Source organism: Schistocerca americana, chromosome 2 (genome assembly GCF_021461395.2).
Source record: "Schistocerca americana isolate TAMUIC-IGC-003095 chromosome 2, iqSchAmer2.1, whole genome shotgun sequence".
NCBI classification, from domain to species: Eukaryota; Metazoa; Arthropoda; class Insecta; order Orthoptera; family Acrididae; genus Schistocerca; species Schistocerca americana.
The window spans coordinates 292,657,207-292,945,564 of record NC_060120.1 but is presented as its reverse complement, the minus strand read 5'-3'; the positions used below and the strand labels follow the sequence as shown (position 1 = coordinate 292,945,564).

General features: G+C 43.9%; 1 protein-coding gene and 71 non-coding genes across 72 annotated transcripts; 56 read left to right on the top strand and 16 right to left on the bottom strand.

Annotated features, from left to right (window-relative positions):
* Positions 1 to 556: 556 nt before the first annotated feature.
* Trnag-ucc lies at positions 557 to 628 on the bottom strand. Its single transcript has one exon. It is a non-coding gene; the product is annotated as a tRNA-Gly (tRNA).
* Positions 629 to 970: 342 nt separating this feature from the next.
* Positions 971 to 1,041, top strand: Trnag-gcc. The gene has a single exon. It is a non-coding gene; the product is annotated as a tRNA-Gly (tRNA).
* Positions 1,042 to 1,422: 381 nt separating this feature from the next.
* Trnam-cau lies at positions 1,423 to 1,495 on the top strand. Its single transcript has one exon. It is a non-coding gene; the product is annotated as a tRNA-Met (tRNA).
* Positions 1,496 to 1,800: 305 nt separating this feature from the next.
* On the top strand, positions 1,801 to 1,872 carry Trnae-uuc. The gene has a single exon. It is a non-coding gene; the product is annotated as a tRNA-Glu (tRNA).
* Positions 1,873 to 2,070: 198 nt separating this feature from the next.
* Positions 2,071 to 2,144, top strand: Trnai-aau. The gene has a single exon. It is a non-coding gene; the product is annotated as a tRNA-Ile (tRNA).
* A 593-nt stretch (positions 2,145 to 2,737) lies between these two features.
* On the bottom strand, positions 2,738 to 2,809 carry Trnag-ucc. Its single transcript has one exon. It is a non-coding gene; the product is annotated as a tRNA-Gly (tRNA).
* A 342-nt stretch (positions 2,810 to 3,151) lies between these two features.
* On the top strand, positions 3,152 to 3,222 carry Trnag-gcc. Its single transcript has one exon. It is a non-coding gene; the product is annotated as a tRNA-Gly (tRNA).
* Positions 3,223 to 3,603: 381 nt separating this feature from the next.
* On the top strand, positions 3,604 to 3,676 carry Trnam-cau. The gene has a single exon. It is a non-coding gene; the product is annotated as a tRNA-Met (tRNA).
* A 305-nt stretch (positions 3,677 to 3,981) lies between these two features.
* Positions 3,982 to 4,053, top strand: Trnae-uuc. Its single transcript has one exon. It is a non-coding gene; the product is annotated as a tRNA-Glu (tRNA).
* A 198-nt stretch (positions 4,054 to 4,251) lies between these two features.
* Positions 4,252 to 4,325, top strand: Trnai-aau. Its single transcript has one exon. It is a non-coding gene; the product is annotated as a tRNA-Ile (tRNA).
* Positions 4,326 to 4,918: 593 nt separating this feature from the next.
* Positions 4,919 to 4,990, bottom strand: Trnag-ucc. Its single transcript has one exon. It is a non-coding gene; the product is annotated as a tRNA-Gly (tRNA).
* A 342-nt stretch (positions 4,991 to 5,332) lies between these two features.
* Trnag-gcc lies at positions 5,333 to 5,403 on the top strand. Its single transcript has one exon. It is a non-coding gene; the product is annotated as a tRNA-Gly (tRNA).
* A 381-nt stretch (positions 5,404 to 5,784) lies between these two features.
* Positions 5,785 to 5,857, top strand: Trnam-cau. The gene has a single exon. It is a non-coding gene; the product is annotated as a tRNA-Met (tRNA).
* A 305-nt stretch (positions 5,858 to 6,162) lies between these two features.
* Trnae-uuc lies at positions 6,163 to 6,234 on the top strand. The gene has a single exon. It is a non-coding gene; the product is annotated as a tRNA-Glu (tRNA).
* Positions 6,235 to 6,432: 198 nt separating this feature from the next.
* Positions 6,433 to 6,506, top strand: Trnai-aau. The gene has a single exon. It is a non-coding gene; the product is annotated as a tRNA-Ile (tRNA).
* Positions 6,507 to 7,099: 593 nt separating this feature from the next.
* On the bottom strand, positions 7,100 to 7,171 carry Trnag-ucc. The gene has a single exon. It is a non-coding gene; the product is annotated as a tRNA-Gly (tRNA).
* Positions 7,172 to 7,513: 342 nt separating this feature from the next.
* Positions 7,514 to 7,584, top strand: Trnag-gcc. The gene has a single exon. It is a non-coding gene; the product is annotated as a tRNA-Gly (tRNA).
* A 381-nt stretch (positions 7,585 to 7,965) lies between these two features.
* On the top strand, positions 7,966 to 8,038 carry Trnam-cau. Its single transcript has one exon. It is a non-coding gene; the product is annotated as a tRNA-Met (tRNA).
* Positions 8,039 to 8,343: 305 nt separating this feature from the next.
* On the top strand, positions 8,344 to 8,415 carry Trnae-uuc. The gene has a single exon. It is a non-coding gene; the product is annotated as a tRNA-Glu (tRNA).
* Positions 8,416 to 8,613: 198 nt separating this feature from the next.
* On the top strand, positions 8,614 to 8,687 carry Trnai-aau. Its single transcript has one exon. It is a non-coding gene; the product is annotated as a tRNA-Ile (tRNA).
* A 593-nt stretch (positions 8,688 to 9,280) lies between these two features.
* Trnag-ucc lies at positions 9,281 to 9,352 on the bottom strand. The gene has a single exon. It is a non-coding gene; the product is annotated as a tRNA-Gly (tRNA).
* A 342-nt stretch (positions 9,353 to 9,694) lies between these two features.
* Positions 9,695 to 9,765, top strand: Trnag-gcc. The gene has a single exon. It is a non-coding gene; the product is annotated as a tRNA-Gly (tRNA).
* Positions 9,766 to 10,146: 381 nt separating this feature from the next.
* Positions 10,147 to 10,219, top strand: Trnam-cau. Its single transcript has one exon. It is a non-coding gene; the product is annotated as a tRNA-Met (tRNA).
* A 305-nt stretch (positions 10,220 to 10,524) lies between these two features.
* On the top strand, positions 10,525 to 10,596 carry Trnae-uuc. Its single transcript has one exon. It is a non-coding gene; the product is annotated as a tRNA-Glu (tRNA).
* Positions 10,597 to 10,794: 198 nt separating this feature from the next.
* Positions 10,795 to 10,868, top strand: Trnai-aau. Its single transcript has one exon. It is a non-coding gene; the product is annotated as a tRNA-Ile (tRNA).
* A 583-nt stretch (positions 10,869 to 11,451) lies between these two features.
* On the bottom strand, positions 11,452 to 11,523 carry Trnag-ucc. Its single transcript has one exon. It is a non-coding gene; the product is annotated as a tRNA-Gly (tRNA).
* A 342-nt stretch (positions 11,524 to 11,865) lies between these two features.
* Trnag-gcc lies at positions 11,866 to 11,936 on the top strand. Its single transcript has one exon. It is a non-coding gene; the product is annotated as a tRNA-Gly (tRNA).
* Positions 11,937 to 12,317: 381 nt separating this feature from the next.
* Positions 12,318 to 12,390, top strand: Trnam-cau. Its single transcript has one exon. It is a non-coding gene; the product is annotated as a tRNA-Met (tRNA).
* Positions 12,391 to 12,695: 305 nt separating this feature from the next.
* Positions 12,696 to 12,767, top strand: Trnae-uuc. Its single transcript has one exon. It is a non-coding gene; the product is annotated as a tRNA-Glu (tRNA).
* A 198-nt stretch (positions 12,768 to 12,965) lies between these two features.
* Positions 12,966 to 13,039, top strand: Trnai-aau. The gene has a single exon. It is a non-coding gene; the product is annotated as a tRNA-Ile (tRNA).
* Positions 13,040 to 13,622: 583 nt separating this feature from the next.
* Trnag-ucc lies at positions 13,623 to 13,694 on the bottom strand. The gene has a single exon. It is a non-coding gene; the product is annotated as a tRNA-Gly (tRNA).
* Positions 13,695 to 14,036: 342 nt separating this feature from the next.
* Positions 14,037 to 14,107, top strand: Trnag-gcc. Its single transcript has one exon. It is a non-coding gene; the product is annotated as a tRNA-Gly (tRNA).
* Positions 14,108 to 14,488: 381 nt separating this feature from the next.
* Trnam-cau lies at positions 14,489 to 14,561 on the top strand. Its single transcript has one exon. It is a non-coding gene; the product is annotated as a tRNA-Met (tRNA).
* Positions 14,562 to 14,866: 305 nt separating this feature from the next.
* Positions 14,867 to 14,938, top strand: Trnae-uuc. Its single transcript has one exon. It is a non-coding gene; the product is annotated as a tRNA-Glu (tRNA).
* Positions 14,939 to 15,136: 198 nt separating this feature from the next.
* Positions 15,137 to 15,210, top strand: Trnai-aau. Its single transcript has one exon. It is a non-coding gene; the product is annotated as a tRNA-Ile (tRNA).
* A 583-nt stretch (positions 15,211 to 15,793) lies between these two features.
* Positions 15,794 to 15,865, bottom strand: Trnag-ucc. Its single transcript has one exon. It is a non-coding gene; the product is annotated as a tRNA-Gly (tRNA).
* Positions 15,866 to 16,207: 342 nt separating this feature from the next.
* On the top strand, positions 16,208 to 16,278 carry Trnag-gcc. Its single transcript has one exon. It is a non-coding gene; the product is annotated as a tRNA-Gly (tRNA).
* Positions 16,279 to 16,659: 381 nt separating this feature from the next.
* Trnam-cau lies at positions 16,660 to 16,732 on the top strand. Its single transcript has one exon. It is a non-coding gene; the product is annotated as a tRNA-Met (tRNA).
* A 305-nt stretch (positions 16,733 to 17,037) lies between these two features.
* Trnae-uuc lies at positions 17,038 to 17,109 on the top strand. Its single transcript has one exon. It is a non-coding gene; the product is annotated as a tRNA-Glu (tRNA).
* Positions 17,110 to 17,307: 198 nt separating this feature from the next.
* On the top strand, positions 17,308 to 17,381 carry Trnai-aau. Its single transcript has one exon. It is a non-coding gene; the product is annotated as a tRNA-Ile (tRNA).
* Positions 17,382 to 17,964: 583 nt separating this feature from the next.
* On the bottom strand, positions 17,965 to 18,036 carry Trnag-ucc. Its single transcript has one exon. It is a non-coding gene; the product is annotated as a tRNA-Gly (tRNA).
* Positions 18,037 to 18,378: 342 nt separating this feature from the next.
* Trnag-gcc lies at positions 18,379 to 18,449 on the top strand. The gene has a single exon. It is a non-coding gene; the product is annotated as a tRNA-Gly (tRNA).
* A 381-nt stretch (positions 18,450 to 18,830) lies between these two features.
* On the top strand, positions 18,831 to 18,903 carry Trnam-cau. Its single transcript has one exon. It is a non-coding gene; the product is annotated as a tRNA-Met (tRNA).
* Positions 18,904 to 19,208: 305 nt separating this feature from the next.
* Positions 19,209 to 19,280, top strand: Trnae-uuc. The gene has a single exon. It is a non-coding gene; the product is annotated as a tRNA-Glu (tRNA).
* A 198-nt stretch (positions 19,281 to 19,478) lies between these two features.
* Positions 19,479 to 19,552, top strand: Trnai-aau. The gene has a single exon. It is a non-coding gene; the product is annotated as a tRNA-Ile (tRNA).
* Positions 19,553 to 20,145: 593 nt separating this feature from the next.
* Positions 20,146 to 20,217, bottom strand: Trnag-ucc. Its single transcript has one exon. It is a non-coding gene; the product is annotated as a tRNA-Gly (tRNA).
* Positions 20,218 to 20,559: 342 nt separating this feature from the next.
* On the top strand, positions 20,560 to 20,630 carry Trnag-gcc. The gene has a single exon. It is a non-coding gene; the product is annotated as a tRNA-Gly (tRNA).
* A 381-nt stretch (positions 20,631 to 21,011) lies between these two features.
* On the top strand, positions 21,012 to 21,084 carry Trnam-cau. The gene has a single exon. It is a non-coding gene; the product is annotated as a tRNA-Met (tRNA).
* A 305-nt stretch (positions 21,085 to 21,389) lies between these two features.
* Trnae-uuc lies at positions 21,390 to 21,461 on the top strand. The gene has a single exon. It is a non-coding gene; the product is annotated as a tRNA-Glu (tRNA).
* A 198-nt stretch (positions 21,462 to 21,659) lies between these two features.
* On the top strand, positions 21,660 to 21,733 carry Trnai-aau. Its single transcript has one exon. It is a non-coding gene; the product is annotated as a tRNA-Ile (tRNA).
* Positions 21,734 to 22,316: 583 nt separating this feature from the next.
* On the bottom strand, positions 22,317 to 22,388 carry Trnag-ucc. The gene has a single exon. It is a non-coding gene; the product is annotated as a tRNA-Gly (tRNA).
* Positions 22,389 to 22,730: 342 nt separating this feature from the next.
* Positions 22,731 to 22,801, top strand: Trnag-gcc. The gene has a single exon. It is a non-coding gene; the product is annotated as a tRNA-Gly (tRNA).
* Positions 22,802 to 23,182: 381 nt separating this feature from the next.
* On the top strand, positions 23,183 to 23,255 carry Trnam-cau. The gene has a single exon. It is a non-coding gene; the product is annotated as a tRNA-Met (tRNA).
* Positions 23,256 to 23,560: 305 nt separating this feature from the next.
* On the top strand, positions 23,561 to 23,632 carry Trnae-uuc. Its single transcript has one exon. It is a non-coding gene; the product is annotated as a tRNA-Glu (tRNA).
* Positions 23,633 to 23,830: 198 nt separating this feature from the next.
* Positions 23,831 to 23,904, top strand: Trnai-aau. The gene has a single exon. It is a non-coding gene; the product is annotated as a tRNA-Ile (tRNA).
* A 583-nt stretch (positions 23,905 to 24,487) lies between these two features.
* Trnag-ucc lies at positions 24,488 to 24,559 on the bottom strand. Its single transcript has one exon. It is a non-coding gene; the product is annotated as a tRNA-Gly (tRNA).
* Positions 24,560 to 24,901: 342 nt separating this feature from the next.
* Trnag-gcc lies at positions 24,902 to 24,972 on the top strand. The gene has a single exon. It is a non-coding gene; the product is annotated as a tRNA-Gly (tRNA).
* Positions 24,973 to 25,353: 381 nt separating this feature from the next.
* Positions 25,354 to 25,426, top strand: Trnam-cau. The gene has a single exon. It is a non-coding gene; the product is annotated as a tRNA-Met (tRNA).
* Positions 25,427 to 25,731: 305 nt separating this feature from the next.
* Positions 25,732 to 25,803, top strand: Trnae-uuc. The gene has a single exon. It is a non-coding gene; the product is annotated as a tRNA-Glu (tRNA).
* Positions 25,804 to 26,001: 198 nt separating this feature from the next.
* On the top strand, positions 26,002 to 26,075 carry Trnai-aau. Its single transcript has one exon. It is a non-coding gene; the product is annotated as a tRNA-Ile (tRNA).
* A 583-nt stretch (positions 26,076 to 26,658) lies between these two features.
* Positions 26,659 to 26,730, bottom strand: Trnag-ucc. Its single transcript has one exon. It is a non-coding gene; the product is annotated as a tRNA-Gly (tRNA).
* A 342-nt stretch (positions 26,731 to 27,072) lies between these two features.
* On the top strand, positions 27,073 to 27,143 carry Trnag-gcc. Its single transcript has one exon. It is a non-coding gene; the product is annotated as a tRNA-Gly (tRNA).
* Positions 27,144 to 27,524: 381 nt separating this feature from the next.
* Trnam-cau lies at positions 27,525 to 27,597 on the top strand. Its single transcript has one exon. It is a non-coding gene; the product is annotated as a tRNA-Met (tRNA).
* A 305-nt stretch (positions 27,598 to 27,902) lies between these two features.
* On the top strand, positions 27,903 to 27,974 carry Trnae-uuc. The gene has a single exon. It is a non-coding gene; the product is annotated as a tRNA-Glu (tRNA).
* Positions 27,975 to 28,172: 198 nt separating this feature from the next.
* Positions 28,173 to 28,246, top strand: Trnai-aau. The gene has a single exon. It is a non-coding gene; the product is annotated as a tRNA-Ile (tRNA).
* A 593-nt stretch (positions 28,247 to 28,839) lies between these two features.
* Trnag-ucc lies at positions 28,840 to 28,911 on the bottom strand. Its single transcript has one exon. It is a non-coding gene; the product is annotated as a tRNA-Gly (tRNA).
* A 6,345-nt stretch (positions 28,912 to 35,256) lies between these two features.
* Positions 35,257 to 35,329, top strand: Trnam-cau. Its single transcript has one exon. It is a non-coding gene; the product is annotated as a tRNA-Met (tRNA).
* A 305-nt stretch (positions 35,330 to 35,634) lies between these two features.
* Trnae-uuc lies at positions 35,635 to 35,706 on the top strand. Its single transcript has one exon. It is a non-coding gene; the product is annotated as a tRNA-Glu (tRNA).
* Positions 35,707 to 35,904: 198 nt separating this feature from the next.
* Positions 35,905 to 35,978, top strand: Trnai-aau. The gene has a single exon. It is a non-coding gene; the product is annotated as a tRNA-Ile (tRNA).
* Positions 35,979 to 36,113: 135 nt separating this feature from the next.
* Trnai-aau lies at positions 36,114 to 36,185 on the top strand. The gene has a single exon. It is a non-coding gene; the product is annotated as a tRNA-Ile (tRNA).
* A 480-nt stretch (positions 36,186 to 36,665) lies between these two features.
* Trnaa-ugc lies at positions 36,666 to 36,737 on the bottom strand. Its single transcript has one exon. It is a non-coding gene; the product is annotated as a tRNA-Ala (tRNA).
* A 35,079-nt stretch (positions 36,738 to 71,816) lies between these two features.
* LOC124593966 (galactosylgalactosylxylosylprotein 3-beta-glucuronosyltransferase P-like) lies at positions 71,817 to 272,853 on the bottom strand. The gene is made up of 5 exons (XM_047132315.1): positions 272,843 to 272,853; positions 250,443 to 250,698; positions 101,428 to 101,689; positions 99,158 to 99,315; positions 71,817 to 72,047 (listed from the first exon to the last, which is right to left on the bottom strand). The coding sequence occupies exons 1-5, from the start codon at positions 272,851 to 272,853 to the stop codon at positions 71,817 to 71,819; spliced, it is 918 nt and encodes a 305-aa protein (XP_046988271.1).
* Positions 272,854 to 288,358: the final 15,505 nt, after the last annotated feature.

Genomic DNA, 288,358 nt, shown 5'->3' with positions numbered 1-288,358 from the left:
CAGCTGGCGAGTGTGATGACCAGAAGATCATCACCCTGCGTGGAAGTTGACAGAGGATCCGAACCCGACTCGTCGGGAAGCGCTACAGCATTCACTCGGCAATGGCCATAATATCTTGAATACACTGGTTCTCAACCGATAAAGAGAAAATGAAAGAAAGTGTCCGATTGCCGATGCGTAACAACTTTGGCCCTTGTCAGTACTTGGGCGGGTGAGCGCATGGGAACACAGGGCACTATTTGCACTTTTACTTCCTATTTTTGTTTCTCCTTTGTTTTCGGAGCTACAGCCCGATTCGGTCAGGGAGACGCCACCGTGAAATGAAGGGGACGTGCTGTGTGTCCATCGCCTCGCCTCTCCTTAGCTCTCTCAGTCGTTTCTCGTGCTTGTCGTTTTGATAAAGGCCGATTTGAGAGCGTCAGCTCTCGCGTCAGCTGAGCAAAGTCGAGACAAGTCGAGACACACTAAGGGCTGGTATGCAGCGAGTAAGAGGGCGAAAAAACAATAATTTAAGAGCGCGTGGCAAAAGTACTCATACGCGAAATTAAAAGCCTGCTGCGGTGGCCGGGAATCGAACCCGGATCAACTGCTTGGAAGGCAACTATGCTGACCATTACACCACCACCGCACAAGCGAGCGCAGCGCGTCCGCGCTGTATCGGCTTCCCGCCAGTCGGCAGCGGCCGAAGGTGATCGTACCTGGCAGGCGCATTTCGAGGCAGGCTAGGGGAGCACATCCAGACGCATTCGGACAGCGTATCCGCGCACATTTCGCATCCTTTGGCAAGAGTTGGGCGCCGGCGACGCAAGAGTACGCAGAGGACCGCGTTCTGGCGGCATTTTTAAGCAGTGCAGTGCAGGATTCAGCGTCTGCAGCATCTTTCCCACAGAATGCTACGGCGCTTGACGGCAGTCCCACTTTCCCTTGAGACATCTGCTCGGGAAGCAGCGTCAAGTTACCGCTGGCCCCAGCATCGGTGGTTCAGTGGTAGAATGCTCGCCTGCCACGCGGGCGGCCCGGGTTCGATTCCCGGCCGATGCATCATTTTGCTTTTCCCGCGATGATGCTGCCGCGTGGCTTGAGCGCTTGAGATGCACGATCCACAAGAATGTGTAGCTGGATTTCCCTTGAGAAGGACCGAGAACGCAGCACTCGCGGGTCCCCACTAGGACGCTCGCATCATGTTCTACAGACTAGCGTCGGCCTGGCCTCACAAGTTGCCGGGTCCGGGTGCCTCCGAGGCTCTGAACTTTAACGACAAGGAGTGCTGCCTATCGTTGCAACAGCTGCAGCAGCACCGCAATCAACTGGGCCGGCAGTGCACGTGTAGCAACAGAACACGTTATCCAGGAAGTACAGTGTCTCTACGTCTAATATTGGGTACGGCATTTACCCAGTTTGCAGGACAAGCGGTGCACCCGTGCCTCGGTAGCGCAGTAGGCAGCGCGTAAGTCTCATAATCTTAAGGTCGTGAGTTCGATCCTCACCCGGGGCATTTAATTTTCTGTGACTGATGGTGGTGCTGTTGCTAGGGCGCCAACGTATTTCTTGTTTGTTATCCACAACGTTTCAACGCTTCAGCGGGAAAATGTTTACTTCCTGTTATTGCTACTTACAGCTTCCCTTTTCCTCTTCTCCCAGCAGAGCATGAAGCCAAAAGCATTGCTCTGCGACGTTTGAGGTGCGCGCCTTGCCAGTCACTATGTGCAAAGATGCTCGCAAAGAGAGAGGGGCGCCGACGCGGCACTCGACACGAAATGCGACAAGCGACCGTACGAACGGTCGAACGAAACGGCCACATCCGGTGTGGTCTAGTGGCTAGGATACCTGGCTTTCACCCAGGAGGCCCGGGTTCGATTCCCGGTACCGGAACGGAATTTTTTCCACACGAATCGTGACAGGTTTGAGCTGTCCGAGCGGCCGTTTCCCGTCCTGCTCGCAATATAGCTACTGTTTCGTGACCGTCAGCAGAATATAGACTAGGGAAGCAGACACACGACGACCATAGAAATGGTGTATGGCTTCATGCCACCTGTTTCCAGCGTAGGGCTGAGCAACTGCATCTGCCGAGGCCCGTTAGCTCAGTTGGTTAGAGCGTCGTGCTAATAACGCGAAGGTCGTGGGTTCGATCCCCCCACGGGCCACTACTCTTTTACTACTACGAAAAGGCAGCGCCGATTTCAGCTGGCGAGTGTGATGACCAGAAGATCATCACCCTGCGTGGAAGTTGACAGAGGATCCGAACCCGACTCGTCGGGAAGCGCTACAGCATTCACTCGGCAATGGCCATAATATCTTGAATACACTGGTTCTCAACCGATAAAGAGAAAATGAAAGAAAGTGTCCGATTGCCGATGCGTAACAACTTTGGCCCTTGTCAGTACTTGGGCGGGTGAGCGCATGGGAACACAGGGCACTATTTGCACTTTTACTTCCTATTTTTGTTTCTCCTTTGTTTTCGGAGCTACAGCCCGATTCGGTCAGGGAGACGCCACCGTGAAATGAAGGGGACGTGCTGTGTGTCCATCGCCTCGCCTCTCCTTAGCTCTCTCAGTCGTTTCTCGTGCTTGTCGTTTTGATAAAGGCCGATTTGAGAGCTTCAGCTCTCGCGTCAGCTGAGCAAAGTCGAGACAAGTCGAGACACACTAAGGGCTGGTATGCAGCGAGTAAGAGGGCGAAAAAACAATAATTTAAGAGCGCGTGGCAAAAGTACTCATACGCGAAATTAAAAGCCTGCTGCGGTGGCCGGGAATCGAACCCGGATCAACTGCTTGGAAGGCAACTATGCTGACCATTACACCACCACCGCACAAGCGAGCGCAGCGCGTCCGCGCTGTATCGTCTTCCCGCCGGTCGGCAGCGGCCGAAGGTGATCGTACCTGGCAGGCGCATTTCGAGGCAGGCTAGGGGAGCACATCCAGACGCATTCGGACAGCGTATCCGCGCACATTTCGCATCCTTTGGCAAGAGTTGGGCGCCGGCGACGCAAGAGTACGCAGAGGACCGCGTTCTGGCGGCATTTTTAAGCAGTGCAGTGCAGGATTCAGCGTCTGCAGCATCTTTCCCACAGAATGCTACGGCGCTTGACGGCAGTCCCACTTTCCCTTGAGACATCTGCTCGGGAAGCAGCGTCAAGTTACCGCTGGCCCCAGCATCGGTGGTTCAGTGGTAGAATGCTCGCCTGCCACGCGGGCGGCCCGGGTTCGATTCCCGGCCGATGCATCATTTTGCTTTTCCCGCGATGATGCTGCCGCGTGGCTTGAGCGCTTGAGATGCACGATCCACAAGAATGTGTAGCTGGATTTCCCTTGAGAAGGACCGAGAACGCAGCACTCGCGGGTCCCCACTAGGACGCTCGCATCATGTTCTACAGACTAGCGTCGGCCTGGCCTCACAAGTTGCCGGGTCCGGGTGCCTCCGAGGCTCTGAACTTTAACGACAAGGAGTGCTGCCTATCGTTGCAACAGCTGCAGCAGCACCGCAATCAACTGGGCCGGCAGTGCACGTGTAGCAACAGAACACGTTATCCAGGAAGTACAGTGTCTCTACGTCTAATATTGGGTACGGCATTTACCCCGTTTGCAGGACAAGCGGTGCACCCGTGCCTCGGTAGCGCAGTAGGCAGCGCGTAAGTCTCATAATCTTAAGGTCGTGAGTTCGATCCTCACCCGGGGCATTTAATTTTCTGTGACTGATGGTGGTGCTGTTGCTAGGGCGCCAACGTATTTCTTGTTTGTTATCCACAACGTTTCAACGCTTCAGCGGGAAAATGTTTACTTCCTGTTATTGCTACTTACAGCTTCCCTTTTCCTCTTCTCCCAGCAGAGCATGAAGCCAAAAGCATTGCTCTGCGATGTTTGAGGTGCGCGCCTTGCCAGTCACTATGTGCAAAGATGCTCGCAAAGAGAGAGGGGCGCCGACGCGGCACTCGACACGAAATGCGACAAGCGACCGTACGAACGGTCGAACGAAACGGCCACATCCGGTGTGGTCTAGTGGCTAGGATACCTGGCTTTCACCCAGGAGGCCCGGGTTCGATTCCCGGTACCGGAACGGAATTTTTTCCACACGAATCGTGACAGGTTTGAGCTGTCCGAGCGGCCGTTTCCCGTCCTGCTCGCAATATAGCTACTGTTTCGTGACCGTCAGCAGAATATAGACTAGGGAAGCAGACACACGACGACCATAGAAATGGTGTATGGCTTCATGCCACCTGTTTCCAGCGTAGGGCTGAGCAACTGCATCTGCCGAGGCCCGTTAGCTCAGTTGGTTAGAGCGTCGTGCTAATAACGCGAAGGTCGTGGGTTCGATCCCCCCACGGGCCACTACTCTTTTACTACTACGAAAAGGCAGCGCCGATTTCAGCTGGCGAGTGTGATGACCAGAAGATCATCACCCTGCGTGGAAGTTGACAGAGGATCCGAACCCGACTCGTCGGGAAGCGCTACAGCATTCACTCGGCAATGGCCATAATATCTTGAATACACTGGTTCTCAACCGATAAAGAGAAAATGAAAGAAAGTGTCCGATTGCCGATGCGTAACAACTTTGGCCCTTGTCAGTACTTGGGCGGGTGAGCGCATGGGAACACAGGGCACTATTTGCACTTTTACTTCCTATTTTTGTTTCTCCTTTGTTTTCGGAGCTACAGCCCGATTCGGTCAGGGAGACGCCACCGTGAAATGAAGGGGACGTGCTGTGTGTCCATCGCCTCGCCTCTCCTTAGCTCTCTCAGTCGTTTCTCGTGCTTGTCGTTTTGATAAAGGCCGATTTGAGAGCTTCAGCTCTCGCGTCAGCTGAGCAAAGTCGAGACAAGTCGAGACACACTAAGGGCTGGTATGCAGCGAGTAAGAGGGCGAAAAAACAATAATTTAAGAGCGCGTGGCAAAAGTACTCATACGCGAAATTAAAAGCCTGCTGCGGTGGCCGGGAATCGAACCCGGATCAACTGCTTGGAAGGCAACTATGCTGACCATTACACCACCACCGCACAAGCGAGCGCAGCGCGTCCGCGCTGTATCGTCTTCCCGCCGGTCGGCAGCGGCCGAAGGTGATCGTACCTGGCAGGCGCATTTCGAGGCAGGCTAGGGGAGCACATCCAGACGCATTCGGACAGCGTATCCGCGCACATTTCGCATCCTTTGGCAAGAGTTGGGCGCCGGCGACGCAAGAGTACGCAGAGGACCGCGTTCTGGCGGCATTTTTAAGCAGTGCAGTGCAGGATTCAGCGTCTGCAGCATCTTTCCCACAGAATGCTACGGCGCTTGACGGCAGTCCCACTTTCCCTTGAGACATCTGCTCGGGAAGCAGCGTCAAGTTACCGCTGGCCCCAGCATCGGTGGTTCAGTGGTAGAATGCTCGCCTGCCACGCGGGCGGCCCGGGTTCGATTCCCGGCCGATGCATCATTTTGCTTTTCCCGCGATGATGCTGCCGCGTGGCTTGAGCGCTTGAGATGCACGATCCACAAGAATGTGTAGCTGGATTTCCCTTGAGAAGGACCGAGAACGCAGCACTCGCGGGTCCCCACTAGGACGCTCGCATCATGTTCTACAGACTAGCGTCGGCCTGGCCTCACAAGTTGCCGGGTCCGGGTGCCTCCGAGGCTCTGAACTTTAACGACAAGGAGTGCTGCCTATCGTTGCAACAGCTGCAGCAGCACCGCAATCAACTGGGCCGGCAGTGCACGTGTAGCAACAGAACACGTTATCCAGGAAGTACAGTGTCTCTACGTCTAATATTGGGTACGGCATTTACCCAGTTTGCAGGACAAGCGGTGCACCCGTGCCTCGGTAGCGCAGTAGGCAGCGCGTAAGTCTCATAATCTTAAGGTCGTGAGTTCGATCCTCACCCGGGGCATTTAATTTTCTGTGACTGATGGTGGTGCTGTTGCTAGGGCGCCAACGTATTTCTTGTTTGTTATCCACAACGTTTCAACGCTTCAGCGGGAAAATGTTTACTTCCTGTTATTGCTACTTACAGCTTCCCTTTTCCTCTTCTCCCAGCAGAGCATGAAGCCAAAAGCATTGCTCTGCGACGTTTGAGGTGCGCGCCTTGCCAGTCACTATGTGCAAAGATGCTCGCAAAGAGAGAGGGGCGCCGACGCGGCACTCGACACGAAATGCGACAAGCGACCGTACGAACGGTCGAACGAAACGGCCACATCCGGTGTGGTCTAGTGGCTAGGATACCTGGCTTTCACCCAGGAGGCCCGGGTTCGATTCCCGGTACCGGAACGGAATTTTTTCCACACGAATCGTGACAGGTTTGAGCTGTCCGAGCGGCCGTTTCCCGTCCTGCTCGCAATATAGCTACTGTTTCGTGACCGTCAGCAGAATATAGACTAGGGAAGCAGACACACGACGACCATAGAAATGGTGTATGGCTTCATGCCACCTGTTTCCAGCGTAGGGCTGAGCAACTGCATCTGCCGAGGCCCGTTAGCTCAGTTGGTTAGAGCGTCGTGCTAATAACGCGAAGGTCGTGGGTTCGATCCCCCCACGGGCCACTACTCTTTTACTACTACGAAAAGGCAGCGCCGATTTCAGCTGGCGAGTGTGATGACCAGAAGATCATCACCCTGCGTGGAAGTTGACAGAGGATCCGAACCCGACTCGTCGGGAAGCGCTACAGCATTCACTCGGCAATGGCCATAATATCTTGAATACACTGGTTCTCAACCGATAAAGAGAAAATGAAAGAAAGTGTCCGATTGCCGATGCGTAACAACTTTGGCCCTTGTCAGTACTTGGGCGGGTGAGCGCATGGGAACACAGGGCACTATTTGCACTTTTACTTCCTATTTTTGTTTCTCCTTTGTTTTCGGAGCTACAGCCCGATTCGGTCAGGGAGACGCCACCGTGAAATGAAGGGGACGTGCTGTGTGTCCATCGCCTCGCCTCTCCTTAGCTCTCTCAGTCGTTTCTCGTGCTTGTCGTTTTGATAAAGGCCGATTTGAGAGCGTCAGCTCTCGCGTCAGCTGAGCAAAGTCGAGACAAGTCGAGACACACTAAGGGCTGGTATGCAGCGAGTAAGAGGGCGAAAAAACAATAATTTAAGAGCGCGTGGCAAAAGTACTCATACGCGAAATTAAAAGCCTGCTGCGGTGGCCGGGAATCGCACCCGGATCAACTGCTTGGAAGGCAACTATGCTGACCATTACACCACCACCGCACAAGCGAGCGCAGCGCGTCCGCGCTGTATCGTCTTCCCGCCGGTCGGCAGCGGCCGAAGGTGATCGTACCTGGCAGGCGCATTTCGAGGCAGGCTAGGGGAGCACATCCAGACGCATTCGGACAGCGTATCCGCGCACATTTCGCATCCTTTGGCAAGAGTTGGGCGCCGGCGACGCAAGAGTACGCAGAGGACCGCGTTCTGGCGGCATTTTTAAGCAGTGCAGTGCAGGATTCAGCGTCTGCAGCATCTTTCCCACAGAATGCTACGGCGCTTGACGGCAGTCCCACTTTCCCTTGAGACATCTGCTCGGGAAGCAGCGTCAAGTTACCGCTGGCCCCAGCATCGGTGGTTCAGTGGTAGAATGCTCGCCTGCCACGCGGGCGGCCCGGGTTCGATTCCCGGCCGATGCATCATTTTGCTTTTCCCGCGATGATGCTGCCGCGTGGCTTGAGCGCTTGAGATGCACGATCCACAAGAATGTGTAGCTGGATTTCCCTTGAGAAGGACCGAGAACGCAGCACTCGCGGGTCCCCACTAGGACGCTCGCATCATGTTCTACAGACTAGCGTCGGCCTGGCCTCACAAGTTGCCGGGTCCGGGTGCCTCCGAGGCTCTGAACTTTAACGACAAGGAGTGCTGCCTATCGTTGCAACAGCTGCAGCAGCACCGCAATCAACTGGGCCGGCAGTGCACGTGTAGCAACAGAACACGTTATCCAGGAAGTACAGTGTCTCTACGTCTAATATTGGGTACGGCATTTACCCAGTTTGCAGGACAAGCGGTGCACCCGTGCCTCGGTAGCGCAGTAGGCAGCGCGTAAGTCTCATAATCTTAAGGTCGTGAGTTCGATCCTCACCCGGGGCATTTAATTTTCTGTGACTGATGGTGGTGCTGTTGCTAGGGCGCCAACGTATTTCTTGTTTGTTATCCACAACGTTTCAACGCTTCAGCGGGAAAATGTTTACTTCCTGTTATTGCTACTTACAGCTTCCCTTTTCCTCTTCTCCCAGCAGAGCATGAAGCCAAAAGCATTGCTCTGCGATGTTTGAGGTGCGCGCCTTGCCAGTCACTATGTGCAAAGATGCTCGCAAAGAGAGAGGGGCGCCGACGCGGCACTCGACACGAAATGCGACAAGCGACCGTACGAACGGTCGAACGAAACGGCCACATCCGGTGTGGTCTAGTGGCTAGGATACCTGGCTTTCACCCAGGAGGCCCGGGTTCGATTCCCGGTACCGGAACGGAATTTTTTCCACACGAATCGTGACAGGTTTGAGCTGTCCGAGCGGCCGTTTCCCGTCCTGCTCGCAATATAGCTACTGTTTCGTGACCGTCAGCAGAATATAGACTAGGGAAGCAGACACACGACGACCATAGAAATGGTGTATGGCTTCATGCCACCTGTTTCCAGCGTAGGGCTGAGCAACTGCATCTGCCGAGGCCCGTTAGCTCAGTTGGTTAGAGCGTCGTGCTAATAACGCGAAGGTCGTGGGTTCGATCCCCCCACGGGCCACTACTCTTTTACTACTACGAAAAGGCAGCGCCGATTTCAGCTGGCGAGTGTGATGACCAGAAGATCATCACCCTGCGTGGAAGTTGACAGAGGATCCGAACCCGACTCGTCGGGAAGCGCTACAGCATTCACTCGGCAATGGCCATAATATCTTGAATACACTGGTTCTCAACCGATAAAGAGAAAATGAAAGAAAGTGTCCGATTGCCGATGCGTAACAACTTTGGCCCTTGTCAGTACTTGGGCGGGTGAGCGCATGGGAACACAGGGCACTATTTGCACTTTTACTTCCTATTTTTGTTTCTCCTTTGTTTTCGGAGCTACAGCCCGATTCGGTCAGGGAGACGCCACCGTGAAATGAAGGGGACGTGCTGTGTGTCCATCGCCTCGCCTCTCCTTAGCTCTCTCAGTCGTTTCTCGTGCTTGTCGTTTTGATAAAGGCCGATTTGAGAGCGTCAGCTCTCGCGTCAGCTGAGCAAAGTCGAGACAAGTCGAGACACACTAAGGGCTGGTATGCAGCGAGTAAGAGGGCGAAAAAACAATAATTTAAGAGCGCGTGGCAAAAGTACTCATACGCGAAATTAAAAGCCTGCTGCGGTGGCCGGGAATCGAACCCGGATCAACTGCTTGGAAGGCAACTATGCTGACCATTACACCACCACCGCACAAGCGAGCGCAGCGCGTCCGCGCTGTATCGTCTTCCCGCCGGTCGGCAGCGGCCGAAGGTGATCGTACCTGGCAGGCGCATTTCGAGGCAGGCTAGGGGAGCACATCCAGACGCATTCGGACAGCGTATCCGCGCACATTTCGCATCCTTTGGCAAGAGTTGGGCGCCGGCGACGCAAGAGTACGCAGAGGACCGCGTTCTGGCGGCATTTTTAAGCAGTGCAGTGCAGGATTCAGCGTCTGCAGCATCTTTCCCACAGAATGCTACGGCGCTTGACGGCAGTCCCACTTTCCCTTGAGACATCTGCTCGGGAAGCAGCGTCAAGTTACCGCTGGCCCCAGCATCGGTGGTTCAGTGGTAGAATGCTCGCCTGCCACGCGGGCGGCCCGGGTTCGATTCCCGGCCGATGCATCATTTTGCTTTTCCCGCGATGATGCTGCCGCGTGGCTTGAGCGCTTGAGATGCACGATCCACAAGAATGTGTAGCTGGATTTCCCTTGAGAAGGACCGAGAACGCAGCACTCGCGGGTCCCCACTAGGACGCTCGCATCATGTTCTACAGACTAGCGTCGGCCTGGCCTCACAAGTTGCCGGGTCCGGGTGCCTCCGAGGCTCTGAACTTTAACGACAAGGAGTGCTGCCTATCGTTGCAACAGCTGCAGCAGCACCGCAATCAACTGGGCCGGCAGTGCACGTGTAGCAACAGAACACGTTATCCAGGAAGTACAGTGTCTCTACGTCTAATATTGGGTACGGCATTTACCCAGTTTGCAGGACAAGCGGTGCACCCGTGCCTCGGTAGCGCAGTAGGCAGCGCGTAAGTCTCATAATCTTAAGGTCGTGAGTTCGATCCTCACCCGGGGCATTTAATTTTCTGTGACTGATGGTGGTGCTGTTGCTAGGGCGCCAACGTATTTCTTGTTTGTTATCCACAACGTTTCAACGCTTCAGCGGGAAAATGTTTACTTCCTGTTATTGCTACTTACAGCTTCCCTTTTCCTCTTCTCCCAGCAGAGCATGAAGCCAAAAGCATTGCTCTGCGACGTTTGAGGTGCGCGCCTTGCCAGTCACTATGTGCAAAGATGCTCGCAAAGAGAGAGGGGCGCCGACGCGGCACTCGACACGAAATGCGACAAGCGACCGTACGAACGGTCGAACGAAACGGCCACATCCGGTGTGGTCTAGTGGCTAGGATACCTGGCTTTCACCCAGGAGGCCCGGGTTCGATTCCCGGTACCGGAACGGAATTTTTTCCACACGAATCGTGACAGGTTTGAGCTGTCCGAGCGGCCGTTTCCCGTCCTGCTCGCAATATAGCTACTGTTTCGTGACCGTCAGCAGAATATAGACTAGGGAAGCAGACACACGACGACCATAGAAATGGTGTATGGCTTCATGCCACCTGTTTCCAGCGTAGGGCTGAGCAACTGCATCTGCCGAGGCCCGTTAGCTCAGTTGGTTAGAGCGTCGTGCTAATAACGCGAAGGTCGTGGGTTCGATCCCCCCACGGGCCACTACTCTTTTACTACTACGAAAAGGCAGCGCCGATTTCAGCTGGCGAGTGTGATGACCAGAAGATCATCACCCTGCGTGGAAGTTGACAGAGGATCCGAACCCGACTCGTCGGGAAGCGCTACAGCATTCACTCGGCAATGGCCATAATATCTTGAATACACTGGTTCTCAACCGATAAAGAGAAAATGAAAGAAAGTGTCCGATTGCCGATGCGTAACAACTTTGGCCCTTGTCAGTACTTGGGCGGGTGAGCGCATGGGAACACAGGGCACTATTTGCACTTTTACTTCCTATTTTTGTTTCTCCTTTGTTTTCGGAGCTACAGCCCGATTCGGTCAGGGAGACGCCACCGTGAAATGAAGGGGACGTGCTGTGTGTCCATCGCCTCGCCTCTCCTTAGCTCTCTCAGTCGTTTCTCGTGCTTGTCGTTTTGATAAAGGCCGATTTGAGAGCGTCAGCTCTCGCGTCAGCTGAGCAAAGTCGAGACACACTAAGGGCTGGTATGCAGCGAGTAAGAGGGCGAAAAAACAATAATTTAAGAGCGCGTGGCAAAAGTACTCATACGCGAAATTAAAAGCCTGCTGCGGTGGCCGGGAATCGAACCCGGATCAACTGCTTGGAAGGCAACTATGCTGACCATTACACCACCACCGCACAAGCGAGCGCAGCGCGTCCGCGCTGTATCGGCTTCCCGCCAGTCGGCAGCGGCCGAAGGTGATCGTACCTGGCAGGCGCATTTCGAGGCAGGCTAGGGGAGCACATCCAGACGCATTCGGACAGCGTATCCGCGCACATTTCGCATCCTTTGGCAAGAGTTGGGCGCCGGCGACGCAAGAGTACGCAGAGGACCGCGTTCTGGCGGCATTTTTAAGCAGTGCAGTGCAGGATTCAGCGTCTGCAGCATCTTTCCCACAGAATGCTACGGCGCTTGACGGCAGTCCCACTTTCCCTTGAGACATCTGCTCGGGAAGCAGCGTCAAGTTACCGCTGGCCCCAGCATCGGTGGTTCAGTGGTAGAATGCTCGCCTGCCACGCGGGCGGCCCGGGTTCGATTCCCGGCCGATGCATCATTTTGCTTTTCCCGCGATGATGCTGCCGCGTGGCTTGAGCGCTTGAGATGCACGATCCACAAGAATGTGTAGCTGGATTTCCCTTGAGAAGGACCGAGAACGCAGCACTCGCGGGTCCCCACTAGGACGCTCGCATCATGTTCTACAGACTAGCGTCGGCCTGGCCTCACAAGTTGCCGGGTCCGGGTGCCTCCGAGGCTCTGAACTTTAACGACAAGGAGTGCTGCCTATCGTTGCAACAGCTGCAGCAGCACCGCAATCAACTGGGCCGGCAGTGCACGTGTAGCAACAGAACACGTTATCCAGGAAGTACAGTGTCTCTACGTCTAATATTGGGTACGGCATTTACCCAGTTTGCAGGACAAGCGGTGCACCCGTGCCTCGGTAGCGCAGTAGGCAGCGCGTAAGTCTCATAATCTTAAGGTCGTGAGTTCGATCCTCACCCGGGGCATTTAATTTTCTGTGACTGATGGTGGTGCTGTTGCTAGGGCGCCAACGTATTTCTTGTTTGTTATCCACAACGTTTCAACGCTTCAGCGGGAAAATGTTTACTTCCTGTTATTGCTACTTACAGCTTCCCTTTTCCTCTTCTCCCAGCAGAGCATGAAGCCAAAAGCATTGCTCTGCGACGTTTGAGGTGCGCGCCTTGCCAGTCACTATGTGCAAAGATGCTCGCAAAGAGAGAGGGGCGCCGACGCGGCACTCGACACGAAATGCGACAAGCGACCGTACGAACGGTCGAACGAAACGGCCACATCCGGTGTGGTCTAGTGGCTAGGATACCTGGCTTTCACCCAGGAGGCCCGGGTTCGATTCCCGGTACCGGAACGGAATTTTTTCCACACGAATCGTGACAGGTTTGAGCTGTCCGAGCGGCCGTTTCCCGTCCTGCTCGCAATATAGCTACTGTTTCGTGACCGTCAGCAGAATATAGACTAGGGAAGCAGACACACGACGACCATAGAAATGGTGTATGGCTTCATGCCACCTGTTTCCAGCGTAGGGCTGAGCAACTGCATCTGCCGAGGCCCGTTAGCTCAGTTGGTTAGAGCGTCGTGCTAATAACGCGAAGGTCGTGGGTTCGATCCCCCCACGGGCCACTACTCTTTTACTACTACGAAAAGGCAGCGCCGATTTCAGCTGGCGAGTGTGATGACCAGAAGATCATCACCCTGCGTGGAAGTTGACAGAGGATCCGAACCCGACTCGTCGGGAAGCGCTACAGCATTCACTCGGCAATGGCCATAATATCTTGAATACACTGGTTCTCAACCGATAAAGAGAAAATGAAAGAAAGTGTCCGATTGCCGATGCGTAACAACTTTGGCCCTTGTCAGTACTTGGGCGGGTGAGCGCATGGGAACACAGGGCACTATTTGCACTTTTACTTCCTATTTTTGTTTCTCCTTTGTTTTCGGAGCTACAGCCCGATTCGGTCAGGGAGACGCCACCGTGAAATGAAGGGGACGTGCTGTGTGTCCATCGCCTCGCCTCTCCTTAGCTCTCTCAGTCGTTTCTCGTGCTTGTCGTTTTGATAAAGGCCGATTTGAGAGCGTCAGCTCTCGCGTCAGCTGAGCAAAGTCGAGACACACTAAGGGCTGGTATGCAGCGAGTAAGACGGCGAAAAAACAATAATTTAAGAGCGCGTGGCAAAAGTACTCATACGCGAAATTAAAAGCCTGCTGTGGTGGCCGGGAATCGAACCCGGATCAACTGCTTGGAAGGCAACTATGCTGACCATTACACCACCACCGCACAAGCGAGCGCAGCGCGTCCGCGCTGTATCGTCTTCCCGCCGGTCGGCAGCGGCCGAAGGTGATCGTACCTGGCAGGCGCATTTCGAGGCAGGCTAGGGGAGCACATCCAGACGCATTCGGACAGCGTATCCGCGCACATTTCGCATCCTTTGGCAAGAGTTGGGCGCCGGCGACGCAAGAGTACGCAGAGGACCGCGTTCTGGCGGCATTTTTAAGCAGTGCAGTGCAGGATTCAGCGTCTGCAGCATCTTTCCCACAGAATGCTACGGCGCTTGACGGCAGTCCCACTTTCCCTTGAGACATCTGCTCGGGAAGCAGCGTCAAGTTACCGCTGGCCCCAGCATCGGTGGTTCAGTGGTAGAATGCTCGCCTGCCACGCGGGCGGCCCGGGTTCGATTCCCGGCCGATGCATCATTTTGCTTTTCCCGCGATGATGCTGCCGCGTGGCTTGAGCGCTTGAGATGCACGATCCACAAGAATGTGTAGCTGGATTTCCCTTGAGAAGGACCGAGAACGCAGCACTCGCGGGTCCCCACTAGGACGCTCGCATCATGTTCTACAGACTAGCGTCGGCCTGGCCTCACAAGTTGCCGGGTCCGGGTGCCTCCGAGGCTCTGAACTTTAACGACAAGGAGTGCTGCCTATCGTTGCAACAGCTGCAGCAGCACCGCAATCAACTGGGCCGGCAGTGCACGTGTAGCAACAGAACACGTTATCCAGGAAGTACAGTGTCTCTACGTCTAATATTGGGTACGGCATTTACCCAGTTTGCAGGACAAGCGGTGCACCCGTGCCTCGGTAGCGCAGTAGGCAGCGCGTAAGTCTCATAATCTTAAGGTCGTGAGTTCGATCCTCACCCGGGGCATTTAATTTTCTGTGACTGATGGTGGTGCTGTTGCTAGGGCGCCAACGTATTTCTTGTTTGTTATCCACAACGTTTCAACGCTTCAGCGGGAAAATGTTTACTTCCTGTTATTGCTACTTACAGCTTCCCTTTTCCTCTTCTCCCAGCAGAGCATGAAGCCAAAAGCATTGCTCTGCGACGTTTGAGGTGCGCGCCTTGCCAGTCACTATGTGCAAAGATGCTCGCAAAGAGAGAGGGGCGCCGACGCGGCACTCGACACGAAATGCGACAAGCGACCGTACGAACGGTCGAACGAAACGGCCACATCCGGTGTGGTCTAGTGGCTAGGATACCTGGCTTTCACCCAGGAGGCCCGGGTTCGATTCCCGGTACCGGAACGGAATTTTTTCCACACGAATCGTGACAGGTTTGAGCTGTCCGAGCGGCCGTTTCCCGTCCTGCTCGCAATATAGCTACTGTTTCGTGACCGTCAGCAGAATATAGACTAGGGAAGCAGACACACGACGACCATAGAAATGGTGTATGGCTTCATGCCACCTGTTTCCAGCGTAGGGCTGAGCAACTGCATCTGCCGAGGCCCGTTAGCTCAGTTGGTTAGAGCGTCGTGCTAATAACGCGAAGGTCGTGGGTTCGATCCCCCCACGGGCCACTACTCTTTTACTACTACGAAAAGGCAGCGCCGATTTCAGCTGGCGAGTGTGATGACCAGAAGATCATCACCCTGCGTGGAAGTTGACAGAGGATCCGAACCCGACTCGTCGGGAAGCGCTACAGCATTCACTCGGCAATGGCCATAATATCTTGAATACACTGGTTCTCAACCGATAAAGAGAAAATGAAAGAAAGTGTCCGATTGCCGATGCGTAACAACTTTGGCCCTTGTCAGTACTTGGGCGGGTGAGCGCATGGGAACACAGGGCACTATTTGCACTTTTACTTCCTATTTTTGTTTCTCCTTTGTTTTCGGAGCTACAGCCCGATTCGGTCAGGGAGACGCCACCGTGAAATGAAGGGGACGTGCTGTGTGTCCATCGCCTCGCCTCTCCTTAGCTCTCTCAGTCGTTTCTCGTGCTTGTCGTTTTGATAAAGGCCGATTTGAGAGCGTCAGCTCTCGCGTCAGCTGAGCAAAGTCGAGACACACTAAGGGCTGGTATGCAGCGAGTAAGAGGGCGAAAAAACAATAATTTAAGAGCGCGTGGCAAAAGTACTCATACGCGAAATTAAAAGCCTGCTGCGGTGGCCGGGAATCGAACCCGGATCAACTGCTTGGAAGGCAACTATGCTGACCATTACACCACCACCGCACAAGCGAGCGCAGCGCGTCCGCGCTGTATCGGCTTCCCGCCAGTCGGCAGCGGCCGAAGGTGATCGTACCTGGCAGGCGCATTTCGAGGCAGGCTAGGGGAGCACATCCAGACGCATTCGGACAGCGTATCCGCGCACATTTCGCATCCTTTGGCAAGAGTTGGGCGCCGGCGACGCAAGAGTACGCAGAGGACCGCGTTCTGGCGGCATTTTTAAGCAGTGCAGTGCAGGATTCAGCGTCTGCAGCATCTTTCCCACAGAATGCTACGGCGCTTGACGGCAGTCCCACTTTCCCTTGAGACATCTGCTCGGGAAGCAGCGTCAAGTTACCGCTGGCCCCAGCATCGGTGGTTCAGTGGTAGAATGCTCGCCTGCCACGCGGGCGGCCCGGGTTCGATTCCCGGCCGATGCATCATTTTGCTTTTCCCGCGATGATGCTGCCGCGTGGCTTGAGCGCTTGAGATGCACGATCCACAAGAATGTGTAGCTGGATTTCCCTTGAGAAGGACCGAGAACGCAGCACTCGCGGGTCCCCACTAGGACGCTCGCATCATGTTCTACAGACTAGCGTCGGCCTGGCCTCACAAGTTGCCGGGTCCGGGTGCCTCCGAGGCTCTGAACTTTAACGACAAGGAGTGCTGCCTATCGTTGCAACAGCTGCAGCAGCACCGCAATCAACTGGGCCGGCAGTGCACGTGTAGCAACAGAACACGTTATCCAGGAAGTACAGTGTCTCTACGTCTAATATTGGGTACGGCATTTACCCAGTTTGCAGGACAAGCGGTGCACCCGTGCCTCGGTAGCGCAGTAGGCAGCGCGTAAGTCTCATAATCTTAAGGTCGTGAGTTCGATCCTCACCCGGGGCATTTAATTTTCTGTGACTGATGGTGGTGCTGTTGCTAGGGCGCCAACGTATTTCTTGTTTGTTATCCACAACGTTTCAACGCTTCAGCGGGAAAATGTTTACTTCCTGTTATTGCTACTTACAGCTTCCCTTTTCCTCTTCTCCCAGCAGAGCATGAAGCCAAAAGCATTGCTCTGCGACGTTTGAGGTGCGCGCCTTGCCAGTCACTATGTGCAAAGATGCTCGCAAAGAGAGAGGGGCGCCGACGCGGCACTCGACACGAAATGCGACAAGCGACCGTACGAACGGTCGAACGAAACGGCCACATCCGGTGTGGTCTAGTGGCTAGGATACCTGGCTTTCACCCAGGAGGCCCGGGTTCGATTCCCGGTACCGGAACGGAATTTTTTCCACACGAATCGTGACAGGTTTGAGCTGTCCGAGCGGCCGTTTCCCGTCCTGCTCGCAATATAGCTACTGTTTCGTGACCGTCAGCAGAATATAGACTAGGGAAGCAGACACACGACGACCATAGAAATGGTGTATGGCTTCATGCCACCTGTTTCCAGCGTAGGGCTGAGCAACTGCATCTGCCGAGGCCCGTTAGCTCAGTTGGTTAGAGCGTCGTGCTAATAACGCGAAGGTCGTGGGTTCGATCCCCCCACGGGCCACTACTCTTTTACTACTACGAAAAGGCAGCGCCGATTTCAGCTGGCGAGTGTGATGACCAGAAGATCATCACCCTGCGTGGAAGTTGACAGAGGATCCGAACCCGACTCGTCGGGAAGCGCTACAGCATTCACTCGGCAATGGCCATAATATCTTGAATACACTGGTTCTCAACCGATAAAGAGAAAATGAAAGAAAGTGTCCGATTGCCGATGCGTAACAACTTTGGCCCTTGTCAGTACTTGGGCGGGTGAGCGCATGGGAACACAGGGCACTATTTGCACTTTTACTTCCTATTTTTGTTTCTCCTTTGTTTTCGGAGCTACAGCCCGATTCGGTCAGGGAGACGCCACCGTGAAATGAAGGGGACGTGCTGTGTGTCCATCGCCTCGCCTCTCCTTAGCTCTCTCAGTCGTTTCTCGTGCTTGTCGTTTTGATAAAGGCCGATTTGAGAGCGTCAGCTCTCGCGTCAGCTGAGCAAAGTCGAGACACACTAAGGGCTGGTATGCAGCGAGTAAGAGGGCGAAAAAACAATAATTTAAGAGCGCGTGGCAAAAGTACTCATACGCGAAATTAAAAGCCTGCTGCGGTGGCCGGGAATCGAACCCGGATCAACTGCTTGGAAGGCAACTATGCTGACCATTACACCACCACCGCACAAGCGAGCGCAGCGCGTCCGCGCTGTATCGGCTTCCCGCCAGTCGGCAGCGGCCGAAGGTGATCGTACCTGGCAGGCGCATTTCGAGGCAGGCTAGGGGAGCACATCCAGACGCATTCGGACAGCGTATCCGCGCACATTTCGCATCCTTTGGCAAGAGTTGGGCGCCGGCGACGCAAGAGTACGCAGAGGACCGCGTTCTGGCGGCATTTTTAAGCAGTGCAGTGCAGGATTCAGCGTCTGCAGCATCTTTCCCACAGAATGCTACGGCGCTTGACGGCAGTCCCACTTTCCCTTGAGACATCTGCTCGGGAAGCAGCGTCAAGTTACCGCTGGCCCCAGCATTGGTGGTTCAGTGGTAGAATGCTCGCCTGCCACGCGGGCGGCCCGGGTTCGATTCCCGGCCGATGCATCATTTTGCTTTTCCCGCGATGATGCTGCCGCGTGGCTTGAGCGCTTGAGATGCACGATCCACAAGAATGTGTAGCTGGATTTCCCTTGAGAAGGACCGAGAACGCAGCACTCGCGGGTCCCCACTAGGACGCTCGCATCATGTTCTACAGACTAGCGTCGGCCTGGCCTCACAAGTTGCCGGGTCCGGGTGCCTCCGAGGCTCTGAACTTTAACGACAAGGAGTGCTGCCTATCGTTGCAACAGCTGCAGCAGCACCGCAATCAACTGGGCCGGCAGTGCACGTGTAGCAACAGAACACGTTATCCAGGAAGTACAGTGTCTCTACGTCTAATATTGGGTACGGCATTTACCCAGTTTGCAGGACAAGCGGTGCACCCGTGCCTCGGTAGCGCAGTAGGCAGCGCGTAAGTCTCATAATCTTAAGGTCGTGAGTTCGATCCTCACCCGGAGCATTTAATTTTCTGTGACTGATGGTGGTGCTGTTGCTAGGGCGCCAACGTATTTCTTGTTTGTTATCCACAACGTTTCAACGCTTCAGCGGGAAAATGTTTACTTCCTGTTATTGCTACTTACAGCTTCCCTTTTCCTCTTCTCCCAGCAGAGCATGAAGCCAAAAGCATTGCTCTGCGACGTTTGAGGTGCGCGCCTTGCCAGTCACTATGTGCAAAGATGCTCGCAAAGAGAGAGGGGCGCCGACGCGGCACTCGACACGAAATGCGACAAGCGACCGTACGAACGGTCGAACGAAACGGCCACATCCGGTGTGGTCTAGTGGCTAGGATACCTGGCTTTCACCCAGGAGGCCCGGGTTCGATTCCCGGTACCGGAACGGAATTTTTTCCACACGAATCGTGACAGGTTTGAGCTGTCCGAGCGGCCGTTTCCCGTCCTGCTCGCAATATAGCTACTGTTTCGTGACCGTCAGCAGAATATAGACTAGGGAAGCAGACACACGACGACCATAGAAATGGTGTATGGCTTCATGCCACCTGTTTCCAGCGTAGGGCTGAGCAACTGCATCTGCCGAGGCCCGTTAGCTCAGTTGGTTAGAGCGTCGTGCTAATAACGCGAAGGTCGTGGGTTCGATCCCCCCACGGGCCACTACTCTTTTACTACTACGAAAAGGCAGCGCCGATTTCAGCTGGCGAGTGTGATGACCAGAAGATCATCACCCTGCGTGGAAGTTGACAGAGGATCCGAACCCGACTCGTCGGGAAGCGCTACAGCATTCACTCGGCAATGGCCATAATATCTTGAATACACTGGTTCTCAACCGATAAAGAGAAAATGAAAGAAAGTGTCCGATTGCCGATGCGTAACAACTTTGGCCCTTGTCAGTACTTGGGCGGGTGAGCGCATGGGAACACAGGGCACTATTTGCACTTTTACTTCCTATTTTTGTTTCTCCTTTGTTTTCGGAGCTACAGCCCGATTCGGTCAGGGAGACGCCACCGTGAAATGAAGGGGACGTGCTGTGTGTCCATCGCCTCGCCTCTCCTTAGCTCTCTCAGTCGTTTCTCGTGCTTGTCGTTTTGATAAAGGCCGATTTGAGAGCGTCAGCTCTCGCGTCAGCTGAGCAAAGTCGAGACAAGTCGAGACACACTAAGGGCTGGTATGCAGCGAGTAAGAGGGCGAAAAAACAATAATTTAAGAGCGCGTGGCAAAAGTACTCATACGCGAAATTAAAAGCCTGCTGCGGTGGCCGGGAATCGAACCCGGATCAACTGCTTGGAAGGCAACTATGCTGACCATTACACCACCACCGCACAAGCGAGCGCAGCGCGTCCGCGCTGTATCGGCTTCCCGCCAGTCGGCAGCGGCCGAAGGTGATCGTACCTGGCAGGCGCATTTCGAGGCAGGCTAGGGGAGCACATCCAGACGCATTCGGACAGCGTATCCGCGCACATTTCGCATCCTTTGGCAAGAGTTGGGCGCCGGCGACGCAAGAGTACGCAGAGGACCGCGTTCTGGCGGCATTTTTAAGCAGTGCAGTGCAGGATTCAGCGTCTGCAGCATCTTTCCCACAGAATGCTACGGCGCTTGACGGCAGTCCCACTTTCCCTTGAGACATCTGCTCGGGAAGCAGCGTCAAGTTACCGCTGGCCCCAGCATCGGTGGTTCAGTGGTAGAATGCTCGCCTGCCACGCGGGCGGCCCGGGTTCGATTCCCGGCCGATGCATCATTTTGCTTTTCCCGCGATGATGCTGCCGCGTGGCTTGAGCGCTTGAGATGCACGATCCACAAGAATGTGTAGCTGGATTTCCCTTGAGAAGGACCGAGAACGCAGCACTCGCGGGTCCCCACTAGGACGCTCGCATCATGTTCTACAGACTAGCGTCGGCCTGGCCTCACAAGTTGCCGGGTCCGGGTGCCTCCGAGGCTCTGAACTTTAACGACAAGGAGTGCTGCCTATCGTTGCAACAGCTGCAGCAGCACCGCAATCAACTGGGCCGGCAGTGCACGTGTAGCAACAGAACACGTTATCCAGGAAGTACAGTGTCTCTACGTCTAATATTGGGTACGGCATTTACCCAGTTTGCAGGACAAGCGGTGCACCCGTGCCTCGGTAGCGCAGTAGGCAGCGCGTAAGTCTCATAATCTTAAGGTCGTGAGTTCGATCCTCACCCGGGGCATTTAATTTTCTGTGACTGATGGTGGTGCTGTTGCTAGGGCGCCAACGTATTTCTTGTTTGTTATCCACAACGTTTCAACGCTTCAGCGGGAAAATGTTTACTTCCTGTTATTGCTACTTACAGCTTCCCTTTTCCTCTTCTCCCAGCAGAGCATGAAGCCAAAAGCATTGCTCTGCGACGTTTGAGGTGCGCGCCTTGCCAGTCACTATGTGCAAAGATGCTCGCAAAGAGAGAGGGGCGCCGACGCGGCACTCGACACGAAATGCGACAAGCGACCGTACGAACGGTCGAACGAAACGGCCACATCCGGTGTGGTCTAGTGGCTAGGATACCTGGCTTTCACCCAGGAGGCCCGGGTTCGATTCCCGGTACCGGAACGGAATTTTTTCCACACGAATCGTGACAGGTTTGAGCTGTCCGAGCGGCCGTTTCCCGTCCTGCTCGCAATATAGCTACTGTTTCGTGACCGTCAGCAGAATATAGACTAGGGAAGCAGACACACGACGACCATAGAAATGGTGTATGGCTTCATGCCACCTGTTTCCAGCGTAGGGCTGAGCAACTGCATCTGCCGAGGCCCGTTAGCTCAGTTGGTTAGAGCGTCGTGCTAATAACGCGAAGGTCGTGGGTTCGATCCCCCCACGGGCCACTACTCTTTTACTACTACGAAAAGGCAGCGCCGATTTCAGCTGGCGAGTGTGATGACCAGAAGATCATCACCCTGCGTGGAAGTTGACAGAGGATCCGAACCCGACTCGTCGGGAAGCGCTACAGCATTCACTCGGCAATGGCCATAATATCTTGAATACACTGGTTCTCAACCGATAAAGAGAAAATGAAAGAAAGTGTCCGATTGCCGATGCGTAACAACTTTGGCCCTTGTCAGTACTTGGGCGGGTGAGCGCATGGGAACACAGGGCACTATTTGCACTTTTACTTCCTATTTTTGTTTCTCCTTTGTTTTCGGAGCTACAGCCCGATTCGGTCAGGGAGACGCCACCGTGAAATGAAGGGGACGTGCTGTGTGTCCATCGCCTCGCCTCTCCTTAGCTCTCTCAGTCGTTTCTCGTGCTTGTCGTTTTGATAAAGGCCGATTTGAGAGCGTCAGCTCTCGCGTCAGCTGAGCAAAGTCGAGACACACTAAGGGCTGGTATGCAGCGAGTAAGAGGGCGAAAAAACAATAATTTAAGAGCGCGTGGCAAAAGTACTCATACGCGAAATTAAAAGCCTGCTGCGGTGGCCGGGAATCGAACCCGGATCAACTGCTTGGAAGGCAACTATGCTGACCATTACACCACCACCGCACAAGCGAGCGCAGCGCGTCCGCGCTGTATCGGCTTCCCGCCAGTCGGCAGCGGCCGAAGGTGATCGTACCTGGCAGGCGCATTTCGAGGCAGGCTAGGGGAGCACATCCAGACGCATTCGGACAGCGTATCCGCGCACATTTCGCATCCTTTGGCAAGAGTTGGGCGCCGGCGACGCAAGAGTACGCAGAGGACCGCGTTCTGGCGGCATTTTTAAGCAGTGCAGTGCAGGATTCAGCGTCTGCAGCATCTTTCCCACAGAATGCTACGGCGCTTGACGGCAGTCCCACTTTCCCTTGAGACATCTGCTCGGGAAGCAGCGTCAAGTTACCGCTGGCCCCAGCATCGGTGGTTCAGTGGTAGAATGCTCGCCTGCCACGCGGGCGGCCCGGGTTCGATTCCCGGCCGATGCATCATTTTGCTTTTCCCGCGATGATGCTGCCGCGTGGCTTGAGCGCTTGAGATGCACGATCCACAAGAATGTGTAGCTGGATTTCCCTTGAGAAGGACCGAGAACGCAGCACTCGCGGGTCCCCACTAGGACGCTCGCATCATGTTCTACAGACTAGCGTCGGCCTGGCCTCACAAGTTGCCGGGTCCGGGTGCCTCCGAGGCTCTGAACTTTAACGACAAGGAGTGCTGCCTATCGTTGCAACAGCTGCAGCAGCACCGCAATCAACTGGGCCGGCAGTGCACGTGTAGCAACAGAACACGTTATCCAGGAAGTACAGTGTCTCTACGTCTAATATTGGGTACGGCATTTACCCAGTTTGCAGGACAAGCGGTGCACCCGTGCCTCGGTAGCGCAGTAGGCAGCGCGTAAGTCTCATAATCTTAAGGTCGTGAGTTCGATCCTCACCCGGGGCATTTAATTTTCTGTGACTGATGGTGGTGCTGTTGCTAGGGCGCCAACGTATTTCTTGTTTGTTATCCACAACGTTTCAACGCTTCAGCGGGAAAATGTTTACTTCCTGTTATTGCTACTTACAGCTTCCCTTTTCCTCTTCTCCCAGCAGAGCATGAAGCCAAAAGCATTGCTCTGCGACGTTTGAGGTGCGCGCCTTGCCAGTCACTATGTGCAAAGATGCTCGCAAAGAGAGAGGGGCGCCGACGCGGCACTCGACACGAAATGCGACAAGCGACCGTACGAACGGTCGAACGAAACGGCCACATCCGGTGTGGTCTAGTGGCTAGGATACCTGGCTTTCACCCAGGAGGCCCGGGTTCGATTCCCGGTACCGGAACGGAATTTTTTCCACACGAATCGTGACAGGTTTGAGCTGTCCGAGCGGCCGTTTCCCGTCCTGCTCGCAATATAGCTACTGTTTCGTGACCGTCAGCAGAATATAGACTAGGGAAGCAGACACACGACGACCATAGAAATGGTGTATGGCTTCATGCCACCTGTTTCCAGCGTAGGGCTGAGCAACTGCATCTGCCGAGGCCCGTTAGCTCAGTTGGTTAGAGCGTCGTGCTAATAACGCGAAGGTCGTGGGTTCGATCCCCCCACGGGCCACTACTCTTTTACTACTACGAAAAGGCAGCGCCGATTTCAGCTGGCGAGTGTGATGACCAGAAGATCATCACCCTGCGTGGAAGTTGACAGAGGATCCGAACCCGACTCGTCGGGAAGCGCTACAGCATTCACTCGGCAATGGCCATAATATCTTGAATACACTGGTTCTCAACCGATAAAGAGAAAATGAAAGAAAGTGTCCGATTGCCGATGCGTAACAACTTTGGCCCTTGTCAGTACTTGGGCGGGTGAGCGCATGGGAACACAGGGCACTATTTGCACTTTTACTTCCTATTTTTGTTTCTCCTTTGTTTTCGGAGCTACAGCCCGATTCGGTCAGGGAGACGCCACCGTGAAATGAAGGGGACGTGCTGTGTGTCCATCGCCTCGCCTCTCCTTAGCTCTCTCAGTCGTTTCTCGTGCTTGTCGTTTTGATAAAGGCCGATTTGAGAGCGTCAGCTCTCGCGTCAGCTGAGCAAAGTCGAGACACACTAAGGGCTGGTATGCACCGAGTAAGACGGCGAAAAAACAATAATTTAAGAGCGCGTGGCAAAAGTACTCATACGCGAAATTAAAAGCCTGCTGCGGTGGCCGGGAATCGAACCCGGATCAACTGCTTGGAAGGCAACTATGCTGACCATTACACCACCACCGCACAAGCGAGCGCAGCGCGTCCGCGCTGTATCGGCTTCCCGCCAGTCGGCAGCGGCCGAAGGTGATCGTACCTGGCAGGCGCATTTCGAGGCAGGCTAGGGGAGCACATCCAGACGCATTCGGACAGCGTATCCGCGCACATTTCGCATCCTTTGGCAAGAGTTGGGCGCCGGCGACGCAAGAGTACGCAGAGGACCGCGTTCTGGCGGCATTTTTAAGCAGTGCAGTGCAGGATTCAGCGTCTGCAGCATCTTTCCCACAGAATGCTACGGCGCTTGACGGCAGTCCCACTTTCCCTTGAGACATCTGCTCGGGAAGCAGCGTCAAGTTACCGCTGGCCCCAGCATCGGTGGTTCAGTGGTAGAATGCTCGCCTGCCACGCGGGCGGCCCGGGTTCGATTCCCGGCCGATGCATCATTTTGCTTTTCCCGCGATGATGCTGCCGCGTGGCTTGAGCGCTTGAGATGCACGATCCACAAGAATGTGTAGCTGGATTTCCCTTGAGAAGGACCGAGAACGCAGCACTCGCGGGTCCCCACTAGGACGCTCGCATCATGTTCTACAGACTAGCGTCGGCCTGGCCTCACAAGTTGCCGGGTCCGGGTGCCTCCGAGGCTCTGAACTTTAACGACAAGGAGTGCTGCCTATCGTTGCAACAGCTGCAGCAGCACCGCAATCAACTGGGCCGGCAGTGCACGTGTAGCAACAGAACACGTTATCCAGGAAGTACAGTGTCTCTACGTCTAATATTGGGTACGGCATTTACCCAGTTTGCAGGACAAGCGGTGCACCCGTGCCTCGGTAGCGCAGTAGGCAGCGCGTAAGTCTCATAATCTTAAGGTCGTGAGTTCGATCCTCACCCGGGGCATTTAATTTTCTGTGACTGATGGTGGTGCTGTTGCTAGGGCGCCAACGTATTTCTTGTTTGTTATCCACAACGTTTCAACGCTTCAGCGGGAAAATGTTTACTTCCTGTTATTGCTACTTACAGCTTCCCTTTTCCTCTTCTCCCAGCAGAGCATGAAGCCAAAAGCATTGCTCTGCGACGTTTGAGGTGCGCGCCTTGCCAGTCACTATGTGCAAAGATGCTCGCAAAGAGAGAGGGGCGCCGACGCGGCACTCGACACGAAATGCGACAAGCGACCGTACGAACGGTCGAACGAAACGGCCACATCCGGTGTGGTCTAGTGGCTAGGATACCTGGCTTTCACCCAGGAGGCCCGGGTTCGATTCCCGGTACCGGAACGGAATTTTTTCCACACGAATCGTGACAGGTTTGAGCTGTCCGAGCGGCCGTTTCCCGTCCTGCTCGCAATATAGCTACTGTTTCGTGACCGTCAGCAGAATATAGACTAGGGAAGCAGACACACGACGACCATAGAAATGGTGTATGGCTTCATGCCACCTGTTTCCAGCGTAGGGCTGAGCAACTGCATCTGCCGAGGCCCGTTAGCTCAGTTGGTTAGAGCGTCGTGCTAATAACGCGAAGGTCGTGGGTTCGATCCCCCCACGGGCCACTACTCTTTTACTACTACGAAAAGGCAGCGCCGATTTCAGCTGGCGAGTGTGATGACCAGAAGATCATCACCCTGCGTGGAAGTTGACAGAGGATCCGAACCCGACTCGTCGGGAAGCGCTACAGCATTCACTCGGCAATGGCCATAATATCTTGAATACACTGGTTCTCAACCGATAAAGAGAAAATGAAAGAAAGTGTCCGATTGCCGATGCGTAACAACTTTGGCCCTTGTCAGTACTTGGGCGGGTGAGCGCATGGGAACACAGGGCACTATTTGCACTTTTACTTCCTATTTTTGTTTCTCCTTTGTTTTCGGAGCTACAGCCCGATTCGGTCAGGGAGACGCCACCGTGAAATGAAGGGGACGTGCTGTGTGTCCATCGCCTCGCCTCTCCTTAGCTCTCTCAGTCGTTTCTCGTGCTTGTCGTTTTGATAAAGGCCGATTTGAGAGCGTCAGCTCTCGCGTCAGCTGAGCAAAGTCGAGACACACTAAGGGCTGGTATGCAGCGAGTAAGACGGCGAAAAAACAATAATTTAAGAGCGCGTGGCAAAAGTACTCATACGCGAAATTAAAAGCCTGCTGCGGTGGCCGGGAATCGAACCCGGATCAACTGCTTGGAAGGCAACTATGCTGACCATTACACCACCACCGCACAAGCGAGCGCAGCGCGTCCGCGCTGTATCGGCTTCCCGCCAGTCGGCAGCGGCCGAAGGTGATCGTACCTGGCAGGCGCATTTCGAGGCAGGCTAGGGGAGCACATCCAGACGCATTCGGACAGCGTATCCGCGCACATTTCGCATCCTTTGGCAAGAGTTGGGCGCCGGCGACGCAAGAGTACGCAGAGGACCGCGTTCTGGCGGCATTTTTAAGCAGTGCAGTGCAGGATTCAGCGTCTGCAGCATCTTTCCCACAGAATGCTACGGCGCTTGACGGCAGTCCCACTTTCCCTTGAGACATCTGCTCGGGAAGCAGCGTCAAGTTACCGCTGGCCCCAGCATCGGTGGTTCAGTGGTAGAATGCTCGCCTGCCACGCGGGCGGCCCGGGTTCGATTCCCGGCCGATGCATCATTTTGCTTTTCCCGCGATGATGCTGCCGCGTGGCTTGAGCGCTTGAGATGCACGATCCACAAGAATGTGTAGCTGGATTTCCCTTGAGAAGGACCGAGAACGCAGCACTCGCGGGTCCCCACTAGGACGCTCGCATCATGTTCTACAGACTAGCGTCGGCCTGGCCTCACAAGTTGCCGGGTCCGGGTGCCTCCGAGGCTCTGAACTTTAACGACAAGGAGTGCTGCCTATCGTTGCAACAGCTGCAGCAGCACCGCAATCAACTGGGCCGGCAGTGCACGTGTAGCAACAGAACACGTTATCCAGGAAGTACAGTGTCTCTACGTCTAATATTGGGTACGGCATTTACCCAGTTTGCAGGACAAGCGGTGCACCCGTGCCTCGGTAGCGCAGTAGGCAGCGCGTAAGTCTCATAATCTTAAGGTCGTGAGTTCGATCCTCACCCGGGGCATTTAATTTTCTGTGACTGATGGTGGTGCTGTTGCTAGGGCGCCAACGTATTTCTTGTTTGTTATCCACAACGTTTCAACGCTTCAGCGGGAAAATGTTTACTTCCTGTTATTGCTACTTACAGCTTCCCTTTTCCTCTTCTCCCAGCAGAGCATGAAGCCAAAAGCATTGCTCTGCGACGTTTGAGGTGCGCGCCTTGCCAGTCACTATGTGCAAAGATGCTCGCAAAGAGAGAGGGGCGCCGACGCGGCACTCGACACGAAATGCGACAAGCGACCGTACGAACGGTCGAACGAAACGGCCACATCCGGTGTGGTCTAGTGGCTAGGATACCTGGCTTTCACCCAGGAGGCCCGGGTTCGATTCCCGGTACCGGAACGGAATTTTTTCCACACGAATCGTGACAGGTTTGAGCTGTCCGAGCGGCCGTTTCCCGTCCTGCTCGCAATATAGCTACTGTTTCGTGACCGTCAGCAGAATATAGACTAGGGAAGCAGACACACGACGACCATAGAAATGGTGTATGGCTTCATGCCACCTGTTTCCAGCGTAGGGCTGAGCAACTGCATCTGCCGAGGCCCGTTAGCTCAGTTGGTTAGAGCGTCGTGCTAATAACGCGAAGGTCGTGGGTTCGATCCCCCCACGGGCCACTACTCTTTTACTACTACGAAAAGGCAGCGCCGATTTCAGCTGGCGAGTGTGATGACCAGAAGATCATCACCCTGCGTGGAAGTTGACAGAGGATCCGAACCCGACTCGTCGGGAAGCGCTACAGCATTCACTCGGCAATGGCCATAATATCTTGAATACACTGGTTCTCAACCGATAAAGAGAAAATGAAAGAAAGTGTCCGATTGCCGATGCGTAACAACTTTGGCCCTTGTCAGTACTTGGGCGGGTGAGCGCATGGGAACACAGGGCACTATTTGCACTTTTACTTCCTATTTTTGTTTCTCCTTTGTTTTCGGAGCTACAGCCCGATTCGGTCAGGGAGACGCCACCGTGAAATGAAGGGGACGTGCTGTGTGTCCATCGCCTCGCCTCTCCTTAGCTCTCTCAGTCGTTTCTCGTGCTTGTCGTTTTGATAAAGGCCGATTTGAGAGCGTCAGCTCTCGCGTCAGCTGAGCAAAGTCGAGACAAGTCGAGACACACTAAGGGCTGGTATGCAGCGAGTAAGAGGGCGAAAAAACAATAATTTAAGAGCGCGTGGCAAAAGTACTCATACGCGAAATTAAAAGCCTGCTGCGGTGGCCGGGAATCGAACCCGGATCAACTGCTTGGAAGGCAACTATGCTGACCATTACACCACCACCGCACAAGCGACCGCCGCGCGTCCGCGCTGTGTCGGCTTCCCGCCAGTCGGCAGCGGCCGAAAGTGATCGTACCTGGCAGGCGCATTTCGAGGCAGGCTAGGGGAGCACATCCAGACGCATTCGGACAGCGTATCCGCGCACATCGCGCGGAGCAGCGGAGCGGTTGCGGCTTTGTTTGCATCGCGGGGCGGCGCTCAGCGAGTGTTTCGAGGTCCACGTGTTCAAGTTTCTTCAACGTGAGTACCATGTCGACAGTTACTAGGGCAAACACTGCGCAGTTTGTGTTCGATCGAAATGCTTTGCGGCCCACCGCTTTTGAAATCCACGAATTTATATTCGAAGATTTGAAAAGCCCGGAAGATCTAGTGGACACTTTTCAGTTGGATTTCGCGCAATATTCGCTATTTTTGAAGTTCTTTTCCGGCGACATCTGTGAGAGATTTGTTGAAAAATTTGGCGGAGTGCGTAAATTTAGGCATGTCGATGGCACAGTCAGTGATGTGCAGATTGTGCCCTCGGGTTATGGTGTTAGAACGGTCCGAGTATTTAATGTGCCCCCTGAATGCGGCAATGATTTAATTGCACGTGCTCTCACTCAGTACGGCGTTGTCTTGTCGGTAGTAAACGAAAAGTGGTCTAGTGCGTACCGGTACCAGGTTAATAGTGGAGTACGTAGTGTCCGCATTGACCTGAAGAAGCACATTCCATCCTACGTAATGATTGCGGGCTGTAGGGCTCAAGTGACTTATATCGGCCAGCCACCCACATGCTCAATTTGTCATTCCACTGAGCATTTACGTGTTGATTGTCCCCGTAGACGACCCGTGCAGCTCCCACGTAGTGATGCTGCGGCTACTGGTGGCCACTTTGTGCCACTGCTGAGTGAAATAGTAGCGGGCACTGTATCACAACCCCGCCCTGCCGACCCTATTCGTGCTGAGGATGTACCAAGTGAGGTGAATGTTACTGTAGACGCGCCACAGGAACGAATGGAGGACGCTCCCATTTTGTCCTCGGCTGTAGTAGAATCGGATTCAGTTGCTAAGGAGGTCCCAGATGTTTCGGATCATGCACCAGTTGCTATTTCGGAAGAGATGGACACCTCCCTACCACCGCCTCCGCCGCCTGAAGAGGTTCCCCTGGCACCGAGGAAAGGGCGTACAAAGAAAAATAAACATAAGGGTACTAGGAGTCAGCAGTCAGATGATTTACCGTGCACCCCTGTCTCAGAGAGTGGCAGTGAGAGTGAAGTTCAGACATCGTGCCCCCCTGCCTCTGACAGCTCTGCGCGCCAGGAGCGTATAAGGGAACAAACTGCACATCTCAAGGTGTTCTTAAATACGGCCCGCGAACAGGGTGCGCATGCTGCGAAGCGCAAAAGCGAGCAAAGTAGCGAGCAGCTGCCGCAGCGCACGCGCAGGCATTCGGCGACGTCGGCCGCCGGTACAGCAACAACACAGGCGGACGAGGCCACGTACACAGACACCGCTGGTGGTCGCGCCCAACCGACCGACCGACCAACGGAGACGCCCTGGTGGAAGCAGCAGGAGGACGACCCTGGATCCCATTAGCGGCTTTCGGCGGACCTGCTGTAATTCGTGCCCCGTTTACCTGCGACGTTATGTTACGCTGTTTCCTGCACGCTGACAGTAATTTTCTGCACAGTATTGTCCACGAGTTACGTAATGGGTTGCAGTGCTTCTTGACAGTTTTATTGGTGTGCTTGAGACGCTGCATCTGCGTCTTCCGTTTTTCATTTTTCTTGCTAATACTTTAGTGTCTGTGTTTTAAATGGCCGCCGCTCGTCAACATCTAAAGATCTTCTCAGTTTTATCACTCAATGTAAATCGCATCATAGCTGCGCATAAAATAGCAAGTTTTATAGACTTTTTAACTTTGGGAGGCTATGACGTTGCATTGCTCCAAGAAGTTACTGTTAAGCGCTTCAATAACGTCCCTGGTTATGATGTCATCTATAACATTAACGTTGAAGGTACTTGTGGCACCGCTGTTCTTTATAAAACTGTATTACAACCAACTAACGTTCAAATTTTACCGAATGGCCGCTTACTTACGTGTACGATCCAGGATGTCACATTTATTAATATATACGCGCCGAGTGGCACTGATCATAAACGTGCACGTTCTGTTTTTTTTAATCAAGATGTGGTTCCGTTTTTTGCGTCGACCCGCAATGTAGTAGTTGGCGGCGATTTTAACTGTGTTACTGCCGGAGCCGATCAATTTCCCACGGCTACCATGTGCCCGGAACTTTCCCAACTAATTGTGACAAATGACTTGATCGATGTTTGGCGTCATTTTCATCCTACCACGACGCAATACACACATTTTTATGCGAACGGTGCCAGCAGAATTGATCGCATTTATGTGTCGCGGCCGCTTCAAACCTATCTTCAGAGGGTTGCGGTACATCCCGTCGCCTTTAGCGATCACTGCGGTGTTGTGTGTGACGTGCAATTACTGGCAAATAGGCAGGCGCCACCTTCCCGTGTTTGGAAACTCAATACCCGTCATCTCTCTGACGCCGGTTTACGTTGCGAGATTCAGAACGTGTGGCAGTTTTGTTCTGAAAAACGGGGAAGTTATGCCTCGGTCTTACAATGGTGGGTCGACTTAACCAAACCGCAGTTGCGCAGTGTTGCGATGCGGTATGCAAGGGAAGCGTCATTTTGGGAGAGGCGCACCATTGCCTTTTATCAACAGTGCCTCCAAGATGCGCTTGATGCGCCCGTGGCGCCAGATCAAAACTTACACGCACGTTTGAATAGAATTAAAAGCAAGATACTCCAGCATCACCTCCACAAGGCACAAGGTGTTCTGATCAGGAGCCGACCGCAGTGTGAGACCATTGACGAAGTGCCAACGCTTTACCACTTGGCACGCGAGAAACGGTTGGCGCGGAGGAAAGACATTACCACCCTCATCACGGACACTGGTGCTCGTCTCACGGCGAAGCATGAGATCGTTCCCCACGTCACCGACCACTTTAAGAGATTGTTCGGACGGACAGCTGCCGATGATGTCGGACGTTCCTTTCTGTTAGATGAATTGGATACTGTCATCTCCGAATCTGACCGTCAGTCACTGGATGAGATGATGTCACGGGACGATGTGAAAGACGTGTTGCGTTCGTGTCGTCGAGGGAAGTCTCCAGGTCCAGATGGCCTTCCCATCGAATTTTACCTGGCTTATTGGGATATTTTCGGTGAGACATTGACGATCATGATAAATGAAATTGTTCGTGGTGCTGCTGTCCCTTCGCAGTTCGTTGCAGGGCGTATTATATTAATTCCGAAGACACCGACAGCATGCCGTGTTGAGGCATTACGCCCTATCACACTTTTAAATGCAGACTATAAACTGGCGGCACGATGCCTCGCAACGAAACTCAGTGTGGTCATGGACAAGATAATCAGTCCCTTTCAGTCGTGTGGTGTGCAACACCGTAGCATTTTTCACGCTGCGGCTTCATACCGAGACGTGGTCGCGTACGCAGCCATTAATGACCTGTCCGCTGGCATTCTCTCCATCGACTTTGCCAATGCATTCGACCGTATCGGGCACGATTATCTTCTGTCCGTCATGACAAAACTGGGGTTCGGCGGCCACTTTCTCGATGCTATACGGAATCTTTTAACGTCGGCGACGTCCGTAATTGTCATCAATGGTTGGCAGTCGCCGCCCATTCCTATTACAAGATCCGTCAGACAGGGCTGTCCTTTATCAATGCTCCTATTTGTCATTGCGCTCGACCCGTTTTTGCGCGCAGTCGGTCGAATCATTGCAGGTGTCCAGGTCTGTCACGTCTCTCTCACATGTGCTGCCTATGCTGACGACGTGGGGCTTTTCATGGGGCGGGCACGTGACTTGGACAGAGTTCGCGATGTTCTGCTATTGTACGAACGTGCCTCTGGCGCCGTTCTGAATACGCGGAAAACTGTATTGATACCACTAGGTCGTCGGGGACTGTCAGCTGAACGGGACTGGTTCCGTGTTGTGCGCACCCACAAAATTTTAGGACTCGACATTGTAGCGTGCCCACAAAAAATGCAAGTTTTAAACTGGAGACGCATTCTTGGCACTGTGAAGGCCCTATGTCGCAGCCACTCAGGTCGCCGCCTCAACTTACATCAACGTGTGGCTGTCATTAACACATTCATCTTATCGAATGCGTAGTACATCGCCCAACTGCTTAGTGTTCCGAAGCCGATCGGGAGGGCGATTTCGCAGGCAGTCTACTGGCTCCTGTGGCGGCATGAAATTTTTAAAGTCAAGGCTTCGACCTGTGTCATCGACAGGCAGCTGGGCGGCCTCGGATTCACCGACGTTCCACGCAAATGTGGCGCGCTGCTCGTCCACCGGACAGCCACCCTGCAGTCCGACAACCCGGCAGGAACCACCGCGGCACTCCTGGAGCTCTACCGCCCACACTCTGAAGCGGCGCCCGTCTCTCTCGCGGCCATCCCGTATAAGATGTCCTACATACGGGAGTACTTTTTAACGAGGAGCTACGCTCTGTCAACGGCTACCGACAGACACAGGACCGCCCGCGGACTCTACGTTGCCCTGACTGGACAACCTCCGCGTCATAAACTGGTGTTCCGGAACCCCACAGTGGAATGGGTGAACGTGTGGGCAAACATCAACAACCCGGTGTTGCCGTCGGACGTGAGTGCGCTCTGGTTTAAGATCGTCAACAACACCCTAGCGACGAACCAGCGGCTTGCCGACATTCATCTCCTTCCCTCTGCCAACTGTGGTAGATGTGGTGCTGTGGACACACGAGAACATCGTTTTGAGTGTGCATCGGTGTCGACGGTATGGCGGCTGTGTCAACGAATGGTCGCCCACATTAATAGAACGCCTCCTCACCTTGTGACTGTTCGTCGTGTGATAGTGCCTAACTTCAAAGCTTTCCCGCGGACGAAAAATAACGCCACTGTCTGGATCTTAGGGCATACGATTTATGCCCTTATCGATATGGCCGTCACTGATACTGTGATTTACCTGGATTATTTGTGGGCCCAGTATATGACACTGAAGGATTGCGTTCAATTTCGCGAATTGTTTGCGAATTTTTTGAAGGCGGCCTTGGATTACGGCTATGAAATGGAACTGCGGCAAACACCTTGAACTGAGATTTACTGAGCTGACGCGTTCCATTTTTAATTTCTTTTTCCTTCTTTTATTTGTTTTATTTGCGTTCTGGTTGGTGACTTGTGCCACACCCACACTACGGGTCGTTCTGGTTTTGTCTCCAAGGGAGGAGTGCCCTTTTAATTTTGAGGAATTTTATTTTGTTCACAAGACTTCATGGGTATTTTAGAAGATACAGCCTGTTTGTGTGGAACATTCATAGTTGCAGGAGTGTTTTTTTTTTCCAATCTCTTAAATTCTGTTCCCGGACTGTCGCGATTTCTTTTTATTACTTTCCTGTGATTTCCGTTTCTTTCGTGTGATGCACACATCGACATAAACTCTCATGTTGTGCTGTTGTGCTTCGTTGACACCTGTTTTGTAACAACTCTCTGCTACATCGGAGTGACTGACGTTAGTCAGGAGGGACAATATATTTTCCTTTTAAGCGGAATATGAGTTTAGTTGCACTACGAGCAGAAGAGTTGAACCAGCGGAGGAAAGAAGACCGTCCACGAATTCCGCGATAAAATTTCTCTTAGTTCTCCATTTTTCTGTGGAAGAAGACACCACACATACTGAGCAGAAGATGATTTTGTTTTAAGTTATACCACTGTTCCACGAAGTTCGACAGTGAAGCAAATATAGCGATGAAGCTCGCCGAAGAAGGCATATTTTGGTGAGAGTAAGGAGGGCTATAAGGGGAGTTGGGAGGCCCTAAAAAAAAAAAAAGAAAAAAAGAAAAAAAAATAGTGGTAGAATGTTCGCCTGCCACGCGGGCGGCCCGGGTTCGATTCCCGGCCGATGCATCATTTTGCTTTTCCCGCGATGATGCTGCCGCGTGGCTTGAGCGCTTGAGATGCACGATCCACAAGAATGTGTAGCTGGATTTCCCTTGAGAAGGACCGAGAACGCAGCACTCGCGGGTCCCCACTAGGACGCTCGCATCATGTTCTACAGACTAGCGTCGGCCTGGCCTCACAAGTTGCCGGGTCCGGGTGCCTCCGAGGCTCTGAACTTTAACGACAAGGAGTGCTGCCTATCGTTGCAACAGCTGCAGCAGCACCGCAATCAACTGGGCCGGCAGTGCACGTGTAGCAACAGAACACGTTATCCAGGAAGTACAGTGTCTCTATGTCTAATATTGGGTACGGCATTTACCCAGTTTGCAGGACAAGCGGTGCACCCGTGCCTCGGTAGCGCAGTAGGCAGCGCGTAAGTCTCATAATCTTAAGGTCGTGAGTTCGATCCTCACCCGGGGCATTTAATTTTCTGTGACTGATGGTGGTGCTGTTGCTAGGGCGCCAACGTATTTCTTGTTTGTTATCCACAACGTTTCAACGCTTCAGCGGGAAAATGTTTACTTCCTGTTATTGCTACTTACAGCTTCCCTTTTCCTCTTCTCCCAGCAGAGCATGAAGCCAAAAGCATTGCTCTGCGACGTTTGAGGTGCGCGCCTTGCCAGTCAGTATATGCAAAGATGCTCGCAAAGAGAGAGGGGCGCCGACGCGGCACTCGACACGAAATGCGACAAGCGACCGTGCGAACGGTCGAACGAAACGGCCACATCCGGTGTGGTCTAGTGGCTAGGATACCTGGCTTTCACTCAGGAGGCCCGGGTTCGATTCCCGGTACCGGAACGGAATTTTTTCCACACGAATCGTGACAGGTTTGAGCTGTCCGAGCGGCCGTTTCCCGTCCTGCTCGCAATATAGCTACTGTTTCGTGACCGTCAGCAGAATATAGACTAGGGAAGCAGACACACGACGACCATAGAAATGGTGTATGGCTTCATGCCACCTGTTTCCAGCGTAGGGCTGAGCAACTGCATCTGCCGAGGCCCGTTAGCTCAGTTGGTTAGAGCGTCGTGCTAATAACGCGAAGGTCGTGGGTTCGATCCCCCCACGGGCCACTACTCTTTTACTACTACGAAAAGGCAGCGCCGATTTCAGCTGGCGAGTGTGATGACCAGAAGATCATCACCCTGCGTGGAAGTTGACAGAGGATCCGAACCCGACTCGTCGGGAAGCGCTACAGCATTCAAACCGCAGTTAGCTCAGTTGGTTAGAGCGTCGTGCTAATAACGCGAAGGTCGTGGGTTCGATCCCCCCACGGGCCACTACTCTTTTACTACTGCGAAAAGGCAGCGCCGATCTCAGCTGGCGAGTGTGATGACCAAAAGATCATCACCCTGCGTGGACGTTGACAGAGGATCCGAACCCGACTCGTCGGGAAGCGCTGCAGCATTCCCTTGGCAATGCTCACAATATGTTGAATTCGCTGGTTCTCATACGGCAAAGAAAAAATGAAAGAAAATGCCCGATTGCCGACGTGTAACAACTTTGGCCCTTGTCAGTGCTTGGGCGGGTGACCCCGTGGGAACACAGGGTACTGTTGGCAATTTTGCTTCCTATTTTTCTTTCTCCTTTGTCTTCGCAGCTGCAGGCCGATTCAGTGAGGGAGACGCCACCGTGAAATGAAGGGGCGTGCTGTGTGTCCACCGCCTCGCCTCTCCTTGCCTCTCTCAGTCGTTTCTCGGGCTTGTCGTTTTGATATAGGCCGATCTGAGAGCGTCAGCTCTCGCGTCAGCTGAGCAAAGTGCGGTGGCCGGGAATCGAACCCGGATCAACTGCTTGCAAGGCAACTATGCTGACCTTTACACCACCACCGCACAAACGGGCGCCCCCACGCCGCGCTGTGTCGGCCTCCCGCCAGTCGGCAGCGGCCGAAGGTGATCGTACCTGGCAGGCGCATTTCGAGGCAGGCTAGGGGAGCACATCCAGACGCATTCGGACAGCGTATCCGCGCACATCGCGCGGAGCAGCGGAGCGGTTGCGGCTTTGTTTACATCGCGGGGCGGCGCTCAGCGAGTGTTTCGAGGTCCACGTGTTCAAGTTTCTTCAACGTGAGTACCATGTCGACAGTTACTAGGGCAAACACTGCGCAGTTTGTGTTCGATAGAAATGCTTTGCGGCCCACCGCTTTTGAAATCCACGAATTTATATTCGAAGATTTGAAAATCCCGGAAGATCTAGTGGACACTTTTCAGTTGGATTTCGCGCAATATTCGCTATTTTTGAAGTTCTTTTCCGGCGACATCTGTGAAAAATTTGTTGAAAAATTTGGCGGAGTGCGTAAATTTAGGCATGTCGATGGCACAGTCAGTGATGTGCAGATTGTGCCCTCGGGTTATGGTGTTAGAACGGTTCGAGTATTTAATGTGCCCCCTGAATGCGGCAATGATTTGATTGCACGTGCTCTCACTCAGTACGGCGTTGTCTTGTCGGTAGTAAACGAAAAGTGGTCTAGTGCGTACCGGTACCAGGTTAATAGTGGAGTACGTAGTGTCCGCATTGACTTGAAGAAACACATTCCATCCTACGTAATGATTGCGGGCTGTAGGGCTCAAGTGACTTATATCGGCCAGCCACCCACGTGCTCAATTTGTCATTCCACTGAGCATTTACGTGTTGATTGTCCCCGTAGACGACCCGTGCAGCTCCCACGTAGTGATGCTGCGGCTACTGGTGGCCACTTTGTGCCACTACTGAGTGAAATAGTAGCGGGCACTGTATCACAACCCCGCCCTGCCGACCCTATTCGTGCTGAGGATGTACCAAGTGAGGTGAATGTTACCGTAGACGCGCCACAGGATCGAATGGAGGACGCTCCCATTTTGTCCTCGGCTGTGGTAGAATCGGATTCAGTTGCTAAGGAGGTCCCAGATGTTTCGGATCATACACCAGTTGCTATTTCGGAAGAGATGGACACCTCCTTACCACCGCCTCCGCCGCCTGAAGAGGTTCCCCTGGCACCGAGGAAAGGGCGTACAAAGAAAAATAAACATAAGGGTACTAGGAGTCAGCAGTCAGATGATTTACCGTGCACCCCTGTCTCAGAGAGTGGCAGTGAGAGTGAAGTTCAGACATCGTGCCCCCCTGCCTCTGACAGCTCTGCGCGCCAGGAGCGTATAAGGGAACAAACTGCACATCTCAAGGTGTTCTTAAATACGGCCCGCGAACAGGGTGCGCATGCTGCGAAGCGCAAAAGCGAGCAAAGTAGCGAGCAGCTGCCGCAGCGCACACGCAGGCATTCGGCGACGTCGGCCGCCGGTACAGCAACAACACAGGCGGACGAGGCCACGTACACAGACACCGCTGGTGGTCGCGCCCAACCGACCGACCGACCAACGGAGACGCCCTGGTGGAAGCAGGAGGAGGACGACCCTGGATCCCATTAGCGGCTTTCGGCGGACCTGCTGTAATTCGTGCCCCGTTTACCTGCGACGTTATGTTACGCTGTTCCTGCACGCTGACAGTAATTTTCTGCGCAGTATTGTCCACGAATTACGTAATGGGTTGCAGTGCTTCTTGACAGATTTATTGGTGTGCTTAAGACGCTGCATCTGCGTCTTCCGTTTCTCATTTTTCTTGCTAATACTTGAGTATCTGTGTTTTAAATGGCCGCCGCTCGTCAACATCTAAAGATCTTCTCAGTTTTATCACTCAATGTAAATCGCATCATAGCTGCGCATAAAATAGCAAGTTTTATAGATTTTTTAACTTTGGGAGGCTATGACGTGGCATTGCTCCAAGAAGTTACTGTTAAGCGCTTCAATAACGTCCCTGGTTATGATGTCATCTATAACATTAACGTTGAAGGTACTTGTGGCACCGCTGTTCTTTATAAAACTGTACTACAACCAACTAACGTTCAATTTTTACCGAATGGCCGCTTACTTACGTGTACGATCCAGCATGTCACATTTATTAATATATACGCGCCGAGTGGCACTGATCATAAACGTGCACGTTCTGTTTTTTTTAATCAAGATGTGGTTCCGTTTTTTGCGTCGACCCGCAATGTAGTAGTTGGCGGCGATTTTAACTGTGTTACTGACGCAGCCGATCAATTTCCCACGGCTACCATGTGCCCGGAACTTTCCCAACTAATTGTGACAAATGACTTGATCGATGTTTGGCGTCATTTTCATCCTACCACGACGCAATACACACATTTTTATGCGAACGGTGCCAGCAGAATTGATCGCATTTATGTGTCGCGGCCGCTTCAAACCTATCTTCAGAGGGTTGCGGTACATCCCGTCGCCTTTAGCGATCACTGCGGTGTTGTGTGTGACGTGCAATTACTGGCAAATAGGCAGGCGCCACCTTCCCGTGTTTGGAAACTCAATACCCGTCATCTCTCTGACGCCGGTTTACGTTGCGAGATTCAGAACGTGTGGCAGCTTTGTTCTGAAAAACAGGGAAGCTATGCCTCGGTCTTACAATGGTGGGTCGACCTAGCCAAACCGCAGTTGCGCAGTGTTGCGATGCGGTATGCAAGGGAGGCGTCATTTTGGGAGAGGCGCACCATTGCCTTTTATCAACAGTGCCTCCAAGATGCGCTTGATGCGCCCGTGGCGCCAGATCAAAACTTACGCGCACGTTTGAATAGAATTACAAGCAAGATACTCCAGCATCACCTCCACAAGGCACAAGGTGTTCTGATCAGGAGCCGACCGCAGTGTGAGACCATTGACGAAGTGCCAACGCTTTACCACTTGGCACGCGAGAAACGGTTGGCGCGGAGGAAAGACATTACCACCCTCATCACGGACACTGGTGCTCGTCTCACGGCGAAGCATGAGATCGTTCCCCACGTCACCGACCACTTTAAGAGATTGTTCGGACGGACAGCTGCCGATGATGTCGCACGTTCGTTTCTGTTAGATGAGTTGGATACTGTCATCTCCGAATCTGACCGTCAGTCACTGGATGAGATGTTGTCACGGGACGATGTGAAAGACGTGTTGCGTTCGTGTCGTCGAGGGAAGTCTCCAGGTCCAGATGGCCTTCCCATCGAATTTTACCTGGCTTATTGGGATATTTTCGGTGAGACATTGACGATCATGATAAATGAAATTGTTCGTGGTGCTGCTGTCCCTTCGAAGTTCGTTGCAGGGCGTATTATATTAATTCCGAAGACACCGACAGCATGCCGTGTTGAGGCATTACGCCCTATCACACTTTTAAATGCAGACTATAAACTGGCGGCACGATGCCTCGCAACGAAACTCAATGTGGTCATGGACAAGATAATCAGTCCCTTTCAGTCGTGTGGTGTGCAACGCCGTAGCATTTTTCACGCTGCGGCTTCATACCGAGACGTGGTCGCGTACGCAGCCATTAATGACCTGTCCGCTGGCATTCTCTCCATCGACTTTGCCAATGCATTCGACCGTATCGGGCACGATTATCTTCTGTCCGTCATGACAAAACTGGGGTTCGGCGGCCACTTTCTCGATGCTATCCGGAATCTTTTAACGTCGGCGACGTCCGTAATTGTCATCAATGGTTGGCAGTCGCCGCCCATTCCTATTACAAGATCCGTCAGACACGGCTGTCCTTTATCAATGCTCCTATTTGTCATTGCGCTCGACCCGTTTTTGCGCGCAGTCGGTCGAATCATTGCAGGTGTCCAGGTCTGTCACGCCTCTCTCAAATGTGCTGCCTATGCTGACGACGTGGGGCTTTTCATGGGGCGGGAACATGACTTTGACAGAGTTCGCGATGTTCTGATACTGTACGAACGTGCCTCTGGCGCCGTTCTGAATACGCGGAAAACTGTATTGGTACCACTGGGTCGGCGAGGACTGTCTGCTGAACGGGACTGGTTCCGTGTTGTGCGCACCCACAAAATTTTAGGACTCGACATTGTAGCGTGCCCACAAAAAATGCAAGTTTTAAACTGGAGACGCATTCTTGGCACTGTGAAGGCCCTATGTCGCAGCCACTCAGGTCGCCGACTCAACTTACATCAACGTGTGGCTGTCATTAACACATTCATCTTATCGAACGCGTGGTACATCGCCCAACTGCTTAGTGTTCCGAAGCCGATCGGGAGGGCGATTTCGCAGGCAGTCTACTGGCTCCTGTGGCGGCATGAAATTTTTAAAGTCAAGGCTTCGACCTGTGTCATCGACAGGCAGCTGGGCGGCCTCGGTTTCACCGACGTTCCACGCAAATGCGGCGCGCTGCTCGTCCACCGGACAGCCACCCTGCAGTCCGACAACCCGGCAGGAACTACCGCGGCACTCCTGGAGCTCTACCGCCCACACTCTGAAGCGGCGCCCGTCTCTCTCGCGGCCATCCCGTATAAGATGTCCTACATACGGGAGTACTTTTTAACGAGGAGCTACGCTCTATCAACGGCTACCGACAGACACAGGACCGCCCGCGGACTCTACGTTGCCCTGACTGGACAACCTCCGCGTCATAAACTGGTGTTCCGGAACCCCACAGTGGAATGGGTGAACGTGTGGGCAAACATCAACAACCCGGTGTTGCCGTCGGACGTGAGTGCGCTCTGGTTTAAGATCGTCAACAACACCCTAGCGACGAACCAGCGGCTTGCCGACATTCATCTCCTTCCCTCTGCCAACTGTGGTAGATGTGGTGCTGTGGACACACGGGAACATCGTTTTGAGTGTGCATCGGTGTCGACGGTATGGCGGCTGTGTCAACGAATGGTCGCCCACATTAATAGAACGCCTCCTCACCTTGTGACTGTTCGTCGTGTGATAGTGCCTAACTTCAAAGCTTTCCGGCGGACGAAAAATAACGCCACTGTCTGGATCTTAGGGCATACGATTTATGCCCTTATCGATATGGCCGTCACTGATACTGTGATTTACCTGGATTATTTGTGGGCCCAGTATATGACACTGAAGAATTGCGTTCAATTTCGCGAACTGTTTGCGAATTTTTTGAAGGCGGCCTTGGATTACGGCTATGAAATGGAACTGCGGCAAACACCTTGAACTGAGATTTACTGAGCTGACGCGTTCCACCTTTAATTTCTTTTTCCTTCTTTTATTTGTTTTAGTTGTGTTATGGTTGGTGACTTGTGCCACAACCTCACTAGGGGTCGTTCTGGTTTTATCTCCAAGAGAGGAGTGTCCTTTTAATTTTGAGGAATTTTATTTTGTTTACAAGACTTCATGGGTATTTTAGAAGATACAGTCTCTTAATTTCTGTTCCCGGACAGTCGTGATTTCATTTTATTCCTTTCCTGTGATTTCTGTTTCTTTCGTGTGATGCACACATCGACATGAACTCTCATGTTGTGCTGTTGTTCTGCGTTGACACCTGTTTTGTAACAACTCTCTGCTACATCGGAGTGACTGACGTTAGTCAGGAGGGAGAATATTTTCCTTTTAAGCGGAATATGATTTTAGTTGAACTACGCGCAGAAGCGTTGAACCAGCGGAGGAAGGAAGACCGTCCACGAATTCCGCGATAAAATTACTCTGAGTTCCTCATTTTTCTGTGGAAGAAGACACCACACCATCTGAGCAGAAGATGATTTTGTTTTAAGTTATTCCTCTGTACCTCGAAGTTCGACAGTCCAGCAAATATAGCGATGAAGCTCGCCGAAGAAGGCATATTTTGGTGAGAGTAAGGAGGGCTATAAGGGGAGTTGGGAGGCCCTATTAAAAAAAAAAAAAAAAAAAAAAAAAAGTGGTAAAAAAAAAAGAAAAAAAATGGTAGAATCCTCGCCTGCCACGCGGGCGGCCCGGGTTCGATTCCCGGCCGATGCATCGTTTTGCTTTTCCCGCGGTGCCGTGTGGCTTGCGCGCTTGAGATGCACGATCCACAAGAATGTATAGCGGGATTCCCTTGAGATGAACCGAGAAGGCAGCACGCGCGGCTCCCCACTAGGACGCTCGCGTCATCTTCTGCGGACTGGCGTCGGCCTGGAATCACAAGTTGCTGTGTCCAGGTGCCTCCGAGGCAATGAACTTGAACGACAAGGAGTGCTGCCTATCGTTGCAACAGCTGCAGCAACACCGCAATCAACTGGGCCGGCAATGCACGTGTAGCAACAGAACACGTTATCCACGAAGTAGTGTATCTCTGCGTCTAACATTGGGTACGCTACTTACCCAGTTTCCAGGAGCAAGGGTCCACCCCGTGCCTCGGTAGCGCAGTAGTCAGCGTGTAAGTCTCATGATTTTAAGGTCGTGAGTTCGATCCTCAGCCGGGGCATTTAATTTTGTGTGCATCACGGTGGTGCTGTCGCTAGGGCTCGAACTTATTTCTTGTTTGTTATCCACACCGTTTCAACGCTTCAGCGAGAAAATTTATACTTCCTGTTATTGATACTTACAGCTTTCCTTTTCCTCTTCTCCCAGTAGAGCATGAAGCCAAAAGCATTGCTCTGAGACTTTTGAGGTGCGCGCCTTGCCAGTTTCAACTTTTCATGACGAAGGGCCCATATTGTAAGTGGGGTGAAACGGAAACAGAGTGCATATGGACGTGTTTGGCATGTAAGCAACACCAAGAAGACAGAGTGAAGTGTAAAGGTGCACTGTTGTGTATACAGAAGGTCAGGATAGATTACAAGAAGTGCACTGTTGTGCGCACAGGAAATTCCATATTTTTTTTTACAGGAAGTGCAGTATTGTGTTTAGAAAATTTCATGTTCTTTTACAGGAAATAAGATTTAAAGTAATAAAAAATGGACACCGATTAATGTCATGCTGTGTGATAGGGAATACTGATTTTGTAATGTTTAAGTAATGGTTATTTGCTATGTGCTAGTGCCTGAAGGATGGTTTGACTATTGTTATGCAATGCATATATATTATTTGCTGTGAATATTACACGTTTCTGGTATTAATTTTCAAGTGTGGAACGTATTTGAGATATTCTTACAATGTGATACTGTGATACTGTGTGGGAAGCTGATTTTATTATTTATGTAACATATGGGTCACGGTATCCACAGTGATCTTGGTTTGGACGTTTTCTTGTTTCTCCGTCTGGTGACGAAGATCAATGAAACGTGGGGCATATATAACACCACAGCTTTGTGGATGATCATACATTTTCGACGTATTTTACGCCGGCCGGTGTGGCGTGCGGTTCTAAGCGCGTCAGTTTGGAACCGCGTGACCGCTACGGTCGCTGGTTCGAATCCTGCCTCGGGCGTGGATGTGTGTGATGTCCTTAGGTTAGTTGGGTTTAAGTAGTTCTAAGTTCTAGGGGACTGATGACCTCAGTAGTTAAGTCCCATAGTGCTCAGAGCCATTTGAACCATCTACGTATTTTACAAAGTTTGTTTCTTTAGATGTGCTGAATATTATTTTTGTAAACATGTTGTCAAGTTTCAAATACTGTTTGTTATTTAAGTAAGAGAATACGCATGGAATGTTAACATTTTGTAAGTAGACACGCTGGCTTAGACAGGGAAAAGCTACTGCCAAAGAGTGTAATAAATTGTAAATGCATTATCGCTGGCCGTGCGAGCGGGCCAAAAAAAAAAAAAAAACTAGCAGTTTGGAGTCGAGAGGAGACGATTGATATCGTTGGTTGTGTGTGTTCGCCGGTGTTGCTATGCAAAAGTGCGGAGACAAAAAGTCTGTTTCCGAAGTGCAGAACATTGAAAACTGAAATGGTTGTTTTGACGGATGTTTAATATGGGCAAGCTATGTGTATGGCATTTATTGGGCACAGTACAAATGCAGCAAGAGTAATTCACATAACACCAAGAGTACTGTGGGACCTTGTTATTCGCTATGGTATGGCAAAAAGATCGACCTGTACCCTATTTTACCGCTAAATGTAGCCGCTCGACAAAACTACGGCATCATGAAGTCAAGTAAGATTGTTTCGTGCATATTGTCACGTAAATAATTTTCCTAAGTCGTTATCCAAGTAGTATCCATCCTATCCGTCTGTACGAACCGAGATAATCAGAAAATGAACGGAGAATGAAGTGAACATTAATTTATTAGATAATCAAAACATAATTTTTCCAACTTTAGGACAATTAGGTAATAATGAAATCCTTGGCTGTAGTACGAACAGTGTCAGAATGATGCAAAAGCCAGTATTAATTCATTTGCTAAAAATAGAGTAACTTTCATATTAAAAAATTGCTAGTGCGCACAGTTTGTGATGACTGGGGCAGCTAGACGCACGTAAATGCAGTTCTTTATGTACGGGCTTATGGTAAACGGAACGCCCCAATGATCTATCCACTTTACAACTGACCAGGAAGTCCAGAAATGGCAGAGATCCACCCTTCTCCATTTCCATCGTAAATTTCATACTCCCGCGTATATAATTCAATTGCTGCAAAAAGAGTGACCGTTCTTATTCACCATGGGGCCACACTACAAAAGTATCATCGACATATCGTCAGAAGACCTTTCGTTTAGTTCCTACCAAATCAAGTGCCATCTTCTCAAAGCTTTCCATAAAAAAATTTGCAACGCCGCCAAATTCCTCAAAATCTTCACTGTTGAATAAAAAGTAGTTTGAGGAAAGAGCTTCATGAAATAGTGCTGTTTTATTACCTTTGAACTTACTGCGGATGAGTGATAAAAACTCCATGAGAAGTACACTAGCGAAGAATGAGATTTTTAAGAACCGACTTTATATAGTTATCATCAGTGCATGTTATGTGCAAACAGAGTGTGGTGAAACAAGAGCTGTATCATTGTGAGAGACACAGAGGCAAGCGAGTGTGCCGTTCGCCACTGCCAGGACCACGTCATCACAACGCGCCTGTGCTTAACAAAGGATTGCATTATAATCTAAGATTGAACTTAAAAAATTAAAATAAGTTTTCCCAAATATGTCAATGCATGCTTCAGTACATTAACGTTAACACTGCGAAGTGTCAGAATGATATAATGAATATGTTTTGGTAAATATATTATCTTAAGAAAAAAAGTGATGCTTTATATTGAAGCTAGAAAGCCAAAAATTGTTCAGAACGTTCAAATGTATATCACAATCAAAAGTCACAAGTCTCAACTTGATCGGGGCAATATTTGATTCAAAATCGGCGTTTTTACGAAAATTTTAAGACTTTAGATATTTATACTCAAAAGATGAAAATTCATATGTAGCCTCAGTTCATATAAGAACATTAACTATGTGAGTCCAGTATGCTACCTCTATTAGTCTTCATGTTATTTGCTAAAAATCAAATTTGGAACGAAAACACACTTACTCATAACACAGGGGAACAAAAAAATTTTTTCTGCAGCGGAAGTCTACGGAGTCTATTTAGATACGTGTGTTGATGAAGTACTTAGCTTATAAATTATTTTGTCTGAATAATCTCTGGTTCTCATGATAAACCGTTCTTCAAAAAATGTTTTTTACTAATCTACCCTTATTAACGCGCCTTTTTCGAACGTAACTGTACACAATATGGCCTGTGACTCCATATGACCTAGCCCCTTTGTCTTGTAACTATGACATGAATCCGTCAGATGGCACCTCATGCACATTTGGCAAACTTTGTTAACTATCTCTGCTTCTCACACAGCGCGCCACGATAGTCAGTAATTTCACAGGTGAGATTTTGTTGTTTGCCAATAATTCGTTATTCTTTTGTGCAGGTAAGCTTCACTCGTTACATTTTTTCTATAAGCGTGATACTGTGTCAGTTACTTCATGAAACTGTTCTGTTTCGGCATTTTTGCTACAGAAAGTATCAGTTCTTCACGGAAGTCTTGCGTTAATAACGCCGACTATTTCTACTACATATGCGGTAACTATTGTCAAGCAAAGCAACAACGTCATATACATTATGTTGTAAAACAAAGCTATCTGGCATATTTTGGAAAATGACTTGGACAACAAGATAAATGCTGCGCCCAACACAACGTTTGTAAAATTTACGTGGTGTCACTTAGATATCGGAGTCATGGAGGACGAAAAGGGCTTTCCGTTTAGAATACCGATGAAATGGACAGAGCCAAGAAACCAACTCCATGATTGCTACTTTTGTGCTGTGAATGTAAAAGGTACGAATCGATCAAAAAGAGCGCTCTTGGCCTTACTCGAACGTACACTCTGCTAAGCAACCAGTCTTGCAGTCTTACCAATACCGGTATTTACTTTCTTATGAAACGATTACTGTGATGACGTTGAAGCGTTAGACAGTCAGAGTAAAAGCGATAGTGAAAGTGAATTCGAAGAATGCAGTCCTACTCTGCAAGGCTTTTCTCAGGGCGAGCTAAACAACTGGATTCGAGATTTAAATTTATCTAAGAAATCAGCTGAGCTTTTTGCATCAAGACTAAAAGCAAACCATTGTCTTCAGCCTGCATATCAGTAACATCCTATCCAACGAGAGAGCGCGACATTCTTCCATATTTTAACTAGACGAAAGATATCGTATATTGTAGTGATATTTCTGGCCTTTTAAATTTAATGGGTCTTCCAGTATACCAACCAAAAGACTGGCGACTTTTCCTAGGTAGTCCAAAAATAATTTTAAATGTGTGTTGCTGCATAACAGAAATTCATTAACTTCGATCCCGATAGCTCGTTCAACTACTCTAAAGGATGAACATCAAAATTGTAAACTTCTTTTAGAGACAATTTCATTTAATCAACATTCGTGGTCAGTGCGTGTAGATTTAAAAATGGTGAATTTTTTATTGGGTCAGCAAAGTGGATACAGTAAATACCCCTGCTTTCTTTCTTCTGGAACAGTCTTGCGAAAAAAGAATATTGGAGCAGGAAAGATTAGCCGCCGAAAATGAACCAGACTAGAAGAGAAGGTAACATAGTTCATGAACCGTTGGTCGGTCGTAAAAAAATCATTCTCCCGCCACTGCACATTAACCTTTGGCTTATAAAACCGTTTGCTAAAGCTTTAGATAGGAATGTCGATTGCTACAAATATATTTGTCAATCATTTCCTAGTCTCAGTATAAAAAAGTTATTAGAAGGAGTTTTTGATGGGTCACAAATCCGTACCCTCATAAACAATGATTATTTCACAAACAACATAAGTTGAATTGGGAGCCTGTACAAGCTTTTTATCAGTTGTCAAGTCTTGTTCGGGATATAATGAAGCTGAAGAATACTCCGAAATAGTAGACAAAATGCTCCAGAATTCCCAAAACTAGGAGCTAATACGAGTGTCAAATTGCATTTTTTGCAAAGTCATTTAGATAAATTTCCTAACAGCTTGGGCGATTACAGGAAAGAACAAGGGGAACGGTTCCACCAGGACATCAAGATTATGGGGGAAAGATATCAAGGCCGTTGGGATAGCCATACGATGGCAGACAACCACTGGAACGTGCAGAGACATTGTCCGGGCCAAAAACAACGATCAAAATCCCATATAAAATGTTTTTCTTAATTCTTATAGATTTTTTTGTTGATATTAATTTTATTATACTTTGTATCATTTATAGCACTTTCTTGTTTGAAAGCCGGCCGGTGTGGCCGTGCGGTTAAAGACGCTTCCGTCTGGAACCGCGTGACCGCTACGGTCGCAGGTTCCAATCCTGCCTCGGGCATGGATGTGTCTGATGTCCTTAGGTTAGTTAAGTTTAAGTAGTTCTAAGTTCTAGGGGACTGATGACCACAGATGTTAAGTCCCATAGTGCTCAGAGCCATTTGAACCATTTTGAATATTGTTTGAAATCATCTGATAACTTTAAAATAAACGTTTTAAATAATACTCTCGACTTTTTATAATTTAATTTACAGTATAAATTGATTGACTTTATCTCAAAAAACAGAGTCAATTCAACAAAAATTTTATAAAATGGCTCTGAGCACTATGGGACTCAACTGCTGTGGTCATCAGTCCCCTAGAACTTAGAACTACTTAAACCTAACTAACCTAAGGACATCACACACATCCATGCCCGAGGCAGGATTCGAACCTGCGACCATAGCAGTCGCACGGTTCCAGACTGCGCGCCTAGAACCGCGAGACCACCGCGGCCGGCTAAAAATTTTATAATTTTCGCATTCAGCATACCAAAATTACCTGAAATGGATTAATAAATCCCACGCCCCAGAATTAGCAGTACCCTGTGTAATAGATTAAGTATCATTTGTATTTGTTATAGAAAGCTCTAATTACAGCAATCGATTACATTGGTATAATAATACACCTGTACCAAGTTTCCAGACTTTATTATGGATAACTATCATTGCATGGACTGTAGGTTCCATTCTAAAAATTCTATCCGGCATAGTTCAAATGCAGTCAACAACGGAGGTATTAATTAATACATGAGCGAGAATGGGGCCATGTAGATGCTGCTGTCTGCGCAGAGAGTGATTGACAGCAGATGTTCCACTCGGCGGTCCGCTGCTGCCATATATAAACACAACCAGTGAGGCAGTAAGAAGCGACACTTCGGACCAAGGTATCAACCTGTCTGCGTCAGTCAAATGACTGCGAACGCTGTGCCTCGGATGTCGTCACAGGCGGATAGCTACCAATATCGTTTTCGGCAAAAGTAGGAAGTGAACTCGTGAGGACTGTACACCGTGCTGGAACGGTTAGTTTTCACGGAAGAAACTGTTTTTGTGCCCCCTTAATGTTGACAAAACTGCGTTGCGAGTTGTGAGATTATTTTCCACTTTAAAGGAAAGTAATTAACTTTGGTGACTACAGGCCAGGGCGATAGGCCATTTTACTTGGCGCTTCCCATAGAGATCACCTTTGAACTGCTAATAGTGCCGTTTCTGATAGGGGCATTATTATTATTATCAGAAATATTATTATATTTCGTGCATGTGAACTTTTACTGAATATATTAATCCAGCTATGTCTCAAAACTTTTATTTATAATCATAGTTCCTGATCCCATTGAACAAATAGCAAATATGAAAATGTTCTTGCAGTGAATACAATGAGTGATGTGAACTTGTAGAATGGAAATTATGATCAGTATGTTCTCCATCGCTTTCTGGCTGACAGCAAAAAATAGTTTTCAGGCTCTTTAAAACTGAGAAAAAGATATAGATTATTTTACCCTCCGCTCCACAATGCGCCACTTTTGTATGGTCCCCTTCATTCCTCTCGATTAAACGTAAAAGAGTTTTTACCAATGCATATGATTGTTATTGTCCATGTATCTTTCAGTTTCACCATAGGATACTAAGTTATGAGTACACTCATTTGTAGAATACTACAGTATGACATATTCTTTTACTTTTCTATGTGCATAATTGCAGTGGGTAATCAAGAAATGTTTTTGCATAAAATTAAATGTTGAAGTATCATTTGCATTTTCTTCTCTACCCATTTCTTCTTTCTTAATATAAGTACTCTTCAAAACAGCCATCTTTCCCGCAGTAAGTACAAATCAGCTTTTACAGCTGTTTGATAAATTATCTACTTTATATTCATTTCATTAATAACGCAGTACTTCTGTAGTCGAGGGAAAATTAGCTCCAAGGGTATGTAGGAGAGTAATAGAATAAACATTGAGTTAAGAGACTTTTCGTGTTCTTAATGGACATCATTACAAAACTGTTACAGAGCTTAGTAAATTATTACATGAAAACATAATTTGTCACTTTACAACCACATTGCATTCAAAGTATATAAAATATCTGCCAGTGTGACAGTCCTGGAGTGATAGTAAAGGTACTTGCAAGTAGGATGGTACAGGTTTCTTTTCTTGCTCAATGTGAGTATGTTGATAACGTGAATGATACAGATATTTTAGAATATCTTCTTTAGGCAAATAAATATATATTATTGCTCTCTGTAATAGTCTGATTTCTGTGATTCAAGTGTCTCATAATTACAGTTAAAATACATTTATGAGCACTTCATGTCCTTGACTTAGCATATTGTACACATATTACAGTTACTTACTTGGGGTCTCTCTCTCTCCCTCCCTCCCCCCCCCCCCCCAATCTCTCTCTCTCTCTCTCTCTCTCTCTCTCTCTCTCTCTCTCTCTCTCGTGTGTGTGTGCATTTGTGTGTGTCTTTCTCTCTCCCCCTTCCCATTTCCCTCTTACTCCCCCACACATACGCTTACACACAGACACACACAAAAGAATATTCTGTTCCTTTCTTACTTCTACTTTTAACAATGATGGAGTATTCGTTACAGACTGTGACAGCTTATTGGTGTCGAAACAGGTATATATTTGTTCACATTTTCACGGATCATAGCTCCAAGTTTCTTAAGCTAAATATAGGTTCCTAATTTACATAATCGAAAGCACTTTCTTACAGCAATGATATGAGCAATAATGTTAGAAATGAAGGATTATATAGAAGATGATTTCTAAAATGAATATTTCCTTTGATTTAGAGGAAAGATATATGTTTAGCATTAATATGTAAACTTAAAAATGTACGATAATGTTCTCATGTTAACAGCTGAAGATCAAAGGAAGAGTATACTGAAAGAAAATATTGAGTACTAGTCTTTGGGCACAAAAATAAAGTATTTAAATGGGAGTATGAAGTGCGACTTGCAGTTAATAAAATCAGTAAAAAATCATTTCATATCACAGGTCTTAAAGTTTCGATGACACTTTTGTTACGTTTGTATCATGTTTCATTGAACATCCCTACACAATAACTTTCTTGAGAAGTACCAAATTTGTATTATTGTATTTTTTCATGTCTAGCGCTGCTGATGGTTTATTCTTCTTAGTCTGAGTGTGCCACACCAGTACCTAAAACAACCATAAGAAATTTTCACAAAGTGATTCGCCTATCCAGTAATAGATCTGATAACTTTTTTCTATATTCTACGATCAAAAACTGTGTGTGAAGTTGTGGACAATGTTCTAGAAAATTAAGGTAACAGGAGAGTGTATACATTTTCTCCATCTGAAATGTATCTTTTCTTATTACTACAAAGCACAACAAAATTACTGTCAGTTTATCGCTGGTTTCGTAACATTCATTAACTAGTAGTGACCAAGCGACTAAAACTGATACTATTATCATATAAATTAAAAGTTTACAGCACTTAATAAGGCGACAGAAATCATAATTAATCATGAACAGTACTCACAGCATATGTGAAAGAACTGAATGTAAGAAAGAATTTGGTGATAAGGATAATAAAGTAATTCACAGTGATTGTAAGAACTCCTGTATCTCGTAGTTTAAAATTTCTGATTTCATCAGTATCACATTATACCTTTATCTACGATAGAAATGGAAAGCAGTAGTCACACAACATGGTTCTCAGAAAGTGAGTGGGGAAGAGGGAAATGAAATACACTGGAACAAAATGTCATGAACAATACTGTAGTTATCAAAAAGTCAGAGGAGAAATTAAAAGGAACAATGGAAAAAAAGGGGAACTGTGAAGTGAAAATAAATGAGAAATCTATGAAATTTCTTTGACTATACAAAACAAACACTGTTATAGTTAACCTCATTGCCAGATGAGCTGAATGTAATTACTAATAACAGAATTAAACTGGAGTTGCCATTTTACAGATATTGACAGTTAGCTAAATGTTTCATTTGATTTTGCTGTCAAATGCTACAACATCTCTGATGAAATAATTACTGTTCTGCATATTCTTTGTAGACTCATTACGTGTAGAGGAAAATAGATGCAAAACTAGAAAGAAACAATAGTATCAGGCAGAAAATTATAATTACAGAAAAAGAGAACTTTTCTAAAGAGTAGGAATATGTAACAGATAATAACAGATTACGTGCACTGAAAGCCAAGTGCATAAAAGCACCCACTTCTAGGTCAAGGAAAGACCAGCTGGCCCTGAATTCAATGCATCTCATGGATTGACTATGTGGACCACTTTGCTGGCCAGCCTGGATGTGTTTTAGGTGATTTTGCACATCCAGCAACATGAGTGCTGGGGTGGTTCCCAAATCCCGCCTCAGATACGTGGGGTGCAAACACTATGCAACACGATGTCACATTTAATCGTGTGGTTACAGTAGACACAGACATTATAGGTACACAGATTTATCCCTAGGGTGTATCGATCTGATAGTAGCATTAAAATCTGTAATGGTGAACCTCTCGAAATAACAGCCTACGTGTGGGTATGGTTGGTTTTCCGCAATATAGGGGCATACTGTACCAGTCCCAACTCGGTGTTGGCTGGATAAAGGCCACTGGCCATATAGGAAGAAACAGAGACACTAACAAGTTCTGGATTCCATATAATGAAAACTGTATAATCATAAGTGGAAGGATAATTATTTAATAAAGGGACTTATCGCAACAAGCAACAATTTTGCAGGGGAAAACAGGAAAATAAGAGAATGTTTCAGATGAAACAATGCGCCTATCAGTGAGAAGGGGAGCTGTTTGCCTGCCACCATCTGTCCCTTTGCCATAGCATAGGCGGCCGCAGCCAGGCCCAATCGATGGCCCAACTGAGGCATACCCCTCTTTCCCCGCAACCCTTTGAACCCTGCTATTTCTGTCACCCTATCACTCTCCTCTCCTTGCCCAACTGTCTGCATATCTGCAGAATGTTTGAGGCCAGCCAGCTTGGCCCCGTAGCCCCAGTGTTCATTCATATCAATTAACACTCCTACCTGTAGTCGCTGTTGCTTGCCTTACTGCATTCTTCAACCCTCCCCCCCTTCCCCAATTCCCTACTGTCATTCGTCAACGGAAAATGTTGCTAACAGCAAACAGAACCATCTTTCAGTGGTATTTCGTATTCTGTAGCTGTGTGGTAGGAACTAGAGTATTCTTACAGGAATTTTCAAATGAATAAAATAGATTGTTAGCTGAAAAGGCCTTTTATTTATTATGGAAGAGAAGCTAGAAATCAAGCGCTTAGGTGCACAGCAAACAAAAGATTTGCAATGTCTCAAAGAAGAAAAGAACTTTCTGGGAAGAAAGAAAGAAGAACAACTTTTTACAAGATATGGTTCTGCAAAAAGTCATGGTTAAGAGTGAGTGAAGAGAAACAAAAGTTATTTTGCTTGTATCATTGCACTGATGAAGCATTGAGGACAACAGTGCGCTGTAACAATCTAACGCATTTAAATGAACGAATGAAGAAAGATGAGAAAACTTGTTCTTAATTCGTTCACTTAAATCCATTAGATCAACATGGGGAAAGTGCCCCCCCCCCCCCATCCCATGAACCATGGATCTTGCTGTGGGTGGGGTGGGTTGCGTGCCTCAGCGATATAGGTAGCAGTACGATAAGTCCAACCTCAATGGAGGAGTATCTGTTGAGAGGCCAGACAAACGTGTGGTTCCTGAAGAAGGGCAGCAACCTTTTCAGCAGTTTCAGGGGTAACAGTCTGGATAAATGCTTCATCTGGCCTTGTAATACCAACCAAAATGGCCTTGCTGTGCTGCTCTAGTGTATGGTTAAATGGTGATGGCATCCTCTTGGGTAAAATATTCCAGAGGTAAAACACTCCACCATACGAATTTCCAGACAGGGACTACTCGCTGGTATTCTACAGAGCGGAGAGTGGAATGTTAGATCCTTTAACTGGGCAGGTATGTTAGAAAATTTAAAAAGGGAAATGGATAGATTGAAGTTAGATATTGTCCGAAATAGTGAAGTTCAGTGGCAGGAGGAACAGGAATTCGGGTAGGTGAGTACAGGGTTATAAATAGAAAGTCAAATAGGGGTAATGCAAGAGTGGCTTTCATAAGGAATAAGAAAGTACGAATCTGGGTAAGCTACTATGAACATCATAGTGAATGCATGAAGTCCACACCTGCCACATTAGTTATATGCCAATTAGCTCCACAGATGATGAAGAGATTCAAGAAATGTATGATGAGGTAAAAAAAGTATTCAGATACAAAGAAAAATTAATTGTGATGGGATAATGGAACTCGAAAGTACGAAAAGGAAGACAAGGAAATAGTAAGTGAATGTGGACTGGGTGAAAGGAATGGAAGGGAAACCCACCTAGTAGCGTTTTGCACAGAGCATAATTTGATTATCGCTGACACTTGGTTTAAGACTCATAAAGAAGGATGTATACATGGTAGAGACCAGGAGCCACTGGAAGATTCAGATTCATTACATAAAGGTTAGACAGAGATTTAGGAACCAGATTTTAAATTGTGAAACATTTCCAGGGTAGATGTGGACTCTGACCACAAATCTTTGGATAACGCAAGAGACATTCAATTTAATTAATGAAAGGAGAAAATTTAAAAATACAGTAAATGAAGCAGGAGAAAGGGAATACAGACGTTTAAAAAATGATATTGACAGGAAGAGCAAAATGGCTAAGCAGGAATGGCTAGAAGAAAGATGTAAGGATTTAGAAGCATATTTCACTAGGGGAAAGATAGATACTGCCTACAGAAAAGTTAAAGACGACTTTGGGGAAAAGAAAAGTGTATGAGTATCAAGAGCTCAGATTAAAAACCACTCTTAAACAAAGAAAGGAAAGCTGAAAGGTGGAAGGAGTATATAAAGCGGCTATACAAGGGAAATGAACTTGTAGGCAATATTATAGAAAGGGGAGAAGACTTAGATGAATATGAGATGGGAGATATCGCAATTCGAGAAGAATTTGACAGAGCTCTGAAAGATCTAAGTTGAAACAAGTCCCCAGGGGTACACGATATTTCGTCAGAACTACTGATAGCGGTGGAAGAGCTAGCCATGGCAAAACTCTTCCATCTGCTGAGCGAGATGAATGAGACAGGCAAAATGCCCTCAGACTGCAAGAAGAATGTAGTACTTCCAGTTTCAAAGAAAGCAGTTGCTGACAGGTGTGAAAATTAGCAAACGATCAGTTAAATAAGTCATGATTACAAAACACTAACACGAATTCTTTTCAAAAGAATGAAAAAACTGGTGGCAACTGACTTCCGAGAAGGTCAGTTGGGATACTGGAGAAATGTAGGAACACATGATTAATTATTGATCCGACGACTTATCTTAGAATAGAGGTTAAACAAAGAAAAACCTACGTTTACGATATTTGTCGACTTAAAGAAAGCTTTTGACAGCGTTAACTGGAATACTCTCTTTGAAATTCGGATGGTAGCAAGAGTAATATACATGGAGGGAAAGGCTATGTACAACTTGTACAGAAACCAGAAGGCAGTTATAAGAATCGAGTGGTATGAAAGAGAAGTAGTGGTGAAGAAAGGAGTGAGACAGGGTTGTACCTTATCCCTGAGGTTATTCAATCTGTGTATTGAGCAAGCTGTAAAAGAAACTAAAGAAAAATTTGGAGTAGGAATTAACGTTCAAGGAAAAGAAATAAAAACTCTAAGATTTGCCGATTACACTCTAATTCTGTCAGAGACAAGAAAGCACTTGGGAGAGCAGTTGAAAGGAATGGATAGTGTCTTGAAAGGAAAATAAAAGACGACCATCTACAAAAGCAAAACATAGATGATGCAATGTATTTGAATTAAATCAGGGGATCCTGAGGGAATTAGATTAGGAAAAGAGACACTTAAAGTGGTAGGTGAATTTTGCTATTTGAGCAGCAAAATAACTGATAATGGCCGAGTAGAGAGGATATGTAATGCAGATTTCCAATGGTAAGACAAGCATTTCTGAAGAAAGAGAAATTTGTTGACATCGAATTTAAGTGTTAGGAAGTCCCTTCTGAAGATATTTGTATGGAGTGTTGCCATATATGGAAGTGAAACATGGACGATAATAAATTTAGACAGAAAGAGAATAGAAGCTTTCGAAATATGGTGCCAAAGAAAAATGTTGAAGATTTGATGAGTCGATTACGTAACTAATGAAGAGGTACTGAATAGAATTTGGGAGACAAGAAATTTGTGGTACAACATGACTAAGAGAAGGGATCGGTTGATGGGACACATCCTGAGACGTCAGGGGACCATCAATTTGGTAGTAGAGGGAAGTGTGGGGAATAAAAATAGTAGAGGGAGACCAAGAGATGAATACAGTATGCAGATTCAGAAGGCTGTAGGTCGCAGTAGCTCTTCGGAGATGAAGAAGCTTGCACAGGATAGAGTGGCATGGAGAACTGAATCGAATCAGTCTCTGGACTGAAGACCACAACATCAAGGAAAGTGGACGACATTTAGAAAATGCTACTCACAGTGATCAAGCGTATAAAACGTCCATTCAGAAATGTAATGATTTAGTTATGAAGAATAGATGCATATTAAACAGATTAGCAGAGAGCTTAACTTCTGCAGAACTCGTGGGATGGCACTAAGGCCTCACAGTGAAAAATGGGAGTCAACTTACCGTGGCAGTTTCTTAGAGCTGTTGCCTCTTCTAGGAAATCTTGACGGCGTGTCACATGACCACTTCTTACATACGATTCCGTAACTGTTTTCAATTTTTCGGTAAAACGTAACCCAAATACGTAAATCTTAGAAGTGGATGTGACTTTTTTCAGCAAATGTCATATTCGTATTTCCAGATTTACGTCCTTTTTACACATCTACCTAGTTTTATTGGTATATTGTTAATAAAAATTAACTACAGTTAACGAATTTTTTTTTAAGTTCTTGTAGTGGTCATAAAGTACACCTTCACTTAGTATAAATGTAGCTGAAAATGTCTTGGTGGTGCCAAGATTATGCTAAAAGCTGTCCTTAGGGTCTATATCCTACTTGTACATCTGTACCTATTTAAAAAGTGTGTTGTTAATAAAAGTTAAAAGCATTTAACGAAATTCGTTATTACGCGAATTGGAAAATGCGTTGTTACTGGTAGGGTTAATTCTATTACTTTTTGTTCTGTGCAGGCAGACGATGCAAGTGATATTACTTACAAAAATAAGTTTGTCGTTATACTGCCTATATTAAGTGGAAAAAACCTGTTGAAAGATTGCTTTCCTTGGAAAACGTTAATGATAGGACGCAATGTGGGCTTTGTGTGGTTCTAGAAAGGAGTCTGAAAATCACAGTGTTAAAGAAAAACTTATTACTCAAGCGTATGAAGGCGCCCCAGTAGTGAGCAGCAACCATGGTGGTGTACAGACTATGATGCAGAGTACTTTCCCAGATGCCAATTATGTTCATTGTTGAGTGCACCAAATTAATTTAGTTATTCAAAATGCTTGTGGTAAGAATATAAATTCTGTTAGGTTGTTCTTTGCAAATACTGCTGGACTTACTACGTCGTTTCTCACCTCATTACCTGTTGTCCAAGTGCTTCTTTTTTATTTATTTTTTTATTATTTTTTTAACGGATGCTCTGAAATAAGACAATTCCTTCAGTTTCTTCAGCTACATGGAACTTCCAGTATCGCGTTGTAAATAGTGTTCAAGAGGACAAATCGAACTTTTTGGAATGTTTTGATAATACTGAGGATGAGGCTACTTGATATGACATTGTAATAATAGAATATTTTGCTTTGGGAAATTTACGTCACAGTCCAGACTTTTTGTACCTTCTTTTTATTATTTTTTTCTGTGAGATTCTGAAACACGTCTACATTTCCTATAACACAGTTCAGGTGCAGTGTGCAAAAGCTATTACTATATTCAATGCATTACGTAATTTTGAGTATGCTGTTTTTAAAACACGAGTGAACACTGCAAGAAATCGAGTTTGTTAAGATTAATGTTTTGCTTCTTCAAGAAAACTATCCAAAATATAGACAGCATATGCCGAAGAAGTGTGACGCATTGTCACAAATCAACTGAAAGGAAGACCTAAAAACTCTTATGTATTTAGCAGTTTCGAAATTATTGACTGAAAAACGCTCGTTTTATTCACAGAACATTCGCCAGTTACTTCATTCAGTACCTTTTCATTAAGTTACAGGCCTTCTATTTGCGGTTAGTAACTAATCGAAATGCTACGTTTAGAGATATTACAATTGTTTTTGATCTGTTCAGTTCCTTCATGGAACATTTCTTTGAAGAAAAAAGCTTTGCAAGCAGCAATAACGTCAGACACTTCAACAGCAGATACACAGTGCAATTTCAGCACTTTAAAAAAAATTAAAACTTTTCTCAGGAACACTATATATCAAGAAAGGCTTAAGTTACTGGCTGTTCACTCCATTTGTAAGTAGGAAATTAGAGAAATTCCAAACTTTAATAGAGTAACTGATACGTTTGCCAGTCAGAAGAATAGGTGTGCACAGCTACAGTATAAGAAACCTGCAAAGAGAGACACCTCAATGATTAACATGTTAGTTGGGTAAAACACACATGAAAATCTTCCAGCAAAAGTTTCCAACAGAGATTTTTCCCTTTGCCGAAAGGCAAAAGCTAGAAGGCTCCCCAATGTTTACTCCGCAGTGCATTCCTAATGAGGAAGTCGCATGCTTCCATACTCAGTTACACCATTTTTGTTTTTACACCACAGCCACACCAAAGGAACACCTTCATCAAGAACTAATACGAACTCCAGCAGGAGGAGAGCTGGAGAACTTTGGTTTGAACCCACTCAGCTCCAAACCCCTAAACCGAGCGAACACACACACTCATACACACACACAACAACAACAGCAACAACAACAACAACAGTTGGTGAAAACACTGCTGTATATACCCTACAGCACCAAATGCAGAGATATGTCAACAGCCAGAATATCACGCTGCAGTCGGCAACGCCTATATAGGACCACAAGTGTCTGGCGCAGTTGTTAGATCGGTTACTGCTGCTGTGATGGCAGGTTATCAAGATTTACATGAGTTTGAACGTGGTGTTGTAGTCGGCGCACGAAAGATGGGATACAGCAACTCTGAGGTAGCAATGAAGTGGGAATTCTCACGTACGACCATTTCATGAGTGTACCGTTGTAAGGTGGCGTGGTCTCCTGATGTTTCATTTGAGCCCAAACTCAATAGGGTAGAGTCAATTTTACATTACATGCAAATCTAATAAATAAATCGCAAGTGCGCACTGAGATTAAAAAGTCGAGGCTGGCGTACACAAACAGTGAAGACACGACAGCTACAGGAGTTTTTGTTGCGCAGAGGCCCGCTGGATGTCCGTAGGAAGGTGAGTTAGCACGCTGCTGCGCCGGCCGGCCGACGGTTCAGGGACCAAAACATTTCTTTCCAGAGAAAAGGGATAATGGCCTGTGCGTTCACCTTAAAAGCAAAACCCGTTGTATTGTTTGGGAGAGCCCCAGCATACGCATTCTTTTGACGAACCTAGTGCGCAGTTTCAGAGTTCTCACAGGCAGGCAGCAAACGCCTAATTCAGATGCGATATATTTCCAGATTGGTTGGCTTAAACAGAGTGCCATTCTCCCGTTTGCAAGAGTAACGCTGATTGGCAGACTATTTCTGACGCAATGAGCCAGAGGAGAGAGGGAAAGAGAGTGAATGATATACCCTTTCGCTTTTTGCATGGAGAGGAGTCGTTCCGTTGACGCTCTTGTAGCGGGAACACATAGCGGGAGCGAGTGCGCTCGTACATGTACGCAGAGAGCGAGGAACAAAGTCTCTACTCCGTACTGTACTGAGAGAGTGCCTCTATCGCTAGCGAATCCGAGTGATACTCTATATTGAGTCGTTCACGATTAAGCGTTTGTTCACTGTGTTGGCCACGACACTTAATTCTTTGGTGTGAACACAGGCAGAGTATTAGTTAGCGTCTGTGAGCAAACATTGAGTGGCATCGCGGTGAACTGGTTATCTGACTTATGTACCACGCCAATAGTTAGACTAGTGGCAGATAAGTAGTCCTTGACTTCATCAAGGTGTAGTGAGAGTTCGATTGGCGAAGGTCAATTCAGTCTTTGTAGCTCACGGTATTATGTGCTACAGCGTAAGCGAGCCCCATCTTTCCTCCATTAGAAATAACATACTTCATTCACGTCCCTCCATTACATTTCTCACGTGACAGTCTCGACCGTACTTAGAAAAATTCAATCAGATAATTATTCAAGATGAGTAGGGGCAGCTCTCAGCCATTCTGCTGAGTAAATAACATTCCTAAAGAAAAGGGATAAAAGAGCTTTCCCACACTTTGTATATAAATTTCATTAACAGGATTCCTATCCATAAAAGGTAACCTCCTACTCCGAAAAGAACCCGGAAATTTGTGTATCAGTTTATAAATAAAAGTTTCACTTGATTTTCTAAGATTTTATAATAAATAATATTTTCTGATCATTTAAAGTTTTTCTCACACTAACTAGCAATACTCCAGTACCCAAGTATCCCACTAGTTTCGTAAGAAAATAGAATATTTTTGTGTCTTTTCCTTACAGCAGACGACTCCAGAAGATATTTATCGCTGAAAGTTTTTCAGGCATTTTTGGTACGTTAGGAGCGTCTGTTTGACTTCTGTAGTAGTGTGGGATGGATACTGCTTCTTGCAGGAGCCAAAGGGCACTTGTCAGATCAATCCGTTGCGCAATTCGTCAACATAACACCCACATACATACAACGTGAATATCAGGAATACGGTAAAACATCAAATCTCCAACATCACTGCGATTGGAAAAAGATCTCCTGAGGAGAATCATTCATCGTGACTGAAGTGCAACCCCTCCGCAAATTGCTGCAGATTTCAATGCTGGATCATCAACAAGTGACAGCATGCGAACCATTCAATGAAACCGTCGATATGGGCATTCAGAGCCCAAAGTCCACTCGTGTTCCCTTGATGACTGCACGACACAAGGCCTTACGCCTCGCCTGTGCCCGTCAACACTGACATTGGACTGTTGATGACTGGAAACATGTTGCCTGATCGGACGAGTTTCGTTTCAAATTGTGTCGAGCGGATGGACGTGTACGTGTATGGCGACAACTTCATGAATCCATGGACCCTGCATGTCAACAAGGGACTGTTGAAGCTGGTGGGAGCTCTGTAATGGTGGGGGCATGTGCACTTGGAGCGATATGGGACCCCTGATATGTCTAGATACGACTCGGAGAGGTGACAAATACGTAAACATCCTATCTGATCACTTGCATCCATTCGTGTCTACTGTGCAATCCGACGGACTTGGACAATTCCAGCAGAACAATGCGACACTTCACACGTACAAAATTACTATAGAGTGGCTCCAGGAACACTCTTCTGTTTTTAAAAACTGGCCACCAACCTCTCCAGTCGTGAACATCATTGAGCATATCTGCGATCCCTTGCAACATGCTGTTCAGAAGATATCTCCGCCCCCTCGTACTTTTATGGATTTATGGACAGCCCTGCAGGATTCATGGTGTCAGTTCCCTCCAGCACTACTTCAGACATTAGTCGAGTCCCTGTTACGTCGTGTTGCAGCACTTCGGCGTCCTCGCGAGGGTCCTACACGTTATTAGGCAGGTGTACCAGTTTCTTTGGCTCTTCAGTTTTCTTCACTATTAGCTACTATATTTCGTGAATTATATTTATAACTGTCTCATTACCATATTTACTACTTTTCTAAAGCTTTTTGAGCAGTATGAAGGAAATGAAGGTCATATAAAACATAATTTGGAACACTTCTGTTATAAAGTTTATTGACTTTTTATCTGGGCCTCACCAATGAAAATGAGCACCAGCCGCCACTGGACCTGAAACTCAATAATAATAAAAGTAAAAAGTGGCTCTGAGCACTATGGGACCTAACTTCTAAGGTCATCAGTCCCCTAGAACTTAGAACTACTTAAACCTAACTAACCTAAAGACATCACACACATCCATGCCCGAGGCAGGATTCGAACCTGCGACCGTAGCGGTCGCGCGGTTCCAGACTGTAGCGCCTAGAACCGTTCGGCCACCCCAGCCGGCAATAAAAGTAAGATACTGTATAACAAACACATTCAAGAGAAAGCACTACAAATTATTGAGGAAATCATATAACAAGCCATTTGGTTTTTGTTTTTAGGACCGTTGAAAACAATGACAGGATGGACACTAAAAGAAATAAATGCAGGAGGTAAAGTGAACTTGAATGGTTTTGGTACACTAAACGGAGTTTTCATGAGTAAAATATTGATCTGTCTGAAGCACCGATTTTGCAGACAGTATCTGTAGCAAGTATTAGATTTTGGCAGTGTCACATGGACTTTTTATGAGTAAAATATTAAAAAGTTGAATATTGCTCAGTAATCGATGGAGTGACGCCTCTTGGGAATTACTTGGAGGGTCTAGAGCACAAACAAATATTTCAGGGGCCAGACTGAAGTGTAAGATTTAATTATCATGATAATGAAAATCAAACGGAGATGGAGTGGATAGGAGAGAGTAAAGATTTAACAGCAAGACAAAGGTGTGTAGATGACGTTATGTAACGTGTAGAAGTAGCATGAAGGTGTATCTGTGAAGACTGTAACGCATGAAAAAGTCTAGAGGAGGGCTTTATGAAGCAATGGACGTCATATGACCACTGCAGCAGATGATAATAAGAATAACGATTAGAATTATTATTATAGTGGTGAAAATAAACTCCTTTTCATCGAAACTTTCTATCTTCTTTGAGATGTCGTTCCACCTCCGCTCACTCAAATATTTCAAATAAAACTTTACCATAATGAAGTTTGTAGTTGTACCTGATTGGTTCTGGGAGTCGCGCAACAAAAGATGTGGATCCATGAAATTTTAGAAAATGTAAATTGCGTATCGCGGTTTGATCACAGCTATATGATGTGTGATTGACTAATAAACTCTTGGACTCTTTCTCTGAATGACTGCAGACTCTGTTCGTATGATAAGAAAAACTGAACATTCCAAATCAGTAATAAAAATACGCCAATGGCGGATCGATGCCACTTAGAAATGTTGCGTCTTCCCCACGAGACAAGCTGAATAATAGAACTCAGAAAGACAATAAATATTGGCATAAACATGCGATGTAAATGAAAATGTAAATGAAGACAGAACTCGTTGTTAGCTCAAAATCAGTTCCTTACATTAGAAATCATTAACAACTAAGCCCACGATGCTTAAATTCCGACAATTGGAGCAGGAGCAGGAAAACAAATGCGAACATCCAGGTTTCTCCTAGTTGCATTCTGAAACGTCTGAAGACCTTGTCTTCTTTTATTGCACAAGAGTATTTTCTCATGAACTCTCTGACATTTCTAGCGATACATGAAATCTACACAAACATTCAAAAATAATTTCTTTAGAAAGATGTATTACAGTGCCCCTGAATAACTACAATTTCTTGTTTCATAGTGAGCAGTCATTCGTCTTTTAAACATCTAGAAGAAAAGTTAATATACGCAGACATTTCTTTTACTTGTTCGATAAGAACAATTTCACTAAGTGCACTGTTCCTCCATAATTAAGTCCTTGGAGCAGAGTAGCCCATCTGTACGTATCAGCATGGCATATGAGCAGCACAATGCTATCAGGTGGAGCGTTGATTCCAAGCACTTGACAGTTTGCGTGCGCGACGCAGTACTGGCTGCCAGTCCTTCCCAACCCGCATCTTACATCGCAGTCTGCACCTGATGTCAGAAGCAGGTTGCGTGACGTCACTCATGTGGCGCCATGCTTGTCGCCTTGATTGACTCAGAACCCCAGCGGTCCTCACAAACACAGTGTTGTCTTATTGGTTTTCAGCCTCTGTGTCCCCTTGCACACATGCAAAAGTGCCAAGGCTTCGTGATTTATGAAACATTTGTGCCATGGCATCAGTCTTTTGAAAGGATCCAGTGCTATGGTACATACGGAGTTAAAATACACTGATAAATACATATCCAATAGATAAAAAATTTGCGTTCCTTTCTTAACAATAGATAGCAAAGTTGGTACTTTTAGAAATGATTCAGTTACAAAAGAAACAAGTGCTCAGACAAAACGAACAGAAGAAAGAAACCCCTAGGAACAGGTTTCGCCTAAACGTTATGGTTCCGCGTCAGCGGTACACTACCATTCATGTTGCTTGCCAGTATTTTTTGAGTGTACTACTAATGTTTACTTTGTGAAGAGGCTAGTACATTATATAAGTGCTTGTGACTGTATTGTGTGTATATGGTACATGGCACACAGTGCAATGTGTTTGTATAATGATTTCACTTATTGACAGGACATCATTTTCTGTAATTTTACTATTTGCTCATTTTTCTCTCTTTACGACTCTCTTTTACTCTCCCCACAGAATAAATGTCGTAGTATTTATATGCGCTACGCGCAGAAAGTAGTCAACATTGCATAAGTCTGATGTGCACTTTTGCACACAGAGGAAACAACCTTATGCCATACGGGTGAAAATCTTTAACATTATAATAAACATAGAAAAAACATAGATAAAAGTGAGTTGGTCTTACTGCACATCTTCTTCAAATTAATAAGTGTCTGCATATGCAAACGGATAAATACAACTCCAGATTCTGCAGATCTTGTATCACTGATACATATGGATGTTGCAAATTTAATTCTCACTGCAAACAAAGTCAGGCTCTGTGATGTTTCATGTGTTTTAGTTCATCCGGCGAACACTACAACGAACATTCTCGTAACTGGTATTTACATTTCACAGTTTTTATTTAGTAGTTTTGTGTACATTGAAACTTCTTCAAATCTTTGTTTTGGTACGAACCTTGAATCTTATTGGTTCTAGGGTTTGTCAGCAAATAACCGGTGTGTGGAAAGCATGTGATGACATATGGTCCTTCATAAAGTAGCGCCCACTTGCTGTTGTTTTCTTTTCACCTGTGAAGATTTGAGGTGACTTCTGAGTAAAACCTAATATCCTACTTCATAATTTTGCGATTTTGCAAGATGCACTTGACGAGTGAGTGCGATTAATGCAAGAATTGTCTCCATTTACAGCCATTGAAGTAAGATGCATTGGCTGTTAGTAGTGACTTTTGTCTTCCTATTGTGATAATACAAACATTTGAAATTTTTTGATAAGTAGTGCAGCCATAGCAGATTTAACAGCATACAGCATCAGAAATTTGGAAAAAAACTCATATAATACCATCACGTATTTTATACGTTCAAAGATGGTCAGGTATGGACTTGCAGTGTCAATAGCTACAATTTAATTCTATAATTTCAACTGGCTAGCTAGACATAAAAGAGCTCAGTTCAGACTTACTAGTTTTGCTGATGAATTTTGCTTCTTGGCAGATGACATATGTGCTTCGTAATCAATGTATGTTTTAGTATATTTGGAAAGTAACTAAATAGGTTAAGTTTCCTTACACGCTTTGTGGTAGTGCAGTGCAGTCAGTCACGATGTGTGCACCAAATAAGTTTATCTACACTTTCAGACAGAATGCATACACACCGAGAGTTTGTGTTGGGCTGTCTCATACAGACCAGTATCTTATGGTGTAAGGTGTAATATTTGTTTCAAGCTGTTTGCATTATTATGTTTCAGCTGTGTTCTCACGTTGTGCCAATGTGGATCTGCTTCTTGTAATTCTTTCATGTTTTTGCACATATGATAGTATTGTCGATAGTTTTCGTCTCTCATGAGTAAAATGCAATAGTCTGTTACTTGTTCTGGTGTTCCTGCATTTTCGATTAGACCTTGGGGCAATCTATACATTGTGTCAACTACAATGTTTTGTTTACTTACTGTGAGAATTACTACAGATGACTATTCTTGTACAGATAATGCCGAGAGCGCTAGGTGCGGATATAATAATAGGCAAGACACATAAAACTCAAAGCTTGGTGATCCGTATATCCCTTTATGTTTCTACCATAAATGTAGAAACTTAAGTTTTGAATGTCCACACAGTAGTTAGTGTCTCAGATTCTGTCACAGAATAATAACACTGACATTCAGTGAGGTGCTTCTTCCAAAGCTGATTACTTTTAAATTGCAGTTGTTTCAAAGAAAACGCCCTTTTTTGTATGTTGCACATCGAAATTTTTATTGCAATTTATATACAGCTGCTGCGAAAATGGTCACTGCAAGAAATGTGCTGATCACTTTTATTTCATACTTATCCTGTTCTTGATTACTTTGTAACAGATACGAGCCCAAACCTGTGTATGAGGCATTACAGCGACACAAAAATCTTTCCTCCTCTCAGGATGACATAGGATATCCGAATTAACCAGTGCTTCTTTTATTCATTGTTGCATTCCTGCGTAGAAAGCCAAAACGCGTTTTTCCTAAATAAACCTAGTGATGTAGTGCTATTTAATAACGAAAAGCCAGAAGAAAGAGCAGTGACAAAAAATGGTTTTCACTGCTTCTTGATGTTTGAATGTGGGAAATTCTTGATTCCGCTGGTTTTACCATAAACTGGTTGTATTCCCTTTGAGGATATTACCTGCCCTAAAAGTTTGATCTTCTTTCTTGCAAACTTAGATTTTTTCATGATTGAGGTTCATTCGCCAATTCCATTATTGTACCCTGGATGTAAATGGATTCTGTTCTTTCTTTCCTTAGTAGGCGAATTCGGTGCGTAGTTCTGAGGAGCCGGATTCACCTTTGTCGGCTGAGTAGGAGTCCTACATGATTAACAAAGTTTTTGCCTGTGAATTAGGTTAGTTACACTATCGCGACTGCGACGAAAGGGCCACGTGATTACTGTTATGTCTCGAGCCGCGCCTATCTTCCTGGATTAAATCCAGTGAGTCGTGCACAGATATAGAGTACTCTTTATTTATCTCTGGAACTTGTACAAGATTTTCACGTATCTCAGACGGCAATTTTACTTTTAACATCCGCAACATATCACGTTTGGACTCAGGATCGTCCCAGTAGTGAATCATATGTAGATACTTTTCAAAATAACGTCTTCGGCTACCTTGACGTGGACCGAACGATTTTGGTACAAAAACTAGTTTTCCCAATCTTTCCTGAACCGAGCCACATCAAAGTTTGTTTAAGGAAGCGCTTTCAAACTGTTTGTAGTCGACACAGTTATCCGCTGTTTCGTTTGCACATATGGTACCTCGCCGTGTATTTTAGCCTATCACACAAACGTTTGTCGGTCTATCAAAGACCTAGGCAAAGCTGTTTTAAATGATTTAAGAAAAACAAAAAGGTGATCAGTCTTTTTCTCTGGGATGTGTACCTGAAACTGGCTTTATTTTAGTAAACTCTCGTCCAGTAACACAGCCAACAAGTTAGGTACTGCTCCTCAGTTATACAACAGGTTATTAGTGGGGAACTGAGCACCATACACATTTCCATTACCACAATTTCATTCAGTTTTCACGTGACTGGAACTTTCACTCGTGAGTACAACCTTTTATGAGTAGTGTCTTACACTTTCCTATACTTCTCTTAGTTTCTTTAGCAAATTACACAATTGTGAAGACACATTTTGTTGCCAAGCAGGCACATCTTTGCCAAAAGTTTGTTTGAGTTCATTCAGTTCATGAATCTGCTCAGTTTCTGCAACCTCATTGCTTGCAAAGTATTCACTCACCGACCATTGCACAGCTCGCTGTAACTCTTCACTAATATATTAAACAATGTGCTTATCTTTGTTGGTTATTCATTTGGAATAATTACTCCTAAAGATATGTAACTGGTCATCGAACTTTAAGGAGAGCAACGGTGGATGCAGACCGATGGAATTTTAGAAAATATAAACTGCTTATCGTGATTTCATAACCGCTGTATACTATATGATTGATTACAAACTCTTCTATAGTGAAATGTTCTACTTTAGACTGAAATGTATGTACCGTGTCATGCAGTGTGGAATTTCCACCAGAGAGTTTGTCTACATTCATACACAAAGTTTGGCGAACATTTGATAATTTTGACACATGGTGGCTTACGATTCTTGATGTTGTCTCAAATTTTTATTCTCTTGAGGTAATCGTCCTACATTTGGAGAAATGATACTACGGTGTGTCTGAAAATTACCTACACTCGATGAAACTTCTAAAATTTGGGTTGTGATATTTTCGTTGCTACACCGAAATTTATAGTCATTTCATCTTTAGTAACCGGAGTGGACATATCAATTCTTGAAACTTCCTGGCAGATTACAACTGTGTGCCCGACCGAGACTCGAACTCGGGACCTTTGCCTTTCGCGGGCAAGTTCTCTACCATCTGAGCTACCGAAGCACGACTCACGCCCGGTGCTCACAGCTTCACTTCTGCCAGTACCTCGTCTCCTACCTTCCAAACCTTACAGAAGCTCTCCTGCGAACCTTGCAGAACTAGCACTCCTGAAAGAAAGGATATTGCGGAGACATGGCTTAGCCACAGCCTGGGGGATGTTTCCAGAATGAGATTTTCACTCTGCAGCGGAGTGTGCGCTGATATGAAACTTCCTGGTAGATTAACACTGTGTGCTCGACCGAGACTCGAACTCGGGACCTTTGCCTTTCGCGGGCAAGTGCTCTACCATCTGAGCTACCGAAGCACGACTCACGCACGGTACTCACAGCTTTACTTCTGCCAGTATCTCGTCTCCTACCTTCCAAACTTTACAGAAGCTCTCCTGCATAGAGCACTTGCCCGCGAAAGGTAAAGGTCCCGAGTTCGAGTCTCGGTCGGGCACACAGTTTTAATCTGCAAGGAAGTTTCATATCAGCGCACACTCCGCTGCAGAGTGAAAATCTCATTCTGGAAACATCCCCCAGGCTGTGGCTAAGCCATGTCTCCGCAATATCCATTCTTTCAGGAGTGCTAGTTCTGCAAGGTTCGCAGGAGAGCTTCTGTAAAGTTTGGAAGGTAGGAGACGAGATATTGGCAGAAGTAAAGCTGTGAGTACCCGGCGTGAGTCATGTTTCGGTAGCTCAGATGGTAGAGCACTTGCCCGCGAAAGGCAAAGGTCCTGAGTTCGAGTCTCGGTCGGGTACACAGTTTTAATCTGCCAGGAAGTTTTATATCAGCGCACACTCCACTGCAGAGTGAAAATCTCATTCTGGAGATATCACTTCTTATTTCGTTTTACAATGTGTACATCTCAGATAAATGCTTTTGCAAAAGTTGCCCTTTTTCGAGTTTACTAGACGCTGGTGCTGAAATTTGTCACGTTTAGAATGCATATTGGTTTCACTCACAGCAGCATTAATATCTTCCAAGTTTAAATTCATTTTTATCTCGTAACATTTTACTAAAATTCATTTCCCACATTTTTACTTTTTTACAGTTTTGAGCCGCGCGGGGTAGCCGCAATGTCTAGGGCGTCTTGTCACGGTACACGCGGCTCCCCCCGTCGGAAGTTCGAGTCCTCCCTCGGGCATGGGTGTGTGTGTTGTCCTTAGAGTAAGTTAGTTTAAGTTAGATTAAGTAGTGTTTCGAGTCCTCCCTCGGGCATGGGTGTGTGTGTTGTCCTTAGAGTAAGTTAGTTTAAGTTAGATTAAGTAGTGTGTAAGTCTAGAGACCGATGACCTCAGCAGTTTGGTCTCACAGAAACCTACCACGAATTCCCAAAATTTATAGTTTTGATCATAATGATGAAAAATTGATGAACCACAATACACCGTTTTTATAATAACTGCTGTTAACTGACAATGGAGAATATTAACGCCGCTGTCGAATGACCACAATACTGACTGCATTCACTTCGATATTGGAATACGCCATTTTTTGCGAATTGTAACAAGATTGTCAGTCTTGGCCCAGCTACACTGCGTATTGTTATGTCTGTCGCTGTTCGCTGTATTGTATTTTATGAAGGTTGCGGTACCTGAGATAGAAAAGTTGTGTACTGCTGAGATATTTAAAAAGAAAAGCATAAACTTGCAGCCTAGTACCTACTTTTAGCAGTATTGCGCAATAAAAAGCTTTATCTTACCTTAAATCCTTTCATTCTAATCCAGATTTTTGATTTATTTCTTTCTATATTTTCTTGCTTATTTCATTTCATTTTTGTCTCTGTCTGAGCAGTTACAATTTCAGGTTTTCCCTCACTGTTTGTTCATACAATAAAGAAAAAGAAGCGAACAATTACAACAATTAAAACAATTACAGGTTCATAATATAGATGTTATCTAATGAATGTCGCCAATGTGAGCTGGCTTCCATTTCTCCTCACTCGAATATTTCAAATAAAACTTTACCCCAATGTAGTTTGTAAGCTATCCCAGATTGGTTTTGGGAACGACGCAACTGAGGCTGTGGACCGATGGAATTTTAGAAAATGTAAATTGCATAGTGTGAATTGCTAACCACTATATGTTGTTATGATAGATTACAAACTTTCAGACTTCTTCTCTGAATAACTGCAGGTACTGGTCGTGTGATAAACAAGAATTAACATTATGGTTTATTAATAAAATCACGCCAGTGGCGTATTGGTGGCACATCGAAATGTTGTTTCCTCCCCGCGATAAAAGCTGAGAGCCATAACATTTAACACAATAAGTACTGGCACAAACATGTGATCTGGTGGATGTAATAATGATACAATAGGTAGGTAGCTCAGAATCAGTTCCTTACATTAGAAGTCATTCACAACTACAGCCCACGATGCTTACATTATAACAACTGGAGTAGGAAAAACAAATGGGAAGACCCAGGCTTCTCCTAGCACTGTCTAAAAAGATTTGAAGGCTGCACCTTCTTCTCTTACACGAGTATTTACGCACGATGTCTCTGACGTTTGCATCGACACCCGAAATCTTTACATACATACAAAAAACTATTTTTTTTTAGAAAGGGGTATTACACTTCACATGAAAAGAGTGAAAGATAAGTCTTCTCTTAAACTGAAAAACAGATATATAAATAATTTAAAGATATCAAACACCTCATTTTAATAGCGTTCATTATTTCAATAAACTTTTTAGACTCTTTTACTAAAACTTTAATGTATCAAATAGGCCTATGCAAGACACATATTTTTGTCCATCCTTCAGTACAGTGTACTGCATGATTTTGGATTTGATAGTTAAATATTTTTCTGTTACCTTGGTGCAGTTGTTGGCTTTTAGTTCTATTTCACGGGGCTCAAATGGCGCCAAACTTTTCAAAAAACGATCTTCTTCAAAACCAACCTTGTATGGCATCAAAGCGTTTGGTCTCTGTAAATGAGAAGTTACAGAACTTTTACACAAATACTCTAGCATTTCTTGTAGTATATGTACAACAATGTGTAAGTGTGGAGCAGATAAGTAACAAAACAAACATTATTTTTCATTCTCAGGATGTAGTTACGTTTGAGCAATTTAGCTTCCGCAGGTATACTCAAAAACTTCTTTGTTTCCAAAAACAGCTGCTACAAATAATTAACTACACTTCTGTCTTTCTCTATATGCTACGGAAATGTTAGCTTGCCTTACCTGCAGCAAGAATTCTACACTGACCGCAAAACCTGCCATATCAACAGGAAACTTGCGTCCACCAATCCAACCATCATAGAAGCCCTTAAACTTGCCATCTGCAACCACAGGTGTGCTGATACCATAATCTGTGACTAAGCCTACAGGCCACATTGCTACTCTCTCAGTAGATCGCATCTATAAAAAGTAGAAGACACTGATTATAGAAAATATTGTATCCCATGAAGTATCATTAGACTACAATCAGACATCTCTAACACACACCAAGTGAAACTGTCAGATACAAGTGGAGGAATGGATAAGAAGGGTGTAAACAAAGAGATTGTGGCTGAAGAGGGGGTAAAGGCACTGAAGAAAAGATTGAGAATTTAGGTAAGCTATGATTCAGTTACTCATAACATTAGGTGTGCGTCTTGCTTTGGTTAACACCTCGCCATAAATTACACAACTGCTACTTTCAGAATATTAATAACCGCACGAAGAGTGGTAAATGGACAAATGTGGTACCAAATTGTCCAGAGTGAGTTACAGTTCCGCAAAAAAAAGAGGTGAGATAAGAAGAAACTTAATTACTGATTTCAGGAAATTTCTTGCCTTGAATCCAGCAGCCTCTTCTCTGTGACTACTGTTACTTTCTTTTTCTTCTTTGTCCGTTTGAGTTGGAAGCATGGGTGAATATTTTTGAATTATCAGAGAAGTTTCTTTTTCCTATTGCCACTAACATCCAGATTTATGCTCCTCTCCTCTTGGTTTGAGGCCCAAAGATGCTTTTTAGAATAACATGAAGCGAATCATGTGACACTGTGGTTGTTCCTGCTCGTTCAGAAGGAGAGAATGCGGAAAATTGTACTCCATTGTACGTTTTCTTTGCCTAGTCGAGTCGATGCCTCTGCCAATAAAAGAGTCAAGCGCTGCTCCTTACCACAAAGCGGGGGCAGGTGTTTAGGTATAATTGTGCTGTAGACCTTGATAGATGAGTATGCTTATTCCTTGGGTACATCAAGTTAAGGTGCGTTCAATGAGATATCCCTTTCTTAAACGTGATAGTATAAGTCCTTTCATATTAATTAATTACATCCATTTTGAGGAATTTGTATGCGATGGTTAATTAACTTGTAAGTAAAATAAGATTTGTTATCCTGATTTGTTCAATAGAGGTAAATGTTCCTGTGATGATTTCGCATTTACTTGTGACAAACTCTCTAGGAGGAGGAGACTTAACAGTAGAATAAATTTGCTAGCTTTCACGGTTGTTGGTCGCACGTGTATCCCTCGCAGTGTTGTCACCGTTCGTTGTCCTTTACATTCTCGCATTCAAAGAATTCTTATCACAATCACTCTATCATGGGGAGGTTTAGGTGTTTCCGGTAACGTACATTTTACTACGAGCAGATCGCTCCCTTGGTGTGAGGTTTGAGCACAACGTGGTGACCAAGCTGCGCCAGTCGATGAACGAACTGTTACATTAGATACAACTCCATTTTTAGAGTTCAAGGAATGGCGATTTCGCGGTCTCCACATTTTATGATAACTTTTGGTACATTCAACGTACCTTGCCCCCAGGAGATGATCTCCTCTCATTTAGCGTTCAACACTTTCCAACTCAGCTGCATTTTCCCATCTATTGAGAACAGAAACTACGTTTGCATCTCCTGTTTTGGTATAACCATTGCCTACACATCTTAATTTTAAAGATCAAGTTTGAAATTTACTATTATTATTTGTTCCTCTATAACTGATTATTTCTTCACCTATCGCTGTGAGAGTCTTCACTGGTGGCTGGTTATTTCATTTTGTTTCACTGACAGTGTGTTTACGGAAGCATAGTTCGTCTGAATATTATCCCTAATGCTGGACAATTGTCTTTTGCGCAGAGTGACGCATTAAGTAATAAATTATTGACTCTGTGGAATATACTTACTCATTTGAATTCTTAACTTGAAAAAACAAAGCACGTGCTAGAATTGTATGAGGATTGAGTCAGACACAGATGAATAACAACAGATCACTAACACGTTTCCACCCCACGTGGTCGTAGCGCATTCCATTTTTTTCAGTAATGACTAATTCTAGGGCAAAAGCTTTCTCGTTTATTTAAGGATCGGTACGATCATTGTAGATGCAGTGGGCGACTTTGTTGTATAAAGAAAGGAGGCTAAGAAATGAATTTTTCTCTCAGTAAGCGAAATTTAACCAACTACATCTACATGGTTACTCTGCAATTCACACTTAAGTACCTGGCAGAGGGTTCATCGAACCATTTTCGTACTACTTCTCTACCATTCCACTCTCGAATGGCGCATGGGGAAAAGGAACACCTAAATCTTTCCGTTGGAGCTCTGATTTCTCTTATTTTATCATGATGATCATTTCTGCCTACGTAGGTGGGTGTCAACAAAATATTTTCGCATTCGGAAGAGAAAGATGGTGATTGAAATTTCGTAAATAGATCTCGTCGCAAAGAAAACCGACTTTTTTTCAGTGACTGCCACCCCAACTCGCGTAACATATCAGTGACACTCTCACCCCTACCGCGCTATAACACGAAACGTGCTGCCCTTCTTTGCACTTTTTCAATGTCCTCCGTCAATCCTACCTGGTAAGGATCCCACACTGAGCAGCGATATTCCAGGAGAGGACGGACAAGTGTAATGTAGGCTGTCTCTTTGGTGGGTTTGTCGCATCTTCTATGTGTTCTGCCAACAAAGCGCAGTCTTTGTTTCGCGTTCCCCACAATATTATCTATGTGGTCTTTCGAATTTAAGTCACTCGTAATTGTAATTCCTAGGTATTTAGTCGAATTGACAGTCCTTAGGTTTGTGCGATTTATCGTATACCCTAAATTTATGGGATTTCTTTTATTACCCATGTGGATGACCTCGCACTTTTCTTTGTTTAGTGCCAATTGCCACTTTTCGCACCATACATAAATTCTCTCTAGATCATTTTGTGATTGGAATTGATCGTCTGATGATTTTACTAGACGGTAAATTACAGTGTCATCTGCAAACAATCTAAGGGGGCTGCTCAGATTATCACCTAGATCATTTATGTAAATCAGGAACAGCAGAGGGCCTATGACACTACCTTGCGGAACGCCAGATATCACTTCTGTTCTGCTCGATGATTTACCGTCTACCACTACGAACTGTGACCTCTCTGAGAGGAAATCACGAATCCAGTCGCACAACTGAGACGATGCTCCATATGCACGCAATTTGATTAATAGTCGCTTGTGAGGAACGGTATCAAAAGCCTTCTGGAAATCTAGAAATATGAAAGCGATCTGAGATCCCTTGTCGACAGCACTCATTACTTCATGGGAATAAAGAGCTAGCTGCGTTGCACAAGAACGATATTTTATGAATTCGTTTTGGTTATGTATCAACAAGTCATTTTCTTCAAGGTGATTCATAATCTTCTAGTACAGTACATACTCCAAAATCCTACTGCAAATTGAGGTCAGTGATATGGGTCTGTTATTCAGTGGGTTACTCCTATTTCCTTTCTTGTATATTGGTGTTACCTGTGCTACTTTCCAGTCTTTAGGAACAGACCTTTCGTCAAGTAAGCGGTTGTATATGATTGCTAAGAAAGGCGCTATTGTGTCTGCATACTCTGAAAGGAACCTGATTGGTATACTATCTGAACCGGAAGACTTGCCTTTCTTAAGTGATTTGAACTATTTCGCAACACCTAAGATATCTACTTTTATGTCACTCATACTAAGGGCTGTAATGGTTTCGAATTCTGGAATATTTACTTCGTCTTCTTTCGTGAAGGAATTACGGAAAACTATACTTAGTAACTCCGCTTTCTTGGCACCATCATCGGTAACATTTCTATCGCTATCGCTATCGCGCAGTGACGGTATTGACTGTTTTTTGCCAATGGTGTACTTTACATACGACCAGAATCTCTTTGGGTTTTCTACCATATTTTGAGACAATGTTTCATTGTGGAAACTATTAAAAAGTCAAATTTCGAGCTTCCGTGAAACTTAACCAGTCTTAGAGATTTTGCGTTCTTCTGAATTTGGCATGATTTTTTCGCTGCTTCTGCAACATTGTTCTGACGTGTTTTGTGTACCATGGTGGATCAGTCCCGTCTATCAATAACTTACGCGGTATGAATCTATCTCTTGCTGTCGATAGTGTATCTTTGAATTTGAGCCATACATGGTCTACACTTACATAATTAGCTTGGAAGGAATAGAAACTCTCTCTTAGAAAGGCATCAAGCGAATTTTTATCTGCTGTTTTAAATAGATATATTTTGCGTTTATTTTTAGTGATTTCGGTTGATACAGTTATGAGCCTTGCGACAATGACCTTGTGTTCATTAATCCTTGTATCCGTCATGATGCCCTCTTATTAGATCAGGGTTATTTGTGGCTAAGAGGTCAAGCGTGTTTTTGCAACCATTTACAATTCGTGTGGGCTCATGAACTAATTGTTCAAAGTAATTCTCAGATAAAGCATTTAGTACAATTTTGGAAGATGTTTTCTGTGTACCACCGGCTTTGAACATGTATTTTCACCAACAAATCGAGGGTAGATTGAAGTCTCAACCAATTATAACTGTTTGAGTGGGGTACTTATTTGTAATGAGATTCAAGTTTTGTTTGAACCGTTCAGCTATTATATCATCTGAGTCGGCGGGTCGGTAGAAGGAGCCAATTATTATTTTGGTACGGCTTTTGAGTATAGCCTCTACCCATAGTAATTCGCAGGAACTAACTATTTCAACTTCACTACAAGATAAACTACTACTAACAGACACAAACACGCCACCGCCTACTTTATTTAATCTGTCCTTTTTGAACACGGTTTGCGCCTCTGTAAAAATTTCGGCAGAATTTATCTCCCGCTTTAGCCAGCTTTCTGTTCCTATAACGATTTCAGATTCAGTGCTTTCTATCACCGCTTGAAGCTCTGGTACTTTTCCAACACAGCTACGACAATTTACAACTACAATACCGACGGTTGCTTGGTCAATTCTCGTCTTTTCTTTGCCCTGTACCCTTTGAAATTGGAGTCCTGAAAAACCGCCCAGTCCACGCCATACAGCCCCACTCATGGCCAACGTAAAGTCCCGAGCGACTGGAAAAAAGCGCAGGTGACGCCTGTATATAAGAAGGGTAGAAGGACGGATCCTCAAAATTACAGACCAATATCCTTAACATCGGTTTGTTGCAAGATTCTCGAACATATTCTCAGTTCGAATATAATGAATTTCCTTGAGACAGAGAAGTTACTGTCAATGCGTCAACACGGCTTTAGAAAGCATCGCTCCTGCGAAACGCAACTCGCCCTTCTTTCACTTGATATCTTGCGAACCATGGATGAAGGATATCAGACGGATGCCATATTCCTTGACTTCCGGAAAGCGTTTGACTCGGTGCCCCACTGCAGACTCCTAACTAAGGTACGAGCATATGGTATTGGTTCCCAAGTATGTGAGTGGCTCGAAGACTTCTTAAGTAATAGAACCCAGTACGTTGTCCTCGATGGTGAGAGTTCATCGGAGGTGAGGCTATCATCTGGAGTGCCCCAGGTAAGTGTGGTAGGTCCGCTGTTGTTTTCTATCTACATAAATGATCTTTTGGATAGCGTGGATAGCAATGTGCAGTTGTTTGCTGATGATGCTGTGGTGTACGGGAAGGTGTCGTCATTGAGTGACTGTAGGAGGATACAAGATGACATGGACACGACTTGTGATTGGTGTAAAGAATGGCAGCTAACTCTAAATATAGATAAATGTAAATTAATGCAGATGAATAGGAAAAAGAATCCTGTAATGTCTGAATATTCCATTAGTAGTGTAGCGCTTGACACAGTCACGTCGATTAAATATCTGGGCGTAACATTGCAGAGCGATATGAAGTGGGACAAGCATGTAATGGCAGTTGTGGGGAAGGCGGATAGTTGTCTTCGGTTCATTGGTAGAATTTTGGGAAGATGTGGTTCATCTGTAAAGGAGACCGCTTATAAAACACTAATACGACTTATTCTTGAGTACTGCTCGAGCGTTTTGGATCCCTATCAGGTCGGATTGAGGGAGGACATAGAAACAATTCAGAGGCGGGCTGCTAGATTTGTTATGGCAGTTTTAATCATCTCGCGAAATGCTTCAGGAACTCGGGTGGGAGTCTCTAGAGGAAAGGAGGCGTTCTTTTCGTGAATCGCTACTGAGGAAATTTAGGGAACCAGCATTTGAGGCTGACTGCAGTACAATTTTACTGCCGCCAACTTACATTTCGCGGAAAGACCACAAAGATAAGAGAGACTAGGGCTCGTACAGGGGCATATAGGCAGTCATTTTTCCCTCGTTCTGTTTGGGAGTGGAACAGGGAGAGAAGATGCTAGTTGTGGTACGAGCTACCCTCCGCCACGCACCGTATGGTGGATTGCGGAGTATGTATGTAGATGTAGATGTACCCGTGTAGCCGCCTCCTGTGTGTAGTGGACACCTGACCTATTTAGCGGAACCCGAAACACCACCAACCTATGGCGCAAGTTGAGGAATCTGCAGCCTACACGGTCGCAGAACCGTCTGAGCCTCTGATTCAGACCCTCCACTCGGCTCTGTACCAAAGGTCCGCAATCGGTCCTGTCGACGATGCTGCAGATGGTGAGCTCTTCCTTCACCTCGCTAGCAAGACTGACAGTCTTCACCAGATAGCCGCCGGAAACCAGAGAGAATCTCTTCCGATCTATAGAGCCACCACCTGCAGTTGGCAGCACCCTGTACCCTTCATGGCATCCGGAAGGATCCTTTCTACATCTTGTTTGACTCCCCCTGGTATGCAGACGGAGTGCACATTGGCTTTCTTCCCGTCCTTAGCAGCCGGCCGCTGTGGCCGAGCGGTTCTAGGCGCTTCAGTTCGGAACCGCGCTGCTGCTACGGTCGCAGGTTCGAATCCTGCCTCGGGCATGGATGTGTGTGATGTCCTTAGGTTAGTTATGTTTAAGTAGTTCTAAGTTCTAGGGGACTGATGACCTCAGATGTTAAATCCCATAGTGCTCAGACGCATTTGAACCATTTGAGCTCACCGACCGTTTCGTCAACATACGAGATGAACACGCCAACTGCTATCACGCGGTTTTCCAGGAACGTTACTCTGTGGATGGGGAGTCAAAACAAGCGAGCGCATGCCTCAACTTATCTGTAGATACTCGAGCTATTTTGGAAAAAAAGACGGTCAAAGTTGTCGAGGTAATTTTTGTACCTTTTACTGCATGATACGCTAAGACGAAATGGCGTCTCTGTGGTTAACGCCGTGCCTTCTTAATTTTGCGCCCCATGTTCGATAGCCGATTATTGTTTTTATTTATTTTATGTTATTTTTATTCTATTCATTTATCTACCCATATCCGTAGAAGGTCACCACACGAGCGTTTCTTATCAAATTGGAAGATGCAATGGCATTATAGTAATTGTATAATTACAACCAGATTTCAAACAAGTGTCATACATTTATAGTATATGTGGCTGTATGGTGTGTTTAGGGGTTACAATCTTTTCTAATTCTCATATTCTGATATTTCATTCTTATATAAGTTCTTATATTAATACTCATATTATATTCATATGTTTATTCTTCAGGAAGATTTGGTGTTTTTCCTTGGATGATACCGATCCTAGGAACATTCGAAACACAGATATTCTGAACATCACGAGCATCGCGCAAAAATAGGTTTGCAACAGTGACGTTTCTTCTCACTCGGGAAAGAAACGCCGTTGACATTGCTGAAGATTTCGTCCACTGGCAATAATTTCGCGGAAAACCATGCATAACGGATTACTTTCCCGAAAACTGGAGCTTGCAATTTATTATGAATCCGGTTACACGACAGAAATTTCACCGAAAACAATTTTAGCTAGATTTCTTATTTTTTCTTTAGTTCATTCATCTAACTTAAAGTTGGTAGACGAATAAGGACAACGCTATATCAATATACATTGGAAAACATTCGTGTAGTAATCCTCTATAGACGTGGGTATACAAATTAAAAACAAAAATAAAAGTAATAGTATAATGAAAGTAACAATGTAAAAGAAAAACCAACATAAAAGTAATAGTCAGGTTTCGAACAGAAGGTGTAATTTTTTTTTTAAAGATACACGACGCTAACCACTGTGCCAGCACTTCGTCGGACGACAGTGCATGGTAAAATGCACACAAAGTGCAGGAAAATACATCGGAAAATTCTGACCGTCGTTTTTTTTTTCAGAAATGGTCGAGTATCTACTGATAACACGAGAAACGCGTTCGCTCATCTTGACACCTCTTTCACTGACGGAAGTTTCTGGGAAATCGGGTGATGTCACTCGCCACGTTCTCCTCGTTAGACGCAGTCAAAGCAAATGTGTTGAACGAGACAAGACTTAGAACGAAGGCAGTAGTCATGTACTCTGTTTACACAACCCTAACGCTGACACGGTTCCCCAGTCAGTGATTACAGAATAGCAGTAGATAGGAATCATATAGCTGCACAACAGCTGGTATAAGAAAAGTCTTGCTTAACACAGATTCTTTTCACACTACCTAGTAAACCCATTTGATGTGGTGATTCTCCAACATGTTCCTTTTATTAAAACCAGTGAACCTGTTTTCATCTACATCTACGTGATAACTCTGATATTCGCAGTAAAGTGCCTGGCAGAGGGTTCCATCAACCACCTTCAGCTGTCTCTCTACCGTTCCACTCTAGAACGGTGAGCGGGGAAAACGAGACTTACATTTTTCTGTGCGAGCCCTGATTTCTCTTATTTTATCTTGATGATCATTTCTCCCTATGTCGGAGGGTGCCAACGGAATGTTTTCGAAATCTAAAGAGAAAACTGGTGATTGAAATTTCATGAGAAGAGCCCGTAGCAACGAAAAACGCCATTGTTTTAATGATTGCCACTCCAGTTCACGTATCATATCTGTGGCACTATCTCCTCTATTTCGCGATAGTACAAAATGAGCTGCGAGCTGCCCTTCTTTGTACTTTTTCGATGTCATCCGTCAGTCCAACCTGACGCGGATCCCACACAGCACAGAAATACTCCAGAACAGGGCGGACAAGCGTAGTCTCTTTGGTAGACCTGTTGCACCTTCTCAGTGTTCTGCCAATGAATCGCAGTCTTTGGTTTGCTCTACCCACAACATTATCTATGTGACCGTTCCAATTTAGATTATTTGTAACTGTAATCGCTAAATATTTAGTTGAATTTACAGCCTTCAGATCTGTGTGACTTATTTCATAATCGAAATTTAGCAGTTTTCTTTTAGTACTCATGTGAATAACTTCACACTTTTCTTTATTCAGGGTCAATTGCCACTTTTCGAACCACACAGATATCTTATCTAAATCATTTTGCAATTCATTTGGTCATCTGATGACTTTACAAGACGGTAAATGACAGCATCATCTGCAAACAATCTAAGACGGCTACTCAGATTGTCTCTTAGGTCGTTAATATACACTCACGCTCATAAATTAAGGATAATGCTGATACATGGTGAAACAACGCTCTGGTGGGCGGTTTGCGGGTTTAAATCACCTCGGGGTTTGACCATGCGGAGCATTTGACCTCCGGTCGTCGCACGTTGGCGCTGGCAGCAGTCCACATACGCCGAGGTGAGTCGGTGCATGTCAGAGTACGGTGCAGCGAGTAAGTGTGGAGACGTTTTCAGACGTGCAAATGGTGAGTGTGTGTTGAAAATGGCGCAAAGAACACATATTGATGACGTTGTGAGGGGTAGAATACAAGGGCGACTGGAGGCTGGTCAAACACAGCAGGTCGTAGCACGGGCCCTTCTATGCCACAAAGTGTGATCTCAAGATTATGGCAGCGATTCCAGCAGACAGGAAAAGTGTCCAGGCGCCGCAGTACGGGACGTCCACAGTGTACAACGCCACAAGAAGACCGATATCTCACCATCAGTGCCCGCAGATGGCCACGGAGTACTGCAGGTAGCCTTGCTCGGGACCTTACCGCAGCCACTGGAACAGTTGTCTCCAGACACACAGTCCACAGACGACTGAACAGACATGGTTTATTCACCCGTCCCGGCGGGGTCAGGGATTTTCTCTGCCTCGTGATGACTGGGTGTTGTGTGATGTCCTTACGTTAGTTAGGTTTAAGTAGTTCTAAGTTCTAGCGGACTGATGACCATAGATGTTAAGTCCCATAGTGCTCAGAGCCATTTGAACCATTTTTTTTATTCACCCGGAGACCTGCCAGGTGCATTCCACTGACCCCTGGCCACAGGAAAGCCCGTAGAGCCTGGTGTCAAGAACACAGTACATGGTCACTGGAACAGTGGTCCCAGATTATGTTCACGGACGAGTCCAGGTATAGTCTAAACAATGATTGCCGGGTTTTCATCTGACGTGAATCAGGAACCAGATACCAACCCCTTGATGTCCTTGAAAGGGACCTGTACGGAGGTCGTGGTTTGATGGTGTGATGTGGGATTATAATTGGTGCACGTACACCCCTGCATGTCTTTGACAGAGGAACTGTAACAGGTCAGGTGTATTGGGACGTCATTTTGCACCAGTATGTCCTCCGTGTCAGGAGTGCAGTGGGTCCCACCTTCCTCCTGATAAATGATAATGCACGGCCCCACTGAACTGCCATCGTGGAGGAATACCTTTAAACAGAAGATATCAGGCGAATGGAGTGACCTGCCTGTTCTCCAGATCTAAGCCCCATCGAGCACGTCTGGAATGCTTTCAGTCGATGTATCGCTACACGTCTTCAAATCCCTACGACACTTCAGGAGCTCCAACATGCACTGGTACAAGAATGGGAGGCTATACCCCAGCAACTGCTCTACCACCTGATCCAGAGTATGCCAACCCGTTTTGCGACCTGTGTACGTGTGCATGGTGATCATATCCCATATTGATGTCGGGGTACATGCGCAGGAAACAAAGATGTTTTGTAGCACATGTGTTTCGGGACGGTTTTCTCAACTTATCAGCAATACCGTGGACTTACAGATCTGTGTCGTGTGTGTTCCCTATGTGCCTATGCTGTTAGAGCCAGTTTTTTGTAGTGCCACGTTGTGTGGCACCACATTCTGCAATTATCCTTAATTTATGAGCATGAGTGTAGATCAGGAACAATAGAGAGCCTATAACACTTCCTTGGGGAACGCTGGATATTACTTCTGTTTTACTCGATGACTTTCCGTCTATTACTACGAACTGTGACCTTTCTGACAGGAAATCACGAATCCAGTCACACAACTGAGGCGATATTCCATAGGCACGCTGTTTGATTAGAAGACGCTTGTGAGGAACGGTCTCGAAAGCTCTCTGGAAATCTAAAAATATGAAATTAATTTGACATCCCCTGTCGATAGCACTCATTACTTCATGTGTATAAAGAGCTAGTTGTGTTTCACAAGAACGATGTTTTCTGAATCCATGCTGACTATGTGTCAATAAATCGTTTTCTGCGAGGTAATTCATAATGTTCGAACACAGTATATGTTCCAAAAAACTACTGCAAATCGACGTTAGTGATATGGGCCTGTAATTGAGCGGATTATTCCTATTTCCTTTTTTGGGTATTAGTGTGACAAAGACACCATTGTTCTTCATCTCTAAGTGTATGCTGTTGTCATTGATAACTAAGTGGAAAGAGTATGTACGACATCATCATTATCCTTGAACGTCGCGTTACATGAAAAGTTTTCAGGTGCAAATTAAGATTGAAAATCAAACATATTAATGTTTACGTTCTATCGGCGACGAGGAAAACTGTAGCACGTCAGTGAGCAACATCATCCACCACGCCACAATGCGTGCCCCATTTCTCAGGGCGTTCCTCTCTCTCTTTTGCAAAACTGCGACCCACTGCTAGAGAACTCCTCATTGGAGCCGACTACAGCATCCGGCATGGCGGCGCTAATGGATCCTCGCGTTCTATCCGCGTCGTTACATCCTCTTCACCATCAAGTTAGACCCTCCCGTCGAAGCTTTGCGACTGTCCAATGACAGTTAATTTAACTGACCTTTTTAACGAAGCTCTTCTACAAGGAAGAATCCCTACACTCTGGAAAATGGCTAATGCAGTCATTATTAAAAAGTCTGAAGATAGGGATCCAACTGACCCGAAATCTTATTGACCTATCTGTCTCCTGAACACACTTGCAAAGGTGCAGGAGAGGCTCCTGTGTGATAGACTACAGGCACATATGCGCCTTTATGGTCTAACTCCCCACCAATTTGGATTTAGAGAACAAAAATCGATAGATGACGCCATAAACCGCGCCCTACAAATTGTGGGGAATACGACGGAGAAATATGCGGTCGCTATACTCATTGATATCGCTGGAGCTTTTGATAATCTCTGGTGGCCGTCACTATTTGCTAGATTACGGGAAATTCGACTACCTACTGCCCTGTATTCTAGTTTTATGGACTACTGTAGGGGAAGAATTGTAGAATGGAAAGCAGGAACAGAGAAGGTGGTTAAGAGAGTAACCAAGGGATGTCCACAGGGATCAATCTGTGGTCCCATTTTTTGGGATATAGCGATTGAGCCACTGTTGGACATCTTGGATAGGGACACACTTGTAGAAGGTGTTGTCGCCTATGCAGATGATCTTTTGGTTGTTGTTTCTGCACCATCTAGACTGCAATTGGAAAATAAATGTACTTTAATACTACAGAGGATCAATCACTGGTGTAATCAGAACAAATTGAAAATAGCAGGAAATAAAACAGTTTATTTATTGCTCAAGGGAATACTCCAGCGAAATCCTAGTATAAAATTCAATAACATTAATATACAAAGGAAACAAGTAGCAAGATATTTAGGACTCCATCTAGATGAACGGCTCTCCTTCAAAGAACACATACAGCGCACTGTTGACAAAGCTGCTAAAATTATGCATAAACTTGCGAGATTAAACTCAGTGCAGTTCAGATTACCATTAACGATGATGCGGATGTATCACACGGCATTATTCGAGTCTATCGCATGTTTTGCAGCAAGTGCCTGGGCACATCGTCTATGTTTGGTAACTTATAAAACAATAGTCAGGAGAGGGCAAAGAAGTGTTTTACTTAGGATGTCGGGAGCGTTTAGCACAACACCTGTAGAGGCCCTGTATGTGGTCCTAGGAACATGCCCAATAGACCTTACTATTCGCTGTAGAGCTGCCTCATATTGGTTGAAAAATGGTGACCTCGAAACGGTTTTCCAAATAACAGGAGAAAACATACAAACCAAGCAACAGCTACACAAATGGAAGTTAGACACGTGGCAAAGAGAATGGGAGACATCAGACAAAGGGCGGCGTGTTTTTTTCCTTTTTTCCAAATGTATTTGAGAGGTTAAAACTAAAACATGTGGAGCCAAGTCGTGGCATGGTTCACTACTTGACTGGGCATGGACCATATCCAACACACCTACACCGTATGGGAGTAAGGCAAACAGACATTTGCACATGTGGCATTCTTGGAACGCCTGAACATGTTGTGCTAAGGTGTGATCTACTCGACCATGAACGACCTGCAATAAGAGATGATGAGGTAAGTGCGGTCCTTCGGGACCCAGATAAATGGAACACCTTAAATAGTCTGGCTGACTCAGTGTCTATGACACTGCTTGATATTTACAAAAATCAACATCCGACTGCCAGAACAAGAATACAGACAGAGACAGAACCTCAACACATAACTTGGCAAGATACAAGCTCTGACAGTGACACAGACAATAGTACAGACATGGATTAATTCTGACGGAAGGTGTAGATCAATACTATATGGATGTAGACACTGAAGGTTCCCAGCTTTGTCTTATAGAGCATCAGAGATCTTATTGGACACTCATGCAGATTCCCCTTCCTGGCTCGCAACCTTGTCGCTTGTCTTGCTACATATTCTGGACTTACTTGTATTAATTTAAGTAATTTTACATTTAATTTATCATAATTTAAACTTCCATGCAACTTACTTTTGGTTTGTCTATATAGTTTTCTAGCTCCTGTGATATATTAATATTGTTTTTCTGTCTTTGTAATCTAATTTTTATTGTCACATAGAGGAATCTAGTTTATGGTCAGTCTACAGGCACATACATAGCCTTCACATTCAGGAGTTGCATGTGAGAGAAATCAGAAAGTTATTTTCTTAACTCTAAGAATAATCATATTCCTTTTATTAATTATATTAACTTTGATATTCACCTATTTCTAAAAATTGTTAATTAGTATGTTATCTCATACTTTAATCTAACTTTTCCTGTATCTAAGATTGTGTATGCAAGTTATCTTTATATTTATTATGCTACCATGTTTCATGTAAAATCCTAATATCACTAATAATCTTACATAGATGAATTTAGCCCACTTCAAATTTTGGGCATATGTGTAAATTGTACTCTAAAAATGTAGCAGCGAGAACCCGGTTCTCTGTAGACACTTTATAGTTTAGAATTTCTTTTTTCCTTTGTTTTCTTTTATGTATATTTCTTTTTATATTTTATTTGTTACTTTTTATATCTAAACAATTATATTATTTTTTATCAGTTAGCTGCAGATAAACGTCGCACACTGTAATAATTAGTGTACGAACACACAGAGCAACAGCCAGGGCAGAAACATTAGAAAAGGTCCGCCTCCACGTGGCAGGGACGGTAACGGAATGGGGACTTGTCAAGCTGACATAACTTGCAAGCAGCCATTTCGGCTAAGAGACCAAATACTGCCTGGCTTGTTACTTGTTTTAAGTAGCACACGGCCCACCTTAGTAACCCAGGTGGTGGGCTACTCTGTAGTGTTTAAATGTAATAAAATAATGTAATAAATAATGTCCAATGACAACTCCTATAAGCTTTGCGACTGTCCAATGACAACTCCTATAAGCAATTCTCAATAAATGTAAATATTTTCCCTTTATTCTATTCATGTAAAGTAATATTGTTCCTTTCTAACTCACTATGTTCATATTTTCTTTATATTTTATTCAGTTTTATATTTATACTAAATATTATTAACATGATAATACTTTGTAAATGAAACAGCAAACCACGCACGCAGCATGCAGCATGTGATAGCATAGATCTGGTCCGCCTCCTCGTGGCTAGGGACGGAAACGGTGCAGCTACTCGCAAACAAACCATTTGTGAGTAGCCGCAACGGCTAAGAGACCATGACTTGCTGCAGACATACTGAAATCAGTAAGCTAACAACCCACCATAGTTATCAAGGCGGTGGGTTTCGAATGTGGTTAAAAAAAAAATGTCCAATGATTCTTCACTCTTTTCGAACCTTGCATCGTCGCTCTGTGCCCCTGGACTGCAGAAGGCCTTCTGACGAAGGGTACGGACAACGGCTCAGCGCTTTCTTCTTCTTGATGAAGGATCGCAATCCTCGGCATAGCATGTGATGTCTGACAAGCGACAAAGAATACGATACAGTCCAATCTAGCGCTTTAGTAACTTATGCGGTAATTCCACTTTCCGCACGCACAGAAGTAAAAATCCATAAAAAGTATCATGAGCGGTAGCGCACTTGGTGATGCTTGGCGTTATACCGCTGTCGGTCTTACTCCTGGGCATCCTGTCTCCGCTTGTGAGCCACCTGTCCTTCGCCTTCAGTGCTAGTGATGAGGTGTTTCACGCAGTCGTGCCCTTCATCGTCCAGTTGAAACGGGTACTGTGAATCCATTGTCGTGGAGTAGAAATAACTATGCAAAACCTGTGGCGTTTTGCTGCGCTGTGTTGTATGCGAACGTCATGACTGGCAGTATAGTATCCCACTCTTTCTGATACACCGACGTACACTGCGAGCATGTCTGACAACGCCTTATCAAACCGTTGTGTGAGGCAGGTCACCTGTGGATGGTAGGCAGTTGTCATCCTGTGGGCGATGTCGCAACGTAAAATCATTCCTCATATTTTCTCTACTAGAAACCTTTGCCTCGAGCCGAGGGTATTACATGCTTCCAAATGATGTCTTCTAAAACGAACTTCGTAATTTCTGGAACTCTACCAGTCGGCTCTACTTTGGTGACAGCAGGGTTGGTCGGGTAGTCATTGCAGTTTATTATCCACTGATTCCCCTTTGAAGACTTCGGAAACATCCGCAAAAGTGGATACCAGTTCGATGGAAAGGCTCTGTAGCCGCCAGTGTTGGTAAAAGATGCCTCAGCACAGGCTTCCGTGGCTTACAGTGGCTCACATAGTGTCTAATGGATCGGTAGAGACCTCGCCTGTTATACCTGCATATGATTTGGTCTAGAGTCCACAAATCCCAGGTGACCAGATGTTGGAGTGTATTAGGAACACTGTAGGATAGCCGGCTGCGGATGATCTGGGATGACGAGCGACCATTTCCGCTCCATCATATCACAGTTGCTATTATAAGATGTTCCGTTTATTTGTTGGAATCATCTTTTGTTCAGTTCCTCCATGCTCAAGGCCTCTATCGTTTTCAGCAATCCTGGATCTTCTTTCTGTTCAGCAGCAATGCCATTTAATGCAGCGATGAGTGAGGTTTCTTCCACACTTCTGTGTTCCGCCAAAGGATTTCTTGAAACGCACTCAGGTGTCTCGTGTTCGCGTCCGCTTTCGTGTATCACTGTGGCGTTTTGCTCCTGAAGCCCAGGTACTCATCATGCCCGTCCACCTGATGGATCCTTCAAGCTAGTCAGCCAGCACAGGGAATGGTGATCCGCCACAGCAGTGAATGCTTTGCCTAATAAATGTGGCCGGCACTGGCCATTGGCTCAAACAACTGCAGTTATTGCAGCTGCAAAGCCACTAGCGGCGGACTGAAGTTTTGCTGCGACATTATCGTCATACAACACTATAACTAAAGAAGATGTTAGTGCTTTATTAAGGAAAAGAAAAGGACTTTCTTGCGCCTCATTCCAGGAAAATTTGGCGTCTCCCTGCAGTAGTTTTTGCAAGGGACTTGTCTTGATACGTAAGTACTTTACGAGTCGCCGGTAGTACGAGCAGATTCCGAGAAAACTTCTCACATCACGCCAATGTACCGAGAAGTCACCAACATCTGTCACATCTGTCTGGATCGGGACAGACTCCAGTGCCATTTACTACGTGCCCGAAGAGTTTTATTTCTTGGGAGAAGAAGGGACACTTTCTCCGATTCAGAAGGGGACGTGCAGAATGAACACGTTTCAACACTGTTGTCAGTCAGCGTACATCTTCAAATGTATTCTATAAAAACAATGTCATCTGAACAGCAAAGACACGTCGTCCACTTAAGGTGTCGAAGCACGTTCTCCATCATACTTTGAAGGTGGCTGAAACGCTACAAAGTGTAAACGGCCAGACGTTTTGAAGACAGTTTTTCTCCCGATGAGCCTCGTCAGTCTCTTTTTACCAGCAGCAGACTGCATGTACATTGTAGAGAAGTAAATTGCCTCTTTCAAGCAGTCCGAGGTGTCAAAAATTCTTGCCAACAAATACACATCTTTGTTTGTTATTTTGTTCGGTCGTTTCTAGTCGGAACGTAAAAGCCGTCCTTCGTCTTCCCATGTACAATGGAGAGGACTGAGGCTTCTCTGAAGGCTCAATGATATGCTGTAGCATCTTCTCCAGTTCTGTAGTTCAGCTGGCTAAACTCTATATGAAAGTTGGCTAATTGTTGGATAATCGTCGCTGTCGATGCCGTGTTTTATGTTTTTTCTCCACTCCGGAATTTAAGTTATCCGAAAACTAAAGCAGAACGTCCATCATTACCCACCGACATTGTTCCTCGACCATCGCAGATGCTATTGGCAGTTCGACAACAGTGTCCTTCCTTGTGTAGTGAGAAATGTTTGTTCGCTTTATGTCATCCATTTTACGAGGGTTGCCCAGAAAGTAATGTACCGTAGTTTTTGCTACAACAATGCTTTATTGAACGTAATGAGAATTACACACACAAAATAATAATGTTTTATCTGCACACCGTATTTTTCCTCGTAATCTCCATCCGGTTCTATGGCCTTCCTCTAGCTCGAAACAAGGGCGTGTATGCCCTGTCAGTACCAGTTCTTGTACTGGTGGCGGAGCCAGTGCTTCGCTGTTTGAATCACCTTCTCACAGTCCTCAAAATGTCTTCCACGAATGGCATCCTTTAATAGCCCAAACAAGTGGAAGCTAGCTGCAACATATAAGGTATGACAGCCGTGGATTGTCTCTCCGACCGCTTCAAATCGTGGAACTCCGCCGTATCGCCTTTAGATGACCCCACCCTCCGTGCCCACCAACTAACTGTACTTATGTCGACAGTAGATGCTCCATTGACTTTCCTCAAGCGTTTGTGAATATTCACTACAGTTTCTTCCTATGCACTGAGAAATTCAATGGCGGCACGGTGCTTGAAACGTAAATCACCTACAGACGCCATTTTGAACTGACCTGCAGCTACGCTATCTACCGGAAGTGACAGAAACTTACCGCGATCACTCAGAAGACTTCAAATAGTACATACGTATCGTTTCGCATTCGTAGCATAGCTTTCGGCTGAGAAAAAAAATGCTGTGCATTACTTTCCGGGCAACCGTCGTATGTTATAGGGCAAATGATCAAAACTTTTTATTACTGCATATTGAACTCCTCTCTGAGCCATTGACAGTTTCAACAATGGGTAATAAACGTGAATTTTCCATCTAGTCTTTTAGGTATGTACATCACTGTCCTTCTCAAATTGTGATGGATTATTTATGAGGAATTTCACTATCGAAAATGTGTATTGTAACGGCACAGTTAAAATGCCTAGCCCCTTGAAATGGTAGCAGACACGATTCTTCGTTGATGACACTAATATGCCCATCCTGAAATGGTTTGGCTGTTCTTACACCTTTTGGTTGATCATGATAATTTGAGATCCAAAGTTATCCATGACCATCTATAATGATTATGATCGTCATAGCCATGTGTATTTCGTTTGTGAGCCTGTGTAGCGTCTTGTAATCGAAAAATGTTTCACAGTTTAACTGTGCACCTCGATTGACGACTGGCACTTGTCTCGTAGAGGCAAACAAACATGCAGGACAGTCTTCGTTATGAGTGCTTGTTGAAAGAGTTTCTTCTGTCTGGAGCTAGCACTGCTCTTCCTCAATCTTCGATGCTTGTGATGCCTGCAAGAACTCCCATCCCAGAATAATATCATGACTATTTCCTTTTAAAACGACAGATCCAAAGGGCTGTTTTCTGTCATTGATAGTTATTCTTGCAATGTATATTCCTCTCGGCTGGACATATTTTCCGTTTGCAACATTCAGCACAGTCGCCTTCGTATCACGGAATATTGTCTTTTTCAGTCGGCGACGATAAGCATTCGCCATTACAGAAAAAGGAGCCCCTGAGCCGAATAGCGCCTGGACTGACTGATGACGTCAAAGAGATTTCATGTCATCTTGGTAAATGTCGTCCATGGAGGAATTTTTCATCTGTGGCTGTCTCATCTCCATAGATGGTCGTCTCGTTTATTTTTCCTAATTTAGATGTCTAGACGAGCAGTTGGCACCTCTGAACGATGATGTGGAATGGTTACGGCGTGTTGGGGAGTGACATCCTCCAGGGTATGGCGATGATCTTCGGCCCACAGGTCGACTGTAATCGTCTGCAGTCGATTGGCGTCAATAGGACTGTGTGATGATTAACGTCCTGCGACGTAACAGTCACCGGACATGCGTCTTCTTTCTCTGTAGTAGTGCACAATGTTTCCAGAGTAGGCTGGCCTGTTGACTTCCGTCCTCCAATGTCTATTCCTATGGGGGGCATCTTACTTGGCGGAGGAGTTGGTTGTACCTGTCTTCGTCGGATGCTTCATTGTCATTTGACGACTGTGGCGTTACGTCCGAATTAATTCTTCACAGTGCGTTCTACAGGTGGTGTAGATTGCTGCCAAAGGTCGATACATCTCTTTCTCGACACTGTCTATTATATCCTGATGTATGGAGTCGACATGATGACTGCTATGTCTTGTGCACTCGATTCGACATTCCTGGCTGCCATACGATGATGTCTCTCTTCTCTTACTACCTAGCGTATGAGAGAGGCGAGTTCATCGAGGTCCTCCATGACCCTCATAGGGACCACACTATGGAGTCGATCATACCCCTTTCTTCCGACTCTTTTTTTTCGGTTGCATTTCCTCCACGTGCTGGCGCAACTTGACAAATTATTACGTTGTTATGGCGTGCTTTACCAGAAGAGCTTTTTATGTGTCTTCTGTGATTTCTTTAATCAAATGAGACATTTTGTCTGCCTCTGTCATATTTGGATAGTTGGAAAGGACCAAAAAATTCCGTCCGTATCATTGTGTTGGTTCCCCATTATACTAAGCCGTGTACTTCAATTTTTTTATCCTAAGCAGTCTTGCTATTGATTATAATCAAATGTTTTCTTAGGCTCAGCCAGGAACTTGTCGTAGTTAATAAACTTCTCTTCGCGATTCCCGAATCATTGCTAGTCTGGGCTGTGCCAAAAACATCAAGTCATCCCAGCTGTAGTTACTGGCAGGCGCTTCTGGAAAACTCTGACAGACACCTGATGTGAAGCTGATTTACTACCGTTTTTAAATCCATTTGTATCCTGAATATTCGTATCATAGGAACGATGTACTGCTTGTATTCCGGTTCCTGACTGTATAAGCTACGGCTTTGACGTTGACAAATTGGGGCCATGGTGATGTAGATATTTTAAGCACTTGTCGTCTCTGCCAATGTGACGTCGAAACCACAATCCGAAGGCAAGTTCATTAATGAAGTACAACACTTAGCACTGAAAGCATATTTATTACTGACACCAACGTACAGCCAGAACAGATCTGATTTCTCGGACGAAGAGTGCAGTTATTTATTCAAATATCGAGTGTTCCAAAATGGTAGTGTTTATACAGTCATCAAATATTCTAGATATACAAACGTTACAGATATAAGATATTTCATAATACATTCAGAAATCATAAATACTAAACAAAAAATAATTGCTGGTGGTTGGCTTTGAACCAGCAACAAGGAGCCCGCCATCTAGCGATACTGCCTACTGCAGCACACTGCACGCACAGAGTAACGCGCCAATGTATTGTTTTGCAGCCACTGTGTGGGGACAAGCATTCTCATGGAAGAAAATATCATATCTCAACGTGCTACACTACTTTGTTTTGGGCTGTGATGTTATCTGCTTAGTATTTCGGTAGGTAGTTTCACTGGTCCCTGTAAGGGCTCGAAACGAACGTCACTTTGAAACTACCCAATAAGGTTTGTTCCCTCTGATTCATTTTGATAGTACCATGTCAGAAACTGCAACGCGGTCCACATTTTCTGTTTGATGTAGTCCTCTTAGTCTTCTGTTAGTGAATGTGGTATCCGGCAATCACACGTTTTGCAGTGGATTAGTCTGTCTGCTACAGTTCCCAGGAGCAGAAGCCGAACTGTTCGTTGAAAATGCACAAATAGAGCTGCCCCAGAGCATAAATGGATTTTCCTTTTACCACAGATAGATATCCATTGTGTTCCTCACCGTGTATGTTGTTCTACTTTTCATTGAATGATTTCGCTAATTACTGTACTGTTGGCACTTTCGTGATACATTCACACTACGCTTCTAGAATTTGATGGCGAATCTCTGTAACTGACATGTTCATCTACATGATTACTCTGTAAATCACGTTTAAATGCCTGGCAGTGAGTTCATCGAACCACCTTCACACTAATTCTCTATTATTCCACTCTCAAATAGCTCGCGGAAAAAACTAACACATACACCTCCCCGTGAGAGCTCTGATTTCCTTTGTTTTATTGAGATGATCGTTTCTCCCTATGTATGTCGGCGTGAACAAAGTATTTTTGCATCCGGTGGAGAAAGCTGCTGATTGAAATTTCGTGAGAAGATTACGACGCAACGAAAAACGCCTTTGTGTTCATGAGATCAACACCAAAATCTGTATCATGTCCGTGGCACTCTCTGCCAAATTTCGCGGTAATACAAAACGAGCTTCCCTTCTTTTAATTTTTCCTATGTCTTATCTGATGCGGATCCCACACCGACCAGCAATATTACAGAAGAGGGCGGGCAAGCGTAATGTAGGCAATCTCTTTAAGTAGATCTGTTGCATTTTCTAACTGTTCCGCCGATAAATCGCAATCTTTGGTTTGCTTTACCCGCAACATTATCTGTGTGATAGTTCCAGTTTAAGTCATTCACAACTGTAACCCGTAAGTATCTAGTTGAGTTCACAGCCTTTAGATTTGTGTGATTTATCGTGAAAGAGAAGTTTGACCGACTCATTTCAGCGCTCATGTGGATGACTTCACACGTTTCATGATTTGCAGTAAATTACCACTTTCTGCAACATACAGAAATCTCGTATAAATCATTTTGCAATTCTTTTTGATCATCTGATGACTTTAAGTGATGGTAAACTACAGCGTCATCTCCAAACAATCTAAGAGAGCTGCTCAGATTGTCTCCTAAGTAGTTTATGAAAATCAGAACAACTGAGGACCTCTAACAAGTTCTTGGGGGACGCCCGATATTATTTCTGTTTTGCTCGATGACTTTCCATCAGTTATTGCTAACTGTGACCCTTCTCACAGGAAATAACGAATCGAGTTACACAACTGAGACGATACTACATTGGCAAGCACTTTAATTAGAAGTCGCTTGTGAGGAACGGTGTCAAAACCCTTCTGGAAATCTAAAAATATGGAATCAGTTTGACATCCCCTGTCAATAGCACTCATTACTTCGTGGGAATAAATAGTTAGTTGTGTATCACGAATAAGATATTTTCTGATCAGTGTTGGCTATTTGTCAATAAATCGTTTTCCTACAGGTGATTCATAATGTTCGATCACAGCATATGTTCCAAAATCCTACGTTAGTGATACTGGTCTACATTTTAGTGGATTACTCCTATTTCCTGTCTTTGGTAAAGGTGTGATTTGCGCAATTTTCCAGCCTTTCTGTAGGGATCTTCCTACGAGCGACTCGTCCTATTTGATTGCTAAGTATGGAGTTATCGTACAGGCATACTGAAAGGAACCTAACTGGTATACAATTTGGACAAGAAGCCTTGCCTTTTTAAGTGTTTTAAGTCGCTTCTAAGTTACTCTTGTTGGCAATTGTTCCTGATTCGAATTCTGGAGCATTAACTTCGTCTTCTATCGTGAAGGTATTTCGTCCAAAACCGCCTTTAGTAATTTTACTTCAGTGACATTGTCATCAATAACATCATCATCGTTAATGTGCAGTGAAGGTACTGACTGCGTCTTGCCGCTGGTGTATTTCCCATACGACCAAAATCTCTTGGGGTTTTCTGCCATATTTCGAGACAGAATGTCATTGTGTAAACTATGAAACGCATCTCGCATTAAAGTTCGCGCGAAATTTCGAGCTTCTGTAAAAGTTCGCGCTAAATTTCGAGCGTCTGTAAAACTGCAGCAATCTAGGGCATTTTGCGTTCTTTTAAATTTAGCATACTTTTCTCTTTGTTTCTGCAATTGTGTTCTGACCTTTTTTACGTACAGTACCATCTCTTATTAATTTATTTGGTATATGTCTCTGAATTGCTGTCGATACTATTTCTTTGAATTTAAACCGTATCTGGTCTACACTTACATTGTCAGATTGGAAGTAGTGCAGATTGTCTCTTAGGAATGTATCAAGCGAATTTTGGTCTACTTTTTTAAGTGGGTGTATTTTGCGTTTATTTTGGGTGGATTTGGATGTTACGGTATTCAGTCTAGCTACAACAGGGCTTCACAACATACGTGCTCGCGGAGCAAGCTGTGAGCAGCAAGTTGCGAGCATGGAGCAGCGCGAGCACGCTACCCCCACTACCGGACCAGAGCGGAGAGTGGAGAGAGTCATTTGGGGTACACAACAGCTGCCGCCAGTCAATGTAAATGCGCGGCTACCTGCAGGGATATCACTCACGAATTATTACTGAGACAAATGAAACAAATAAAGGAGAATGTACACGTGCCACATAATTTTATTAGCTTAGTGTATGCCTCTACCATCTGTAGACACTGAAACTAAAGAATTCCACGACAATCCTATATTTTCAACACTTTCTTCAACACTACTTATAATATCACCTCCGGTTGTAGTGTTCTTCATGGCTACTACATCGAGGAGCTCCTCCCTCACCTGAAGATCTCTATTAACACCTCTAATAAATATGGCAAGCTGCGCTGTTCCAGTGATATCAACACTTTCGTCCAGAGCTAGAGAATACTCCATAAAATCTTTACAGATATTTGCAAGGTTGCTCTGGACGTCGTCTGCCATGTTCTGTATGCGACGCATAATGGTCATGTTAGATAATGGCACAATCCTAAACTGTTCAACTTGAGATGGACACAAATGTTCCGCTGCAACTACCAAACATTATTTTATTAAATCGCCATCAGTGAAGGGGCGCAGGGATTTTGCTAAAAGCAAAGCAATTTTGTAACTCACTCTGAGAGCTGCTTCAGTTGATTTTTCTTCGTCGTCCAGATCTTCTTCGGATAGCTTCCTTTTAAGTTTAATAACTTCCTGTGCACGGTCTGGTGCATCACATTTTCCACGTCCGTAGTCTTTCGCGTGGTACGACATATAATGTCGCTGCAAATTAAATTTCGTAAAAGAATTCGACGTTTTGTGACATACTAAACATTTTGCAACAGCATCTTTTTCTGTAAACAGATAAAATTCCTCCCAATGGGGGTTGAACTGCGAAAGCATGGTTGGGGTTACACAACGGCGACTTGACATGATTCTTAACCAGCGAAGTGACTGTTAGAGCTGATCGTAGTACTTTAAACGTTACACAGTCGGCGCGAATTCAATAGGCACGCAGCGGCCCTATTCAAACGTGCGCGCGCATTCCCCCTCCCTCCCTACTCAGGGCCCCCGCACCTGCTCGCGAGCACGTGCCTGAGCAGACGCGAGTACTCGCGCTCAAAACCGGCCAGTTGTTAAGCCCTGAGCTACAACAACCTTGTAGTCACTAATACGTGTGTCTGCCTTGGTGACCCTATTTGGTTAGGATTATTTGTTCTTAAGAGGTCAAGTATCTTTTCGCAATCATTTGCAGAAGGGCAATTCGTTTTGTATTATCGCGAAATAGGGGAGATAGTGCCACAGACATCATATGTGAGTTGGAATGGGAACCATTAAAACAAAGGCGTTTTTCGCTGCGACGGGATCTTCTCATGAAATTTCAATCAGCACTTTTCTCCTCCGATTGCGAAAACAGTCTGTTGGCACCCACCTACATAGGGAGAAACGATCATCACGATAAAATAAGAGAGATCAGGGCACGCACAGAAAAATTTAAGTCTCGTTTCTTCCGCACACCGTTCGAGAGTGGAATGGTAGAGAGACCACTTGATGGTGGTTTATTGAACCCTCTGCCATGCGCTTTATCGTGAACAGCAAAGTAATCACGTAGATGCGGATGTAGATGTAGACTGGCCTCGTGAACCAGTTGTTAAAAATTATTTTCTAAAAAAGCGTTCAGGACGATTTTGGATGACTTTTATGCCTACCGCCGACTTTAAAAATGTATTTTCGCCAGCATATCGAGAGTGGATTGAAGTCACCACCAACTATAAACGTGTAAGTTGACTACCTGTTTGAACTGACACTCAAGTTCTCTTTGAACAATTATTAATTTATTCCAGTTGTCAAGTATAACCTCTACCCATTCTAACTCACAAAAATATCCAGTTCGGTTACTACAAGGTAAACTATTTCGGACAGCAATAAACATTCCTGAACACAGCTAAGTCTCTTCTAAACATTTCGGCTGAACTTACGTCCGGCTTTTATCCAGCTTTCAGTACCTTTCTGTCAGTGCTTGCAGCTCTGGTTCTTTCCCGACACAGCTACGATATAGATTGTTCCTAAATCTACCCTCTTCCTGTGTTCGTCCTACACCTTTTGAAATTGAAACCCTTTCTTCACTTTCGCGAGATCCTCTGACCTAAAAATCCGTCTAGCTCCCTCCATACCGCCCACACTACCGTACAGCCGCTTCCTGCGTGTGGTGGACTCCTGACCTATTTAGCAGAAACCGGAAACCTTCCGCCCTATGGCTCAAGTCGAGAAATCTGCAGCCTACACGGCCCCAGAACCGTCTGAGTCTCTGATTCAGACACTCCACTCGGCTCTGCACCAAAGGACCACAGCTGGTTCTGTCGACGATGCTACAGATGGTGAGCTCGTCTTCCATCTCACAAGCAAGACTGGCTATTTCAGCTAGCTGGCCAAAACCAGAGAGAATCAATTCTGATCCAAAGCGACACACACAGTTATTACCAATTTGAGTCCCAACCTGCAGCTGGCTGTACCCTGCGCTCTTCATGGCATCCGAAAGCACAAGTTACACATCTGGACTCATTCCCCCGTTATGCAAACATAGCGAACACTGGATTGCTTGTCCTCCATAGTAGCCATATCCCTAAGCGGTCCCATTACGTACCGAGCGAGGTGGCGCAGTGGTTAGCACACTGGATTCGCATACGGGAGGACGACGGTTCAATCCCGCGTCCGGCCTTCTTGATTTAGATTTTCCGTGATTTCCCTAAATCGTTCCAGGCAAATGCCGGGATGGTTCCTTTGAAAGGGCACGGCCGACTTCCATCCCTGTCCTTACCTAATCCGATGAGACCGATGACCTCGCTGTTTGGTCTCTCTTCCCCCAACTAACCCAACCCCAACCTCCCATTATGTGCCTAACGTTCGAGCTGCCAGTACCAGTAATCTCACCCCTCCCCATTCATTCAGAAATCACATGACTGTGCATACACCTTTCATGATATCCAGTCCCGTTTACTTAAACATGAATATAACACCTTGAAAATTGTTCTCTGCTATCACCTCTAACAATTATATCTCTTTTCTGAGGGCGTGTATGTTGAATGATGTGTACAGCGACTCTTATTCAGATGACGTGTAAGTTGCAAATAGCTTATTTCTGAACACACTTTCTAATTATACTGATGAAGAGTGTGCGTTCCATGGAGAGAGAACGAGAATGTACAAAAGTGACGAAAAACATTTTCAGATCAAGAATAACACTTTATGCACTCCTTATATATGAAAGAAAGTAATTAGTTGTCACTAGGCTGCTTTTTCTGTTGTTCTGTTTAATAAAATTATGCAGGTTGTTGTTTTTCAGAAGTAAATCCTTAGAAACTATACGTAAGCTACTAGAGCTATAAGACGATTTTAAGGTCATAAATAATTTCCAAGCAACAGTAACTTCAAACAAGTCATTTTTTATTATTTTCGATGGAAAAGATGTCATTTCTTACTTCTTCAAATAACCGAATGTTGTACGCGTTATCATCATCACCAAAATACAAGACCCCTGTTGTTGCATTCGCTCTTATCCACTGCAGTCCTCTATTGCGTTGTGAAACTCCACGCGCTTTCGTTCCAGGTTTGTTCTTATACTCCTCTGGCATTGGCCCTGTGAAGGAAATAAATAGGAAATCAGAACGAATAGAGGTACAAATAACCAAATAACAAGTGGCACACAGATGTACATCACCTTACAGACATCATTGAAAGTAAAAGAAACTGGTACACTGGTACAACGTCGGTGTTGACGGGCCCAGGCGAGACGTAAAGCTTTGTGTCGTGCAGTCATCAAGCGTACATGACCGAAAGCCCATATCGATGATGTTTCGCTGAACGTGCAACAACTGTTCGAAAGTAATGTGCTCCTAAAATAGTGTAAAACGTTTCGGATTTATTTTAGAAGCGTAACATGGAGTCATAGGAACAACGACATACAAGGCATAATTTAATAGCAAAAATCATCCATAAAATACTTGAAAATGGCGTAAAGCCAAAATTGTACAGTCGTACATAAAATAAAGAGAATGGCAGCTGAGGGCTTCATGAAATCTTTCAAGAAATTCATCGCAGCTGCAGGCACTATCACATTGAAAATTTCCTTGAATGGTTCGTACGCTGATACTTGTTGATGGCCCAGCATTGAAAACTGCAGCATTTTGCGGAAGAGTTGCACTTCTGTCACGTTGAACGATTCTCTTCAGTCGTCGATGGTCCCGTTCTTGCAGTATCTTTTTCCGGCCGCAGCGATGTCGGAGATCTGATATTGTACCGGTTTCCTGATATTCTGATATTCACGATACATTCAAGAAATAGTCGTACGGGAAAACCTCCACTTCATCGCTGCTTTGGAGATGCTGTGTCTCATCGCTCGTGCACCGACTATAAAACCACGTTCATACTCACTTAAATCTTGACATCATGCCTTGTAGCTGCAGTAACCGATCTAACTGCGCCAGACACTTGTTGTCTTGTATAGGCGTTGCCGATCGCAGCGTCATATTCTGCCTGTTTACATATATCTTTGTATTTGAATACGCTTGGCTATGCCAGTTTCTGTGGCAGTTCAGAGTATTTCACGCAGTATTGCTTGTCTGTTAACACTGACAACTTAGGGAAACGCCACTGCCCTCGGGCACTGCTTAGTTCGTGGTGAGAGCTAATGCCTAAAATTTGGTGTTTTTGGCAAATTATTGACACTTAGGATCTCGGAACATTGAATTCCCTAACGATTTCCGAAATGGAATGTCCCATATGTCTAGTTCCAACTACCATTCCGCGTTCAAAGTCTGTTAATTCCCGTCGGAAACCTTCTCACGTGAGCCACCTGTGTACAAATGACATCTCTTAAACACCTTGTGTACGCGGTACTACTGCCATCCGTATATGTGCATATTGCTGTCGGATGATTGTCGTTAACTCAGTACATTCGCCAATATGTTGAATCTTGTATTTCATCAAGGTATCGGCTTAACCTCTCAAGTACCCGCCAGGATTGCCGAGAGCGCTAACGCCCTGCTTCCTGGACTCGGGTAGGCGCGCCGGCCCCAGATGGAATCCGCCCGGCGGATTAACGACGAGGGCCGGTGTGCCGGCCAGCCTGGATGTGGTGTTTAGGCGGTTTTCCACATCCCGCTAGATGAATACCGGGCTGGTTCCCACGTTCCGCCTCAGTTACGCGACTCGCCGACATCTGAACACATTCTCACTATTCCATAAATTACGCTAGATGCAGACAGTTGGGGTACACTAAGTCCGTCCCAGGGGGGTATGGGGTGGCGGCTGGAAGTGCATCCAGCCACCCCTTCATCCTAACCTTGCGAAATCCGTTCCTAACAATGCCGACGCTGCGTCAATGCGGGACATGGCACCAGTGAAAGAAAGATCGGCTTAGCCTCTCAAGTATCAATGTAATCTACATATAAAAACGTAAATATTGAATGGCTAACGATCAATTCTCTGGGACATAATAAATGTTTTGTGTCATTTACATCGTTTACTTTCATAGTACCTTCATAGTTCTTGTAGCATGACACGTCCGAACAGGGCCCACTTAATTTTTATCAAAAATGACAACCATAGAGTCTTGGACCCCTCACCTCTCCAAGCCCAGAAAAATTACTGCAGACGCCCTTGCCGACAATTGACATATCTGAAGCCGAAATTCGCCCACTCTCGTATACAGGAGTAGCCCACAGCTAGCGGTACTGGGCTCAGTACTCACCGACGAGGTGGTCGTAGGGGATACCGGTCGAGGCGAGCAGCTCTGAGACTAGTGCTGTGGTGGGGGCCTCCTCTTCGACGACGAGCCAGTGCAGCGCGGGCACGTGCATCAGCGTCTGCGCCAGGCGCGTCAGCTCGGCCAGCTGCTCGGGACGGCGGTACGTGGGGGTGATGACGTACACGGTGCGCTGCGGGGGCGGCGGCGTCGTGGTGGCAGCCAGAGTTGCCGGCGAGCAGCCCATCTGACGAGCCAGCTCTTGCACCTGCAACACAGCGGGCGTCTCGTCCAAATGGGAGTCAACAAGGCGGAACACCGCAGGGCTGCTCTAAGAGTTACTGTGCTCGTTCCACCAACTGCGGCATAATCGCATATACAAACAGTGATCCAATGCTGTAAAATTCTTTTTTATTTCAGTCTCCGATCACAATATGAATTCTTTAGACGATGGCCGGTTTCAGTCTGTATTGACCATCCTCAGATCTTTTTTACACCATGTCCTAAAGTGATACGGCCATAGTGGCATCGTCAAAACATATAAATACAATCAGCATAGCATCGTCACATGGATCTAAAATATGGTGCAGAATAGGCCACATCGTCCGCATAGTGATCATTGACATATTTTAGATCCATGTGACGATGCTATGCTGATTATATTTACATGTTTTGACGACGCCATTATGGCCGTATCACTTTAGGACATGGTGTGAAAAGATCAGAGGATGGTCAATACAGCCTGAAACCGGTCATCGTCTAAAGAATTCATATTGTGATCAGAGACTGAAATAAAAAAAGCATTTTACTGTGCTTGTTGCTGTTTTCGTCTTCAGACCGAAGACTCGTTTGATACAGCTGCTGCGCCACGAATAAGTACAGGCGTGGATTTTGGGAAATCTTGTTGATTTGGCGCAGCTGTGGCTGGGAGGCAGTAGTTAAGGAAAGCGATTGGGACTTCGACCAGGCGCGGACAAAGTTGATATTTTGCAAATGATACTGCAAGGCAGGTTTATGACACCGCTCACAGTGGGGAAGGGACAAGCCGGGGGGCACTGTATACAAGTGTGAAGTAGTCAAGGCAACACAGGGCACTGACGTAATGTGAAGTACCCATACGTTGCAGTTACGACAGCGCCTAGTTGCCTTTGTGTAGCGGCCGCTGAGGAAAGGTGACGTAATTATTAAAGAGCATTTCACGTGTCCCCTCCAGACGAAGTACGTCAGAGATGTAGGGAAGAGACGCATAAATAAGAGAGCCCGGAGGCTCGAATCAGGCAGTCATGTCGCCATTTTGTCCTCGTCTAGAACCGTATAGAATGACGATTGTTTAAGTTGCAGGCCTTTTGGTGATGGGTATCGGCAGCCAGTCGGCCCGCTGAAGCTACCTCCGACCTCCGCTGCACGGACGCCTCATTGGTGTGGCGGGGCACGCCGCACCTCAGAGCTGCACCGGAGCGAGGAGCGAGAGCGCTACTGGGCTCCGCTGTCTGGGTGACGTCGTCCAGCGGACTGCAAACTGCCGTCCTCAGGGGTAGGGCCGGGGAGCGAACTCGCGGCCTCCAGGGGTCCTATTCTGTACCGTTCATACCGATCGGTGTAGTAGCTTAGTCTCCGTAGTGACGTCATTTTCGGTTCTTTATCGAAATATCCTATTCAGTAAGCTTCTGAGACCTGTTACCGAACGGTCCTCCCACCGATTTTACGACAATTGTACCGAGAGGTTTTGGATTTCTGTGTGGCTCTGTCGATCGGTGAGCTGTGGTTTATGTACACCTATAATTTGTTATTTTAAAAATATTTAGTGGTTTTAGCGTTGGATTTAGTGATTGTGTTACAAAAGAATCACCAGAGGACGCATCCGGTTGGAAAGTGAGTTCATAATAGACTATTTTCCTTTGTTAGAAATATGGTCAGGTTAGGTTGTTTCTGTGAATTATTACATCAAAAAAAAGTTTTCAGTCAATATTCTCTCAAAATACGTGTTATTTTTTATCCAAATAAGTGTTTAAAGATCATTAAATGTCAAGACATTGGCTCTGCTTACGTATATTACATGAGCGTGAACTGACGTTACTAGTGACTTTGTGTACTTTTTCCCACAAATGGTTTACTTAGTAATTATTGAAACGTGTTTACAACTTTCAAGTAACAATGGAAATCAATTATGTGAAGCCTGACATTGGAAACCTTCCAAACTATGACCTTATGACTTAAGCAGCACCGTTTGGTAACGAAGTAAGTCTCCTTTCCTCACCCTAATAGTACAAGAAATTAGATTTACCTGACTGATGTTTGGCGTGGCTAAGTAGTTAGCGCGCAGGCATGAGAAAGAAAATGGTCCTGGGTTCGAGCACGGATAAGGTACAATTTTTTTTTATTTTCCTCTTCATACATGCGACACGTTCTAAGACAATGTTACTCGTGTAAGTGAAGATTTTTCTGCAATATTTGTTATTACTTACATGTAAGAGAGCACTTCCTCAGTAATGATTTCGTGATTTCTGTGTGTTTTAAAATCGAAATATGAAATTTCTGTGAGTGAAACAACCGGCAGTGACCTTCATATTTTTCTTGTGAGAAATAATTTAGCATTTTTTTCGAATATGTAGCGATTTCCGAGTATGCGGTTAGACAGGAATCTAAGAGCACAACTTAAAATACTGGTAATGTAACTAGCAGTACTCATCTTCATAATCTTGCCTGTCATAAGTATTTATCTGCGATCGAATCCTCAACAACAATAGACACAGATGAAAGATCTCCGCCGTTGTATTTTTAGACTGTAGCACCATATACATTTTAATTCACGAGATGCATGTTATAAACTTCGACGAACTGCAGGAGCTCTCGAAAATACGTTTTTTTCAATTTTGTTTTTAATACCCAAATCGCTGACGTATCATATAGGGAAGTGGGCTACTTAATCATTTGGATCTGTTGGAGCGAGGTATAACCACATTCTGTTTATCTTCTTATTCGTTGAAACTCTCAGCATCAATTTATCGGGTGTTTTTGTAGATGTATTAGTACAATGTGGTACTACACACTATTCCTAACTTATTTTCCGAAACGTAAAATCCAAAACACGATGTCAGTGTGAATCAGAATAAGATGACATAATGCGGCATTTACGACAATCTGCAAAATACAGTCAAATACCTATTTTTTCGGTACTTGGAAGAATAGCGTGCCTGTGTCGTCTGCTAGCCGCTTTGTGTTTGTGGCGCTGTGCGCGCTGCAGTGAGCGTGCGCGGATCTGCGGCCGCTTGCTTTTGATTGGCTTGCACGACGCGAACCGACAACAGCGCTTCGATTCTCCAGACTCGAACGGTATCGCTTCCGAAATGCATACTGAATAGCGCAGCGGCTCTAATTCGAGTACTAGTACGTTTGGTGCTCTTGAGCACCGAAACGATCGGCACAATAGTGGAAAGATACAGAATAGGCACTCAGGGTGCAGAGCTGTGTGCCGGCACTGAAGGAGCTGCCCTGGGCGGAGCTGCTAAGGCTCACTACAACGACGTCGGTCGGCTGCTTCCCTTCGGTACTCTACACGGGGCCCACTGTGTTCCCGGTCACGGTCACAGTTCACGTGCGCGGCGGCCACTTAGCCACGGCGTGAGTAGGATCGCTACATCCGCAAGGCTGGGCAACCGCCCGCCAATGCTGCAGATTCCGGTATTCACGTTGGCGCTGACCCACGCACAGTACGTGGCTCCATCGCCGAGATCATCGCAAAGCCCTCTGTCTACCTTCAATGTAATGAAGTCGGTGACACACTTGCCTGTGTTTCTCTGCACGCTTCGGCGTGAGTCATCTCTCTCTCCCAAACCATACCTCTCGGTCGTTCCGACATATTACAACCCCTCTCGCTTATTTACTCATCTTTTCCCCACGCCTCTGTCATAGTTCCTGTAGAGGGGACAAGTGGAGTACTCTTTGATAATTACAACATCAGCTTTCGTCATGTAAAAGATTTCGTGCCGGCAAGGGGGGATATAATTGTTACATCCCACTTCTGACACCAAAAGTAAAAGAGTATGTGGTTTGGAGATGGGGAGAGAGACTTCTGACACCAATGTTAATGTATAAAATGGCACGGAAGGGGGAAGAAGATTATCAAACGTGCCTCGTGGCGGCAGTGTGCAGGAAGTCGAGCGGTCAGGATTTGATAGTGGGCATCCAGGGCTGCCGTTAAATGACAAAACAGGGAATTAAGTACAATAAAGATGATATATTTCAATATACGACTACAAAGGGCGCGCCTAGGGTCGGAAGTTAGCAAGTTTAGGCCGGTCTAGGAGGTCGAAAAATTAATTAAAATGGGCGACGGAAAGTGAGGCGGTTCATGTTAACTGACGTTGGTGGCCGGCCGTCAAAAGCAGAGCCAGAGGCTCTGCTTTCCAAAAAGACGTCTGTTCTGCTCGAGGTCTGCATTACAAGAGAGCGAAGCAAGTGTTTTCTGCACCGCAGAACACTCCAGCATCCACCCACGTGATCGGTATCCCGTGCACGCTACTGGCTAAATCAATGGCGTGAATTCGCTAGCAGTTCCAGCAGAGGGCTCAGAGCGTCTCCTGTCAGCAGCTTTAACTGGACAGAACCGCCTCGATTTTGACAGGCAAGCGACTTGTGTCACGTAGACATGATGTGAATTACTCTGGGAGAAGTAAAGATTCCACTGAGCTTTAGAAATAATTTTTTTAAACTAATTCCCTAAAATATTCCTTGACTGGCCGCCATCCTGTACACACTGCTCACTTTGTCCACTAGACGCTGTTGTAACTGCAGCGTATGGTTTTTTCACAGTACGCCAGTGCTCTGTGCTGCCCTGATTACTTCCCAACTGTATACAGTGCCCGCTGTGCCGTGTCTTCGCGCCTACGAGCGGAGTCGTAAACATGCTTCGCAGAATCGCTTGCAGAATGTCAGCATCGCCTGCTGCTACCATACGATGTGCCAATCGTTCTCTTAACTACTGCCTTCCAGCCACAGCTGCGTCAAATTTACAAGAATTTCCCAAATCCGTGCCTGTACTTGGTCTTGGCGCAGCACATCTCTCAATGTTAGTCTATGCTGTGCAGGACACTCCGCCTCTGTACAACCACTGTAACTCCCATTTGAAGCTGCTTACTGTTTTTCCCCGCACACTTCCCCCTGTTACCATCCTTGATGCTTCAGCATCTGCCGTATCAACTGATCCCTTCTTCTATTAATTTTTTACTTATTTAGCCTTACCAGATTGGGTCCTTAAGGCCCTTTATTGCAACGGATCAAGAGTAACACACACCAAAAATATTATAAAATTCGGAAGAATAACAATAATGTTAATAATAATAATAATAACAATGATGATGGTAACGACAATAATACACTGTCCAGTCATATTAATGTGACCACCCGTCAAAAACCTGTGCAAAAACCTTTCCAGCGCGCACGTGCAATAAGGTAGTCAATGAGGTTCTGGAACATACCGACAAGAATATGGAGCCACGGCGACTGCAGTGCCGTCGCCAGCTGTAATATGGTCAAACAGCCCAATCGCGGTCGTCCCACAGATTCTCAGCTGGGTTTAAATTTGATGACCTGGTGAGTAAGGTAAACTGATCCTGCTGGTCTTCGAACCACGCACGTAGACTGCGAGCTGTGTGACATGTTGCATTGCCCTGCTGGTAGATGCCATCGTCTTGAGGAAATAGTAAACTGCATGTAGGATGGGAAATGCTCCCCAGGGACAAATGCATACTTGCGTTTATTCATTGTGCCTTCTAGAAAGACGATATCATCCAGGGAATGCCACGAAAACATTCCCCAGAGCACAACCCTCCATCCTCCTGCGTGGTGGACCCTTCCGACTGCTGTCGCAGGACCCTAAACGCCAACGGCAATCTGCCTTAATTACTGTAAAACGTGATTCATCTGAAAAGGCCACCTGTTGCCCCTCAATGGACGTCTAGTTGCGGTACTGGCGTGTAAATTCAAGCCTTCGGCGCCAATGAACAGCCGCGCGGTATTAGCCGAGCGGTCTAGGGCGCTGCAGCCATGGACTGTGCGGCTGGTCCCGGCGGAGGTTCGAGTCCTCCCTCGGGCATGGGTGTGTGTGTTTGTTCTTAGGATAATGAACCATGGTCCTTGCCGTTGGTGGGGAGGCTTGCGTGCCTCAGCGATACAGATGGCAGTACCGTAGGTGCAACCACAACGGAGGGGAATGTGTTGAGAGGCCAGACAAACGTGTGGTTCCTGAAGAGGGGCAGCAGCCTTTTCAATAGTTGCAGGGGCAACAGTCTGGATGATTGACTGATCTGGCCTTGCAACACTAACCAAAACGGCCTTGCTGTTGTGGTACTGCGAACGGCTGAAAGCAAGGGGAAACTACGGCCGTAATTTTTCCCGAGGGCATGCAGCTTTACTGTATGGTTAAATGATGATGGTGTCCTTTTGGGTAAAATATTCCGGAGGTAAAATAGTCCCCCATTCGGATCTCCGGGCAGGGACTACTCAGGAGGACGTCGTTATCAGGAGAAAGAAAACTGGCGTTCTACGGATCGGAGCGTGGAATCTCAGATCCCTTAATCGGGCAGGTAGATTAGAAAATTTAAAATGGGAAATGGATAGGTTGAAGTTAGATATAGTGGGAATAAGTGAAGTTCGGTGGCAGGAGGAACACAAAATCAAATAGGGGTAATGCAGGAGTAGGTTTAATAAGGAATAAAAAAATAGGAGTGCGGGTAAGCTACTACCAACAGCATAGTGAACGCATTATTGTGGCCAAGATAGACACGTAGCCCATGCGTACTACAGTAGTACAAGTTTATATGCCAACTAGCTCTGCAGATGATGAAGAAATTGATGAGATGTATGGTGAGATAAAAGAAATTATTCAGGTAGTGAAGGGAGACGAAAATTTAATAGTGATGGGTGACTGGAATTCGAGAGTAGGAAAAGGGACAGATGGAAACATAGTGGGTGAATATGGATTGGGGGACAGAAATGAAAGAGGAAGCCGTCTGGTAGAATTTTGCACAGAGCATAACTTAATCATAGCTAACACTTGGTTCAAGAGTCATAAAAGAAGGTTGTATACATGGAAGAATCCTGGAGATACTAGAAGGTATCAGGTAGATTATATAATAGTAAGACAGAGATTTAGGAACCAGGTTTTAAATTGTAAGACATTTCCAGGGGCAGATGTGGACTCTGACCACAATCTATTGGTTATGAACTGTAGATTAAAACTGAAGAAACTGCAAAAAGGTGGGAATTTAAGGAAATGGGACCTGGATAAACTGAAAGAACCAGAGGTTGTACAGAGTTTCAGGGAGAGCATAAGGGAACAATTGACAGGAATGGGTGAAAGAAATACTGTAGAAGAAGAATGGGTAGCTCTGAGGGATGAAATAGTGAAGGCAGTAGAGGATCAAGTAAGTAAAAAGACGAGGGCTAGAAGAAATCCTTTGGTAACAGAAGAAATATTGAATTTAATTGATGAAAGGAGAAAATATAAAAACGCAGTAAATGAAGCAGACAAAAAGGAATACAAACGTCTCAAAAATGAGATCGACAGGAAGTGCAAAATGGCTAAGCAGGGATGGCTAGAGGACAAATGTAAGGATGTAGAGGCTTATCTCACTAGGGGTAAGATAGATACTGCCTACAGGGAAATTAAAGAGACCTTTGGGGAAAAAAGAGCCACTTGTATCACAATCAAGAGCTCAGATGGAAACCCAGTTCTAAGCAGAGAAGGGAAAGCAGGAAGGTGTAAGGAGTATATAGAGGGTCTATACAAGCGTGATGTACTTGAGGACAATATTATGGAAATGGAAGAGGATGTAGATGAATATGAAATGGGAGATACGATACTGCGTGAAGAGTTTGACAAAGCACTGAGAGACCTGAGTCGAAACAAGGCCTTGGGAGTAGACAACATTCCATTAGAACTACTGACGACCTTGGGAGAGCCAGTCCTGACAAAACTCTACCAACTGGTGAGCAAGATGTATGAGACAGGCGAAATACCCTCAGACTTCAAGAAGAATATAATAATTCCAATCCCAAAGAAAGCAGGTGTTGACAGATGTGAAAATTACCGAACTATCAGTTTAATAAGTCACAGCTGCAAAACACTAACGCGAATTCTTTACAGACGAATGAAAAACTAGTAGAAGCCGACAGCGGGGAAGATCAGTTTGGATTCCGCAGAAATGATGGAACATGTGAGGCAATACTGACTCTACGACTTATCTTAGAAAATAGATTAAGGAAATGCAAACCTACATTTCTAGCATTTGTAGACTTAGAGAAAGCTTTTGACAATGTTGACTGGAATACCCTCTTTCAAATTCTAAAGGTGGCAGGGGTAAAATACAGGGAACGAAAGGCTATTTACAATTTGTATAGAAACCAGATGTCAGTTATAAGAGTCGAGGGCCATGAAAGGGAAGCAGCGGTTGGGAAGGGAGTGAGACAGGGTTGTAGCCTGTTCCCGATGTTATTCAATCTGTATATTGAGCAAGCAGTAAAGGAAACAAAAGAAAAATTCGGAGTAGGTATTAAAGTCCACGGAAAAGAAATAAAAATGTTGAGGTTCGCCGATGACATTGTAATTCTGTCAGACACAGCAAAGGACTTGGAAGAGCAGTTGAACGGAATGGACAGTGTCTTGAAAGGAGGATATAAGATGAACATCAACATAAGCAAAACCAGAATAATGGAATGTAGTCGAATTAAGTCAGGTGATGCTGACGGAATTAGATTAGGAAATGAGACACTTAAAGTAGTAAAGGAGTTTTGCTATTTGGGGAGAAAATAACTGACGATGGTCGATATAGGATATAAAATGTATACTGGCAATGGCAAGGAAAGCGTTTCTGAAGAGGAGAAATTTGTTAACATCGAGTATAGATTTAAGCGCCAGGAAGTCGTTTCTGAAAGTATTTGTATGGAAGTGAAACATGGACGATAAATAGTTTGGACAAGAAGAGAATAGAAGCTTTCGAAATGTGGTGCTACAGAAGAATGTTGAAGATTAGATGGGTAGATCACATAACTAATGAGGAGGTATTGAATAGAATTGGGGAGAAGAGGAGTTTGTGGCACAACTTGACAAGAAGAAGGGACCGGTTGGTAGGACATGTTCTGAGGCATCAAGGGATCACAAATTTAGCATTGGAGGGCAGCGTGGAGGGTAAAAATCGTAGAGGGAGACCAAGAGATGAATACACTAAGCAGATTCAGAAGGATCTAAGTTGCAGTAAGTACGGGGTGATGAAGTAGCTTGCACAGGATAGAGTAGCATGGAGAGCTGCATCAGAGCAGTCTCAGGACTGAAGACAACAACAACAACAGTGTGTAAGCTTAGGGATTGATGACCTTAGCAGTTAAGTCCCATATGATTTCACACACATTTGAACATTTGCCAATGAACAGCAGTTAGTATGGATGCACGAACTCGACACCTGCTGTGGAGACCCACACACAGCTACTTTTGCTGAACGGTTGTTGAGTAGACGATGTTTGTAGCCCTTTGGTTCATCGGGGCCGTCAGTTGCTCAAACGTTGCACATCTCTTTGGCCATACACATTCCTGTAGCCATCGTTTCCCCCGCCCCCCCCCCCCCTCTTCCCACCCATTATCTATGTCTCGTGGTGCATCACATGTACCCCAGCACGGGTTATGAAGAGGGCCATTTTTCCATGCCCGGTATCCTTTAAGCACGACTCCATCCGAACAATTTATAGACTTAGCCGTTTCTGAAATGCTTCCACCTGTGGCCTGAAAGCCAATGACAATACTTTTCTGGACGTCCGATATATCGCTCCACATTACAATGACTGGGCTGTTTTCCGCGTGCCCTTGACGTGCTTTACACACCCTCCACTGCTAGTACTGCCACCTGCCGTCTGTGAGTGGTTATTTCACGTTGACTTCGAAAAATTGGAGGTGGTGATATTAATGTTACTGGATCGTGTAATAAATGACACTAATAATAATAATAAAGGGCATTAAGAATATGAGGCACTGAGAACTATAAGAGAACAAAGCACAGAAACAAAGGTTTGACAAAAATAGACCCTTTTGAGAGACAAATTTTGTCAACAAACCACCAGTCTCATAGGTTTCAGTTCTTTCTCAAACTGTCTCGAGATCTGTATTTCGTATAAAAAATGCTGAACATGAAAAGCTCTTGGAGTCAGCGTAAGAACAACGGTAAGTAAGGTAGTGTTATTGCAAAGGTTGAAAGGCGTAGACGTGAGCCGTAACGATCCCGAGCTGTGTGACTCAGATAATACAGTTTTAGCGACCCCTGGAATAAAGAAATTGCAGCCTCGCCCTGTCACCGACTTAGATTGTTTCCAGACTGATGCAGTTCGTGGGCAGTTTTATGCTTACTACAGCAGGAAAGAGTATCGTACCATAGCAAAGTTCCTAGCGTAGTTAAAAGAAAGTGAACTTTTCGGGGGTGGGAAAACATTACTAAAATGTTTTAAAAATGGTTCAAATGGCTCTGAGCACTATGGAACTCAACATCGGAGGTCATTAGTCCCCTAGAAGTTAGAACTACTTGAACCTAACTAACCTAAGGACATCACACACACCCACGCCCGAGGTAGGATTCGAACCTGCGACCGTAGCAGTCACGCGGTTCCGGACTGAAGTGCCTAGAACCGCACGGCCACCGCGGCCGGCACTAAAAGTTTTACCAGAAAGTATGGGTGTCTGTTACAAATCGCTAGACGGACACCAAGTCCCGTTAAAAAAGTCGTATATTGTTACGATTCGATGCATATTGTTGCACAAAATCATGGGCGAGGACATTCATACGATTACATGGCTAGTTGATACGCGGGTTAATAGTAGATGAATGCAAGCAGTAGCGGTCATCAGCCGATAGGAAGAGGAGCTGGATTAATTGTGGTCCATGCAGGCTCTTCCGGTGATCTTGTTCCTGATGCACTTTGTTTTTCGGTCCAAAAAGACAAAAAATTGGGTTTAACGTGCCGTCGTCATCGAGGTCATTAGAGGCGGAGAAGAAGCTTGGATTCTGTCAAGGATGGGGAAGGGAATCGGCTGTCTCCTTTCAATGGAGCGATTTAGGGAAATCACGGAAAACCTGAACCCGAATGGCCAGACGCGGAGTTGAACCGTCGTCCTGCCGAATACGGGCCCAGTGTGCTAACAACTGCAACACCTCGCTCGGTCCCAAACAGACAGGTAATTGCCATGCAGAGATGGACAATACACGATTTGTTGAGTGGTTCAGGAACCTCTTAAAACAGATTCCTGTCCCTACAGCAATTATAATGGACAGTGCCCCAGATCATCCAGTGATACTGGACATAGCCCCAACCACAAACGATCGCAAAGAAGTTATTATGGTGCTATTGTTACAGGCACGAACTATTACTGCGGATATGAGTAGGACAAAGCTTCTATTACATTCGCTTGTTAAAGGAAATAAGCCCACTTATATAGTGGACGAAATCTCAAAGTAACAGCATCATAATGTATTACTGCTGCCACCATATGACGGGCATTACAGCCACCTTGAGTTAGTATGAAGTGATGTGAATACGTACGTAAGGATAACGTATTTGCAATAACAGAGTTGGTGAGACTGTTGTGCGAAGATCTTGCGACTGTGGATTGAGCCTTGTAGACAATGAGAGGTATCATCAGTGACCATGAACAACTAATGATTTGTCTTGGTGGTGACAGCAATGAAAACTGTTGAGGCGTTGATTCTGACAACAGTGACGATGAGGAGGTGAATGGAATTGCGCCATTCACACCATAAACTGGCGAGTGAAAAGTTACGAATGTAGCTTACTCATTGCATCATTGTCATTATACACCGAAGCGCCGAAGAGACTGTTACACGCATGAGTGTTCAAATACAGAGACATGTAAACAGTCAGAATACGCCGCTTCGGTCGGCAACGCCTATATAAGACAACATGTGTCTGGCGCAGTTGTTAGATCGGTTACTGCTGTTACAATGGCAGGTTATCAAGATAAAAGTGAGTTTGAACATTGTGTTATAGTCGGCCCACGAGCGATGAGACACAGCATCTCCGAGGTAGCGATGAAGTGGGGATTTTCCGGTTCGACCATTTTACGAGTGTACTGTGAACATCAGGAATCCGGTAAAACATCAAATTTTCGATACAGCAGCGACCGGAAAAAGATCTTGGAAGAACGGGACCAACGACCAATGAAAAGAATAGTTCAACGCGACAGAAGTGCAAGCCTTCCGCAAATTGCTGCAGATTTCATTGCTGTCAATGCTGTCAGTGTCAGCGTGCGCACCATTCAACGAAACATCCTAGATACGGACTTACGTAGCCGAAGCCCCACTCATGTACCAGCGATGAATGCACGACACAAAGCTTTACACCTCGCCTGGGCTCGTCAGCACCCCTCATAGGACTGTTGATGACCGGAAACATGTTCCCTGGTCGAACGAGTCTCGTTTCAAATTGTATCGAGTGTACGGGTATGGAGGCAACCTCATGAATCCTTGGACCCTACATATCACCAGGAGACTGTTCAAGTTGGTGGAGGCTCTGTAATGGTATGGACGTGTGCAGTTGGAGTGATATGGGATCTTTGATACGTCTAGATACGGCTCTAACGGGTGACAAGTACTTAAACATCCTGCCTGATCATCTGCATCCATCCACGTCCATTGTGCATTCCGACGGGCTTGGGCAATTCCAGCAGGACAATGCGACACCCCACACGACCAGAATTGCTACAGAGTGGCACCTGGAATACTCTTCTGAGTTTAAACACTTCCGCTGGCCACCAAATTCCTCAGACATGAACATTATTGAGTATATCTGGGGTGCCCTGCAACGTGCTGTTCAGAAGAGTCTTCCGCCCCGTCGCACTCTTAAGGATTTAGGGACATCCCTGCAGGATCCATGGTGTCACTATATTAGGAAGGTGTACCAGTTTCTTTACCTGTTTAGTGTAAAACGTTGAGCGAGATATTACAACCTTGCTTATTATTTATTTGGTAAACTATGCACCGTATTGTCTTCAAGATATCGGTCATCATCAAATGTTTATTTCCTGTATTTCTCTGCTCGGTTATCGAAAGCGTGTGACTTTTTATGATTATATCTGCATTATCATGCGGTTGTTAATTTGATGCCATTCTGACTGTAACTAAAATAACCAATTCTAGAGGGTGTTCGTAAATATCCGCTAGAAATTTGTAGAGGGGAGTGAGTATACAATATTTTGAATACGAACTCAGCTCCGGGAACGTACAGCATGCAGTTGTTTTGGAACAACAATGCAAACACGTAATGTTTAAATTTTTATGCAAACAAATGTGCTTAAGTAATAAATGGATGTTTCGTTATGTTTCCTTTCGAATTAATTGTACTACGTCGTGTGTAATTCAAATTCCTCAAGCAGAAGTGGATGAGTTAAGCATCTGCATTCAAACCATCGTAAAACGGAAACGGTACTTTTCTGGACATGGGTTGCTATTCAAAATACTGTATTATGTACTCACTCCCCTCTGCAAGTCTTAGAAGTTTGTAACGGGAATTTCCGAACACCCTGTGTACAACATTACGCTCAAATCTTACTTTAAAGAGATGGAACAGAAAACTGTATCGTTTACTAGGTGTATACAGTGTAATTTGTTCCACCGTAACATGATACAGAACAGAAAAGGTCTACTGAACTTACGTCCGAAAATGCATGGTTTCCGTGTTCGAGTCATTTATTCGATCATAAATTGTTACAGGGACTGTAGTCTAATACAAGCTGTAGGATGCAGCCACAGTTACAGTATGTGTTGAAAAGAATTTCCGCGTGCTTCAACAAATGCGTCTACGCGCCGTAGCATGTTCTGGCTCAAGCGTTCATATCATCCAAGCTGAATGTGAACAGTGTCAAGGTCAGCATGAATACGCTGCTCCAGTGTCTCCACATCTGGAATGGGCTCTACATACACGATACTTTTGAGATGGTCCCGCAGCCAGAAATTCGATAAACGAGCAGGCCACGCAACTGGACCCCCTTGTCCGACCCATCGACCAGGGAAGACACGGCTGAGATGCGTCCGGACGTTAACGACGAAGTGGGCTGGGGCACCACAATGTAGCAGCCACATAACCCTTTGATTCATCAGTGGCACTTCTTCCAGCAGGGGAGGCAAAGTCAGCCGCAAAAAACGCCAATAGTTTCGGCCTGTTACGCGACATGGGAGGAAGACTGGTCCCAAAATGCAGTCGCCAATTATACCGGCCCACTCATTCCGGCTGCACCGATGCTAATGATCCGCTGTCACCGTACCATGGGGGTTCAGCATACTATCCCGTAGACGGATGTAATGAAAGTTGAAGACTACACTCCAAGTGAAGGTGGTCTCATCTGTGAATAGGATGGATGATACAAGTCCCAGAATCATGGTTGCCTGGTGAAGAAACGAGCGACAAAAGTGCTATGTGAAAAGTCTGTCGCTAGTAAGCCCTGCATACGCTGTAAGTGAAAAGGGTAGTAACAAATGTCATGGAGAATGTTCCACACGGTCGTCTGGCTTACCCTGTACTGGCGGGCCAACTACCTGGTACTGAAACAGCTGTCGACTTCCACAGTGTTAATCACGTTTTGCAGTGATTTATGATTGCAGCCAGTGTACCCTGAGATCCCAGCCGAGTTCCGTATTCTAACGCACCCTACAGCCCTCTTTCCAGTGGAGCAGGTGCACAGAAGGCAGCCCGCGACCACGCGACCACGAGACCTCCTGTCAAGTAAGTTCTTTGACGCGCATTCTTGCAGTCCTTCCACTCCCTCTAAGGACTCGTCAGTGGGACTCGACAGGAGGAGAAACAAATTTGGTGCCAGGTGTGGGGTTAAGGGTGGGTGGAGAATCAGCAGAAATAGACTACAGGAATAGGCAAAGGGGTGTCGTATCGCGCCAACGCAGAGCCAGAGGGTGGACGCACCGCTTCTACCCAGAGGGTCGTCGCTTCACGTCAACGCAGAACTAGCGTCGCATCGCGCCGTCGCGGAATCGGAGGGTCGCAGGTCGGCGCCACCGCAGTAGCTGACCCACCTCGTGCCTCACTCGTTGTAGGCCGGTCCACGCTCTGGCTTCGAGAGCGCCGAGTTCGCCGTACACGCCACAAGAGTGGAGTGTGGAGTGGAGTGTTTTGGGGGAAGAGACGAAACAGCCAGGTCATCGGTCTCATCAGATTAGGGAAGGACGGGGAAGGAAGTCGGCCGTGCCCTTTCAAAGGAACCATCCCGGGATTTTCCTGGAGTGATTTAGGGAAATCACGGAAAACCTAAATCAGGATGGCCGGACGCGGGATTGAACCATCGTCCTCCCGAATGCGAGTCCAGTGTGCTAACCACTGCGCCACCTCGCTCGGTTACGCCACAAGAAACGAGGTTAGTGAAAATGGGAAACGCTGACGCAGTAGACTCAGGGGGGAGGGGGTATACAGGTAATTGCCAATGAGAACAGATTTTATCTAAGTTATGTTGAGGCAACCAAGTTAGTGCCTCATAAATTTGAGGGGGACAGGGAAAAACTGTCCGAATTCATCGATAATTGTGACAACACTTACAACTTAGTAGATCCTAGTTATAAGCAAGTATTTTTAAAGTTTGTTATTGGCCAAATAACGGGCCCCGCCAGCACTAAGCTATTAGTTAGAGATCACACAGAAACTTGATCTGACCTGAAGGTAATTTTGTTATAAAATTACAAGAATACACGCACTATTGACAACTATGCCCTCACCATGTTGAATAGCAGGCAAGGAAAAGGGGAAAGTGTGGCTCAACGGGGCTCTCATGTGGATTCCATGCAATTCCATTTTCGAGAAGCAATGAAGAGGGTCATGGAGGACGAAGAAGTTACGGGATGCAATGCGTTGATAGGGAAGTTAGGACGGGCCGTGTTTATACTAGGATTGTATGATGAGCGGATAAAGACAGTAATGCGGGCCCAAGGTGAACGGATCACCCTGTCCGAAGCTATTGATTTGACCGCTACCGAGGAGTGAGTAATAAACTCGGAAAGAAATAAGCGCCGCGCAGCAATTGTAGCTCTGCCGGAGAAAAGCAGCAGTGCGAAATGTTTTAACTGCGGGAAAGTGGGGCACACATCGCGTGAGTGCAGGAAAAAGTATATTGTCCGGAAGACAGACACTGTAAAGGAGGTTCCCCAAAAGACAGAGCGTAATCGGCTGCCCAGAAAAGAAATCGATGTTCGTGAATTCAAAGGGACTGGATCGCGGGCACAGTGTCCCCCACCAGTACGATGTACGGCATGTAATCTGACGGGGCACTCGCCCCCGTGTACTAGAGCAAAGCCGGTGACAAGCTTCGCGTGTCACCGGACGGGACACTAAGATTGTGATTGTCGCGAAAATAATTGGGCTAACATACGTAGGAAAAATGCGCACGGAAACGAGCAGCGGGCGTAATGCTGCAGTTCAATTATGCTGCGTCAGGGATCATAAGAGCTGCTGACTGCACGAGGAAAAATGATTACATATGCGTAGAGAGCTATGACGTGAAAGGCTCCGAAACAAAGTTATTCATAGATAGTGGTGCCCATATTAACCTTATACAGTCCAAGGTTCTGAAGGAACACCTGAGGTGGGATCCTAGAAGGGCGGTAACGATAAAAAGTATAGTAAACGAAGAAGTCAGGACAGAGGGTCCTGTGGCAATACGTTTAAGCAACGATGAGAGAAACAACTGGGTCACGCAGTTCTAAGTAGTGAATGAGAGTATTGATTTGCCATTTTATGGGTTACTGGGACGGGAGTTCCTGGACAAAAATAGTGTTGGATTATGGCCATAGAAGAATGCAGATACGAGGCGAATGGACAGAGTTGCGGGAAGAATGCGAAGAAGCAACCGTCAATAGATTAACTGTACAAGATGATAGAAACGGGAAGACTCTACGAGCAAGTTACGCAGCTGTGACGAGATTTGGAAAGATACCGGCCAAGGTCGCCGCGCGCTCAGAAACAGTCGCCGCAACGCGACCGGAAGATTGAGGCCCATCCCGCGTAGATAACTAGGGTACCGGTAAGGACAAATACACGGCGAGGCGCGTCAGCCGGCCTCCGCCTGCGCCGTCCCAAGAGGGTTGTACGCAACCAAAGGAAAATGAAACTAAGCGAAGTAGATGGCCACTCGGAAGTGCGAAGAATCAATGTCAGGTCACGACGAGTAGGAGTGACATGTCTCCAGACCCGTAGGATTCGGAAGAAATAGGAATCGGGCCACGAGAACGAAGATTTATAAAAGTTCGCGTGACACTAAAACTAGGGAATGAAGCGGTAATTCCGAAACAAGAGATTAGACCAGGGGTCTATACACCAGAAGCGATGGTGACTATCCGGGACGGGATTTAAGTGTGACGAATACCAGGCAACAAGAGGTCCGTTTCATCACGCCGGAGGTATTCGAGGAACGAATACCGCCACCAAGCAGCTGTAAAATCCGATGTGTACCGCAGGGATAGAAAGACGGGAGAAAACCGCGGCAGAGTGTAAAGCACGTGTGCCTTCCCTTCACGTGTTTAAGCCAAGTATTATGCATATTTATGCGATCGGGAACGCTCAGTAGCAGCCAGGCTACATGTACATCGAACAATTAAGCATCAGCAAGGAGCATTAGTGATGAAATCATAGGAGGCAATGTTGTGCAACCTTAGTAGGGACAAGTTCTGACTATTTGGGAGAGGGATCTTACAATCTGAGACAGTGTTCCGAGACAAACTTCCGTCACAATGTCCGCAAACATGACGTCAGATCCGCCTAGCAACAGCGACCTGAACGCCCATTGGCTGAAAGGTTGGATATATATATATATAGGCTGAGGGAGAATGGGAGGGTCTCTCTTGTCCTTCGGGAAGACAGTGCGAGAGAGTCACAAGGAGCCACGCAAAATGCACGGTCGAGTAACTGGGGCGGTTCTAAAAGAACGGTCGCGAGTGCATATTTCAGATGTTAAACAAAAGTGAAGTTACTAGTTATAAGAACGCCACGTGTCGTGGGCAGTGTCTATCATTATGTAAAGTCAGAAAACTGTGTTAATGTGTGTAAAAGGTCGAATATAACGGCGTAGTCCAGAGCCGCCATATTGCAAATACTGATTCTGTGACGTGTGTGACAAAGAAATTTCTGTATTAAAACAAGTATAGTTCAAACGTTGTTGACAATTAACAATACTCCTCTTCAGCAGGATTACCACCTACATGAAACCTGGCGACTGAGAACTACTACTGTTGCAACGTTGGACATACCGAAGCATCAAGACACCAGGTTGGTGATACCGCCCAGAGAAGTACTTCCTTCTCGCTACAATGCCAATGAGGGTGTTGTAAAAGCTTGCTGAAAGAAAACATGCGTATAGAGCTCTTAAACCAAGAAGAGCAAGAAGCCATACAGGAGCTGTGTTTGGCGTACAATGATGTCTTTCATTTACCGGGAGACGTGCTCACCTATACCACTGTAGTGAAGCACCAGATTCCACTAGTACTTGAAGCAGAAGGGGCAGTCATAAATCAGAGGCCTTACCGAATTCCTCAAGCATAACAGGAAGCACTGAAAAAGGAAATAGATGGCATGCTGGATGACGGCATATTATCGCCGAGTACCAGTCCATCTAGCTTCCCTCTGTTATTCATACCGAAGAAGCCTGATGCAAGAGTGGTTGTCGATTATCGGAAATTAAATGATATGTCGTTGAATATGATCTTCTCACTGCCCAGAATTGATGAAATACTGGATAGCCTAGGGAAGGCAAAGTATTTCTCAACTCTAGATCTCGCGAAGGGGTGTTATAAAGTCCTGATAGACGAACGGGATCGAGAAAAGACGGCATTTAGCACACCTACAGGCAATTACGAATACAATAGGATGGCGATGGGCCTGAAGAGGGCTCCATCCACATTTCAACGGTTAATGAATACCGTACTGGCTGATGTACAGGGAAATAAAGTGTACTTTGTCGTCGTGGGTGCGTCACTTGAGGACCATAGTGCGCGACTTGAGGAAGTATTTCACCGCTTACGAAAAGCAAACCTAAAATTACAAATTGACAAATGGGAATTCCTAAGGACGGAAGTCACGTTTTTGGGGCACGTTTTGACAGCGGAGGGTCTGAAACCCGATCCCACTAAAGTAGCAGCAATAGAAAAGTATCCGCGACCACGGACAACCGACGACTTAAAAAGTTATCTGGGCATGATCGGATACTACTGAAGATTTTTCAGCAACATAAGAAAAATTGCAAAACCCCTACACGAACTATTAAAGAAAGGAGTTCCGTATATTTGGGAGGAAGCGCAGGAAGAGGCGTTTCAAACATTGAAAGAAAAGTTAACCAAGCCACGGATACTACATCATCCAGACTTCACTACAGAGTTTTTATTAACAACTGACGCCAGTAAGTAGGCGCAAAGGGCATATTTGACTCAAGGTCCAATGGGAAAGGATTTACCAACTGCATACACATCACGTACTCTCAGCAAGGCAGAGTTGAATTACAGTACAATAGAGCGAGAGTTGCTTGCCATAGAATGGGCAGTTAAGTACTTCCGACCGTATATCTTTGGCAGGAAGTTCAAGATACTCAAGGACCATAAACCACTGATGTGGTTAGGTAGCATTACGGGTCCATCGTCGAGATTAAATGAAGCTTCGATTAAAACTGGAAGAATACGATTACCAAATCATATATAAGGAAGGAAAGCAAAATCGCATGGCCGACGTGCTATCACGCATTCGGAGTGTGCAAGACAGTGACAAACAAACACAGCAGGCTACAAAGAGGGGCAGAAACGAGACAGACAGGCACGAAGATAAGCGAAGGGGCGCAGCTACCAAGGCCGCAGTCAAGGACACGAGTAGCGACGAGGTAACGGAGACAGAGGCGACAGCTGAGATAGCAGACCCCGAAGGGACAGCTGACGCGACCGAGATAAGCGCAGGCAGTAACACATCCCAGATAAACAAAGATGAGGTTCTGAGCGCAGACAATTAATTGGCAATTCTAAAGCAGATGCACTTATCTCCCACAGGAGGCCATCAAGGAATGGGAAATACGTATGAATGAATAAAACAGTACTATAGATGGCCGGGTATGAAAGCTAACATCGAGCAGTTCATAAAGACATGTGAAGGTTGCCAAAAGAACAAGATCACACAAGCTAAGATTAAGCAACCACTAGAGCTATCTCCGACCCCTGAATTTATATTTGAGCGCTGTGATATTGATATAGTAGGTCCATTACCCATTACTCAGTCCGGGAATAGATATATTTTGACTTTTCAAGACTCTCTCACGAAGTTTGTAACAGCCGAACCAATAGCTCGACAAGACGCGGATACGGTCGCACGCAAATTGGTGGAAAGAATTATTTTAAAATTTGGTATCCCGATGGCTCTGTTGAGTGACATGGGAAGCAATTTCACAGACGATACTATGAAACGAGTCTGCATATTACTGAGAATAGAGAAAATATGAACGACAGCGTACCATCTGCAGTCCAGTGGAGTGCTAGAACCTACACACCGTATCCTGACGGAGATGCTGCGACACTATGTGAACCGGGACCAGACAGACTGGGATGGATGGGTTGCATACGCTTGTTTTGTGTACCATACTACTCTTCATAGTACCACGGGATACACACGATTCGAATTGCTCTTCGGCAGGAAGTGCAATTTGCCGGGATGGCTACAAAAGAAACCAACAAACGTAATCTACAATTACGACTATTACGTGACGGAGATTCGACAGCGACTATAAATGTTACACCAAGATGCCCGTGAGGCAACACAAGTGAGCAAAGAAAGGGAATTTCGAAGGAATAGGTTGAAGGAATTTTACTGAGCGGAAATGTGGACATTCTGTTAGAAGACGTGATGTAAAAGGAAGAAATACCGCAGGCGATAAAGGAGGAGAGACCCAGAAAAGTGACAAGTACGTTTCTTATTTATTTATTTATTGTTCCGTGGGACCAAATTAAGGAGAAGTCTCCATGGTCATGGAACGAGTCAATACATGAAATCATAACACGATATTAGAAACAGATAAAATGAAATATAAAAAAAAACATATTCAGGTGACAAGTCGTAAGTTTAAATAAAGAAAATCAACACTGAAACACTGGAATTTGCTTAATTTTTTAGCTCTCCCAGGAGCTCCTCGACAGAATAGAAGGAGTGAGCCTGAGGAAACTCTTCAGTTTAGACTTAAAAGAGTTTGGGCTACTGCTAAGATTTTTGAGTTCTTGTGGTAGCTTATTGAAAATGGATGCAGCAGAATACTGCACTCCTTTCTGCACAAGAGTCAAGGAAGTGCATTCCACATGCAGATTGGATTTCTGCCTAGTATTAACTGAGTGAAAGATGCTAACTCTTGGGAATAGGCTAATATTGCTAACAACAAACGACATTAAAGAAAATATATACTGTGAGGCCAATGTCAGAATTCCCAGACTATTGAATAGGGGTCGACAAGAGGTTCTCGAACTTGCACCACATATAGCTCGAACAGCCCGTTTTTGAGCCAAAAATACCCTTTTTGAATGAGAAGAATTACCCCAAAAAATAATACCATACGACATAAGCGTATGAAAATATGCGAAGTAGACTACTTTTCGTGTTGAAGTGTCACTTATTTCAGATACTGTCTTTTTTTTTTTTTTTTTTTTTTTTTTTTTTTTTTTTTTTTTTTTTTTTGTCATCAGTCTACTGACTGGTTTGATGCGGCCCGCCACGAATTCCTTTCCTGTGCTAACCTCTTCATCTCAGAGTAGCACTTGCAACCTACGTCCTCAATTATTTGCTTGATGTATTCCAATCTCTGTCTTCCTCTACAGTTTTTGCCCTCTACAGCTCCCTCTAGTACCATGGAAGTCATTCCCTCATGTCTTAGCAGAAGTCCTATCATCCTGTCCCTTCTCCTTACCAGTGTTTTCCACATATTCCTTTCCTCTCCGACTCTGCGTAGAACCTCCTCATTCCTTACCTTATCAGTCCACCTAATTTTCAACATTCGTCTATAGCACCACATATCAAATGCTTCGATTCTCTACTGTTCCGGTTTTCTCACAGTCCATGTTTCACTACCATACAATGCTGTACTCCAGACGTACATGCTCAGAAATTTCTTCCACAAATTAAGGTCGGTATTTGATATTAGTAGACTTCTCTTGGCCAGAAATGCCTTTTTTGCCATAGCGAGTCTGCTTTTGATGTCCTCCTTGCTCCGTCCGTCATTGGTTATTTTACTGCCTAGGTAGCAGAATTCCTTCATTGACTTCGTGACCATCAGTCCTGATGTTAAGTTTCTAGCTGTTCTCATTTCTACTACTTCTCATTACCTTCGTCTTTCTCCGATTTACTCTCAAACCATACTGTGTACTCTTTATTCTGTTCATTCCGTTCAGCAGATCATTTAATTCTTCTTCACTTTCGCTCAGGATAGCAATGTCATCAGCGAATCGTATCATTGATATCCGTTCACCTTGTCTTACACCCTTCTTAATACGAGCACTTGGTTCTTGATCGTCCACTCTTATTATTCCCTCTTGGTTGTTGTACATATTGTATATGACCCGTCTCTCCCTATAGCTTACCCCAACTTTTTTTCAGAACCTCGAACAGCTTGCACCATTTTATATTGTCGAACGCTTTTTCCAGGTCGACAAAACCTATGAAAGTGTCTTGATTTTTCTTTAGCCTTGCTTTCATTATTAGCCGTAACGTCAGAATTACCTCTCTCGTCCCTTTACTTTTCCTAAAGCCAAACTGATCGTCACCTAGCGCATTCTCAATTTTCTTTTCCATTCTTCTGTATATTATTCTTGTAAGCAGCTTCGATGCATGAGCTGTTAAGCTGATTGTGCGATAATTCTCGCACATGTCAGCTCTTGCCGTCTTCGGAATTGTGTGGATGATGCTTTTCCGAAAGTCAGATGGTATGTCGCCAGGCTCATATATTCTACACACCAACGTGAATAGTCGTTTTGTTGCCACTTCCCCCAATGATTTTAGAAATTCTGATGGAATGTTATCTATCCCTTCTGCCTTATTTGACCGTAAGTCCTCCAAAGCTCTTTTAAATTCCGATTCTAATACTGGATCCCCTATCTCTTCTAAATCGACTCCTGTTTCTTCTTCTATCACATCAGACAAATCTTCACCCTCATAGAGACTTTCAATGTATTCGTTCCACCTATCTGCTCTCTCCTCTGCATTTAACAGTGGAATTTCCGTTGCACTCTTAATGTTACCACCGTTGCTTTTAATGGCACCAAAGGTTGTTTTGACTTTCCTGTATGCTGAGTCTGTCCTTCCGACAATCATATCTTTTTCGATGTCTTCACATTTTTCCTGCAGCCATTTCGTCTTAGCTTCCCTGCACTTCCTATTTATTTCATTCCTCAGCGACTTGTATTTCTGTATTCCTGATTTTCCCGGAACATGTTTGTACTTCCTCCTTTCATCAATCAACTGAAGTATTTCTTCTGTTACCCATGGTTTCTTCGCAGCTACCTTCTTTGTACCTATGTTTTCCTTCCCAACTTCTGTGATGGCCCTTTTTAGAGATGTCCATTCCTCTTCAACTGTACTGCCTACTGCGCTATTCCTTATTGCTGTATCTACAGTGTTAGAGAACTTCAAACGTATCTCGTCATTCCCTAGTACTTCCGTATCCCACTTCTTTGCGTATTGATTCTTTCTGACTAATGTCTTGAATTTCAGCCTACTCTTCATCACTACTACATTGTGATCTGAGTCTATATCTGCTCCTGGGTACGCCTTACAATCCAGTATCTGATTTCGGAATCTCTGTCTGACCACGATGTAATCTAATTGAAATCTTCCCGTATCTCCCGGCCTTTTCCAAGTATACCTCCTCCTCTTGTGATTCTTGAACAGGGTATTCGCTATTACTAGCTGAAACTTGTTACAGAACTCAATTAGTCTTTCTCCTCTTTCATTCCTTGTCCCAAGCCCATATTCTCCTGTAACCTTTTCTTCTACTCCTTCCCCTGCAACTGCATTCCAGTCGCCCATGACTATTAGATTTTCGTCCCCCTTTACATACGGCATTACCCTTTCAATATCCTTATACACTTTCTCTATCTGTTCATCTTCAGCTTGTGACGTCGGCATGTACACCTGAACTATCGTTGCCGGTGTTGGTCTGCTGTCGATTCTGTTCTAATGGTAAATAAAGCAGCATTTAGTTTCTGAACAAGATCCTGGACATGGGCTTTCCACAACAGCTTACTATCTATCCGAACGCCTAGGAACTTGAACTGTTCCGTCTCGCTTATAATATGCCCATTCTGTCTGATCAAAATATCGATTCTTCTTGAATTGTGAGTTAGAAACTGTAAAAACTGAGTCTTACTGTGGTTTAGCATCAAATTATTTTCCACAAGCCACGAACTTATTTCATGAACTACATTATTTGATAGTGTTTCAATATTACACACAAGATCCTTCACTACCAAGCTGGTGTCATCAGCAAACAGAAATATTTTTGAATCACCTGTAATACTAGAAGGCATATCATTTATATAAATAAGAAACAGCAGTGGCCCCAGCACCGATCCTTGGGGAACGCCCCACTTAACAGTGCCCCATTGGGACTGAACATCACTACCACTCTCAATATTGCGGAGAATTACCTTCTGCTTTCTGTTCTTAAACTAAGAGGCGAACCAATTGTAAGCTACTCCCCTTACTCCATAATGGTCCAACTTCTGCAGTAATATTTTGTGGTCAACACAGTCAAAAGCCTTCGTTAAATCAAAAAAAACACTTAGCGTTCGCAAACTTTTATTTCATCCGCCCAAAACCTCACAGAGAAAAGAGAATATAGCATTCTCAGTTGTTAAACCATTTCTAAAACCAAACTGAACATTTGACAGCAACTTATGTGAATTTAAATGCTCCAGTAACCTTGTATATACAACCTTCTCTATAACTTTAGCAAACACCGATGGCATAGAAATAGGTCTAAAATTGTCAAAATTATCACTGTCTCCCTTTTTATAAAGTGGCTTCAGTACCAAGTACTTTAATCGGTCAGGAAACTGACCACTCCTAAAGGAAAAGTTACAGATATGGCTAAGTACTGGGCTAACATACATAGAACAATACTTCAGTATTCTGATAGATACACCGTCATATCCATGAGAGTTCTTGGTCTTAAGTGATTTAATTATTAACTCAATCTCCCTATTGTCAGTATCATGGAGGAGCATTTCAGGTAACAGTCTATTTAGTTCACCTGCTATATTCAGAGAGTGATTATTAAATACTGTACATATATGCGACTTATCAGTAACACGGACATTCCCACTACGCACTGATTCTATATCCTCGACCTGTCTCTGCAGACCAGCCACTTCCTTTACGACTGACCGTATGGTTTTAATTTTATCCTGAGACTTAGCTATTCTATCTGCATACCACATACTTTTTGCCTTCCTAATAACACTTTTAAGCACCTTACAATACTGTTTGTAATGGGCTGCTGCATTTAGATTTTGACTGTGTCTAACGTATTGATATAATTGCCACTTTGTTCTACAAGATATTCTTATCCCTCTAGTCAGCCACCCAGGCTGCCTGTTTGTGCTAGTACCCTGTTTTGAACGTTCTAACGGAAAGCAACTTTCAAAGAGCACGAGAAAAGTCTGGAAAAAAGCATTATACACTCCTGGAAAATGAAATAAGAACACCGTGAATTCATTGTCCCAGGAAGGGGAAACTTTATTGACACATTCCTGGGGTCAGATACATCACATGATCACACTGACAGAACCACAGGCACATAGACACAGGCAACAGAGCATGCACAATGTCGGCACTAGTACAGTGTATATCCACCTTTCGCAGCAATGCAGGCTGCTATTCTCCCATGGAGACGATCGTAGAGATGCTGGATGTAGTCCTGTGGAACGGCTTGCTGTGCCATTTCCACCTGGCGCCTCAGTTGGACCAGCGTTCGTGCTGGACGTGCAGACCGCGTGAGACGACGCTTCATCCAGTCCCAAACATGCTCAATGGGGGACAGATCCGGAGATCTTGCTGGCCAGGGTAGTTGACTTACACCTTCTAGAGCACGTTGGGTGGCACGGGATACATGCGGACGTGCATTGTCCTGTTGGAACAGCAAGTTCCCTTGCCGGTCTAGGAATGGTAGAACGATGGGTTCGATGACGGTTTGGATGTACCGTGCACTATTCAGTGTCCCCTCGACGGTCACCAGTGGTGTACGACCAGCGTAGGAGATCGCTCCCCACACCATGATGCCGGGTGTTGGCCTTGTGTGTCTCGGTCGTATGCAGTCCTGATTGTGGCGCTCACCTGCACGGCGCCAAACACGCATACGACCATCATTGGCACCAAGGCAGAAGCGACTCTCATCGCTGAAGACGACACGTCTCCATTCGTCCCTCCATTCACGCCTGTCGCGACACCACTGGAGGCGGGCTGCACGATGTTGGGGCGTGATCGGAAGACGGCCTAACGGTGTGCGGGACCGTAGCCCAGCTTCATGGAGACGGTTGCGAATGGTCCTCGCCGATACCCCAGGAGCAACAGTGTCCCTAATTTGCTGGGAAGTGGCGGTGCGGTCCCCTACGGCACTGCGTAGGATCCTACGGTCTTGGCGTGCATCCGTGCGTCGCTGCGGTCCGGTCCCAGGTCGACGGGCACGTGCACCTTCCGCCGACCACTGGCGACAACATCGATGTACTGTGGAGACCTCACGCCCCACGTGTTGAGCAATTCGGCGGTACGTCCACCCGGCCTCCCGCATGCCCACTATACGCCCTCGCTCAAAGTCCGTCAACTGCACATACGGTTCACGTCCACGCTGTCACGGCATGCTACCAGTGTTAAAGACTGCGATGGAGCTCCGTATGCCACGGCAAACTGGCTGACACTGACGGCGGCGGTGCGCAAATGCTGCGCAGCTAGCGCCATTCGACGGCCAACACCGCGGTTCCTGGTGTGTCCGCTGTGCCGTGCGTGTGATCATTGCTTGTACAGCCCTCTGGCAGTGTCCGGAGCAAGTATGGTGGGTCTGACACACCGGTGTCAATGTGTTCTTTTTTCCATTTCCAGGAGTGTATTTATCGTCTACTGTATCAGCGCTATAAACATCTTGCCACTCTTGTTCCTTGATAAGGTTTACAAGGGTCTCTACAGCAACTGGATCAGCTTTCCTAAACAGCTGATGACTATATTTAACACGTGTTGTAGCACAAAAATCTTTTAGAGTTAAAATTTGTGCATCATGATATGAAAGGCCATTCACCTTTTTGCTAACAGAATGCCCTTCTAGTAATGAGGAATGAACAAAAATGTTGTCTATGGTTGTTCTGCTGTTCCCTTGCACTCTCGTTGGAAAGAATACGGTTTGCATAAGATTATATGAATTGAGGAGGTCTACCAGCATCCTCTTCCTTGCACAATCACTTATACGGTTAATATTGAAGTCATCGCATATAACTAACTTCTTGTATTTCCTATAAAGTGAACCAAGAACCTCCTCTAGCTTTAGAAAAAATGTTGTGAAATCGGAGTCTGGGGATCTATAAATAACAACAGTTACAAGTTTAGCTCCACTAAATGTAACCACACCTGCACAACATTCAAACACCTTTTCAGTGCAGTACTTTGAAGCATCAATTGACTCAAATGGGATGCCGTTTTTCACATACATGGCTACTCCCCCACACCGCAAAGAGTTCCTCGAAAAGCTGCCAGCCAACCTGTATCCTGGTAAAGGAAGCCTCTGAATTATCTCCGTGTTTAAGAAGTGTTCAGATATACCAATAATTTCTATTACAGATGCCAAGGATGAAGGCACTGTGGGTGACAGCGATAGTCGGGAGATTCTTGCAAATCAGCCACGCGGGACGAGAAGCGCCACCGCAAGATGTAAGAGTGCAAAAATTCCAGTCAGCGCCAGGAATTTACTACGACAACCAGGGCAGCGTGAATCTGTACAGCACTGCATGGAGAGTGGTGAGCTATTTTAATCTCAAGGAACTGCAAGACAAATCTGAGGACACACAAGTGGTTGCCAATAGCGCCGTAACACATTGCATGGGTAAGATGAATATGGCAAAATTAAGCACCGGAGAGTGCGAGAATGTACAGCAAACCGTGAAATGGCATGTGAGTAAAATTTCTAGATCGAAAGAGTTGATTGATCAGTTGACTAGGCATGAACGACCGAGGGTCAAAAGAGGAATATTAAATTTTATAGGGGAGGCAAGTAAGGTATTGTTTGGCGTGTTAGACGAAGATGATGCGGCATTCTTCAAAGCCAAAACACGGGTACTCGAGAAACAGCAGAGAGATCTGTTACGATTGTCCAAAGAACAAGCGACCACTGTGAGAGCGTCACTGTCAGGGGTCAATCAAACATGCGGTAACTAAGAATGCTCAGATAATCGCAGACGGAATAAGAAAACTAAGTATGCATGTAGAGGATTATGAGAATAGCACTAGTAGGAAGGTACAACATGCCATGATTCCCTTCTCTATTACAGAGCAAATAATGCAGATTACTGGTATGTTCAATGAACACGAGAGGGAATACGACTTATTAGTGTCTGCACTAGTGAACGCGCGGGAAGGTCTATTAGAACCACACCTGATTAACCCCATACCGGTGGTCAAGTATTTAGAACTGATAAAAGAAAATTTAAGAGACAAAAAGTTCCCCGTTGAACTCACGAAAGACGAAGGGTATCTGTTACTCCGTGTAATAGATATATTTGTAGTTCTTCCCGGCACTACGTTAAGTTAGGTGTTAAATGTACCTCTAGTGGATAGTAACGTATATACGTTATATAGAATATGGCCATTACCCGCGGAGTATGATCAGGCAAAGAAACTGTTCGCCTATATAGAGCCTCAGAAAAACTACTTGCTTACTGATGATGCGAAACGACAGTACGCGCTAATGTCCCGTGACCAGTTACACTGCAAAATGGTCACGCTAGGAAGTCAGATTTGCAAGCAGAGGTTTGTGCAGCTCGTATGCTGCAGCCTATAAGAGAAGTTCCAAAAAATTGCAATCAAAAGTATATTATATTGAATGAAAGTATCTGGGCGCAGATACAAGACAATGAATGGCTGTATGTTGCACCCAAGGACGAGGGTTTGGCGATATTGTGCAGTGAGTCACCCCCTAATGATCTTATCATAAGAGGTACTGGTAAATCAACATTTACAAGTCATTGTAAGGGATATGGTGCCGCCAGTCATGCTACAAGCTGATCACGTATTTAGTCCTAATGTAAGCGAGAATGACATAGTACTTATGTTAAGTTTAAATATAGACTGTTGTACGATAAATGAGGAGACAGTGACGGAATAGCTGATGCCTCTGCGTTCTATTTCGACTGATTCCCCATATTGCAGTCATGTACGCGATCACTGTTTCGGTGCTAGCCATCCCCAGAAAGTGCCGCCCCTTCTCAAAACTTTTTCTCCAACTCAGACAAGCGATGTCATCAATCACTATGTGATAACCAACAGCTTTCCAGTGGACAGATGCGATGGAAAAGACACCGCCGATGAACTATAATAATAAGCATCACAGTTGATAGTGCAAACAATTTTAGCAATTTTACAGTAATTTCATCACCGACCAATGACGCGACAGCATATTTCCCAGCTTCAATATCATAGCTAAACAACCCCTTCTCTACTTTGCGAGTATCATTGCGAATGTAGATAGAGGACTGTGCAGTAAGTCCATTCATTGTTAATTCTCGAACGCATACAACATCAATGTATACCAGACAGTGCTCTACATATTTCTAACACCTCGAGCATAGTGCTTAATTTTCGATCTATTTCTTTGCTGATGAGAGTCACAGAGTATTCTCGTAGGATACAATTAGAGACTGAAAGACCCCCTCACACTGTCATTGACCAAACCGCCCTGCAACACCATTACCGATTTAATCTGCAACCGAACAGAAGTAGAATGCTACATTCCGCATGTCATGAATGAATGGAGCTTTCCGAGTCCTCGCCCATCCAAGTGCACAAGATTTCTCCAGACGCGCCCATGTCGAGGAGGTTAGCACTCATTATCGATGTACAGTAACAGATTTGAAAGTGTTGCGATGTAATAGCAGACGGTTAAGAAGAACAAGAAACGAGTGATTTTTATGCGTGATGGAGCCCCAGATGGATGGAGTTCGAAGCATTTTTACGTAAATCAACCACGCCATCAATTTTAAAGTATTGTTCTAGAGTGTAGAATCAGTACCTGGAAGGTATGGGTAAAAGAGAACAGAAGCATACGCACTCGTAAGGCTACAACGTTATGCACTTAAAACAGGCTATAAAGTTAGATCCCTTGAGCTTCCGACCTATCAGTCGTACGGAATGCAGCGCTGTTAGTATTGCCATGTAAGAAATATATTTCAAGCGCATGACATACATTCTTCTTCCCGGTTTCTCTACGATAAACTATGTTATCGAACCGTGAAACGAAAACACCACTTTCTTAAAATATTGGCTGTATGTGATATGAGAACAGTGTAGCTTTCCGGAGATGTATAGCGTCCACCGTTCACATCCGATCATGGCTCAGAATTTATACTATGCCCGCATCAGTCCTATATAAAATGATCGTTTGTAACTGAGAATACCTTTTACAAGGAAACAGATAAACGCATAGCAACAGCGTCAGACATGTGAAACTACAAGTAATTCCGCCACTAACCCTGTAAACAGCACATCTGTCAGGCAAATGTATACACGTGGATTGCAGTGTCTCACAAACACCTATCGCCAACTTACAATCATCTTATTTATGAAGTTGAAGTCTCGATTTTACACCAAAGATACGACAGGGAGATGGAGTACATCGCATAAATCATAGTTAGTTTAGAGGAATGTGTCACGTTTCATCACACATGAGATGGAAGTCCTCTGATGACCGACGGGTTTGCAGTTAACGATCGCTGGTAGACAGTGCTCTAAATTACAGACAGAATACGTAGTTGTGTACGAGTCGAACGCAGGCTATGTCACGCGACTGATGAATCCTGACAGAACAGCGGAAAAATTGACCTGCAGCAACTTCTCCCTCTGTAGAATGCATCATCAGTTGAACATTAAATCGTAGCTCGTTACAGCTCCATCTCAATCGATTAGCCCGTCCACGCTCTTTTATCCTTTAACGCAGATGAATGTAAGTTTAGAGGTGGATGGTTCTCTGTCTTCCTAAAAATAGTCAAATACAGTAGTCAGCTCGCGTGTATCACAGTTACCTCAATAGACATACAGAAGAATGCTGCCTCGACGGAAAAAAGTGACTGCTTCCCTGGTTCCCTTCGCTTCCATGTCGACGATTCCTCGGATTCATCTTGTTGTCGCATACTTGTTCCCATGTACAATTGTTCTGCGCCAACCAAAAGATACGCAAGTAGTTCTTCGGTTTCCCCGCATTTCTCTGTATATTCGCTCAATTTACACGTATTCTCCCATCATTTTTCGCAATTCTATCGATTTTATGTCAGTTTTATCAATGAGATCATGACATAACCTCTCGTTCTGTATTTTAAAATTGCTTGTAAATGTAGTATAGCTGCCAACACCTAGCCCAAATGCACTGATCGGGAGGTGTAGTGTAGTACTGTACTCGATTGTATCCAGTCGCCTTCATCCCACGTATTCCACATTTGCAGAGCGTTTGCTCTGTTTTCTGTATTTCTGTGTAATATGCATGTGTCGCGGAAAACTCTTGGGTTTATAGTAAAACTGGTTGGTTTAATACTTGAGCATTGCTGTATTAGTAGCTTGTCACGCCACAGCAACGGTATGTGATGGAACATGGTGAAAATTGCATTTTTGGTTCAGAAATAATTGCACATGTCTTGGAGATACGATTCTTCTCAGAATTCATGTTGGATTGTAGTAATGGTTTGGTTTCTGCCTTTGATTTTGTCTCCATTGCCATTGGGGCGTATCTACGGTGTGTCCCACCATTCGGAGCGAGGAGGCAACAATGATGCCACAGTAGTTGATCTGCGATCGGGAGTGGATCTTGGCGTGATTTGGATCATGCCCCCGATACCGATGGGTATATCTTGCGAGCCCGCTGGCTGTCCACGCCCGAGGCGTGTTGATGTCTAAGTATGCTTTTTTCTCACTGTGATTCGATTAGGGTTATCGCCAGTGGAGAGATGTGTTCTCATTGGTAGTTTTCGGGTGTGGTTACACTTCTGGATAATACCCTATGGTGCTATATTTTTCACTGGTGGTGCTTCTTCGTCTGTGGTTACCGCTTACATATTATCGCCAGTTGGGCGGTGACGTTTGCCTTTTCGTATTTCGATTGTGAATCGCCCGCGCCAGAGGCGCGTCGTCGGCGAAGTTTTGTATTACGTGGAGTGAGAATGTGGAGTGTAAGTCACGGTAGTACATTTTTAGATGAAGAGGAAGGTAATGGTGAATGGGACCAGATGAAAGTTGAGAGTTATAGGTCAGTTTCAAGACGATAGGCAAATTCGTGCCGAAGTCAGATCTATCCTCTCAGTACAGTAAGGAATGTACAGAAAATGGTGAGCGGTATCCCACCCAGATTTTGCGCCAGATGGCCACATCAGTTTCACCATCCAATGAGTTGGCATCAGGAGAAGTTTCAACAGATTAGCGCAGAAAGGGTTAGAGGTAGATAGACTTAGTACTTGGTAGAATATAGTTAGAAGTATTGTGTAGATGAAAGAAAGCAGTAAGACACATTGTTTTTACATTAATCGTATTGTAAAGTTTCAATTGCAAACAGTTCATATTTTTGCTATGATTTTGTAAATGTTCAAAGTAAAAACATGGCACCAAAACCGAAAGGTGGCTGGCAGGGCTGGCGCGACGTAGAGCGATCTGGAACGCAGCTGTTGGCCACGGTGGCCGAGAGGATCTAGGCGCTTCAGTCTGGAACCACGCGACTGCTACGGTCGCAGGTTCGAATCCTGCCTCGGGGATGGATGTGTGTGATGTCCTCAGGTTAATTAGGTTTAAGTAGTTCTAAGTTCTAGGGAACTGATGACCTCAAATGTTAAGTCCCATAGTGCTCAGAGCCATTAGAACCATTTGGAGCGCAACTGCCAGCGTGACATCACAGCAGGGTGACAATCACAGACGAGCGACCAGCTGATGTGACTTCATTGCGTGACCACACCGGCAGCTGTCAGCGACAGGCCACCTGCAACCCCTCCCCCTGCCCCCAAAGGCGGCAGCAGTCAGCTGCCTTGAAGACACTGGGGCAGCTCAAAGGCGACAGAGGTGTACACATAGCCCTGCTTGACCCTTTCATCCGTGCCAACGGAGAGTGAAAGGAATTACAGCTGCTGCAGCTGAAAGTTTTAGCAGGGTTACCTCACCTGAGCCAGTAGTTAACAATACGCTACCACCTGGGGACACTGCTGTTCAATGCAAAAATCTCAAGGGACTGGACCAGAATGTAACGCTCCTGCCAACAAGAAAGGAGGGATTAGAGAGCTCTGGACCAAGCGACTGACGTCTCTGGAACCTCGCCACAACATTACAACTGCTGCTGGAGGCCTGTCTTCAACAAGAACGGCAATTTGTCAGCTGTTACCCCATCTCTGGTCTGTCAAGACTCCAGATGCCTACCTGTTGCTGCCATAGACAGGAGACAGGTCCTGCCACAGACACTGCTGCCACGACTGGTAATGTTAAGAAAACTGGTAACCCTTTCCTTAGCACCAGCTCATCCCCTGCAGACGACAGATGTCAGTGTCAGAAGAACACACACTTAACTTGCTTTGAGTTGCTGAATACTTCGGTAGAAGTTGACATGTTATTTGTTTCTATGGTTGGATCACTGTCAGTACTGAAGCAGGGTAACAAAACCTCTGAGGCTGAGAATGCTCAGTGCTCAACGATTCTGTATTGAGGTTAGGGAAACGAATCAGATCAACATTCGTACTGTTGGTCATGATCTCTGAGTTCCTATGTGTGCTTTATGTCCTTTATACATGGGGAAATTGTGTACAGAATGTTCTTATAACTGCATGTGTAACCTGTAGACAACTTGTACACAAGGGACTGTAGTGGAGGTGATGGAGAACAGGGAGAGAGATGAAGTGAGGGCCATAAACACTGAGTGCAGCGACTTGGCCATGTGAGTGATTCTAGGAAGCAACGCTCAGTGGATCTTACCTGCAGAACGACTTATAGCCGATGCTCTGCCTTTCTTCAAAAAATGGTTCAAATGGCTCTGAGCACTATGGGACTTAACTTCTGAGGTCATCAGTCCCCTAGAACTTAGAACTAATTAAACCTAACTAACCTAAGGACATCATACACATCAATGCCCGAGACACGATTCGAACCTGCGACCGTAGCGGTCTCGCGGTTCCAGACTGTAGCGCCTAGAACCGCTCGGCCACTTCGGCCGGCTTCCTTTCTTCCACATAGGGTCGGACAGAAGGGAACCTGTTCACAAAACATTTCATCTGGACCTGGCGGTAGTCCATCATGGAGGTGGCCAGATGGTGGAAAGCGGGTGGAGGAATCCATTTAAGAGAGAATGCTGTAAGCTGAGCTTTTGTGCAAATGGTGGGAAGGTCATAAAACTCTGTACATTCTCATGTTAGAAACTGGGACAATACAGACAGAGTGGCTGGCGTACATGTTTAGAGGAGGCAGAACTGTAACTCCCAGATGCCAGGTAGTCGCCAGGTTTTTTTTTTTTTTAGCGAGAGGCAAAAACATATATTTCATATGCACAACCGTCTGGGAAGCTTAACAGCTATGTTTCGGAAATTGAAAATTGCCGGCCCAGGTAGTTAGATCTCTCCATAAGTGATGGACTTTGATCCCTTCTAGGTAGATGCTTTTTGCAAAAATATGGCCTTGCTTACCATAAGAATGACGCTTCCCTAGTCTAAAATCTCCTTTTTTCAAACAAGAGAGATTTGAGGCCACTGATTGGTTCCTCTCAGGATATGCAAAGTAGAGGCTTCCATCCCCAGTGTGCAACCCCAGTGCTGTGTCTGGATTGGCTACCAGGCCAAGAGAACAATCAAGAGCGGAAATTCAATGAATAGAGGGTAGTTCGATTGGTTTCTGCAATGCGGAGACTGTTTCGCTTTTGAAAATTCGGCTCCCATACTGAGGCTTGGTGGAAAGTGGTTGTAATTGTAGGTTTTCTTCGTCATCTGGTCCTCGCATGGTGGAGAACTTCAGGTCTTTCCCTATTAGTTGAGACTTGTGGTCTTTATATTGCGGTGGGGTAAGGACCAATGGCAGTTTCCAACTGTAAGGGCAGTGGAACTGCAACTGCGCATCGTCTCGGAGTTCCTATGGATCAAATTCATTTGGCCAGACCAGCAGACAGGTACACATGACACTGAACTCTGCCAGTATTTCATTGCTCTAATAGGGAAGTTTCCTGCGTTCTGACAATCAGAATGCCAGACCCTGTAATTTGCAAACTTTCGTGGACGAGTCAGAACATTACAGTTGCCACAGTGCACCTACAGCGTTGTTATAGGTGGAGACTTTAATCTGTCGTCCATTGACTGTCGTCCACAGACCTGATCTTTTCGAGGAAGTTAATCTAGAATAAGGTGTTAGCGGCCATAATGTCATTGTGGCTCCTATGTCAGTGGAAGCTGCAAAAAAACCCAAAGAAACAGCGTAGTGTTGTCTTGTTTGGGAAAGCAAATAAAAGTGTCATTAATGAATACCTTCATAGTCAGCTCGAAGCATTCGCCGACGAACACAAAGATATCGAGCATCTTTGGTCGGAATTTAAAGGTATTGTCCACCACGTGCTAGAGAAATATGTGCCTAACAAAAATATAGGGGAGGGAAAGGATCCACTTTGGTTCAACAAACATATTAGGAAGTTGCTGAGAAAGCAGAGAATTTTGCACAGTCGCTTTAAGCGTAGTCGCTGCCCCGCTGACAATCAGAAATTATGCGAAATGAGAGCAGCTGTCGAAACGTCAATGAGAGATTCTTTTAACGAATTTGAAAGCAATATTTTATCTACAGATTCTAAAAATAATGCCAAAAACTTTTGGTCGTAGGAAAAATCTGTGAACGCTACAAATAAATCAATACCTTCTCTTGCTGACAGTACAGGTAATGTAACGGATGACGATAAACAGAAGGCTGAAAATCTAAGCCTAGCTTTCTAAGACTCGTTTATGGTAGAGTGCTACAGCACCATTCCCCCTTTCAATTGTCGAACAAATGCAAAGATGGCTGACATAGTGTTTAGTCTACCTGGGATTGTAAAACAGTTAAGGTCCTTAGATGCCAGGAAGGAATCTGATCCAGACGGTATCCCCGTAAGATTTTATGTTGACTATGCTATATATATATAGCACCATTCTTATCCGTCATCTATCAGAGATCAATGGAACAGCGAGAAGTTACACGCGACTGGAACAAGGCCCAGGTCGTAGCAGTCTACAAAAAGGATAGAAAATCAGATGCACATAATTACTGGCCAATTTCACTGACATCGATTTGTTGTGGAATCATGGAACATATTTTGTGTTCAGACATAATGACCTTTCTAAACTCTTAGCTCATCTCCAGACACCAGCACGGTTTTAGGAAACAGCGGTCATGCGAGACACAGATGGCCCTCTTTGTGCATGATATACAACAAGCTCTAGATACCGGCTCCCAAGTTTATACCATATTCCTCGACTCAGTTCTGCACTGTCACTTGCTCCAAAAAGAGCGCGCTTACTGTCTATCCGATGACATATGCGGTTCGCTAGAAAGTTTCCTGACAGGCAGAAAGCAGTATGTCGTCCTGAATGTGGAGACTTCAACAGAAACAAGCGTAATAGGTCCTCTGCTTTTTACCATTTACATATGCGATCTGGTTGATGGTATTGTCAGCGGTATTGGACTGTTTGCTTATGATGCTGTAGTCTACACGAAAGTAGTCTCAAATGAATGTTGTGAACGAATCAATGAGGATTTGCAGAAAATAAATGAGTAGTGTAATGACTGACAGTTATCTCTCAATATTAGTAAGTGTAACCTATTGCGTATAACAAAGCGAAAATCCCCTATTTGGAAGCGGTAACATCCGTCAAGTATCTGGGTGTGATTATTCTAAATGTTCTCAAATGGAAATATCAGATTACACAAGTAAAGGGTAATGCGAACTCTAGACTACGGTTTATTGGTAGAATCCTGAAGCGATGCAGTCCTTCAACAAAGGAAATTGCTTACAATACGTTAGTTCGTCCAGTCTTAGAGTATTGTTTGTCTGTATGGAACCCTTACCAGTTGTTTCGGATTCAAGAGATTGAGAAGGTCCAAAGAAGAGCTGCAAGATTCGTGACTGGTACACTTAGCCATCGCGAGAGCGTTACAAATCTCATAGAAAGTTTGAAGTGGGACACACTTGCAGATAGACCACGCGCTAAACGGAAGAGGCTGCTCACTAAATTTCAAAATCCGATCTTCGCCAAGGATATAGAGCTCACATTGTTACCACCAACTTCCAAATCGCCCAATGATCGCCATTCAAAGAAAAGGGAAATTAGAGCTCGTACTGAGGCGTTCAGACAGTCGTTTTCGTCTCGCGCGATCCGCGAATGGAACAGAGGAGGGGAAATATGACTTTGGCGCGAATTGTGCCCTCCGCCACACACCGCTTGGTGGTTAGCGGAGTGTATGTATATGTAGATGAAGATGTTTGCTGCTTGCCGCCTGAGTCAAAATGAAGGGGGTAAGTTATTGCTGCACCGGAGTAGCGGTGTTAAATGTTATTCACAGCTCCCTGCTCTCAGGTGAACGATAGTTTGTAATAAACTTGGTCGTAGTTGATTCCATTTGCACTGGGCCTCAGAGAGGATTCGTGTAAACAAATTAGGATTGGGTTGTAAAAGGAATTATTTCACGGCAGAATTTGTATAGTTTCCACGCTAATGTATGCTTTTTCCAAGCACCATTACATTTCTGATTTGTTTGTCGTTTTTATGTAAGATTTATCACCTACTTGTAGCTGCAAAACGATGTATAAAACTCGTCATTATTTTATAAATTTAAATATCCCACTGTTCTCATTCAAACTTCCTCTACTATTTGCTGTTCTCGTTTCGTCGTGGCGATTCGTGGGTAAACCAGCAGTCCAGAGTTCAATCTTATTAAATTAGTAAATGTGATAATTAATCTGAGTCTAAAAGTGACCATAGGCATAGACAATAAAAGTGCCATGAGTAAATTCATTAATTCATACATAAAATTAAGGGTGGAGCTCATAATCAGAAGGTTATTAAGAAGATAATACTCTACTTTCTATAAAAATAATAACATTTAGCATCATTCACACATATATTTGTGGTTAAAGCAAGTGACAGCTTGCGTCAATACCTCACCTAATTCTCTCACCATTTCCTAAATTCATTCGACTACATTCCGTTACCATTTCTTTTACTTTCTTTTACTTATAAAATGTTTCAAAACATCATCCATTTCGTTCAACTGCTTTTCCAAGTTCTTTGTATCTGATAGGACTTCAGTGCCATCGGCAAATTTCACACATTTTATTTCTTCTCCTTGGGTCTTAACTCTCTTTCCTAACTTTTCCTAGGTTTCCTTCAATGCTTGCTCATTCAGATAGAATAACATTGGTAATAGCCTATAACCCTGTCTCACACCCCACTCAATCACTGCTTCCCTTACATGTCATTTGTCTTTTGTAAGTGCATTATACGAGTAGTTCCTGTACAAATTGTAGATATCTTTCTTTCCCTGTATTTCATCGCTGTTAATTCAGAGTTTCACAGAGCATATTCCACTCATCCTTGTCAAAAGATACTTGTAAAGCTACAGATACCATAAACGCTACTGGCCATTAAAATTGCTACACCACGAAGATAACGTGCAACAGACGCGAAATTTAACCAACAGGAAGAAGATGCTGTGATATGCAAATGATTAGCTTTTGAGAGCATTCAAACAAGGTTGGCGCCGGGGCGACACATGCAACGTGCTGACATGAGTAAAGTTTCCAACCGATTTCTCACACACAAACAGCAGGTGACCGGCGTTGCCTGGTGAAACGTTGTTGTGATGCCTCGTGTAAGGAGGAGGAATGCGTACCATCACGTTTCCGACTTTGATAAAGGTCGGATTGTAGCCTATCGCGATTGCGTTTCATCGTATAGCGACAATGCTGCTCGCGTTGGTCGAGATCCAATGACTGTTAGCACAATATGGAATCATTGGGTTCAGGAGGGTAACACGGAACGCCGTGCTGGATCCCAATGCCCTCGTATCACCAGCAGTCGAGATGACAGGCATCTTATCCGCATGGCTATAACGGATCGTGCAGCCACGTCTCGATCCCTCAGTCAAAAGATGGCGACGTTCGCAAGACAACAACCATCTGCACGAACAGTTCGACGACGTTTGCAGCAGCATGGACTATCAGCTCGGAGACCATGGCTGCGGTTACCCTTGACGCTGCATCACAGACAGGAGCGCCTGCGATAGTGTACTCAACGACGAACCTGCGTGCACGAATGGCAAAACGTCATTTTTTGAGAAGAATCCAGGTTCTGTTTACAGCACAATGATGGTCGCATCCGTGTTTGGCGACATCGCGGTGAACGCACATTGGAATTGTGTATTCCTCATCGCCATATTGGCGGGTCACCCGGCGTGATGGTATGGGGCGCCATTGGTTACACGTCTCGGTCACCTCTTGTCCGTATTACGGCACTTTGAACAGTGGACGCAACATTTCAGATGTGTTACGACCCGGTGGCTCTACCCTTCATTCGATCCCTGCGAAACCCTACATTTCAGCAGGATAATGCACGACCTCATGTTGCAGGCCCTGTACGGGCCTTTCTGGATACAGAAAATGTTCGACTGCTGCCCTGGCCAGCACGTTCTCCAGATCTCCCACCAATTGAAAACGTCTGTTCAATGGTGGCCGAGCAACTGGCTCGTCACAATACGCCACTCTTGATGAACTTTGTCATCGTGTTGAAGCTGCATGGGCAGCTGTACCTGTATACGCCATCCAAGCTCTGTTTGACTCAATGCCCAGACGTATCAAGGCCGTTATTAGGGCAAGAGGTGGTAGTTCTGGGTACTGATTTCTCAGGATCTATACACCCAAATTGCGTGAAAATGTAATGATATGTCAGTTCTAGTATAATATATTTGTCCAATGAATACCAGTAGTATATATTCTTCTAACATGATTCGACAGTTATCCGAAATGAAAACTGATCTTCCCCGTGGTCGTCTTCTTGCTGCTACGGTGTATGTCTGAACTGGTTTAGAAAAACTACGAAAAACTGAACGGATTTTTCAACAGGCATTATAAGCGCGTTTATCAAGTCCTAATCCAGTGTCTTAAGAATTGTACTATTGCGCTCGGTATAACATGTCACTGACTTAATCAGAAACGTTGGAAATCTTTACCACTGGATGCTGGAGTAGAAATACTAAGTTCCCTATGGCGTATAAGTGTTCAGAGACAGTACCAACACCATAATTATCATTAGCAACAGCAAAATTATCTTTGATGTTTCAATAGCTTTTAAATTACCGCTTTATCAATGCAGACGGTGGAATGCTACACGTCCATAAGTTGCTGGGTGCAGAGAGGGAACTACCATGAATGTATCAGTAAAGGAGTCATTCTGGTAAATTTCTAATTTATGACTGCTCTTTTCTACCAGTAAGCTGAAATCTAGGAAATAAATAATAATATTGTCAATAGAAAACCGATGAAGTAAGGCAATTCCCTTTTGTATCTGGTGAGCAACATAGACGAAAAAAGGAAATGGTGCTATTTACCTGTTTCGTGTACAATTTCTAATAGGATAAGCAACATTTTAAATGCAAAGGGTCTCTCTGTGTTTTTTATGTCTCACTGACTTACGTTAAATGTTGCTTTAACTCAGAGGATGGACAATGGCCATCGTGAAATGTGGGGTTTATAAGATCATCTGCCAAAAGTGTCGGTCCTTCTGTACAAGACAGACTGGGAGGTCTATGTGTACTAGGCTCACAGAAGACAACAGAAGCTCGAGATTAAACCGGTCAAATTTATCCTTTGCTGAACATCGCTCAAACCAGACCCACAACTACGTAATATAAATACCAGAAATTGAAAAAAAGCGGTTGTATTTTTCTCGACATTTGTTATTGAATGGGAGGACTCAGTTCAGCTATTAATCCCTTTTAGATAATGTTACAAGTTCTACATAGGCGAAGAACCTTGGCGCCTTCATTCAAGAACAGAAAATAGCACAAATACTACTTCACATACGCTGTGTGATAAAAAGTATACGGACACCGACAGAAACATACGTTTTTCATATTAGGTGCATTGTGGTGCCATCTACTGCCAGGTATTCCATATAAGCGACCTCAGTAGTCATGAGACATCGCGAGAGAGCAGAATGGAGCGCTCACGGACTTCGAACGTGGTCACATGATTGGGTGCCACTTGTGTTATACGTCTGTACGAGAGATTTCTACACTCCTAAACATCCCTAGGTCCACTGTTTCCGAGGTTGTAGTGGAGTGGAAACGTGAAGGAACACGTACAGCACAAGAGCGTATAGGCCGACCTCGTCAGTTGACTGGTAATGTGTAGTAGGCAGACATCTATCCAGACCATCACACAGGAATTCCAAACCACATCACGATCCACTGCAAGTACTATAACAGTCAGGCGGGAGGTGAGAAAACTTAGATTTCATGGTCGAGCGGTTGCTCTTAAGCCACACATCACGCCTGCAAATGCCAAACGACGCCTCGCTTGGTGTAAGGAGCGTAAATATTGAACGATTGAAAAGTGGAAAAACGTTGTGTGGAGTGACGAATCATGGTACATAATGTGGCGATCAGACGGTAGTGTGTGGGTATGGCGAATGCCCGGTGATAGTCATCTGCCAACGTGTGTAGTGCCATCAGTAAAATTCGGAGGCGGTGGTGTTATGGTGTGGTCGTGTTTTTCATGGAGGAGGCTTGCACCAATTGTTTTGCGTCGCACAGCATAGGCCTACACTGATTTTTAAGCACCTTCTTGCATCCCACTGTTGAAGAGCAATTCGGGGATGGCGATTGCATCTTTCAACACCATCGAGAACCTGTTGATAATGTACGGCCTGTGGCGGATTGGTTACACGACAAAAACATCCCTGTAATGGACTGGCCTGCACAGAGTCCTGACCTGAATCCTATAGAACACCTTTGCGATGTTTTTGAGCGCCCACTTCGTGCCAGACCTCACCGACCGACATCGATACCTATCCTCAGTGCAGCACACCGTGAAGTATGGCCTGCCATTCTCTAAGAATCCTTCCAGCACTTAATTGAACGTAGGCCTGCGAGAGTGGAAGCTGTCATCAAGGTTAAGAGTGGGCCAACACCATCTTGAATTCCAGCATTACGGATGGAGGGCGCCACGAACTTTTAAATCATTTTCAGCCAGGTGTCCGGATACTTTTGATCACATAGTATAGCTCTACTCCAGTATATGTTTAGCCGTAATTATTGTAAATGCTATCCTAAAGAACGTCTTAAGTTATACAATAAAAATTTAACTGTGTCAAAATAGTCAACAGAAATACGTTTTAGAGTTGAAATCGAGAACTGATAGATTAAAAAGTAGACATGTATTTATCCTTGCTTGGTTGCTATCTTTGGAATCAATTGTGTACTAGAAAATGGGCCTACAAACAGATATCTAGGTCATACAGAAAAAATAAAGTTTTGTGAAACATGGTAAAGAAGTTTTTGGTTAATGCAATGTACAATGTTTGACCATAATCTCAGAATAGAAGTAATTAAGAAAATCTTTGTGAAGACTCCTTGTTAAAATGGATGATTCTAACAATATCTTGAAGTACTTGTTTTCATATGCATCGTAACGATTAGTAGCTTTTTGGTATAAAGAATAGGTCTTTTCTGCAAAAATTTTATCAAATGCCATCAAAAACTGAATATTCAGAAGGACTATACGACGAATCTATCCACCATATTATCATTGGTCTAGTGATTAGCATATTTAGATAAACACCTGCAAACAGTGTATATAACAACCGAATAAACCAGAAGCTAGAACTGGTAGCTGAAGCGTGAACAGAGTCTCATAACACATTTTTCTTGCTCTTAGGGTATGAATTTATCTCTAGAAAAGGAAGAATTATCAGTGGACCATGTCCTGAGAATTCAGTAGTGAAGAGAAACTAACGTGCAGGTCGTCTCGCATGTCTAATGTGTATTGCGAATTTTTATTGTTAGTTAAAAAGTCTTCCCTACTCAAATTTCCACTCTCAGTAATCTCATACCAGCTTTGTGATGCTTGTGCGTTGCGTTACTTGTAGATGTGTGTTTTCAGTTGTTGCTTCCTAACGTGATCTTTTGGTAGAGATTTGACTTGTCCTCCAGGAGCTCATACCAGTGGGTATGTGGTTTGACGACAACGGAGATCCAACTTTGGTGAGATGTTTCGTAATTTCCAGTCTTTCTGGCCTCACATTCGATTCAATGCACTTTCTTTCTCTCTTTTCTTTTATCTCGTGTAATTAGGCATTTAGGTATAAGTGACAAATTGTTTGACAATGACCCCACGGACATGTGGTAACTAAAGAAATAAGTAATTACAGGATGTGGCGGTTTTGTTCACAACTAAACTCTTTAAAAATAAGAAACGCTGTAGGTATGTTTTTTGACCTCACTGGTACACAAAATGTTTTAGCTAGGCCAGACAAATGTGTTAAAACGTTTATCATGCGAAACTGCTGAGTCGCTTGAGCATTGTAGTGGAGAAACGAGGTGTCCCGTGAATTCGATGCTATTTCTCCTGGGACAACTGATGAGAATACGCTTGCGCTCTAGAGGCACATGTGCATTACAGACGTGAGAATCTGAAGGGTTTTCGATATGCCGTGTATGGTTTCTATCCCACACCTCGCTTCGAAACCCAAACATATGTACGCCAGGAAACGGCCCTAATTGTGTTGAACCTTGTTCAAAGCGTATTTCCATTTCTAGGCCAGAATAAACTCGACAGACGCGTCTAGGCACTGAAAGAAAACATTCATACCTCAGTACTAAAAATCTGCCTAGTCTGGTGGAGTCTTCCAGATTACTGACGCTGTGAGACCTGACAGATCGTGGGGTCAAGAAATCGAAGTTGCTACATGGCGAGCCAAGGAACCGTCAGCGACGTATAATGAAAAGCCAGGTTGAGCCGATTGCTCCCTGATTTATGTCACAATACTGAGTTCTCAAAGCAATATTCTTGCAGCTCTGAAAGAAAAAAGCGTATGTTTAGTTGGGATACGGCATTTGCCAAGGGGCATGCCTACAATACCGTACTTCTAGTTATCATGATAGCTGCGCTTCTAGAGTATTAGCGATAAAATATATGTAGATGAAATTTTTATGCTGTTGTGATGTTTTGAGAGCTCTGTGAAAATGATGTGATGGTCCTACTGATGAATGTACGTATGAAATTTCTATGATGATTAAGTACAATAAAAAACTGCACTGGTACCTTCAGCAGGCCAGTGAAGTCAATGCCTCTATTATAATAAGTAACCACTAAACTTCTTCCTCCTCTTACAAATTATTTATTCTGAACTCGGCTTTCAAGAAGTATTTTGTACATGTAGTCTGTGAAATTGTTGGTATAATGAATGTTGTCTTCATTTAACTGCCTGATTATTCAATTGGCCATGAAAATGGATATATAAATGTATTCTGTTTTCAGAATTCTGGAAATATCCCCCAGGCTGTGGCTAAGACATGTCTCCGCAATATCCTTCCTTCCAGGAGTGCTAGTTCTGCATCATCGCAGGAGAGCTTCTGCGAAATTTGGAAGGTAGGAGACGACGTACTGGCGGAATTAAAGCTGTGAAGAGAACGCGTGAGTCGTGGTGGGGTAGCTCAGATGGTAGAGCACTTGCCCGCGCAAGGCAAAGGTCCCGTGTTCAAGTCTCGGTACGGCACGCAGTTTTAATCTGCCAGGAAGTTTCATTTTTTGTTTTATTTTATATAATAAAACAGTCTGATTTAAGTTTTTTTTCTGAAGTGTGACCATCTTCTAATTCTGAGTGTCTGTTGCCGCTTTCATGCATACAACTTTCACGTTATTTTAGATCTGTGGGTTTCTTGTCCTTGTATTTTCTACTGTCGTTGTTCTTATGAGATCATTGTGAAATTTATTTCATGTAATTAAATGCTAGAAGCCCAACCTTTTCGTGCCAATTGCTGTAAAGTTGATAACCTACTTTATGAAATTTTTGTGGTGTCAGAATTCTTAGTTTATTTATTTTCTGGTTATGAGGAGCACTCTTCAGAGTTTTTACATTTTGCTGTGTTGTTATTGTATTATGAACTGACGGGGAAAAATGCAGCACCAAAAAGTAATTAATGTGGAGTAATCAAATTTCGAGAATAAATACGTCTAGATAATGTATTTAAGTGAGTAACATTGCAAGATCACAAGTCAATGCAAGCATGAGATGAGCCATTGAAAATGTGCAATGCTGGTACATTAATAACCGAAGTAACCGTCAGAATGTTGGAAGCAAGCATCAAAACGTGCTTGCTTTGTGTTGTACAGGTGCCAGATGTCAGTTTGTGGGATGGAGTTCCATGCCTGCTGCACTTGGTTGGTCAGGACAGGGAAGGTTAATGCTGTTAGTGGATGACGCTGGAGTTATCATCCGATGATGTCCCATATGTCCTCGATGGGAGACACATCTGCTGATCGAGCAGGCCAAGACAACATGTCGACGCTCTGTACAGCATGTTGGGTTACAACACCACTTTGGTGGCGAGCGTTATCCTGTTGGAAAAGATGCCCTAGAATGCTGCTCAGGAATGGCAGCACAACAGGCTGAACCACAAGAGTGACGTACAAATTTTCACTCAAGGTGCGTGGGATAGCCACGAGAGTGCTCCTGTTGACATACAAATTCGCACCGCAGACCATAGCTCCACGTGTAGGTCCATTATGTCTGGCACGCAGACAGGTTGGTTGTGAGCCCTCAACCGCCCTCCTTCTGAACAGCACTCGGCTATCACTGGCACCGAGGTAGAACTAGCTTCCGTCGGAAAACACAACAGACCTCCAACCTGCCTTCCAATGAGCTCTGCTTGACACCACAGAAGTCGCAAATGGGGTGAGTGGGATGCACGCTACTCGCCGTGTGACAAAGAGCTGTCCTCCAAGTAACCGATTTTTAATAGTTCGTTTTGTCACTGTGGTGCCAACTGCAGCTCAGATTGCTGCTGCAGACACAGTACGATCCGCCAGAGCCGTACGCCGAACAAGACGGCTTACCTCTCAGCAGTGCCAAGAAGCCGTCCGAAGCCTGGCTTCTTGTCACCGAACTTTCTCGTGACCACGGCTGCCAGCAACGATGTACAGCTACTACATTCCTGCTAAGTCATTCTGCAACATCGCAGAAGGAACATTCGGCCTCTCGTAGCCCTAATACACAAGCTCTTCAAACAAAGTGAGTTGTTGATAATGGCGTCTTTGTCGCCTTAAAGGCGTTCTTGACTAACATCAACTCACCACGTCCAACCTCAACTAATTCTCACTACCGCTGCAGCGTATATTTAAAGAAAACCTGTTTTGCTTGCCAACGTTGGGGCTACTAGCGCCACTCTTATGTGACTGGCGCGGAAATCGAATAGACATCATCTTTCAGATGTAGAAACACGTCTATCAACTTTCACTTATGCCACACAACTCCTTATTGATGGTGTATTTTTTCCGGCAGTGTATTTTTATATTATACACTACTGGCCATTAAAATTGCTACACCAAGAAGAAATGCAGATGATAAACGGGTATTCATTGGACAAATAAATTATACTAGAACTGACATATCATTACATTTTCACGTAATTTCGGTGCATAGATCCTGAGAAATCAATACCCAGAACAACTACCTCTGGCCGTAATAACGGCCTTGATACCCCTGGGCATTGAGTCAAACAGCTTGAATGGCGTGTACAGGTACAGCTGCCCATGCAGCTTCAACACGATAACACAATTCATCAAGAGTAGTGACTGGCGTATTGTGACGAGCCAGTTGCTCGGCCACCATTGATCAGACGTTCCCAATTGGTGAGAGATCTGGAGAATGTGCTGGCCAGGGCAGCAGTCGAACATTTTATGTATCCAGAAAGACCCGTACAGGACCTGCAACATGCGGTCGTGCATTATCCTGCTGAAATGTAGGGTTTCCCATGGACCGAATGAAGGGTAGAGCCACGGGTCGTAGCACATCTGAAATGTGATGTCTACTGTTCAAAGTGCCGTCAAAGCGAACAAGAGGTGACCGAGACGTGTAACCATTGGCACTCCATACCATCACGCAGAGTGATACGCCAGTATGGCGATGACGAATACACGCTTCCAATGTGCGTTCACCGCGATGTCGCCAAACACGGATACGACCATCATGATGCTGTAAACAGAACCTGCATTTATTCGAAAAAATGACGTTTTAGCATTCGTGCACCCAGGTTCGTCGTTGAGTACACCATCGCAGGCGCTCCTGTCTGTGATGCAGCGTCAAGGGTAACCGCAGCCGTGGTCTCCGAGCTGATAGTCCATGCTGCTGCAAACGTCGTCTGACTGTTCATGCAGATGGTTGTTGTCTTGCAAACGTCCCCATCTGTCGACTCAGGGATCGAGACGTGGCTGCACGATCCGTTATAGCCATGCGGATAAGATGCCTGTCATCTCGACTGCTAGTGATACGAGGCCGTTGGGATCCAGCACGGCGTTCCATATTACCCTCCTGAACCCACCGATTCCATTTTCTGCTAACAGTCATTGGATCTCGACCAACGCGAGCTGCAACGATAAACCGCAATCGCGATAGGCCACAATCCGACCTTTGTCAAAGTCGGAAACGTGATGGTACGCATTTCTCCTCCTTACACGAGGCATCACAACTTTTCACCAGGCAACGCCAGTGAACTGCTGTTTGTGTATGAAAAATAGGTTGGAAACTTTCCTCATGTCAGCACGTTGTAGGTGTCGCCACCGGCGCCAACCTTGTGTGAATGCTCTGAAAAGCTAATCATTTGCATATCACATCATCTTCTTCCTGTCGGTTAAATTTCGCGTCTGTAGCATGTCATCTTCGTGGTGTAGCAATTTTAATGGCCAGTATTGTAGTTTCCTTCCTTTGGAAGCGAATGTTGTTTAATAACGATGTTGACTAAAGGGTTTACAAAGCTTTTCCACAATGCTAAATTTCAAAGTTCTTGAGTGGAACTTGAAACCCATGTTTTGCAAAGTCCCTATAGCAGTTCTGCAACGTGTGGAGGACAATACATTCAGTGGTGCCGTTCCTCGAACTACTGAGTAGGAGAAATATGCAGATGTTCTGCCGCTCTGTGTTTTTTTAGTATTTTTAGGGCAGCCCCAATCGGTCTCTACCGTGCCAGTTTTTGTCCCACCCTATTTGTTTCATTAGCCTAATTCACACCACTGACACACTGCTATTTTTCTCTTCTTCTGCCTCAAGCAGGATTTCATCTACAACCTTCCCCATCGCTACATACTGCAGCATTGCGCTTACCTTGTACGAGTTCTGCCAGTACTAGTTTCCACCAGTCTGGCATTAGAAGCGGGCTTCTTTCCCCTCACCCTACAGTCGACAGGGTATAATTCTCCAACTTATAAACTCTGGCAACCTTCACGCGTAACCATCTGTTCCCTGTGGACTTCTAAAAAAACCAATTATGAAGTGAGCATGTAATCAATCTCTTCGAACCCTAGTTTCTAACGTAATAATTTCCTTCTTCCCCATTCTTATGCCGCAGCCAACGCAGCTGCACGAGTCTCTCGAGTTACCGTGCCACATGCAGCACAAAACTCGGACAAGCACGCCCCTGAATAAGGAAACAGTACAGCTCCAATAAGGAGTGTGCCCCTCTCCTTCCACCGTAGTGACGCACTGCCAGCCTTTTATCAGGAAGTATCTGTTTGTTGATGTCAGATTAAATGCCATGTGTGGCTCTGAGCTCCAACCCTTATCGGTTATTATTGACGCCCAACAAGACAGCGATGTGTCATCCCACTGTTCAGCGCTCTCAGTATTCACTGTTTATTGTACTCCTCCAAGGAGCAGCTGGGGGATTTTTGCAGTTGAACAAGGTTACAGGAAACACTTTCGCTCCTCACGAAATTTGTAATTTTGTTTATTGTATGTCCTTCACCCTTGCAGGCCTCTTCCGCAGTACTGAAAGCAATTATGAGTAACTGATACAACCATTTGATTTAACAGTTACTCTATGCTTATGGACATTTCACAAACCAAGCTTGAGAGATTGTGTTTCTAATTTTGTTGCATTGTGGAATACCAACCTTAAAAAACGACTATGTATAGAGTTTATTTTAATCTGTACATTCAAAAACTGTTTCAGTCTGTTTTTTCAAAGCCCACATTGAACCTCTGATCCTTGAAATCATGCTCATTACATTTACTTACACTCACACATAATGATGCAGTTGGGGAACGCTTAACGCAATCAGTATAAACTTTTCAAAGCAGAAAGAGGGAGATGTTGGGAAAAGATATGTTGTCTTTTCATGAGAATGGATGGATATGGAATAGTGTGTCTTAGGTTAATAAGGAGTAGGTGATACCTGTTCTGTTAAAAATAGCATTTTGACTCTACTGTGTGTTATATTGCCTTCTCACAAGCTAGAGGAAGAGAGACACGCTCTAGACACCAAGGACGTTAGTAACAATTAGCCATACTTCGAATCCACAAATTATAGTTTTTGCCTGTTATACCACACATAATCTGATTTTGTCCATCACAAATTGTTTTTTGGAAGCCTGCGACTCTAAGACAATGGTTTTTTATAAATTTATATATTGCAACAAAGTCAACAAAACAATCCAGAACATTACACATCGAAAACAACACGAACAAAATGGCATAATACAAAGAAACACACACTTGAAAATTGGAATCATTTTCCCGAAACGCGTAGTGAAAAAGATAAATAAAAGAAAATCGTGACTGGAGCAGAAAGCTATTTATAATCAAACCCATACCACGAATACTTCATGTTCTTACAGCAGTTATGACGTACGCCTAAAAGTATGTAGAAACTTGTAGCCACGATCATGAGCCTGTCCAAGCCGCCACCACTGTAACGGTATCGACCTTGTTTTATTGGAAATATAAAAGTTTTTCTTTACATTTAAATTCTAACCCAATGCACTCGCCTACCTCTCGTGCCCTACTCGCCGGGTCCAGCCATAATCGTAAGCATAAAACCGGTTCATTCTGAAAAAGGGTGGTTCTGACAGACCAATTACCCTGCTCAACGCCGACCAACCATTCAGATGCGTGCTAAGAGAATGAAGTGCTGGCCGCAGCGACGCGATCAGAACGTCGGCCCAGAGGCGCTCGGTGCATCTGGTCGCGGCAACACGTCTCTCCCCTTTGTCTCTCTTCCCTCACACCTATTTCCAGATTCTGTTCCGTCACAAACTGTCCTACCTCAACCCCTCTGGTAAATGAACATTGCATAGCGACGTACATGGTTTAAGTCCTTCCTAGTTACTCAGACTTACCCGGCCACTGTGGCCAAGCGGTTCTAGGCGTTTCAGTCCGGAAGCGCGCGACTGCCACGGTCGCAGGTTCGAATCCAGCCTCGGGCATGAATGTGTGTGATGTCCTTAGGTTAGTTAGGTTTGAGTAGTTCTATGTCTAGGGGACTGATGACCTCAGATGTTAAGTCCCATAGTGCTCAGAGCCATTAGAAACATTTTTTTTTTACTCAAACTTAGTCGTTATGTAAGCTTACCTTGCACCATGAATGGCATATCATTAGGGATAATTCATTATAGTTCATTCTTTGCAAAAAATATGTCAAGTACTTTATTACGTTCTTCAAATATCAAATTTGACAAACTTTTCAGTATGGCGGTGTACATTTTCACAGATGCATATTATTTCCTCATGTTTACCTGTTTAAATATTTGTGCTTATTATCATTATTGCTGAAATGTTTCTCCAATTGGCTACAGAATATAAACGTAATGCAGCTCATTATTGAGGGGATAGTGACTCTAGATTCTATTTGTGCGCTAAGGGTTTTTTTAGCCCCAGTAACCGAGGCGACAGTATTTTTAATGTGTCCCCAAGGTTCCCTCTAATATTTGTCGTACAAGTATTGCAGAATAACAGTTGTAGCTGCCTCTCCTGCCTGCTGTCCAGCTCCTGTGGGCAGTGCCGCCTTCGCCTTACGGCTGCGCCACCCTCCACAGCTCCGTGGCCATTGCACACTTGTCTCCTAGGGCTTCGTCACCAGCTCCGGACCAGTGAAAGCGAAAAGAAAACGCTTTACATAAAAACTTCATAACATTTCTGTGAACCCAACAGTCCACTTTGGCGAAATTGTCCTGTCACAGCTAGCAATTAAGTCTCCAGCTAGGATTACTTACTGCGAAAGGGGAAAGGATGTGCAGGTCGCCTCACCCGTCTAGGGGAATCAAGAATTTTTATTGTTACTAAAAAATAGCCTCCTCAAAATTTGCTCTCAGTATTCACATACCGACTATTCTGGCCTACGCACCAAGTAAAAACATTTCGTCAGCCGATGGTTGCTTGTTCCCATAAATTACGCTGACTGACAACTTTCCACATGCAGCGTCTGAGTGTCCAATAAGAACGTGGGAGCAAGATCACGTGTTGGTTGTAGGACGCGACGAGGACGTTGCACCGAAACAGGATCTCTCTTTCTCTCTCTCTCTCTCTCTCTGGCTGTGGTTCTCAGTGAATCATGACGCCTTTCTCTCTCTCTCTCTCTCTCTCTCTCTCTCTCTCTCTCCTGGCTGTTCTCCGACTTTGTTCTGCTACGAAACGAGTCCTGCAATGACAAGCGTGACTAGTTGGTGGTCTGTTCTACGAACGCAATTAGCGCACGATTGTACATCAAAATACTAAATACAGTGGAAAAAAGTTTTAAAACTAAATGTTACATTTGAAACACTCCCTTTGGATGCTTACATTCCTGGAAAGTCAAAAGTTACCATTGTGTGCCAAGAATTCAAATGTTCAGAGAAACCACTGTGTGAAAAGCAAAAGAGTGTATCCATCCGACATCGAATTTTCTGAAATTTCAGAATAAAATTCAGTCTTCTGTTGCACAAACAGGACTACAAACAGGACTACAAATCAAACTCTTAGAAGAATTAGAAATATACGAGGGTTGCCCAGAAAGTAATGCACCGCATTTTTCTTCTCAGCCGAAAACAATGCTACGAATATGAAACGATACGTATATATTGTTTGAAGTCTCCTGAGTGAGCGCGCCAAGTTTCCGTCACTTCCGACAGATAGCGTAGCTCCAGGACAGTTTCAACATGGCATCTGTAGGTGATGTACGTTACAAGCCACGTGCCGTCATTCAGTTTCTCAATGAAGAGAAAGAAACTGTGGGAAATAATCACAAACGCTTGTGCAAAGTGTGGTGTCACCGCCAGACACCACACTTCCTAGGTGGTAGCCTTTTAAATCGGCCGCGGTCCGCTAGTATACGACGGACCCGCGTGTCGCCACTGTTAGTAATTGCAGACCGAGCGCCGCCACACGGCAGGTCTAGAGAGACTTACTAGCACTCGCCCCAGTTGTACAGCCGACGTTGATAGCCATGGTTCACTGAGAATTACGCTCTCAATTGCCGAGACGATAGTTAGCATAGCCTTCAGCTAAGTCAATTGCTACGACCTAGCAAGGCGCCATTTATCCTTTGCTATGTATCTAATGAAGCATGTGCATCAACAAGACCAATGTTCACCAATTGTGGATTAAAGTTAAGTATTCAAGCAGCTACGTACTTTTCTTTATAGCATTCATTACGTATCCTGTTTCAGACCTCACGCCAGCCTGCGTGAGTTAAAGCGCGTGCCTTTCGGTTACCCGTCACTGTGGACTGGCTGTCTTGTCAATCCACAACACAAAGTCTATGGGGCATCTGCTGTCGACAGAAGTACAATTAGTCGCTGGGCACGGAGGGTGAGGTCATCACAAGGCGGTTCGGCGGACCTCCACGATTTGCAGCGGTCGGGGAGACTATCCAAGGCTGTCACACCTGACATGTCGCAACGAGCAGATGTCATTCACGATGACAGACACATTACGACTCGGCAGTTGGCGCTGCATCTGTCAATCAGAAAAGGGAATGTGGATGCAACTATCCGCACTCTTGGATTTTCAAAAGTGCGTGCAAGCTGGGTCCCGCGATGTCTAACGGTGAATCACAAATCGCTCAGAACCTACATTTGTCTTGATTTGTTGCCGTGTTTTCAAGCTGAGGGGGAAGCCTCCTTGTCTCGGATTGTGATAGGTGACGAAACCTGGGTTCACCGTTTTGAGCCAGAAACAAAACGACAGTAGACAGATTGGCGCCATTCCCACTCCCAAATGGTTCAAATGGCTCTGAGCACTATGGGACTCAACTGCTAAGGTCATTAGTCCCCTAGAACTTAGACATCACAAACATCCATGCCCGAGGCAGGATTCGAACCTGCGACCGTAGCGGTCTTGCGGTTCCAGACTGCAGCGCCTTTAACCGCACGGCCACTTCGGCCGGCATTCCCACTCCCCACAGAATAAAAAATTCAAAGCAACTGCTTCCGTAGGTAAGGTCATGATCATCGTGATCTGTGACTGTGAAGGTGTGATTCTCATTGATGTGCTGCCAAGAAGTGGTATCATTAATTCAGAAGCAAATTTCAACTCATTAACAAAACTCAAGACGCGCTTCCGGCGACTTCGGCGCCACAGCAACCCAAGAGATATTTTGCTGCAACGCGATAACGCTCGCCTCACACAAGTCTGAGGAGAGCTGAACACATCGCAGGACAGGGTTGGACAGTGTTACCTATCCACCCTGCAGTCCTGACCTAGCCTCCTCGGACTTCCACTTCTTTGAGCCAATAAAGAATGCCATTCGTGGAAGATATTTTGAAGACGATGAGGAGGTGATTCACACAGTGAAGCACTGGCTCCGCCACCAGGACAAGGATTGGCACCCACAGGGCATACACGTCCATGTTTCGCTCTGGAGGAAGGCCATAACGGGATGGAGATTACGTGGAAAAATAGGGAGCGTAGATAAAACACAGTTCTTTCGTGCGTGTAATGCTCATTACGTTCAATAAAGAATAACTGAAGAAATAATGCGGTGCATTACATTCTGCGCAACCCCCGTATAAGCATTCCCGCCTAAATTCTAATGATCCATTGAACTGTCAGCTTGTACAGAAAAATATACACATTTTTCGTTGTATAGTGTGTATTAAGCAACGAATACCGCCGCTGCTTAAATTGTGATTAATAATCAGCATTGACGGTCGCAGACTTTCGGCATAAGTAGTCACCCTCATTCTGCTAACGGCCTTATCAGAGAAGTCATGACACTCTCTTGTCCTAGGGATGTGAAACTGCCCCTAAAGGCGGAAGAATCAGCAATGATCAACGGACGATAATGCAGAAGGCAATGAAAGCCACTTCATTAAAGACACGTGACGTGTATCCACAGGGCATGTGTGTAATTTAAGAAGTGTCATGATGATCTCTCCATTGGTAAAAGATTCCGGAATAGTCCCTCATTCGGATCTCCGGCAGGCGACTGCCTAGAAGGACCTTACTATGAGAAAAAGATTGAACAATCAACGGAAGGACAATGTTCTACTAGTCCGGGCGTGGAATGTCAGAAACTTGAACGTGGCAGGGAAACTAGAAACTCTGAAAAGGGAAATGCAAAGGCTCAATCTAGACATAGTGGGGATCAGTGAAGTGAAGTGGAAAGAAGACAAGGATTTCTGGCCATATGAGTATAGGATAATTTCAACAGCAGCAGAAAATGGTATAACTTGAGTAGGATTCGTTATGAATAGGAAGGTAGGGCAGAAGGTGTGTTACTGTGAACATTTCAGTGACAGGGTTGTTCTTATCAGAATCGACAGCCAACCAACACCGACACGATAGTTCATGTATACAGAGTGGTCCATTGATAGTGACCGGGCCAAATATCTCACGAAATAAGCATCAAACGAAAAAACTACACAGGACAAAACTCGACTAGCTTGAAGGGGGAAACCAGATGGCGCTATGATTGGCCGGCTAGATGGAGCTGACATAGGTCAAACGGATAACAACTGCGTTTTTCAAAATAGGAACCCACGTTTTTTATTACATATTCGTGTAGTACGCAAAGAAATATGAATGTTGTAGTTGGATCACTTTTTTCGCTTTGTGACAGATGGCGCTGTAATAGTCACAAACGTATAAGTACGTGGTATCACGTAACATTCCACCAGTGCGGACGGTATTTGCTTCGTGATACATTACCCTTGTTCAAATGGGCCGTTTACCAATTGCGGAAAAGGTCGATATCGTGTTGATGTATGGCTATTGTTATCAAAATGCTATCATCCAAGTGTCCGGACCGTTCGCAGGATAGTTACGTTATTTAAGGAAACAGGAAGTGTTCAGCCACATGTGAAACGTCAACAACGACCTGCAACAAATAATGACGCCCAAGTAGGTGTTTTAGCTGCTGTCGCGGCTAATCCGCACATCAGTAGCAGACAAATTGCGCGAGAATCGGGAATCTCAAAAACGTCGATGTTGAGAATACTACATCAACATCGATTGCACCCGTACCATATTTCTATGCACCAGGAATTGCATGGCGACGATTTTGAACGTCGTGTACAGTTCTGCCACTGGGCACAAGAGAAATTACGGGACGATGACAGATTTTTTGCACAAGTTCTATTTAGCGACGAAGCGTCATCCACCAACAGCGGTAACGAAAACCGCCATAATATGCACTATTGGGCAACGGAAAATCCACGATGGCTGCGGCAAGTGCAACATCAGCGAACTTGGTGGGTTAATGTATGGTGCAGCATTATGGGAGGAAGGATAATTGGCCCCCATTTTATCTATGGCAATCTAAATGGTGCAATGTATGTTGATTTCCTACGTAATGTTCTATCGATGTTACTACAAGATGTTTCACTGCATGACAGAATGGCGATGTACTTCCAACATGATGGATGTCCGCCACATATTTCGCGTGCGGTTGAAGCGGTATTGAATAGCATATTTCATGACAAGTGGATTGGTCGTCGAAGCACCATACCATGGTCCGCACGTTCACCGGATCTGACGTCTTCGGATTTCTTTCTGTGGGGAAAGTTGAAGGATATTTGCTATCGTGATCCACCGACAACACCTGACAACATGCGTCAGCGCATTGTCAATGCATGTGCGAACATTACGGAAGGCGAACTACTGGCTGTTGAGAGCGATGTGGTATTTACAGAAATGATAAGTTCACAAAGGTACATGTACCACATTGGAACAACCGAAATAAAATGTTCAAACATACCTACGTTCTGCATTTTAATTTAAAAAACCTACCTGTTACCAACTGTTCGTCTAAAATTGTGAGCCATATGTTTGTGACTATTACAGCGCCATCTATCACAAAGCGAAAAAAATGGTCCAACTAAAAACATTCATATTTCTTTACGCACTACACGAATATGTAATAAAAAATGAGGGTTCCTATTTAAACAACGCAGTTGATATCCGTTTGATCTATGGCAGCGCCATCTAGCGGGCCAACCATAGCGCCATCTGGTTTCCCCCTTCAAGCTAGACAAGTTTAGTTCTTTGTAGTTTTTTCGTTTGACGCTTATTTCGTGAGATATTTGGCCCGGTCACGATCAATGGACCACCCTGTATATGCCGACGTCGCAAGCTGAAGATGAAGAGATAGAGAAACTGTATGATGATATTGAAATGGTAATACAATATGCAAAGGGGGATGAAAATCTAATACGCATGGAGGACTGAAATGCAATTGTAGGGGAAGTAGTCGTCGAAAAGGGTACAGGAGAGTATGGGTTTGGGACAAGGAATGAAAGAGGAGAAAGACTAATTGAGTTCTGTAACAAGTTTCAGCTAGTAATAGCGGATACCCTGTTCAAGAATCACAAGAGGAGGAGGTATACTTGGAAAAGGCCGGGAGATACGGGAAGATTTCAATTAGATTACATCATGGTCAGACAGAGATTCCGAAATCAGATACTGGATTGTAAGGCGTACCCAGGAGCAGATATAGTCTCGGATCACAATACGGTAGTGATGAAGAGTAGGCTGAAGTTCAAGACATCAATTGATCGATGAAAGGAGGAAGTACCAAAATGTTCCGGGAAACTCAGGATTACAGAAATACAAGCCGCTGAGGAATGAAAGAAATAGGAAGTGGAGGGAAGCTAAGACGAAATGGCTGCAGGAAAAATGTGAAGACATAGAAAAAGAAATGATTGTCGGAAGGACAGACTCAGCTTACAGTAAAGTCAAAACAACCTTAGATAACATTAAAAGAAAGGGTGATAACATTAAGGGTGCAACGGGAATAACACTGCTAAATACAGAGGAGAGAGCTGACACGTGGAAAGAATACATTGAAAGCCTCTATAGGGGGATGATTTGTCTGATGTGATAGAAGAAGAAACAGGAGTCGATTTAGAAGAGATAGGAGATACAGTATTAGAATCAGAATTTAAAAGGGCTTCGGAGGACTCAAGATCAAATAAGGTAAAGGGGATTGATGACATTCCATCAGCATTTCTAAAATCATTGGGGAGAGTGACCACAAAACGACTATTCACATTGGTGTGTAGAATGTATGAGTCTGGCGACATGACCTCTGACTTTCGGAAAAGCATCACCACACCATTTCGAAGACGGCAAAAGCTGACAAGTGCGAGAATTATCGCACAATCAGCTTAACAGCTCATGTATCCAAGTTGCTTACAAGAATAATATACAGAAGAATGCAAAAGAAAACTGAGGATGCGCTAGATGACGATCAGTTAGGCTGTAGGAAAGGTAAAGGCACGAGAGAGGCAATTCTGACGTTGCGGTTAATAATGGAAGCAAGAGTAAAGAGAAATCAAGACACGTTCAAAGGATTTGTCGACCTGGAAAAAGCGTTCGACAATGTAAAATGGTGCAAGATGTTCGAAATTCTGAAAAAGTAGAGGTAAGCTATAGAGAGAGACGGGTCATATACAGTATGTACAACAGCCAAAAGGGAATAATAAGAGTGGACGACCAAGGACGAATGTTCGTATTAAAAAGGGTGTAAGACAAGAATGTAGCCTTTCGCCCCCTAATGTTCAATCTGTACATCGAGGAAGCAATGATGGAAACGAAAGAAAGTTGCAGGAATCGAATTGGAATTCAAGGTGAAAGGATATCAGTGATACGATTCGCTGATGTCATTGCTGTCCTGAGTGAAAGTGAAGAGGAATTCATGATCTCCTGAACGGAATGAACAGTTTAATGAGTACAGAATATGGATCGAGAGTAAATCGAAGAAAGATGAAGGTAATGAGAAGTAGTAGAAATGAGAACACCGAGAAACTTAATATCAGGTTTGATGGTCACGAAGTAGATGAAGTTAAGGAATTCTGCAACCTAGCCAGTAAAATAACCAATGACGGAAGGAGCAAGGTAGACATCAAAAGCAGACTAGCAATGGCAAAAAGGCATTCCAGGCTAAGAGAAGTCTGCTAATATTAAATATCGGCCTTAATTTGAGGAAGAAACTTCTGAGAATGTACATCTGGAGTACAGCATTATATGGTAGTGAAAAATGGACTGTGGGAAAACCGGGACAGAAGAGAATCGAAGCATTTGAGATGTGGTGCTACAGAGGAATGTTGAAAATTAGGCAGACTGATAAGGTAAGGAATGAGGAGGTTCTGCACAGAATCGGAGAGGAAAGGAAAATGTGGAAAACACTGATAAGGAGAAGGGACAGAATGATAGGACATCTGTTAAGATATCAGGGAATGACTTCCATGGTACTAGAGGGTGCTGGAGAGGGCAAAAACTGTAGAGGAAGACAGTGATTGGAATACATCCAGCAAATAATTCAGGACGTAGATTGCAAGAGCTACTCTGGGATGAAGAGATTAGCACAGGAGAGGAATTCGAGGAGAGCCGCATCAAACCTGAAGACTGATGACACAAAAAAAACGAAGAAAATTAGACAATTTTATTCAGATATTGATGTAAGCGACAGCTTATGTGGAACTGTAGGCCACGTTTTTCATTTGCGTAATGTATGACTTCCTTCTTACAACTCAGTTATACTTCTTACATGCTTTTAGTACGTTCCTTGCTGCTTGCACATCTTCACTATGTACAAAAATGCCATTCATTCGCTATAAATTATCAACCTGTGTTTATAACTGTCACATACAGTATGTACATTTTTCGACTTATCTTGGCACTATGCTTCTGTGACGAATGTATTGACGTCTGCAAACCAAATATGAAATAAGTTTTTGTAATACACTTCTTGCGCTTCACATATGGCCAGGTCTTAGTGACTTATTATACTCCATACTTTATGGGCTCCTGAAGACGATAGATAAATCGCAGGCCGCTGTGGCCTAGCGATTCTAGGCGCTTCAGTCCGGGACCGCGCTGCTGCTACGGTCGCAGGTTCGAATCCTGCCTCGGGCTTGGATGTGTTTGATGTCCTTAGGTTAGATAGGTTTAAGTAGTTCTAAGTCTAGGGGACTGATGACCTCAGTTGTTAAGCCCCGTAGTGCTTAGAGCTATATGAACCATATATGATAGATTAACCCGTTGAAACTGGTGAAGCAAAACAACTTTCTTGTTTGTGCAACTGGCGGCTCAATTTTCTTCTGAAACATGTAGACCACAGTTGATGAGAAAACAAGAGCTACGAATAAAATCGTAAATCTTCTAAATTATTCCATGACGGCTTAATCAGGAAATCCAAGGTATTAAGTTGGGTTCAGCATATCTCTGTACGAGAGATCACATCGATAACGAAGCGTCAGTCCTGAACAAGTGAAATGACACCATACAAAGAACAACTTAAGAAAATCACATGATAATCCTCTCCAAAGTGTTTTAAGTCGCCAGTCTGCAGAGAAACGTGTATCAAACGTACTTCTGCTGGTTGAAGTTGAAGTTGAAGTTATATTTAATAATGTGGACGTCATTCGACTTTTAATATGAGATTTAAATGGTGAATTCCATGCTGACTCGGAGCTTTCCTTTTATATTCCGTTCCCTCTAAAGCATTTGAAACTCATACTGGAGCCTGAGTAGTCTGGCGTGCTAGGATAATTAACTGGCGTAAGTCTGGCTGAGGAATCTGAAGATTCCACTTCGAGCTCTAAAATGACACGATTGGTTGCAATGCTAGCATATCTCGCCTTCCAGTGAAATATTTCCGGAAAACTCATGTCTGACGTTTAATCACACATGCTGAATTTCAATAAAAAGCCACTACTGAGAAAAGTATATTATCCCTACACTCATTTAAGTAATCTGTCTGAATTCGTACCCATATATAAAGACATGTTTCGTCGCTGTGTCGAACTGAATAATCTACAGTTTTATATTTTTATTTCTCAACTTGAGTATGTGTTACCAAATGTTCGAGGGTTTACTTACTACATAAAGCAAATTACATAGAATTCGTTTCACAGAGTGCACGCAACAAATTTACTTGTGTGTGTGTGTGTGTGTGTGTGTGTGTGTGTGTGTGTGGTGTGTGCTAGTCCGGCAGTCTGTGCGCGATGGAAATATCTTCGACCCTGCAGCTACAAATAGGCCGCACGTTACCGACAACGCCAGTATAGAAACGGGGATTAACGATCAGTATGTCTCTATAGCAGCTATGGTTACGGAAGTTAACAAACCACTTAAGAAGGCTAGGAGAATGTTTCTGCTAGGAAGAGGAGATAAGCAGCTGCTAGCACCTCACTTAGACAGTGAACTGACATCTTGTAGTTCCACTAAATGGACGTAGAGGAATTATGTGCAAAGCTTGAGCAGATTGTAAATCCAAAATTGTTAAGGCTTTCGTGGCCACTTGTTGGCAAACTGCCTATTGGCTTCTGTTTCGGGTCCTTCGGCCGACGTTCATCTGATGATTTTACTGAGGTTTCACCAGCACGAGTGGCTGGCATTGTCAAAGCTTCACTCTTCATTGCCGATGGTGGACTGCAGCCGAGCTCGCGGCCGCAGACTATATGTACCTGGCGCGCCAACGTCCGAGGGCTTCTCCGCGCTCATTTCCGGTGCGGTTCTCCTCTTGCTACCTGCGACGATCGTTCGCTGCAGTACAGGAAGGCAGGTTCCGTTTACCTTAAGGCTTTCCTCTTTATTGTTGAAGCTGTTCGCGTGTTTTTGTATTTCTACAGATTTTGCGAACAAGCGGGTGTGATAGTGCTTCTCTACAGCCAGAACTTCCGTGTCGGCGAATTTTATTACGTGGTCGGTGTCACTCAGTGCGTGCTCTGCCACGGCCGATTCCTCCACCCACCCCAACCTGGCCTGCAGAATTATGTGCCAAGTAAATAGATTAAGAACGGAAAAGATCCGCCAAAGTTTCATGACTATATTCAGAAATTGCTGAGGAAGCAGAGGCTGTTGCACTTTTGGTTCAGAAGTGAATGCGCAAATGACGACAAGCGAAGGTTAATAGAGATTCGTGCGTCTTTGAAGGGATCTATGCATAAAACGTACAACTACTACCACTGCCATACCTTAACAAAAGACGTGGCAGAGAACTTGAGAAAATTCTGGTCGTATGTAAAATCGCTAAATGGGTCTAAGGTTTCCATCCAGTCACTTGTTGACCAGTCTGGTGTGGCAGTCGAAGACAGGAAAAATAAAACCGAAGTTCTGCATTTCTCGTTCAAAGAATCGTTCGTGCAAGGGACTGATACAAACATACCGTCATTTGACCATCGGACAAACACCTGCAAGGACGATATAGTAATAAGCACCCATGGTGTAGAGAAACAACTGAAGGAATTGAAAATAAAATGTCAGCAGGTCCTGATGGAATTTCAATTCGGTTTTTCATAGAGTACCCTATGATATTGACCCCTTACCTAGCTTGAATTTATCGCGAAACTCTCGGCCCGCGCAAGGCTCCAAGCGACTGGAAAATGTGCGGGTGACTTCTGTGTACGTGAAGGGCAATAGAACCGACTCGCAAAGCTACAGACCAATATCCCTAAGATCGGTTTGCTGCAGAATCCTTGAACACATTCTCAGTTCAAATATAATAACTTTCTTTGAGGCTGAGAAGCATTTGTCCACGAATCAGCACGGTTTTAGAAAGCATCGCTCGTGCGAAACTCAGCTTCTACTTTTTTCATATGATATACTGAAAACTATGGATGAAGCGTAACAGGCAGATTCCATATTTCTATATTTCCGGAAAGCACTTGAAACCGTGTCCCATTGCAGGCTGCTAAAGAAGGTACGAGCATATGCAATAGGTTCACAGATATGAGTGGTTCGAAGACTTTTTAAATTGTAGAACCCAATATGTTGTCCTCGCGACGAGTGTTCATCAGACACATGGGTATCGTCAGGAGTGCCTCAGTGAAGTGTGATAGGACCGCTATTTTCTCCATATACAATAGTGCCCAAAATTAAAGCAACAAACGGAAATTTTGCAAGGTTGCATTTATTTTGCCACAGAACAGTATAAACAGGCGATAGTAAAGTGGAAACAATGTAAAGAATGCAGAACGTAATCAACTGCGACATGCATAACGGTAGACAAAAATGTTCTTCACTTTTTCCAACTTAACTGATTTGCACACACATTCTGACAAGTGGTTAATGAGCTCAGTATGGGGTGTGACCACCTCTGGCACCAATACAGGCCTGACAAAGACGGGGCATGCTGTGAATGATCTCATCAGTCTCATGTTGAGGCAATAACGCCCATTCTTCCTGTAGAGCGGCTCACTAGTCTTCGAGAGTGTTTGGTGGATGCTGATGTGATGTAACCCGTCTCTCTAGTACACCCCAGACATGCACTACGCGATTCAAATCGAGAAAGCGAGCAGGCCGCGCCATGCGTGCAATATCTTCCGTTTCCAAAAAAGACTCAACCACCCGCGTGCTCTATGAGGTCGAGCATTATCGTCAATCAATACGAAGTCTGGGCCCGCAGCGACTCGCAACGACCGCACGTGGGATCCCAAGATCTTCTAACGGTACCTGACAACAATTAAACTTTGCTGATGCATACGCACAATTTCATGAAGAGGTGTTCGAGTGTAAACATAATCCCTACCCCACCATTAGGGATCCTCCTCAATATCAGTCTCTTTACACAATGTTTTGGTCCCGAAATCGTGTTCCACGATCCCTCCAGATACGAATCTGTGGAGAATAACTCTCAAGACCAAATCGGGACTCGTCTGTGAAATAAACATTGGCCCATCTTTCGACCGTCCAGATGGCATGTTGACGGCTCCACTCTAGATGATGATGATGATTAGTGTTTTAGGGCGCACAACAGCGAGGTTATCAGCGCCCGAGCCCACTCTAGACGTTCCCTGCTGTAGAGACACGCCAGAGATAAACAGACAGAAGGCCACTCTGCTGCTGAAGCCTTCTGTACACCGTATGCCTCAATACAACACTTCCAGTGCGGTACTAAGGCGGTACCGTCGTGCCCTTACAGCCAGATAATGGTTCACTCTTTCTGATGCTCTGTTCCGGTCTCCTGGATACAGTTTAGGTCTCTATAAACTGTCGCCTCATCCGAGAAATAACAGAACGATTCACAGTAAGCCATCTGGCCTCATCAGTTTGCAACTGTCCTGCTTCCATTCCTCTTATGGCCCCCCACAGCATAAAGTCTGGTAGGCGTCTTCTTTGTGTCATACTACACCGTCTGTGAGTGTGATCACAGCGACTGTGGATGTGGGACTGCCCTGCAAACACTACCGCGCTTGATAGGTGCCCTGATGTCATTGCTGGCGTGGCTGTCGTTGATCAAAATACCATCTTCCGTCCGGAACACGATCGTAACGACATCTGTTGACAGTTTGTATGATTATCTCGTGAATTAGACACAGGGGGGAAAAACCAGTTTGTTGCTTAATTTTGGACACCAATGTACATAAATGATTTGGCTGACAGGGTGGGGAGCAATCTGCAGTTGTTTGCTGATGACACTGTGCTTTACGGTACGGTGTCGAAGTAGATCGAATGTATTAAGATATAAAACGATTTAGACAAAATTTCTAGTTGGTGCGATGAATGGCAGCAAGCTCCAAATGTGGGAAAATGTAATGCGGATGAGTAGGACAAACAAACTTGTAATGTTCGGATACAGAATTAGTAGTGTCCTGCTTGATGCAGTCACATCGTTTAAATATCTGGGCGTCACGTTGCAAAGCGATATAAAATGGGATGAGCGTGTGAGGATTGTGGTAGGAAAAGCGAATAGTCGTGGGAGATTTCTAGGAAACTGTGGATCATCAGTAAGAGAGTGCCTATAGGACGGTGGTGCGACCTATTCTTGAGTACTGCTCGAATGTTGGGGATCCGTATCATGTCGGATTAAAGGAAGGTACCGAAGCGATTTGTTACTGGTAGGTTCGAGCAACATGTAAGTGTTACAGAGACGCTTCAGGAACTCAAATGAGGATCTCTGGAGGGAATGCAACATTCTTTTCGAGGAACACATCGAGAAAATTAGGAGAACCGCCATTTGAAGCTGACTGCAGAATGATTCGACTGTTTCCAAAATGCACTGCGTTTCAGGACCACGAAGATAAGGTACGAGAAATTAGGCCTCATAGGGAGGCGTATAGACAGTCATTTTCCACTCGTTCTGTTTCAGAGTCGAACAGGAAAGGAAATGACTAGTAGTGGTGCAGGGTACACTCCGCCGCTCACCGTAAGGTGTCTTGCGGAGTATCAATGTAGATGTAGATGTAGAAGTAAGGGGGGAAGGAGGGTGAGGGAAGATTAGAGGTAAAAATACATGTGTCGCATTTGTGTTGATTACAGAGCTACCTGTTGATTGTTTTTGTTTCAGATGAGATAACGACGAGAAATAGAAAGACCGGCTTGGAATATGGGCAGAATTTGGAGAGCGAAGACATAATTTTAGAATGGCGATACTTCAGTCACTGACTTAAGACGAGAAATTTTCTGTTTTATTGTCTGGTACAAGTGTGATTCTTCAGAAATGTTAGTAATTTGTATGGTTTGTTACGAATTCTATTTATTTGTATGTGAAATAAGACGAGAGACATTTACAATGTAGGTATGACCGTCGTGTTCGCCATTGCTCGGCGGTTACGGCGGTTACGTATTAGAATGCTGGAACATCCTGTTTACTACTCTTTCTGGAGAAACATGCTAATGTACGTTCTTGATCGTAAAATGAAGGAACTTGGAAACTCACGAGCGGTGGCGATGTGATGGACTGACAACATTGTGGCTTCTGACTCAGTGCTCTAGATGCAAAGTGTATCGTGAAATACCTACGCTGCAACCACCCTCGGCCTCTTGCGGTAGGCGGGAAGCCGACACGTCGATAGCGGTGGAGTAAAGGTCTGGATGGTTGCTTCCCATGTAGTTGGTCAGCTTTCGATTCCCGGACACTGCAGAAAGTCACCACTTTTAATTGGCCTATCACTGCGTGTGTCACTGGATCCTCAAAATTCCTCACTCTACCGGTGCGAATAACGTGCACTCCCCCCACCCCCCCCCACCCCCCACCCAGTCCCCCGCTCCCCCTTGTTCCATGTAGGCCAGTCCTTGGATTGCACTTCATAACACCGTGTGTCCATGTGACTTTACTTCTCGGATATACTCGATTGACGTTGTGGTAGCTGACGCTTGCAGTTGGGCATATTTGTAGAGGACAGACGTGACAAATGACTGGTAGAGGCAAATGGACAAACACACACACACTGTAATATTGTTGGGTTTCGGATGCTCTGTATATAAAATATTTGACATAAAAGAGAAGAACAGCCATCGAGCTGTAGTTGGTAAAATGTTACGCATCACAGCGCAAATGTTAGGAAAAGAAATATTTTTGTAATGTGCGTCTACACAAAGACGCGAGTCCAGCATTAACTGCTTCAAATAAACACTATGATCCGCCGCGCGCTGATATGCAAATAATTGCCGCAACGCTCGATCCTAATAAGATACGAAACACATGATTCATAAAAATTTTGTCTTTTGTTATGAATTGTTCTAGAGACTTGGTTACCTTTTACTGTTTCGTTGCTGACGTGTTAATAAGTGCAATGTGGCATCGCTACAACTTACATCATTTTAGTGAACCAGCAAATGTAAATTTTCGAACAACGCTATGTAATATTCACGCGCACGCCAGGAGAACTAATTTTAAGAAATAGTGGACCGACAAGAGAGGACATTGTCGTAGCACGGAATGTGGGAAAGAAATACTAAATGTAAGTTTTATATTCCTTGGTTATTTGTTCATGCTTAGTAATATGGAATATTTCACAATATATTGATCTGTTATAATGAAATCTTTTTCTTTCTATTCTTTTCTTTAAATAACCTCAGTGTTCTTCTTTGTATGCAAACTATGTTACAGGCCAGCTCTTTGTAGCGGTATCTTGGTTGTTTTCGGGAGGCTACTAATATATTCAATCTCAGCTCGGATTTGATAACCATTACCATAGCCCACTTTTGTTCTTACATTTCCCTTTCAATATTCAGCTAGGTCCCTTTGGTATTTGTATCGAAGAATCAGATTGCGTGAAGACAGTCCAGGTTCAAACTACCTTTGCGTAATCAAACACCATACCTCCTGAACACAATCGAGAATCGACGTAACACAGTTCACAAAATCTGCTCTCTCTCTGTCCAACCTGCACCAAAAAAACGGTAAAGAAATTACCGTGAGTGCTAAGTCTAGTATAATTCCAATTATTATTTCTTTCTTCTTTTTTCTATTATTATACTAGAACACACACAGTGTCCTTCTTCATTTCACTGTGGTCGCAGGTTTGCGCCTCGGCATATCGTGGCGTACCGAGAGGCAAACCGAAATGAGGATGTGTGCCTACAATGCGACTATCTATCAACATATTCAGTTGCCATTGTTTACACAAGGACCTGGCAATCTGAAATACAGTCTGCGTTTCGTACCAACTCGCCATGTCATACCTTTGGAGTAAATGTGGCTAACTAAGCTTGTCAGCAACTGAGACTGTAATGTAACACGCGCGTTGCTGCTTGTTTGTTCGTATTATGCGCTAAGACCTAAACTTTAATATTTCTCGGATTTTCCCTGTCTTTATACATTTATCTATTATTGACAGCAGAATATTTGTTGCAGCTACAGAAGCAGGCCTAAGTACGTCACAGATGGAGGTGTTACTTTTCATAGATAAGGAAAAGCCTAATCTTTGTTATCGCAATATTAAGAATTGCCGCACGAACGAGAGACTTTGGCGAAGTGAGTGACTGACAGGCCTTAGCGATACAGATAGCCATATCACACAAGCAACCACAACGTAGGAGTATCTCTTGAGAGGCCAGACAAACGTGTGGTTCCTGAATAGGGAAAGGGGCCTTTTCGGTAGCTGTAGGTGTAACAGTCTGGATGATTGTCTGATCAGGCTTTTTAAAGTCAGCCAACATGGCCTCTTGCTGGGCTGGTACTGCAAACTGTTGAGGAAAAGGGAAACTACAGTCGTTATTGTTCCCAAGGGCATTCAGATCTGCTGTAAGGTGAAACGATGATAGCATCCTCTTGGATGAAATATTATCGAGGTAAAATATATGGCGCCATGTAACCAACCGAAGTGTTCTCCACACAGCCCACCTTCCTCAAACATTAGTATTCAATGAACTGCGGATGAAGCCCGACCAACAGGCATTACATGCATTGATCAAAAATGGTAGTGGTATGTAATATACAAACCATATAAGCCATTAATAGCAACTTTTTTATGACATCATCTAACTATGTACCTGTTGTATTCTTAGCATTGAGAATGGCTAGTTTCTAGCTGAAATCTAGACCTGCCAATAAAATTTCAAAAGGATGACTGATAGCTGAAATCTATTATTTACAAGCAAATATAACAGTCGCTGCGTACAGCAGTCTTCTGATTGGAAGGTAACCTGGTAAAACAGTCCTCCATTTTGATCTCTGGGTGGAGACTACTCAGGAAGATGTCATCATCAGGAGAAACAAAACTGGTATTCTACGGATCAGAGCGTGGTATGTTAGATTCCTTAAACGGGCGGACAGGGTAGCAAGTTTTAATAGGGGAATGGATGGGTTGAAGTTAGCTGTAGAAGGAATTAGTGAAGTTTGGTGGCAGAATGGAAAGGACTTCTGCTCAGTTGAGTACAATGTTATAAATACAAATTCAAATAGAGATCATGCAAGTTTCGATAGAATATAGTATGTAAAATAGTACTACTGGTAAGCTAGTGTGAGCAGCATAGAGAAAGCATTATCATAGCAAAGATAGTCGAGACGCCAACACCAACCAGAATAGTACAAGTAGCTCCGCAGATGATGAAGACATCGAAAAAAGTTTATTATGAACTAAAACAAATTATTCTGATAGTTAAGAGAGAGGAAAATTTAATTGTAATGTGGTACTGGAAATGGAAGAGAAGGGAAAATAGTTGGCGAATATGGACTGGAGGAAAGGACTGAAAGAGGAAACTGGGTGGTAGAATTTTCGGCAGAGTAAAAATTAGGTTTTGGAATCATGTAAAAGGTTGTATATGTCGAAGAGACCTGGAGACACTGGAAGGTTTCACATTGACTATATAATGGTAAGACAGAGATTTAGCAACCATATCTCAGAGTGTAACAGATTTCCAGAGATAGATCTGGATTATGACCATAATTTATTGCTTATGAACTGTAGGTCAAAAGTGAAGAATTTGCATAAATTTAGAAAATTAAGGAGGTGGGACCTGGATAAGCTGAAAGAACCAGAGTTTGGTAAGAGTTTCAGAGGAAGATTTAGGCAAAGATTAACTAAAATAGTGCAAAGGAACACAGCAGAAAGACGAATGGGTATCTTTGAGTGCTGAAATGGTGATGGCAGCAGAGGATATAATAGGTGAAAATACAATGTCTAGTAGAAATCCTGGGATGTCACAGGAGGTATTGATTTTAATTGCTGAAAGGAGAAAATATAAAAATTCAGCAAATGAAGCAGGCGAAAGCGTTACAGACTTCTGAATGAGATTGGCAGGAAGTGCAAAATGGCCAAGTAGGGATGGCTGGAGGCACGTATAACTAGTGGAAAGGTAGATACAGCCTGCAGGAATATTGGAAAAAACAGGAGCAGTTGTATAGACATCAAGAGCTCAGATGGAAAAACAGTACAAAGCAAAAAAGGGGAAAATATGAAAGGTGGAAGGAATATAGAGAACGGCTGTACAAGGGAAATGAACTTAAGGGGAGCCGGAGGTGCCTATGCTGCCCATGTTAAAATCACTAAGTTTGAGGAACATTTATGAATAAACTACCAAATAGAAAAATTTGAATTTTTTTTACATATAGAGTGGTTTAGTATTCCAGTTACGACAGAGGGATTTTGGAGTATCTTTTCTAGTTTCCTTCCAATTATTTTTTTTATTAATGACCCAAATTTTTTATAAATAATTGCTTTATAATTAAACTGAAATGAAACTACTGAACATATTGCTAAATGGCTGTGTTACAATGTAAGTTTGACCACTAGGAGTGCTGTATAAAAATTTCATCTCTCTAGCTTGAGTGGATTTTGAGAAAATGTTCCTTATATTCGAAAAATTCTAATTTACAGGAAATGGCTATCAAAGTTTCTCAATACATTCCTGCACTATAGGATGGATTATCAGGGTCTTCTTCTTCATCCTCCAAAAGCTTTCTCTTCTGTCTTCTTTTCTGGCCTGTTGTTCCATCATACTTCATATCCCTTTCTCTTCTTTCTGCTCCTCGTATCCTTTCTCTGTCAATATTTCTTAGTGCTCGTACAGTGTTCACCCCAGCTGTAAATCCTAATGCCTTCAGAACTTCACACTTCACACTGTTCCCTTGGTTGTAGGTTGCTATTGCATCATAAATGCCAAAGTGCAGTGTTTTTATGCTTACAAACACCCTTTTAGGAATCACTTTCCAAATCAAATTGTTTACGCTCTCATTAGGATTCTGCGTCTTTCCATTTAGACATTTGTGTTACAATTCTGGCTGTGCTAAGTCATGAAAAATTGGTTTTATTGCATTTATCACAGCTGCTGGCAAACCATGTTTGTGATCATAGTCCTTTTTTGCATTATATTTGCACCAGGAAACTTTTGGGCACAGGTTGTGTTGAGGGTATTCACTGGAAGAGGCAGTATGAAGGAACAATGCCCACACTGCTTTTCGCATGTCACTAACATTACTAGTATTTTGCCTTATAGCATACCCATAGTATCTCTGTAGAGGTTCAATCACCTCATCAGTAAGCCTGCCTCTCCCTCCTGTTGTCTTTCCATCACTGAGCTTACTTGAACCCAAAGTTTGTTTGAGCCTTCGAAGCCGTGCACCCATACGCTTTTGCACATGCCAAATGCATTCCAACTTTTCAACTACAAATTCATTTCCATATGGTTTCAGTTCCTCTGTAGTCTTGAAACCTTTGGAGTCACCATCCCCAAGGTAGTATTTGTACCTAACGTTGTATCTGGGAACTGAACGTTCAAAAATTTGTTTCACTCCATCCACTTCCATTGCTCCACTTGATCCACTAAAATTTGCCTCGCAGGTTCCACTGTGCTCTCCTTTGATATTATTTTTGCACCTACAATGTTTTGATAATATTGCAACATCTATCACTTTTGCACTATCAACACAAGTAGCAGTTACAACCCCATTCAGGGACTTATGACCCCTCTTTTGCCAGGAACCATCTAATGTCACTACCAAATCCCTAGAACCACCGTTCATTTCTACAGATTCCTCCACTGCTTCCTTCATGGTTTTCAAAGCCACATCTTCTACAGAGGATCCGACCAGTTCACGGTAGTACCCAAATTTGCTTGGAGGCGATGGCAAGTTCATAATACCACAAAACAGTTTACCAGCAGCAGACCCTTTTCCAATGGATCAAAGACCACACACAAGTCGAACATTCACATCAAACTCTCTAGATCGTCCATTTTCACCAAAGAGACTGGCATGTGAATTGTAGAAAGTCACTTGATACTTGCAACATGCACAGATTATCTTCATCTCACAAGCTAAACCAAAGTGCTTTGTTATCTCTAGTCCCACTCCTACACTTGAACACATTTTGCACAGAACACTTTCTTTCAGCACAGAAGATAATAATCCAATATTCAGTACTTCGTTAATATCATCACTGTCACTAACATATTCACGAAATCTGTCACTTCCACCAGTCAGCTTCTTGCCAGAAGATGTCACAGGGCTATGGCGGGCCATGTGTTGCTTAGCAGAAGAACGCACTGTTTCAGTAATTGTAGTATCGCAAGTTGGTATTAGTGTTAATTTTCTTTTCCCTACGTTCTTCCTCTTCTTATATACACAGTTACTAAAACGTGGCATCGTAACAAGAACAACGCTTTACACAAGAAGTATAATACTACCAACAACAGGCGCAACACTGAACTAATTCGAAACGGTAAACAGCAAAGAGACTATGTTCCGCGCTCTTAGCGCTTCATTTGTCACTGAAAACAATGTAGCCAACCCTTGCACACTCGCTGTATGCGTAACATAAGGCGCTGTATGCGTAACAGGCCGAGAAAAACCCAAGCAGTTCGCCAGGAAGTCACGAGAGGGTGTTAGATGCATTCAGCGGCCGCCCATTTCCTCTGCAGGCGTGGGGGAAAATGGTAATAACTCCACTTCTTGGGCGAGTAGAACAATAATTCAATGTTTACATTAAAGAGGAATGTTCCAATTAATTTTCGGTAAGCAAAAAAAAATCGTAATTTTTTGGATTTGACCACCTCCGGCTCCCCTAGGCAGTCTGGAACCGCGAGACTGCTACGGTCGCAGGTTCGAATCCTGCCTCGGGCATGGATGTGTGTGATGTCCTTAGATTAGTTAGGTTTAACTAGTTCTAAGTTCTAGGGGACTAATAACCTCAGAAGTTGAGTCCCATAGTGCTCAGAGCCATTTGAACCTTAATGGCAGTGCTATAAGAAGGGAAGAGGAAGTAGATGAAGGTGAGATGGGACATATGATACTGCGAGACCTAAGCCGAAACAAGGATCCTGGAGTAGACAACAAACCGTCAGAACTACTGACATCGTTGGTAAAGCCAACCGTGACAAAACTATTCCATGTGATATGTAAGATATATGAGACGGGGGAAATACTCCCAAATTTCCAGTAGAATATAATTATTTCAGTTCCAAATAAATCATGTGCTGACAGGCTTGTATAACACCGTACTATCAGTTTAGTAAGTCATGGATGGAAAATACTGACATCAATTAGACAAAAAAAGTTTGAACTGGTAGAATCCTACATCGGAGAAAGTCAGGTTGGGTTCCGGAGAAATTTTGGAACACGCGGGGGAAATGCTGACCCTGCGACTTACGTTAGAAGGTAGGTTAAAGAAGGGCAAACCAACGTTTTCAGCTTTTATAGACTTAGAGAAAGATTTTGACAATGTTTAATGAACATACTCTTTGAAATTATGAAGGTAGCAAAGGTTATATATAGGGAGCGAAAGATTATACGAGGGTTATTCCAAAAGTAAGGTCCGATTGATTGCCAAATTGAAACCACAGTGAACATCAGAAATGTTTTACTTGTAACAATTAGCTACACCTTTCAGCTACTTCTCTACGTAGTCGCCGTTCTGACTTAGACTTTTGTCATAGCGTTGTACCAACTCTTCAATAGCCTCATCATAGAAGGCAGCCGCCAGTGCTTTCCGCCAATTCTCCACGCTGGCCTACACCTCGTTGTCTGTGTCAAAATGTTGTCGTCAAAGACAGCGGTTCATGTGACCAGAGATGAAACTCAGGGGGAGACAATTGCGGACTGTATTGTGGGTAATCTAACATTTCCATTTGAAAACGATGCAGGAGCATCTTCATTGCCCCTGCAGAATGCGGCTGAGAATTGTCGTGAAGACGAAACAGCACGACAGTTATGTAATGTTGGCTGCATAGCTTCAGGCGACATTTCTCACCAGGCCCTCGTACTTGGCGGCAGACACTATTTTCTAGACATCTTTACGCACTCACTGCGAGCTCAGAAATGAGAAGAGCGACGTGATGCTAACTGGGGTTATACTAGAGACACTACCCAACACATCTGTGCAAAGCTTTATCGGATTTTCATAGTCGTTTCCATTTCGCGACCGATCGGACCTTACTTTTGGAATAACCCTCGTACACAACTTATGCAGAAACTACGCGGCAGTTATAAGAGTCGAATGTCATGAAAGGGAACTGGTGGTTGAGAAGTGAAAGAGACAGAATTGTAGCCTATCCCCGAAGTTATTCAAACCGTAATTCAGGAAATAGTAAAGGACGAGATTGTGATGCTATCAAAGACAGCAAAGGATTGGGAAGTGCAACTGAACAGAATGGGCAGTGTCTTGAAAGAGGAATGTAAGATGAATATTATCATAAGTAAAAGAAGGATAAAGGAATGTAGTCGAATTACATCGGGCGATACTAAGTGAATTAGATTAGTGTACGAGACACTTGAAGCAGTAGAAGAGTTTTGCTTTTTGGGTAGCAAAATAACTTATGCTGCCCGAAGTATAGAGGACATAAAATGTAGTCTGGCGATGGCAAGGAAAGCGTTTTTGAAGAAGACAAATTTGTTAACATCAAATATAAATTTAAGTGTTAGGAAGTATCTTTTATGTCATTTGTCTGGAGTGTAGCCTTGTACGGAAATCAAACGTGGGTGTTACGCTGTTCAGAGAAGAAGAGAATAGACACTTTTGAAATGTGTTGCTACAGAAGAATGATGAAGGTTATGTGGATAGATCGCGTAACATCAACGAATAGTCAGTTCAGTACTGAAGGTAGAAAGGGGCGGGAAGGAGTGGGGCGAATTGCAGAGATAAATGAAGAGACAAGTGCAGTAAGAAAGTTCAAATGGATGTGAGTTGCAGTAGTTCTACGGACCTGAAGTGTATTATACAGGATAGAGTAGCTTGGAGAGCTGCTTCATACTGGCCTTTGGACTGAAGACCACGACAACAACAGTATTAAGACGCGTTTGATGTTTTGAAAAATATCGAGGATGGAGCTGTTGGATACGAAATGGACTCGCATCTGAGTAACGAATATACGACGAATCTCGAAGTACCTGTTCGTTGCTTCTTGAATGATTTCATTGTCCTCGTGTTTCCACTGCTGCACCCAGTGCGTGGCCAGCCCCGGCCGAGTCGGTAGCTTCTGCGTTCCTCCGCATCATTACTGTCAGACGAGTCGGAGTGACACCTACGTCTCGTTATCCGCTTGTCTCCCCGCACTCAGTAATTTTCCAATTCGTTCAATTTCTTATTTTCAACGTGTCTAGGCATTAATGACACGGAGTACCGAATACATTATATCACTCACGAAGATTCCATGCTGTTCGTGTCCGGCTCGGCCAGAGTGGTCAGTATTCGTAAGCTTCCAGTTCCTTAATCCCAAACTGGTTTATCACGCATCCTGTGAATTCACACGCCGTGCGCCAGCAGCAGAGTGTTCGGAATAAAGTTCCTGAATTTACTGCCCTCCAGGAACCGTGTGGTGCACAAATTATTCTCGGGACTGAGACCTGGCTGAACCCTGGGATAGGAAGTTCTGAAATATTTAGTGAGGGTTGGAACGTTTATCGGAAAGACAGATTAGACGCCGTAGGAGGTGGTCTCTTCATTGCAGTTGACAAAAATATTGTGTAACTGAGTTCGAAGTAGAGTGTGATTGTGAAGTTATCTGGACATGTTTAACAGGGCTAGGGGAAATAAATTTAATTGTGGGGTGTTATTATCGGCCACCAGGTTCCACCGCGACAGTTCTAGAATCATTCAAAGGGAGTCTACATTCTGTATCGCAGAAGTACCCGGATCATGCTATATTAGTCGGAGGCGACTTCAACCTACCTAGCATAGACTGGGATGCCTATGGATTCATTACAGGTGGTACAGACAAGCCGTCGTGTGAATTACTTTTGAACACATTATCCCAAAACTGTCTTGAGCAGCTAAGACGACAGCCAACACGTAATGGAAATATTTTAGATCTGGTAGCCACGAACAGACCAGACCTCATCGACGGTGTCAGTGTTGAGACAGGGATTAGTGATCATGATGTTGTCATTACGACTATGGTTAGGAAAGTTAAAAAGTCGGTCAAGAAGGCTAGGAGAGTATTCTTACTAGAAAGAGCAGATAAGCAGTTGTTAGCATCCCACTTAGTAAATGAATCAACTTCATTTACTTCCGGTACGATGGACGTGGAAGAATTATGGACAAATTTTAAACGCATTGTAAATCACGCATTGGACAAGTATGTGCTGAGAAAGTGGGTTACGCACGGAAAAGACCCACCGTGGTTTAAGAGCGCAATTTGGAGAATGCTCAGGAAGCAAAGACAGTTGCACTCGCGGTACAAGAACAATCGGGAGAGTGAGGACAGGCAAAAGTTAGTAGAGATTCGTGCTGCTGTAAAAATAGCGATGCGCGAAGCATACAACCACTACCACCGTCATACCTTAGCAAAAGATCTTGCTGAAAACCCAAGGAAATTCTGGTCTTACGTAAAATCGGTAAGCGGGTCGAAGGCTTCCATCCAGTCACTCACTGATCAGTCTGGCCTGGCAACGGAAGACAGCAAAACGAAAGCTGAAATTTTAAATTTAGCATTTGAGAAATCTTTCACGCAGGAGGATCGTACAAACATACCGCTGTTTGAGTCTCGTACAGATTCCCGTACGGAGGACATAGTGATAGACATCCCTGGCGTTGTGGAGCAGCTGAATGGGTTAAAAGTAAATAAATCACCAAGTCTTTATGGGATTCCAATTCGGTTTTACAGAGACTACTCTACTGCATTGGCTCCTTACTTAGCTTGCATTTATCGCGAATCTCTTGCCCAACGTAAAGCCCCGAGCGGCTGGAAAAAAGCGCAGGTGACACCTGTATATAAGAAGGGTAGAAGGACGGATCCTCAAAATTACAGACCAATATCGTTAACATCGGTTTGTTGCAGGATTCTCGAACATATTCTCAGTTCGAATATAATGAATTTCCTTGAGACAGAGAAGTTGCTGTCCATGCATCAGCACGGCTTTAGAAAGCATCGCTCCTGCGAAACGCAACTCGCCCTTTTTTCACATGCGAACCATGGATGAAGGGTATCAGACGGATGCCTTATTCCTTGACTTCCGGAAAGCGTTTGACTCGGTGCCCCACTGCAGACCCCTAACTAGGGTACGAGTATATGGGATTGGTTCCCAAGTATGTGAGTGGCTCGAAGACTTCTTAAGTAATAGAACCCAGTACGTTGTCCTCGATGGTGAGTGTTCATCGGAGGTGAGGGTATCATCTGGAGTGCCCCAGGGAAGTGTGGTAGGTCCGCTGTTGTTTTCTATCTGCATAAATGATCTTTTGGATATGGTGGATAGCGATGTGCGGCTGTTTGCTGATGATGCTGTGGTGTACGGGAAGGTGCCGTCGTTGAGTGACTGTAGGAGGGTACAAGATGACTTGGACAGGATTTGTGATTGGTGTAAAGAATGGCAGCTAACTTTAAATACAGATAAATGTAAATTAATGCAGATGAATAGGAAAAAGAATCCCGTAATGTTTGAATACACGATTAGTAGTGTAGCGCTTGACACAGTCACGTCGATTAATATTTGGGCGTAACATTGCAGAGCGATATGAAGTGGGACAAGCATGTAATGGCAGTTGTGGGGAAGGCGGATAGTCGTCTTCGGTTCTTTGGTAGAATTTCGGGAAGATGTGGTTCATCTGTAAAGAAGACCGCTTATAAAACACTAATACGACCTATTCTTGAGTACTGCTCGAGCGTTTTGGATCCCTATCAGGTCGGATTGAGGAAGGACATAGAAGCAATTCAGAGGCGGGCTGCTAGATTTGTTACTGGTAGGTTTGATCATCACGCGAGTGCTACGGAAATGCTTCAGGAACTCGGGTGGGAGTCTCTAGAGGAAAGGAGGCGTTATTTTCGTGAATCGCTACTGAGGAAATTCAGAGAACCAGTATTTGAGGCTGACTACAGTACAGTTTTACTGCCGCCAACTAACATTTCGCGGAAAGACCACAAAGATAAGATAATAGAGATTAGGGCTCATACAGAGGCATATAGGCAGTCATTTTTCCCTCGTTGTGCTTGGGAGTGGAACAGGGAGAGAAGATGGTAGTTGTGGTACGAGGTACACCCCGCCACGCACCGTATGTTGGATTGCGGAGTATGTATGTAGATCTAGATGAGTGGCTTTTGCCGCAACTGCATGTCTCCGACATCAGTTAGTTCGACCTACATGCTTACTTACAAACAGCTTAGGTCGACTGTAAAATAAACTGTGTTGTTAGCTAGACTGAGAAACTAGTTCCATTTTATAGCAACTCGTTGAACTATTCGTATTAGTAGAGCTATGATATAATTTAGAATATTTGATCAATGTGGAGTGAAATCATCACGCAGCGAAAGAGAAACAAATTTTTTGTTCTTTTTTTTCCAGAGAAGTGCCAGACAATAAATAAGAGGCTAAGAGGCAATCAAATATTTTCTGTTTGAGGATGTTGCTGCAGCGTGTATGCAACCCAGAGCGACTCCTATGCGAGTATAGAAGCACCGACGTGTAGGCAACGGTTAGTGTGACCTTCGAACGGAAAAGTGTGATTTGTGTCGACAGTCATACTCACAAGCGGACACGGACAACCGATTCGGCTCATACTTGGCAAACCACTTGCATACTACATAAAACGAAAGACTTTAAAATAATTTCACTCAAAAGCAGCCGTTTTAGAGAAAGCTAGACCTAAATTTCATGACATGCAACCGACACAAAACTGACGGGATACATAGATAATTAAAAACAGTATTTTTCGTTAGCACATATGGGGTCCATAAACATATATTTTCCTGGAGATCGAGTAAAGAATCTCTTTCCACTTCTGCTTCTGCTGTTAAACGAAAGGGCCGCTGGCTTAGCGATCCAAGCGTCTGACACGGAAACGAAGAGTCTGTGTTCCATTCCCATATATACACATGGTGCTCCAGTAGGTATATGGAAACACGCACTTAATCGAATGCAAACTTGCTGAAAAATTCCAAAATAATCGGTGAAGAACTTTCGGAGATTTAAGATTTTGAACAAACGAACATCTCCATCTATCTGCACGCTAACGAAAAAACAAGACACACATCGAAGGAATTATCCGAATGGGACGTAAATCGGTAGATGTGGTTTACATATATAGACAAACAAGTGGTTACTTGTTCGTTCGTGGTGTGTCGCTCTTTAATTTATTTTATTTTTAAAGACATTACAGCGTAAATGAAAATGTCCGCTTGTTCAGAATCTTATATCTCCGAAAATTCTTGAACGATTGCTTCCAAATTTTGACACACTATTGCATTTGAATACGAGCGTATTTTTGCGTACTTGATTTTAATATATAAAAAAATAAATATGTAAAAAATAAAGGGGAAAAGTTATTACCAAAAACCTCGAAAAGTTATTGACTAGGTTACTTTACATTTTTACACAGTACTCTAATGAACATTTTGTGTGTGTGTGTGTGTGTGTGTGTGTGTGTGTGTGTGTGTGTGCGTGTAATATATAATACCGAAACGTTGCTACCCACCAGGAAATTTGTATTTATGAGCAATCGGCCTATGATTAGAATACCACCACAGAATCGGAACTTGAATTAACAATAAACAACTCGTGGGGAGAGGAGTTGGAAAAAGGAATGAGAGGAAACGGACATAAAGAGCGGAAAGGAGTAGATAGAGGGACGGGGCAGTAGGAAATGGAGAGAGAGGTTGAGAAGAAGATGGACGTGAAAGGGGCAGCAAGTGGTGGACAGAGAGAGGGGAAAGAAGGAGGAGACGGTCAAAGAGAGGGGAAGGAGGAGATGGTGAGAGGCACGGGGGGGGGGGGCGGGGGGTTGGGAGATTAGGACGTATATGCAATTCCCATATATATTATAAACGTGTGCTTTCTCTTTTATTTCTTTTTCATTTAAGCAGACCGAGCCACTGCAGTATGTGGCCGGGAGCAGCTAATACCAGGAATAACAAGAAACTAGCCAGGTAAATTTCTGAGGCGACTTTCATTAGTGAAGAAAAAATTTTTAAGCCTCATTGTATGAAAACAATTCCGTATAAGAGTGCCGCGAAGACGAGCATTCGGCGCACGTTCTCGCAACGAGGTGGAAAAACTAACTCTTCTCACAGTTGGTAACGTTCATAAAATAATGCATTTGTACAAGACGCAATATTCCATGACAGCGTCTGGAGAGCTGTTGCCTAAAGTTTTCCGCTGCTTGTAAGAAACTAATGATTAATTTGCTCCTCGGGGTATAGAAGAGGCAGTCGTTTGTTCACCCTCTTAAAATATGTCTGCTTCACTTTCTCAAAATACTGTAAGTAGATAAATTCAATTTACAAAACGTATCTTCAGAACGTTTTAAGACCAGACGTTGCTGATAACAAGTTTTGTCTGATATTTGATTCCGGAGGTGAGAAAACGAACACCGCCATTTACGATAACGTGTTTATAGATCGGTCAACCGACTTGCACTGTGGAAGTAATACCTCGGAATTGCACACCTGTGTCTCACCCATGTGATTTTTCGTTGTGTCGCCAAGTTAAAAGCTTTAAAAGTTATCTCCACTTCTGTTTTCCCCTAAAGGTAACTCAAATCACACAGAAGTCAATAAATAAAACACGGATTACAAAAGGAATAAAGATATCATGTGGGACAAAAAGGAGACTGTATCTACTATTTAGGAACAGCTCTTATGTTAGCATTGTAATGCAGTACATAGAATACTGCAAAATATTGAAGCAAGTAGTCCAGAAATCAGCAGAAAAAGATAATACAATAGGCAACAAAATAAAAACTGTATGGGATATAGTGAAAACAGAGATAGGTGGGGCCAAAAAGGAAGAGGAACAGATCGCTCTAAAAATACGAGGGTTGGTACATAAATAGTGGCAACTATCTATGCACAACTGATACAAAAGAGTTACATGTTTGCACCTGTTACTGCCCTACAAAGTAGTCCCCAGTGTTATGTAGAACCCGTTGCCAGCGATGTGGAAGGCGTAGTATACCGTTAGCAGAGCCTGTTCTGTTGATGGTGCGAATGGAGCGGTCTAAAGTTATGGTGATTCTCGTGTGCGACTGTGATGGTGTTATCCTAACGCATTACGTTCTCCACGGCAGACCGTCAATGCACAGTATTACTGTTCGTTTTTAGAGCATTACCGTCGACCTGCTTTGCGAAAGAAGCGGCGACACTTTCTGCGCAACCCACCCATCATTTTGCACGACAATGAGCGGGCGCATACAGTGCAAGCTGTGGCTGCACTGTTCGGTCGATGGGACTGGGAAGTACTGTACCATCCACCATACTCCCCGGACCTAAATCCTTGTGACGTTGAATTGAATCCGAAGATGAAGGAAGCACTTCGTCGCATTCGCTTCAGAACTGTTCCAGAGATTCGACAGGCAGTGGACCGCTCCATCAACAGAACAGGCTCTGCTAACGTATACTATGACTTCCACATCGCTGGCAACTGTTTCTACACAACGCAGGTGACTACTTTGACGGACAGTAACAGGTGCAAACATCTAACTCTTTTGTATGGGTTGTGAATAAATAGTTGCCACTATTTAAGTTCTACCCTCGTAAATGAGACTTTGGTAACAAGTGCATGTAGTGTTGAAACCTCTTAAGCAACTACTTCAGTTCTGTTACTGACAGCTTGTGGTTATCAGGTGCGGTGAACAGTGTAATGGTGTATCTGAGACCAGCCTTTAAAAATAACTTAAGTAAAATGAAAATGACACTCACATCTCCGAAAGAAGTAACATCCGTCGTAAAATCCTTAAAATCTAAGTGTTCTAATGGGTATGATAACATATCAACGAAGTTAATCAAAGAGTGCTCATGCAAGTTGAGTTCCATCTTACGTTATCTGTACAATCAACTTCACATCAGCGGAACACTTCCAGAGTGGTTAAAATATGCTGAAGTTACAAGAAGGGGGATAAAGAGACACCATCAAACTATATACCAATTTCACTTTTGCCGGGTTTCTCAAAAGAATCTGAAAAAGTTGTGTTCAAGCGTCTTATTAGGTATCTGACTGCAAATAATGTATTTTCCCAGTCACAAACTGGATTTCTTAAAGGTTCTGATATAGAGAAACCTATTTACACTTACAGTGAAAATGTACTTAATTCAACATGGTATTATAAACTACTTTTTTCGAGCTATACTCTTATGTTAAAGGTTCAAGATGGTAAGACAAGTACACAACTGGCCATTAAAATTGCTACACCACGAAGACAACGTGCTACAGACGCCAAATTTAACCGACAGGAAGAAGATTGTGTGATATGCAAATGATTAGCGTTTCAGAGCATTTACACAACGTTGGCGCCGGTGGCGACACCTACAACGAGCTGACATGAGGAAAGTTTCCAACCGATTTCTCATACACAAACAGCAGTTGACGGGCGTTGCCTGGTGAAACGTTATTGTGATGCCTCGTGTAAGGAGGAGAAATGCGTACCATCACGTTCCGACTTTGATAAAGGTCGCATTGTAGCCTATCGCGATTGCGGTTTATCGTATCGTGACATTGCTGCTCGCGTTGGTTGAGATCCAATGACTGCTAGCATAATATGGAATCGGTGGGTTCATGAGGGTAATACGGAACGCCGTGCTGGATCCCAACGTCCTCGTATCACTAAGAGTCGAGATGACAGGCATCTTATCCGCATGGCTGTACCGTATCGTGCAACCACGTCTCGATCCCTGAGTCAACGGATGGGGACGTTTGCAAGACAACAACCATCTGCACGAACGTTTGCAGCAGCATGGACTATCAGCTCTGAGACCATGGCTGCGGTTACCCTTGACGCTGGATCACAGACAGGAGCGCCTGCGATGGTGTACTCAACGACGAACCTGGGTGCACGAATCTCAAAACGTCATTTTTTCAGATGAATCCAGGTTCTGTTCACAGCATCATGATGGTCGCATCCGTGTTTGGCGACATCGCGGTGAACGCACACTGGAAGCGTGTATTCGTCATCGCCATACTGGCGTATCACCCGGCGTGATGGTACGGGGTGCCATTGGTTACACGTCTCGGTCACCTCTTGTTCGCGTTAACGGCACTTTGAACAGTGGGCATTACATTTCAGATGTGTTACGACCCGTGGCTCTACCCTTCGTTCGATCCCTGCGAAACCCTACATTTCAGCAAGACAATGCACGACCGCATGTTGCAGGTCCTGTACGGGCCTTTCTGGATACAGAAAATGATCGTCTGCTGCCCTGGCCAGCACGTTCTCCAGATCTCTCACCAATTGAAAACGTCTGGTCAATGGTGGTCAAGCAACTGGCTTGTCACAATACGCCAGTCACTACTCTTGATGAACTGTGGTATCATGTTGAAGCCGCATGGGCAGCTGTACCTGTACACGCCATCCAAGCACTATTTGACTCAATGCCCAGGCGTATCAAAGCCGTTATTACGGCCAGAGGTGGTTGTTCTGGGTACTGCTTCCTCAGGATCTATGCAACCAAATTGCGTGAAAATGAAATCACATGTCAGTTCTAGTATAATATATTTGTCCAATGAATAGCCATTTATCATCTGCATTTCTTCTTTGTGTAGCAATTTTAATGGCCAGTAGTGTACATTAGAGGCTACTGTCATTTTCAGTGACCTGTTAAAAGTTATTGGCTGTGGGAACCACAGCATTCTCTTAGGTAAATACACTCCTGGAAATTGAAATAAGAACACCGTGAATTCACTGTCCCAGGAAGGGGAAACTTTATTGACACATTCCTGGGGTCAGATACATCACATGATCACACTGACAGAACCACAGGCACATAGACACAGGCAACAGAGCATGCACAATGTCGGCACTAGTACAGTGTATATCCACCTTTCGCAGCAATGCAGGCTGCTACTCTCCCATGGAGACGATCGTAGAGATGCTGGATGTAGTCCTGTGGAACGGCTTGTCATGCCATATCCACCTAGCGCCTCAGTTGGACCAGCGTTCGTGCTGGACGTGCAGACCGCGTGAGACGTCGCTTCATCCAGTCCCAAACATGCTCAATGGGGGACAGATCCGGAGATCTTGCTGGCCAGGGTAGTTGACTTACACCTTCTAGAGCACGTTGGGTGGCACGGGATACATGCGGACGTGCATTGTCCTGTTGGAACAGCAAGTTCCCTTGCCGGTCTAGGAATGGTAGAACGATGGGTTCGATGACGGTTTGGATGTACCGTGCTCTATTCAGTGTCCCCTCGACGATCACCAGTGGTGTACGGCCAATGTAGGAGATCGCTCCCCACTCCATGATGCCGGGTGTTGGCCCTGTGTGCCTCGGTCGTATGCAGTCCTGATTGTGGCGCTCACCTGCACGGCGCCAAACACGCATACGACCATCATTGGCACCAAGGCAGAAGCGACTCTCATCGCTGAAGACGACACGTCTCCATTCGTCCCTCCATTCACGCCTGTCGCGACACCACTGGAGGCGGGCTGCACGATGTTGGGGCGTGAGCGGAAGACGGCCTAACGGTGTGCGGGACCGTAGCCCAGCTTCATGGAGACGGTTGCGAATGGTCCTCGCCGATACCCCAGGAGCAACAGTGTCCCTAATTTGCTGGGAAGTGGCGGTGCGGTCCCCTACGGCACTGCGTAGGATCCTATGGTCTTGGCGTGCATCCGTGCGTCGCTGCGGTCCGGTCCCAGGTCGACGGGCACGTGCACCTTCCGCCGACCACTGGCGACAACATCGATGTACTGTGGAGACCTCACGCCCCACGTGTTGAGCAATTCGGCGGTACGTCCACCCGGCCTCCCGCATGCCCACTATACGCCCTCGCTCAAAGTCCGTCAACTGCACATACGGTTCACGTCCACGCTATCGCGGCATGCTACCAGTGTTAAAGACTGCGATGGAGCTCCGTATGCCACGGCAAACTGGCTGACACTGACGGCGGCGGTGCACAAATGCTGCGCAGCTAGCGCCATTCGACGGCCAACACCGCGGTTCCTGGTGTGTCCGCTGTGCCGTGCGTATGATCATTGCTTGTACAGCCCTCTCGCAGTGTCCGGAGCAAGTCTGGTGGGTCTGACACACCGGTGTCAATGTGTTCTTTTTTCCATTTCCAGGAGTGTAAGAATATTATGGTGTTACAGGCAGTGCTGCAAAATGGTTTGAGTCTTATCTAACTAACAGGAAACAAAGTGTGTCATTGCGAAATACCTGTGGAGTGAGCAATGAGTCATCATCTAACGGAATTAAATACATGTGGTGTACCTCAAGGTTCCATCTTGGGTCCATTGCTTTTTCTTGTGTACATTAATGACCTCTTGTCCATTACATTGTCAGATTCTAAGTTTGTTTTCTTTAGAAATGATACAAACTTTGCAATAAGTAGCAAGTCAAGTACAGATTTAGAAGTAGCTGCTAATCAAATTTTCACAGACATTAATAAATGGTTTAAAGCTAATTCACCGTCATTAAACTTTGAAAATACCCTCCACATGCAGTTCAGAACCTGTAAGAGATTCCATCCAGCATGTGTATAACATATGAAGACATGCAGATCGAAGAGGTTGGCAGTGTTAAATTTCTGAGATTATAACTCATAATAAATTCAATTGGGAAGGGCATATCACAAAACTGCTTAAGCAACTAAACAAATCTGTATTTGCAGTGAGAATGATGTCAGATGTAGACGATGTAAATATAAAAAAAACTTGCATACTTCGCTTATTTTCATTCTTTTACGTCATATGGGATCATATTCTGGGGTAACTCATCATTTGTGACTAAAATTGAAGAACATCATGTAGGAACATGTTCAAGGAACTTTGTATTCTAGCCGTTGCTTCTCAGTATATTTATTCCTTAACGAAATTTCATGCAAGTAATATATCTCTATTTAGAACCAATAGCTTAATATATAGTATAAATACTAGGAAGAGGAACAATCTACATAAAGGCCTAAAATCACGTACCTTGGTCAAAAAACGGGTCCTGTATTCAGGAACACACTTTTTCAATAAATTGCCAGCAACCACTAAAAACTTGGCTTCAGATAAAGAAAGGTTTAAACAGAGTTTGAAAGACTTTTTGATAGGCAACTCCCTCTGCTCTGTAGATGAATATCTTAACAGAGACTGTAAGGCCAGCTTAAGTACAAATGTCTATTAGATTTCAGTTTTGGCAGCACTTTGTCACAACAATCAAGATTAGGTATTTTGTGTATGATAAACTTATTAATAGTGCATACAACGTTTCATTCTGACAGCATATTAATTCTGTAAATTTTAGTTGTTCAAGTTTACTGTATTGTGTTCATTGTATTCACCTATTTTGACAATCTCCTGACAAATGATCAGGGTGGTAAGAATCAAATGTTTTATCTTTTTTATGTTACACTCTCTGAACATTTTCCGCGAGGGGTCACCTTAGCCTTTAATTTTCTAGAAAGAAAGGCAGTTTTTTTATTTATGCTGCTTTATTTTATTTTTTAATATACTGAAAAGGGAAGACAAGAGACAATTCTGGTCATAGGTGAGAGTCAAAAAAAAAAAAGAACAGTTCGACATCCAAGAGAATCATTTCATTTTTTTGGGTCTATGGAACGAAAACTGAATCTAATCTAATCTGTTGAAGCTTCAAGCTTACATTCCGCTTCTGAAAGCCCAGTGGGAACTGTACATCCGATCAGAAGCTATAGCGATTCACAATACAGTTTGTGACGAGCTTACAGCATCGATTTTTCGATTTTATCGTATGCGTGATAAGCATCAAATTTAATTCCTAAGAAAGATGTGCTTTAAAATATAAACTAAGTTCTATTCCCCTTGGAATCTTCGGAAGGAACGATACAGTTGTGCGAAGACTGCATTCGCTATATACATTAGATGTGTTCGCAGTTGCGAATACGGATAATCACCAGCTGTGTTAACAGAATGTTGTTGTTGTGGTCTTCAGTCCAGAGACTCTACATGCCACTCTATCTTGTGGAAGCTTCTTATCTCCGAGTAACTACTGCACCCTACATCCTTCTGAATCTGTTGCGTTAACGGAATGGCGACACAGAAAATTTGTGCCGGACTGGGTCTCGATCCCGAATTTCCCATTTATCGTGAGCGGTCGCTAGACCACTCCCCCCCCCCCCCCCCCCCCTGTTCTTATGAAACAAAGCGCTTACTCTCCAGGTAGGAAGTAAGGCAGTTTTTTTTTTATTTATACTGCTTTATTTTATTTTTTTAATACATTGAAAAGGAAAGACAAGCGACAATTCTCGTCACGGGCAAGAGTCAAAAGATAACAGTTATCTCTATCACATTCCTAGCAGCACGCATTCATGCATCATTAAATCTTGCATCCAACCGGGTGAAATTAATTATCCCCGCCAATGGGACGGCACCCCTGTTTTGGGTATCTACCGTTTGTCGGAACAATATGTATGTCGCTGTAACCGTGTACCAACGTTCGTAAGGCCTCTCAAACATTGTCCAATCACATAAGGCGCCAATAGCAGGGGGCATAAAATCTTTTCAGTGTGCAATATGTCAACACGCATAACCCGAGTAGATTGTCGTCTTTAAACCGTCGGCCCCACCGGTCGTCTCATTCCTAGGACACCCCAGCTGTCGGGTGGATCGTGAAATACGCTTCCCTGATAGATGGTAAGGTAAGTTCTGTATTTTAAGACAACGTACGAGCTCATATTATTCTTGTAGGTATATCCAGTAAATCACCACAGACAATGCATCTCGCTAAAATATGTATTGCGTCGCATTCCAGCGATCCAGTTGACCGCAAGCGTCTTATGTTTGCGAAATAATGTCGTGTCTGGTAAAAAATATGCTTCTGATGTGGCTTCTGTGTCGCTGGTGCGCCAAACGAAGGCCAGTATGCGACGCGTCAACATCCAAACGTCCCTTGCCGCGCGCCACACTAAGCCATTTTCTTCCGTGTCCAACAAACTACAGGTTACGTAAAGGGGAGAATCAGCTATATGAATGGCGTACAAGCGGCTCCGTGCGATAATTTTACGACGGTTGATGAAGATATATCACATAGATCGAGCTGCCGTTGACAGCAGTGGCGTATGCACTGCGCTCCAGATATGCTGCCAGTCTGTCGTTCGATGTTTGATTTCCATGACGTTGAGGCCTTGGTGTCTCATCAGCTAGCGATAGATCTCCTGACCCGTGGGTGTTCTCATGGAAGATACTTCCGGACGAACGTAATTATAATCGACAATAAATGAAAAAATGGTTCAAATGGCTCTGAGCACTATGAGACTTAACATCGGAGGTCATCAGTCCCATAGAACTTAGAACTACTTAAACCTAACTAACCTAAGGACATCACACACATCCATGCCCGAGGCAGGATTCGAACCTGCGACCGTAGCAGTCGCGCGGTTCCGGACTGAAGCGCCTAGAACCGCTTGGCCACCGCGGCCGGCACAAAAAGTGAGTCTACGTGTGCAACTGAAGGCAAGATGTTGACTACCGCTATCGGAGGTTCGAACGACAGCGTATGAAGTTCATTTATCACAGCTGATGTACTGGTGTGTTTCCGCTGCTGCCAATTCCGTACCATTGCTCGCAGATAAACTGCCAAAGATTTGATGAGCACGTTCGAAAGTTTGAAGACACCGTTCCGGAATGGTAGGGTTAACGTTGATCTTAAATAACATCTCAGTACTGACACAGTACCCAACGGCCTGTAATTGAAGAAGTGTCATGATGATCTCTCCATTGGCAAAAGATTCCGGAATAGTCCCCCATTCCAATCACCGGGAGGGGACTGCCAAGGGGGAGGTTACCATGAGAAAAAGATTGAATAATCAACGAAATGATAACGTTCTACGAGTCGGGGCGTGGAATGTCAGAAGCTTGAACGTGGTAGGAAAACTAGAAAATTTGAAAAGGGAAATGCAAAGGCTCAATCTAGATATAGTAGGGGTCAGTGAAGTGAAGTGGAAGGAAGACAAGGATTTCTCGTCAGATGAGTATGGGGTAATATCAACAGCAGCAGAAAATGGTATAACGGGTGTAGGATTCGTTATGAATAGGAAGGTAGGGCAGAGGGTGTGTTATTGTGAACAGATCAATGACCGGGTTGTTCTAATCAGAATCGACAGCAGACCAACACCGACAAGGATAGTTCAGGTATACATGCCGACGTCGCAAGCTGAAGATTAACAGATAGAGAAAGTGTATGAGGATATTGAAAAGGTAATGCAGTATGTAAAGGGGGACGAAAATCTAATAGTCATGGGCGACTGGAATGCAGTTGTAGGGGAAGGAGTAGAAGAAAAGGTTACAGGAGAATATGGGCTTGGGACAAGGAATGAAAGAGGAGAAAGACTAATTGAGTTCTGTAACAAGTTTCAGCTAGTAATAGCGGATACCCTGTTCAAGAATCACAAGAGGAGGAGGTATACTTGGAAAAGGCCGGGAGATACGGGAAGATTTCAATTAGATTACATCATGGTCAGACAGAGATTCCGAAATCAGATACTGGATTGTAAGACGTACCCAGGAGCAGATATAGACTCAGATCACAATACAGTAGTGATGAAGAGTAGGCTGAAGTTCAAGACATTAGTCAGGAAGAATCAATACGCGAAGAAGTGGGATACGGAGGTACTAAGGTATGACGAGATACGTTTGAAGTTCTCTAACGCTATAGATACAGTAATAAGGAATAGCGTAGTAGGCAGTACAGTTGAAGAGGAATGGACATCTCTAAAAAGGGCCATCACAGTAGTTGGGAAGGAAAACATAGGTACAAAGAAGGTAGCTGCGAAGAAACCATGGGTAACAGAACAAATACTACAGTTGATTGATGAAAGGAGGAAGTACAAACATGTTCCGGGAAAATCAGGAATACAGAAATACAAGTCGCTGAGGAATGAAATAAATAGGAAGTGCAGGGAAGCTAAGAAGAAATGGCTGCAGGAAAAATGTGAAGACATCGAAAAAGATATGATTGTCGGAAGGACAGACTCAGCATACAGAAAAGTCAAAACAACCTTTGGTGACATTAAAAGCAACGGTGGTAACATTAAGAGTGCAACGGGAATTCCACTGTTAAATGCAGAGGAGAGAGCAGATAGGTGGAAAGAATACATTGAAAGCCTCTATGAGGGTGAAGATTTGTCTGATGTGATAGAAGAAGAAACAGGAGTCGATTTAGAAGAGATAAGGGATCCAGTATTAGAATCGGAATGTAAAAGAGCTTTGGAGGACTTAAGGTCAAATAAGGCAGAAGGGATAGATAACATTCCATCAGAATTTCTAAAATCATTGGGGGAAGTGGCAACAAAACGACTATTCACGTTGGTGTGTAGAATATATGAGTCTGGCGACATACCATCTGACTTTCGGAAAAGCATCATCCACACAATTCCGAAGACGGCAAGAGCTGACATGTGCGAGAATTATCGCACAATCAGCTTAACAGCTCATGGATCGAAGCTGCTTACAAGAATAATATACAGAAGAATGGAAAAGAAAATTGAGAATGCGCTAGGTGACGATCAGTTTGGCTTTAGGAAAAGTAAAGGGACGAGAGAGGCAATTCTGACGTTACGGCTAATAATGGAAACAAGGCTAAAGAAAAATCAAGACACTTTCATAGGGTTTGTCGACCTGGAAAAAGCGTTCGACAATATAAAATGGTGCAAGCTGTTCAAGATTCTGAAAAAAGTAGGGGTAAGCTACAGGGAGAGACGGGTCATATACAATATGTACAACAACCAAGAGGGAATAATAAGAGTGGACGGTCAAGAACGAATTGCTCGTATTAAGAAGGGTGTAAGACAAGGCTGTAGCCTTTCGCCCTTACTCTTCAATCTGTACATCAAGGAAGCAATGATGGAAATAAAAGAAAGGTTCTGGAGTGGAATAAAAATACAAGGTGAAAGGATATCAATGATACGATTCGCTGATGACATTGCTATCCTGAGTGAAAGTGAAGAAAAATTAAATGATCTGCTGAACGGAATGAACAGTCTAATGAGTACACAGTATGGTTTGAGAGTAAATCGGAGAAAGACGAAGGTAATGAGAAGTAGTAAAAATGAGAACACCGAGAAACTTAACATCAGGATTGATGGTCACGAAGTCAATGAAGTTAAGGAATTCTGCTACCTAGGCAGTAAAATAACCAATGACGGACGGAGCAAGGAGGACATCAAAAGCAGAATCGCTATGGCAAAAAAGGCATTTCTGACCAAGAGAAGTCTACTAATATCAAATACAGGCCTTAATTTGAGGAAGAAATTTCTGAAGATGTACGTCTGGAGTACAGCCTTGTATGGTAGTGAAACATGGACTGTGGGAAAACCGGAACAAAAGAGAATCGAAGCATTTGAGATGTGGTGCTATAGACGAATGTTGAAAAGTAGGTGGACTGATAAGGTAAGGAATGAGGAAGTTCTACGCAGAATCGGAGAGGAATGGAATATGTGGAAAACACTGATAAGGAGAAAGGACAGGATGATAGAACAGCTACTAAGACATGAGGGAATGACTTCCATGGTACTAGAGGGACAGGAAAGGAATTCGTGGCGGGCCGCATCAAACCAGTCAGTAGACTGATGAAAAAAAAAAAAACCAACGGCAGCCATGAGACGGTCCGCGATATCCGTCGGTATTTGTAGGATCTGCGCTAAATGTGGCAGTAGTGAGGCGAGGCGAACGTTGTTGTGCGCTGCTCGTTGGGCAACGTCGTGGGCTCTTAAGGAATTGTTGCATATGGACAATCGAACATTCTGACACAGCCGCCGATTTCTCGCCGCCACTGACCGCCGCAAAGAACGAATAAATGTGATCCCTAAGCACCGCAGCGTTTCCTCCGTCTCAAACGGTCTCGACACGTCTTCCAGACCTCGTCCATTGTGTGGTATTTTGGACTTAATTGTCTTAACGACACTACCATCCCGTAGTACCGAGATCCACAAAAGCCTAACGCACTTCATATCCGGAGCGGACAAAAAGTATCAGGTCGACCGCATAAGCGCGACAGATGAATGGGGTCTCATGTAGCGCTATTCCAGCGACAGAGCGTCGTTTAACATGTATAAGCGACTCAAGTGCTGTCGCAAAAAGCACCACTGAAACTGGTACCATTGTCGGACAGAACTGTTAATGAGAACTGAGCCAGCCTCCCGTCCGTCTACCAGCACCACTGATGTTTCTTCTCTGATCAGTCCCGTAAGTACGGAGACGAAGACCAGTGTAACCGCCTTGCGGTTCATAACTGAAGATAAAAAATCATGTTTTACCCTGTGGGATACACGATTACAGTCCACTGATGTCAGAATTGCTCGCATTCGACACGTTTCTGCAAGTGCTACGACGTCACGACATTCACTTAAAGACGAGAGGCTGTTCCCTCGCACCCCTAGGAATGTCTGATCAGGGAAGATAGTCCTCGATATCACCACTTTAAGACGAGACGCTAGATGTCGTGCAAAAGATTTCGCAGTCAATATTGAGGAAGGTGAGCGGCCGATATTGATTGGCAATGCGACTTCCCTTACGCTCTGGACTGGGAAGAGTGAGTGCGACATAAAATCCGGCAGCATTCCCAAGTCTGGGAGCATCAGCTCACTGTACATCGACATCCATTTGCCATTATTATTTCCACGAATTCCCGATAAAATTCTAACGTTATCCCACCCGACACTGGTGATTTACGTGCCGGTGCTTTCTTGAGCGCAAGTCGCCGAAGTGGCGTCAGATCGAAAGACTTGCACCAGGCGAACGGTCTACCCGACGGGAGGCCCTCATCACACGACATTATTATTATTATTATTATCTTGAGTGTCCCCATTATTTCATCTTCTGTAACTGACTCTAACAGTGTAGCGTCATCCACTTCTTTCAGTCTTATTCGCAACTGATGCAATACGTCCAACGCCACCCGGTGGTCTGTCGGTCCATCGACAAAGAGGTGACGGAAATGCTCCGAAAATCCAAGCTCAGTGTCCTTTTGCGTAAGCAGATGACGTCCGTCTCAGTCATGCAGCACTGTGACTAATGATCGGCGGTAAGATATGTGTTGTCGCGACACATGATGGATCGAGGTGCGTTCCACAGAGATGTTGTCTAGACACCTTGCGCGGATCGGGATGCCTTCCAGTCGACGTCGCGTGATCGATAAGGCGATTTCCTTGACACGATGAACTTAACATGATGTTCTGGAGACGGATCTTGAAATGACAACTCACGAAGCATCATGCAATAATAATCAAGAGTGTGCCTTATCCATCTCGTCTTATCCGAACCGTGTTGTATAAGAGCTCTTCGTATCATCGTTTTGGTGCATACAGGGTGACAATTATTGAACTATACAAAATAAAATCGTTATAACTTCTGTACAGTTTGCGTTAGGACATTCAAACTTCACGGTTGGCAGCGGGGCATGTCGGAAATTAGTATGCACATGCATGGTTTAGTTTAGCGGCGAAGCCCATTTTAGTTTGGATCGGTTCGTCAATAAATGAGGCGTTTGGGGACTGAGGATTCGCATTTCGCGATCGAGAAGTCTCTTCGCCCACAACGGGTAACTGCACGATGTACAGTGTCCAGTCACGGAATAATGTGTGCGATATTCCTCATTGGCACAGTGATTACCGAACGGTACGTGATGGTTTTGGAACAAGATTTCATCCCCATTATCCAAAGTGACCCTGATTTTGACAAAAGGTGGTTCATACAAGACGGAGATGGACCCCCTCGAAGCAGTAGAGTGTTTTATGTCATGGAGGAGCACTTTCGGGACTCCATTCTGGCTCTGGGGTAGCCAGAGGCCACTGGCATGAGCCTCGATTGGCCGCCATAGTCTCCGGATCTCAACACATGCGACTCGTTTTTGTGGGGCTATACTAAAGGTAATATGTGCATCAATAACCCCAAAACCATTTCTGAGCTGAAAACCATTCAGGGGTCATCGGCAGCATCGATGTTCCAACAGTTCAGCGGGTCATGTAGAATTTCGCTATTCATCTGCACCACATCATTGCCATTGACGGCAGCATATCGAACATGACATAATCTAAATCCGAATATCTGTAGTGACGTGTAGATGTTGGATAAAGTGTGTGCAATCCGTAGTTACTGACCAATTTGCGTTTTTTCATATAGTTCAATAATTGTCACACTAGTGAAGCACCGAGACGTAAGTTGGAATACGGCTTTGGCCGGTCGCCCATACGTCCTCAACTCTCTGACGACATTCGGGGTCCGCTAACAGTGACGAATAGAGTTTCCATGCGCCACGGCTTCTCCAGTCATGTTGTTTAGGAAGGGAGGTGGTGCACAGGTATGGTAGATGGTCGGTAAAGGCAGTGGGCCATCGTTTAACATCGACAACCTTATCTGGTAGGCCAACAGAAACATGTATCCGAACAAGTCGGCTTGCCGAGTGACTATTAAAAAACGTTAAAAACCCTATATCCCTCGCGATTCCCATGGATTCTATTACATGTGCTGGATAAGTACATTTCCCGGCATATCGCTTGTAGTCCATGACAAGTACTGTAATGTGGAGTTTGATCCCTTTGGGCCAACACCCATCAGTAAATGACCGAATCTGTCGGTAAATAAGGGCACGATCTCTTTTCATTAATATTTCCAGCGTGCTTGTCTGTTTTGTGTGCCGCACGGGGCACAAATATTGACAATACACATCCAATGAACTGTTATCGCCAGTCCCCGTGACGAAGGTATATAGACCAGGTCGCGAACTGGGATCCCCTCTCGGACCAATACGCCGTTCCACTGTCATTGTTTGAGTGCGGCGTGGTGTAAGAGATACAGCAGTGTACTTCCTTGAACGCATTAGTACAGATTTCCTGCATCATGAATATATCCACATCTGACCCATACAGCATGTTTTGTAAACCCTCGTCGCCAATTTTGTAGAGGCCTCGTCGCTACTGCTGTGGACACCGAATTGCCACTGTTACGATAGGCCGAGTTTGTGAGTTCGTGAAACGACTTCAGGTGCAGTACACCGCTAAGATAATTTCTCCCTGTCACTATTACGCAGCTATACCCCAGGGTCAGGTATCAGGATAGGACAACGAAGGTGGTTCAACACTCCAACAAATTAGAAACAAAGACACACAAATGAGTTAAAAACGTTTACTTATCTTTGTGACTTGTTGAATGATTAAGTCTGCGACGCTACATGTAATATAACACAAAAAAGGATAAGTGCAAATAATCGTAGGTAAATTTGACAGTACGTAGCAAATGCAATTTACAACAACTGTCTGTTTACTTTTAAGAGTTCACTAAACGACGTTCACTGTCTAAGTCAGCCCTGGACGATGATCTAAAACCAAGTGGGCGAGAGATGCTCTTCTGTCTTCCGAGTAGCCCTCTGTTCGTTGTCGTTCCGTCACTGACGGATTGTACTCGGCCGGCAACTGGCCTAGGCGAAGTCGATATCTTCATCCTCAGAGCCGCCCGTGGCGCTGGTGGAACTCGCGCAAGGTGGCGAGTCACTGGCACCATCTCTCGTCTTTGCGCCTGTGGTGCTTTTACCTTGGCTGTGTCTTGTTCGGACGACACAGCAGCATGTCCCGGAAAACCTGTTGTTTCACAGGCGATCTAATAGTATCAACGTTAAATGCCCCTATTTTGTATGCGCGATCTACTTAACCGTCATCCGCGCACAATGCCGAAGTCACGGAAATCTTCAAAGTCGGTGGTGTCATTACGCGTCCTCAGAAGGCTGCCCGTCCGACATCCTCCCGTGGCGTCAGCTGCGCTCAGTTGTGGAAGAAGGATGCGTTTCTCCACCAAGGAGAGGAGTCACACCGGTGATATCGCCAATCTGCTGAGCCCAGTCGGTCCCCACTGCGCTGGGGGCTGTACTGGTGCGTCGCGCTCGTGAACTTTCCGCAGCATCATCCTCTGCTAGTGTAGGGTCGATGGACGCCTGAGGGGACGGATCGTCGGAACGATACGACATCCTTTCACTGTCCGAATGCACTTGTTCAGCAACATCCAGTGGCTGTTGGTGCATGTCAGACAGGTCCGTATTGCCAGAGTCGTCAGGTATCTCAGTATGAAGAGGGACCAATCTTCAGAATCGAGGCGGCACTTCTTGCGACGCTTCGGTGGGCGTTGTTTACACGTCTTGATCTCGACCTCCTGTGCAGCTGAATCCTGCTGCCCCTGTTGCATCACTGTTGCCGCAGTGTCAGTGGACCTCTCCAATTCAGTTTCCATGTCGTTTGGTGTGTCGTCGTCCTCGAGATCTATCACCTGCAACATCTGGGGCTGGAGTGGTGTAGGAGCCATCTCAGTCTGATGGCCTCACCGTCACCTGCGGTGTTGTTTCGAATACACGCTTCGTCCTCACGTCACCTCCTCGCGGTGCGTATGTCAGTGGTATCGACGTGGGGGTGGCCTGCTTCGTAGGTCCCCGCTGGGTACATCTACATCTACATTTATACTCCGCAAGCCACCCAACGGTGTGTGGCGGAGGGCACTTTACGTGCCACTGTCATTACCTCCCTTTCCTGTTCCAGTCGCGTATGGTTCGCGGGAAGAACGACTGTCGGAAAGCCTCCGTACGCGCTCGAATCTCTCTAATTTTACATTCGTGATCTCCTCGGGAGGTATAAGTAGGGGGAAGCAATATATTAGATACCTCATCCAGAAACGCAAACTCTCGAAACCTGGACAGCAAGCTACACCGCGATGCAGAGTGCCTCTCTTCCAGAGTCTGCCACTTGACTTTTCTAAACATCTCCGTAACGCTATCACGCTTAGCAAATAACTCTGTGACGAAACGCGCCGCTCTTCGTTGGATTTTCTCTATCTCGTCTGTCAACCCGACCTGGTACGGATCCCACACTGATGAGCAATACTCAAGTAAAGGTCGAACGAGTGTTTTGTAAGCCACCTCCTTTGTTGATGGATTACATTTTCTAAGGACTCTCCCAATGAATCTCAACCTGGCACCCGCCTTACCAACAATTAATTTTATGTTATCATTCCACTTCAAATCGTTCCGTACGCATACTCCCAGATATTTTACAGAAGTAACTGCTAGCAGTGTTTGTTACGCTATCATATAATCATACAATAAAGGATCCTTCTTTCTATATATTCGCAATACATTGCATTTGTCTATGTTAAGGGTCAGTTGCCACTCCCTGCACCAAGTGCCTATCCGCTGCAGACCTTCCTGCATTTCGCTACAATTTTCTAATGCTGCAACTTCTCTGTATACTACAGCATCATTCCCGAAATGCCGCATGGAACTTTCGACACTATCTGCTAGGTCATTTATATATATTGCGAAAAGCAATGGTGCCATAACACTCCCCTGTGGCACGCCAGAGGTTACTTTAACGCCTGTAGACGTCTCTCCATTGAGAACAACATGCTGTATTCTGTTTGCTAAAAACTCTTCAATCCAACCAGACAGCTGGTCTGATATTCCGTAGGCTCTTACTTTGTTTATCAGGCGACAGTGCGGAACTGTATCGAACGCCTTCCGGAAGTCAAGGAAAATGGCATCTACCTGGGAGCTTGTATCTAATATTTTCTGGGTCTCATGAACAAATAAATCGAATTGGGTCTCACACGATCGCTGTTTCCGGAATCCATGTTGATTCCTACTGAGTAGAGTCTGGGTTTCCAGAAATGACGCAATACGCGAGCAAAAAACATGTTCTAAAATTCTACAATAGATCGAAGTCAGAGATATAGGCCTATAGTTTTGCGCATCTGCTCAACGACCCTTCTTGAAAACCTGTGCTCTTTTCCAATCATTTGGAACCTTCCGTTCCTCTAGAGACTTGTGGTACACGGCTGTTGCACGAGTCTCCTCTTCATGCACTCGGATCGAAGATGTCCTTCGCCACCGCATCCAGAACACGTCTTACTGTGTCAGATCTGACGTGCATTAGAAGACGTCGTTTGCCTCCACATACGTGCTACGTCACGTGACTTAGAGAGAAGAAATGTGAAGGGTTTTAATGTAATCATGTCGTAATTGTTGATCGAGCATTTATGTATATATGTTGTAGATATCCAGATCGAGAAACGGCAGCAAAGCAGAGACTGGTCAGCGGCGACGGCGGAGTCCAGAAATGGCTTACCCTAGCAGATATCTGGCCGCTATACGACTCCGCGAGAGCTATTTTCCACAATGTGAACATTATTGCTAAGTCAAAAAATCGTTACACTTTGTCTGTGATACCGTTCCTGGAGATTTTAACACTGTTAGATTGTTAGTTCAGCCTCTCCGTTTTGCGTAGGACTGATGACCTCAGATGTTAAGTCCCATAGAGCTTAGAGCCATTTGAACCATTTCACTGAATAATAACACTATTTACGTAGAGTTACATCGTAACCTATTCTAGCTAGCGAGGTAACACTCTACACAGGGCAGATGACATCTTATACGTACTCTGCTGGGGTTGGCCAACATAAATGATGATGGCTCTACACCCGCCTATATTTAAATAGGAGAGCATATGGTTTGTAAGGGTGAATCTCAGCCGGTGAACACCGTTGTACACTGGATACCTGCTAAAACTTGCCGAGCGCTTGGCTGTATGACTAATTACTTTGCCATATTGCTGGAGTGATTCAATTATCAGTGACTGAGGTACTTTCAAGGTCAGCTCGAAGATTTGAATCGTGCACATGCCGAGGACCGCCCGAGCCGCTGACACGTCGCTAATGTGTCCATCAGAGTGTCGAAACTCGAATACTCGTCTGGCCGATCTTGTAATCGTTTCATACACTGCGACATCGACAACCTAGACATAAACAATGCTGCTCACGACTGATAAATGAACTCCAATGAGCTCCGTGTAATTAATATGCTCCTCATTTCTCAAGAAACATTCAATTTCGAATCTTTTCGGTCGTGCGTATTCATTAAAGATCGTAAACTGTACCGCAGTTCTTCGGAACATATGTGCCATTGCTATCGTTTCAACAAGTAACACACGCAAGTACCGCTGGTGTAAACACCGCTTCTTTCTCGAGCGCTTCGCAGTCGGGACGTAAACAGGTTTGAGCTACTCCGCTGTTAAAGGCCCCATTTGACTACCCGAGCACGACTCGCGGCCAAACAGAAGCTTCCCTATGTTGTTTACAACTTGTGCTAGTACATCCCTTATGTATATTCGCATAAAAGGGAGACATTTTTACTTGGAAGTCGCTTGCCCGGTGTCGGCGGATAGATACGATATTGCAGCGCCTGAGTTATTCCGAACTACGATGCGAAGTTCCTTTGGACATGCACGCATGCATGTAATTCAGAATAATACAGACACTGTAATATCGAATTCGTTAGATGTTGTTGATGCTACGAATATATTTAATTCGAAAGTTTATGTAACAAGTACCATCAATCCAGTTGTTGGAAGGAATTGAATACACATAGCACAGTGAGTGAAAGAGTCATTGAAAAGCAACCAGGATTACATTTTTAATTCTTTACTAATCCAAGTCGTTTGTGAAATGCCAAACAATTCCGAAACGGAAAAAGGCAAATATAAAGAAAGCCTTCAGAATGTAAATTGGAACTGAGCACAGGTCCTACGCTCCGCAGCCAGATTAAGAATAATATATATACGTAAGTGACACATAAATAGTAGTTAAAAGTCTTCACATAGGACAAATAAATGACTGGAAGATTGTGAAAAGGAGGTCTACGTAGTAAACTGAATAGAACTGCATTGAAAAGGAGGTCCACGTTGTAAAATGAATAGAACTGTATCCTTTCTTATTATGCTTACATTTCCCTTTTTTTATTTGTATGTGATGTGACATCTAAACCACTTCTATCCTATTATTATTGACTAGATATTTAAATGATACCAAAATAACGAGGGAGAGAAAAAACACTATTTAATTAATGCGTGCGAATGTTGAATCAAACGTTGTTACTACCTGCTACACAATTGTGTATTTTTAAAAAATTAACATGTGTACAATTTCTTCGTCTTGGTTAGTTTGTGATGCTGCGAGGTAAGTTAAACCCAAAAGTCTTCCTTACATTTGGTATCTGCTGCCAGGACGTATGGATGGTATACCCTACAATCCCAATGGCGGGATTTGTTTTCGTTTTGGGATATGCACCTCCATGCGGATGCAGCAGGTCTGCTGGCGTGATGTTGTCTAGTGCTAGCATGGACACACAAGCTAACTTCCGCCGAATGGTTTGCCGCATGTCCTATTAGCTGTTCACACACAAATCTGTGTTCACAGTTATCGCTAAGCTGCAAGAAGCACACAACGGCGGCTCAGGTGGACGGCGTGAAATTTGGAATGGGTCGATATTTTTCTATTCACCGCCGTGTACCATGTCTCTTCCTGGTGACCTACATTTTACAGATCTCCTTCTGGTCGTATTTCTGTTCTTTTATGTTTTTATTCTTATCTCACGTTAATGTCAGATATATATCTTTCACTTTTGTCGTATTTTAATCCGGGAGTTTCATTTGAATTCTATTAAGAACTGCCTTAAATGATAAAATCTGTCCAGAAAGTGCTGCACATCTATGGAAGGGTTCACGGTTCAGATGAACATGAGTGTTCGCATTCAGTAAACGGACCTTGAAACTATTAGGCACCTTTGTCCACAGCTTGAAGCTGTCGCACACGTATGAAACTTGCGATTTAAAACTGACATCAGTTGAGGTTTAGTCCACCAGTTTCTGTCGTGAGAGACAGTCAAATTTCACTTAAAAGATATTGCGACGGCTTATTCTCATGGCTATATCCTTTGGTACTGGTCAAACTCGGGCCACGTTCTTCAGTTTGGACATCCACCTTCCTCCATGCCTTAATCCCTCCACCAGTGGCGTTCTCAGTGAACAGTTTATGGGTACAAAGCGGAAGTCTAAAAAGTTCCTTTTCGTAATTTCTAGAAAAATGTACGTTTGACAAATCCATATATGTTAAAAAAAAATGCTCAGTTTTCAGTTATCTTCAGATCTAGTTGGTTGTGAGTCGAGTGAATGTCATGAACTTTAGGGGTAGTTTTCTCAAAAACGGAGGGCTGTTGAGCCAAAATATCTTAAGAGTCTTTCATTTTAGGTTGTGCACAAGTGACATGCCAAATATGAGCCGAATCGGTTGGCAGTGTCTCAGGTCAAGATGGTTCAAATGGCTCCAAACACTATGGGACTTAACATCTTAGGTCATCAGTCCCCTACACTTAGAACTACTTCAATCTAAGTAACCTAAGGACATCACACACATCCATACCCGAGGCAGGATTCGAACCTGCGACCGTAGCAGCAGGTGGTTTTTTATTAATCATTAACATTCTATTGAATATTATGTTACCAACAGAAATGTCTGTGCTCAGCTTCTTATAATAATAATACTTTGTTTCTTTGGTATGCTTTGTCATTCAGGGTAATTACTGTTTGTTGTACTTTCTTTTCCTACGAACTTTCGTCTCTGAGTGTCTGCAGAAGTAAATTTATCCACTCATTTTAGAATCAGTTCTGCAGATGTACATTTTGTAGAAGTGTGTGGAAGGTTGTTCATAATTCTTTCAAAAGACTTCACAACGTCAGTCCATGTCATTTGCTTGTTATGGTAGTACGTTCTGATGAACCTGTTTAGCTCTCCACCTCAGTTGTATTTTTACACATTTATTGTGTTGTGACCAGTTTTGTGTATTCAACACCTTCAGATTACCAGTTTCAGTCTTCTCCATTGAACTGAAAGGGCTGCTCATTTTGCCCAGGGAGGTAGAAAGGAAACTATCTTTATCACTTTGAGCACCACACCTGACATTAATGTTAATGATTGGCGAAAACTACCTCAGCTCTATTATTATGCATTTCATTGTGTTATGGTTAGTTTCATTTGTTGAACATCTTTAGGTTGCTGAGTTGTGCTAAAGTCATGACAACTCAGAAACGTGAAGATGTGCAGTGAACAAAACCAGTTGAAACACATTATATGTGTAATAATACAGCTGAGGTTGATTTTATTAATAATTAACATTACTGTCAGGTTCAGTGTTGAACATGGCCAAGACTGTTGACCAGAAGCCATCCTAAGACACTCCTTTTCACAAGAGGAACGAGACCTGATAAATGTATACAGGCCTTTTTGTGTTTACAAGGGTACATACTACTGGTGCCTACATACTTATTTGTCCGAGAGAGGGGAGGAAAATAGAATTAATGTACTTTATACCCAATAAAGATACGAAGAAACATGTAAACAAGTAGTCATACTTACACAGTCTTCTCCATTGAACTGAAAGGGCTGCTCATTTTGCCCAGGGAGGTAGAAAGGAAACTATCTTTATCACTTTGAGCACCACACCTGACATTAATGTTAATGATTGGCGAAAACTACCTCAGCTCTACACAATAAATGTGTAAAAATACAACTGAGGTGGAGAGCTAAACAGGTTCATCAGAACGTACTACCATAACAAGCAAATGACATGGACTGACGTTGTGAAGTCTTTTGAAAGAGTTATGAACAACCTTCCATAATTTTTAAGGAAGAGTTTTATTCAAAGGAGGAAAGATATGCATAACCATTATCCAACGAAAGTGGACTATGAGAATAATGTAATATGTATGTATTTTCTTTAGTATATACGTTTATTAACAAAATATGTATGTGTTTGAAAAGAATACAGAAGACTGGCCGAAACTTTTTAACACGTTTCAGAGAACATACTACTGGTGCTGCACGTATCAAATCAATATTCGGTCAACATCTTGATGAATACAATCATTCTGAGGGTTGCATTTCTAGCAATTTGAAAATATTACATACTGTGCCAAAAGCACCACTGCTAAATACCCTAGAAGAAATTGAAATTTTTTCACTTCACAAAAGTAATCCATTATCTGTTTTAAACGAACAACTTCAGTTCAAAGACAAACATTTCTTTGAGCTTTTCGATGATCTGCTTTAGAATGTCTACTCTTCTGTATTTGTTTTAAAAAAAGGTCTTTCAAATTATTAGGACTGTTAGTAAATATTTTATCTTTACATTGTAATTGTATTTTACCAAACATTATTTTATGATTGACTATCTGTTTTAGAATTATTGCTTTTATGCTTTTAGACTGCTAATTCACATCGTTTTATTTTATTATTGACAATGGCTCATAATTTAATAATTTTATAATTTTAAATTCTTTCAATTTTATTTGCTTATATGACTGGTATGTAACTTGAGGAATAGCAATGCCTTATAAAAAAAAAAAATGGCACTTGTAATCTACATACTAACTTCATAGATAATATTTCATATATACGGTCAACTACTTCGTAGCGTATTTGTGCAGCATGTAGTATATATATCAGCTACAGATTATTGTAGCTTACTCTTTTCGTTTCAATAAAGACAAGTTGCTGCTTAATAATACATCGTCTGACGCCACAGTCTTTTCCATTCCACTTCGCAACAACTTCGTTGGAAAGAAGCCTGCTGCCACATCTTTGCATCGGCGTTTGTCCTCACCATGGCAACCACTAGTTCAACTATCGACTCTACAACAACTTCAGTGGAAAAAGCTTGCTCCTTCATCTTTGCAACGGCGTCTAACTTCACCATAGCAACCAGTGGTTCCAAATGGTTCACTGACAGGCCACGAGAGGGCAACCCATGTACTGCCAAACCGAAGCTCATTTTCCTACGTATTTAAATATTTTTAACGCTTTTTAATTGACAATAGCTGTTTAATAAGCTAAGTTTAGTGTATATTTATTTCTAATTCTTGACAATGTTCTTTTAACTAAGAAATTTTAAATTGTAATTCGACTTATAACTCATTGGTTAATAATGACATCATGCAGTCAGAAGTGGGTGGAGCCTCCATTATATAAAGTAAGACGTGCACTGGTTTCTCCAGTTGTGATTCTCCAACAGAAAGGGGTTCCTACTCAATGGTAATTCAACGTTTTATAGCTTTATAGCCGTATAACTCTATGTATTTTCATTAATGCATGTAGCCCTCTAATTAGTGCTTTGTATACATCTTGTAGGTCTGAAGATGACCACAGTAGTGGTCGAAACCGGTCACCTTGTTAAATAAATCGTGATCAAGACTGTTTTTAATAGTAATTAAGTTAGTTTAAGTTGGATTAAGTAGTGTGTAAGCTTAGGGACCTACGATCTCAGCAGTTTGGTCCCATAAGACCTTACCAAAACTTTCCAAATTTACAAACAAATCTTACTCACTTTGCCAATGATTCTAGTCACAGTGTTTATAGGTATTGAAGAAAATACAGAAGATTTAAAAGGAGGAATGTTCTAGAATTAAGTTCTTGTCATAGAGGTGGAGTCAATTTCTTGCACTTTTTTGGGAGTTAATTAGATAATGCACATTAAAATTAGCAACCAAGTTATAAGTAAGTTTAAGACCTTTGCAGTAAACAAGATATGAAAAAATTATTGATAAAAAATGATTCAAAATCTCTTACGCTGGACAATGACAATGAGAAGGAGATACACTGAATATTGGATGATTAAACATGCCCAGATTTTCTTTTGGACATCTGCGTATTTGGCCGTGGTCCTGTTTTAGTGATTTCTTTCGTTGTTTCCGGTTAGACATGTTGTATCTGTTAGGAATAAAACTTGGTGGAAGTAGCAATGGTTATACGTTGATCAAAGCATAATAAGGTACACTCTTCCAACTAAAATAGCAACTTGCTCAAGCAATGTGTATACAAACAGGTAAAACGTCACTTGACTGTGATGCACCTACAACTAATGTCATTTTACTGCTTATGAAATAAATAGTATTACTATGTTTTTATTTACTATTCAGACTCAAGCAGAAATGTCATACTATTGTTTCATGGAACAGATAGTATTATCACGTTTTAATGTACTGTTCAGAGTCAAATGTTCCACTGAATTCACGTGTGATTCGGGTGGGGGGGGGGGGGGGGCAGCCTCTTCGGAGTCATATGTTCTACTGAATTCGGCTGTGATTCGGGAGTAATTTAAACAAAAATAAAATGAAACGCAATGTAATCTCATAGACTGGTTTGTGATGAAAGAGCTTTATTCGAATCCGCACATTACAGAGTGATTCAGTGGTGGACAAACTATTCTTGGTATGTACTCAGTTGATAGGTAATCCATCTACTCTTGAAATACTTGGTGGTGCCACTGCTTCGTGAAAACTCATGGATCTTGTGTAAGGTTTGTGACGGTGATAACGAACACGGCGTAAACTTGTGCCGTGGGCAACATATATCGTAGAATTTCCTGAGCATGCACTCTCTACATGACTGGAACTGTCCTGTACATAACTGATAGTCGTAGAAAGCGCTTACCAACTAATATTGTTGAAATTGCAACCTATGGGTGCTATACGTTATTTTAAGAAAGTTGGGTTATGAAATGCTGTAAACTGCACTATTAATGTACTTACTGATTGCGTTTGTAGGTCTGTGGGTGGTATTTCAGAGACATGATGAAACTAGGCTTAACTTCATCGGACTGTCGTCTGTGCAATAATGATGAAATTATCAAAGGTTATGTTGTTCAAAAATAATTTTATGTACTACTGACTGCTTCTACCGAATCAAACCCAGCTACAGTGGTAGTTAGTTTAAAAGATCTCGAAGGAACCTGTCCTCTGCTTCTAACAATAACGTTTTAACCTGAGCTTTATTTGAAGAAGTTTTTATCTTGCTTATTTCCAATGTTTTATTATGAATATTTCACGTTATCCAGCCATCAGATTTCCTATTTTTCTGAGAGTCCTTGACAACCCAAGGTAGCACCCACCTGGCTACCTACCAGAAAGCCCGACTGACTGCCGACTATTACAACATATACGCATGTTACCTCGAAGTCATACCAGCACTAAAGAAAATCTTGTAAAATGATAAAACGGCCTTACCCAATCATTGACAACTGAATCCTTTCTTGAGGTTATTCTGTGTAAAGTCAACTCCTCCACTAACTCAAGTAAAGAAAAAGGAACATGGTTATTGTATATGTCAAAACAAAAAGAAGCTGTTTAAAGGCGGAGAACATTATTTAAAAACAAATTCCATAACAATGAACCCTCGCATCATGTAGAATCAGTTGAACAGTGGTTGAAGGGCTCTCCTGGATTTTTGTCCTTGTTTCCCGCAGGACAAGACGGAGTGGTGAGTCTGAACGAAATTGGTTAACTCTGACATAAAACCATTGACCAAAGACAATTACGGCCCAATAGTAAAGCCAAACATGTAAACGCTGAATCAGTATAACAAAATACTTGTGGAGACGCAAGTAGTCTAACAAGGAACTGAAAGTGAGGACTATCTTCGTGTCTACGTGACGGACGAGCTAACAACAGCTTTGTTTATGGGTTCTCTTGATTTTATAACCCTCTATGTTTTTGCTCCAAAGTATTTTGCTCTTTGATTTTCGCGTTTTATTAAAGTAATGAAGTTATAATATTTGATACGTCTGTATTCTGTCTGGATTATCGTTCTCCTTCACTAACTGAACAATTTTTGGAAGCCACATATGAGTTTAATGCAAAATATCATGAATACAAGACGCAACAAATACTTCACTGATATGCTTGCAAACCATATTTTCAAGACTCTAAAAAAATTTTAACGCAAATATGCGTGATACACAGAACTGTTATACGTACCTCTATAAACACTTTGAACTATTTATGCGAAAGATGTAACGACAAAACCTACACTCCCTTTTCCCCTTCCTAACGATGGAAAGAATAATTTTTGCAAATGAGCTGATAACGAAATAACGATGAAAGAAAATATAATGGCCTTCAGCCACCGAACTAATGGACAGTTGAACTGCGGCAGTGTAACAATTACGCGCCAAGAGCAGCTCTGTCACTGAACATAAATTGTCACTTTGACCTCGCGCCAAAAGCCAGCAACATTTTTTAAAATAATCCTTTGGGGATATTATAATGGCAGTAGTTGACGATAGCGTTTGCATTGCGCTTATTTATTCGTTCATCAGACAGTTCAATTAGAAAAGTGTAGTACCTACACGTTTCACAATAACCAGTCAGGATTCGGTGTGACCCTTGCACGAGCAGCGGACGATTCGGTTGCACGCGACCCGAGTCGTGGCAAGCAAAACCTTGCTCGTGCGCTAACGTAAGTAGTATTCCCCACATTTTGTCACAGAAATCACTGTGTGAGATCATTTCTTGACGAAAAGAGCTACGAGTGACTGTATGCCTCCATTTCAAGTATTTTTCCCGCCTGCTGAAAGATCCTTACCTCCCAGTCTTGCCTTGATTTGATAGTTTTACTTGTGAACTCCAGAATGATGTAGGACTGAAGGTGAAATAGATGTACTATGCCTGTCTGTACATCATATAGTCACAGGTATGGAAATGGTAAATGTAGGTGGATATAAGCCTTCAGCTCATGTAAGTAGACATACTATGGAGAGAGGAAGAGTTGCCACATATGTTAAAATCAGTCATAGTGTGAAAAATTTGGAAACTAAAAAATTTTGCGTAGAGAAAAGCATAGATGCATGTGCATGTGAGCTTAAACTAAATAAAGGCACTTTTATAATTGTAGCCGTGTATAGCTCCACATTCGGAAATTTTCAACTATTTTTGAAAAACATGAATTCTTTGTAGTGCTACCTGTCAGACAAAGGAAAGCAAATTATTGTTTGTGAGGGTTTCAACGTAGATTTTCTGAATGAGTCAGATAGAAAGCTTGGCCTTGAAGTATTACTTGGCTCTTTCAGTTTGACATCAGTTATTGATTCTCCTACTTGGGTGGTACAGGAAAGCAGCACACTGATAATGTTTTCATAGACCAAGATAAATTTAGTCAAATAAAAACTTTTTCTGTAAAGAATGGTCTGTCTGGTCATGATTCACAGCTAGTTACAGTATATGATATAGCTCCATACTGTAATGCAAAACCGTCCTCCAAAATAGTGCATTCCATTAACGATTTAACACTTCAAAATTTTATGGAAAGCTTGCAACCGTTAGACAGGGATAAGGTGCACAGGGAACATGATGCTAATTTAAAATTTAACCTATTTCATGATACCTTTGTGAGTATATTTGAAAACAGTTTCCCTAAGAAAACAGTGAAATAAAATTGTAAGAAACCATGTAAAAAGCCATGGTTTACTAAAGGGATAAAATTATCTTGTAAACAGAAAAGGGAAATGTATCTTATAGCTAGGAGAAGTATTGATCTCGAAACAACGAAACATTATAAAAACTACTGCACTGTATTAAGAAAAGATCTTAAAAATTCCAGAAGTATATGTGTTATGTCTGAGATTAGCACATCTGATAATAAAATTAAGACAATTTGGAATATTGTGAAAAGGGAAGCAGGGCAACCAAGAGCACGGGAAGACTGTATGTCTATCAAACACAATGAAAAGTTTTTTAACAAGAAGTCAGAAGTAGAAAACATTTTTAATAATCATTTTTAAGTGTTGCTGAGAAAATGGGTTCCAGCTATCCATTAGAAAATGCAAGGCAGTATATGTAAGTGGCAGTACCTATGCAATTTGATTAAACTGAAATTCAACCCATCCCTCCTACTGAAATTAGGAAAATAATAAATTCACTCAAATGTAAAAGCTCATATGGAATTGATGGCATTTCCAACACAGTACTAAAAGCTTGTTTCCAACATATGAGTAGGATTCTCAGCCACATGTGTAGTACCTCACTGAAACAGGGAATTTTTCCAGATAGACTGAAATATGCTATTGTTAAACCATTGCATAAGAAAGAGGATAGATCTGATGCTAACAACTACCGCCCAATCTCATTTCTGACAGCTTTATCCAAAATTCTTGAAAATGTAATTATTCATGAGTAGCATCACATATTTGTAAAAATGAAGTACTAACAAAATGTCAATTTGTTTTTCAGAAAGGCTTTTCAACAGAATATGTTATATATGCTTTCACTGATCAAATATTAAATGCAATGAATAACTGAACATCACCCATTGGGATATTTTGTGATCTCTTAAAGGCTTTTGATTGTGTGAATCATGAAATTCTTCTAGATAAGCTAAAGTATTGTGGTATGAGTGGGATAGTGCACAAATGGTTTAATTCATACTAAACTGGAAGAATGCAGAAGGTTGGAATTAACAGTACAGATTTCCTACAAATCTAGCAGAGTCCTCTAACTGGAGAGGTATCATGAATAGTGTCCCACCGGGCTCAGTCTCGGGATCCGTATTGTTCTTAATATATATTTACAACTTGCCACTCTTATTCATGAAGATGCAAAGTTTGTTGATGATACAAGTACAGTAATCACACCCAACAAGCAAGAATCAGCTGTGGAAGTTGCAAATAATGTCTTTCAGAAAATTATTAAGTGGTTTTATGCAAATGGACTCTCACTAAATATTGAGAAAACACAGTTTGTACAATTCTGTACAGTAAATGGCATAACACCATCGATAAATATAGACTATGAACGGAAGTCTGTTGCTAAGGCATAATACTTAAAACTTCTGGGTGCATTCATTGATGAGAAATTGAATTGGAAGAAACACATTGATAATCTGCTGAAACAGTTAGGTTCAGCTACTTAAGCTATTAGGGTTATTGCAAATTTTGGTGATAAACATATCAGTAAATTGGTCTACTATTCTTATTTTCATTTGCTGCTTTCATATGGCATCATATTTTGGGGCAATTCGTCATTAAGAGAGGAAGTATTCATTGGACAAAAGCATGTAATCAGAATAATAGCTGGAGCCCACCCAAGATCACCTTGCAGACATTTATTTAAGGAACTCAGGATGTTCACAGTACCTTCGATATACATATATTCACTTACATAATTTGTCATTAATAACCCATCCCAATTCAAAAATAACAGCGAAGTGCATAGCTACAACACTAGAAGAAAGGATGTTATTCATTATTCTGGATTAAATCTCACTTTGGCACAGAAAGGGGTGAATTATGCTGCCACAAAAATCTTTGGTCCTTTGCCAAATAGTATTAAAAGTCTGACAGATAGCCAACCAACATTTAAAAGTAAATTAAAAGAATTTCTGAATGACAGCTCCTTCTACTCCATAGATGAATTCTTAGATATGAAGTAGTAACTGTAAAAAAAAATTAAGTAATTAATTATTTTGTGTAAAGAAAACTTATGTTAAAGTGACACGTTCCACATCATTACGAAATGTCATATTCACGATCTATGGATCAAGGATTCGTGTATGTATGTATGTATGTATGTATGGACTTGTTGCCGTCAGCAGGTACGTTGGTTGGTTGATTTGCGGGAAGGAAGCAAACAGTAAGGTCATCGGCCCCATCGGATTAGGGATGGATGGGAAAGGTTGTCGGCATTTCCCTTTCAAATAAACAGTCCCGGCATTTGCCTGAAGCGATTTAGGGACATCATGGGAAACCTAATTCAGGATGCCCGGACGCGGGTTTGAACCGACGTCCTCCAGAATGCGAGTCCAGTGTGCTATCCACTGCGCCGCCTTGCTCGGTCAGTAGCTACGGTCACCCTTTCAATGCTCGGTTTTACGTGGCTTGAATATTAGTGGTTAATTTGCAGACTCGTTCACGTGGACGCGCTTTCATGCTAGCAACTGCAGATGCACAGGCAGAAAGTTCAGGAACCGTTTTCAGCTTGGGAAGACACGCTGCAGTTCTAAGACGAAATGTCTGCATGTAAGTTGATTATAAGTTTACATAACATTTACAGGTGTTGCATTCATTCATTCGTTCGTTCCTGTATTGTATTCAGTAAATCCCGCAGGGCTGTAGAAGCAGTCAAACTATACATTAAAAGGCAAAGGCAGCAAATGAAGGCTACTCCTGTAAAGTGCACCAACAATGATGCGCTACTGCACTGTTAATTGCGGGAATTACTTCTAGATTTCTGCATGTATTTACATTGGGACAAAAAGAAATACTGCTCTGTTGCTGTTTGTAAACCATGTTCGAAACAAAACGTTTATGCAACTTTACTCAGAATACTGTCAGGTTTCTCCGTACTGGGAAAGTCAAGATCTATGTACGAGGGTCACTCTAAAAGAAATGCACACTATTTTTGTAAAAATACAGTTTTCATTCTGCATGTGTGAAAGTTTTACAGTGTGTAGATACATCCGTCCCGCTTGTTTTCAAACTTAGTTCAACCTGTTCCCGTGAGTGGCGCCGTCACAGCATGTCTTCGAGATGGCTGCTACGCTTGACGTTCGTCAGAACCAACGTGCTGTCACAGAATTCCTGTGCTGTGAAAATGAGACAATGTGAAACATCCACAAGAGGTTGAAAAACGTATAGGGAGATGCTACCGTCGATCGCAGTACAGCTAGTAGGTGGGCAAGCAGGTTACATGATGAAAGCGGGCACGGCAATATTGAGGATCGTCCTCGCAGCGGCAGGCCTCCTACTGCACACACTCCAGACAATGTGCAGAGAGTTAACGAACTGGTGACTGCTGACAGACTCATGTCAGTGAACGAATTGTCACGCTATGTTGGGATAGGGGAAGGAAGTGTTTGCAGAATACTGAAAGTGTTGGCGTTGAAAAAGGTTTGAGCCAGGTGGGTTCCCAGGATGTTGACAGTGGCTCACAAAGAAACAAGAAAAACGGTATGCAGCGAACTTTTGGAACATTACAAGAATGGTGGAGATGAATTTCTTAGAAGATTTGTGACAGGTGATAAAACATGGCTCCATCACTTTTCACCAGAGACGAAGAGGCAATCAATGGAGTGGCATCATGCAAATTCACCCAAGGAAAAAAAAAATTCAAAACCACACCTTCTGCTGAAAAAGTTATGGCTACAGTGCTTTTCGATTCCGAAGGACTCTTGCTTGTGGACATCATGCCAAGTGGAATCACCATAAATTCTGATGCATATGTGACGATACTGAAGAAACTTCAAGCTCGACTGAGTCGTGTTCGACCACATCGGCAAAAGCAGGATGTTTTGCTGTTGCACGACAATGCATGGCCACATGTCAGTCAAAAAACCATGGAAGCGATCACAGAACTCGGATGGACAACACTGAAACACCCGCCTTACAGTCCTGACCTGGCTCCATGTGACTATCATCTCTTTGGGAAACTGGTTCTCTTCGTGGAACAAGGTTTGAAGATAATGACTCCCTTGTGCACGCTGCCAAACAGTGGCTCCAAGAGGTTGGTCCGTGCGGGTGTACAGGCGCTGGTTCCAAGATGGCGTTATGCAGTTGAGATGGATGGAAATTATGTGGAGAAATGAAAATATTGTTCCTAAAGGATGTATCTACACACTGTAAAACTTTCAAACATGTAGAATAAAAGATGGATTTAAAAAAAAATAGTGTGCATTTCTTTTGGATTGACCCTCGTAGCACATATATTACAGTAATGACGAATTCACATTCCTGAGTGTCTACGCCCTCTGACATTTTTTATGACTGACATACAACGCAGATAAAATGCACGAAATTACTGCTTGAACTACTGTATCTTATATAATACAGCTGATCGAATTTATTTTGGCTTTGAGCACTATGCGACTTAACTTCTGAGGTCATCAGTCGCCTAGAACTTAGAACTAATAAAACCTAACTAGCCTAAGGACATCACACACATCCATGCCCGAGGCAGGATTCGAACCTGCGACCGTAGCGGTCGTGCGGTTCCATACTGTAGCGCCTAGAACCGCTCGGCCACTCCGGCTGGCGAAGCCATTTCCTTTCGACTCCTGATCGAGTAGTTGTGCAGAACCAACTATCATTACAGGTCCCTACCTTAAACCTCGCTGTAGAAGACGGACATTACTCCACATCACAGACACAAATTTGAATAAAGGGAACAGCGAAAAAAGTAATACCAAACATGAAATTGGTACGAGGAAAATTTGAACGCCGTTCGTCCGCTTGTCTGTTTATTATCACAACCACTTAAGTCGCATAGTGCTCAGAGCCATTTGAACCATTTTTGAAGTGGCTTTCGAATGGGAACCGCGAAAGTTTGAAGATAAGGCGACAAGTCAACCGAATCCTCCACCAGGAAACACGTCAGGTGTGTCTTATACGGCATTAGCGCCAGTACGTGTGTCATACGATAGGAATCTCTTATCGACGCACAACTGGTAAGTGAGTGAGATATGCCCCCTTGCCAGATACAGATGTTCGTATGAATGTGAATATGATCACTACCAAGCAAATGATGAAAACATAGCAGTTTTTCACATAAACTGCAAGAAACAGTTTCACGATCACACAGTTTCTCTGTGCTCGGTCAAAACACATGTTCTTAAGGTTTTTGAAGTTGCGTTCCGTTTCGGAAGTCTTGTCTCTTGAATTCCTTCGTTGAAACACCCGCTTATTTCCTATGAGACGTCAATGTGGTATCTCGCCTGTTCTCACTATTCATCACATTAACTTGCGACGGTAAAGTATTCTTACTATATGATCCATACATATTCTGTAAGCATTTTATAATGCCACAAGTGCCAAGACTACAGAAAGAAAACAAATATTTCAATGACCGGACAGAAAACCAAAAGTAAGTGGTGCGAAAGAGTTTTGAACACGACTCGCCAGCTTGGTAGTCCAATTCCATGACCATTTATCCACTCCGCTATTACGTTTTCAGATTGCTCATTATTGCACCTCTTTTTCTTAGACCGTCACTTTTTATTTTGCTTTTTCTCACAGTTCTTCCTATTTTTATGCTTGATGTGTTCAGGTTTTGACAGGCTATGCACTGGGCCATCTTATGACTAAACCTGGGGAGTTCCCATTGTGATTCCCCGTTGGATTGATGTTTAGCTTTCGTGTTCTACTTTCCCTGTTAATACGTATCGCTAAACCAAACGTAGCACTACACTAATTTGGGAGCGCTCTATCGAATGGGCACGTAAAATTCCGATTTAAAAATAATTTTGTTTGTAATTCCAAACAAGCGGACGCTGTCTGTTGACACTGGGCGTCACATGAAAGACGTGAGGAACAGTAACTGTTTGACCTGACTCCAGTTACTCATCGCAAAAACGAAATCGCTAATATCTGGCGAAATACCAAATAAAATGCTCTTAGGGGGGACATTCTACGTATATACAGTGTGTAAATTTTAAGTGGACAAACCAGAATAAGTCGAAAAATAAGCTTCACACGAAAAAATGTGCAGATTCCAAAGTTGATTATTTGCGAGGGAGACATCTCCTGGTGCTAAAATTAGCCCGCCACCCCAGCCACCTGGGGGTGGGGCGGGAGGCAACTTTAAAATTTCAAATGGGAACCCTCATTTTTTATTGCAGAATCAGATTCTACATAAAAAATCTACGTACATTTTGTCTCAAACGTTTGTTTTGATTCTTGGTAGTTGGCGCTGTAATTCAAGAAAATTCATGTTCTCATTGTTGCGTGGAAAATGGTTACGGAGAGATAAAAAATACTTATTTACTTCGTAAACTTCGATTCGCTAAAACTAAAACTGTCCCTCTCTCCACACAGGGTGGGGTTTGAGGTAGAGGAATTAGAGTGTTACAAATATTCACCCAAATATTAATATAGAGGAATGTTGACCCAAATATTGGTATTAATATTTGGGTCAACATTTGTAAAACTCTAATTCCTCTACCTCAAACCCCACCCTGTGGGGAGAGAGGGACAGTTTTAGTTTTAGCGAATAAAAGTTTACGAAGTAAATAAGTATTTTTTATCTCTCCGTAACCATTTTCCACGCAATAATGAGAACATGGATTTTCTTGAATTACAGCGCCAACTACCAAGAATCAAAACAAACGTTTGAGACAAAATGTACGTAGTTTTTTATGTAGAATCTGATTCTGCAATAAAAAATGAGGGTTCCCATTTGAAATTTTAAAGTTGCCTCCCACCCCACCCCCAGGGGGCTGGGGTGGCGGGCTAATTTTAGCACCAGCAAATGTCCCCCTCGAAAATAATCAACTTTGGAATCCGCACATTTTTTCGTGTGAAGCTTATTTTTCGAGTTATTCTGGTTTGTCAACTTAAAATTTACACCCTGTATATATGAAGTGTATGGCAGAGGGTTGCTTAGCATCGTAGTACAAGTTAGGGCTTTTTCCCTATGCAGTCGAGTGTGAAGCTCGGGAAGAATGTCTGCGTAAATGCTGTTTTCCGTGCTGCAAGTTAGTTTAACCCTGTCTTCACGATCCCCACTAAAGCGATACCTTGTGGTCTCTAGATTCCTCAATTGGTAGTGGTTCTGCAAATTTTTTAAGTAGGAATGTAGCACGTCTATTTCCAAGAACCCACGACTTCAAGTTTTTCGTCTATTCCGTGGCATCCTTCCGTGAGTCAAACAAACCTGTGACTATTTGTGGTGCCCAAATTCGCTTACGGTCAGTATCCCCAGTTAGTGCTACTTAGTATGGGTCTCACACATTCGAGCAGTATTCTCAGATGGCACCAGCAAGTAATTTTTGAGCAGTGTTGTTTGTAGATTGACTTGATATCCCCAGCATCCTACCAATGATTCGAGGTCTGCCACCTGTTATGCCCACGACTGACTCTGGTATAAACAGTTTTCTTTGTGAGGAGCGTGTTAAATTTCTGAACATTTAAAGTAAGTCTATAATATTTGCACTACTTTGAAATATTATCAAGATCTGAATATTTGTGCAGCTTTTTTTCAGACCGTACTTGATCATAGATAACTGCAAGATTTACGAAAACCGTGAGACCGGCTTTAATGTTGTCTGACTGGTCGTTAATGGACAACACGAACAGCATGGGTCCCGTCAAAATTCCCCTGGATACATGTGTAGTAACTTCTAACTTTTTCGATGACTCTCTATCCAAAATTACTCGCAGCATACTCCCTACCAATAAATGCTGAACGTAGTCATAAGTTTCATTTGATACTGCATATAACTGTACTTTTGTTTAAAACGTTGGTGCCATATCGAGGCAAATGTTTTTTGCAAGTTAAAAAATACCAGTTTTAGTTATTTATAACTAAACATGCATTAAATACGGAGCGAACCTGGACTTCGGGGTATGTGATACATCATTATGCCAAGACAACATAGATTTTGATGTCAAAACTCCAGTATGTGACTATACATTCTCTCGTTTCCACACGTCTATATGTGGAGAAAAAAATTAGTTTTCTTGTAGTAAGCTGAAAAGAACTGTAAAATACTGTAATATGCAAGAGAAGCAGAGTTATATTAGATAAATGTACAATGACAACAATGCGTTCGTAGACCAAAGATTATACTGATAGAGAAGCGAGAGAAGTTCGCTCTGACTTGGGGGCGGTCAGCGTGAACGGGTGGAGGCCCGGCTCTAGCGGAAGAAGACTGAGTGAGAGGCGTCGATTAAGCAAGGAGTCCACCAGTGTAAATCGTGGAACTGTTGACGAGGACTGCGCATCAAACGGGAGGTTCTTTTTGGAGCCAGGCTGGAACCAGAAGTGGAGGAGTAGGATGCGAGAACGGAATACGAAAGGTAACCGCGAGCTGCTTAAGCATTTGTGTGAAGTGGCTTCGGTAAAAGCTGCACCCTCGTGTAGTCTCAAAATGCCTTAATTTATTGACTAATTTTGTGTAATTAACTTTTATTGGTCTATATCAATACTCTTTGTTTCCATGTTGCCGCATGTAGACCCTAATTCTCTTTTGTTTAGGTGTTTCTTAAGCGACCCGCTTCACAGTTGAAAAATAACAAGAATTAAAGTTATTCGTGCAATTAAATGTTGGAGGCCAGTGAACGACTAAATTTACTAAACTCTACATTTTGTGTAAAGTTCTACGCCACATTGAACTAAAGTGATAGCACGATTACCTTCAGTTTCTTCGCATAAACAAATGACCTACGGAATAGTAATTTTATTCACTTTTGATGGTTTGTGTTGATGTGCCATTGATTTAAAACACACTGATATTATTTGTGGTAGCTCATTTGTTACGCCGATTGTCACCTTGTCGATAGCGCACACAATTTCATCGGATAGTATTTTTGAGTAAGGATAGCACGATTGACTACTTCGAAATTGTGTGTTAGCGTGCGAATCCTGGCGTATTAGAGAAGATCGATGGCTACATTTTTTCGTGCAGTAAAAGCTCACTACAATCTGAAGGTTAAACTAGCTGGCATTTGACGCTTAAGATACAACGGTTACGGTGTTATTGCATTAACCACTACCTTTAGGCAGACGCCATTGGCACTTTTTGTTGGTCTTCTGGTCTCACTTCTTCAGTTGTCTCCTTCAAGAGATCTTCCATTTCAGTCAACATAATTTCTTTTCCAGTTATAAAGATATGACGTTTTGCCTGAGCCCAAAGTAGTCCTACTGTACTGGAACTGGATTATTTGGTTTGTGTTCCGACACAAGTTGTAACAATTCTGCCCCTTTTCACTTACTGTCAAACCGTATATCACGTTTCTCTAGACAGAAAACAATATATTTTCTCTTCGTTGGCTTTGTGGGCGCCTTATCTTTTATAACCGAATGTTATCGAAAGTCATCCACAACAGTAACGGATTTTTTCGTTAAGTTTCAAAGCAGAGAGTCCTCAAGCCGTTTCACGAAAGTGTTGAAAGTATTGTGGTTCACCTGTCTGTGGTAGCCAGAGGTCTTGTTTCAGCTGAATAACAGCAGATAATTAGGAATGAAATTTCTTAAATTTCTGGCGTGTACTACAATTATTCTATTTGCTATGATGATTGGAACTGCCATACTACCAAGGATGGCATCGTCTGCCCATCCTTTTTTTTCAACTGTGACCCTCATTCATCCGTGTTTCATTAAGCCAAGCGAAATCGTGAAATATTGCCTCTGCTAATTCCGTAATAAAGAGGTAGCCTCTGGCTGTATTTATAGCGAATCCAAACATTTTCACAAGCGTTAAGAAGGACGATTTACTACCTTGAAAAAAGTCCGCTGCTACAAGGTATGATGTAGCTGTTTGAATGTCGCATAATCCTTCTTCGAGTAATACACTGCGCGACGAATCGCACCTTTCTGTAAATGTTTGTGATCCTCCTCCCGAAGCGCCTTTTCTTCTCAAGTGTCATCAGTTTTGATAACTAACGCTTTTCTTCTTCCGCACATTTCTCCTTATAGGTTCTTATCACTGATTTTTCGCTGATTCGTAGGACAGCTGCAGATCGCTCCAGCACTTTACCCAAGGGAAGTCAGGCGCTCAGCAGTTCTCTTCTCTCCCTCAAAATACGCTGCTGTCCAAAATTAAAGCAACAAACCGCTGTTTCCCTGTCTTGTGTCTAACTCACGATAATCACTCAGACTGTCAACAAGTGTACGTACGATCGTGTTCTGCACGGAAGATGAATAAACAAGGGAACGATGACGTCAGGGCACCTATCAAACGCAGTAGTGTTTGCCGTGTAGTCCCATATCTACAATCGTTGTGTACACAGTCACAAACGGAGCAGTATGACACAGAGAAGATGCCTACCAAACTCTCTGTGGTGGCAGACCATAAGAAAAATGGGAGCAGGATAGTCGCAAACTAGCCGGCCGGTGTGGCCGTGCGGTTCTAGGCGCTTCAGTCCGGAACCGCGTGACCGCTACGGTCGCAGGTTCGAATCCTGCCTCGGGCATGGACGTGTGTGATGTCGTTAGGTTAGTTAGGTTTAAGTAGTTCTAAGTTCTAGGGGACTGATGAACACAGTTGTTAAGTCCCATAGTGCTCAGAGCCATTTGAACCATTTTTTGATAGTCGCAAACTGATGTGGCCCAATGGCCCAATGTGAATTGTTGTGTTCTTTCTCGGAAGTGGTGACAGTTTATAGAGACTGAAACCGAAATGGACATGTTGTATCGAGGCAAACGGCTTACATAAGGCTTCAGGAGAGTGGCCCTTATTGTTGGAGTCCTGCTGCATCAGTACCTCAGACGCGTCTCCACAGAAGGGAACGTCTAGAATCGAGTCATCAACATGCCACTTGGGCGGACGAACAGTGGGCCAATGTTCTTATCACATATGAGCCCCGGTTTGGTGTGGAGAGTGATTCTCGACGAATTCGCATCCGGAGAGCACGTGCCACCCGATTCCTGAATCCAAACATTGTGGAAAGAGACCGATATCGAGGAAGATCCCTAATGGTGTGGGCAGGAATTATGTTGACCCCTCAAACACATCTTCATGAAGCTCTACAGGTGAATCGGCTAGGTTTAACTGCTATCAGGTATCGTGACGAAATCTTGGACCTTACGAGCAGTTGTTACGGTGTGCCGCGGGCCTGGACTTCGTACTGACGGACGTTAATGCTCGACCTCATAGAGCACAGGTGGTTGATGTTTTCTTGGAAACGAAAGATATTACACGCATGGCGTGGTCTACTAGCTCTCCCGGTTTGAACCCCATAGTGCATGTCTGGCGTGCACTAGGGAGACGGGCTGCATTACGTCAGCACCCACCAACCACTCTCCAAGACTTACGAGCAGCTCTGCAGGAAGAATGGGCGTTACTGCCTCAACATGAGATTGATGTCATCATTCGCAGCATGACCCGGTGTTGTCAGGCCTGTATTGCTGCCAGAGGTGGTCACACCCCATACTGAGCACATTAACCAGCTATCGGAATGTACGTGAAAATCTGTTAAGTTGGAAAAAACGAAGTACATTTTTATCTACCATAATGCATATTGCAGGTTTCTAAGTTCTGTATTCTTTACATTGTTTCTACTTTACTATCACCTGTTTATATTGTTTTGCGCCAAAATAAACGCAACATCGCAAAAATTTTCGTTTGTCGATTTAATTTTGGACACCAGTGAATTCCGTCAAGGGACACACGAATGCACGCGACTGACTGCGTATAATCCTGCCGTGTCCGACAGTTTTCGAAAGTTTCCTAGGAGTGCACAGCCTCAGTCTTCCCATCTTTCAGCTACTTTCATCACACATCATAAGGCACTTGGAGCTAAGAGTCATCCGCATATCGGCGAGTAATAGCTGGCACAACGCATAAGGCAGCGAAGGGCAGCGAAGGCGACCGCACGGTGGCGGTCGGCAGTGCCAGGCTCCCAGTGGTGCTATGATGGCGATAGACGTGCAGTCAGGTACCTGTCAAGTGACAACTGGTTTATATCAGGCTTAAGAGTGCATCGATTGTCAACTTACATCTGTGTTTCTTCACTAGATGAGAAAGTCGCTGTTGCCTGGATATTTGTTTATAACTGTGCACGGGACTTCTTTTTGACTTGTAAAGCTTCTTTGTAGGTAACGGTTTATGTAGTATGATAGGGGACATGAATGAGGAGCTTGTTTGCTTCACTGACACGGCAGGAAACGCTGCTCAGCTGGCGATTCGAAGAGCAGCCGACACTGAAGCCTTAGGCACACAGACCGTGCTTTGTGGACGCCAGCACTGAGCGTACTGAGTCCAACCCGTTGCTGAACGCTCAGAAACGACGCGACTTGTGCATACGGTAGGTGGCCCTCAAAGTGGTATAGGCAACTGCAGCGCGCCCCAGCGGCAGTTGTCGGCTATATCTGTCTCGCAGATCACACAGTTCCTGAAATTGCTATGTTAGCGCTATTAGAAGGTGTATTTCCTCCCTAGTGCATATGTCAGTCACCGTGATCTGTCTGTAGTGTACAAAAATAAAAACTTCAGTATTTACGAACATAGGACGAAGAATTCCGCCTTATGCAATATATGCATATCGAAGGTACTGTGAATATCCCGAGTTCCTTAAATAAATGTCTGCAAGGTGATCTTGGGTGGGCTCCAGCTATCATTCTGATTACACGCTTTTGTGCAACACTTTCTCTTTTAATGACGAATTGCCCCAAAATATGATGCCATATGAAAGCACTAAATGAAAATAGGCATAGTAGGTTAATTTACTGATATGTTTATCACCAAAATTTGCAATAACCCTAATAGTATAAGTAGCTGACCTAACCGTTTCAGCAGATCATCGATGTGTTTCTTCCAATTCAATTTCTCATCAATGCACACACCCAAAAAATTTGAATATTCTGCCTTAGTAACAGATTTCCGTTCACAGTCTACATTTATCAATGGTGTTATGCCATTTACCGTACAGAATTGTTTAAATTGTGTTTTCTCAAAATTTTGTGAGAGTCCATTTGTAGAGAACCACTTAATAATTTTCTGAAAGACATTATTTGCAATTTCCTCAGCTGATTCTTGCTTGTTTGGTGTGACTACTACACTTGTTTCATCAGCAAAAAGAACTAGCTTTTCATCCTCCAGTATACAGAGTGGCAAGTCGTTAATATATATTAAGAACAATAAAGGACCCAAGACTGAACCCTTTGGGACACCATTCTTGCTAGCTCTCCAGTTAGAGGGCTCTGCTGGTTTTTGCAGACTGTCTGTACCGTTAATTTCAACCTTCTTCATTCTTCCAGTTAAGTATGAATTAAACCATTTGTGCACTGTCCCACTCATACCGCAATATTTAAGCTTATCAAGAAGAATTTCGTGATTCACTCAATAAAAAGCCTTTGAGAGATCACAAGGTATCCCAATGGGTGATGTTCCGTTATTCAATGCATTTAATATTTGATCAGTGAAAGCATATATAGCATTTTCTGTTGAAAAGCCTTTCTGAAAACCAAACTGACATTTTGTTAGTACTTCATTTTTACAAATATGTGATGCTACTCTTGAATTAGGTTCGAATCCTGCCTCGGGCATGGATGTTTGTGATGTCCTTAGGTTAGTTAGGTTTAAGTAGTTCTAAGTTCTGGGGGACTGATGACCACAGATGTTAAGTCCCATAGTGCTCAGAGCCATTTGAACCATTTTGAACTCTTGAATACATTACTTTTTCAAGAGTTCTGGATAAAGCTGTCAGAAGTGAGATTGGGCGGTAGTTGTTAGCATCAGATCTATGTAATAGTACCTCCCCATCCAATCAAGCAACCAAGAAATACTCTACCGGTACTGCTCCATCGTACTATACTGTAAGCCCCTGGATAGCTGTGACTAATGATTGGGTCTGTCGTTGATTCATAGCACGTTCTGCCATTGGACACTATAAATACAATACAACATAGCCACCTCATCGACAAGTAAAGTAAACAAAATCTGTGTCATGACTTCCTAGTAATCAGCCTGGTCTTCCTTGTTTTCTTGCAGGAAATGAAGAATGTACGTGTAAATAAACAGCACAGTACGTGTAAACTTGTACGCCTATTAGTTGTAAATAAGCTGGAAAACAGTGATGCTAGACAAAGCGGTAGACAAGTTTACTTCCACGTCTCCTTAAGCTGACTTCTCCAACCTCATGTTCCCTAACTCAAATTGTTCAGCGGAGCATTCTCTATATCCTGTTAAATTTTTGCACGCTCTTACGGAAACACCCTTCAACTGAAAGGCAATATGGCGTCTCGCGGCTCTGTAGTGAACTGAGATAGTGTCGTGTGACGAAGGCGGCGTTCGTCCGTCTCATTGGTGTACGTTCAAATCTACGTTCAGAGTATCTAGCGCGCTAGATAATGATCTGCACGTCCGGAAAGACTCCCCAGAGTACTCGTTCCACGCTATGACGTCAGAATCTTGGCACACTCAACACTCAACGTGCGAATGCACTTTCTGTATAGAGACGGTTTAAGCTTCACGCCAACAACACGCAGCGTCTGGTCTCGTGCTTTTTTACGCCATGGCTTAACATAAAGTCAACGGTAATTGCACACGTTTAAAGCGGAATGGTGAACTGTTACGATTAAGTGAGATTCAGCGCATAAAAATTCCCTCTCCTGTACCACTTTCCGTCAAACTTTCCGCTCCTAAGATGTTACGTTTAAGTTTCTGTGACGAAAGGGTTCTGAGGAGCGAGAAACTGCATAACGCTGTCTATCAGAGTTGCGTCGCGCCTCTCTTCTGAAGGAGTTTTCTAAAAGTGCTATTTAAAGTCTGATGTTCCCGATGGGCAACAAGTCTCGCCTCACGGTCTTCATTGGTTCCCTGAAACGGCACAGTCCTCTCTCTCTCTTAGCCGCTGTAGTGTACTCAGAAAGTCTAGGCCATTTGTAACACTTATACCGATTAGAAGTAGGTCTATATTATGTAACTATGTACCTGCAATTTATGAAGTGTGTATTCTGTGTTGTTTAAACTCCTTGATCTATGGCAAGAAAATTAGAGTTCTGCAATGTATACACGAAAAAAGCAAAAGAATATGTCCCCCCCCCCCCCCCCCACATGAACCATGGAACTTGCCGTTGGTGGGACGGCTTGCGTGCCTCAGCGATACAGAATGCCATACCGTAGGTGCAACCACAACGGAGGTGTATCTGTTGAGAGGCCAGACAAACGTGTGGTTCCTGAAGAGGGACAGCAGCCTTTTCAGTAGTTTCAGGGGCAACAGTCTGGATGACTGACTCATCTGGCCTTATAACACTAACCAAAACGGCCTTGATGTGCTGGTACTACGAACGGCTGAACTCAAGGGGAAACTACAGCCGTGATTTTCCCCTAGGGCATGTAGCATTACTGTATGGTGACACGATGATGGCATCTTCTTGGGTAAAATATTCAGGAGGTAAAATAGTCACCCATGCTGATCTCCGGGCGGGGACTATTCAGGAGGACGTCTTTATCAGGAGAAAGAAAACTGGCGTTCTACAGACTGGAGCGTGGAATATCAGATCCCTTAATTGGGCAGGTAGGTTAGAAAATTTAAAAAGGAAAATGGATAGGTTAAAGTTGGATATAGTGGGAATAAGTGAATTTCGTTGGATGGAGGGACACGACTTCTCGCCAGGTGAATATAGGGTTATAAATGCAGGAGTAGGTTTAATAACGAATAAAACAAATAGAATTGCGAATAAACTACTACGAACGGTATAGTGAATGCATCATTGTAGCCAAGATACACACGAAGCCCGCGCCTACCACAGTAGCACAAATTTATACGCCAACTAGCTCCGCAGACGATGAAGAGATTGAAGAAATGTACAATGCGATAAAAGAAATTTTTCAGATAGTTAAGGGAGATGAAAATTTAATAATGATGGGGGACTGGAATTCGATAGCAGGAAAAGGAAGACAAGGAAAAATAGTAGGGGAATATGGACTGGGGAAATGAATAAAAGAGGAAGCCACGTGGTAGAATTTTGCACAGAGCAGACTTTAATCATCGCTAACACTTGGTTTAAGAATCATGAAAGAAGATTTTATACGTGGAAGAGACCGGGAGACACCGGAAGATTACAGATAAATTATATAATGGTAAGACAGAGATTTAGGAACCAGGTTTTAAATTGTAACACATTTCCAGGGGCAGATGTGGACTCTGACCACAATCTATTGGTTATGAACTGTAGAATCAAACTGAAGAAGCTGCAAAAAGGTGGGAATTTAAGGAGATAGGACCAGGATAAACTGACAGAACCAGAGGTTGTACAGAGTTTCAGGGAGAGCATTAGGGAACGACTGACAAGAATGGGGGAGAAAAATACAGTAGATGAAGAATGGGTAGCTTAGAGACATGGAATAGTGAACGCAGCAGAGGATCAAGTAGGTAAAGAGACAAGGGCTAGTAGAAATCCTTGGGAAACAGAAGAATAGATGAAAGGAGAAAACATAAAAATTCAGTAAATGTATCAGGCAAATAGGAGTGCAAACGTCTCAAAAATGAGATAGACGGAATGTGCAAAATGGCTAAGCAGGGATGGCTAGAGGACAAATGTAAGGATGTAGAGGCATATATCACTAGGGGTAAGATAGATACTGCCTACAGGAAAGTTACAGAGACCTTTGGAGAGAAGAGGACCACTCATATGAATATCAAGAGCTCAGATGGAAACCCAGTTCTAAGCAAATAAGGGAAAGCAGATAGGTGGAAGGAGTATATAGAGGGTCTATACAAGGGCGATGTACTTGAGGACAATATTATGGGAATGGAAGAGTATGCAGATGAACATGAAATGGGATATATGATGTAAGTAGCGTGTATAAAACGTCGCTATGTGTAAGGTGCGTGAAGCGCACTTTGAATGTATCCTGATGTCTAAAACAGCCACGCGCACTTTGAATAAGAAATCGCTATCTGACATTGAAATCAACGTAAAAGATTGGGTTGCCACCAACTCTAGCCACATCGACAAATAAGAAGTTGGGCTGAGTCGGAAAGTAAATTACTTTGTTCATAAAAAAACTCATAAAAGATATTCATTGCAAAGTCACTCACAAAGAATGCGCTGTATCCAGGCATTGTTCCCGTGAATCAGATATTAAAATAAAGTGAAAACTGCGTGGACACTGTGCATAAGAGCAGCTTGCAGCAACACTCCTGAAAACAAGATCTATTCCAAAGCATTAGTTTTAAGTAACAATGGAACACTAATCATTGGGTGCGCTAACAAGGAAACTACAAGGTAAATTGCGTAGGTAACAGAGACATAACATCGGTACACAGGATAAGATTGGCAGCAAAATTATTTATTGGTTCAAAATGCTTGAAATGGCTCTGAGCACTATGGGACTTAACATCGGAGGTCATCAGTCCCCTACAACTGAGAACTACTTAAACCTAACTAACCTAAGGACATCACACACATCCATGCCTGAGGCAGGATTCGAACCTGCAACCGTAGCAGTCGCGCGGTTCCAGACTGAAGCGCCTAGAACCGTTCAGCCGCACTGGCCGGGAAAATTATTTATTCCTTAAAGTATTGAGGTACTGCATCTATACGAGGTGCGACAATAAAGTAATGAGACTGATTTTCTTTGCAAGATGTGGCAACCCTGCCGGCTTGTGCAGGCACAATATCTTTGACCTTGGTCTGTAAGCTGCTTCTAGTCCAAGCAGCACATCGATGCAACTGCTCAGTCATGAGTTGTGCTGTAATAAGTTAACACGTGTTTGTGTCTCTCGTCGCAGAAATGGAACCGCATAATATTGCACAACGGTATGCCGTATCTTTTTGCGTTAAATTGGGTGAAAACGCGACAACTTACTGTAAGTTTCAGAAGGCTTTTGGAGAGGACTTTATGTCAAGAGCTCAAGTTTTAAGTCGGAATAAAATGTTTAGTGAAGGCAGAACGAATGTTGAAAATGAATACCGCAGTGGACGACCATCAACCTCACGAACGGATGTCAACTTGGCCAGGATGCGTGAACTCATACGATATGAATGAGGATTATCCATGAAAATGATTTCAGAAGAACTGAACATCAATCGAGAAACGGTTCGTCTAATAATAACTGAAGATCTTGATATGAGAAAGATGTGTGCAAAAATGGTCCCCAAAAATCTCACACCACAACAGCGAGAAACACGGAAAAATGTGGCAGCCGATCTGTTAGAGCAAAGGGAAATCAATCCAGTATTGTTGAGCCGTGTTATCACTGGTGATGAAAGTTGGTTTTTTCAGTACGATCCACAGACAAAACGCCAAAGTTCGCAATGGTGCTGAAAGGGATCACCCAGACCAAAAAAAGCTCGCATGTCAAAGTCAAAAGTGAAATGCATGCTTGTGTGCTCTTTGATTCCAAGGGAATTGTTCATAAAGAATGGGTGCCTCCTGGAAAAACAGTTAACCAATATTACTACAAATAAATTTTAGAAAGACTTCGTGAAAGAGTTCTTCGTGTCCGTGCCAACATTGCTGATAATCGGATTCTGCATCACGATAGTGCGCCATCCCATACTGCCCTGTCAGTACAGCAAATTTTGACCTCAAAACAAATTTCAGTTCTACCACAGCCACGTTATTCACCAGATATCGCTGCGTTCGACTTTTCTCTATTTCCAAGAGTCAAAACGGCGGTCAAGTGACACCATTTTCAAACAACACAAGATGTCCAAAAAGCTGTGACCAGGGTCTTGAAGGATATTACAGAAGATGAGTTCCAGAAATGTTACCATCAATGGCAGAAGTGCTGGAAAAAGTGTGTGCAATCAGAAGGGAACTACTCTGAAGGAGGCAACACTAAACTTGACTAAAACTATAAGCAACATTTTTTTCACATCAGTCTCATTACTTTATTGTCGCACCTCGTAAAACTGCTGTTGCCTGGTAACTAAGTATAATTTCTTGTGAAACGGTACACGATTCACAACACACTCGTACGCCCACGTGGACTGCGGAGACACAATTTCTACGTGCCGTGACCAAGTTTTAACAACATTAAACCACGCAGTCGCGAACAATTAACATTTTTCAGAAAACGCATGTGAATATACATAGTGTAATGGCGGTGGACCAACAGACTCTAATATTAAACCACGTGGATGGCTTCCGATGGACACAAGGCAAATGAGACAAAGAAAATTCGCGAAGAGGCAAAATTATTAAGGTTCAGGAAGGATTAGACGAAGTTGCAGGCAGACAAACATCCACACTGAACCAAGGACGCAATTCTTACATATGCAACCCCTTTATGTTACGTTCTGCTTATGGATCAAAGTCTGCATTGGGAATCAAACTGTAAATCAGCAAAAGCCTTGCATTACTTGCTGCGACAAGGCTAAACAATCTTTATAGTTCGCCAGCCGTCTGCTGTTGCGCACTGAACGTAACAATTCTCTCACAGAGCTTGAAGCCCTGGCGATTGTCTGGGCGTTCATGATATTCCGCTACTATTTGTTCGGGCGCAAGACCAGGGTGTACAGCGACCATAGAGCGTTACAATTCTTAATTAGAGCCAAGATTAATCATGGTAGGCTAGGACGGTGGACGGTATTTCTCCAGGAATACCATTTCACGATAGAATACTTTCCGGGGCACAGTAACATCATTGTTGATGCTCTGTCTTGGATGCCTATCGGGCTCGCCCATACTGACGATGGCGCAATAGATGAAAACAATTTTAGTGTTTTATACCTACAAAACGTGTCATTTGAAAATTATGTCACTGAAACACTAGGTAATATCGGGGGCGGAGCAAGATAAGGACGTAGTTTTGCGTGACATCAAGGCGAAATGGCACGATTAAACTCGCGCGGCCATCAGGCAGTATTTTACTGTACGGAACGGCGTCCGATTTAAGAGGCGAGCCCAGGATGACTCCAGGTGGCTGTTAGCGTTGCCCGAGGAACTGGTAAATAAGCTCGTGTGGTACGTGCATCTGAACTACGGTCACTCTGGTGCGCGGAAATGTTTGGAGAAGCTGAGGGAAAGCTGATATTTTAATAATATGCTTCGACGTATCCGTAAAGTAATTAGGGTATGCAGGCCCTGTCAGCAAGCCAGGCCGCCCACTGCATCGTTTACCGCACCAATGCACCCGATCATTCATTTTACTCTCGGTAGTAGACCTACTCGGTCCACTGGCGCGCTCCAGGAACGGGTTTCAGTACATGTTCGTGGCGCTAGAGCTGCCGTCAAAATTCGTCTGCCTCACCCCGCTGCGTAATGCCACCGGGAAGGCCGTAGCCGCCGCGTTCGCTAACCACTTCTTGTGGGAGGTTGGCAGTGTGAAGTGTATGATCTCGGACAACGGGTAGCAATTTAGGCCACGTTACTGGGAGTATATGCTTCGGAGAAAGCGGATTAAGCTAATCTTTATATCCCTTTTCTGCCCTTCAGCAAATCCCTGTAAAAGGTGGATGAAAGAAATTGGAAAATTATGTCTGTTATACTGCAGTTAGTTGCGTCACCAGATGTACTCTAGCTCCTTACCAAATCTTGTACAAAACCTGTCCTGAACCATTGTCTCAACGTATGTAATGTTGTATCTATGTGATACAAGAAGTATCCTCGTTGTTTAAATTATGAGTATCATGTCACTCTTGTGAAGGGAACTCAGATACACTACTGGCCATTAAAATTGCTACACCAAGAAGAAATCCAGATGATAAACGGGTATTCATTGGACACATATATTATACTAGAACTGATATGTGATTACATTTTCACGCAATTTGGGTGCATAGATCCTGAGAAATCAGTACCCATAACAACCACCTCTGGCCGCAGTAACGGCCTTGATACGACTGGGCATTGAGTCAAACAGTGCTTGGATGGCGTGTACAGGTACAGCTGCCCATGCAGCTTCAACACGAGACCACGGTTCATCAAGAGTGGTGACTGGCCTATTGCGACGACGCAGATGCTCGACCACCATTGACCAGACGTTTTCAATTGGTGGGAGATCTGGAGAATGTGCTGGCCAGGGCAGCAGTCGAACATTTTCTGTATCCAGAAAAGCCCGTACAGGACCTGCAATATGCGGTCGTGTATTATCCTGCTGAAATGTAGAGCTTCGCAGGGATCGAATGAAGGGTAGAGCCACGGGTTGTAACACATCTGAAATGTAACGTCCACTGTTCAAAGTGCCGTCAATGCGAACAAGAGGTGACCGAGACGTGTAACCAATGGCACCCCATAACATCACGACGGGTGATACGCCAGTATGGCGATGAGGAATACACCCTTCCAATGTGCGTTCACTGCGATATCGCCAAACACGGATGCGACCATCATGATTCTGTAAACAGAACCTGGATTCATCCGGAAAAATGACGTTTTGTCATTCGTGCACCCAGGTTCGTCGTTGAGTACACCACCGCAGGCGCTCCTGTCTGTGATGCAGCGGCATGGGTAACTATAGCCATGGTCTCCGAGCTGATAGTCCATGCTGCTGCAAACGTCGTCGAACTGTTCGTGCAGATGGTTGTTGTCTTGCAAACGTCCCCATCTACTGACTCAGCGATCGAGACGTGGCTGAACGATCCTGTCATCTCGACTGCTAGTGATACGAGGCCGTTGGGATCCAGCACGGCGGTCCGTATTACCCTCCTGAACCCACCGATTCCATATTCTGCTAACAGTCATTTGATCTCGACCAACACGAGCAGTAATGTCGCAATACGATAAACCGCAATCGCGATAGGCTACAACCCGACCTTTATCACACACGGAAACGTGATGGTACGCATTTCTTCTCCTTAGACGATGCATCACAACAACGTTTCACCAGGCAACGCAGGTCAACTGCTGTCTGTGTATGAGTAATCGGTTGGAAACTTTCCTCACGTCAGCACGTTGTAGGTGTCGCCACCGGCGCCAACCTTGTGCGAATGCTCTGAAAAGATAATGATTTGCATATCACAGCATCTTCTTCCTGTCGGTTAAATTTCGCGTCTGTAGCACGTCATCTTCGTGGTGTAGCAATTTTAATGGCCAGTAGTGTAATATCCTAAGAGTTAAATTCATTTGTCTTTATCGTTAAAACCAATCCTAATGCTTAATAATTCGTCATATAAGTTTTCTTTTTTTTTAGATTATGAAGAAGGTCCGCTTTGTAAAATCAGTTTCGGGCAATTTTTCATGTATTAGTCAGCAGTAGGAATTTCCGCAGATTTTTTTTGGTAATATATGCCTCATATTATGTGAAAGGCTCTGTGAGTGCAGCTATTAAGTTGGCGCAACATCGCCATATCGCTTGGTGTGCCTGCGCATCAGGAAGTACGGAACTTGGTACAACGGCAGGTGTTGCAGAGCCTTGCTATCAACCGCGAGCTAATGGTGTTCAAAAATGGCTCTGAGCACTATGGGACTTAACATCTATGGTCATCAGTCCCATGAAACTTAGAACTACTTAAACCAAACTAACCTAAGGACATCACACAAGACCCAGCCATCACGAGGCAGAGAAAATCCCTGACCCCGCCGGGAATCGAACCCGGGAACCCGGGCGTGGGAAGTGAGAACGCTACCGCACGACCACGAGATGCGGGCGCTAATGGTGTGGCGAGCGGTCACAGCTGTTTCCACGCCAGAGGGGGGCAGATGCTGGTTTACCCCCAACCCCAGACTGTTGGCCGGCGCAGAGAGCGTGGCGATTCAGGGCATCGCCCTGGTCGCTGATCCGGGCAAGAGAGCCTGTATACAGAGAGAGTGGCCGTAGGTGAAGATGTCCGTGATTGGTTGATTAGCTTTGGCGCCATTTTTCTGCCTAACGTCTCTCGCGCTTCCTATGTTCGCCGTGCATTTGAATTGAATTGAAGTTCAGAGGACTTTTGGAAACGATTAAAAGGTATTTGAATTATTGAGAGACTTGTTATGCGTTGTGCATGCATGTTCAATTTAGTTGCATATCGTTTTTAGTACGTAATTAGCGTTTGTGATCTTAAATACGAGTTGAAGTAATGAAGCGTTTTGTGATAAAGTCGGTAGGTCTACATGTTTGAAGTAAACACGTTAGTAATTGTACAGTATTGTTTTTGACATCTGTAATTCGTTCTGCAGACGTTCGTAAACGATGCCAGGTTGTACTGCATTTGGCTGTTCCGAATCAGAGCACTAGGAATTATTTTGGTTTCAGTATTATTGCCCGACTGTTGACGCAGGCAAGTTGTAAGCACGTTTTCCGCAGTTGTCGTGGTTGCTGAAACATTATTCGTAGTAAATAATTGTAGGTACTCTTGAAGACAGTTTTTAATAGGCCTATTTACTGCGGGGTAGAAGGGATACGGTAGTTTTCTTGTTATATTTGGTCGTTATTACAGTAGCCTACATTTAACATTATCTGATTTTTGTAATCTTTTTCGTTTGTTATCTACGAGAGGTATGCAAAGAAAGTCGTAAGCAGTTGTTTACTTGTGACACGCAAAAAGTTTGCAGACGTGACAAGAAGTACTAATACGTCTCACACTTTTTGCATGTCACAAGTAAACAACTGCTTACGACTTTCATTCATCTGACGTAATACAGGTACGTTAAATCTTTAGCGTTATGCACTTCCGATACAAAACAAATGCTTAACACTATATATTTTTTTTTATTTGCGTTACTTTCATTGTAATATGCCTAGTAAACGAACTTTAAAGGAGATAAATGCAAGTAACGAATAATTTTTACAGACGCTGTATAAAATTTTCCTGTGCTGTAGGTACTAGGCTACTATGAGTATATTATAGCTGTAAAGAAAGGCAATTAACGAATGATTTCGCCATATTGTCTTGTGCTTTTGATTCGGTGAGTGTGTACTCCACTACTCCACTACTGGCCATTCAAAAGTCCCGCCCGCAGTTTGGCAGAAAAATGGCCGCCGTATCGTACGGTTGGCCACTCTCTCCCTATACAGGCTCTCTAATCCGGGCCACAGGCACCGGCGCGGCGTCGGGTTAGCGTGACGCAGAAGAGCGCCGCTCGCGCTCGCCCGAGGCACGACCCAAAAACATTAATACGGTCTGACGACGGCATGGCTCCTGGTCTATTGAGACGTTACCATCTCAGGAAGATGGTTTTCCTGAGTTTCACGGTACGGGGGTGTGCCCATGTGACAAGTACAGAGCTGTCCAGCTGACTGCTACCAAATATCACCTGAAGTGGACGTTCCCTGCTTGCTGAGGGAAGGCACGAAGAAGAGCTTATTAGTGGCTTCCTTGCGCGAGAATGTCGTGACAAACATTGCATGGATCTACCAACTGAGCTGTGGGCAAACGATGATGACGAAGGTATGAAGACTGAAGTCACGTACCCTGACGTTCGGAAGAAATGCAGTCGTGGTCGACGTTCCTTACTTGCCGAGGGCGGTGCTAACAGAAGAGCTATTTTTTTGCCTCCCTCGGGAAGAAACGTCAAACGACCACGGTGTGCTGAGACGTCCTACCGGAAGAATTGACTCCGGCCACGGCGAAGTACTTCTGCGAGGTTCGAAACTGCCGAGTACGCGTGACGAATAGACAGTCATGCGTGCTGACAGCTATGTCGACGGGAGGCGTTCTACCAATGAGGACCTGCACTCTGTGGGACGACGGCGTGCGCTCTAGTGGATTCAGGGGTTACGTCACCGCACGATCAGTGAAGCGCAAGTGTTTTTTTTTTTTGTGTTGTTCGCCGCGTAATATGGATCTATGATTGTCTTGAGATAATCTGTCGAAGCGGGTATGTCTTTAGTGTGGTACGGCGTGAAACTAGCTATGATGATAAACAAAGTGGCAACGAAAGTTGCGACGTCATGCTTTCAAAACACCGATGTAATATTCTCTTGTCTAGCCGTGCACTCACGAGTTTAACCTTGTAGTATTGTGTTTTCTTTTTAAACCTGTATATTTTGTGTACCTTTTATGAATGTTTCTGCATTAATTATGCTTTTGTGTTGAATATCGTTATAACCGTGCATTCACGACTTTAATCTCGTAATTTTTTTTTCTTGTAAACCTGTTTATTTTGTGTACCTTTTACGTATGTTTCTGTGTTAATTATAATTTTGAGTTGAATATCGTTAAACAATTTAATTTCCAATGTTACTTTGATGACTGACAGAGATCTCCGTTGTCACATACATTTCATGTTTTCTCTTCAAAATTTTATTTGAAATGCTTGTAATTTGGCTCTAGCATTGAGCAAGATGATCAGGAGACAGGTTCTGATCACCTAATAATTATCACTTTTAATATCTGTTTAAAGCAATTTTTAAGATGATATCTCTTCTTAGTTATTGCAATAAGTTGGATGATATGATGTCAACTTTCAACTCCATACATTTCATTTATCTTAATTCTTTGCTTTGCGGACCACATGAGGTCACAACTAGTAACTAAAGTTATCCAAAATTCATTTAAGTATTCTAGATAAGTCGTTTCTTTTGAGCTGCGGTTTGCATGTTGCAAGAAAAAATTGTTCAAATGTGTGTGAAATCTTACGGGACTTAACTTCTAAGGTCATCAGCCCCTAAGCCTACACTCTACTTAACCTAAATTATCCTAAGGACACACACACACACCCATGCCCGAGGGAGGACTCGAACCTCCGCCGGGATCAACCGCACAGTCTATGACTGCAGCGCCCTAGACCGCTCGGCTAATCCCGCGCGGCTTGCCTGCTACCTTAATTGTTTCTTGAGTTGTGTTTGCTTCGAAGACTATTGGCGAATCTCCTAGCATGGCCAGAAAATTCTCGGCACTGTCTTCTCCGGGACCTCTGGGGTGATGAAAGGGCCCTGTAGCCCCCTTGCATTATCATTTTATTTGTTTTCCAATGATACAGAAATCTCTGTCATGCGTGAGCGAATGAATGTGGGTGTGTTCCATTTTGCTATACAGTGGTTTAGTCTGCTGCAGAGAATCGGCCGTAGTCGTACAGAATGGCCAACCCTTGTAGTTCTCACGTAGGCAAACAGGTTTGGTTGGTGGCAGAAGCCTCATCTCTGGGTTTTCCTGGACACGGGTTCGCGTGGGAGACGTTGGAGTGTGGGCGACGGGCAGTCTCCTTCCAGAGCGCCGAGGGTATGCAGCCTAGCTCGTAGCGGGAGGGGAGCTTTTAGCTTTTGGTTTCGTGTCTCGTCTTATAAAGATTGGTTAACCTTGTCGCAGCAAGGAATGCAAGGCTTTTGCAGACTTCCAGATTGATTGCCAATGCAGACTTTGATCCACAAGAAGAACGTAACACAAAGCGGTTGCATATGTAAGAATTGCGCCCTCGGTTTAGTGAGAATGTTTGTCTGCCTGCAACTGCGTCTGTATACGTTCTAATCTTTCCCGAACCTTAATAATTCTGCCTCTACACGAATTTTTTTTTGTCTCTATTACCTTATGTCCGTTGGAAGCCATCCTCCTGGTTTAATGTTAGAGTTTGTTGGTCACTATCATTACCCTTTGCATATTCACATGTGCTTTCTGAAAAATGTTAATTGTTTGCGACTGCGTGGTTTAAAGTTGTTAAAACTTGGCCACGGCATGTAGAAATTGTGTCTCCGCAATCCACGTGGGCATACGAGTATGTTGTGAATCGTGTACCGTTTCACAAGAAATTGTATCTAGTTAATAGGCAACAGCAGCTGTATAGATGCAGTACCTCAATGTTTTAAGGAATAAATAATCTTATCCTGTGTATCGATGTTACGTCTCTGTTACCTACGCAGTTTACCTTGTAGTTTCCTTGTTAGCCCATCCATGGCGTTCCAATGCGCACAGGTCACAGATTAGTGCTCCCTTTTTATTTAAAACTAATGCTTTAGATTAGATCTTGTTTTCAGGAGTGTTGCTGCAAGCTGCTTTTATGCACAGTGTCCACGCACTTTTTACTTTACTTTAATATTTGATTCACGGGAACAATGCCTGGATACATCGCATTAACTTTCCGACTCAGCCCAACTTCTTATTTGTCGATGTGGCTAATGTTGGTGGCGGCCCAATCTTTTACGTTGATTTCCATGTCAGATAGCATCTTCTTATTCAAAGTGCGCGTGGCTGTTTTAGCCATCAGGATACATTCAAAGTACGCTTCACGCACCTTACACATAGCGACCTTTTATAGACGCTACTTAAAATTATACTGCGTGATGAGTTTGACAGAGCACTGAAAGATCTAAGTCGAAACAAGGCCCCGGGAGTAGACAACTTTCCATTAGAACTACTGATAGCCTAGGGAGAGCCAGCCCTGACAAAACTCTACCATCTGGTGAGCAAGATGTATGAGACAAGCGAAATACCCTCAGACTTCAAGAAGAATATAATAATTCCAATCCCAAAGAAAGCAGGTGTTGACAGTTGTGAAAATTACCGAACTATCAGTTTAATAAGCCACAGCTGCAAAATACTAACGACAATTCTTTACAGACGAATGGAAAAACTGATAGAAGCCGACCTCGGGGAAGATCAGTTTGGATTCCATAGAAATTTTGGAACACGTAAGGCAATACTGATCCTGCGACTTATCTTAGAAGATAATTTAAGGAAAGGCAAACCTACATTTCTAACATTTGTAGACTTAGAGACAGCTTTTGACAATGTTGATCGTAATCCTCTCTTTCAAATTCTGAAGGTGGCAGGGGTCAAATACAGGAAGCGAAACGCTATTTACAATTTGTACAGAAACAGGGTGGCAGCTATAAGAGTCGAGGGGCATGAGAGAGAAGCTGTGGTTGGGAAGGGTGTGAGACAAGGTTGTAGCCTATCCCCAATTTTATTCAGTCTGTATATTGAGCAAGCAGTAAAGGAAACAAAAGAAAAATTCGGAGTAGGTATTAAAATCCACGGAGAAAAAATAAAAATTTTGAGGTTCGCCGATGGCATTGTAATTCTGTCAGAGACAGCAAAGGACTTGGAAGAGCAGTTGAACGGAATGGACAGTGTCTTGAAAGGAGGATATAAGATGAACATCAGCAAAAGCATAACGAGGATAATGGAATATAGTGGAATTAAGTTGGGTGATGCTGAGGGAATTAGATTAGGAAATGAGACACTTAAAGTAGTAAAGGAGTTTTGCTATTTGGGGAGCAAAATAACTGATGATGGCCGAAGTAGAGAGGATATAAAATGTAGACTGGCAATAGCAAGGAAAGCTTTTCTGAAGAAGAGAAATTTGTTAACGTCGAGTATAGATTTAAATGTCAGGAAGTCGTTTCTGAAAGTATTTGTATGGAGTGTAGCCATGTATGGAAGTGAAACGTGGACGATAAATAGTTGAGACAAGAAGACAATAGAAGCTTTCGAAATGTGGTGCTACAGAAGAATGCTGAAGATTGGATTAGTAGATCACATAACTAATGAGAAGGTATTGAATAGGATTGGGGAGAAGAGACGTTTGTGGCACAACTTTACTAGGAGAAGGGATCGCTTGGTAGGGCATATTCTGAGGCATCAAGGGATCACCAATTTAGTAATGGAGGGTAGCGCGGAGGGTAAAAATCGTAGACGGATACCAAGAGATGAATATACTAAGCAGCTTCAGAACGATGTAGGTTGCGGTAGGTACTGGGAGATGAAGAAGCTTGCACAGGATAGAGTAGCATGGAGAGCTGCATCACACCGGTCTCTGGACTGAAGACCACAACAACAACATGCTGAAATTTTAAATTATTATAATATGAATATGTTTATGAAAGAAGTAAGTTCGTTAAAAGCTGGTTCATGCTTAGGGCATTTGTATTTGTAACATGTAAACGCTGTAGGGAAGTCCATCCGCAACGAAGTGGCATGGCGCAATGTAAAATGTTGGTTTTGCGGTCGAACTGAACCGCTCCTTTGTGTGAACGACACGTAGTCAGAGTATATGGCTAGCCTTAGTACGGTACATTTTGACGATGCTAAGAAAGGCAATTGGAAGCTGCATTGTAAGGGATTTGCCTCGGATGTGGATGTGGCTATTATTTGTTATTCACGGCGTAATGGAATGGCTCTAAAATGCTGAAAATCCGACGCCAAGAAGAGATTTTATAGAGCGTTCGTACATCAAGATCCGTGAGTACAGTTAGCCGCCATGTCGCCTGGCATCAATCTTCGCCACTTCTTCACAAACTTCATACAATCAGTTAAGTAGTGTATATTGGCATAGACCAGTTAATTTGTGTGTTGTTTCAATAATAATCACATAAAACATAAATTCGTGTCAGCAACCATATTTTCAATCCTGATCACAAACTTACGCAGGGTTCTCACCTAAGTGCTGCTAAAACCGATGAGGAGTTCTCGCATTCATGTCTTTAAAAGTGATTTTTTATCTAAAGTAAAAGGAGAAGTAAAAGTTAAAAGCTGAAACCACAAAAGTGAAGTTGGATAAGCTTTTGTTAAAATATCGTTAGTTTATTATGAAACATAGTTTTGTAGGATTACAGTGCAATAGTGTGTAAATATTATTGCAAAGAATACCTGTTTCACAGGTAATTAAAGCTCTAGTACATATAAGTCTTTAATGAACAGATTTACGATAGTACTGTTAGAGGAAAAATTACGTACAATTTTAAAGAAGGTGTATTTTTGGTACGCATCATGAAAGGTTCCTTTTTTGAAGTTAATTAAACCCAGTGTTGTATTTTATTCTCTTCCAAAGTAATTTATGAACTGCCGCAAGTGAAGTGAATGATTAGCTTTTAGAGTTAATATTCACTACTGTAATAATCAAAGAGCTTTGATTAGTGAAACCATACTAGTTTATGGGTCACCATCATATTCTCCACCTATTAAGAAAAAATTGAAATACTACTGTTACTAAGGAAAGCTGCTACATGCAGAGGAGCTTAAACAGTGTATTTATGATATTGTTCACGTTTATTTGCGTTTTTCATGTCAGTGAAGATAGAGGCCCCTCATGTTCAATTTTAGTTCTGCACCGCATACAGTTACGTTTCAGTATTTGATTAAGTAATGCTCTTGAATGTGGGCGCCATTAGTATGAGCTTGGTGCAATATTGCTCCCCATAATTTATGGGTGTGTGTGTGTTTGTTATTGAAAACTGCTGCTACACACAGTACACAGCGCACTGTGACAGTTTCTATACTGTTTGCTATTCAAAGGAAAATCTCAACAAAATTAACTTCAATAACTAATATTCAGTTTTCTCAAATATATATATTTCCAAATTAATGTGCCTAATCGGGCTGGCGACCGTTCATTTTTTTCATTCATTTATGATTTCTCACTTTCGTTGACTCCCAAGATTAAAGCCCGTTTGGTTTTCTGTTATTTCACTAAAATCAAAATTATAGTCCGATACGTTTGTCCACTAGACACACACGCGGTCAAACTTCGAAATCCTCTCAGAGGGTAACATTAGCGTGTTTACGGCACGTTAGTGTTACAGGTTTTCCAGGTATTTTTGGTTAGTAAATAAAACGAAATAAAAATGTTATTAGTAGGCACCAAAACAGCAAAGTAAACTTAATAAATTCGTTTCTGCTAGCAAAGACTTTAAGTAAAACCTATAGGAAGGAGTAAAAGAAATGTTGTTAAATTTTTGATACACAAAAGGAATTCGTAGAACCCGGCCAACTGATTCAATGCTGGTTTGTAGTGATAATCATAAGACTGTGACGGTTAATTCTGCCACTGATGTAAACTTCCAAAAATACATCTGTCACTGAGCTGTTAAAGAAGAAAACTAACCGCGCCACCTATTGGTTGTTTACTGTTCCACGAGACCATCTATTGGTTCTTTGGTATCCTGCGTCCTGATGACTAACGGGCTGAACTACTAAAGAGGAAAACAGGGAAAATGCCATAACCCGATTTCCCAGAAACTTCGCTCGGAGTAATTACAAGTCAGAATAAACCAGTGCGTGTCTCGGCTTATCTAGAGATACACGGCCGTTTCTGAGAAAACGACAGTCATGTTTTTCTCGAGTGCCTTTCAACACCTAAGTACTTCACACGAATAGGTGTATCAGCAGCTACCGCCACTGTTTCACATTTTAGCGCCCCGTGTTCGAAACCCGATTGTTGTCTTTATTTTATTTTTAATTTTTTTTCTTTGATCTACCCACGTCCGTAGAAGATTACTGCACGGAGTATAAAACATCAATTGAAGACCTAATCTGAAAATGAGTCCGTGATCATATTTTGATACTTTATTTTACAGGTCCGTCTTGATCGAACAAACATTTACACTTCACTATTACCAGTTTCGGCTACTGCCATCTTCAGATCTGTTACAAGCAAAAATAGTGTGCAACCGACTAAGTTCAGTTTGCTGTTGCTAAATCTATAAAAGGCCTGGTACTACATAAGAAAGATAAAGAGTGTTTACATGAATAACCGCCGCGCGGCATTTGCCGAGTGGTCGGGGGCGCTGCAGGTCATGGACTGTGCGGCTGGTCCCGGCGGAGGTTCGAGTCCTCCCTCGGCATGGGTGTTTGTGTTTGTCCTTACGATAATTTAGGTTAATTGGTGTGTAAGCTTAGGGACTGACGACCTTAGCAGTTAAGTCCCATAAGATTTGACACACTTTTGAACACGATTAACAGCCGTATATACCAGCCATACATACCATAAAATATTCTGATGTTGCATCAACGTCAAACTAGATATGCAGGTACATAGTAAGTGCTGGTAATGGTCAGAATGCGTCTGGTATTTATACAAAAAGCTGAGACCAGCAGAGGGCACTATAGCTAGGGTAAATGATTAACCAGTATCTCAAATATAATGGTTAAACTGCATTGTCATTAATTAAAATTAGTTCACATGACACGACGAGCGTCTGACAATAAAACATGTACTGACATACTATACGTGGAATTAGATCCATACTTAAAATCCACGTAAAAAGAGCAAATATAAATATTGTGAAGCTCCTAGCCTGGCAAAGTAAAACATACAACTGTGTAAAAGCCAGTATAAAAGGTTTAAGAGTAAAATCACATCTATAAAACGAAATCTTCCAGTGTGACAAAACAATTACCATAACCGTAAGCGTAATGTAATTAACGAAACAGTGACTCTTAATTAAAAATTAAAGAATCCGTAGTCAATAATACATCCAGAGTGGGATCTCAATAGTGGCACGTCGTGGACTCTCTGTGTGACGATCTTGTTTTCTGCGGCGCAACTTGCGGAGGAACATCCAGTCTCCTCGTCGCTGGCGTCTGGCGCACACAAACGCCTGGAGTCGACGCTGCTCAAACCAATAGGTTTCTGAATACAAAGATTCCCGATTCTCGCGCAGTTTGTCTGCTACTGATGTGCGGATTAGCCGCGACAGCAGCTAAAACACCTACTTGGGCATCATCATTTGTTGCAGGTCTTGGTTGACGTTTCACGTGTGGCTGAACACTTCCTGTTTCCTTAAATAACGTAACTATCCGGCGAATGATCCGGACTCTTGGATGATGTCATCCAGGATACAGCGCAGCACACATAGCACACGCCCGTTGAGCATTTTGATCACAATAGCCATACATCAACACGATATCGACCTTTTCCGCAATTGGTAAACGGTCCATTTTGACACGGGTAATGTATCACGAAGCAAATAACGTCCGCACTGGCGGAATGTTACGTGATGCCACGTACCTATACGTTTGTGACTATTACAGCGCCATCTATCACAAAGCGAAAAAAGTGATCCAACTAAAAAATTCATATTTCTTTACGTACTACACGAATTTGTAAAAAAATGGGGGTTCGTATTTATAAAAACGCAGCTGATATCCGTTTGACCTATGGCAGCGCCATCTAGCGGGCCAACCATAGCGCCATCTGGTTTCTTCCTTCAAGCTAGACAAGTTTCGTTCTTTTTAGTTTTTTGGTTTGATGCTTATTTCTTGAGATATTTGGCCCGGTCACTATCAATGGACCACCGTGTATACAGATAAGCCGGCGCATGTGTTTACCTGTTTTGCCGCTCTTCCACTGAGTTTCTGGGAAATCGGTTCAAATGGTTCAAATGGCTCTGAGCACAATGGGGCGTAACATCTGACGTCTTCAGTCCCCTAGAACGTAGAACTACTTAAACCTAACCAACCTAATAACATCACACACATTCATGCCCGAGGCAGGATTCGAACCTGCGATCGTAGCTGTCTCGCGGTTCCAGACTGAAGCGCCTAGAACCACTCGGCCATTCCGGCCGGCTCTGGGAAATCGGGCGATGGCACTTAGCGTTCTTTCCTTGTAGGCTGAGCTGACGATTTTAGATTAAACATTGAGTCACTATACCTTTTTGCGTGATTCTATTCTGATTAAATAAATTGTAACACCTCAAATGCGCATAAAATACCTTCTGTACCATCCTAAACTTTCGCCATTTAATATCCGTTGATAACTTGTACTAAAACTGATTCTGAAGCTGTAAGCTGTATCACAGAAACAATTTTTAATAGGTAATCGATGTAATAGCGTATTTATTTCTGACTGTATATAATTGATTGTAATTATAATGAAAACATTGTAAATTGCTGGGTAATAGCCAAGGGAACGTTATTTGAGTGTATCGATAGCAACTACGAAATGGTAGTACCTGCGTCGTTGTTTGTCTTTGCGTGTGGAGAGTCTCTGTCGCGCTGCGAGCAGAGAGGAGGCAGAGCGGCTTGAGTCATGAAAGAGTGCGGAAGTGTTCGTTGGGCGCTCCCGCCGACGCTTTGTGCAGCTATTCCCGCGGCAGCGCAGACGCGCCTGATTCGTTAACCCGCGGGCATTGAGAGCGCGGTAGGAGTGGATTGGCGGAGGAAGCCGCAATTCTAACTGTTGCCTGTCCTGTAGTTGTCCGTCGCTCTGGACACGACTCGGGCTTCTCGTCGAACGGCAACAGCAGCAACAATGGCAGCTCAGCATTGTCGTCGGCTGCATTCTTCGTGTCCGCACGCCGACAACATGATAAGAGTGTCAACTGACAGATATAATACTGTAGAGGCTTTGCCCAGTTGATTTCGTCCAGAAAGTTTGAATTACTTGAATAATAACTTGCAATAATTAAAACTTGTAGGGCACCTGTGTTGTCATTGTCCTCAGACATTATTACCAAGCAGGGTCCCTTCTCCTTTCCATGCAATCACCGAGTGTCGTAAGGATATGAAAACTGATTAACTGTTTACTGCCAGTTTTCTGTGTTTACTAATGACCAGATTCAGTCTTTCTGCCTCAGTAAGTGTTCGTTCCTGTATTGCATAACAGAGGCTAAACAAATTTGCAAATTTTAGTATTAACTTCATTAACTTAAAGTAACGTAAAATTTCGTTGGCAAAACTGACAACTAAAGATACAGCACAAATTAAGAGTGCGCAATTTCATTTATTCTGTATTTAGTTTAGCGAGTGACTTCTCCTGGCTTGGTATGTATTTTATTGTTTTTATTTTAAAAGTAAAATCAGTTGCTCATTTGCTTCAAGTAAATTCAATTCAATCTTTCAATAATTAAAAGTAGATTACCTGCACCTTTCTAAATTTTGCATTACGTTACACTGAGGTTACTAAAAGCTATTTTTTTACATAACAACGTTTAAGTTAAGCCACTCATTTATTTTACCAGTAACTCTATTTACTTTCACTTTCAAAATGGAGTATTTCAGAATAAATAACCGCAGACTCAGTGCTTTCTGATTCATTTATTTTCTCATGAACTTTTGTGCTTTGGAAAAGCGTGACAACCTTCTCTTGCCAGGCCAGTGACTATTTGCTTAAATTTCTTTGCCATTAACTTTCTCAAGATTCTGGAAATTCATTGCCATACCGAGCTGGCGAAAGTTTTATTATTACCTTCGTATCTAATCAGCGTTTTCTTTGTCTTTGTATATCAGTGATTTTTGTAGTAAGTATTACATGGTACCCTTTCCCCCCCACACCCCCCAGTGCGATTCGTGAACGATTGCACTATATCCTACCCATTTTAAAATTATCATCAGTATTTAGCTTAAGTATAGAATACATTCTTCTTTTAGAAGAGTCTTTTGTAGATTTTCCTTCAACTAACCGGTGTTATTTTCCTTCCGTAACGATAGCTTTAGTCACTGTAAAATTTCATTATGCATATTCGATCACGGTCATTTATATAGCAATCCAGTAGGCGGATTAGGGAGGTGAAGGTTACAAAATCCTATACGCTGTCCGAAGCTATCCACAAGTTCCTGTGAACACCCTGTGAAAATTCGTCTATAGTTTTGGAGATGAGCGTGTTCAAACAGAAAAACAGACAGGACGGTTTACAGTTTCATCAATAGTATACACTGATAAGCCAAAACATTATGTTGAACGCCACCTGGTGGCGTTGTGGGCACGTGACGTGGTAACAAGATTATGTAAGCGGAGCAGACACGGACAGGGAAAGGGGACACCCTAACGAAGATATCGGCTACAAATGGGGAAATTCATTGAGATAAGCGACTTTGACAAAGGACATTATTATTATGCAGAGCCTTTGAACCAGTATCTCGAAAACGGCGTAGCTGGTCGAATTTTCACGTGCTACTGTCGTCAGAATCTATAGAAAGAGGTAGAGGGGCAGTGAAACTACCACTAGGCGCTAAGTGATTGAACGTCAACGACTTTTCACAGAATCTAGGGTTTGGAGACTTGTCTGCTCTGTAAAATAAGATAGATGGTGATCTATCTTACCTCCATAGCGATTCTGGTCGTATGTGAAGTATGTTAGCGGCAACAAACAATCAATGCCTTCTCTGCACGATAGCAATGGAAATACCAACGAAGACAGTGCTACCAAAGCAGAGTTACTAAACACAGCCTTCCGAAATGCCTTCACAAAAGAAGACTAAGTAAATATTCCAGAATTCGAATCGAGAACAGCTAGAGTAACGAAGAAGTAAATATCCTCGGAGTAGTGAAGCAACTTAAATCACTTAATAAAAGCAAGGATTCTGGTCCAGACTGTATACCAATTAGGTTCTTTTCGGAGTATGCTTATGCATAGCTCCATACTTAAAAATCATATACAACCGTTCGCTCGACGAAAGATCCGTACCCAAAGACTGGAAAGTTGCACAGGTCACACCAATACTCAAGAAAGGTAGTAGGAGTAATCCACTAAATAACAGGCCCATATCGTTAACGTCGATATGCACCAGGATTTTAGAACATATATTGTGTTCAAACATAATTAATTACCTCGCAGAAAACGGTTTACTGACACACAGTCTACATGGGTTTATAAAACATCGTTCCTGTGAAACACAACTAGCTCTTTAATCACATGAAGTGCTGAGTACTACTGACAAGGGATTTCAGATCGATTCCGTATTTCTGGATTTCCAGAAGGCTTTTGACACTGTACCACACAAGCGGCTCGTATTGAAATTGCGTGCTTATGGAATATCGTCTCAGTTATGTGACTGGATTTGTTATTTCCTGTCAGAGAGGTCACAGTTCGTAGTAACTGACGGAAAGTCATCGAGTAAAACAGAAGTGATTTTTGGCGTTCCCCAAGTTAATGTTATAGGCCCTTTGCTGTTACTTATCTATATAAACGATTTGGGAGACAATCTGAGTAGCCGTCTTCGGTTGCTTGCAGATGACGCTGTCGTTTATCGACTAATAAAGTCATCAGAAGGTCAAAACAAACTGAAAAACGATTTAGAAAGAATATTTGAATGTGCGAAAAGTGGCAGTTGACCCTGAATAACGAAAAGTGTGAGGTCATCCACATGAGTGCTAAAAGGAACTCGTTAAACTTCGGTTACACGATAATTCAGTCTAATCTAAAATCTGTAAATTCAACAAAATACCTAGGTATTACAGTTACGAACAACTTAAACTGGAAGGAACACATAGAAAATGTTGTGGGGAAGGCTAACCAAATACTGCGTTTTATTGGCAGGACACTTAGAAAATGTAACAGACCTACTAAGGAAACTGCCTACACTACGCTTGTCTGTCCTCTTTTAGAATACTGCTGCGCGGTGTGGGATCCTTACCAGATAGGACTGACGGAGTACATCGATAAAGTTCAAAGAAGGGCAGCAAGTTTTGTATTATCGTCAAATATGGGAGAGAGTGTCACAGAAATAATACAGGATTTGGGCTGGAAATCGTTAAAAGAAAGGCGTTTTTCGTTGCGACGGAATTTTCTCACGAAATTCCAATCAGGAATGACCACCACGATAAAATAAAGGAAATCAGAGCTCGTATGGAAAAATGTAGGTGTTCATTCTTTCCGCGCGCTATACGAGATTGGAATAATAGAGAATTGTGAAGGTGGTTCAATGAACCCTCTGCCAGGCACTTAAATGTGATTTGCAGAGTATCCATGTAGATGTAGATGTAGATGAACTCCACAGCAGAGCATCCCTAGCCGGCCGAAGTGGCTGTGCGGTTAAAGGCGCTGCAATCTGGAACCGCAAGACCGCTACGGTCGCAGGTTCGAATCCTGCCTCGGGCATGGATGTTTGTGATGTCCTTAGGTTAGTTAGGTTTAACTAGTTCTAAGTTCTAGGGGACTAATGACCTCAGCAGTTGAGTCCCATAGTACTCAGAGCCATTTTTGAGAGCATCCCTACGTGCTGACATGTTGACCCAACATCGTCAAAATGTTCAAATGTGTGTGAAATCTTATGGGACTTAACTGCTAAGGTCATCAGTCCCTAAGCTTACACACTACTTAACCTAAACTATTCTAAGGACAAACACACACACCCATGCCCGAGGGAGGACTCGAACCTCCGCCGGGACCAGCCGCACAGTCTATGACTGCAGCGCCTTAGACAGCTCGGCTAATTCCACGCGGCCCAACATCGTAAATTGCGATTGCAGTGGACACTGTACCATCGAGATTTGGCCATCGATCAATGGAAACGTATCGATTCTTCAGATAAATCACATTTTTGATACACTAGGTCGACGATCGTCTCCACAAACGTCAGCGCACCACGGACGCAGGCTGGTGGGAGCAGTATAGGAGGCATTGTCCTGCACTTGCATGGGACCTGTCGTAGTAATGGAAGACACGGTGATAGCTGCGAACCACCTGCGTCCCCTCATGCTTAATGTCTTCACCGTCGGCGATTCATCTTTCAGCGATATAATTGTCCGTATCTCGAAGCCAGATACGTGCTATTGTGGTTTGATGTCTTGGCGACAAAATTCGCCTGATGTAAATCCAATGGAACCCATCCGCGTCGCTATTGCGCGCCATCACCGAGTATGCAAATCAGCGCCCCGTTATATACGCGAATTTCATGAATGGTGCGTAGACGTCTACTGCCGCATACCTGCACAAACCTTACAAGAAAAGGTCGGATCCCACAGGGGAATGTTATGGGACCTTTTTTTTCTCAATATATATAAATGACCTAGTAGATAGTGTTGCGAAGTTCGATGCGGCTTTTCGCGGATGATGCTGTAGTATGCAGAGAAGTTGGAGCATTAGAAAGTTGCAGCGAAATGCAGGAAGATCTTCAGGGGATAGCTACTTGGTACAGGGAGTGGCAACTGACCCTTAACATAGACAAATTTAATGTATTGCGAATACATAGAAAGAAGGATCCTTTATTGTATGATTATATGATAGCGAAACAAACATTGGAAGCAGTTACTTCTGTAAAATACGGAACAATTTGAAGTGGAATGATCATATAAAATTAATTGTTGGTAAGGCGGGAGTGAGATTGAGATTCATTGGGAGAGTCCTTAGAAAATGTAGTCCATCAACAATGGAGGTGGCTTGCAAAACACTCGTTCGACCTATACTTGAGTATTGCTCAGCAGTGTGGGATCCGTACCAGGTCGGGTTGACAGAGGAGATAGAGAAGATCCAAAGAAGAGCGGCGAGTTTCGTCACAGGGTTATTTGGTAAGCGTGATAGCCTTACAGAGATGTTTAGCAAACTCAAGTGGCAGACTCTGCATCGCGGTGTAGCTTGCCGTCCAGGTTTCGAGAGGGTGCGTTTCTGGATGAGGTATCAAATATATTGCTTCCCCCTACTTATACCTCCCGAGGAGATCACGAAAGTAAAATTAAAGGGATTCGAGCGCGCACGGAGGCTTTCCGGCAGTAGTTCTTCCTGCGAACCATACGCGACTGGAACAATAAAGGGAGGTAATGACAGTGGCACGTAAAGTGCCCTCTGCCACACACCCTTGGGTGGCTTGCGAGGTATAAATGTAGATGTAGATGTAGATGTAGATACGAGAATCAGTGATGTATTTCGTTCCAAAGACGGACAAACAAGCTGTTAAGTAGGTGGTCATAATGATTTGGCTCATCAGTGTAGAAGTTGACAGTTCAGAGGCGTGATAGAAGTAAGACAGTTGTAAGTAATGTACGCTGTTTGCATGCGTGGTACGAATGCCGGACATTTGCCACGTTGGACATTTACCACGCCGGACATTTGCCACACTTGCTCCTTCGCCAGGTAGCGATCCCTCAGGTAAGAGACACCCTTCCTCGTACTTCTTCTGTCCGCTTTCAAACTGCCGACTCCACATCTTACTCGATGCAACCAGTACGTAAGGGCGTAAGGGACCTTCTTCTTCGACATCTTGGCTAAATACAGGGCTTCTTTTCCGAAATCGAAATATTTATAACTTTTGGGAAAGGAAAACAATACCGACGATTATGTCAGTATGTAATTAGTTCAACCAAATATAAATATAGATTCCCCTGTCTGTACGGTACCTTGCTTTCACGCTTACTGATTGCGATAGAAACAGTCCATCGCCATGGGAGCAACAAGAAAGGAACGATGTAAAGAGAATGCGAATGTACGCTAATCATTTCTTTTTGATCACTGGATTTGTGGTTACTTTAATTACTACAACTGCGTGCCCAAAAGATAACAAGGAAAGAAGAAATGGGTATGTGAATGTTTGAAAAGAAGAACGACATACTCCATATTAATTTACTCTCTAAAATGCGATATCCCTTGCAGTGAAACATTAGCCAATAAAGTGCAGGGGGACGATGTTCAAAACATGACTGAAAATACGTTCACTAAATAGAGATAAGAACATCTATGATTGACATGTCATCTAAAGTCGACGTACGTTTTTAAAATGTTAGAAATAAGGAAATGAAGTAATACAGAACGCTATGCTTGTAACGTACGGCCGGCCGCGGTGGTCTAACGGTTCTAGGCGCTCAGTCCGGAACCGCGCGACTGCTACGGTCGCAGGTTCGAATCCTGCCTCGGGCATGGATGTGTGTGATGTCCTTAGGTTAGTTAGGTTTAAATAGTTCGAAGTTCTAGGGGACTGATGACCACAGATGTTTAGGCCCATAGTGCTCAGAGCCATTTGAACCATTTTGTAACGTACGTTTTTGTTCTACATTGTTTAGCTCTGGTATTTACAGGATCAGAGAGAAAGCATCCTAGGTTTTGGAGGGAAAAGCCATAATTGTAATGATCTGCACTACAATAGAAACAAGAAGCACAATTTAAGGAAAATAATGTAATGTGTGTTTCAGCTCACAAGCTACATTGAAGTAGATAGTTCACGTGAATTGGTATGGGCAGAGGTTATATCCGACAACCAGAATAAATTAATAACTGGCTCCTTTTACCGACCCCCGGTCTGAGATGAAACAACGGCTGAACAGTTCAAAGAGAACTTGAGTCTCATCACAAATATGTAGCCTACTCTTACAATTATAGTTGGCAGTGACCTCAATCTACCTTCCGTATGTTGGCCAAAAATACATTTTCAGACCCTGTTGTAGATAGAAAACAACTTCCGTAATTGTTGTAAATGCTTTTTTTAAGATTATTTTGAACAATTACTTCACGAAGCGATTCAGATTGTAAATGGTTGCCGGCCATGGTGGCCGAGCGGTTCTAGGCGCTACAGTCTGGAACCGCACCACCGCTATGGTCGCAGATTCGAATCCTGCCTCGGGCAAGTATGTGTGTTAGGGCCTTAGGTTAGTTAGGTTTAAGTAGTTCTAAGTTCTAGGGGACTGATGACCTCAGAAGTTAAGTCCCATAGTGCTCAGAGCCATTTGAACCATTTTTTGTAAATGGTTACGAAAACACACTTGACTCTTAGCCACAAATAATCCTGAGCATCACGACGGATACAGGGATTAGTGAACACACAGTCATAGCGAGGCTCAATTCCGCAACAAAAAAATTCACCAAAACAAAACGCGAAATATATCTATTTATAAGAGCAACCAAAAATTCGGTTGACGTCTTTCTAAGAGACAGTCTCCAATCCTCCCAAACTATGTAAGTGAAGACCATATGTGGCTTAAGTTCAAAGAAATAGTATTAACAGCACATGAGAGATTCATACCAAATAAATTAATAAGAGACGGAACTGATCCCTCATGGCACACAAAACACGACAGAAAGCTGCTGCAGGAGCACCGAAAAAGACAAGTATAATTTAGACGAACGCAAAATCTCCCAGATTGGCGAAGTTTTACTGAGGCTCCAAATTTGGTGTGGATTTCAATGCGAGATGCATTTAATAGTTGCCACAACGAAACTCTCTCCAGAAATGTGGCGGAAAATCCAAAGAGATTCTGGTTCTATGTTAAGTAAACCAGTGGACAGGCTCAGTAAGCGGTGAGGAGGAGGAGGAGGAGGAGGAGGAGGAGGAGGGTGAGACAAGGGACCCAACCCTTCGGAGCAGGTAAGATCTTGGCAAATGTCCGGTGTGGCAAATGTCCGCACGCCCGTGGTACAGGTGCACGCACGGCCACTAGCTATCAGTCGTGTGACGGCCAGCCGCGGAGGCGCTGTGGCCCCTGCCTGCCTACCTGCAGGGCCTCCCCGCTCCATCCTGAGCAGTAGTAGGCGAGCAGCAGCAGCAGCGACAGCAGGGCGGCGGTGACCAGCCAGCAGGGGGGCAGCCGGAGGACGACCCGCGGCTGCTGGCTGTGGGGGCCGGTAGCGTCCATGGCGGCGACTGCCACTGCGCTGCCCACAGCTACACGCGCCGCGCCGGCGCGACTCCCTGCCTCCTTATCACATGCCGCGCCGCGCGTGTATCTGCACAGCGACGTCTGCGCACATCTGTTATAAAAATAAGGAAATCAGCGTAGTTGCGATTAGATCTCAAGCACCGAGCGTTCCGTATAAACATGACCATTTACATGAGTAGTTCATCCATCTCGGGAATCTACAGGGTGTTACAAAAATATACGGCCAAACTTTCAGGAAACATTCCTCGCACACAAATAAAGAAATGATGTTATGTGGACATGTGTCCGGAAACGCTTAATTTCCATGTTAGAGCTCATTTTAGTTTCGTCAGTATGTACTGTACTTCCTCGATTCACCGCCAGTTTGCCCAATTGAAGGAAGGTATTGTTGACTTCGGTGCTTGTGTTGACATGCGACTCATTGCTCTACAGTACTAGCGTCAAGCACATCAGTACGTAGCATCAACAGGTTAGTGTTCAGCACGAATGTGGTTTTGCAGTCAGTGCTGTTTACAAATGCGGAGTTGGCAAATGCCTATTTGATGTATGGATTAGCACGGGCCAATAGCCGTCGCGCGGTACGTTTGTATCGAGACAGATTTCCAGAACGAAGGTGTCCCGACAAGAAGACATTCGAAGCAATTGATCGGCGTCTTAGGGAGCACGGAACATTCCAGCCTATGACTCGCGACTGGGGAAGACCTAGAACGACGAGGACACCTGCAATGGACGAGGCAATTGTTCTTGCAGTTGACGATAACCCGAATGTCAGCGTCAGAGAAGTTGCTGCTGTACAAGGTAATGTTGACCACGTCACTGTATGGAGAGTGCTACGGGAGAATCAGTTGTTTCCGTAGCATGTACAGCGTGTGCAGGCACTATCAGCAGCTGATTGGCTGCTAATGGTTCATCCAACAATGTTTCAATCCTCATTTCAGTGCAAATGTTCTCTTTACGGATGAGGCTTCATTCCAACGTGATCAAATTGTAAATTTTCACAATCAACATGTGTGGGCTGACGAGAATCCTCACGCAATTGTGCAATCACGTCATCAACACGGATTTTCTGTGATCATTTGGGCAGGCATTGTTGGTGATGTCTTGATTGGGCCCCATGTTCTTCCACCTACGCTCAATGGAGCACGTTATCGTGATTTCATACGGGATACTCTACCTGTGCTGCTAGAACATGTGGCTTTACAAGTGCGACACAGCATGTGGTTCATGCACGATGGAGCTCCTGCACATTTCAGTCAAAGTGTTCATACGATTCTCAACAACAGATTGGGTGACCGATGGGTTGGTAGAGGCGGACCAATTCCATGGCCTCCACGCTCTCCTGACCTCAACCCTCTTGACTTTCATTTATGGGGGCATTTCAAATCTCTTGTCTACGCAACCCCGGTAACAAATGTAGAGACTCTTCGTGCTCGTATTTTGTGACCGCTGTGATAGAATACACCATTCTCCAGGGCTGCATCAGTGCATCAGGTATTCCATACGATGGAGGGTGGATGCATGTATCCTCGCTAACGGAGGACATTTTGGACATTTCCTATAACAAAGTGTTTGAAGTCACGCTGGTACGTTCTGTTGCTGTGTGTTTCCATTCCATGATTAATGTGATTTGAAGAGAAGTAATAAAATGAGCTCTAACATGGAAAGTAAGCGTTTCCAGACACATGTCCACATAACATATTTTCTTTCTTTGTGTGTGACGAATGTTTCCTGAAAGTTTGGCCGTACCTTTTTGTAACACCCTGTATAATTTCATCCACTTTTGCCTGCTGTCGATATCCATACTGGCAAGGTATTAAAATATGTGACGTTAATGCTTCGACCATAAATATAATAGACTGGCCCTGACGTCATTTTCGTGGCTCCAACATCTCTGGGCTAAAGTCACGTGAATGTTGGCAAAACATGGTTGTTTCGTGTTGCGCTTATGGCTGTACTCAGCGTTTTGTCGGGGGAAATGGCATTACATTTCACGTCTAAGTGTTTCTATGATAGTGCAGATGCGTTTATTGAAATCTGCTGAAGTGACTTTTATATGTTTTTTACTCTTGAAATAGAGTATCACGTAAATTAAAGTGTTGAAAGTGATGCCCGTAAAGTCAGACTCATATTACATTTTGGAAAGTATCTGTGATAATTCGGTTACAGAAGTAAGTATAACTGTTTCTCGTTCTTAGTCATGGGTTCCCTAAGGATGAAAACCGAAGCCACCTTTGGATACAGGCCCTGAGACGGAAAAACTTTAAGCCATCTGTACATACGCGTCTTTTTGTATATACAAGTGAGATTATAATAAGGTAACAGCACCTATAGTCGACACATGAAGATAATTTTTTTCTACCTTCTAATACTATTAAATAAATGTAGGCTCCAAAATTATTTTATGAAACTTCTAAGTCTCACCTTTTATGTAAAATATCATTTTTTTAAACTGATAGTTTAAACTTTTGTAAAAATATTAGGAACTGAACCTTTGAAGTGCACCTAAAATTGATACTCTAAAATGGACCTGCTCCTAAAGTCGACAATTTTGGCACCTATAGTTGACATAATTCCCATATCCAATTTTCTTTTATAAGTAACTAGATCTGAAAACGCGGCCAATCAAATGCTTAAAGTTTTGACACGAGCCCACCCTCACTGTTTAAAAGAATTTTAACGACACTTTACTTTAATTGATACTTTGTAGTAATTTCGTCCCGCTGCCCACCGGAGGGGCGTTCGATGTATTTGTTACATTTTATAAATTGTACTGTCAACAAATTCAAGTCAAATGTAGTTCTGACATAATTTTTCGCAAATAAAAAAGTAATTTTTATTGGAAGCGTTTGGCAGTCAATTGAAAAATGTGGGTAAAATACGATATAAACATAGGATGGCAGACCGCTGATTTGAAATCCCGCCACGTTTTGCTAAGAGTCACGTGGTTTATGTTGGAGCCACACCAGCCCAATAGCTTCTGCGCAGGAAGGCCAGTCTACTAGTATCTATGGTCGAAGCGTAAATGGCCGTATCTTTTGACTGCATTGACGTAGACGCCTAAGTATTTTACACTGCAAGGGACTGTGAACCTTGCAAGAGAAAGTCCCTATCACACCCCTCCAGATTTGGTGGTACGAGAACCCAGTGCACAGCAGATCAAGCATGAAAACAAAAAGAAAGTGTACTGGACGGTGAAAAAAATGCATAATAGAAACAGTGAACGGTCCAAGAAGAAGAAGTACAATACAGAGCAACGTGCAAAAGCAATGGCGGCGTGGATAAGTGGTTACAGTGTTGGATTGCAGTGCAGGCCAGCTGTGTTCAAAGCTTCCTTACGCCAATTCCTTTTCCATTGTTCGCTTTATTCAAATTTGTGTCTGTGTCGTGATGTGTCGTGGTGTAACATTCGTTTGCAACAGCGAGGTTTCAGGTAAGGACCTATAACGACAGTTGATTCTGCACGACTACTCGTTTAGCAGCCGAAAGGAATTGGCTTTCGAATGGGAGCGGCAAACGTTTGACGATAAGGTGATAAGTCAACAGAATCCTCCACCAGGAAAAACATCTGCTGCGTCATACACGGCCTTGGTGACAGTACCTGTGTCATATGACAGTAATCTCTTATCGACGCACCTAATTTTTATGACTGGTAAGTGAGTGAGATATGCCTCGTTGCCTGATTTAGGTGTTCATATGAATGTGAATGTGGTCACTTCGAAATAAACGACGAAAACATAACAGTTTGTCACAGAAGCTGCAGCAAATGAACGCAACAGTTTCACAGTCACCCAGTTTTTTCTGTGCTCTGTCAAAACATACGAGGGTTGGAACTTTAGAAGTGGCAACTATTTATTTACATAGATTTTTGGACAACATGGTTGTGGAGCTGATTTATTTACATAGATTTTTGGACTACATGGTTGTGGAGATGAAGCAGCGGTTAATATGATAGTCAATTATTCAAAAACAGTCTTAATCGCATTTATTATTATTATTATACCGCCAACCGGTTTCAACCCGACGTAGGGGTCATCTTCTGGGCGTTTACGCCATTGGTCGACTACTACTGATGTCACTCCTGGCTACATAAGATTCCTGCCGTTATGTAGACAGGAGTGACACCACCAGCAGTCGGCCAATGATGTAAACGCCCAGAAGATGACCCCTTCGTCAGGTTGAAACCGGTTGGCGGTATAATAATTATAAATGCGATTAAGACTGTTTTTGATTAATTAATTAATAAATTATTTATTTACAGCTTGCAAAAAATAGATACGTGTTTCAAAGTTTTACTGACCTTCAAAGTAGTCACCAGCATTGCGTATAGCCCGTTGCCAGCGATGTGGAAGTCGTGGGACACTCTCAGCAGTGCCAGTTGTGTTGACAGTTCAAGTCGCGCGGTCTATATCCCGACGAATTTGTAGCAATGCTGAAGTGAATGCCGTGAAGTGTTTCCTTCAGTTTAGAAATCAAGTTGAACTTACGAGGGCTTAAGTCAGGGGAGTGCAGTAGGTGGTACGGCACTTAGCAGCCCCATCAGTCAAACAAATCAGTCACAGCTCGCACTGTACGTGCTTGAGCATTGTCCTGCAAAATGATGGTCAGGTCCTGCAGAATGTGTCATCTCTTCTGTTTCTAAGCTGGTTGTACGTCGTTTTCCAAAAATGAACAGCACAGAGACAGAACTAATGACACTTCCTGCAGGACCTGACCATCATTTTGCAGGACAATGCTCAAGCACGTACAGTGCGAGCTGTGACTGATTTGTTTGACTGAAGGGGCTGCTAAGTGCGGTACCACCTACTTCACTCCCCTGACTGAAGCCCTCGTGAGTTCAACTCTATTTCTACACTGAAGGAAACACTTCACGGCATTCGCTTCAGAACTGCTACAAATTCGTCGGGCAATAGACCGCGCCACTCGAACTGTCAACACAAGTGGCGCTGCTAAGAGTATCCTACGACTTCCACATCGCTGGCAACGGGTTATACACGATGCTGGTGACTACTTTGAAGGTCAGTAAAACTTTGAAACACGTATCTATTTTGTACAATCTGTAAATAAATAGTTGCCACTATTAAAGTTCCAACCTTCGTGTGCTTTTAACGTTTTTGAAGTTACGTTCCCTTTTGGAAGTCTTGACTCCTGTATTCCTTTGTTGTAACGTAATTCACGCCCGTTTATGTGTCGTTTTCATTTCAGCGAGACATCTACGTGATATCCCTTTTCATTACATTTATCTGTGACGGTAACCCACTCTTACCACTTCACAGCTCCCTCGTGCCACTTTTTTTTTTTTTTTTTTTTTTGTCAAAATGATGAACTTTCCATCTGGTCACTGAAATGTTTGCTCCCTTTCTGTAGCCTTAACAGTTGTCGAGACTACAGAAACGGAACAAACATTTCAGTAACCGGTCTGAAAGCTGACGACCTCTCAACTGATTCAGTGTCTTCCTCCAGTCGAGGCCGACCGGAGTGGCCGAGCGGTTATAGGCGCTACAGTATGGAACCGCGCGACCGCTACGGTCGCAGGTTGGAATTCTGTCTCGCGCATGGATGTGTGTAATGTCCTTAGGTTAGTTAGGTTTAAGTAGTTGTAAGTTCTAGGGGACTGATGACCTCAGAAGTTATGTCCCATAGTGCTCAGAGCCATTTGAACCTCCAGTCAACCTGGTGCGGCCGGCCGCGGTGGTCCCGCGGTTCTAGTCGCGCAGTCCGGAACCGCGCGACTGCTACAGTCGCAGGTTCGAATCCTGCCTCGGGCATGGATGTGTGTGATGTCCTTAGGTTAGTTAGGTTTAAGTAGTTCTAAGTTCTAGGGGACTGATGACCACAGCTGTTAAGTCCCATAGTGCTCAGAGCCATTTGAACCATTTTTTTCAACCTGGTGCGAATTCTAAACACTCGAGCGGTGCTTAACAATGAGTCGCTCTAACATCGGACATGCCGTGTCCCTTACGGATGAACCATAATTTCCAAAAATTCCTTGAATTTACTGAAGTCGACCATTCGCCTTACCTACCACAATCTTAACATGTTCGTTCAACTTAATATCGCCTTTCACCGTTACGTCCAGATATTTAAAGGATGTGACTGTGTCAAGCAGGACACTACTAATGCTGTATCCGAACGTTACAGGGTTGTTTTACCATTAATCCTCATTAACTTACATTTTTCTACATTTACAGCTATCTATCATTCATCACATCAACAAGAAATTTTGTACGGGTCATCTTGCACCTTCCTACAACCACTTCAGCACCTTTCTGCACACGATAATATCGCCAGCAAACAACCGCAGATTGCTGCCCTCCCTGTCCGCGATATCATATATATATACATATATAATCACTAACAGCGGTCCTATCACACTTCCCTGCGGCACTTCTGATCAAACACGTGTCTCACAAGAGGACCCCGCCTATTCGTCGTCACCGATTTCATCCAGATTTGTAGTGTATGCGGGGCTTTGTCAGAAATGAAAGCGACAAAAGTGGAAGCTATGAATGGCCAAGGGTTTAGAAAGAAAAGCATTTCTGGTGTGGGCCGGCCGAGGCATGAGTTATTTATGTTAGCACAGATTCCATGTAACGTATGCCGCAGCGGACGGAGCACAGAACGGTAATTCAAAGGTCCTGTGGTCGACTCCCTACGCAAAATCTGTTTTTATTTCAAAAGTTTTCGTTACTCACACCGAAAATGAACCGAACTAATGCTCAATATACTGTACTTTCTAATAGGTATTTTCGTAAAAGTCATGAAAAGTAAAGGGAAAGGAAATTTTACAATAGCACATAAACTTTTAAGAAGAGATTATAAGGTGTAAACGAGAACTTCATGCATAAAATTAGATTCTTTTATTGTTTTGCAGTTGATTATTTATACGTGCTGGGATAATATTCTTCGTAAAAACAGGGGAAACTCTAATTTTCTCCACAGCTTGCACACATTATAATCACCGGATTTTCACACTCACATGGTTGTTTTAAGGGGGGTAGGACGTGAAACGGGCCGACTTAGAGCAGGAGAGGCACCACAGGACATTTTAATTTACACTGTCTATACTTTTATAAATAAATTCATAAAACTTTGTTAGCATGACCGGGAAGGATTCAGGATTCACACTCATAGCAAAGGAAGTTCAAAAACATAACAACACAAATATTTTTTACATGTGAAATTTCATCATTTTTTTCACTTGGTATTGGCTGCATTTGTTGCTGTTAAAAACTGTGGTAAAAATTGAGATAATTAACTATGAAATTCGAGTTTTCTCTAAATACGAAGTTTAAAACGTAACAGCCGATTCATTTTTCCATAGATTAAATAAATTCTAGAGTTTCATACACCTGCAAGTATGGTTTGTAAGCTGTGCAAAACTCATCGAAGAATCTCTCTTACTTCTGAAGAAAAGTGTACCTATAGCAACAAATGCAGCCAACAGTAAGTGAAAAAAATCATGAAATTTCACATTTAAAAAAATATTATTTTTTCGTATTTTGAACTTCCACTGCTGTGAGTGTGAATCCTGAATCCTTCCCGGTCATGCTGACAAAGTTTTATGAATTTATTTGTAAAGGTATAGACAGTGCTAATTAAAATGTCCTGTGGTGCCTCTCCTTCTCGAAGTCGGCCCGTTTGACGTCCTACCCCCCTTAAAGTTTCTGCAATAAAAGAATATTCTCACTGTCTTCTTACAATATATTCGAATTATCCACACTACTCGGTCGAGAGCTAGCAAGTGAACAACCTCCGCCGCCGCAGTCAGCGCTGTCCCCAATGTCCGATGGGCAGATTGTACCTGTAGTGGGAACCTAGTGCTCGCGTGCACTGTACGAAGATCAAAACGAAACTAGCGGAATACGAAATCCTGCATTAACGACAGTCACCTCCTGGAAAGTTATTTGCAAGTCCTCGTGGATTTTGTAAGTACATTTCTTTCTTGCAAATTTATTTGCAGGTCCAGTTTTTCCTTTGCCTTTCCTTTTCATACCTGTTATGAAAATGTTTAATACAGACCATATATTGAGCAACATTTCGGTTTATTTGCCAAAAAAAAAAAAAAAAAAAAAAAAAAAAAAAAAAAAAAAAAAATATTTTCTCATGACGACTCGATCCCACGACCGCCGGATTACTTTCTGTACTCAATCCCCTACGTGCCAACCGCTACCTAGGAACTACGCTGACATAAATAACTCATGCCTCATCCGAACAGCGTCAGACATGCTGTATTTTCTAAACGCTTTGCTATCTAGAGCTGCCACCTCTGTCTCTTTTATTTCTGACGAAACCCTGCAAATACCATAAATTTAGACGAAATCGGTGATGACGGTTAGCCGCGGTCGCCTTGTCAGCAGCAGCGTGCGGTGCAGTGCACCCACACACCCTGGACCATCGTACAATTACTAAGGTAACACAGGGTATTGCGCTTCAACGCGACTCACATCACATATCGAGAAACTTCGGGTTTTTCGAGCTTTAGATCGTCCTGCAAGCTAATAGCTTTTGTTTTGTACTAATTTGGTCACGTGTCTCAGAGGTATTAATCTCCCCTTCACCCCGATAGTCGCGCCCCTTTTCCTCCTTACCTACAGTCACGCTGCACTTTTCTCTTTTTCTTTCCTCTATTGTTATTTCATCCCACTCGTCCCATATGGGTGGAGGGGGAGGGGGGGGGGGGGAAGTTGTCAGCGATACAAAATTCCACTTTTCAGCCAAGCGAATTAAAAAAAATTGTAATGAGAATTAGAAACAGAATATGGGGCTGTTTTTATACTTTAAATTAAAAATGAAAGACCACCAGTTAAAAAAAAGGAAAATATATGAATTTTAAAAAGACATCTCAGGAAGGTTAAATTATTCTGATAAAAAAAATAAATTAAAAAACAAAACACGGAATCACTGGACTTTCACTTAAAATCTAGAGGACCTGCGCAGGGTAAGAAGTATTGTCGGAGGAGAGAGTATGCTCCATAGGGTGGAAGAGTATGGGTAAAAAGTTGGGGTCTCTCAGAAAGGAAAACTTTGGAGATGTAAGATAGGAACTGAGGTGGATAGTGGGGAATATAGTTTGTGGGAAAGACAGAGGGTGAGGAGTAGTGTGTTGCGTGGGTAGGGTAGTGGTTACAAGAGGAAAGGGAGGGGGGATGGATGGAGAATGAGAAGGAGACAGGAGCCCCGATGTGGTCTGGGATACGTGGGGAAGCGTCAAAGTTGGTAGGAGGGATAAATATCAGGGTGGATCTCATTATCTGGGGGAGAGAGCTGGCTGACGTTGCGTTGGATATGACACGTAGTTTGCGCAGATGCGGGGACGCAGCGACGTGTTTGTGAAGGCGCAGCGGCGTACAGGGGTTGATGATCAGAGGGAGACAATAGGATTACAGGAATATAGTTTTCGGATATCACGCTGCGCCTGTGAGGTGCTTTACCAGTTTTTACCATGAAAAAGAATTCCCAAGCGTCTGAGTGATTTGTAAGCCCGCAGGTAAGGCAAGAAAAACCGAATTTTATGTGAATATCAAACTTTATTGCATTTGAAAGTGAACAAATAAGCCACTGACACAGATCAGGTGATAAGATTACTAAACCTCTAAAGTGACGTGGACCGTGACCAATAGAGTAGTGCCCCCTAGCGCAAATCCATGAACTTCTTAAGTGCACTACCAACAGAAGATTAATTCAGGAGGCAGTGTTCTACCCTATTATACGCAGGACCGTACGACGTTTTTTGGTCGGTTCTTCAGCATAGTGACATCTACCTTTTATTTTTATTTGTTTATTTATTTACTCATTTACTCATTTTTGAGTCATCAGTCTTCTGACTTGTTTCATGCGGCCCGCCAAGGGCTCTTCTCCCGTGCCAACCTTTTCATCTCAGAGTAGCAACTGCAACCAGTCCTCAGTTTTGTGCTGGATGTATCCCAGTCTCTGTCTTCCTCTACAATTTTACCCGTTCCTTATCCCTCTAGTATATGCAAGTTATTCTGTGATATCTTAACAAACATCCTTCTTCTTGTCAGTGATTTTCGTATATTGCTTTCCCCGCCGATTTTGCGGAGAACCTTCTCATTCCTTACCTTATCAGTCTATCTAATTTCAACATGCTTCTGTAGCATCACACCTCAGATGCTTCTGTTCTCTTCTGTTCCGGTTTTCCCACAGTCCACGGCTCACTGCCATACAATGCTGTGCTCCAAATGTACTTTCTCTGAAATTTCTTCCTCAAGTTAGCACCTAAGTTTGGTTCTAACAGACTTTTCTTGCCCTGGAATGCCCTTTTTTCCAGTGCTAGTCCACTTTTTATGTTCTCCTCGCTCCGTCCGTCATAGGTCATTTTCTTGCCTAGGTAGCAGAATTCCATAACTTCGTGTATTTCGTGATCACTAATCCTGTTATTAAGTTTCTCGGCGTTCCATTTTTCGCTACTTCTGATTTCTTTCGTCTTTCCCCGAATTATCCTCAATCCATATTCTGTACTCATTAGACTGTTCATTCCATCATCATGTCCTGTAATTCTTCTTAATTTTCACTGAGGATAGCAAAGCCATCAGCGAATCCTATCACGGACATCCTTTCACCTTGAATTTTAATCCCATTCTTGAAACTTTTTTATTTCCGACATGTAGACTGAACAGTAGGGGAGAAAGACTACATCCATGTCTTACACTCTTTTTAATTCGTGCACTTCGTTGTTTGTCTTTCACTCTTATTGTTCCCTCTTGGTTCTTGTACATATGTATATTACCAGCCTGTCCCTATAGCTTACCCCTGTTTTCCTCAGAATTTCGAACATCTTGCACCATTTTACATTGTCGAACGCTTCCTTGAGGGCGAGAAATCCTATGAACGTGTCTTGATTTTTATGTAGTCTTGCTTCCATTATCAACCACAACGTCAGAACTGCCCCTCTGGAGCCTCCGCCTTTCCTAAAGCCAAACTGATCGTCATCTAACATACACTCAGTTTCCTTTCCTATTCTTCTGTGTACTATTCTTCTGAGCATCTTGGATTCAAGAGCGGTTAAGCTGACTGTGCGATAGTTCTTGCAGTCGTCGGAATTGTGTGGAACATGTTTTCTCGAAAGCCTGATGGTACAATGCCAATCTCACACATTTTACACACCAATGTGAATAATCGTTTTGCTGCCACTTCCCCTCCCCCCCCCCCCCCCCCTCCACCCAATGATTTTACAAATTCTGATCGAATGTTATCCATTCCTTCTGCCTGATTTAATCTCAAGTTTTGCAAACCTCTTCCAGATTTCGATTCCAGCACTGGATCCCAAACTCTTCCCTGTCGATTCCTATTTGTTCTTCTGTCACGTCATCAGACAACTCCCACTCACACAGGCCCTCAATGAACTCCTTCCATCTATACGCTCTCCCCTCTGCATTTAACAGTGGAATTCGCATTACAGTCGTAATGTTACCGTCCTTGCTTTTAATGTAACCGAAGGTTGGTTGGACTTTTCTATATGCTGAGTCAGTTCTTCCGACAATCATTTCTTTTTCGATTTCTTTACATTTTTCGTGTACCCATTTCGCCTTAGTTTCCGTGCACTTCTTATTTATTTCATTCCTAAGTGAGTTGTATTCGTGTATCCCTGAATTTCCCTGTACAGTTTTGTACCACCTTCTTCGATCAGCTGAAGTATTTCTTCTGTTACCCTTGGTTTCTTCGCCGCTACCATCCTTGTACCTACGGTTTTCTTTATGTCTTCCGCCAGTGCCCTTTTTAGAGATGTCATTCCTCTTCCAACGAGCAGCCTACCGAGCTATTGACTACTGCCGTATCTATGGACTCAGAGAACTTCAAGCGTATCTCTTCATTCTTTAGTACTTCCGTATCGCCGCGCGGGGGGTAGACGTGCGGTCTAGGGCCTCTTGTCACGGTTTGCGCGGCTCCCCCCGTCGGAGGTTCGAGTTCTCCCTCGGGCATGGGTGTGTTTGTTGTCCTTAGCGTAAGTTAGTTTAAGTTAGATTAAGTAGTGTGTAAGCCTAGGGACCGACGACATCAGCAGTCTGGTCGCATAAGACCTTACGACAAATTTCCAATTTTCCGTATCCCACTTGTTTATTCATCGATTCTTCCTCACTAGTTTCTAAACGGAAGGAGCTGCTAAATTCCGAAATCAGATCTTCACCGAGGATGTAGTGCATATATTATTACCACAGACTTTCAAATCGCGCAGTGATCACCATTCAAAGATAAGTGAAATTAGACGGGGGGGGGGGGGATATGACTTTGGCGCGAATAGTGCCCTCCGCCACACACCGATTGCTGCCTAGCGGAGTATATATGTAGATATGTGGAACTACAGCGTACTCATCATCATTACCAAATTGTGATCTGAGTCTACATCTGCTCCTGGATATGCCTTACAGTCCAGTACCTGATTTTGGAGTCTCTGTCTCATCGTGATGTAATCTAACTGAAACCTTTCCGTGCATCCTGTCCTTTTCCAAGTATACCTCCTCCTCTAGTGATTCTTGCACAGAGTATTCGCTATTACTTGTTGAAATTTATTACAGAACTTAATTAGCCTTTCTCCTCTCTCATTCCTTGTCCCAAGCCCATATTCTCCCGTGACCATTGCTTCTACTCCTTCCGCTACAACCGCATTCCAGTCCCCCATGAATATTAGATTTTCATCTTCCTTTATGTACTGAATTACCCGTTGAATAATTTCGTATACTTTCTCTATATCTTCGTCTTCTGCAATCGACGTCGGCATGTACACAAGAACTATTGTTGTTGGTGTTGGTTTGCTGTCGATTCTGAGAAGAACATCCCCATCACTGATCTGTTCACAGTAACTTACTTTCTTCCTATCCATAACGAATCCTACTCCTGTTGTACCATTTTGCTGCTGCTGTTGATATTACTCTATAGTCATCTGCCCAGAAATCCTTGTCTTCTTCCCATTTCACTTCATCGACCCCTACTATATCTAGATTGAGCCTTTGCGTTTTCCTTTTCAGATGTTCTTGTTTCCATACTACATTCAAACTTCTGACATTCCGCGCCCCGTCTCGTAGAACGTTATCCTTTCATTGATTATTCAATCTTTTTCTAGCGGTCACTTCTCCCTTGACAGTCCCCTCCCGGAAGTCCATGTGATGGACTAGCCCAGAATCTTTTGCCAATGGAGGAATCACGACGACACTTTTTCAATTACAGGCTATATGTCCCGTGGATTCACAGTATGTATCTTTAATGCAGTGGCTTCCATTCCCTTCTGCATCCTCATGCCATTAAACGCTGGTGATTCCTCCGCCTTTAGGTTCACTGTCCCACCCCAAGGGCAAGAGAGTGCCCTGAACCTCTGTCCGCTTCTCCTTCCTCTTTGACAAGGCAGTTGGCAGAATGGGGGTCACATCCTATGCCGGAAGTCTTCGGCTACCATTCCTGATGATTTTTATTCAAAATTTGAGCAGCGGTGGGGTTCTAACCCGGGACCAAGGAGGTTTTGATTATTTATCAATGACGCTACTTCTAGAGAAGTTTTTACAATCGCAGAAAGGAGTGCGGTCTACAGACCGCCATGTGACGTTACACGTAGTTAAGGGAGCTACTCGTCCCCCAGAATTGCTACGAGATGAGGTATTTTTGATGTACGACTGAGCGCTAGCGGGCTTGTGGCTCAGGGCAGACCACGGTGGCAGCTGCAGGCGAGACAGGAGCGTCAGCAAAGGACCGAACTCCCAGTATTGGGAATTTTGGCCACGGACTGTCGCCTAGAAGGACAGACAATGCTCCACGCATGGGTGAGGATCGCAAGCAATAGTTGGACGCGGGGAAGTTGGCCACAGAATTTCAAGAAAGAAGGTACGTTGTTTCGAGATACAGTTGCAACCGTTGCAACCACGCGTATACGTTTGACGCAGTCATTTTCCCAGTTGCCGTGGTTTGTGACTGGGTGAATGGTATTCAAGTTGCAGCCAATGGACGGCTGCAACTAGTTTCGACTGGTCAGAGGAAATTATTCTGGCTGGCTCCAAAGCCTTTAATAAGCCTGCCCCAAAGAGATCAGGACGTGCATGTGCAGAGCCTTCTCTGTTCAAGTCTCATAGCATTCTCGTTGAAGATAAGAAGTTCCATGCTAGCCTTTTAAAGGAACTGTACAAATGACACGAGCACGTTAAGTTGGCTCACTTTAGAGGGGAGGTGGCATAGGTGGAAACTAACATGCTGTGCTGTTACACATATATCAATGAAACTAACTGCAGACCAGATTCTTAACCAGTCAACACAACGCCGCCACTCCCTACTGATTATATCAACGATAATTTTTCTTTAAATTAAATAGTTTCTAGCATTTGTAACGTTTGGACGTTCACTACCTTGTTTTTTACTAACGCTGTAAAAGGGGGTTGTTTGTTTTGTATCCCCAGATGATAATTACACGAAATATTTGTCAGGATTTGTAAGCGGTGGGTCCCTGAGGTACGGCAATACGTGAACGCTGAGAAGTAAGTTTAAACAATTTTACTAACAAAGGCTGATTATAAAAGATGCGCACCCAACACCACTGTGTCTGACATCCTAATTATGCTCGTATGGAAAGGCTCCATGGTGAGCTAAGAAAAGATACATATTCGCGCCCGAGGCCACGGTAGTTAATACAGGGTGCTGCGGAAGGTGGCGAGTGGCTTACTCCCTGTGTCACACTGCGGTTAGGTGCACGTGTACTGACCAAGCAAATTGTCAGCATTCCAGACAGGTCGGCTGGCGAGTGCGTGTTGCGTACTGTACGGGTGCGTGCACCCCACAGACCCATACATCACTCTCCCCAGAGAAAAAGAGCAAAGCTCAAAACGACCACCTGGGATCTATGAATTTATTTCGCCATATCAAATGGCATATCAAATAGTTCACATGGTAAATCACAATGTGTGGCATTCAAGATTAATCCACTATTATTCGATTTGAGTGTAAAGGGTAGCTCAGGTGTATCGTATTTTTTACATGTAAATGTGACATCAAGGGTGGAGTTAAATGAGAAAATTAAACCTTCAAAACATCGTTTAAGAAATGGATGATAAATATGGATTAAAATTCTAGGGCAATCATCTCTTGGGGGATCATTCATAAACAATTGTTTGTCACAGCTGCGCACTCTAGTATCTAAGAATACTGCCAATTCAGGGCAAATTATCGTATGACTGCGTTTACACATACGCAAATCATTTTCATTTAGGGACACAAAATATCTTCGATCCTTGCTGATCAGTAGATAATAATTCAGTACGAACTTTACATGAATACCTGCTTGTATCCATTTCACACGGTAAGTATAAATATTATACATTTCAAAATTATGTTTTGATCTAGCAATGGATATAGAAACAATAACAGTTAATTCATCTTCAATCATTAAAGAGTGTGTGATGATTAACTTGTAGTAATCATATAAATTGCAAGATGTAACAGGGTAAAACATAGTACAGGTTGCTTTCGCCCGATTGTTAGCAGGATCTATAAAAATTGTTCTGAATGTAAAGGGTATCAATTCTAGCATTTGATAAACTGTCAGTAATCCTTAACAAAAGAGTGTTTAAATCTCAGTGTGCACTCACAGCATTTAATCCTTGGAATAGTTCTCGGATATTTGCGTTCGTTTCATTACGAATTATGTGGAAATGTGAGATAAATTGCTTTACAATCTGTACAATGAAAACTGTATGGTTAGTAATGGTTTTCTACATATTCTTTAATACGATAATTTCATCAGAGAGGTTAGTAAAATCCGTGCTGGACTGTTGTTCAAGAGCTAATATTATGCGTTAACTTCCAATAGATCTCGACTAGTTAAAGTACCAAATACAGTACGAAGGATACTCCCTACAAAATCAAACCAGCCACGTTTAAGCCTAATTAAAGTTTTATGTGGCAAAAGCCTTACAAAACAGTAAATCTCTTGTTCATAATTAGCAAATGTAGAATCTACCTGCATTTTGGCTGTGATCCAGTTATTATACCAAGATGTACCCATTTCCAAAATTGTATCACTACCCTTAACAGAACGAATTAGATCAATTTGCTTCTTTACAGTACTGAACTCTTGCTGAAGTTCACTCAAATTGTACTTGAGGACATGTTTTGCATTACTTGTTGAAAATACCATGTCTGATCGTGGTTCAGACAAAACACCTGTACACTGTGGTACTATTACTACAGTATTAGTAGAATACGCTATCAGAACAAACATTAGAATAAAAATGAACATGGTTAATTAGTTCTAAATACTAGAGTTAACAATTAACATAAAATAAGTGAGTTTCTTGTGGTAACCTGTGGAATAAAAGGTTTAGTTTCACTTGCGCATTTGTGCAATAGCTTCAACACTAAATTTTCACAACACATTCACATTAGCACATGGCTGAAATAAACACACACATTGCACTCTCTCACACTACACACGTTAACGCAGATTGTAGGGGTGTCTGGGACAGGATCGCTTGGAACGTAGCGCGAAGTCTGGACTGAGACCTCGCAGTTTTCACTTCCTGGGTTTGCAAACAGCACGTCTGCCTCTCAGTCGGTCCTCGTCGTCTTGCGATACTACAGGAAATCTACCCAGAAATGGCTTTACACGATTGACATGAACGACAATCGAACGAAAAGGCAGTTGGAGCTTAAGAGTGACTGGCGACAACACCTCCAAGATTGGATATGATCCTTTCCAAAATTTCTTAAACTTTTTGACTTGACTCTTCTTTAACACCACTTTGCTCAGATACACAAGATCTCCAACTCGATACTGTGGCACTGCTGCTTGGCGGTCGTGTTGTCTTGCTTGGAAGAAAGGATTGATGATTTCGCTGTTTCACTCCCCTCCATGCTTCCTTTAGCCTGCGTGCTAGATGCCTTACATGTTCGTTGCTGATTCCAGCAGTCGATCGTGCCAAGTCCAAGGGTGAATACATTTTTCTTCCGTAGACGATCTCATATGGACTTAGGCCAGTTGACCTGTGCATTTTGGCACTATAACAACTTACGAAGTACGGTAAACAGACATCCCAATTGTCGTGTTTGCTGCCCACATAATGGCTAACAATTTTAATACTTGTTCTGTGGACTCGCTCGACTCTTCCATTTCCTTCAAGGTGTGCTGGTGTAGTCCTTAACTGAGTTATTTGCATGAGCTTGCAAGTCTGTTTAAGTAATTCACTCATAAAATTCGTTCCTTGATCACTAATTATACTTAATGATGATCCAAACTTAAGAATCGATTCTTTTAGAAAAACTTTAGCTATAGTCTCAGCGCTCTGATCAGGTTTTGGTATCATGAGAAGGTAACAATTTGTCCATTTTATTTGGACTGTTGAGCTCCATGGCCATGGATAATGATATTTTACTGTAAAAAAGTGGCTGTTCGCTGTATTTTTATAGTAAAATATCATGAGAAGGTATCTAGAGAAATTATCTGACATTGTCAGTATGTATTTGTTTCCATCTTTAGTCTTAGGCAATGTTCTTACGACATTTAATCCCACTCGTTCAAATGGTTCACTTGTCTCTGGTAGTTCTTGCAATGGTGCTCTACTTTTTCCTACATTATTCCGTCTGTTACAGGAATCACATTGTGAAACAAACTCGAAAACGTCAGCTTTGCGACTCCGTCACCAAAACATTTGAGCTATTTTAATGTTTGTTGCTTTTTTACCACACCGTCCTAATAATAAAGAATAGTGTTGTTCTCGCATGATTTGCTCTTTCATGCTACCTGAAATAACTGGGCGGTTTCCATTACTAGTGATTTTGTACAATAACCCATCTATTTAGACAAAATTTGCATTGTGGAGCTTCTTCTTGAGCTGCCTTTAACTCTTTTTCTTGACTTATTGTAACACAAACATTGACTTTTCGACTCATTGCATCAGCATTCAAATGTTGTTTACCAGGTCGGTGAATAACCTTAAACAGGTACTCACTAAGTCTTAATGCCCTTCTTGTTAATCTGGAACTTGGATCCTTTAAGCTCAATAACCATTTAAGTGCGGCATGATCTGTAATAACTGTAAATTCTCTTCCTGTTAAGAAACATCCGTTATGTGTTATACCAAAAACCAAAGCACAAAGCTCCTTCTCAGTAATAGTAGTAGAATTACATTCTGCTTTGTTTAATTGTCTGGAAGCAAATGAGATTGGATGTTCATGACCATCAGCTTCTTGAGACAATATTGCAACTATGGAAAAATTGGATGCATCTGTTGAAAGAATAAAAGGTTTATTGAAATCTGGATAGGCTAACACTGGGTCTGCGGCTAGAGCAGTTTTAAGTTCTTCCATTGCCTTTTTGCACTCTGTTGACCAATTAAATGTGGCTCCTTTCTTCTGTAGCTGTGTCATTGGACCTGCTATAGTCGCATAACCGGGTATAAATCGTCTGTAGAAATTAGGCACTCCCAAGAATGATTATAGTTCTTTCAAATTCTGTGGCTCAGGAAAATTCTTTACATCTTCAATTAATTTTGAATCAGGTCGAACACCTTCACTGGTTATAACATGACCAAGATAGTTAACTTTGCTTTGTGCAAAATGACATTTATCTATTGATAAAGACAGATTTGCGCTTCTTATACGCTCAAAAACAGCTTGTAGTCTCTCAGCATGCTGCTTCATGATTCTCACTTGTTAAGTCACACACTGGAAAAATTCGACATCTAACCAAGTAATCCAAGGTTTCCATTAAATTTGGTAAGGGACAAATGTCGGGTGTGGTCACAGCATTCAATGATCGGTAATCAACACAAAATCTCCAGAAATCGACTTCTTCTTTACAATTACAATAGGCCAACACCACAGTGGGTCTGAAGGATCTCTTGGTGCTATAATTTCGGCTTCTAATTGTTCTTCAACCACGTCTTCTACCAACTCTCTTTGACTGAATGGTATTCGCTAAGGTTTCTGTGTGATTGGGGCCGCATTCCCTGTACGAATACTATGCTGAACTAAATGAGTGACAGGTAAATTTGCACGTTCTCGGAATAAATCTGCATACTCCAACAAAACAGGAGCTAAATTTTCTGTTTATCAGCTGTCAAATGTTCTATCTTCTTCCAAATATTGCGCTTCAGTTCATTATTAACTTCATCTCCTCGATACAATTTTGCGGTACTGTTACAGAAATCTGTGTTTATAACTGCAGCATTTGTTACCTCATCTGGAATCTCTATAACGTTAATTTTACATACGCTCGACACTTCAGCAACTTTCGTTCCTTGTGGCAAAACAACATCCTCATTGCTCATATTCGTTATTGTAACCGGGACTTTTGCGACATTCTGTCTCACCATTGTAGTGACACCTACACTTCTAGCAACATAACAATACATTGTATCCAGTAACTCACTTTCCTCCGATCGCTCAATTAATAACAAAGTTCCTTCCTTGCATCGGGGTGACTTGACTTCAATGTAGATTGTCTTTCCTGCTCCCTTGGGAGTTTGCTGAGGCTGATCAATTTGAACATCGACTCGGACGGTTTGACCTGATGCATCGTTTGGGCGGTCCATTCCCACGACGTCAGTATTGCTGCTCCTTTGGGTACGATCTGAAGAACGATTTCTTAGGTTGCAGTTGCTACAGCCTAGTCTGATCTTTCTGCGACCAATATCGCTGCCTCGTTAACGGACAAGAAATCAAATCCAAGTACACCGTCGTAACGCGTTTCGTTATTTGAAACCACTTGCACCCTTGCTGCGTATTTACCTTTATATATATTTTCACCTTGATCTTGGCTTTGGCCAACAATTAATTCTACGCCAACTTCTCCATAGTTACGTACTGTAGTTTTTCTCCATTTAACCCTGGCACACTCAATAGCGGCGGTTTCAATTTATCCCGTTTACCTATGCCTCACCACATTAATGAGGTCTGTGCTCCTGTGTCAATAAGTAGTCTGATGTTTCTCCCGCGATGTACAGCACCTATCACGAAGTCATTTTCGGTGTGATTTTCGCGGGAACTAACAGGATTCACTGTCTCTGGCAAGGGGCGAACGGAGTGGTGCCCGTACTCGTTTAAAGATCTGGCAGATTGTCTGTTGTTCACATTACCTTTCTTCTTGTTGCGACAGTCTCTCGAAACATGACCCTGCATCCCGCAATGATAGCAGATTCGATTCTCTTTGCAATCCTTACGCTTATGACCCAGCTTATGGTATCTGTAGCATTGTACTGTTGTGTTGGAAACTCTGCATTCTTGTTTCTGCATGTCATCCGGTCGTCTTAGTGCTTCAACGAAACCAACAGCTGATTCTATTGCTTCCTAAAACGTATTACATCGTGCGAATCGAACAGCTTTGCTTACTTTCTCTCCGTGCATCCCCTGAATGAATGTGTCCAAGGCTTTCTGGTCGGCTTCAGACAACTTAACGTAATTTTCATTTTCATCAACTCGTACGTTTGAGCATTGATGTTCCGAATTCTGTCGGCAAACTACTCGATAGATTCGTCTCGTCGCATTCGCAAACTGTGAAGCTGCTCTCTGTAAAATCTGATCTCGTTTTTACGTTTAAACCTCTGAGCAACAATCGTTCTAAACTCATTGTAATCTTCTGTTTTCACGCAAGTAGGCTCCGCGCTAATGAAACCTTGTGCTGCTCCCTGAATTCTTAATTTGGCAGCCACTAGCTTATCGGAATCTGTCCATGATCCTAACAGGGCGGCACCTTCAAGTTTAGGAAAAAACACTTTCACATTATCTTCGGGTTTCCCACTAAACACTGGTACTGATGGCAATAATGAAAAATTCTTTATTGTAGTTGTACCTGTGTTGCATGAACTATCATTTTACAAGTATTTCGGAATGTTACGCTCGCTTCTTTCTGCTTTCAACTGCCGAATCTCTTCTTGCAGTTCGTTAATAACAGTTTGTAGATCGACAACGTTACTCTAACTGGATTGCGACATTTCGTCTAATTTAACGCCAATGAGCCACTAAAACGTAAAATAAAAATCCATTACTGCCTTTCGTATTCTAGCCAAGCTGGAGTAGACTAACCCGAATTCCAGCGTTGGATGTCCCCGCAGAGTCGGAAGACGTTCATGCTGCTGCTGCACCTCTTCAGAACTGTAGATTTTCCATAATTACCCCCATGCTGACACCACTTCTATAAGGGGGTTGTTTGTTTTGTTGCCTCAGATGATAATTAGACGAAATATTTGTCAGGATTTGTAAGCGGTGAGTCGTTGAGGTTCGGCAATACACGAACACCAAGAAGTAAGTTTAAACAGTTTTATTAACAAAGGCTGATTATGAAACACACACGCTATGCGCACCCATCATCACTGTGTCTGACATCCTAATTACAGTCGTATCGAAAGGCTTCATGGTGAGCTCAGAAAAGAGACATATTCGCGCCCAAGGCCACGCTAGTTAATACTGCCCGCTGCGGACAGCAGCCATAGGTTTACTCCCTGCGTCACACTGCGGCCGGACACATGTGTACTGACCAAGCAAATTGTCAGCATTCCAGACAGGTCGGCTGGCGAGCACGTGTTACGTACCATACAGTTGGTACTAATATCTACAATGTATTGTCAACCAGCAGCAAAATTTGTGTTATCAAAATCGATGACACATACTGATCAAATTTTTTCATCATATGCATATAATCAAAATATGTAGAAGAAAACAGGATGTTAATGAGAAAAGAGGTGTCAGGAATAATTACAGGCGTCTTCAGTTAATATTTTGTATCATTGGTTCTCTAAGAAGTGCCGAACACAAGCTGGAAGCAGAAAAGTTTGCCTCAATTTCATTCTTCATAATAGTTTCTGCGGTCAGAAAGCCTCCGATTTTCATTTATTCTTTAAATAATGAAACATTGCACCTCTTACGTATTTCTTTTTTTTTTCATGCTTCGCAAGACGCATTTGGAGACTTTCTCATCGTCATGATCAAATATTTACGTTAGTATTTGTGTGTTGTGCTGCGTGCCATGCACTATAGCCTCCTTTTGTGGTTATAAGATACTGTGCTTTCTCCATCATTCAGAAAATACGATACATACACAGCATCACTCATACCACTTGTGAAATTTCACACTGTGTGTGTGTGTGTGTGTGTGTGAGTGTGTGTGTGTGTGTGTGTGTGTTTCTCAGCATAATGTAGTAAACGCAGTAAGATACCTTAACCTCAAAGAGACGACATAATACAGTGGAAGAGAGGTACAAAACACATACAAACGGTACACAAAATACTTCCTTAACCCTAGGACTCACTCTGGGGTCATAGGTGACCCCAATCATCTTTACTATGGATAAAATAATATTTCTATTTCTTGTAAAAATCCACAATTTTATGACTTTTACCACACAGTATTGTAGTTCTCTCACAAAAATTTTTAGAGCGCTTGACGCAACATTTAAATCAATAATTAACAAAAACTACTGTTGGGGTCAATTATGACCCCAGATAGATTATATGTAACATTCATACAATGTATAGATTATCAACTATCAATCTCTTTCTTAGGTATTTTGAGTTGGTAACACTGAATTCAGGTGTTATTCAGGTGTTACTCAGAACTAACCTCAAACTGGAAGTTCGTTTGTACGTTTGTTGTACGTTTGTTGTTGCAGTGTAATTTCAGCGTGGATGGAATACGTTTTGCTCCTGGCTATAGTGTAGAACAAGCTATGGAAGACTTACTTCGTAGCAGTAGTGATTCAGAAGGCAGTGACGCCGAAGATAATGGAACAGAGACACAGGTAGACCAAAGTGATGAAATTTGTTTAGATGAATTAGAAGAAAATGATATTCTTGCTGAAAATGATGACAGTGGAGACGATGAAAGTGCAGTAGTGGTAAGCAGGGGTCGGGATATTGCATTGAGTACAAAAGAACCATCAATTCGTAGATTTCCAATCCGCAACATACAACGATTTTCAGCAGGTATTCCTAGTACAGTTAGTGTTAGCTCAGCTGTTGACTGTTTCAGGCAGTTTATTACTAATGAATTGCTGGATATAATAGTTCAGTTCACAAATCAACGAGGAAATGAATTGAAAGTGTCTGGAAAATTAGTTGACTGGCGTGATACAGACAGATGCGAGCTTCTTTCATTTTTAGGCTTGCTGATTCTGTATGGCGTACAGAAGAGCCGGGGGAAAGCTATTGACGAATTTTGGGACTCTGAATATGGCACTCCTCTATTCCGTGCTACTATGTCAAGGAGGCGATATCAGGACATTCTGCGTTCACTTCGTTTTGACGACCGCATCACAAGACTTGAAAGGAAAGAGAGGACTGGATATAAGGCTGAAGCTGTACAGGAAATATTTGATTTGTTTGCCGTGCGATGTCAAACATCATTTATACCTTCCAGCAACATTACTGTTGATGAACATCATTGCGTATACAGAGGTCGGGGCAGTTTCAAGGTCTACATTCCTTCAAAGCCAGGAAAGTATGGCAGTGCGCAGTAGACTGTGAACATGGTTATCTGACAGATCTTCAAATGTACACTGGAAGGAGTGGTGATGTGAGAGAAGTGAATCAAGGCAATAGAGTGGTCTTAGATTTAGTGCGTCATCTGGTTGGCAGTGGTAGGAATATCACCACTGACAATTTTTTCACGTGCTATGACCTTGGCCAAGAATTGTTGAAAATGAAGTTGACACTTTTAGGTACTCCACGTTCTACAAAAAAAGAAGTCCCAAAAGAGTTTTTGTCTTCGAAAACTAGGGAAGAATGCACTACCAGATTTGCATACAGTGGTAAAACCCTATTAGTTTCGTATGTTCCAAAAAGAAATAAGGCTGTGCTACTCCTGTCAACACAACATCAATCATTTGAAGTGCCCAAAGAAAACAACTTGAAACGAAAACCAGAAGTAGTGTTGTATTATAACTCAACAAAATCAGGTGTTGATACGCTAGATCAAATGAGCTCTTACTATTCTGTGAAAAAGGGTACAAAACGTTGGCCATTAGCAGTATTTTATGATCTTGTCGATCTAGCTGCACTCAATGCCTACAGACTCTTCTGTGTTGCTGTTGAAAAAACAGAGAGACGTCTTTTTCTAATGAAGTTGGCCAAAGAAATGCCAAAGTCCCAAGTGGAACGTCGTTTGAATTTACCACAAGCAAGGAACAAGGATATTATTAGCAGTATCAAACGGTGTGGATTTGATGATCTGTTAGACAATGGACATCCAGACGTAATACCCAACAATCAGAAGAGAAAGCGAGGCGGATGCTCCATTTGCCCTCGATCAAAGGACACAAAATACAGTTCAACATGCAAAAAGTGTAACAAATTTGTTTGCAAGGAACATTCTGAAATAGTTGCTACTTGCAAAATATGTGCAGATGGCTATGGTACGGATTCCGGTTAGAATTATGTTTCCTGTTGAGTTGTTCATCACATTTTCTGTAAATTTGAAGCCATTGTGAAACATTTATGAGTGAAACAAATTATGACTTAGAGTAATATCGTAACTTCTGATATGTAACTACTCTGCCATATGTAATTTAATTCTACTATGTACATACCTGTTAAAAAATCTGTGAAATGTGTCTAAATAATAAATAAAATGTAAACAAACAGTATTAAACGACAGTACGTTGTTCTCTGAGTGATTAGTACACACAGTCAATTATATACTGATTGGGGTCATGTATGACCGCAGATGGAGTACTAAGGAAATTTTAGCAGAGTGAGTCCTAGGGATAAATACCTCAGATGTTAAGTGCCATAGTGCTTAGAGCCATTTGAACCATTTCGAAACGCGTAGTGAAAACCATGAAAAAAATACATACCTGTTGCACTGATTCATTACTTACATCAGAAACATTTGCGCAATGCTAAGAGTGTAGGTGTGTCAACTAGCGCCACAAGTGGTCGGACAACGAAACATGAGAAATATGCGTTCGAGTAAACCCACAGGCTTCTGGCGCTCGAAACTGTCACAAAGCTGCACATGCGTAGTAGAGACAGTTTGAAAACGGTTGCATTCGGTTTTGTTAGCTTTACTCGAACGAACGTAATGGCTACGCACAGGCGTGCTGAATTTGAGTCTGCAGTCGCTAGCAGCAGCGGAAATCTCGACGGCGGCATTAGCGGCAGTGGCTACCACGGCGACTTCGAATTTATCGTATTGACACTTCATACAGCAGCAGAAGGAGCCAGGACCTGTAAGTTAAGTACATGATCCGATAGCGTTAATATGTGTGAACCCGCGTGGTCATCGTCAGTGATGCAGGTTCCAATGATTAAGTAATTGCCCAATGTTTGTGTGTGGTTCAGATAATGTAAGTGGGCCAGTTATTGCAAAATCTGAACATGGTAGCGTTATCAGAGACGATATCAGTAGGGCAGATAGTCCGAAGTCACAGAAGGGAGAGATAATTGCGGATGATTCAAAGGCACGGTTAACGGAGAGTCTGAGAAAATTGATTTGTAAAATGGGGGGTATTGGGTAGAGAGACGGTTCAATCAAAACAGAGATAGGATCAGCAGAGACAGCTGTAGCAGAAACAGCAAAAGCTGAGGTGGAGAAAATTAAATCTGATACAGAGGGGATGTTTGATTCAGGACTACAAGCTATGAGGGCTGATAAAGGCAGAATTTCTGAGGAGGCTGGGCTGGTTAGCGCTAGAGTCTACGCTGTAGAAAAATATTTTGGGGAAAAGTTGGAAAAGATGCATGATGATCTGGGTGGTGATGTTAAGAATTGTTTGCTGAGGCAAAATGCACTTGAGGACATGACCAGTAAGTCTGTCAACCATTTCCCAAGTAGAGTAACAGAATGTGGAAAGGAGGTGCTTAAAAATAGAGAACGTTTCCAGTCAAGATGAAAAAAAGCTGTACATCAAGAGCAGCAGTTTAAAGACATGACGGAAGAATTAAACTCTTGAGGAGCAAATCAGCCTTCTACTGTGGTAGTTGCTCCAGGGGTTAGTTCAGAAACGACAAAGTGTTTTACAAACGATGAAACTGCCGTCCAGTTGATTTTCTTGCTGCTTGAAGAGGTGGTTTTGTGAGAGGAATATCAGAAAAGGCAAGATTAAATTCACGAAAATACATCTTGAGGGCAATACACAATCATGGCCAAATTCAATGAGTGCTTCATTTACTACATATGAGGTATCTGAAAATTGTTTCCTGAACAAATTCTGGAGTGAAGTGAAGCAAACACAACTTCAGAATGAGTTCTTAAACAGACCAACTTGCACATACGGAAGTGGATCCACGAGGAATTTTTGTGTGCGTGTACTCTGTAAGTTTGAGGCCTCGCAAATCGTCCGCTGAGAGTGTTGACGGAGATTACAATGCTCAAGAGACGCTTACCGAAATATTTACAATGGAATCTTGTCCACCATCCAAGAAATTTCATTGATGAATTTTTAGATTCCATTGAGAACTTGAACAGGCATTGGAATTTAAGCCACATAACTGGAACAGTAGAAAGGGAAATAGGTACCAGAAAGGGGACAATAGTCATATCCACAATAATTATAATACTCACAACAGAAATAACTGTCACTGCGTGGCAACAATAATTTTCAAAGGCGAAATGGAAACAGGAACTTCAGCAACGAAAATTTGAATGCCTAGAGCTTCGTGGAATGCAACGCCAGAATACGAGGTGGGGAAATTAGCGATAGCTGCATCTCAGGTCCGGAGATGGCGAAATAGACCGACGTTGAAAAGGACACGTTATTTTAAAATGTCTGTGGGCGTCGAAAACTTGCACTCCACGGCAACATTCGACCAGCGTGGGAGAGTCAGCTGTGTTCGCTCTGAAAACATGGTTCAGCCAATAGTCCTGTGTCGCTCTGGACAGTGTTTCTGGCTTTAAGGGTGACCAGTCATAAAGACACTCTTTCGTTCCAGAAACAACTACGAACTTATTAATGAGTGTCTTGTTTGCAAAAGCAGGGAAGTACTTTCTCCTGCTTTTTCGTGAATTCAACAGTAATTCTTGACCGTCACATTGGCAACAGCGTGGAGTCGTCCTCTCCACGTAGAATTTCTTGAAAGTAGGAACTTGAGGGCTGTGAACTCAGATTCTGCTCCGTGGCGTTGCGGAAATAGGGGTCATTTCCGCCAGCGTCTGATGGTGATAGAAGCACTCCAGCTGTTTAGGATAAGAAAGGTTTGTTACGATTTTGCTTTCCTCAAGACCTAACCTTCGTTATCTGTTATGTCAAGATTCCTATCAATGATTAACCCCTAATCATCCACTGGGGAATCATATTCACGTTGGTTTATGCATTCATAACATTTGACTATTACATTTCCTGAGAGTTTTACCTCTTTCATCACACTGAGTGGATTTAACACCATGATCGATATGAAGTAGTTGTTCAGTGTAATTAATGATGTGTAATTACTGCTTAATATCATTGATTCACTGTAAGGAAATAGTTTTACGAAATATGTTTTGTAGAACTGTAACTGTGTATTTAAATAATGAGACTTTCTAAAATAGGTTTGTTTATGTAAAGGAAATAATGACGTAGAAAACTGGTTCATACCAAGGAACTTGCATTGTATAATGAAAAAGACATAGTACTTCCCCTCCGCAACGGAAGTGAGTTGGTGCGCGCCGAAAGGTGGAATTGGTGCTGAATCTGGGTGGCAAGCGAGAGAGCACAGTAATGAGTCAGTAGCCAGCAGCCGATGAGTGAACAGCGTAGGTGCCGAGTGAGGCATCCAGTATCTAATCTGAGATGGAATGGCCTCGGGTGTAATTGCGGTTGTAAAATGATGCTCTCGCATTGGAAATGGCTGTAAAAGAGTATTCACGTCGCCAAGAAGAATTTAATAGAGCATATTATCGCCAAAGGAGAGACCGGGTAGCCGCCAAGGGCTGGCCACCACTACTGCGCCACCACTTCATGAGGTCCAAGAAGTTAGAACTGTATAACAGTATGAACAAGAGTATTTGTGTGAATTAATTTGCAATAATAACGCAAATAATACTAAACTTTGTGTTCGAACCATGAATTGTTTCCTTTCATGGTACCTACCAGGGTCCTTTCCTCATAATGACTAATATCCGAGTGTCCTGTGTGTGAAAAACTGATAATCATCTGTGTTATTTAACAATTCATAGTTCCGAATGCAAAAATACGTAGAAGTGAGTAGTCAGATTATTAATTTCAGTGATATAAAGGGAGGCATTAATTACTGAATCTATGAAAATCTCTAATGTGGTCTGGTTTGTTTATATTTTACAAGTGTCAGTGTTTTAAAGTCAGCTAATAAAAGGTTGTCAATGAAAATCACTTACTTCACAAGTGGTTTATAAAGCACTAGGTTATGATACAATTCAAAGTGTAATTTTTACTTGAAGTCATAACTGAAGTCTGTAGAGAATATTACCAGTGCAAATTGTTTCAAAGTTTTGCAAGGTAAATGATTTTAAGTGGGGAAGTAACTAAGCTGGTATCACAGTGAAAACTATTTTCTGAAAAGAGTGTATAGTTTACTTTTATAAAGAGGGGATAGTTTTTGGGCCTCCATTCCAATCTTTTATATTCAAAGAAAACCAAATGAACAGTTATTTTCTAGTTAAAGGAACCTGAAGTCGTTATCTAAAAGAGTATACATAAAAGGTATGTGAATAGTGCTATCTTGTTACTGTTGTGATGTGCTTTTGTGTGTTAATCAAACTTGAACTTTTGTAGATGCTGTTTAGTCTTGTGTTGTCTTTGAGAACAGTTTATGTGTTACATTATTGAAAGGTAGGCGTAGCGATTGTGGGTAACAGGGATAAAGGTTCTGTTCGTTTCTGTGATTGCTTATACATGCTACTCATAACTACTGGTATTCATTGTGTAGTTCGTCTAGTTACTGTAGAGGTTCAATGCACTTCATTGAGAAGAAAGTAATGAAAGTTTATTTTGCACAAGTAAAGATAGATTCATTCAAAATAATGTTTCCACATTATTGTGCCTAATTAGGCTAGCGACCGTTTCATTATTTCATTTACAAGAATTCTGTTACTGTAACTTCTAAAAAATTAGTTTTTTTCAGTTTTATACCAATTGCTAACAATACGATATTCATGTCCGACACCGTCATTCTGTTAGGTAACACACTGTCAAATTCAAAATTGCTCCCAGAGGGTAACGCTATACTGCCGGTTTAGGCCGTATTTGGCATATACTAGCCCGTAGGTTTTATACGTGGCTCCTTTGTAACAGGTTGGAAGGTACTGTACAAAAGCTAAGAATAGCACACTCCACCAATAGTGTTATAAGTTGACGCAAACCTGAGGAGAAGGGTATTTCCACTCTTAGTGCTCTTTTTGTTATTCATGTGTTAATAAATCGTACCTCTCACATTTCTAGTGCGTGCTTTGTCTCTTATGGAAAGAATTCAAATTGGGCAACTAAGTTTCATAAAGACACTCATTTATTCACTCAATACACTACACAATTGCTCATCATTCGCGATAATATTAAAGCGAACTATGTTGTTGTAAACTCACTGGCAGTGAAACTAAATCAAACGACAAACCAGCAATAGTGCCTCTCAGAAGAATAGGGGATGAAAGATAATCAATAAGGCCAGAAAAAAGAATAATACTTCAGCATTGCCGTTAAAATTTAGTTGCGTAGCAAATGGTAACACCAGCAAAGAGGTCATCCATGCAGACATAAGTTGTATTCTCAATATATGGGATCGTGCAGTTCAACTGGAGACTGCTGAAGACAGAGAGGAGGTCATCTTCCGCGGACTAAGTACATTAAATTTAGCAAAACGCATTATAAACTACTGAGACTATCAAGTCGGCATTCGTTTCACTCGAAAGATCGAATTCTATCTAGTGGAACTGTTCGTAAATAGATAAGCACAACTTCGTTGCTGTGTGATGTCCAACTTCACACTAAGGGAGCGACCTGATGTAGTAAAAGCTACGTTACTGGAAACCAGGTAACTTTCCATCCGTACCAGTATTATACACGTTGTCCCTTTTTTGCCCCTTTTTCCGCAGTTGCACTATACAAGTTGTATAGGTCAATTGCAGTCTTTAGCAACTGTAATAAAAGTCTTATTCAGAGTACGACTTAGTGAACGGCAACCAAGATTGCAAGAGACATGCCTAAGAGAAAGTTACTAATTTTATTCTGCTGTTAAGTTGGCTCCCTAATGAAGAACTTCGTTTAGTTAAAGCTTCACTAAATGAAACATCATTAATCAACTAACATAAGGCACGACACAGGAAAATTATGACAAGTAAACGCGAAATCGCCACAGGGACAATACCCGCCAATGAACAAAACCAGAAACTCACAAATTATTTAATCATCAAACACTGATATGTTCAAAAGAGACTCAGTTAATAAATAACAGATGCTGAACGTCCGTTTACCGTCATGTTTAGCAAAGGGATAGCTCACTGAACGCATCTCAACATGATGTTCCCAAGGAACATGCATACTCACCCACCAAGCCCTGCACCTCGACTGTCCCTAAAAGTTTGTGCTGTGATAGTGCCACGAAAAACAACAAGGAGTGCAAGCCCTCTCCATGAAAAACACGACCACACCATAACATCAGCGTCTCCGAATTTTACTGTTGACACTACACACGCTGGCAGATGACGTTCACCGGGCATTCGCCATAGCTACATCCTGCCATCGGATCGCCACATTGTGTACCGTGATTCGTCACTCCACACAACGTTTTTCCAAAGTTCAATCGTCCAATGTTTTCGCTCCTTACACCAAGCGAGGCGTCGTTTGGCATTTACAGGCGTGATGTGTGGCTTATGAGCAGCCGCTCAACCATGAAATCCAAGTTTTCTCACCTCCCACCTAACTGTCATAGTACTTGCAGTGGCTCCTGATGCAGTGTGGAACTCCTGTGTGATGGTCTGGATAGATGTCTGCCTATTACTCGTTACGACCCTCTCCAACTGTCGGCGGTCTCTGTCAGTCAGCAGACAACGTCGGCCTGTACGCTTTTGTGCTGTACGTGTCCCTTCACGTTTCCAACTCTCTAGCACATCGGAAACAGGGGACCCAGGGATGCTTAGGAGTGTGGAAATCTCGCGTACAGACGTATGACATAATTGACACCCAATCACCTGACCACGTTCGAAGTCCGTGAGTTCCGCGGAGCACCCCATTCTGCTCTCTCATGATGTCTTACGATTACTGAGTTCGCTGGTATGGAGTACCTGGCAATAGGTGGCAGCATAATGCTCCTAATATAAAAAAACGTATGTTTTTGTGGGTGTCCAGATAATTGTGATCACATAGTGTATATGCATAATCGAAGAAATTGTAGGTTAGCAAATGAATGGATGCTACCGGGTTAAGTGAAAATAGAATCTTGTGGCTGGGAACAGAGTGGATCGTGTGTTTGATCCTGTGCAAAGACCAGCTAACAGTACTTCAGTAATTAGAAAGTGCTCCACTGTACTCCCTGCAAATCACTTGCACGCAGTATCAGTTAATGAGTAATCTGCGGAGCAGCTGCTGTTTGGTGTTTTGTTTAACAGTGTTCTGTAGTTTGTATACTTGAGTAACAGCCCTTAAGCACGATTAATGTGTTACGTATGCGAAAAAGAAGACTGTAAGTGGAAGACATTGATGTCAAGAAACCAAAAACCGGTGTGTGTGGAGAATACAACTGACATAAAGGAAGTGTGTATATATATTGCAATTGGAAAAAGTAGCGAGAAATGTAGCTACAGCTGAGGAATATAAGATATTAACATTTACTGTCAATAATAATAATAATAATAATAATACTGATAATAATAATAATAAGTAGCTTTAATTTGAGAACTGATCGAAAATGTCAGATTCGAGATTGTTAAAGTGCATTATGGGCTGCACAGAAAATCTGCTACTAAAGCCCCAGTCACATCAAGAGCTGCTTCAAGGGATTGGTTGCATTGCATTTAAACGTGACGGACTGGGTGTTGCACAACTGGCAACATAAATGTTTTAACGGTTCTTTGTTTGCAAAAATTGTTAACTTAAAGTTTTACGTGGCTATACGGCATGAGAAGCGAAGATGATCCGTGTCAGCCTGCTGACATATTCCAATGCAGACCTCTCTGTATGTGTTAAAACGCCGATCATTTAATATATGATTTGATTACGCACGTCATCTGGAATGTGTACTCTTTCCTAACCTCTATGCTCCACGCTGGGAAGCCCGATCGTGCATGATATGTTTACACTAGTGCCTATGACCGACTACACATGGGCTCAGTTTCTCACGACACTACATAAATTGCAAGAACTGACGTGTGATCTCTCAATAACGTAAACGCCACTGCGTGATTCGAGTTCACGAAATTACCCGTATGGGTGCTGGTGAAAGGCTCGGATCTGCAAAAAGCACGACGGTATTCCGAAGTATGGAGCAGCTAACTTGCCCCTGGTGCGCACATGAATCATTTCAGGAACTCGAATACTGTCACAGTGTTCGCACTGTTGAGAGATCGCACATGCAGTCTCGTAGCATACTGCAGCTTCGTGAGAAACTGGGCCTGAGTGTGGTCGGTCATAGGCGTACGCTCTAAACACATCATGCGCGCTCGGGGTTGCCAGCATGGAGCATGAGGGTTAGGAAAGAGTACACATTCCAGATGAGTCGTGTACATGGAATCACATATTAAATGAATGGTATTTTGCCCCCGTTGGAACATGGCTGTAGACCACTTCCGCTTCCAACGCCAAATAGCTACATAGAACTTGAAGTTAACAATGTTTACAAACGAATTACCGCTAAATGTTGTTATTCCATAAGTTTTACACTCTGCAAACGAATGTTGTGTTACTAGGTGTAAAACACCTAGCCCACCACTTTTATATGCATTGTTAGCAGATCCAGATGTGAATGGAGCTTTGTAAACAGATTTTCCGTGAACCCCATAAGCAGTATACAGTCTCGATTCTGACATTTTCGAACAGTACTCCGTCCTATGACTACTTACCATTGTTGCTTATAGTAAATGCTAATATCTTCCAGGTCTCTTCATACGCTGTGTTTGAAGGAATATGTTAACCTTGCTTGGGCATTTGCTTCTTCTTTTTCCAATTTCAGTTCATATTTTTCCTTTATGCCAGTTGTCTTCTTCATTTACTGCGGTTTGCGGTTTCTTGACATCAGTGTCTTCCCTTTCCAATTTCCTTTTTCGTATACATAACACATTAATCGTGCTTAGCGGCTATTACGCAAGTGTACAAACTGCAGAACACTGTTAAAACACCAAACACCAGCTGTTCTGCAAGTTACTCACTTACTGATACTGCATGGAAGTGATGTGCAGGGAGTGCAGTGGAACACGTTGTAAATACTGTTTGTTGGCTTTTTCACAGGGTGAAACACACTATCCACTCTGTTCCCAGCCATAATGTTCCGTTTTGGAGTTAACTGGTAAAGACATCCACACGTTTACTAAACTGATATTCCTGTGTGTAGGAATGTAGTGGGAGAAGAAAACCTCCGAGTTGTTTTATCACTAGTGTAGCGCGATTTCTAAGATTCTCTTTATTTGGATTCCAAATGCTGAGCCATCCTTTCCCAGCACATACGAGCTGCAGGTAATATTTATTCGGAAACGTAAAATATATGGATGCAGCCTAAAGTGGAATTATTCCATAAAACGAAAAGCAGACCTGGAGGATATCCAGTCCACAGCACATACCCATACACACACAAAATAGTGTACTTAGACTGCAGGACTCTGAAACCAATAAACAGTTTCAACCAGCATCTGAAACCCACGAATAGTTTCAACCGGCAATCATCATTTAAAATATTTTTATTTCAAAAACATTTTTAAGAACAGACCGTATTGTCACATATAGCGAAACAATTATTGGATTAGTTTGCAATAATTTAATTCGGTAGGCAGAGCAGGTTTGTGTTTGGAACAACAGTGACCAGTAGTCAGCATCAGCGCACAGTGATCGTCAAGCGCTGAAAGGCCAGCCAGCAACAGCAGCAGACACACACAACCCTCTCCAGACTGTGTCACTGATGGTCGACCAGCAGTGATGAGACGCGGCGAACAGTCAACATCAGTTCCACAAGCACGGCAATGCATCTCTATGCCTCAGAGCAGTCTGTAGCAGCAGCACCAACAGAGTTCATGCAACACCACCACGTTACGCTGAGTAACAGGTGCGTTACTGTAATCTCAGCAATGGAGAAGGAAATTAGAATGAGCCTGTGGGCCTAAAGAGGCAGTAGGAACCAGGGGAAGTTTCGCTAAATGCAATATTTAGTTCAACCATGAGCCAGTTGAGGAAACTGAACAGTGACTAAAGTACAAAATTTACAGTTTGGACAGGAAAATTGAACGTTTGATGAGTAAGTAAGAAAGTAATATGAAAAATGATATGGAGAAATATATGGAGAATTTGAACAGTAAAATTTACATTTAGGTTGTTCTGCGGGTGCTTTTGAGAATTAAATTGGGTAATTAAACAATCGAATGTGGAAGTTAAAGCTCAGGAAAGTAAAACAAGGCTACTTACCAGGATTGAGACAGCTGAGGCTGAGTAAAGGTCTGAGACATTCAGACAGGCAAATTTGTAACTCCAGGAATGATGTGACAGGGAAGCTCTGATTGAGATGAATCAAAATGAGGAGACAAAACCTTCATAGATTGGTGAATTCACATGTTCAGCTGGAAATATAAGGAAGGTGATCGAAAACGTAGCTGCTGTAAATAATAGTAAAGTTAGCAATTTACGGATTAGGGTAAGCAATTTAAAATTAAGCAGTGATTCACATAAAGTGGGGTCGCCTCTGACACCGTTATCCAAACCCAGCACCCTGACAAGTGAAAACAAGTCTTCAGCTCAAGGATTGTCTCGAGCTTGAAAGACTGCTTGTGAAAGGGATGAGTGACCAGAGTAAAATAACATTTGTTAAGAGATTGCTACAAGGTTCTGCTCAGAAATGGGCAAATCAAAGCACTGAGCAAGTTGTGCCATAAGATGTTTCTGAGTAACTATTTTTAAACAGCTATTGGAGCAACTGCTGCAGAATGAGTTTCTTAATGGATCGGTGTACAGGGGAGCCAAATACACTATGAGAGAGTTTTGCCAAGAGGAACAGTGAAAGTTATTACGTTTGGGTACATTATGCGGATTGCTCACTGACATTTCCACATTAAAAAGGAAGTTATCAGAAACATTACATTGTCCTCCTCATTCAGTTGAAAGCTTCTTGGATATTATAGAGAAGATGGATCAGGCAGTGTACCATAGGTCCAACTGGAGAGGCAATTGTCAGCGTGACAGTCAAAGAAATAACCAAGATAATGGGTATGATAGGAATTGGGGTAAGAGCCAGGAGAATCACAATAGAAATAGGAATCAGGGTGAGAATATGAGTGAAAATAGGATAAGATTTAATGAAGGTAATAGAAACGAGGAGAGTCGATAGAAGAACAATTACAGAAATTAACCAAGACTAGTGCAAGAAAATTTGGGCAATGATAATTAAACTGGATAGACAAGAACAGCATCGAAAGGATTTGGGAACGTAAAATCTGTTCCAACTCAGATCAAATTTGGGACAATGAATAATGTAAGAAACAGGACCTGGAGACAGGATAATAGTAAATAGACATAATAGCAGAGGGTTTAATAACAATAATAGAAATAAAATAATGAAGGAAGAAAGAATTTGTGGAATGGAGTCAATTCTGGATGATAACGATTTATGGAGGGATCAGTTTGAGCAGCATGATACAAGAAAAATTAAATAACGGAATTTTTCTAAAGAGGCAGGGAATCATGATGAAGAAATTAATATTGAGTGTCTATTTGATGAAGATGATGGAAATGCCAATAACTTTGAAGAAGATTGAGTGGTTTTGGGATCTCTAGTATATAATGACTTAGAATCGGAATTAACTTCGGTGTATGAACAAATAAATGAGTGCTGTAGTGTTATAAGTAGGAATTTGAATGGTAAAAACAATACTCGTAATTTTTAATTAAGTGAAATTAGATCTACTTCAGTGGAAGTTAATTATGTGTAGGCAGCAGAGCCTGAATCTGCCATTTTTGTGGGTCGAGATGCACATGAAGGTGCATGCTCCTGCAGTGCAGTTGAGATTAATCAAGAGCATAGAGTGGTTTCTGTGTCATGTGTTTTAGGTGATGGACTGTCAGCCAGCTTTCAGAAATGGCCACCAGAAGACTGATAGCTTAGGAAGACTGTTATGCTAGTCAGATAAGGAAGCCAGGTGAAGAGAATATTGAAGATAATGGAAAATTTAAGGAAGTATTTGATGGGGATAATATTTTAAATTATTGGGGGAAGAACAGATGCATATGATAAACAAAGGATGTATAGGTAGTAGAATGGGTGAGCCTGTGAAGTAAATAATATGGCAAATTGTGGGGATGATGATGGTGAGATCGAAACCTTTTTGATTATTAAGAAGATAATAAATTAAGCTGTTCGTGCTTGGAAGAAGATTAGTGTGATTATGAGACCAAGGATTGGGTGACTTCGCAGGGTTTCACCAGATGTTAGTTTCAGAGGAATGGGAGGAAGAAAAATACGGGCATAATGTTGCTAGGAAGTTTTGGAAAGGTGGTAGATAATGAGATTGAACCATTTACGGAAAAACAGATCTGCACCTTGGTTAAAGACTGTATGCATAAGGCAGAAGAGAATTTTAGACTGAGACGGAACTGAAACATAATTTTACAGAGAAAATTCCGCCACTAGTAAATATTAAAGTGGAAGAGGTGTTTAGTACTGCTGTGGTGGACATTCAGAGTTCCATACGTGAGATCTCAGAGAATTTTTATGAATGCATTAAAAACAAAGACACAGTTCAGTTTCCAGTTACAGGGATAAAACAGGTAGTTTTCGGTGTAAATATTGATGGAGAATTATTTAACCATGCATTTCTTGACATTCTAGGTGTGAGCATAAATAAAATTTTAGGCATAATTTTTTTGGGTAAACGTGGCGCAAGAATTGACAATAAAGACGAGGTGTTGGAAATGAATGTTGCAAGGTGAAAGAAGAGAGTTAGTTAGTTACATGACCCACGGATTATTTTTCATGGTAGATTGTAATGACGTGGAATGAGTCATTTTACAATCACAATGGAAATTAATTTGTACATAGGGTTACCTTCTGAATGTTTATATAACAATAAAGAAAAAAGATATACAGATGTGAATTAGTAATTACTATCCACCACCTTTTACACATTACGGTAATAGAACATCTGCTATGAAACATCAGGAGTTGGCAAGGAGAAACTATTTCAGTATGTTTTCAGATTTTACTTTGCTGTTTGTGACCTATTTTATGCAACTGTGTAAGTTATCAAAAATTTTTTGCAGCATTGTTCACCTTTTTTTGTTTTGCTAAAGACAACCTTATTGTTGTTGTGTGATCTTCAGTCCTGAGACTGGTTTGATGCAGCTCTCCATGCTATTCTATCCTGTGCAATTTTCTTCATCTCCCAGTACCTACTGCAACCTACATCCTTCTGAATCTGTTTAGTGTATTCATCTCTTGGTCTCCCTCTACGATTTTTACCCTCCACGCTGCCCTCCAATACTAAATTGGTGATCCCTTGATGCCTCAGAACATGTCCTACCAACCGATCCCTTCTTCTAGTTAAGTTGTGCCACAAACTTCTCTTCTCCCCAGTCCTATTCAATACCTTCACATTAATTATATGATCTACCCATCTAATCTTCAGCATTCTTCTATAGCACCACATTTCGAAAGCTTCTATTCTCTTCTTGACCAAACTAGTTATCGTCCAT

Bases quoted from the DNA above. Each gene is read 5' to 3' on its own strand.
- LOC124593966 (XM_047132315.1), bottom strand. The intron at 101,690-250,442 runs GTAGGCAGGCAG...GCTGTGTTGCAG, and splicing joins GGAGCGGGGAGGCCCTGCAG to GTGCAAGAGCTGGCTCGTCA. The intron at 72,048-99,157 runs GTAAGAAATGAC...TACTTTTTATAG, and splicing joins ACATTCGGTTATTTGAAGAA to ATGCGATCTACTGAGAGAGT.